Genomic DNA, 225784 nt, shown 5'->3' with positions numbered 1-225784 from the left:
GGAAGAAAGTGGCTGCCAAACTGAAGTAATGGGAACCCTACGAAGTCTTCCCTTGTGAACACTCAATTCAAGAGTTTATGAGAATTGTTAAATGCTCAAATGATATGAACAATTTGCAGATGAAGATTAAAACCATTTCTAGTCATATGGAAAAAATGCTCTAAATCACTATGGATCAGAAAAATACAAATTAAGACAACTCTGAGGTACCATTGCACATCTCTCAGATTAGCTAAGATGAAGGAAAAGATAATGATAAATTCTGGCGGGGATGTGGGAAAACTGGGACACTGATACATTGTTGATGGAGTTGTGAATGGATCCAACCATTCTGGAGAGCAATTTGGAAATATGCTCAAAAAGCTATCAAACTGTGCATACCCTTTGATTCAGCAATGTGTCTACTGGACCAGTATCCCAAAGAGATCTTAAAGGAGGGAAAGGTAAATAATTGAAAACTATCTGTGCATATTTTTGAAAAAAAAACTTTTAAAAATAATAAAAGAAAATGAAAAACTATTATTAAAAAAAATAAGGAGTTTATGAGAGAAAAGTGGAGGGGAAATAGACCCAGTCCGATGAGCATTGATGGGTACCCTGCATTGTGGGTGAGCAGATTTCAAAGGGTGAAGATGAAGGATAGCTTGAATGCAATAAATTAAAATTCTTCTGAAGAGGTCACCCCCTACGAGGGGAGGAAACTCTCAAAAATAAAATTCTACAGCTAAAGAGAAAAAATTCCAATGAGGAGACAAAAGAGGAGTTGCCAGAGAGATTGGAGATAAGATCACTAAGCAAAGTAGATTTTTTTTAAAAGAACTGAACACAAGATAGAAGATAACAGAAAAAGAATCCAAGGGAATGCATATTGCAACATTTATCAAAAGTCTGGAGTGCTCAAGCTTACAATATCCTGAGGCTGAAGAGGAAAGATGAAAGAACTGAAAACAGTTGTGTAGGTTTTAGGGGAAACAGAAAGATGAAAGAAGGGACTGAATAACTCCTGGAGACACAGGGAATGATGTAAAAAAACAATAGTCAGATAGGTAATCTACAATAACCTATTAAAACACCTGCTATGGGCCAGACACTGTTCTATAACTCTGGGGACACCAAGAAAGACAAAAACCAGACCTTTGAGCCTACTGAGGGGAGATAACATGTAACTACTGTAGATATCTATGTAGATTAAATGTATATATACTATTCAGTGGTTCTCAAACTTTTGTTTTCAGTATCTTTATCCTATTAAAAATTATTGAGGATCTCTCCAAAGCGTTTTTTTGTTTAACTGGATTATCTTTATAGACATTTACCATATTGGAAATAAAAACTATTTTTGAATTTGTAGATCCTCTAAAAGGATTTCAGAGCCCCAGGATTCTCTAGATCATACTTTGAGAACCACTGCTATATATAATATATAGGTACATATAAGATAGGTAGCAAAGTAGGATGGAAGGAATATTCCGAAAGGGGAAAAATATTATTAGGTGGATCAGCAAAGATCTCCTGCAGAAGGCAGGCTTGAGTCTTGAAGGAATCCAGATAAACTCAGAGGAAGAAGTGAAGGGGCCCGGTATTCCAAGACAGACAAAGCTAAGGCATGGGTGATCTTAGCATTATATCTGAGGAGCTGCAAATAGGCTGGGATAGCCAGATCATAAGATGTGCAAAGGGGAGAAAAAAGGCAAGAGGAAAGGATCAGCTTGTGAAGAACTTTCAATATCAAGAGACAGCTTTCTACTTGGTTCTCGGGACACTGGAGAGTCACTGGAGTTAAACGAGCAGGAGGAAAAATGATCTTGGCAGCTGAGTAGGTGCGTAGACCAGAGTAAAAGAATAACTAGATGTCCTAGAGTTGACTTCTCGGAGAAAAGTAATCAGGACCCAGACTGGAAGCGGCCATATGAGTGGAGAGACCGGGATGTGTATGAGAAATGGCATGAAGGTGGAGCCAACAAGTCTTGATGATGGACCAGATATGGGGGGTGAGAGGAACGAGTGGAGGATGATCCTTAGTTTTAGGCCTGAGTGACCTGAAGCTTGGAGGTACCTTCAGTAGCACTGACCTAGCTGGAAAGAAGGGGGAGGTTGTTCTTTGCGGGGGAAAATACTGAGTTCAATTTCAGACATGGTGAGTTTAAGATGTCCATGGAACAAATACCCAACTGGAGATGTCCAAAAAGCAGCTGAGATAATACAACTATAATCAGCAGAGAGCTAGGGCTATACTTAAAATGTAAAAATGATCCAAATAGAAATGATCGCTGAATTCTTGGGAGCTAGTAAATTTGGGCCCAATTTTTTTGCATGTTTTCTCTACCAAAGAGAATAACTTCAGACAGGAAAGAACAGCACAAAAAATAGGTGATGTGGGGAAGGATATACAAGATGAATAAGGGAATAAATAGTAAATAAAAACCACTGGGTGTTGGTCACCTGGAAATTATCACCTGGTCCAAATGAATTACATCTTAGGGTACTCAAACAGCTGGAAGATGCAGCTGTTGAGCCATGGTCCCACCTTTGAAAGAACATGTAGAGAAGGAGGAGAACCTTAGGATGAGAGAAAGGCAAATGTCCCAATTTTCCTAGAAAAGGAGAACAGGGTCTGTAAACTCTCAACCAGTAAGTTTGACTTCAATTCCTAGGAAAAACTCCAGAAGGGATTTTTAAAGATGTTTGTGAACATCTAGAAAAGGAAGTGGTGATTTTGGAGAGCTGTCAAGGTTTCATCCACAACAGGTCTTGTCAAACGTACATCTTTCTTGATGGGTCACCACTCACAAACATTACATAGATTTTAGTGAAACACCCGATAGTGTCACATGAAATTTTTGTGGAAAATAAAGGGAGATGTGGGCTAGATCAATGGTGTCAAACTCAGAGTGAAAGAGATCCTTGAGGGTTGCTATTGACTAACTACAAATTAACATTACTTGTGTGGTTTTTTTTTTTATCTTATTTTAACTTTTACTTATTTTTTTGCTTATTTTATTTTTTTTTTATTTCTAACTTATTTTTACTTGTTTTGTTTTTGTTTTTGTTTTTGTTTTTGTTTTTTTTTACTTATTTCATTAAACATTTATTGGTTTGGGCCTGTGGGTTAGACTCCACCAGGCTATATCATACTATATTTAGGTGAGTTATGAATAGCTGAGAGATCACACCCTGAGGAGTCATTAAAGGTTTGATCATTGGGAAGGAGGTGCTTTAGAGAATGCTTTCATCATTCATCATTGCCTGACTGCTTCCAATATTTTCAGCAACAGCTTTTATCAAAAGAATAGAAGACATGCTTCTCAAATGTGGAGATGTGATGGAAGAAGTCCAGAACGTAAGTACAGGCTTCATTTACAAGCAGAGAAACGCTTCTCCCTGCACCAAAGTTTCGTGTGCCTGCGGAATTTAAAAAGGGCCTCAGAGATCACCTGATCCCACCCCATTACTGGACAGTTGGGGAAACTGAGGCCAGGAAGAGGAAAGGACTTGCCCGTGATCACATTTCTAAGCTGCAGGACCAGATTTCAAAGTCCAGGCACCTGACTGCAAACCCTGGGTTCTTTCTGGTACATCCTACACTGCCTCTCAGACAGCAGGAACAAAGTCTGGGGTCCTGACCTCATCAGCCGGATCATGGAGTCCATGTCATGCACCAGTGACTGATTCCGTTCAAAGATCCGGGCCCGGGGGCTATTCTTGTAAGAGAACCAGTCGCCAAACTGCTTCACCAGGTCAGGCATCCCGCTGGCATTGAACACTGACTCAAAATACCTAGGGAGGAGAGACATGGCAGGGCATAAAGTGGGGTTATCTCTGCTCCATCCTCTCCCCCAGGGCTCCCCCAAGCCTATATCCCATCCCCCAGCCCCACATCCCTTCCCCCAACCTCTCACAAGAACCACTGTTCTCCACCTCACATCAATGACAGAATGAGGGTGGGAGGACACCTCAGAGAGCATCGAGCAAGCCCTTATTTTGCAAATGGGGAAACTGAGGCTCAGCCCGGGAAAAGGATAGAGAATTCAGAGCAGGGCTGAAATCCAAATGCTGCTTTTCTGATTCCAGGTCCCCGTATGCTTCCCACAACAACACACCAGATCCCATGATACACTGGCTGTAGAGACATCTGTCACTGTCTATTCCTATTCTCTCTAGTGTTTTTAATAGGAATAGATGTTGGATTTTGTCGAATGCTTTTGAGATAATCATATGATTTCTGTTAGGTCATTCATATTGTCAATTATAGTCCTGGTTTTCCTAAGATTGAACCAGCCCTGAATTTCTGGTATAAATCCACTTGGTCATAGCGTATTACCCTGCTGATAACTCGCTGGAACATGGCTGGGTGGCTCAGGGGATAGAGTGCTGGATCTGGAATGCAGGACTATCTGAGTTCAAATTCTGCCTCAGACGCTGAACCAGCTGGGCAAGTCCCTTATGACGCTGTCTGGCTGTTTCCTCCACTATAGGGGATAATTACAGCCCCTACCTCCCAGGCTGATATGAGGATAAAGCAAAGTAGCATTTATAAATAAGCTAGATAAACACCGATTATGAGCTGTTGGTGCCTTAGAGAAGCTTTGCTCCATGAGGTCAGCGGGACGCTCTCCAGGAGTGGGCACCGAATCACTGTTCACTGAAGGAATGAATGCTAAGGGGGTCACGGCTTCGAACTGAATTGGAGGCAGTATGGTCCATCCCATTGGAACGGAGGTCGTTAAATTGCACAGAAGGACGCTAGGGGCTACATAATGACCGCTTTAAAATGCAGTACTATCTATGTGGTACAGTATCTTGATTTATTTAAATATTTTAAATCTTATTTAAATGTTTCCCAGTTCTATTTTCATCTGGTTTGGGCCACGGGCAACTCGGAGGCCAGCTTTTTTGGACCCCTTTGTTATATCGGCTAAGACGCTGGACTTGGGGTCAGTTGGACTAAGATGCAAATCCTGCCTCAGGATCCTACCGTCCTACACAAGTCAGCCCAGCCTCAGTTTCTCAGCTATAAAATGGCAAGGTTGGACCCGATGGCTTCTAAGTGCCTCCTGGTGCCAAAGTGAATGAACCTCTGAACGTTCATCAGTCACGTCCTATGAGGCAAGGCTACGGGGGATGCAAAGGCAAAACATGAGCGGCAGCCATTGCCTTTAACTGTTTCTTTTACGCTCCCCACCCCGCTTCGGAGAGGGCCCGGACCCCCGCAGGATGGAGGAGAGGGGACCAGGCAGGAGAGCCAGTGGTCGGTGCTCACGGTAAGTTGTAGCTGGCCCAATAGCCTTTCTCGTACAGCTCCTGAGTCTTGTCGGCCATCACCACCATGCCCCTGGGATACAGGAAAGAATTGCAAAATTGAAGGGTCAGACAGGACCTCAGGGATCGGATCCGGTCCTACCGTGACCCACTCGGAACTCCCCAACAAGTGACCATCCGGCCTCTCAGAGGGCCTCCCAGCCTCCCATTCATCGTGTGGAAGCTCCTCCGCAACAGGAAATTTCCCAAAATAAAGCCTAAAGCTGCCTTGGGCGCAATCTCCAAGGTTCCCAGTTCTGTGGTCTGGAGATCACACTGACAAGCCTGTCTCTTCCAACTGATGGCCTTTCAGATATCTGGAGATGGTTATCCTGCCCCTTCTGCCTCGCTCATCCCGCCCGCACATTATCTTCTCCACATTATCTGACATTTCTGGTTTCAAATAACCAGGTTCTCCACTACGTAGAATTCCCAATCCCTCTATTTTTGTCCGCCTGCACTTTTTGATTTCCTTCACAGGCTAATTGTACACTATTCCAAAGTCCGATTCTTTTTGTAGAGCAAAATGACGGTTTGGACGTGTATACTTATTTTGTATTTAATCTATACTTTAACATATTTAACATGTATTGGTCAACCTGCCATTTGGGGGAGGGGGTGGGGGGAAGGAGGGGAAAAGTTGGAACAAAAGGATTTACAACTGTCAATGCTAAAAAAATTTCTCTGCATATATTGTGTAAATAAAAAGCTATAATAATAATAAAAAAATAACCAGATTCTCATCCCTGACTTTTCCAAGCTCCTCCTGGGACTATGTTCAGACCCTCCCAATGAAACTTTCAGCTCAAACCCTCCCTTTCTTAAGAATCCCACTCCCCAGCTCAAGGTACCACCTTTGCTCTTCCTTCCATCCCCTAAAGATCAGACAGGAGCAAGGTCATGGCCCACCAAAGTCCCCGGAGTCCCAGAGGGGGAGGGGAGGCGGGGCGCTGGATGCCGGACACTCACGGAATCTGTTCTAGAATAGTGAGCAGGCCCTCCGTGGATTTGGACTTCCCAGGAGTAAAAGCGTTGTAGTCTACAATCATCCACTGGTTGTTGTATCTGCCGAGGAAAGGATGGGGAGGAGGGATAAGGAACGTGCCGGTGACCTCCAACCCTGCCCCGGGGTCCCAGACCCTAGCAGAAGGCCAAGAAATCAGCCTGCTGGGGACCACCGTGAATCTCCTAACCTTATAATGCAGCAGCCCAGCCTGCTTCTGCCCAGCCCAGGCTCACACCCTCAACAGCCCCAGCCGGCGGGAAATGCAGGATTTCAGAGATGGAGAAGACGCAGGAGAAATCTGCTCTTAGCCCTTTCCCGAGCCCGGTTTCCACAGCTTTACGACAAGGGGGCCTCCAAGGCCCTTCCAGCTCTGACAGGCTCAGGTTCATCAGGGACAGTTACCAAACTAAGCTTCCCCAAATGGGGGCGTTCCTCGCTGCCCACCAGACCCACCCGAGGCCTTATTTCCACGGGGCTCTCAAGGCCTCCAAAGCCTGCCTCTGCGCGGGGGACTCCGTCTCCCCCGGGGGTGGGACTCACGTGCCACTGTTAAACTTCTTAAAGATGGAGGCCCACGTGTTCCCGTCCTGAGCCAGCCGGTTGGCCACGATGTTACGCAACCACTCGAGGACGCTGTTCTGGGGCTTAACGAACTTCCACAGCTCGGTGTTGCTGTTGCCGATGGTTGTCTCCAGGGTCACCTGCCGGCGGGACACGGGCATGAGCCGAGGGCCTTGTGGGCCCCGGGAGAGAAAGGAGACTCCACAACGTCCTTCAAGCTGGAGGACGTGTTTCCAGCTCCTTGTTCCCTCCCAGTTCCAGGAAGTTTTTCCTCAAACCCCAATCACTGCCCAGGGAGCATCTGGGGCCCAGAGGAGTCATAGCAAGGGCAGCCCTGCCCCAAAGAAGGGACTTTATGACCTAGAGATGGCGGCAGCCACGCAGCGAGAGAATGGGGACCCCCAGGTTCCAGCCTCCTGGAGGCACAAGGGGGAGCAGGAGCAAGCCTGGATGCGGCCCTCACCCACGGGCTCCAATCAGTCCTTGCAGACTGGCTTCCCATTACTCTGCCTCAGTGCGCTCAACTGGCCCAGGGCAACCGGGGCAGGACTTGGCCGCAGGCCTCCCAACTCCCAGTGCGGGGGCTCGGACACTCTCAGAGGCCACCACCTTCCCTATCCCTGCAGGAAATAGATCTTAGGGCCAAGCTGGCAGCTGCGCCCGTCTTGATGTAAACCAAGCCATTCTATCAATGAGTATTTATTATTAAGCGCCTACGACATGCAGGGAACCAGGATAATCAAGAGAATAAAAATTAACCTGCTGGATGCACTGGCAGGACGAACTTCCCTACAGCAGAAGTCACGACCCCATCCTTCGGAGCCCCGTGGCCTCATCATTGTGGGTTTCCTTAGCCCCTGACCTCCAACCCGCTAACCCCGGGTTCCCTGAGCCATCACGGCCAAGAACACGTCTACACCTCCCTAAACTCAGAGAAAGAGCCCGACATTTTACACCTGGGGAAACCGAGGCCCCCAGAAAGGTCTGGGACAGACAATAGCCAGGGATGCGTTCTCAGTCTGGCCAGCCTGCTGCGACCTGCTCGGGGTCACTCTCCAGTGGAAAAGCCGGGCAGGGCCTCAGAAGCCAGAGCACCCCTCCTCCTCAGGAGCCCAGCTCCCTTCTGTCTACACCGCATGGTCCTCGGTGCCCCCCCAAGAGGAGCCGTGGCTGCCCAGCCAAAGAGGCCCCGTCGCTCCCCTTGTTACCAGGGCCTGGCTCTAGGACTGGACGGGCCACAGAGCCTTCATTTTACAGATGGGGAAACTGAGGCCCAGAGGGCCGAGGAGTGGTGCTGGGTGAGCAGCCTCTGTGACGGGGCCTCGGAGGGGATCCTCCCCCTGGTACACGCTGCTCCGTCAGGTGCCCAAAGCCCAGGGGTAACAGGGGTACGCCCCGACGTCCCGAAAGGAGAAACGGCCCCGGTGACTCACCAACCCACTGCCCAAGAGGTAGAAGTCGTCGCAGGAGAAGATGGTTCCGGGGTAGGAGGAGAAAACCTGCTCGTTTCCAGGAATCAGCGGTGACTCGCCTAGGAGAGAGCCCCGACCCGTCAACCAAACCCGCAGTAAATGCCCTCCCGCCGTGGCTCATGAGCGGCTGTGCCAGAGGCCGGCGACCTGTCCAGAGCCTCACAGCTTGTACAGGCCGAGCGGCACAAATCCAGGCTCTGCTCTGTCCTGTTGAGTGACTGGGCCCGAGGTCACACGGCGTCTGACACCAGATAGAACGCAGGTGACCCCGGAACTGGTGCTCTGGCCACTGCACCCCCAGCGGCCCCTCGAGGTCTTCCCGCTCTTCCAAGACCAACTTCTGCTGCTGCCCTCTGCGGCCCCTCTCCTTCTGGCCCCAGCCCCTCCCTTCTGCACCCCCGAGCCCCCGAGAATCCCTGACCGTCTCCAGAACACCCTCCTTGTTATCTGGGGCTCGCGAGGCCGGTCAGGGAGAACTCAGCAAGCCCTACAAGGAGTGGGCGCCGGCTTAACCAAGAGAGCCAAAACTAATGGTCGCCCTGCCGGAGGGAGGGCTGAGAGGAAGCTTACGGTCAGTCTCGGGAGCCCTGGGAGGGGGTCATTAGCCTGAGCTTTATGCAAGTTCACTGAGCGCTTCACACGAACTTTCTCCTCTGATCCTCAGAACCTCCCTGTGAACTCGGTACCTTGTACAGACGAGGAAGCAGCCGGCAGGGACCTCGCAGGCCGAGCCTCTCCTAACAGTGAGACCCAGAGAAGTGGCCGGGCTTTCCCAGCGTCTCCCAGCACACAGCCCCTCCTCGCCGCCGGGCCCCCTCCCCCCCAGCCGCAGCCCTACTGTGCGCGCCCTCCGCCCGTACCCACCTTTGGGCACCGTCCGGAAGTGGAAGGAGTATTTCTTGATGATGCGGAGCATGTGCTGGTAGGAGTTCCAGGTGTCGTGGGACACCAGCAGCTCGCTGTTGTTGGGCAGCAGCTTGATCAGGGCCGAGCAGGAGCCGGAGCCCAGGACTCGCCTCTGCTCCGTCTTGTTCAGGGCCGGCTCCAGGTCCTCCAAATCACCCGACAACTGGAACAAGCTGAGGAAGCAGAGCCGGCCTCACTGGGGCGGTCCCTGACACCCTGGGGTAACATAGGGCAGCGGGGCCTGGGGAAGCAGAGCCGGGGCCGGACTGGGCCCTGACACCCTGGGGTAACATAGGGCAGTGGGGCCTGGGGAAGCAGAGCCGGGGCCAGGCCCAGACACCCTGGGGTAACATAGAGCAGCGGGGCCTGGGGAAGCAGAGCCAGGGCTGGGCCAGGGCAGCGGGGCCTGGGGAAGCAGAGCTGGGGCCGGGCTGGGCCCTGACACTCTGGGGTAACATAGGGCAGCGGGGCCTGGGGAAGCAGAGCCGGGGCCGGGCTGGGCCCTGACACTCTGGGGTAACTTGGGGCAGCGGGGCCTGGGGAAGCAGAGCCAGGGCTGGGCCAGGGCAGCGGGGCCTGGGGAAGCAGAGCCGGGGCGGGCTGGGCCCTGACACTCTGGGGTAACTTGGGGCAGCGGGGCCTGGGGAAGCAGAGCCAGGGCAGCGGGGCCTGGGGAAGCAGAGCCGGCCTCCTGGGGACAGGACAGGCCCTGACACTCTGGGGTAACATAGGGCAGCGGGGCCTGGGGAAGCAGAGCCGGGGCCGGGCTGGGCCCTGACACTCTGGGGTAACTTGGGGCAGCAGGGCCTGGGGAAGCAGAGCCAGGGCCGGGCTGGGGCTGGGCCAGGGCAGCGGGGCCTGGGGAAGCAGAGCCGGGGCCGGGCCGGGGCTGGGCCAGGGCAGCGGGGCCTGGGGAAGCAGAGCCGGGGCCAGGCCAGGGCAGCGGGGCCTGGGGAAGCAGAGCCGGAGCTGGGCCGGGCCTTGACACCCTAGGGTAACATAGAGCAGTGGGGCCTGGGGAAGCAGAGCCGGGGCCGGGCCAAGCCCCTGACACTCTGGGGTAACTTGGGGCAGTGGGCCCTGGGGAAGCTGGGAAGCAGAGCCGGCCTCCTGGGGACGGGCAGGCCCTGACTCGGCTCTCCCTCCCTCTCTATCAGAACCTGGGTGCCTGTGTGTGTGACTATACTGGACCTTGCTGTCTAGGGCAGGGTGGAGGGAGGGAGGGAGAAGGAGTTGAAACCCAGGGTTTTGTGGGGGTGACTGCTGAAAACTTTCTTTGCATCTATTTTGACAATAAAAGGCTATTGTTAAAAACAAAAATAAAAAAGGAGGCGAGCGCCCTGAGAACAGGAGACACTGCCTATTTGTGCCCTGAGTGCTTAACGCAGGGCTCAGCCAGAGTAAATGCTTAATAAGCGCTCACTCGAATGAGTCGCCCACTGCACGCTGGGCACCTGGGCACAAACCCCAAGATGAATAACCTCTCCGGCCTTGAAGCTTACATCGAGAAAAGGAATACAAAATCCAACAACTGCAAGGGAGAATTAGCGAGGCTTCCCGCAAAAAGTCGGAGCAGAGAGCCCAAGAAGAGCTGCTGATGGAGACTGGTGAGTTCTGGAGGCTGCCTCGCCTCGCCTCGCTCCGGACAGAGGCAGCGACCAGTGCCCTGGTCCTCCCCGAGCCTCTCACCACCATCGAGCCTGGGGATCTTTGGAAAGCAGGCCCTGGGAAGGCCCGGATCACGAGCCCCACACCGGGGATCCTCGGGCTGGAAGCATCCTCGGGCATCTCAGGGTGAGACAGATGAAGAAGGGGGCTCACTCTGCTCCTTTCTCTATATTCCGAGGCCCCGTCTGCCTCCCCCCTCCTCTGTCACTTGCACCTCACACCTGGATCATTCTGTCTAGATCCTTCCAACGGCCGGAGCCGATCTCCCTTATTTCTCAGTCTGGTAACGTGGCCCGCAGCCTCGCTCTAGTCCAGAACCTTGGCGTTCCCGCTCAGGGAATCCGAGTCCCAGCCTGGGGTCCTCAAACACCCGCACTCTGCAGCCAACTCCCACGTCTGGGCCTTTCACTCCACTTCAGCAATGGTCAAACCTTAGACCTCCTCAGAGCTGCCATCATCCTTAACTCTCAAATCCTACCCTCTGGTCACAACCTGTTTCTCTCACTGCTGGCCATTCTCTTAGTCCCATTCCTTGCCCTTACCGAGCCCCCTTTATCCTCCCAGATCCGATCCCCGAATGGCCTCTTACTCCCTTCATAGTTGGCCAGATCCACCCTACACCGTCGGTAATCTTGAACACTTCATCCCCTCAAACTCTCAGCACTTAATACTGTCCCAAAACACAGCCATAGACTTAGCACTCCACCCCTGCGCTTCCGCATACTTCTGGAAGATACGCCCTAGATCTGCTACAAATTCATGCTACCTAAACTCAACGGGGGGCCCCTCGCTACAGGAAAACCCTTCTATTCTCTGTTTAGTGATCCCCACTAAGGCCATTGTGCAGAACTCCTGGCCTCTCCAGGTCCCCAAAACTCCTTTCTCTTTGCCCTCCATCCCCCCAGATCTTTCTTTCTGCTTGGCTACGGGAACGGAGACCACTCCCTGGGGGTTACCATCCCTCTCCTCCTCTGCACCTCAAAACCCTCCCCATCTTCACCGCTCCTTTCTCCTGCTCCAGTCTTCAAAAAGAGCTATTTTTCTTTCCAAGGCCATCCCTTCTACCAGTGCCATTGATCCTCTCCCTCCTGTCCTTCCCAGAGTCCCTGAGACTCTGGCCCACTGGCCCCTTCCTCACCCGCTCCGTGCACAGACGAGGTCTGTGCGCCTGGAGACTTAGTGCTGGGATGGGGAGAGGGGAAAGCCTGGGCTCTCCATCTGGATCCTGCCCCTTTCCAATCTGTGGGGTCGGCCTCCAGTGTTCTCAGCTGCACAGTGGAGATCTGCCCCCCTCAGAAGGAAGACGGCATGAGCTGCAAAAGGCTTTTTTGTGGACTATAAAGCACCAGACAAATATAATGGGTTTTAACCACACTGGGTACCTGGGAGCACTGTGGATGTTCTCCAAGAGGACCCTGACATCAGGGAAGGGCCATGACAGGCAAGCGAACTGGCTTTGAGTGAGGGCTGTGCAAAGTCCCCTGTCTCCCTTTCTCTCCAGGGCCATCTAGGTCGCGGCCAGACACAGGTCAGGAAGGCGGCAGGTCGCCCTGGACGCGGTGGGAGACCTTGGCCTTTTTAAGCTAAGGGCTCTAACAAATCTCATTCACCGATTAAGGCTAGGTAAGAAGTGAGGCAAAGAATGGCCTCTTTCACTTATTTAATTTTACAGTTTTTTAAACAAAATTTTACAAAACTTACAAAATCACAAATTTACTTATTCAAATTCAAATTCAAAAACTATCTATTCAAAAAATAAAAACCTGGCAAAGGAAGACCCTCAAGCATTTCTTCAAATATCAGTTTGGAAGGAGAGAAGGTGTTAAAGGCAGGAGGAGGGGGAGGGAAAGGTCAAAGGAGGTGGCGGGAAGTCTCCCAATTTCACAATTTTGCCAGAGGCTGGTCTCAAGGCAGAGGGAGTCGCTTCTAGGAGCAAAGTTCCCTCTGAGCTCTTGTTCCAAACAGAGGTTACTGTTAGTCCCCCCCTATCTCCCCCTCTCCGGGCGGTCACTTACAGGAACCCAAAGGGGTTGATGGTGAAATTCTTGGATGGGAAAGCTATGCGTCCCTGGTAGCTGTCCTCCAGTCCCTTTAGCTGCAGGAGAGCGAGCTCCACCTACCAGACAGACAGACACGGGGTCAATGCAGAGGCCTGAGCCGGCCTTCCGTCACTCCTGGGAAATGAGTGGCGGGGTGGAAGCATCCGGCCTGAGAGTCCCCGAGGGCCAGGTAGGATCCCCCCGCCCGGGGCCCTGCCCACCTGGTGCCAGTATTCCTTGTCCTTGCCCGATGCAATCTGCTGCTGCATCCAAGCCAGGTTCAGCTCGATGTAGTTCTTCAGTTTCTCACAGTAGACGGTCTCATACTTGAAGGGGCCACAGTAATCCACCACTGTATTCATCCAGTGCATGTAGATGAGCTGTGCATGGGGAGAGGGGCTCATGGGCACCCGAGGGCTGCCACCCCCCGCCCCCCGCTACCCTCCACCCTCGCAGGCCCCAGGAGACAAAGAGCACCATGGCTTTTGTTCAGGCTGCCCTCCCCTTGGAAAACCCCTCGGCCCCATGCCCCAGGAGGCCAAAGGCAGCCTCATCATTTGAAACCCTCCCCGATCCCCCTTTGCATCAGTGCCTTCTCTCTGCCAACTGAATCCCATGCGCACGGCTGTCTCCCATCAGAGTGGGAGCTCGAGAGCAGGACTGTCTTTACTCTCTTTGCATCCCCAAAGCCGAGGAGCTTAATAAATGCTTGCTGACGACTCTCAGCATGGGCGCTCCCACCCTTTGCTGAGCTCCTCCCAGGCACCTATCTGGGGGCTGAGGAGATGCACCCGCCAGGGACCACCTGGAAGCCAGCAGCCGCAGCCAGGAAGGCTCCTCCCCCCCGGGACTCTCCTCCAGCCTCGCCAACCTGGGGCAGCAGGGGCCAGACACCAGAGCCAGGCAACTGCAGAGGGGACCCGAGCGTTTGGCACGAGATGGTCTGGTATTTCAAGGGACTTTCCTTCAGTTTCCAATTCAACTTTCTGAGCTTCATCACAGATGCCTCCTTGTCCCCTCTGCTTTTCAGCTCCCAATGCTATCTCCCCACATTAGAATGTAAGCTCTTAAGGGTAGGGACCATCTTTCTTTCTTTCCTTCTCTCTCTTTTCTTTCTTTCTCTCTTCCTTCCTCTCTCTTTCAATCTCTCTCTTCCTTTCTTTTTCTTTCATTCTTTCTTTTTCTTTTTCTTTCTTCCTCTCTTTTAATCTCTTCCTCTTATTTTCTCCCTTTCTTTTTCTTCCTTTCTTTTTCTTTCTTTTTTTTCCTACTGTAGAAACCTATTTTTTAATTTGATTTTTTTTAAAAATTTCCAATTACATCTAACATTTTTTAACATTGTTTTCTTTTTTCTTTTTTTTTTTTAATTTTTATTTAATAATTACTTTATATTGACAGAATCCATGCCAGGGTAATTTTTTTACAACATTATCCCTTGCACTCGTTTCTGTTCCGATTTTTCCCCTCCCTCCCTCCACCCCCTCTCCTAGATGGCAAGCAGTTTTATATATGTTAGATATGTTGCAGTATATCCTAGATACAATATATGTTTGCAGAACCGAACAGTTCTCTTGTTGCACAGGGAGAATTGGATTCAGAAGGTATAAATAACCCGGGAAGAAAGACAAAAATGCAGATAGTTCACATTTCTTTCTTTCTTTTAATCTCTTTCTCTTCCTTTCTCCCTTTCTTTTTTTTTCTTCCTTTCTTTTTCTTTCATTCTTTCTTTTTTTTTCTTCCTCTTTTGATCTCTTTCTCTTCCTTTCTCCCTTTCTTTTTCTTCCTTTTCTTTCTTCCTCTCAATCTGTCTCTCCTCTTCTGTTCTTTCATGTTTTCTTCCTTTCTTTTTCTTTCCTTCCTTCTTTCTTTCTCTCTTTCTTCTTCTTCTCTTTTAATCTGTCTCTTTTTCTTTCTTTCTCCCTTTTTTCTTATTTCTTTCCTTTTCTTTCTTTCTCTCTTCCTTTCTTCCTCTCAATCTGTCTCTCCTTCTCTTCTTTCCTTCCTTTCATTTTTTTCTTTCTTTTTCTTTTCTTTCTTTTCTTATTCCCTTCTTTCTTTCTTCCTTCCTTCCTTTCTTTCTTTTTGTATTTTTGTCCAACACTTAGTACAGTGACTGACATATTATAGTAATAGCTTTAAAAATATTTGTGAGTTACCTTAAGTTAGAAAGATCTGGCTTCATTGGCTCACTTACTAGCAGCGGTGTGACCCTGAACAAATCATATTTTTCCTACTCTGTGCCTCTATTTTCCACACCTGTAAAACAGGGGAGTTAGACCAGATGATCTCTAAGGTCTCTCCAACCTCTCAATCTATAAATTTATGACCCCTGCCACTTACGAACTCAGACATGAATGGTCTCTAGCCCTGTTCTCTGACAATTAACACTTCTCTTGCCTCTTTATCACTCACTTAGGTCTCTGGATGGGGGGTCCTAAGGCAGACAAAGATGGTTCCTGGAAGAATCCCTCTAAAATGATCCTTCTATGTGGACAAGGTCAAGGGCACCATCCTGATTTTGAGTATACCACGGTGATCTCCCACCAAGGGAAAGAAGGAGACCTGTACCACTACCATCCCCTCTCTGTCTTCACCAACTCTCTTACCTCAGCAGACACAGCTGCCTCCACCACCCCAGCTGCATAAGCCTGCAGAGCGTCACTGTAGTTCCCATTGGTTGCCAAATTCAAGAAGGCCCACCTGTTGTGGAGAGGAGATAGTCACAGGTCAGCAAGAGGGGCCCATCCTGTCGTCCTTGGGACTAGCAGCAAACTAGCACCTCCTGATCCTTTCCTGACCAAGGAAAAGTGCCACGTCCTTAGTTTTACCACGTCAGAGTTTGTCTATCTATGCAATGGGAAGATCACACATTAACAATAGCTTTCCATTAAAAAAGAAAAGTCTGGGGAGTCTGAATTTCTCATAAATAGATGCTCAATATTCTCCGCACATATTTAAAACATCCTTTTAATAGAATTGAAAATACTGAAAAAAAAATACTTTCTTCTAAAGGCCTTTGCAAAATCTTTTGGAAAATCTCTTAGAAAGGCTGTCTGGGACAAGCAGCTTTTCTTCAGGTGCTCCCTTAAGACAGAGTAACTACAAAACCAGGTCACACAGTAGGCGCTCAACAAATGCTTGCTGATTTGACAACCTCCTTAAATGACATCGGGCTAGCAGCTCCCCTTCTCCATAAAAAGACGATTAAGTGGAAGGAAGATGGTCCCTTCAACTCCAGGAACGAGGAGTGAGGTCCAGTAGGAGCCCTCTGAAATCCAGGCTCTTCTCAAAGATCAATGACCCTCTTCAAGTGTGATATCCAGGCTGGGACAGATAATTCCAGATGGGCTCTTGCTAGGGCCCTCCCTCCTTCAGAGCACTAATGCCCTCTTAAACAGCTTGAGATGGTGGGATATGGCCTAGGGTTCTCGGGCTGCTGTCCTATACTGCTGACATATTTAACTGCTGTTGTTCAGCCATTCAATTGTGACCAACTCTCCATGACCCCATGGACTTAGTACACCAATACTCCATGGAGTTTTCTTGGTTTGCCATTTCTTTCCCCAGTAAATTAAAGCCAACAGAGGTAAGTGCAAATTGCTAAAGCCTGTAGTGTTGTTGTTTTTTTTTTTCCAGACCTACTGTCTGGCTAGGCCATCCTAAGCTATATTTGGGCAGATGATTCATTAAACTCAAGCACAGAACTTGACGTCTCGCCTTATTAAATTTTCTCTTCATAGAGTCTAGCCTGTCAAGATCTTCCAAGATCCCAAATCTGCCATTCAAGGCCCCGACTCTTAATTTTGTGTCTTCTACTCATTTGACATGCACATTCAGCCTGCCAGAGGGCTGAGGACAGTCAGCCCTGCCATAGCTCAACATCTGCTCTCCCAAAAAGCATGGTGCTCTGCAAAATTGCACAATAAAAATCGCAAAGCTTAAGGGGGGAAATGGAGTTTGAGGCACCATGGTCAAAAACTTTGTCACTGGCACGAAAATAAAAAGTGAATAGAAGCAAGAACACAGTTTCATATAGGTTAAATGGGCTGGGGGGCAGCTAAGTGGTGCGATAGAGCAGCAGCCCCCAAGTCAGGAGGACCTAAGTTCAAATCTGGTCTCAGACATTTAACATTTCCTAGCTATGTGACCCTGGGCAAGTAATTTAACCCCAATTGTCTCAGGGGGTGGGAGGGGGAAGGTAAATGGGTTAAAAAATGCATAAGTGCTCCAATAAATAGTTGTGCATCTGAAGCCCCAGGGGTCAAAGGCTCTAGCAGAAGGGGATCTGGATGCCACCTCTCCACTGCCTAAAGCTCCTAGTGTCCCAGAAGATAGAGAGAAAAGACGGCCTTTTCCTGGAAAAAGATCTAAGTGTGCTTTATGGAAGTGGATGCAGGATGGGCCGAAGCTTGGGAATTAGTATAAAGGGCTAACGTTTTCTGCGTTTCAGCAGTTTCTCAGCTAACTCAAAATTCACATTACATTCAGATTGTTCCCTGATATATCAGTCACAATGGAGCAGATTGACATTTTCAAAACAAGCATTATAGAAGTGAGTGTACCGATCTTTGGGGACAAGCAGCTGAGAAAGCAGTGAGTAGAACACCAGATCTAGACCAGGAAGCTTAAGTTCAAATTCTGCCTCACATACTCACCAGCCGTTAGTTGTTTAACTCAGTTGTTCCAATTTTCCCACCTATCAAATGAGACTAATAACAGCGCCTACCTTGCAAGGCTTGAATGAGACAACCCTTGTGAAGTACACAGTGCCCAACACATAGTGGGGTGCTTAATAGTTGCTTGTCTTTCACAGACTGTCTCACTGCCTGGCCCTTATCTCCCCCTCTCATCAATAAGGACACAAAACTCTGCCAGATTAAGGTGTTTCAAGGTACCTATTTTTTAAAGGTACTATTTAAGGTCCAGATAAAGTACCTTTATCTCGGTTAGGTTCCATTACACTTGACTAACATTAAATCCCATCACTGGCTCTAGGTACACGATGAGGCATCAGGTCCCTTACATACAACACATTTCAAAAAGCAGCAAAGTATCTATAAGGAGGCAAAGAATATTAACGACTCATGGACGTAACGTAGCTGAGCCTTAAAGGAAATGTAGAAATTTTTTTTTTTTTTTGAGGCAATCAGGGTTAAGTGGCTTCCCAGGCTCACACAACTAGTAAGTGTCTGAAGCCAAATTTGAACTCAGGGCTGGGGCTCTATCCATTTTACCACATAGGGCCCTGAAAGAAGGATTCTAAGAGCAAGAGAAAGGGGTCCAAGTAAGAGGCACAGCCTATACAAGATGGACGAGTGGGTTAGGAAACAGCAAGTCACACAGAGAGTGTGGGAAAGGGAGAAACAGGTCGCCTGGTAACTGTCGAAAAATGAAATGAGATCAGTTTGGTGTAACAGGTTCTTGATAAAGCCGAGGTCTTTCTCTGTAGTGTCCGCTTGTTTTTCTAATAATCTTTTACGAAATAAGCCAGAGAAACAATTCCTATTAGGAAGAAAAGAGAGAGCTAAGATCATTCAGGAGGCAAGACTTGTAGCACATCCCTTGTCCCGGATTCTGGGGATGCAAAGACAAAATTGACCTGCCTGCCCTCAGGAAGCTTACTGGCTTAGACACCCTTGTGGTTTATGTTTATACACACACTGGGGCTATAAAACCTACAGCATCAATGCAAGGTACTTTTGTGGGGAGGCCTGGTAATTGGAGGGAACAGGAAGGGTCTTATGTAGGAGGAAAGGTGTGAGCTTTGAAGGAAGCTAGCAGGTACTAAGAGGCAGACGGGAAGGAGGGAGAACTCACAAAATAATCTTTTACTAAAAGCACTTGTCATGCTCATGGGTTGGTGGTTTAAAGGCCCTTTTTTTAAAAATGAGATATTAGAGGAAGCTAGTTGGTAGAGCACCAGCCCCCAAATCAGGAGGACCTGAGTTCAAATTTGACCTCAGACCTTAACACTTCCTAGCTGTGTGACCTTGAGTCACTTAACACTGACTGCCTCAGCCAAAAAAAAAAGGGGGGGGGGGGAGTTATTCACTCATTTCCAGTCCTGTCATAGAAAGAACAGTGAAGTCAAAGTCAAAAAAGGCCTGTGTTCAAATTCAGACTTTTCCTCCCCACACACATCCACTGTGGAACCCGGGAGAGCCAGTGAGCTTCTGCCCTGATTGTTTCCTGAAAGTAAAATGAGAATACTAACACTCTCTGCCTCACAGGATCATTATGAGGATAAAAGGAGATATTTATAAAGTGGTTAGCACCATGTCCGGTACATAGTAGGTGCTATATAAATACCAGCTATTATTCTGTTACTTTTAATATATTAAAGCAGCGAGGCCTGTAGGAAGTTCTGGAAAAAAGTGGGAATGGCTTTTGAAAAGTAGCTGCAGTAAGTACTGAAAGGCCTGCAGTGAGGCGCTGTGCTGGCAGCTGGGTGTGCGGTGTGGCGCTCTAGGGTTTGACAGAATGTTCACCGTCTATTCTATCATTTGATCCTTATTGGACAAGTGAATGAGATAGGATTTGAATTCAGCTCTTCAGCTAATTGTCTGCCTTCTTGCTCCTTCCCCAATTATCTGGGTGTTTGACCCCCATTTTTCAGCATTCCTTCCCCAGTCCAAAGAACATCCTTCTTGTCAGGAAAAAGCTTAAGAATTGAGTAGTTTTATCTTCTCTCCTTTTACTTTTTATCATCCCTCCACCTACTCAGAGCTGTGATGGGTCCTTCCCCATCTCTGATCTTCCTGTTGCCTCCAATTAATTTTTTATTTCTTTTTTTAACATGTACTTTTAAACATTCATTCTTTAAAGTTCCAAGTTCCTAATTCTCTTCCTGAGATAGCTATTTGGCACCATTTGGGAAGTCTCAGAAGCCTCATCTTCCTGAGTTCAAATCCAGCCTCACACACTTCCTAGCTCTATGACCCTGGGCAAGTCACTTAATCCTATCTGCCTCAGCTTACTCATCTGTAAAGTGAGATAGTAAAGAAAATGGCAAACCATTCTTGGCAAAGCTACTCCAGTACCTTTGCCAAGAAAATCCCAAAAGGAGTCACAGTCAGATACAACTGAAAAATGACCAAAGAAAAACTCACTCTTCCCCACCCATTTAGGCAGCAAGCAATGTGATAACAGTTAAACACAACATAGCTTTTTAAAAATTAATTTATTATTTTTAATTAAAGCTTTTTATTTTCAAAATATATACAGGGATAATTTTCAACGTTCACCCTTGCAAAATCTTGTATTCCAAATTTTTTTCCACCCTTCCCCTAGACAGCAAGAAATCCAACATATGTCAAATGTGTGCAATTCTTCTATAGATATTTCCACAAATATCAGGCTATGCCAGAAAAATCAGATCAAAAAGGAAAAAAATACAACATAGCTTTTAAAAGGCCCTTTCCAAACCCATCAGCAACCTTCACTCACGGTGGCCTTGAATGCTCCGGATACACCACTCTGATATTCCAGTCCAGTCTCCAGGCCTTTGCCCAAGCCTGAAGTGCTCTCCCTTCTTCTCGTCTGCCTCTTAGTACCTGCTAGCTTCCTTCAAAGCTCATACCCTTCCTCCTACATAAGACCATTCCTGTTCTCTCCAATTACCAGGCCTCCCCACAGAAGTACCTTGCATTGATGCTGTAGGTTTTATAGCCCCAGTGTGTGTATAAATATAAAACACAAAGGTGTCTAAGCCAGTAAGCTCCGCGAGGGCAGGCATTGTCAATTTTGTCTTTGCATCCCCAGAATCCGGGACAAGGGATGTGCTACAAGTCTTGCCTCCTGAATGATCTTAGCTCCCTCAGTAGAATTTTAGGCCTTGGGGTCCACTCTTAAATATGACTATGCAAACTGGGACCTAATTTGGGCTTCATCAGCATAGAGAACTCCCAGAAGGGAAAAACACAGTTTGGGGATTCAGAATCAAATTCCAACTCTATCTTCAGTCAGTAACTTCCCCTTTCTCTGGATCTCAGTTTACTCATCTGTAAAATCTGTAAAATGAAAGGAGGTCGACCGGATGGTCTCTGAGGTCCCTTCCAGACCTAAATCTAAGCTCCTACCACCAACATTAGCCTTTTCCCAGGCTCGCACAGCTAATAAGGACCTGGGCGCCCTCTATGGGCGCCTCCATGCTGCCCGTCATCCCCTTGGCTGAGAAAGCCATTCTCCCAAATGCTAGGGAGCATCTTCTCTTTATTACAACACCTAAGATTTGACAGACTGTTTGACAGGTGATCACCAGAACTGTCCGTTAAAGAGGGAGCGCCATCTGATAGAGAAAATCTCATAAAATCTCATCTGGTGATCACAAACATGATAACTCCCCTGGGTTTTATCACTCAATTGATCAGTCGGTGTGGATGTAAATAAACACATGCACATATGTACACAACTGAATTTTTAATCTTGCCCATTAGAACGTAAGCATCTTGAGGATGGAGATTGCTTTTGCCCTCAGTTTTGTGTTTTATATCCTCAGCACTTAGCACAGTGCCTGGTACTTATGTAATAAACACTTAGAAAAAGCTTGTTGGCATTGAAGTTAGAAGTGGTGAGTTCAAATTCCATTTGTATTAATTACTACCTGCCTGAGATCTTGGGCAAATGACTTCTTTATGCCTCAGTTTCTTCCGCTACCCTCATCACTAATAAACATTTATTAAGCACCTACTGTATATGCTATAAGAGAATGAGACTTGATGGACCCTAAGGTCCCTTCCAGCTTTAAATTGTTAGGTGACTACAGCGAATAAGAGAGTTAGATTTGGAGCCAGGAAGACCTGAATTCAAATTCTCCCTCAGACATTTATTGTGTAACTTTGGCCCAGTTATTAAACTTTTGCTTTCTTGCATCTGGAAAATGGGAGTAATAGCAAGGTTGACGTGAGGATCATCTGGAATACTATTTGCAAAGAGCTGTGCAAACTCTAAAATATGATGTATATAGCATTTTCACTCTTTTGTGGTTTGCTTGTATTTTGTTTTCTCATTTTTTCCCCTTTTTGATGTGATGTTTCATGTGCAGCAAGATAACTGTACAAATATGGATTTTAACATATTTAACATATATTGGATTACTTGCCATCTAGGGAAGGAGGTGGGGAGAAGGAGAGAAAAATTTGGAACACGAGGTTTTGCAGGGGTCAATGTTGAAAAATTATTCATGCATATGTTTTGAAAATAAAAAAGTTTTAATAATGTTTTAATAAATATTTTATTTAATAAATTTAATTATTTAATTTTATTTAATTTAAATTTAAATTTTTAATTTTAATTTAATATTTAGTGATTTAACAAATAATAACTGTTTTAATAAAAAAACCTTAAAAAATAAAAATCAGAAACAGAAACAAACAAACAAAAAAAAAAAAACATGACGTATAGATGAAGTGAACTATCTCTCCCTGTCAGGAAGAAGCTATTATCATATAGAACTAATTCCCAGACTATCTCATTGTTAGAGAGCAGTTGTGAGGATGGAACCCCTTGGTCTAGCCCTCAAACCTCGGTGCATCTTTCAACAACTTTTGATACTGACTAGCTTATATTCAGATAGGTCTGAGACCTGTTATTTAACTTTTGCTTTTTTCAGTTTATTCATCTGTAAAATGGGAGTAATAGCAAGGTGTGTTCCACCTGGCTCCTTAATACCCCCACCTTCGAGCTCCCTGGCACTTCCCCTCCTCCTTGATTCCCCCTCCCTCTAGAGTTCACATTTTTAGGCTGGGAAACCCCCAATGTGAATTTCCCCTAAAAAGGATCTGCTAAATTTTTTTCAGGACTAAGCTCACTATGAGGTACTCTCTTTGTCTCCCCATAGCGCCTTCCCTCTAATGACACTATTCTTACCCTAACTCTGGTCAGTCTAACCTGCCATTAATGGCTTCTTCCCACTTCTCTGAGTACTTCCTTTTTCCTGGTTAACTGCGAGTTCCCTTGGGGAACTTGTCTTTTCTTTGCTCACTATATGCTCTCCCAATTCTATTTCATATTTTCCACTCCCGGTGCCTAAAATTTTATCTCTTATTTTTGTCTGTAAACCCTTGTCTGGAAAAGCTTTCCTTTTGGCAAAGAGAATGGCTCTGTGAATTGGTCACATGTTTATTTCGAACTCGGTCTTGCTCCCCTGATCCCATCAGTGATGATGATGAAGATAAGGAGGCTCATTTCTCCCGTGATATCCATCAGGTCAATGCTACGATAACCAGCGTCTCCTAAATCCCTGAGGGGTGTGATTTCCAGGCTGCTGAGAGCAGAAATAGAGCCCCAGGTAATGCTGCTCATGGAGAGGTCCTCCCTCAGTGGGAATGACACAGACTTCTGCTGATTCTCTGGCAGCTTCAGGATGAATCGGAAGGATCCCTCCTCAAATAAGAAACGAACAGCTATTAAATGTGTTTTCTGGGCTATGACCTGATATAGGAAGGAGGTCAAAACCAGTTTCTGACCTCAAGAAGATCACATTTAAGGGATAGCTGTATGGCCGTGAAGTCAGGAGGACCTGAGTTCAAATCTGACCTCAGACACTTAACACTTCCTAGCTGTGTGACTCTGGGCAAGTCACTTAACCCCAAATGCCTCAAGAAAACAGACAAACAAAAAGCTTAGATGTAAATGGGAGGATACACACACACACATTATGTATATGTATGTAATATGTGTGTATTTATGTGTACACACACATACACACTTTATATATGTATGTAATATATAATGTATGTGTGTACATAATACACATATACACACATATAAAACACCTAAATACGGGGTAGTTTTTCAGAAGGAGGGCATTAACAGCTAATGGGCTTAAGAAATAAAAAGCATTAGGCTCCCTGCAAAGGCCTGGAAAAGCTTCATGAGCCACACCTTGAGAGAAGTCTGAGATTCCTAGAGGAGGACTCTGGGTAGGAAAGCCTTCAGGGCAAGGGGTAAAGGGCCGGGAGGGTCCAAGCAGAAAGATAGGAGGGAGAAGGTCAAGTGGGAGAAGCAACAAGAAGGATCAATCTGCCCATACACATCTTCCAGAATCCCCTTCTAGGCCAGTTAATGGCAGGGCAAGGGCAGGACTTAGCTTCTCTCTCTGAATTGTCAGGACCCCAGAAGGGGACTTCCTCTTCTTCTTTGGTCCTCAGGGGAGACCTTGGTCTCGGGAGGTTTAATTCAGAAGCTCCGGGGCTGACAGGAAAATTTAGGTCAAAGATTAGAAGAGCCTGATGGGAAAGTAGTAGGCGGGAGGAAGCTAGCAGGTGCTTGCTTAGGTAGGAGGCTGCAGTCTTGCTTTATTCTTGTTATTAGAATAACAGGGAGTCATTCAGTCAAATATCATTTATGGAGCACCTGCTATTTGTGCCAGGCACTATGCCAAGAGCTGGGGATTCGGCCAATATATCTCTTTATTCAGCCAAATAGCATTTATTAAGCACCTGCTATTTGCCAAGCATTATGCCAAGAACTGGGGATAGTCATTTAGCTAAATAGCACTTATTAAGCACCTACTATTTGCCAAGCACTATGCTAAGAGTTGGGATAGTCATTTAACTAAATAGCACTTATTAAGTACCTACTATTTGCCAAACACTATGCTAAGAGTTAGGGACAGTCATTCAGCCAAATAGCATTTATTAAGCACCTACTATTTGCCAAACACTATGCTAAGAGCTGGTGTTGGGAGCTGCAATCTCTAAGCTGATTAAGCCCAGCACTGAGATCAGATGTGCACAGCACTCATGCAGGAACATTTCCTTCTATGATTCTCATCAGTGGACTACTATCTCCTATATTATTTGTAATTGGCTTGATTACAACACTAACCATTATCTAAAAAAAAAATCTGGTGACAAGGGGAATTTGGGCAAGTGAACTAGAAATGATTCCACAGGCATATTCTGTCCTAATAAAACTAATCTCTCACTGAGACAAAGGATAAAGGAGAGAACACCATGGAAAGCATTGTCACTATGAGAGAGAATCCAAAGGAAAGAGGAAATAATGGTGTTTACCTATTTAGACTCAGAAAAGATCAGAATATCTGATGAAACCAAAAGATGGTTAAAGTATAACTAGAAATTACCCTAAATGCCTATATACACCAAGTCAGGGAAATAGAGGAATCAAACAATCCATAGACTTGACAAAGAAGACATAAGTAAACTAATAAAATTCACTGACATTTAACCTTGTATAACATTTACCTTTCATTATTGGCTTTGCGTAATGTAAATCGGTAATGGACACTTAACCATAAAAAACTTATTCAAATATTAAATGTCAAATGCGGTAACATATAAAGGTCAGTAAGTCAGACACATGTCTGAGGACTATGTTGACCTAAAGAAAAGCATATGACCATGATATATTATAAAAATAAAGCCTGAAGGAGCCTGGGAGACGTGGGAGCATCACTTCCATCAGTTCCTCACTCAAACTACCCTACAACTCCTGTCTTTCTTTGATGCCGACCCTGGACCCCCTGCTGGACCCCTGCAAGTTGGGAACAGTCATTCGGCCAAATAGCATTTATTAAGCACCTGTTATTTGCCAAGCACTAAGCTAAGAATTGGGGACAGTCATTCAGCCAAATGGCACTTATTAAGCACCTGCTATTTGCCAAGCACTAAGCTAAGAGTTGGGGAAAATCATTCAGCCAAATGGCACTTATTAAGCACCTGCTATTTGCCAAGCACTATGCTAAGAGTTGGGGTTAGTCATTCAGCCAAAGAGCATTTATTAAGCACCTATTATTTGCCAGGCATTGTACAAGGGGTGAAGGACACAAACAAAGGCCACAGAAAATCCTTGCCCTTAAAATGCTCCCACGATAGATCAGAGACAATGAGCAGAGGGCAGGCCCTGAGATTCCTGGGAGCTGGGGAAAGGCTCCTGGAGAAGGTTTCAGAGGCCAGTTGCCTGAAATGGGCAAGGGGCATTCCAGGCCTCGGGACAACCAGAGGAAAAAGCGGAGCATCTTGGATGATCCCATTCCCACGGAAGCACAGGCTACGTTATGGGGAAAAAGCAGGAAGAGCAATGGAAAGCAAGGAAGAGGCCAAGTTTGAAGGCTGAGCCCCTGTCCCATCCCTCCTTTCCACATGAGCCCCTTGAGAGCAGGGACTGTCCTTCTTAGTATTCCCAGCATTAGCAGAGCCTGGCACACAGTAGGCACTAAATGGACAAAGTGATTCAGCTCCCTCTTTTGTAAAATACATGTGAAAGGCACCATAGTCTGACCAAAAAGCCATCTTTGTCATTGGAAAAAGACAGGGCTGACTTAAAGTCTTTCCCCTTAATAAAAACTGAATTGTGACTTTGGTAACATCACAATCTCTTAGTTTCCCCCGGCAACTTGGACTCTACAATGCAGCTCAGATACTGATCTGCTCCGGCAAGGGGCATTTTTTCCCTGGGACATCCCTGCTCCCATGACATCATGAACCAGGATCATTTATGATAATTTATGATATTTATGAGTATTTATGACAAATGAGGGTCCTGCATCCCAGAGAGAAATGATCCATCCAAAGTCACAGAGTTAGTATTGGAGCTGGGAGGGGAGCAAGGACTCCAGAATCCCAGCATTCTCCTAAATTCAGAAATTCTGACCCAACACACCTTGTCCAAAAGATGCTCTTGTATAGGGGGAGAGGGAGGTGGGGAGTCACCTGGGTTTATCTTGGATTCCTGCCCCTTGTATGCATAATTCAGTCATATGAGCTTAGGCCTGCCTCTGGGGAACTAAAATAGATCAGTCAATCCCAACTTTTTTGGTCCCAAGATCCCTTTATCCTCTTAAAAATCAAGGACTTCTCCCACTGAGAGCTTTTGTTTAGGTAGGTCACAGTCGTAGATATTGATCATATTCATAATTTAAACATTTTAATATTATTATTAAAGTAGTTTTTACTTCCTGGACCCTTAAAAGAATCTCAGGGACTCTCAGAGATCCCCAGAGTATGCTGGGAGAACCCCTGGGAAACCCCTTCTAGAACTTAATCTATGAAGCCTTTTATTATCGGTCTTTCCCCCATAGCCACCCTTGGGAACAACAACTTCTATCACCCTGATCTTCCCAAAGTCAAGATCTCTCTCGAGATAACCGTCGAGAAAACATGAGCTCGAAAAGACTCACAACTTCTCCAGGCCTCCATTCCATCATTTTTAAAATAGAAAGAATTATCCCTTCCTTGCCTACCTCAAAGGGCTGATGTAAAGATGAAAAATAAAACAAATGGAGGGGGATTTGAAAGACAAAAGAAACATGACCGTTCTAATCCTGCCCTTGGCACTCCTTGGCTCTGGAATTTACTCTGGAAAGGTCACTTACTCTCTCGGGGACCTGGGCAACCCGCTAGAACTCTAGATTGCCGCACAGATGGCAGAGGGAACCTGGTAGAGGCAGTGGGTGGTGCAGTGAATGGAGCGCTGCACCCGGAATAGCAAAGACCTGAGTTCAAATTTCAAATGTGGCCTCAGACACTTGTTAGCTATGGGACCCTGTCAGTCTTGGCTTATGGAGGGGGATAACAAAGCACCTACTTTCTAGGATTGTTGTGAGAAACAAATGACATTATTTGTAAAGTACCAAACCAATCTTCAATCACTGTGTCACAGTAGCTGTTATTTTCTTCTCTGCGGATTCCTAATATTATGGAATCACAGATCTTGTGTTTCTCCTCATTCTCTAGTACGCTACAGAGAAAAGAACATGATTTGGAGTCGGGAACCCCGGGTTCCATTTAGTAGACTTGTGACTTTAGCCAATTTTGTTTCCCCATCTCTAAAATGGGGATATGAGCATCAGGAAATTTAAAGCACTAGAGAGGTGGGGACTATTTTTAACTCAGTTTTTAAAAAGCTTCTAAATCTCCCCAAATCCTTCTCTACGTGTGATTACAAGCACAAAAAACCATCCTGCAGCTGAAATGCCTGACCGGGGGTCTTAGAAAAGGGAAGGGGTGTTTGGCAAGTGATTTCTTTGGAGCCTTATTTAGCAGCAAGTGGAAAGTTCCCCCAACTTCCTCATTTCAGCAGAAGACTGGCTCCCCTGCATCCTGCCCGAGAGGAGCCCGAGGAGGATTGAGCCGAGCCACGGTCTCACAAACCTCAAGATCTCACTTCTCTCCCCAAATCCTAAAAGGCCAAAAAATTCACATCCAACCCTCCTCTCTGGAGCCAAGGGGCAGCCACCCCCACCAATGACTCATGAGCAGAGCGGGTGCTGATGGACAGAGGGAATCCTGGGGCTGCTGCCCTCACCCAAGACTTAGGCTTGTCATTCCTACTGCTTCTCTGCCAAATCCTATTCCTTTCTTTCCCATAGGGCTTTAAAACTCACAAATTTGGGGGGCAGCCAGGTGATGCAGTGGATGGAGCACCAGCCCTGAAGTCAGAAGGACCTGAGCTCAAATTTGGCCTCAGACACTTAATACTTCCTGCCTGTGTAACCCCAATTGCCTCAGCAAGAAATTTAAAAAAAACACCTTATAAATTTTCCTAAGAAGTAGGTGTCCCCAATTCTTTAACCAGAAGCTCCAACAGGAATAGATAGTGAATAACCTAAGACTCCCCTGTGGTATGATCTTATTGTGAGTTATGTTTTAGCCACAGGTGTCCCTCTGTCACCTTCATGCTTGTCCTGACTCACTGACTGAGAAATCATTTCAACACTAAGCATTTGTCAGCTGGGTGCAAGGCATTGGGCCCAAGACACAAACAAGTTTTGCCCAAGTGAGATCACGGAAGGCTTCCTGTAGAAAGAAGCTCATGGAACAATTCTGGAAAGAAACCAGAAGGGAAGATGAGGTAGAAGCACATTCCGGGCACAGGGGAGAACCTCCCGAGGATACAGAGATGGGAGATGAGGTACCGAGAATGGCAGAAATGGGATCCTTTCCATCCTCCCTCCAACCCCTTCCCAGCACCTGGGACAACACTGACTACAGCAGATGTTGACTTGCTTTCTGACCGATGGCAGCAGCAGCTCACCTCCTTCTCTGCCTACTTCCAAGGCTGTCAGCAAAGTCTATAAAACTGGTTGAGACCACCGCAGAAAACTGCAGGCCAGATGCCCAAGGCCCTTGATGATGGAGGCCGGAGGCAGAGGGGGCCCGGCTGGGGCAGCAGACAGCCCTGAGGGCTGGTCCAAAGAGCCAGTCCTGCCTACTCGGCCGTTTCCTCCCTGCCAGGGCTCTCCCTCAGGTACCCCCTCCCAAGACCATCTGGGGAGCAGGGGGAGCAGTCCAGAGCCTCAACAGACACACACGCCATAGGAGTGATCTGTGTGACTCCGTCCCAGGTCACGGGATAAAGGACAACGGTTCTCTTCCTGCAGCGATGGAAATGAGCATTCTAAGGAACCGGACGGGGAGCCGGTTTGCCCCTCTTCAGGTGGTCCCCACTCCCTGGGCTCACCCTAATGGTATCAGCCTTAGTGTGGATACCTAAATGGCTTCCCTAGCAGCCTCCCCTGCTAGGAGAACCATTTCATTGGCTCAGAACTCTTTCCACAACACCACAGCTGGGAGGTGGGGGAGCATCCCCTTCTATACAGAAGCATCACCTCACGGGGTTGTTGTGAGGCTCAAATGAGATGCTATTGTAAAAGTGCTTAACACATGGACTTCCATCAGAATAAGGAGGCTTGAGCTCAAGTCTTGCCTCTGACATATACTAACTGAACGGCCCTGGGCAAACCATTCCATTTCTTTGTGTACCCAGGTAACTGTGTGAGAGTATCTTCCAATGTGATCATTCCCTCTTCTGGCGAAGATTATCAACTCCTCTACCATAAACATATGGTGATACATGTTTAACCTATACTGGATTACCTGCTGTCTAGGGGTGAGAGGTAAAAAGAAGAGAGGGATAAAAATATGGAACACAAGGTTTTGCAAGAGTGAAGTTGGAAATGATCTTTGCATATATTTTGAAAAATAAAAAGCTACATGATAAATATGGAAATAGGTTTAGAAAAACTACACATATACTGTAACCTATTTAACATGTAAATGACTGCTTGCCATCTGAGGGAGGGGAAAAATCGGAACAGAAGTGAGTGCAAGGGATAATGCTGTAAAAAATTACCCTGGCATGGGTTAAAAAAAAATAGAAAAACTACACATATTTAATCTATATTGGATTACTTGCTGTTTAAGGGAAGGGGAGGGAAGGAGAAAAATATGGAACACAAGGTTTTATAAGCATGAATGCTGGAAACTATCTTTGCATGGATTTTGAAAAATAAAAACTACATGATAAATGTGGAAATATGTTTAGAAAAACTACACATATTTAATCTATATTGGATTACTTGCTGTTTAAGGAAAGGGGAGGGAAGGAGAAAAATATGGAACACAAGGTTTTGTAAGAATGAATGTTGGAAATTATCTTTGCATGTATTTTGAAAAATAAGAACCTTATAAAAAAAGAAAAAGCTATTACAAAAAAACAAATAAATAAGTAGTAAGAGGTAAAAGAGAATTCATTATCTACATGAATGTATTGCATTATTTTAAATATTGTCATAAATTATTTAATAAATGCCTTTATGGGGGGGGGGGGAAGTGCTTAGCACAAACGATCAATTGTGACTGCCTAAGCTCTTCTCAGTAATACAGTGATCTAAGACAATTCCAAGATTCATGATGGAAAAATGCTATCTACAGCCAGAGAAAGAAATATGGAGTCTGAAGGCAGATCGAAATATACTATTTTCATCTTTTGGGTTTTTTTTTTTTCCTTCTTGTGGTTTTTCTCTTTTGTTCTGATTTTTCTTTCACAATATGACTATTGCTTAATCTTGTGATCATGAAAGAAGTCTTCAAATACATAGTGCTGAATGACCCAGAAGATATAAACAGTCTAGGAAAGTATGTTTAACATGATTGTACATGTATAAATGATATCAAATTTCTTGCTGTCTCAGGGAGGGAGGAGGGAGGCAAAAAGAAAAATTTGGCACTCAATGTCTTAGTAGATTAGTAGAAATGAGGCAAGAAATAATTTCAGAATTTAAAAAAAGTGCTTAGCATGGTGCCTGGCACTAGTAAGTACTTAAGAAACTCTTGTTTCCTTCCTTTTTTCTACAAAAGCTCTAAGGCTTTCTCTGACATTTGATGCTCTCTGAACCCACTACTCAATCTGTCCCAGTCTGCTACAGCCACCAACAGTTACAAACTAATCACAAGCAGAAAGAACTTTAGAATGACCCTTTCAATGGGCTGAGAAAATTCACAGAGAGAAGTAACAAAGGAAGGAGGACTCTCAAAGGGAATGAGAGGCCAAGCCAGGACTAGAACCCGGGATTACTGACCAGGACTCTTCCTACTGCCTATTCTTGGCGCCAAACCTCATCTGGATATTTGGAATGAAAGGGACAGATGGGGTCTTCAGGGGCTGACCCTGAGGCATTCGGTCTGGAGGGGACAGCCTCACCTCCTGGGTGCCAACATCTCTGACCTGGCCTGGTGACCATGGATGGTGAGAGCGCCAAAGAAACCAGCTTTTAAGGGCTAAAAATCAGAGTAACATTCCCCAAAGAGTATAGAGGGTAGGGATGGGAGACAGAAGGCCGAATCTATGGGACCTTTCGGAAACCCATGGCCCTCATGCATGGGAAAGGCAAGGGATTATGGGTAAAGGGCTGGTCAGGTGTTGTCAGAAACCCAGAATTCCAACCCCCCCAAGACTGAAAACACTAGAGATTATGGTGAGAGGGCCAAGTCTCTAGGGACATTCAAAAAGCCAGAGTTCCAGCCCTGGCAAGGGGGAAAGGCCATGATGATGGAAGAATGAGCCCCACAGAAAGGGCTGGTCCATAGGGCTTTCCTTGCCACATTTCCCCATGGATGAGGACTCGAGCAGATGAGGATATGAGCAGAGAAGGCTAGTCTATAGGGGATAGATATCACAACCCCTATGGGGAGTCAAGGATGAGAAGAGGAAAGTGGTTATGGTCAGGCAGAAAGGGCTGGTTTGGGGGAGATGGCAGAAACCCCAAATCCTAAGCCAGTGGGTACACACAGAAGGCTGGCACTCTGAGGCATCTAGGGCAGAGCTGCTGCCAAAGAATCTCTTAAGTCCTGGCCCCCCGGGGGGAGGAGGAGATGGGCACAGGGCCAGTTCACAAAGGTTACCAGAGGTCTGAGTCCCCAGTCCTGGTCCCTAGCCATCCTAACCTGGCAGGGTCTGGTGGAGCTGGACGTTGTGTCAGGGGTCTGATCTGAGGCAGCAGGGCCTTGCGCAGCCTCTGCCCAGCCCAAGCCCAAATCCCCGGGTCAATCTCCAGCCCAGATCCCTGCCCAGACCCAGAACAGCTCCTGTCACCTGCTTGGGAGCCCTACCTAGTCCCTCCTCCCAGGCCCCTCCCAGCCCCAGCTTAACTGCGGCCCCCGGCCAATCTCCAGCACAGACTCCTCAGCCAGCCAGGCCCGGTCTCTGTCCCGGCCCCTGCCAGGCCCCTCCAAGCCCCTCCCAGCCCAGCGCGGCCGCAGCCCCCGGACCTCACCCGGTGCTGCCGATGGCGTTGGTGAGGTTGGCCCAGGCGATGGCCCCGGCCTCCCAGCCCTCCACCACCTTGAGCTGGCCCGTGGTCGCGTCCATGACCACCGAGTTGGTCCTGGAGGGCGGCGGCGGGAGCGAGGGCCGGGGCAAGTTCAGCGGCAGCCCCAGCCCCAGCCCCAGCCCCAGCCCCAGCGCCAGCCCTAGGGCCAGGCAGCCGCCCCGAAACATTGTAGCGACTGTGTCCGCGCCCGCTGCAACATTGCCGCTCACGTGACTCGGCGCCCGACCCCGGGCGGGGCCGCCCTTAAAGGGGAACTCCCGGAGCTCTAGAATTGGTCCCGCGGGGAGCTAGGGCTCCATCCCGTCCTGCGGCCCGGGGGGCACGTCCTACACCGCACAAGAGCTCTGCAATCGGGTCCGAGGACCTTGGTGCAAGTCCCCAACCTGCCAGAGGGCTATGGACGTCTCCTTGGAGAAGTTGCTCCTCTGGACCTCTTTTTCCTCATCTGTCTAATGAGAGAGTCTGGACAGTCAATCCACAAGCATTTATTAAAATCCTACTGTGTCCCGAGATATCTCGAAAGTCCCCTCTAGTTCTGATGAGGAGCGGCGCTCTGGCGCGCTTTCCTTGTCCATGTCACACCCCGACTCTGGGCTTCAGTTTACTTCCCTGTAAAATGAAGGTGATGGACCAGAGGATCATTAAGCTCTGACTTTCTGAATCTCTGCCTCTTATGTGTGTCCCTAGACATACCCCCTATAGGACTGAAGCTCTGTCTACCTCCTGCACTTAGTAGGTGTGTTTGGAATGAACCTCAGAATGACAAAGGTCACCAGATAATTGCAAATGGTCTACAAGGACTGCCAGGAGCAGAAAAGTGGGACCTCCACTGACTCCAGATTTACAATTCCAGTAAAACGTGGTCTGGGCTTTTGTATCTTGAGTTCTAGCTCCGATTCTTTCTAGGTAGTCTTCTACCCCACTCTGGATTTTTGCCTGGTGCTGTCCAAGGGAGAGGGATAAAGTTCACCCTAAGAAAGGGAAATATATTCAAAATGTGTAGGTAAGCCAAAGATGAAAGTGGACAAGGGTTGTGCTCCTTACCCAAGGAAAATGACTAAATATGCCTGAACTCCTGCATCACGTTTTTAATTTTGGTCATTGAGAGGCGGCAAGGGCCTGGTCTCTAAGGCCTGTGGGAAATTCTCCACTGCCTTATCACTGAAATCCTGCCCTGTCCCACATCTCTGTGCTACTGAACTCGCACCACTGCCAAAGGGCATGAAAGCCATGGTCTGCTCTACTCATCATATTCCATCCTTGCACAACCTGGTTGGTTAGGCGGCAATTACTGATCCTATTTTACAGATGAGAAAACAGAAACATAAGGTGTCAAGTGACATTGTTGCAAACCAAGATGCAAAGTCCACCCAGATTTTTCCTGACTCTGCCCTAAATTCCTCCCAATGGAGCAGTATCACAGTATCTAGATGGGACCTTGGAGACCGAATACACCCTTCCTGTTTTACAGATGAGAAACTCAGGATCTAAGAAGGAGAGAAATGTTTCCCAAGATCACTCACTCTTCTGTTTGAAAATAACGATCCAAAAAGGGAAATGTTGGACATCAGAGGGGATGTAGGAGAACTGGAACACTAATGCATTGTTGCAGTTGGGAAATGATCCGACTATTCTGGAGAACGATTTGAAACTATACCCAAGGGGTTATAAAATTGTGCATATACGTGGATTAAATAATACCTTTATTAGGTCTGTATCGCAAAGATAATACCACCCCCAAGAGGGGAAAAGATCCTGTCAATTGGGGGGTGGCTGAACAAGCTGTGGTATATGATTGTAAAATGAGAAACAGGATGATTTCAGAAAAATCTGGAAAGACTTACGGGAACCGATGCAGAGTGAAGTGAACAGATCACTGTACACAGTAACAGCAACATTATTCGATGAAGAGCTGTGAATGACTTGGCTATTCTCAACAGTACAATGATCCAAAACAATCCCAAAGCACAAATGCTGAAGTATGCTATCCACTGCCAGAGAAAGAACTATTATTGATTGAATACAGACTGAAGCACGCTATTTTTCACTTTCATTTTTTTCCCTTTTATTCAAGTACTAATACGGTACAAAAATACTAATACAAAATTGCATCTGTATAACCTATATCTGATTGCTTACCATCTCGGGGAGAAGGGAGGATAGGGAGGGAGAGAAAGAATGTAGAACTCAAAACTTTAAATAAAAATGTTAAGAATTAAAAAAATAATAATAAGTCCCCAGAATGACAGGGTTTTTGCACATCTCCCTTTACGATTCAGTGGCTGAAAGACAGGCAAACAAGATGAGTTTGCCCAAAGTTTATCTTCTCATACCATCCATCATTGTTGATATCCTTCCCAAGGTTTCCTGGTTAAGATTTATTTAGTATCCATACTCTTAAAAAATATCTTCCTGCCTGCTACATAATGCAGGTTTTATGACATCAGAATACCTCAGGGGTAAGAGTTCTCATTCTATTGCCTTAGTAAAAGGGGAAAGAAAAGGAACCAGTGGAGAGAGTGCCAGGAATGGAGTCAGGAAGATTCATCGTTGTGAGTTCAAATTGGCCTCATACATTTACTAGCTGTGTGATCCTGGGCAAGTCACTTCCCCCATTTGCCTCAGTTTCTATATCTGTAAAATGACCTGAAGAAAGAAATGGCAAACCACTCCAGTATCTCTGCCAAGAAAACCCCAAATGGGGTCATTAAAAGTACAAAAGTGAGAAAAAGTGGACTTCTTAGTCTTTTTCCCACTTCCTACCATAGATCTTGCCTGCCTTTCCTGAACCATTCCAAGGAAAACATCCCTGTTCACTGTTTATTGCATAGAGACCATTGGTTGATTCTGGATGGATTCTATTTAAAGTATCCCATCCAAACAGGGAGGGCATAAACTTCCCAAGACTGGGGATGACACAAAATTTTAGAACTGGAAGATACCTTGGAAGCCAGGAAGGTGAACAAAATTCCCTTCCACAACATACTCTCGACGGGTGGTCATCCACCTGGAAACTGTTCGGTGAAAATGATACTAAGAGTTGGGAGGGTACAACTCTCATTGTTAGGAAGGAGCCATTTGTCTGTTTATTTGTTTTTCTGGACTTCCAGCCTTAAATCTAATTCATCAATTTTATACCCTATTCTTCCTTCTGTCTCTAAACAATCAAACATTTATTTTGAGCCCTTATTAGGCACTCACTATATGTACATGATTGAAAATGACTAACACAACAAAAACAAAAGGGCCAGGCATTGTGCTAAGCCCTAGGGGAACAAAAAAGGGCCAAAAAAAGGAAATTCAGCCTTAATGGGGAAATGACATGTAAATAGGTTGGCTGGCTATTGTTCTTCTTGCTTGAAGAGGACCAATAATAGGTTGAAGTCAAAGCACAATGCATCTTACTGTGGCTGATCAGTCCAATACGAGTCAAAAGGCTCTACCACAAGTCAGACACAAATCAGCCAAATGAACATCTGGAGCAGAGAGGGATCTAAATTTGTGCATCTCACGTGTCTTTTGAGGCACTGCAATTCTGCTTCACTCAGAGCACAGTGACTTCTTTTACGTGGGCACTCTGTGCAAGGCAGTCCTGTGTCAGTGTTTCCCATGTGAAACAATCAATTCTAAAGTTCTTCAGAGAGACCTTGAGAGTATTCTTGTATCCTTCTGGCTACCACATGAGTGCTTCCCTTGTGTGAGTTTTCCATAAAACAGTCTTTTATATAAATACCCATTTGGCATTCAAACAATATGGCCAGTCCAAACGACTTGTGCTCTCTGCGATGGAGTTGGGATGCTCGGCAGTTTAGTTCCAGAAAGGACCTCAGTGTCTTGTACCTTTCCTACCAACTGACCTTCTGAATCTTCTTCAGACAATTCAAATGGAAGTGATTCAATTTTCCCAACACTAATGGACTGTTCGGGTTTATGGGCGTAGGACAATTGAGTCAACATGGCGGTTCTGTAGACTTTCGGTTTGCAAGGCAGCGTAGGTCTGTAGGTTTTCTCTGGAGGTTCCCAAACATGCATCATTCTCATTAGCTATGTATACATCCCTGGAAAGAATACTGCCAAGGTAAGAGAACTTATCCACAGCATTCATTTTTTTCCATTTGCTGTACTGGATGGTGAGGTGTGAGCTGGTGGAGTACCTGGGTTTTCTTGGTGCTATTGTCAAGCCAAAATAACACAAACATCAGTGAATCAGTCCATGCTCTGTTGCATCTCAGACTCAGAAGCTGCACCAAATACACTGAACAAAGAGTCACACGCCAACTCTTCCACTTTAATCTTGCCTTGTGCCTTTGCTTTTGAAATTTTTGGAGACGGTTTGGGTTAAGCGGCTCGGCCAGGGTCACAGAGCTTGAACTCAGGTCCTGCTGACTCTGGGGCTGGTGCTCTATCCACCTACCTTCCTCGTTTTTTCAAGTCAAATTATTTACCATCAGTGTGGCAGCTGACCTTGATATTTTCATCCTCACTGAAAATAAATGAAAATAGCTAAAAAGCATGGGGGCAAACACACAGCACTGCTTAGCTCCACAGGTGACTGGGAAAATGAGAGAGCGTCAGCCATGATTCAGAAGCTGTGCAAATCATGGATTTGGTGTACGATGTAGCTGAACTTCTCCAAGCAACCAGATTTTGCCACAATCTTCCAAAATATTTAGATATGTTCAAGATAAACAAAGAGGCCCCTAGGTGGTTTAATAGAAGCTAGGAAGACCTGATTTCAAATTCTACCTCAGATACATATTAGTTACATGATCCTAAACAAGTCATTTCATATCTTTCTGCCTCAGTTTCTTTAGCAATTATAAAAATGGGATAATAAGAGCCCTTGCCTCCCAGGATTATGGTGAGGATTCAATGATATAAGATTTGTAAAGTGCCTAGCACAGTGCTTGCCATATTACATACATATATAAAAACATAAATACATGTATACACATATAATTGTGTATATATACACATATATGTACACATATATGCTTATTTTGTATTATTGTATTAAATTATGTGTTATATTATACATATATACCTATACATATATGTATTAAATGCATAAATTATTATATAATATATATCTTTATATATTATGTCTAATATATCAAATATATTTTATATAAATATAAACCATTATTTATTATATTTTATATAAATATAATATTTTGAATGTTGTGGATAAGTTCACTTCCCTTGGAAGTATTCTTTCTAGGGATATATACATAGGTAATGAGACTGATTATATAAACTTTATAAATGGGTATCACTTTCCTACACAGATACAGAACAAATCTAAAATCTCTTTGGATATAGAAGATAGTTATATTACCCCCAAATCTTTTCTCCTCTGGGTTAATTATCTCCACTTCTTCCCACCAATCCGAATATTGTGTGTGGTTGATACCATTTATCATTATGGATGTTGACTGATGTGTGGATGCCCTGACTGAATTGAAGTTCCCAGAATTGATATGGTCTGATAAGCAAAGATCAAGTGAATTATTAGTCAATTAGTCATTCATCCCATAAGCATTTATTAAGCTTCTGCTGTGTGCCAAGCTCTGCCTTAAGTGCTGAGGGATACAAAGAAAAATAAATATAGGGTTCCTAGGTTCAAGGAGCTTAATCTAAGAGGAGAAACAACATGAAAACAATTAGAAGCATACAATTATATACACAGGGTAAATGAAAAGTCATCTCAGAGGGAAGGCAGGAAGGAGAAAGTATGGAAGAAGGAAGAAAAAGAAAGGATATGAGCAGCTAGATGACACAATCAAAAATGACTGAGTTCAAATCCAGCCTCACACATTCACTAATTGTGAACAACATTTGTGAACAACGGTTTCCTCATGTGTAAAATAGAAATAATAATAGCACTTACCTTGTTGTTGTGAGGATCAAATGTGACAATATTTGTAAAAGCACTTAGTACCTTGTCACATAGAAGGCACTATATAAACACTAGCTAATTTATTATCTTGAAGGAAGCCAGGAGACAGAAGAACTGAACTTAATTCTGGACACTAGGCCATTTTAAATATATCTTACAATAGCTTTAGCACTTTTTTGAACTACCACAATACACTATAGACTGGTGTTGAGTTTAAGGTCTGTTTAAACCACCAGATTTTTTTTAAAACTGAAGAATTGTGTCCTACCCATACCTTCTTCTTTTTGTGCTCCTGAAGTTATTTTTTAAAGACTTTGCATTTTTTGCTCTGAATGACTATTGTTTAAGAAATAGAAATTAAAACAACTCTGAGGTACCACCTCACACCCATCAAATTGACTAATATGACAAAAAAGAAAAATGAAAAATGTTGGAGAAGATGTAGAAAAACTGGGATCCTAATTCATTGTTGGTAGAGTTGTAAACTGATGCAATCATTCTGGAGAGCAATTTGGAATTATATCAAAGGGTTATAAAACTGGCCATACCTTTTGATCCAGCTTGTATGCCAAAGAGATAAAAAGAAAAGGGGGAAATGTACAAAAATATTTCTATTTTGTGGTGGCAGAGGGTTGGAAATTGAGGGGATGCCCATCAATTGGGGAATAGCCGAGTATATGTTATATATGATTCTAATGAAATACTATTGTGCTATAAGAAATGAAAGGCAGACTTCAGAAAAACCTGGAAAGACTTATGTGAACTGATGTTCAGTGGAGTGAGCAGGACCAGGAGAACATTTTTCACAGTACTAGTAATATTACATGTTGATCAACTATGAATGACTTGGTTATTCACAGCAATAAAATGATCCATGACAATTCCAAAGCACTCATGATTTAAAATACTATCCATATCCAGAGGAAAAAACTAATAGTACCTGAATGTAGATGAAAGTATACAGTTTTTTCACTTTTTAAATTTTGGTGGTTTTTTTTTTCCCTGATGTTTTTTTTTTTTTTACCTCAACATGAATAATATAGAAATATTTTTGCATGATTGAATAGGTATAACCTCTATCAAATTGTTAACTACCATCTCAGGAAGAAACAAGAGAAAAGAAGAAGAAAGAAAATTTCGAATTCAAATTATTTTTTGCACTTAATAGTATATTACTTTTTTCCAAATACATGTAAAGATACTATTCAACATTCATTTTTGTAAAATTTTTGAGTTCCAAATTTTTCTCCCTTTCTTCTCTCTTCCCCAAAATAAAAAGCAACCTGATATAGATCAAGCATGTCTAATCATGTTAAACGTATTTCCACAGAAGTCATTTGTGAAAGAAGAATCAGAACAAAAGAGAACAACTATAGGAGGTAGAATGAAAATAGTATGCTTCAATCTGCATTCAAATTCCTTAATTCTTTTTCTGGATATGAATAGCATTTTCTATCACGGAAACTCAATGTTTAAAAAAATGCAAAACAATTTATTTTTACATGCAATTCATAAAAATAAAATAATATTTTTAAAAGACTTTATATTTTTCTCTATTCCATTTCTTCTTCTTGGAATCTGTCCGGTAATCCAACCTGTCTTTGAACTTTGACTACCATACACTGTGCTAAATTAAGCTCTCCTCACCATCCATAAACTATACCTCTAATGCTAAAGCAGCCATCTTGTTAAAAATGTTTTATTGGCCATTACGTCTTTTCAAAAGAAGAAATGTAAACTACCAATAGTTCCAAACAACCAGTAATTAGAAAAAATGGAAACAATTCTGAAGTCTTACCTCATGCCCAACAAATTAGCAAGGATGACAAAAAAATGGAAATATCTTTGGAGGGGCTAGGAGAAGACTGGAACTCTTATATAGCATTAGTATAATTGTGAATTGGCCCAAGCAATTCAGGAAAATAATTTGGAATTGTGAGGGCAAAGTCACCAAAATGTTCATACTCTTCAATCTAACAATACAACTCTTTAAATTCAGTTGAACAAGTATTTCTTAAACACCTACTCTGTTCAAAGCTCTAGGAGACAAAAAAAAAAAAATAGATCTTCCCCTTAAATAATTATATTCTACCTTGAATATGCCTCAAGAAGGTTAGGCCTCTAGGAAAAACAGTGGTCAGAGCCACTGGGCCTGGAAAAAGGAAGATATAAGTTCAAGTCCAGCCTCCTATAGTTATTAGGTATGAGACCCTAGCAACCTCTGTTTGCCTTAGTTTACTCATTTGTAAAATGAGAATAATAACCTACCTCCTGGAGTTTTTGTGAGGATCAAATGAAATATTTGTAAAGAGATTGGCACATAGTAAATCCTATATAAATATTATTATTATTAATGGCAGGAAGATCTCTAAAAAAAATTCAGCTTGTCACTTTTTATATTTTTGTATTTTGTATTTACATTTGTATTTGTGTTTGTATTTTTCCTTTTGTTTGTATTGTATTATGTTGTGTAGTGTATATTCACAATTCACAAAACTCACCAAAAAAAAAAATTCACACACACACACACAATCAAGTCATTCCAGCTGGAATTTTGGCTCTTTTTTGAGTTTCTACAAGATCATGTAGACAAAAACCAAGACATTTGGAATATCTGAATATGATTAAAGAACTAGCTATCTCCACACACTGCTCAGTCCACTCATTCCAACTACAAGAATGTAAATGAAAACACAAATAGCAGCTGAGATCAAGCTAAATGCAATGACCATCAATTGCAGGGAAATTTTGGTCTGTGAGTATAACAGAATATTAACATAGCAATATAAAAAAAAAATGAAGGATTCAAAGAAGTCCAGAAAACAAACATGAATGACTCAGAATAAAGAAAGCAGAACCAGGTGACCAATTCAAAAATTAACAACATAATGGGTATTTGAGGACTTAAGAGTTATTATAGGATTTGTAATTCAGAGGGACAAACCTTTCCTTTCAATCCTCAGAACATGAAAAAATTCTTTGAACTGAAAAGTAGACTTGAGCCATGTTCATCCAGGAGTTTTGAAAAAGTCACCTATAGTCATTGAAAGAACAGACTGGAAATAGGCAAATGTAATGTTTGGGCTAATTTTCTGGAGGTCCTCTAGAAGGGCCTTGGTCTCAGCAAGATAATCACCATGAGGATGGACAAGAATAGAGTTCAAAGTCTTTATTGTCTTTTACTCAGTCTGTGTCTGTCATAGTCTGACCCAGACTCCTCCAGCAGTCTGCCAGTCTCAACCAGTCTCCCTCCCAGTCTGACTTTGTCCCCAGTTTAAATACCCTATTACAATTACATCATTACAGTGTACTGAGTATGTGTGAACTAGAGAACCATTACATCACCATACTAATTTACAAAGTATATGTGTGAACTAGAGAACCCTCATCTCATCAATTCCACTGAGTTAACTTGTTTCAAGTATACTTCTCCAATGTTCCGGCCCTCTATAGGCAAAGAGATAGATGGCTGGCCCCTTTTGTATATACACTCAAGATGGCTCTGTAGTAATTTTGTTTTTTATTTTTAAAGTTTAAATTTAATTTTATTTTATTTTTAGTTCTGAATGCTTTCCCTCTTCTCTTTGCCTATTCTTTGAGAAGGCAAGAAAAACAAAAAACCATGACAAAATGAAATACAAAATCCTGCATTGTGAAAGAACAGGGAGAGAGAGAGAGAGAGAGAGAGAGAGAGAGAGAGAGAGAGAGAGAGAGAGAAGGAGGGGAGGGAGGGAGGGAGGGAGGGAGGAAAAGAGGGAGAGAGGAGGGAAAGGAAAAGAAGGAAGGGAAGAAAATATATTTCAATTTGTTCTCTGAGACCATCACTTCTCTATCACATGAATAATGTTTCCAATCCTTTGGAATTAGGGTTGGTCACTATGTTGATTACCTTGATAATATTGCTGATGCTGTATAAATTGTTCTCCTGGTTCTGTTCATTTCACTTTGATTCCATTCATACTTGTCTCTTCATGTTTTTCCAAAGCATAGCCTTCATCATTTCTTACAGCACAATAGTAATTCATCACAATTGTATGCCATAACTTGTTTAGCCATTCCTCAATTGATAGTCATCTCTGCGCTTTCCAATTTTTTGCCACAAACATTAAAAAAAGCTATTAAAATATTTTTCTACATATTGGTTCTTTTCTTCTTTCTCTGATTGTTTTCTTGTACAGATCTAATATTGTTGGGTCAAAGGATATGTCCAGTTTAATAATTTTGTGGCCATGGTTCCAAATTGCCCAGCAAAAATGATTAGACAAGCTCTTTTTTCCATCAATATTCTTCAGGTCATTTTGAAAACTTTGTCCACATTATACCAAACCCCTCCCCACACATTTGGATGAAAACTAGGCTTTTCATATTTGAAGGACAGCCCGCCCCCCCCCCATTGTCCTATCTATACGATTACAACCATAATAATGTAAATGAACAGACTGACAGAGAGATGAATTAAGGTTAAATGAATTGACCAGTTTTGTTTCCAGAAGACTGATAAACTTACCACCTCCTCTCAGTGAAAATACAGGGGACTACAGATATGGAATGTACATATTATGATCATTCTGTTGCTTGCCTCTGCTTAACTGTTTTGCTTTGTTGTTGTTGTTACAAAGCTTTCTATGGGATAGGAAGTTACTATGAAATAAAAAGGAAAAAGCATCACTAAAAATCACAATCCTCCCCCTCCCAAAGGTACATTGGTGCATTATTGGTTGATCTGTAGATGGGAATAACCATTCTGGAAAGCAATTTGGAATTATACCCAAAAAGGTTAACATTAAGGGGCAAAAAAACCTTAAAATCTTCACTCCATCACTTCCCAGCAAATAGAGGAAGAAAAGATAGAAGCAGTGTCAGATTTGGATTTTATATTCTTGGGCTCAAAAATCACTGCTGATGCAAGGTGACTGCAGTCATGAAATTATAAAAGACTTGTGCTCCTTGGGGGAAAAGCTATGGCAAATCTGGACAATGTACTAAAAAGCAGAGACATCAACTTGCCCTCAAAGGTTCATATAGTCAAAGCTATGGTATTTCCGATAGCAACATACATCTGCGAGAGCTAGACTATAAGGAAAGCAGAATTTGAAATTGTAATGCTGGAAAAGACTTTTGAAAATCCCTTGGGCAGCAAAGAGATCAAATCAGCCAATACTTAAAAGAAATTCATTTAAGCTATTCACTGGAAGGTCAAGTACTGAAGCTGAAGCTGAAATACTTTGGCCCTATAAAGAGAAAACAGGATTCATTAGAAAAGTCCTTAATGGTGGAAAGATTGAAGACAAAAGGGGAACACAAAGATGAGGTGGATAAAATGAACATGAATTTAGACTTTAAGAGAAAATGGATGAAAGGTCCCAGCATGCTCTGGTCCATGGGTTCATAGAGCTGGACATGATTGAGTGATTGAACAACAAAATTTGACCATGCTATACTCAAAAGAAAAAAAAAGAAAAAAGAGATTTTTTTTTAGGTTTGAAAATGTTTATAATAGCTCTTTTTATGATGGCAAAAGACTGGAAACAAAGAGGACGCCCAATAACTGAGGAATGGCTGAAAAAATTGTATTATATGAATATGATGAAAGACTATAATGCTATTTTAAAAATGACACGGAAACACATAGAGAGGGGGCAGCTAGATAGCAATGCTGGAGCCAGGAGGATCTGAGTTCAAATAGGGCCTTAGACACTTGACATTTACTAGCTGTGTGATTCTGTGATAAGGTTCTGAAGAGTGTGTTGGATGGAGAGAAAACAAAGGACTGATTTCTGAGGCAGGCAGGGAGAAGGCACTGATAGAAATCAGTTTAGCTCCATGGTTCTACCCTATAGGGAAGTCCTCCATTCTGAAATCCAAATTATGTCAGATCTCTGAGACCTACCCTCTGTAGGGGTCTAGAGCAGTCTCCCCTTGCCATGTCCTATCAGAAATCCCAGTCATGTCCCTGAGGTTCAGTTTTCCCTATAAAATCTACTCATGGCTCATTCCATGGCTGCTGCCCTCCTTTGGGTCAGCCCTCGATGGCATTCTGCCTTGTGATGTGTTTCCTCTTCCCCTTCAGCCATGTCATGGGGTATCTCTCCTAACTCCACTATGCTCCCCAACCGCGCTTCTCCTCCTTATAGCTAACTAACTCCTATAGGACACTAAGTCCTTTTCAGGATTTTGTCTGCCAGCTAAAGACTGTTTCCTTTCTCCTGGGTAATTATGAGTTTCACTGAGGAGTTTGTCTTTCATATAATCTCCCACTCTATTTAATATTTACCATTCCTTGTATTTATTGTGTCCCTTCATTTTATTCGTAACCTCTTTCCCTAAATAAATCTACCTTTTGCCAAAGGGAATGGCCATTGTGAATTCTTCATGTGTCCCAACTTTCATTTGGTGTCTATATCACCCAAATCATCTGGGCAAGTCACTTAATTCCACTTGCCTTGCAGAAAAAAAAGAAAAAAAAAACCACATATACAAACTGATGCAGAGTGAAGTGAACAAAACTCAAAGAACAATTTATATTCTAACATAAATGTTATAAAAAATGAATAAAAATGAAAAAATCATTACCCTTAAGGAATTGACATTCTCCTTAGGAAATATGAGTCAGAAGATATGGAAATTTAATAGGATTCTAGATCTAAAGCTGGAAGTCACCTGGAAGGTTCCTTAGTCTTACATCTTCATTTTACAGATGGGGAAACTGAGGCCCAGGAAGACTAAAGCCCTGTACCAACATCCCATAGATGTCCAAGGTAGAATTTGAACTCACAATCTCTGATTCTGAGATCAACACATATTGTACTGTCCCACACAGATAAACAAATACAAGATAAATTTTTTTAGAGAGGGCAGAGAACCAACAGGCTTCCAGAAAGAGATGGATTGCTGTCTGTCCTTCATTTTTCTTCTTCTTCTTCTTTTTCTTTTCTTTCTTTTTTTCTTTTTTTTGAAGAGGTAATTGGGATTGTGGTTTATCCAGGTCACACAACTAGTGTTAAGTGTCTGAGGATTTGAACTCAGGTCCTCCTGACTTCAGTGCTCTATCTACTGCACCATCTTGCTGCTCCTCTGTCCTTCATTCTTAAAGGGAACTAATGACATCATGAGGATGATGTCTTGACTTGATGTGAATCAGATTAAATGAGGCAGAGCTGTGCAAAGTCATCAACTTCTCAGCCTTGAAGGAAGAAAAGAATCCTTAACAGAATTATCTGTTCGTATCCTTTATCATTGGAGGAAGAGTTCTTATTTTTATACATCACTCATACATCACTTCATTATAATTCTTGGCAATTAACCCTTTATCAGAGAAACTTACTGAAAAAAAAATCCCAGTTAATTTCTTTTTTAATAAAACCTTGAGATTTCTTGCTGTCTTGGGGACAGAGAAGGTAAGGGAGGGAGGTAGAAAAAAAATTGGAACTCAAAATTTTACAAAAGCATTGAAACCCCCCCCCCAAAAAATTAAAACTTGATTGGATTAGTTGATGCAAAAAAAACTTTTTAAATTTATATAATCAAATTTATCTATTTAAACTTCTATGATCCTTTCTGTTTCTTCTTGGGATATGAATTTTTTCCCCCCATCTATCCATAGATCTGATAGGTAATTTTTCCCATGTCTCTTCAATTTATTTATGATGATCTTCTGTGATTCTTTCTGTCCCTTCTTTGATCGTGAACTTTTTTTCCCCATCTATCCATAGATCTGATATGTAATTTTTTCCATGTTTCTTCAATTTATTTATTAGATTTTATTGTAGGTCAAGCATCCATTTGGAGCTTAATGTGATGTAAGATGTGAGTTGCTGGTTTAAGTCTAATTATTTGTATCCTAATGTCCAAATTTCACAACAGTTTTTATCAAATAGTGAATTCTCATCCCAATTATTAGGATGTATGTTTCTATGCGTTGTTCTTTTTGAATCATTTTTTAAACCTGTCCAACTCTTCATAACCCCATCATTTCAAAGTCACATAAAAAGACATAAAGAAGTAAGTAGAACGCCTCCCAAAAATTATACTATAGTATTAAGATGTTAAACAATAGACGATTCTGAGAACTTTTATAAACTGACAAAGAATCAAATACGCATAACTAAAAAAATAATCTATTCAATAACAACATTGTAAAAATAAATAACTTTGATGATGTAAGAATTATGATCAATAAAATGATCATTCATGATTCTAGAAAGACTGACGAAAAGACACAATAGATCTAGACTATGGAAATCACACACATACACACATCTCACATATTGACTATAGTGTTGTTATTGTTCAATTGCAGCCAACTCTTCATTATCCTATTTGGGGTTGTAATGCCGGAGAAACTGAGGCAAGATAGAGATTACAGAGTATTTAATAATTTATTTAAAAGAGAGAGATTTACTGGGACCAAAATTGGATCCATGGTTTGGTCCCAAGGCTGAATAAGACTATTGTCTCCAAGAATTCAGCAAACAATGTGAGTTCTCAATGACGTATATACTCATGGCTCAGACTCAGGGGGTAGAGCGAAGTGGGGGTGGAGTCAGAGTGCTGAGAGCAGGAATGGGACTCTGACAGGGCGGGATGAGCCTCTGGAGAGGGGGATGACATAATAGGGGGTAGCACCCCAGAGATGGGGAGAGGCATCTTGGGATGTGGAGAGGTATTCTGATATTCTAAAATATAAGATCTTTTATCTATATCAAATATTCTGATTAAGAGAAAGGGGTGGTTTTGCAGGATTGAGCAGAATAATTATAAACTGAGGCAGAACAATTAGGGAAACTGAATCAGAATAATTAGGGAAACTAAGTCAGGACAATAAAAGAGAACTGTGGCATAACAGAGTTGGGGTTTGGGGGGAGTGGGTTTTTTGGGGTTTTTGCAAAGATATTGAAATTATTTGCTGTTTCTTCAGTTCATTTTATAGATGAGGAAACTGAGGCAAATAGTGTTAAGTGACTTCTCTCCCACTGCATCTGGGCCCAACTCCAATCTCCAGATCTTTATCTGGGCACTAAATCCAGATGACTCTTGAGAGGAAAATGAGGTTGGTGACCTCGCACAGCCCTCCCTCACTCAAATCCAATTCTCTTGCATGTCACCTTCCTGATGTCATGGTCCTCTTTGAGAAGGAAGGACAAACAATCACTGTAAACACACAGCTAATAAGTGTGTGAGGTTAGATCTGAAGTCAGGAAGATATCTTCCAGATTCTACTTCTGCCACTCAATCCACTGGGCCATCTCCCTGTCCTCAGGGTAGTCAGGAAAGAAAGAAAGTTTCCGTTCATTTAAATTTAAGAAAAAATAAACAGGTGGGAAATATTTCAGATGCAAAAGGTTGTGTATACTTTCAGATGAGATCTTTAATCAGTAGTTTTGCTTAATTCCTTTCCTTTATCACAAAAGACTTCCACAGAATGTTGGTAAATGTTTGTCATGTAAAAGCAAAAAACACAGCAGCAACAATTTATTTTTTAAATCCTAACAGACTGAAATAAAAAAGAAATGGATTCTAAGTGAGGGGTGCAAAGTCACAGAGATGGGAGATGAGTGATGGAAACTAAAATTCAGAGTTGAAGGAATAACTAGCAATCCAGTCTGTCTGGACTGAAGAATTTTATGAAGTAAATCTTGGACAGTAAATCAGTCACATTATGGAGACTTTAAAATGGTAGCCACCACATTATTTTGTTCATCACTAGCTAAAAATTCTGACAAAATGAGTCTTGGCTAAATAGTTTTATCTCTTTGTTTTGGGTTTGGGGTTTTGTTAAGTCTGTGGTTTAACACAGTAAGGAAGCTCCCTTTAGCAAGGCAGATAGGGACCTTCTACAATTTATAGATTTGCCTGGAATCATTGAAAACTTTACCCATCAGTACAACATCAGAGGTGAAACTTGAACTCAGATATTATAAGTCTTGGACAGTAGATCAGAATCATATTATGGAGACTTTAAAATGATAATAAGCCCGTGTCATTTTTTTTCAGCACTAACTATAAATTCTGACAAAATGAGCCTTGACTAATTAGTTTTACCCCTGTGTTTTAGGTTTGGGGTTTTGTTAAGCCTGTGGTTTAACTGATAAAAGGGACTCTCAGTGAGGAAGCTCCATTTAGCAAGGCACACAGACTCCAATAATTTATGGTCTTGCCTCCAATCGTTGAGAGGTTAACCAACCAGTGTAGTGCAAAAAGGTGAGACTTGAACTAGATCTTCCTGACACTAAGATTCTACTCACTAAGGCACAGCGTTTGTTTGTTTGTTTGGTGGGGTGAGGAATGAGGAGGGCTTTTCTTCCTCCATACTGCCTCCCAGAAGAGTCATTACTAGAAAGAAACCTTTTGTTCATCTGGGTGATATCTGAAACCCAACCTTCTCCATTGCTTCATGACCCATCCCCGCCATGACAAAATCCCTGGTTCACTGCAAGATGCTTTTGCTGTGTCTGAAGGTATGGAAGTTTCCATAGCTTGAACAGGGATTAAGCAAACACCAGATGGCAGAATAAATCCCCTAGGACAGAATCTGTGGTAATCTTATTCTTTCTATTCCAGAATTTCTAGCTGTACATCCCAACACTGAAGGGTATACTGGGAATGTCTGACATTATTCTCCGTCACCTTTAATTATAATACAATGGATTTGTCTTCCAGGAATTTAGCGAGATGCTTCTTAGTCTCATTTCTTTTGTTTATATTTCTGAGGTTTTCTTTTTTTTCTTTTTTTTTTCAATTTATTGTTATTTTTGGTTTAATATTGCCTTCATTTCTAAATATGTTCTTCCTTCCCTCCCTTCTCAGACAGCCATCCCTTATATTACAGGGGTCCTCAAACTATGGCCCACAGGCCAGATGCAGCAGCTAAGGATGTTTATTCCCCTCACCCAGGGCTATGAAGTTTCTTTACTTAAAGGACCACAAAACAAAGTTTTTGTTTTTACTATAGTCCAGCCCTCCAACAGTCTGAAGGACAGTGAACTGGCCCCCTATTTAAAAAGTTTGAGGATCCCTGCCTTATAACAAGAAATAAAAGAAAGAGTGAGAGAATAGTAACTCAACAAAACTCACCAATACATCAACACATTGGAATATTTCATAACTATAGTCTTCCAATTGTACAAAGAAAGCAAAAAATATATGTCTTCTCATTTCTTATTCAAGTCATCATTAGAAGGACAGAGTAGGATTGAAAGTCAGAGGACCTGACTCTGTCACTGATTATTTATTCATTCTTGGGTCAGACACAACTCTGAAACTCAATTTCCTCATCTGTAAAATGAGGAGATGGCCAAGTTGGCCTCCAGGCTCTAAATGTATGATCCTTTTACACAACATTCATTTTTAGCAAGGTGGCTCTTTCCATGGTTGCTGCCACTGTGTATTGATTTCTCAACTTTACTTATTCCATTCTGTATCTGAACTTCTCTGAATACACATTTCTCTGAATTTTAAACACATTTTCTGCTTCATTCTTTGGAACTTGGAGTCTCGCTTCTTAATGATGTGATCTATGAAGTGGGATTTGACACCAAATGATGGCAGGCCCCAAAAGTTGGGGTTCAGTCGTGTGAAAAATTCACAATGGCCATTTTCCTTGACAAAAGGTAGTTTTATTTAGGGCAATAGGTTATGGACAAAATGGAGGGATGTGGTGCAGTGGATAGAGCACCAGCCCTAAGGTCAGGAGAACTTGAGTTCAAACCTGGTCTCAGATAATTAACACTTCTTAATGGTGTAACTCTGGACAAATCAATCCCAATTGCCTCATCAAAAAAAAAAAAAAAAAGATAAAATGGAGGGCTACAATAGATACTAGGAATGGTGAATATGAAATAGAGTTGGGAGAGCATATGAAAGACAAGTTCCTCAGTGGAACTCATGATTACCTAATAGAAAGGGAGTACCCCATGAGGTTGCATCATACCCTTAACTTGCATAAGGGTTTCATTTTTTATCAATTCCTCTGCTAACCCCACCTAACAGAAGACCTGATCACTGGAGTCCATAAACATTTATTAAGCACCTACTACAAAGGATACTACAAGTACAAGGGATACAAAAGGTATGGAAAGACATTCCCAGTCCTCAATGAATCCCGAGTTCTCCATTAATCAACATTTATTAAGCATCTACTACTTGTCAGACATGGACTAAGTACTGGGGACATAAAAAGAGGCAAAGAGAATCCCTGTCTTGGAGGAGCTTACAGTCTAATAGTTCTACAAGTGTCCTTCTCGCTCTAGAAAGTAGGATGTTCTTTTTATTTCACCAAACCCACTTTTCCCCCAGTCGTGACTCTCTCTCTTGCAATGACCAAGTCATGATTCTGACCATCCTGAATCACAGAGCCTGAGACCGCCTCAGGTATTACAAGCTTCAGGCTCTTTTCATGTACAACTGGCTTCCTCTCTGACAGCTTTCTGGTGCCCTAATCTATTTCACTCTTGCCTATGAGTATAAATATACTTACTCAAGCCAAAGACTTAAGATCACTGACTATACAAATCTTGGGGTTTAGAGGCTAGATTTCTTTCTTAAATCAAAACCACTCTGATTCTCATTGATTGGCCACCAATAGGTTCCAGGCCAAGCCCCATTTGGTCATTGTTTGATTCCTGATTGATTCAGATTTAAATGTAAATAGCAATCATTTCTGCTTGGGTCTTCCCCTCTCAGATTTATTTATTTTTTATCCTTTTCTGACTAGGTGAAAGAGGACATCTTTCTATCTATAGGTCTCAGATGATTCTAGAGAATAAAGTAAGGCAGGTGAGTTTGCATAGCCCTTCATCACTCAAATGCATGTCAGGTCCCTCTTGAGAAACAAGAAGAATCCTTTTCAGTCCGTAGGGCATGTGATTTCCATGTAAACTCTAGGAAATCAATAAGATTTGTTATGTTCTGTCATTGTACTAAGAGTGGAAGATAAGAATGAAGGCAAAAATGACCTTTGCCTTCAAGGAGCTTCTGGTCTAATGGGGGAGATAACATAGAGATCACATGTACCAACAGGTCAGAGACAGATTAAATTGGAGATGATTTTGTCTCTAAACCAGAGACTGGTAATATTTTCTTGAGGTCCATCAGCACAAACTGCTAACCTTGAAGTCTACCTTATGGATTGATATATAATAGGTTATGTATAATTCAAAATACTGCTAGCTAATATTTTATTTTATAGTAATCCAATGTATATCAATATAAATAATAGCTAATATTTTATATGCTAAAGACTTTACAACTATTAGTTTATCTGATCCTTACAACTCTGAGAGGAAGGTGCTATTATTCTCATTTTACAGATAAGGTAACTGAGGCAGAGATCAAATGATTTGTCCAGGATCATATCAGGAGCTGTCTGAGACCAATTATGAATTCAGACCCCAGACTCCAGGCCTAGTGTTCTAGCCACCGGACCACCAAACTGCTTAACAAAGCCTTATTCATTCATCCCTTTATCCATGGGCTGAGAGAGTATTTGAGAAAGACATGAGAAAGACAGTAATATGGATATATTACTGGTTTTAAGTTGAGAGGATCTGAATTTGAATCTTGCCTCTAGCTAAATGACAAGTCACCCTAAATGAAGGGTGGGACTGGAATCTCCAATTTTTCCTTCCAGCTTTAAATCTATAATCCAATAAGATTCAATTAAATTCTATTCAATAAACACTTTTTAAACACCTACAGTAGCTGAGTGACCTATTTAACAAGTCATCCTAAATGAAGAGGTAGGACTGAAGTCTCTTAAGTTTCCTTCTAGCTTAAATCTATAATCCAATGAAATTCAATTGAATACCACTCAATAAACACTTATTAAACATCTACTATGTGACAGGCACTGTGTTAAACATCGGAAGGGATGATTGCTCTAGAGGTTTAGGAGAGCATGAAAACGAAAATCTTTATTCTGTCATCTCAAATTAGGCCAACAGGAATGAAAAAAAGGGGACGTATGCAAAAAGATGGCTGTAAATACATGAGAAGTATCTCTGAACATAATTTTTAATCTCTTTTTTAAATTAAAGCTTTTTATTTTCAAAACACATGCATTGATACTTTTCAACATTCACCCTTGCAAAATCTTGGGTTCCAAATATTTTCCCTTCCTTCCCTCAATCCCTGTCCTAGATGCAAGTAATTCAATATATGCAAAATATATGCAATTAAACATTTATGCTGCACAAGAAAAATCAGATCAAAAAGGAAAAAAACATTAGAAAGAATACATAATGCAAGCAAACAGCAAGAGTGAAAATATTATGCTGTGATCCATACTCAGTTCCCATAGTCTTCTCTCTGGGTTCCGATAGTTCTCTTCATCACATGACCATTGAAACTGATCTGGATCATTTCATTGTTGAAAAGAGCCACGTCCATCAGAATTGATCATTTAATCTTGTTGTCGCCATGTACAATGATCTCCTGGTCCTGCTCACTTCACTCAGCATCAGTTCATACAAATCTCTCCAGACCTCTCTGAAATCATCATGCTGATCATTTCTTATAGAACAATAATATTCCATAACTTATTCAATTATTCTCCAACTGATGATGGGCATCCACCCAGTTTCTAGTTTCTTGCTATTACAAAAAGGGCTGCCACAAACATTTCTGCATCTGTGGGTCGCTTTCCCTCCTTTTTGGATCTCTTTGGGATACAAGCCCAATAGAGATGAAGAGCTTACTGGATTAAAGGGCATGCACAGTTTGATAGTCGTTTGGGTAGATGAACTCAAAGTTTTCAAGTCTACACTAAGGAGTCATCAGAATATACCTAGAACCCAGGCTCCTTTCCAAAGGTCAACATTCTATTTATTGTCTTGGAATCTCCCCTGCTTAGTCCATATGGATGCTTAATAAATGCTTGATGTATGGGATTAGATTGGAATCCTTGGCCCATAAAAAAGGGCAATGTAGATAGAGAAAAAAATTTTTGGATTTAGAGTCAGAATTAAATCAAGACTTTTTTTTTTTTTTTATTTTTGGAGGCAATCAGGATTAAGTGATCACATTTAACACACATCACATACCATGTCCAGGATCACACAGCTAGTAAGTGTCTGATGCTAGATTTGAATTCAGGTCCTCCTCACTCTAGACTGGTGCACTATCCATAATACTACCTAGTTACCCTTCAACAAGACTTTAATTTGTGCTAGGTACTGAGTAGAACAAAAAGCAACAAATAACAAACAAACAAACAAAAAACAAACAAACCCCAAACTCCAAACCCCAAAAACCAAAATAAAGAGTTCTGGCCCTCTATGAGCTGACATTCTAGTGGAGCGGACAACCTGTAAATACTTTTAAAGCACCCCAGTTTTGCTAGTTACGATCTATGTGACCTGACAACAGACACAGCTCTGCACCTTGGTTCCTTTTGTACAATAAGCAAGCAGTACTAATTACCCCCTTCCTTTTAGCCTACAATTCTAGGAATCCATGACGATTTCCCATAATCACACAGATAACCCCATATGTGTGGTGACGGCGAGGTTAAGTGTGTCACCAGGTACCAAAGATCACAGATAGAAGAAATGGCAGGTGGGTAATCAGCATGTGACCTGGGCGCCCGATCCAATCATTTCTCCAGAAAAAAAGCGGGCTCTGCCTTTTCATGATCTATCTCCCTCCTGTAGCAGGGGGAGGAGGTTCAGATCCAAAGGTCTCAGTCCCCAAGAGAGAATAGGGCCCAAAAAGCATCCCAGCCCCCTCCTTGCTATTCAGCCTTGGGGTGTAGGAAGGAGAGAAGGGGGTCCCTGAGAGTGGATGGCACCTTGCTGCACTTCCTCTGTGCACTCTTAACATCACTATGAAGGAAGTGGTTAGCACTTTGATAGCCGAGGTCTAGGGGTAATGAAAATAAAGGTGAATCTCCAGCCAGGCAAAGTCTCAGTTCCCACATGAGGTGAGAAAGAAAAAGGTTCTGGAAAGTCCCTGTTGTCTCTGGCTTCTCACTGCTCATGATGAATTCAGGGCAAGGGGCTCGCTGAACTGCATTCTCAGGTCCAGAAAGCCTTTCCCCTTCTTGCTAATGCTTTATCTCCATTGATCATTTCCATTTTAATTTGTTTATATTTGTTTGTATATGGTTCTTAGCATGGTGTCTCCCTATCAGTTAAATTTTTTTGAACTATCCCCAGCCCTTAGGACATAGTAGACACTTAATAAATGCTCATTGATCAGCTAATTATAATTGTTTGATCATTGTATTGATCAGCGTTCTCTAAGCACTGATTAATGGACATTTAAAAATGGAAGTGATAGCACTGTTAAGAATAAATCATGTAGATCAGCTAGTTGGTGAAGTGAATAGAGCACCAGCCCTGAAGTTAGGAGGACCTGAGTTCAAATGCAATCTCAAGCACTTAACACTTCCTAGGTGTGTGACCCTGGGCAAGTCACTTAACCCCAATTACTTCAAAAAAAAGAAGGAGGAGGAGGAGGAAGAGGAGAAGGAGGAGGAGGAGGAGGAAGAGGAAGAGAAGAAGAAGAAATCATGCAGTTACTCTTGCCAATAGTCCACTCAATCCATACATATGGTATCCAAATATAAGAAGTCCCCCTTGCCTTGAACAACATGATAAAAGGAAAATACAGTTGAAAAAGAGACCCCAATACTGGAAGTTCGAGCCACTAGGATGGGTTTTGGATAGGGTTTGGGATGTGTTCTCCCAGTATAAACTCAAGGAGCCATTGGAAATGTGCAAGGACACTTCTTCAAAGTATTTGCACAATCAAGTGTAAAATGTATTTACACACACACACGGAATAGATGAATAGATCATGCCAGGTGAACGTCGTTCCTTTTTTTTTTTTTTTTTTTTTTTTTTTTTTTTTTTTTTTTTTTTTTTTTTGACAGGGTTAAGTACTGTGAAATTAAGAAAACGCCAGTGAGGATCTGGTTCACTCTGTCTATGACTGTTCTTCCAGGAAGCTTAAAGTAGGTTGGATTCCTAGAATTTTGCAACTGCAACTGCAAGTATTATCCCGTCTTAAGGCAATGGCATCAAATTTGCTTGCTAGAGAAAAGCTATGGCCTTTTGCCCCTTTATTGGGATCTCCCTTCTCCCCTGTAGAATCTGAGGAGGCAGGTGCTACGTGGAAGTCTTTGCTCTCCGATCCTTACTTGAGAGAACAACCAAAGACCATCCATCCTTTTGGCACAAGCCAGGCAACTCTGAGGCAGAATTTTTTCTGAATATTTTGTGACATCTTCTTTAAATGATTTCCCCCCAATTACTAAACGTTTATTTTCTTCTCTCCCATCTCTTATCTGCCCCACTGCAAAAGAAAAAGAAAGAAAAAAGCTTGTAACAAATATGCAGTCAAATAAAACAAATTCCTGTAAGTTAAAATAAAGTCAATCTTAATCATCTAATTCCCATAAAATAAAAACAATATTAGCTAGCATTTAATTAATCTGTCACGGTTTGCACCTTACAAATATATCTCATTTGAGCCTTACAATAAACCTAGAAGGTAGGTGCTATTATTATTCCCAGGAAACCGAGATAAAGCTTCAGTGATTTGCCCAGGATCACATAGTAAGTGTCTTAGGTTAAATTTCATCTCAGTTCTTCCTGACTCCACGTCCAGAACACTACCTACCATGCTACCTATCTTCCATTTCAAAAAGAAAATAGTATCTACCCTTAGGGAGCTTATTTCTACCAAGGGCACATATATAAATATATCTAAAGTCAATCAATCAACAAGGACAAAAAAAAAGAAAAAGGAAAAAATCAACAAGCACCTACTGTGTGCCAGACACTTAATAGGTGCTTCATAAATGCTTTTTTACTTGACCTGCAATCTCAGTGCAAACTCTTCACTCTCTGGTTCCTCATCTAACCAAGCAGATGCAAACATTGCCATTTCCTCACCACTATCATCACCATCTTTTTTTTTTTTTTCTCCCAAAACTGGGAAAGAGGAAGAACAGTATTATCTTCAGTAGAAATAGGGAAGTTCAAAAGAGTATAATAAGATAGGTTTTGAATATGTTGAGGTTATAATGGTTGGATTTCATTTATCATTTATTAGATTGAAATGTTTAATAGACAGTGGGTGATGGGGGGGGTGCCAGAGACCATGTTTTTTAGAATTTTACAGCAAATTTCTCTGATAAAGGATTCACTTCTCAAATATGTAGAGAACTGAGTCAAATTTGTAAGAATAAGAGTTACTTACTCCCCAGCTGATAAATGGTTGAAGGCAGTTTTGGGGTGACAAAATTGAAGTTGTTTAAAGTCATATGAAAAAAATGCTCTAAATCACTATTGATTAAAGAAATGCAAATTAAAACTCCAAGCTACCACCTCACACCAATCATATTGGCTAATATGACAGAAAAGGAAAATGATAGATATTGGAGGAGATGAGGGGAAAATTGGGACGCTAATGCATTTTTGGTGGAATTATGAATTGTTCCAATCACTCAGGAGAACAATCTGGAGCTATGCCCAAAGGGATATAAAACTGTGCATACCTTTTGAAGATCCAGAAAATTACTACTTGGCTTATATCCCAATGAGATTTTTTTTAAAGGAAAAGGACCTATTTGTACAAAAATTGTAAAAAAAAAAAAATTATAGCAGTTCTTTTAGTGATGGCAAAGAATTGGCAAATGGCTGAACAAGCTGTGGTATAATATTGTGCTATAAGAAATGATAAGTAACACAGGAACAAAAAGATTCACTCTTTTCAACAGTGAAATGATTCAGACCAGTTCTGATGGTCTTGTTTTTTTTTTTTTTAAATTTTTATTTAATGATTACTTTATATTGACAACATTATCCCTTGCACTCGTTTCTTTTCCGATTTTTTTCCCCTCCCTCCCTCCACCCCCTCCCTTAGATGGCAAGCAGTCCTTTATATGTTGGATATGTTGCAGTATATCCTAGATACAATATATGTTTGCAGAACCGAACAGTTCTCTTGTTGCATAGGGAGAATTGGATTCAGAAGGTATAAATAACCCGGGAAGAAAAACAAAAATGCAGATAGTTCACATTCGTTTCCCAGTGTTCTTTCTTTGGGTGTAGCTGCTTTTGTCCATCATTTATCAATTGAAACTCAGTTAGGTCTCTTTGTCAAAGAAATCCACTTCCATCAAAATATGTCCTCATACAATATCGTTGTCAAAGTGTATAATGATCTCCTGGTTCTGCTCATTTCACTTAGCATCAGTTCATGTAAGTCTCGCCAGTCCTCTCGTATTCATCCTGCTGGTCATTTCTTACAGAACAATAATATTCCATAACATTCATATACCACAATTTACCCAGCCATTCTCCAATGGATGGGCATCCATTCATTTTCCAGTTTCTAGCCACTACAAATAGGGCTGCTACAAACATTTTGGCACATACAGGTCCCTTTCCCTTCTTTAGTATTTCTTTGGGATATAAGCCCAATAGAAACACTGCTGGATCAAAGGGTATGCACAATTTGATAATTTTGGGGGCATAATTCCAGATTGCTCTCTGATGGTCTTGTAATAGAGAGAGCTATCTGCACCCAGAGAGAGGATTGTGGGAACTGACTGTGGATCACAACATAATATTTTTACTTCTTTTGTTGTTGTAGGTTTGTGTGCATTTTGTTTTTTCTCATTTTTTTTCCGCTTTTTGACCTGATTTTTCTTGTACAGCATAATTGTGGAAATATATACAGAAGAATTGCAAATGTTTAATCTGTATTGGGTTACTTGCTCTCTAGTAAAAGGGGTAGAGGATGAGAGGGAGAAAAAAATTGGAACACAAGATTTTGTAAAGGTAATAATATTGAAATCTATACATATGTTTTGAAAATTTTAAAAAAGCATTATAAAGAGGAAAAAAAAGAAATGGCAAGAAGAATGATTTTAGGAAAAACCTGAAAGATTTACATAAACTGATACAAAGTGAAGAGAGCAAAACTGGAACATTGTACACAGTACATCATAAGTTCTTTGGGATATTGAATGAATTCATTATTCTAAGCAATAAAATGATTCAAAATGATTCCAAAGAACTATGCTGAAAAATGCTATCTACACCCAGGCAGAGAGTTGATAAGGTCTGAGTGCAGATCAAAGCATACTTTAAAAAAAAAACTTTAGTTTTCTTGGTGTTTATTTGGGGGGAGACTGTGTTTGCTTTTACAACATGACCAATATGGCAATGTGTTTTGCATGACTGTGCACATATAATCAAATTAGATTGCTTGTCTTCTACCTGAGGGGGAGGGAAGGGAAAATGAGAAAATTTACAACTCAAAACATTTTTTAAAAACGAATGTTTAAATTTTTTTTTTCATGTAATTGGGGAAGGATGTGAATAAGAGTTTAAAAAAAGAATAGGAGCTTGCTTTGCCCAATGAAAAGAATGGGTAATAAACCTGTTCAGAATCATACTTGTTAACAGGACCAAAGATTCCCCAGCATAGTAAGACTCCATAATCTCCCCATGACCTTTGGTTTTTTTCCTCTTTCCTCCATCAGATGCTGTTACTACATAAGCAATCATTTGGAGAGACCTTTGTACCAAGTACAGAAGCTGAAAGAGATGGAAAAAATTGATCAAATCTTCTCATTTCAAAATTGTCTGATTTCCACAGGAAATCTTCATTCAGATTGTGCAGCAAGTAACGAATTCACATGAGACGGACTTGAAATTCCACCATGCTGTGGAGCTTATATTTTATTCCAGAAACAATGAAAAGTCACCTAAAGATTTCAATAGTAACACGGGCATGATATGGATGATGATACAGCAAAGGATTGAACAGAAATAAAGGAGAAGCAGAAACAGTACCAGAAAACCCAGGAGGGAAAGAGAGTCCAGAAGGTGGTCAACAGTAATACTATAGAGAGGTCAAGTATGGTGAGGATGAATGAATGAAGTCTCAGGCATTTATTAAGTACTTACTATGTACCGAGCATTGTTCTAAATGTTGATGACAAGGGGAATGAAGGGACACCATGCAGAGAGCACTAATCCTAGTCAGAAGGACCCGAGTTCAAATTGGAACTTAAATGCTTATTAGTTGTGTGACCCTAAAAAAGTTTTTTAACCCTCATTGCTTCCTAAATAAATAATCAGATACTGGGGATGGAAATTCTAAAACAAAGATAATCCCTGCCCTCCAGAATCTTACATTCTAAAAGCTGGAGCTTTGGGTAGGTACATTTTTGTTTGGAAAATTCCCAACATGTATCACAGCACATAATAGATGCTTAGTATTACTTATTGATTAATCATTTGATTCTCTTCTAGTCTATATTTCAAATCCCTTTAACTTCATTTCTCATTCTTGCCTCTTTTGTTCATCTTTGAGAAGAAGAAGACATCTCCTTTGAGGAAGATCAGCTGGTGCATCTACTCGCGGGATAGGAAAGATTAGGACCCTCCTCGCACTATCAGCATCCTGAGGAAAAGCCCTTTTCACTTTAGCTTAGTGATTGCTGTAGGATAAACTTCCAGAGTTTATAGGAGGGGAGAAGACTAAGGTCACCAGTGTTGATTTCTTGAAAGAAGATGTTTTTTCTATTCCTCAAAGATGAAGCAAAAGAGGAAAGAATGAGAGATGACATAAAGGGAGGTTGAAGTATACAGAAGAAGAGAATTAATCAATTAATAAGCACTATTAAGTCTCTACTATGTTCCAGGCACTGTGTTAAGTGTTGGGAATTCAAAGACAAAACTAAAGTCAAGGATAATCCCATTCTGTCCAACCAGAAAAAGCTTTCTTAGATCTTCTCTTCCCAAGTCATGCATCTAGGGCGTCTTCATATCCCTGACTGCTACACAGACTTGGCAATTTAAACCATTTTAATGAGTAGAGTTCATCAACTACAATTCCTTTGGAAAGATGGAAATCATTGAGGAAAGCCTTAGCATCTGGCTAGTCACCAGCCCATAAGGTCTATTGGGCCTTATCAATTGCTCAGTTGCCAGACTCTCAATCATTGACACCTGTCCAACCACTTAGCCCTGGGCCTTGACATCCACCCTGCAGGTGGACCCTCCTCTATTTCTTGTCTCCTCCGATTAGAATGCAAGTTCCCTGAGAGTAGGGAGTGCCTTGAATTTTCTACTTGTATCCGTAGTGCTTTGAACAAAGTAAGCACTTAATAAATGCTTTTCTGTCCTATTTTCTGACTTCACTGAATTTACATTCTTTTGAGGGGAGATACTATGTATATAAAGATATATTTACAGAATAATTACAAAATAAAATTTTCTTGGCCCATCAGCATAGGATCATAGGTTTAGAATTGTAATAAATCTTGAAATTCTTTGAATTTAATCCCCTCATTTTTTTTTTCCAAATAAAGACACAGGTTTTGAGTGAGTAGCCCAAGGTCAATAAATATTAATTAATGTAAATACAAGGTGAAAACAAGAGAAGTCAGGATGGCCTCTCTTTTCTCAGCAAAGTAGGAAAAGAAGATCTGCTGAGAACGAGGGAGGGAAGAAACAGTGGAATAGATTTATGGATAGAAGGAAAGATCCGGCATTAAGGCTGAGGACAGTGACATAGAATCAAACAAGAAAGAATAAAAGAACTATTATGCAGCAGAGATTTAGAGTTAAGTCACTTATTTTTACAGATAAGAAACTCAAATAGAGAGCTTAAGTAACTTATGGAGGTTCTCCCAACTAGTACATTTCCAAACTTCCTTGTATTAGTTATTAAATTAAATTAATATTTTATATATAGCACATTAGAATAATCTTATATACTAGATGAAGTAAAATAATTTTATATAATTAGAATTATATAAATTATAACAATAATAAATATAACAGTAATACTTATATAAATTATAACACTAACAATATAATTTTATTAATATGATAATGATGGTAATAAATTATAATCTATAATGCTATAACAAAGATAATAATTATATATAATAATTGATTTAATATTTCCTTATATCAACATAAGGAAAGATTAGAATCGAGGACTTCTTTCTTCTAAGTTCAGTACTTTCTCTGCTACTTCACAGCCCCTGCTCTATACCACCCATTTGTGACTTCCTCTAACTTGCTTAAATAACATGCCAGTAGGAATAGAGAAATAAATCACCATTGAGATTATGCAAGACATGAGAAGCAACTGGAAAAGGAAGCAAGTTGGTTATATAGGAACTGATTGTTGGCTTGAATGGCATTTGATGACCTCTCGCAAGCTGGACAACTTTGTTCCCTGAACATGGCTTGAACTTCTCTTTTCTTGGCAAGTTTTCTTTCCCCAAAATGTCACCCTTCCCCTTTTTTTCCTGTTGAGTTACTAAAGCCCAGTTCAGATGCTACCTCCTGCATCTTTCTGTCTTGATCCCTATTAAAGTCTGGTGAAGACTATGCATCCCATTTTCAGAATTCCAAATTTCAGAAATTTATTTTTTTAATTATAAAAGCTTTTTACTGACAAAATATATACATGGGTAATTTTTCAACACTGACACTTGCAAAAACTTCTGGTCCAACTTTTTCCCTCCTTCCCTCTACCCTCTCCCCTAGATGGTAGGCAGTCCCATACATGTTAAACATGTTAGAGTATATCTTAGATACAATATATGTGTGTAGATCCTTATAGTTCGCTTGTTGCACAAGAAAAATTGGATTTAGAAAGAAGGTAAAAATAATCTAGGAAGAAAAACAAAAATGCAAGCAAACAATGACAGAAAGAGTGGGACTGCTATGTTATGGTCCACACTCATTTCCCAGTGTTCTTTCTCTGAGTGCAGCTGGTTCTGTTCATCACTGATCAATTGGAACTGATTTGGATCCTCTCATTGTTGAAGAGAGCCATGTCCATCAGAATTCATCCTCATACAGTATTGTTGTGGATGTATAATGATCTCCTGGTTCTGTTCATTTCACTCAGCATCAGTCCCTGTAAGTCTCTCCAGGTCTTTCTGAAATCATCCTGCTGGTCATTTCTTACCGAACAATAATATTCCATAACATTCATATACCACAATTTATTCAGCCATTCTCCAATTGATGGGCACCTACTCAGTTTCCAGGTTCTGGTCACTACAAACAGGGCTTCCACAAGCATTTTGGCACATGCAGGTCCCTTTACCTTCTTTAAGATTTCTTTGGGATATAAGCCAAGTAGTAACACTGCTAGATTAAAGGACATGCACAGTTTGATAACTTTTTGAGCATAGTTTCAAATTGCTCTCCAGAATGGCTGGATCCACAGAATCTTATTTTTAAATGCATAAAATAAATTATGTAGTATTACAAAGGAAATTAATTAATTATATTAAATTTCAAGAATTTTCAAAAAAAAATTTTTTTAAGTCCCCAGATCCCAGACTAAGAGCCCTTTACCCAATGGAAGAAAGCTATCCCTGACTACTCTGGTTAATAATAATCTCCACTACCACCTTTGTAGAGTATCTATTTTGTGCCTCAGTAATGCACTTGACATGTAATATTATGAATGACAGTGAAAATGGCTGGGGCAGAAGACTGACCAAATGGGATTCCCATCCTTACAGTGGTCCTCAAACTATGGCCCGCGGGCCAGATGCAGCAGCTGAGGATGTTTATCCCCCTCACCCAGGGCTATGAAGCTTCTTTATTTAAAGGCCCACAAAACAAAGTTTTTGTTTTTACTATAGTCTGGCCCTCCAACAGAATGAGGGACAGTGAACTGGTCCCCTATTTAAAAAGGTTGAGGACCCCTGCTAGAACATGGGCAAGATTTAGCCTCCTACATACTCACATGGAGGCTAAATGAGCTTGATTCCAAGTGTGCATAGGAGAAGGCCTTGTTCTCCATATTAGAAAATGCCACATCAGCAACTTGTTTTTGCTCTGTTAACCATGGGACAAAGAAACTCACTTGACTGGCTGCTGAACTGGAACTGGATGTGAATCAAAAAGCAAATAAGCCAAAGCAAAGTCCTCTCACTCTTCTGCCTAATTCTGTAGAGTGAGGAGTCAAGAATTGCTGTAAGCTTCCAGGTGGGTGTGGGTGGAGGGTCAGGGAGAGAGATGCAGAGAAAGGAGGAGGGGGAAAAAAGAGTTTTTGGTTGTCATTCAATTGTGTCTGACTCTTTGTGACCCCCATGCCCTTCTATCCTCCACCATTTTTGGGAGTCTATCTAGGTTCATATTCATTGAGAAAGTAAGAAAGAGAGGAAAGAAGAAAAAGGAAGAGGAGGAGAAGGAGAAAGAGGAAGAGAAAAAAAGAGGATAAGAAGGAGGAGGAGGAAAAAAAAGAGGAAGAGGAGGAGGAGGGAAAAAAGAGGACAAGAAGGAGGAGGAGGAAAAAAGAGGAAGAGAAGGAGGAGGAAAAAAGAGGAAGAGAAGAAAGTATAATGCTAGTATCTGATATCTACTGTTTACATGGTATAGTGACCATGTTTCCCTGGTGTTGAGTCTACTCCTATACTGCCTATTCTCTCTTGCCTTCTTGGAAGATCACCTAAGTACACCAGGGCTCTGGGAGTTGAGAGCCAAAGCAAGTATGTATGAGCACTTAAGCCTAATGAGTAATGAGACTTTAAGCAATTTGCTTAACACAGAATTGGGTCCAAAAAATGCATATGTTGTTTGTTATGTTAAAATACATATTGTTTGTTTTGGATTTAAATCTAAATATTACACAATATTTTTTCTCTGAGTTCTGTTCTGATCCCCCCTGTTATTACTCAAAATTACCTGTTATACTATATAAAATTATGAAAGCAGAGTTGGAAGCTGGAGGGGTTGGTTTTTAGTATAATCATTCATCACAGACTGTGAGATAGTGCAAAGATTTCTGGATTTTTTAAGTCAGAAGACTTGGGTTTAAGTTCCAACTCTGTTGTTATCAGCATCATTTACTGGGGCCTTGGTTTCTCCATCTGTAAAATGGCTTGATAGCCATCGAGGTCCCTTCCAGATTGTAATGCCGGAGAAACTGAGGCAAAATAGAGATTAGAGAGTATTTAATATTTTATTTGAAAGGAAGAGATTTACTGGAACCAAATGGATCCATGGTTTGGTCCCAGGGATGAATGAGACTATCATCTCCAAGAATCCAGCAAACAGTGTGAGTTCTCAAAGACGTATAAATATGACTCAGATACAGGGGCTAGACTGAGGCAGGGGCAGTCAGGGTGCTGAGAATGGGAACGGGACTCTGACGGGGTGGGGTGAGCCACCAGAGATGGGGGGAGGCACTCCGGAGATGGGAAGAGGCATCTTGATAAGACTGTATATTCTGATAGCTTGGGGTGGGGAGAGGCACTCTGATATTCTAAAATATAAGATATTTTATCCTTATCAAATATTCTGATGATTAAGAGGGAGGGACGATTTTGCAGGATTGAGCAGAACAATTAGGGAAACCGAGGCAGGACAATTTAGGGAAACTGAGTCAGTATAATTAGGGAAACTGAGTCAGGATAATAAAAGAGAACAAGATCTAGTGGAGAGATCTTTGTACTGAGAACATCATTTTTATTCCCACCCTTCCCCACTGAAGTATGTAAGTTTCCTAAGAGCAGAGACTCCCACTTTGTGTGTGTGTGTGTGTGTGCCCTAGCACCTAGCACAGTGCCTAACCCAAAGATGAAGATAACTGTTGGTTGTGGGATTGCCTTGGCCAGAGTCACATAACTGGTAAGTGTTCAGGATCCTTTTTCAAATCTCATTCCTCTTTCCTCCATTTCCCTTCTCTACCTTAACCTGTTTCTCTGGGATAGTCCCTTATTCCTTCAGGACTGGGACCTGAACCTTATCTCACTTTTAAAACACAATAGGTACTCTATGATAAATGATATCTTTATTTATTTGTTTGGTTTTTATATTTATATTTTAAACATGTTTTAAAAGGTATTTTATTATATATTAATATGTTGTATATTGTATATTGTTATATTAAAAATATATATTTTAAAGTTCTTAATAGTATTTTATTTTTCCAAATACATGCAAAGATAGTTTTCAATATTTACCTTTGTGAAACCTTGTGTTCCAAATTTTTCCCTTATTCTCCCTCCCCTCACTCCCCAAGACAATCTGATATAGGTTGAACATGTGCAATTCTTCTAAATATATTTCCATATTTGAACTGACATTTACATTTGCTTGAGTTCTGCACATACAATCTCTTTTGATCCTGCTGACAACTCTGAAGATTGATGCAGTCTTCATCCTCACTTTCCAGGGGAGGAAACTGAGCTGATATGTCATGGTCCTCTTCAAGAATGAAGTCAGGAGGACCCGAGTTCAAATGTGACCTCAGACACTTAACATTTCCCCCCGTGTGACCCTGGGCAAGTCACTTAACCCCTATTGCCTCAGCAAAAAAAAAAAAAAAAAAAAAAAAAAAGTTTTTACTTTCCCCAATGTGGGGAAAGAAAGCCAGATACAATGTTGTCTTCTCCAAAAAAATAAAAGAAGGAAGGAAGGAAGGAAAGGAGGGAGGGAGGAAGGAAGAGAGGGAGAGAGATAAGAATGAAGGAAGGAATGAAGGAACAAAGGAAGGAGGAAAGGAAGGAAGAAAAAAAGAAAGATAAAGAAAGAAAAGAAAAGAAAGAAGGAAGGAAGGAAAGCCCTAAAGTGAAGTGGACAACCAACTCATTACCTTCTCCAATCAGGAAATACTGAGGGGATCCAATTCTGCTATCATCAGCTAAAATTAGGAACACAAAAGAGTACCAAAAGGAAACTAATTCTTGTTTGTATAGAATATTATAAAGCCACACTCTTTATCAGTCTCCATTGTCTAGAACGTCATTCTCTGAGACTGTCTAGTTAGCATCTTCAAACAGCCTTTGAGACAACCTTGTTGGGAATGTCTTCCCAAACTATCTTTAAGATTATCTTTTCTTGTTATGCAATATATAGAAAAGTCCATTTTGCTGTGATTGTAGTTGTTATTTTGACAGTTGTTTACTTCAGAATTTTTTTTTAATTAAAATTTTTAGAAATTTCAACTTCCGTCAAATTTAGCACTTTGTTATAGTCCCATGGTTGTAAGCTGATTTTGGGGTCCCCTGACCTTGGGGTTTCTGTTCCAATGAATCCTTGGTCTTCTGGGCTTTTGAATCTGCCTTAGGAAACTGAATACACCCTTAATTCATTTGGAGATTACTTCCTTACCCTACGCTTGAGCAATAGAATTAACCTATCTGTGATAGAAAGCAGTGTGTAAGTGCTTGATACTGCTTCTTTACTGATACTGCTTCTTTACTGAATTTGCTTAGAATTCAGTTGCCTCAGTAATGAGGTGACATGGCTTTTAATAAATTTTGCCCCTTGATTAGGAGATGGCTTCAAGCTTACAAATTCTTTTGAGACACCTTGAGACAGCAGTCTGGGACTTTTGGGGTCCCCCTTTCTCAACTTCAGCACCATGCTGAAGACTCTCAGAGCTGGAAAACCCCTTAGAAAATCCATTCCAACTCTTTCAGGTTTTTTGGTTTTGTTTTATTTTGTTTTAACCCAAGAGAGAACTGAGGGCTAGAAAAGGGGATTGGGGACCCTAAGTTACACAGGGAATAGAATTCTGGTACAGGAGCCTAGGTTTTCTAACTACTGGATCAATGTTCTCTCTGTCAGGGTGAAGGCCCTGTGTAAGAAGATATAACAGATCAGGATTTTAGGGCAGGCAGAATTGATCATGGTTTGGGATTTATTTTTTTAAGAGGCTTGCCCAGGATTACACAGCTAGTAAGTGACCGGATTTGAATTCAGATCCTCCTGACTCCAGGACTGACACTCGATTCACTACAGCTTTTAAAAGTCAACAAACAAAAAAACGGATAAGCAAACAAGAAAATAGATGAATAAAAATAAAAAAGTAAATGAATGAATAAACAAGTTAAGTGGAAAATGAAGGGAAAAAAAGAACCACCCCACCTCTTCATTTCCATGAGACCGCTTCTGATTCCTGTCAGATCCTGGAACTTATTTTATTGAAACTTATTTATTAGAACTTTTGGAATCTATTCAATATGAAGCTTCCTGACTGTGGTTCCTCAAACTAGTTTTATTTTTATTTTTATCCTTCAAACAGAATTCCAGACATCAAAGAGCAGAGTGGCCCTTCCTAATATCTGAGTGGCTGGCTAGAGAGGGGAGAAAGAACTTTGATCCCCACATCCAGCAATTCTAGCCTTGAGCTTCCTCAGGCAATGACAGGTAAAGTGAGCAGTTGACTTTGTTCCCAAAGGGCCCCAGATATGTGATGGGAAGCAAGTCTCTGGACTTGAATTAAAATCTTTAAATCTTAATTAATTTTTTTGCATCTTAATTTCTTTGTCTTTCTTTCCGCCCTCAGGGTTTAGCATGCCTGGCTCACCTAGGATCTTGATAAATGCTTATTGATTGCTAATTATAAAATAGAGATAACAATATCTGTGATACTTCCTAGAGTAGTTGGGAGGAAGGTTCCCTCCGTGGCCATGAGATAAGAACGGTGCTTTGCAAGCTTTTAGCATGTTCTTAACATCTATTATTATTATTATTGTTAGATTCTTATCCATTTCTTGATAGAGTTGATAGAAGCCTTGGAATAAGTCAATAACCCATTATGTTTTTCTTTTAGTGTTTTTAACAGTGCCTGGTACATAGTAGGCACTTAATAAATGCTCAGTAACTGACTCACCTACTATACTTTGAACTATTATATGTAGTATTTGTCATTCTCCATCTCTTTCACCTTGTTAATGTTTCTTACAGCTCTGATATTCTTTGATTTTAGAGTTCTATGTGAACACATGGCTCACTATCTCTTGTTACCTACCCTGTGTTTGCCCTGGCTGTTCTACATGCCTGGGAGATCCTTCCACCTCACCTGGTAAAGTCTCATGGCCTTAGGAATACCATAATATAGTCCTACACACAAACAATCTGTTGGTCAGTGATAAAAAAAAAAAAGTTCCTGAGACAACAGTGAATAGACCACCCCTCAAACTTCCCTGTAAGCCATAAAATTAGCAAATAAGTAACATGAAGCTCCTGGTCTCTGTAACTTTTTCCTATAAATTTATCTTCTTGCTCTTGATGCTTTGCTAAATTCTTTTGGAACTTAGCCCACTTCAATCGGCTTTATAATTATAATAAACTTTGTCCCTTGACTTGGAGATGGGTTCAAGCCTGCAAATTCTTTTGAGATATCTCGTGACACTGGTCTGCAACCCCAATCTTTTGAGGTCTCCTTGGAACATCGATGGTCTGCACCTCATTATTGTCTCAGAAATTTTGTCATCATTGATCAACAGATTGTTATCTGACAGCCCCCAATGTTTGTGGCACTACAGCACTCCCAAGACCAGGGGACCCTAGGGTTAGTGACAAACCTTGTTATCTGACAGAAACATTTGTAGAACTACAGCACTCTTAAGGCCGCGGGACCTCAGGGTTATTGCTATACCTTCCCTAAAAGCCAGGGGAAGAAATATATAACTACATTACTCCCAAGGCCAGGGGACCTTAAGATTATTGCTACATTTCCTTTAGAAGCTGCACCCCATCACTAACCCATAGCTTAATAAGTGCTTAGTGACTGATTGATACAATATTCGAAGCAGATCATTTTCCCTACAGCTCTGAAAACCAGTCACCTAAAGTCTGAAGCAATTTAATTCTTTCAACATAGTCAGGGAAAGTTGGAAAGTTGACAAAACCTTTTTCCCTCATGGTTCATATCACCCATCTTTTGTGCTCTGGCCCTCTTCCACTCCTCTACATTTTATTTTTATTTTTAAAAATTAAATAAATATTTTAAAATTTGTTCAAAATATTTTTAAATGTGAAGTTTCCGTAAATACATATTTAACATTTAAATAAATGTTACAAAATTTGTTCAAATATTTTAAAATTTAAATAAATACCTATTTAAATATATTTATTATGATTGTACATCTATAACCCATATCAAATTGCTTGCCAACTTGGGTAGAGGGAAGAGGAAGGAAGGAGGGGAAAAAATATGGAACTTAAAATCTTGTAAATAATGAATGTTGAAAACTACCTTTACATGTAATTGGAAAAAATTTTTTAAAACTACTAAAATTTTTAAAATACATTTAAAATATGCTTTATTTCAAACTTTTGTTATTATACCTCTGTCATTTTTGGAAGTGCTGTCTCTCTTCCACTGGAATCTGTTTCATCCAACAAAGAAAAATGGGCAAAGACAAAGAAGGTAGGGACGCCAAATGATGATGTTGACAACATTCACAAGTTGGGGTGGGGGTTTGTATCCACCTGGAGTATACTCTGGCATAATTGGTGAGAGCTGTTGGTCTAGAGCTAATTTCTACCAGAAAGCTTCCAATTTTTCCATTAGGTCCCCCCAGTAGTAAGTCCTTTCTTCAGTTCCTTAGGGTTTATGGAACATTATGTTACTGTGTCTGTTTGCTTCTGATTACTTTGTACCTAATTGGTTCACATTGGTCAAGTCATCTCTGACTGCCTTAGTTTTCTAAATTGGAAAATGGAATAATAATAATTGCACCGAGTCTTCTGAGTTATTGTGAGGATCAAATGAATATTTGTCAAGGGCTTAGTGCCGTTACCTGGCACATAGTAGGTGCTTGTTTCTCTTTTCCTTCCTTTTTTTTTTTTTTTTTTAATTAAACAGCATCAAATTGTTTTTATGATGACGGCTTTGTAATAGACTTTGAAATGGAAGGCTACGGTGGGCTCTGTTTTTTTTTTTTTTTTTTTTAATGTTTACTGATCTGTTTTATTTTTTCATTGTTTATTTTTGAAATCTTTTCTCAGACCTCCAATCACCTAGAAAGCCATCCCTTGTAACAAAGGATTAAACCCAGCCGTTCAATAAAACTTGAGTGTGACAGAATCCACACCCCCAGCCCATCACATCTGTAACGAAAGTGTGTTTGGGGGGAGTGCCGTCTCTTTTTAGTCTCCCTACACTTGAAAATAGGAGCTTAGAAAGGGCAACTCAAAGGTTGCCCAAAGGCACAATACGGGAACTCGTAGCTGAGGGAAGAGGCGTTCTTGGGTCCGGGACCTCCTGGACTTCTGATATGGACCCCCGGGATTTCCTCTCACTCTCTTCTCCCAAGCTAGGTTTTGGACGAGGTTTTAGGTTCCCTCTACTCCCATCCCCGCCCCCATTATTAGGAACTGGATCTAGACTTCCAAACTAGCCAGTGGATTTTCTGGTAGGTGGCCCGAGGGGGCGGGAAAGCTCTCCATCAGCCTCTCGACTCGATCCTTGCTTTTCTGAACCAGGGGCCAACTGGCAGCGCGGGCTTCGGACCAAGAGCGCGGGGGGTGGGCGTGCTCAGCCAAGTTGAAGGTCGTGTGGCTCGCGGGCCCCCTTTAAGGAGCCGGAGGAAGGGAGCCGAGTGGGTGGGAGAGGGCCTAGAGGGGAGGGGACCGGGCCGGGGGGCGGGGGGGGAGGAGGAAGAGGAGGTGGCAGAGTGGAGCTGAGCCAGCCCAGTCGGGCAGGGCCGACCGCGGGCGGGGTGCCATGCGAGCTGGAAGTGAGTCTTGGGACGGGGACTGGGGCCGGGGGGGGGGGGGGGGGGAAGGGGGGGTGGCAGGGGCTGAAGCCCTCCTCCCTCTAATGAGGGAGGACCGGGGACTCCCCGGGGAGCGGGGCGGGATTACTGGGGCCCCGGAGGTCTCCGGCGGCGTAGGAGGCGGGAGGTGAGCCGTCTCGGGTAGTGGTGAGAGAAGACAGGGGGAGGTTATCCCTCCGTGGGAGCGAAGGGGTGAGTTTCCTTCAGCGGAGGAGGGCCCCTCTTCCCTGCGGGGAGACGAGGTGGGGACCCCACCGGCGCGATGGGAGGAGGAGATAAGCCCCGCTTCTTTGCGAGGAAACGGGATGGGAGACAAGGTGTGGGAGGGGGAGAGGATGGAAGAGTGTGTTCTCCTCCAGCGGTGAAGAGAGCGGAGGGACTGAGTAGGACGCCCCCTCCATTCGGGAATATTGCTGGGGAATCGGGTCTGGGATCCCGGAACAGAGACCGAAAGTTGTTTCCTCTGCCAGCTCCTCCTTCAGGAAAGCTCTAGGACACACCCCGCATCCAGTTTGAGGGTTCTCCTAACTTGGAACCTGGGAGCTGTCTTAGCCCCTGCTCCCTTTCCACCCCACTTTCTTTGCAAAGGCCCTGACTCGGGAAGAGGGAGAGAAATAGGAGGTGAGGTGCTAGAGAAGGGAAGACTTCCCAGTCCCAATTCTAAAGGCCATGCCCCTGCTGGAAGTTGTCTGAGTCACTGGCGAAGACTCTAGGGGATGCTGAAATGATTTATCAAGAGTGATCAGTTTGGGTGGGTGTGCCCCCCCCCCCCCTGCTGGAGGAGTCTTTAAAAATCTGCTCAATCTGGGGTCCCTTGGGCAGCTTGGAGAGACCTAGGGGACCCCCTTCTCAGAATCATGTTTTAAATGCCTAAGGTAAAATACCTGGGATTTCAAAGGAGACCAATTACATTTATCGAAATAAGTTTTTTTTTAAACACCCCATAAATCCCGGGCTCTCCTTTTATGTCTTTCATTTCACAGAGAAGGAAGCTAATAACCAGAAAAGGAGCTTGAATTAAAGGCAGAGCCAGAATAGGCCTTTTGGTGTCCAGTGCTCTATTGGCTACTTTCCTGGGCTATCAGTGGGGGGCGGAGGAGGCAGATAGAGAGTAGGGCCTAGTGTCAATAAGACTTGTCTTCCTGAGTTCAAATCTGACCCCTTACATTTCCTAATTGTATGATCCTGGGCAAGTCCCTTCACCTCAGTTTCCTCATCTGTAACTTTAGTTGGAGAGGGAAATGGCAAATCAAATCACTCCGGTATCTTTGCTAAGAAAACCCCACATGGGATCCTGAGGAGTCAGACTCAACTGAAAAACTACTGAACAAAATCCTGTCATTGCACAGACAGCAGTCAGACTGGTTGGGGATGACCTAAAAAAAGACCGGTTATGAAACCAGTAGCTCAAGCAAGGGAATGAAAATTCTCCAAGCTAGTCTTGCAGGACAGAAGGCCTGGGTTCAAATCACTTTTCTGACACAGATTAGCTGTGTGATCCCAAGAGCAAGCCATTTAAAGGTCTGTGCCTTAGACTAGGCTCTCACCCCGTAATTCCTCCATGAGACTGGCCACCTTGTTCAAATGCTTGTAAAAAGACTATTTTATGGAGAATTTACCCGGGGCAAGCAAAAGGAATACAAGGACACTCTCAAGAACTTTAGAATTGCTTGTGTGACATGGGAGAATTGGCCAGGATGGCGTACCCTCATCTGAGAAGATGCTGTGTTCTGTGAGCAAAGCAGAATTGAATTAGCTCAGGAAATATGAGGTGCCCAAAGTTAGACAGTCCACCGCAAACATTGAGGGACTCCATGTGTCCGACCTGTGGCAGAGCCTTCTGAGCTTGTGTTGGTCTCTTCAGCCCCCGTTGGACACAGTGACACAACATATTGAGGTCATTTTGGTTCTCTTGGAAAACAAAGGACTTCACCTAACCTAATTCTTCCCCATGAAATGAATAATCAAAAAACTCAGTTGATTCCTCTGGTGTGTCTCTCCATCATACTCCATCTGCTGCTGAGATATGGCCTCGGGGAGTGAGCCATAGAGTTAGATAACGTCATTCCCTGGAACACCTTTACCTCATTTTCTGTCCTTTATCTCTACATACCAAGAGGAAAGGTCTTGGTAACCATCAATCTTGAAGAGGACAGAACATTCCCTGCACAGGTCGGACACACATCGTCCCTATCAACATTTGGCTTGGACTTTCTAACTTTGCGCTCCTCATATTTCCTCTGAGCTAACTCAGTTCTGCTTTGCTCCCAGAGCCCGGCCCCTTCTCTGACGAGGGCTCGCCATGCTGGGCCGTCCTGTGCCAGTGTCTCCCATGTCATACAATCCATTCTAAAGTTCTTTAGAGAGACCTGGAGAGTGTCCTGGTATCGCTTTTTCTGACCTGTCTTAGACTAGGCTCTCACCCTGTAATTCCTCCACTACTCTTACAGGAGGCCACCTTGTCAAATGCTTGTAAAAAGACTATATATATATATATATATATTTTTTTTTTTTTTGAGTGCTTGCCCTGTAATCTTTGGGCGAAGGCCTTAAGTGAGTTTTGACTCCATTCCATTCATAATGTAGGTGCTTAAAAAAAAGTTGAATGGGGTCTGGAGAGGCTAGGCAGTAACACGGGGGTGGGTTAAATAATCTTTCCGGGGCAACCATCAAAAAAGTATTACTAAGAAGTGCTCAGAGCAGAGGAGAGTGTACAATCTGGTTAGGTTTACTGGGGGGGGGGGGGGTTAGGGGGGGTAGAGAAGAACTATTATTGAAATGGCTGAGGACCAGAATGAAGTGGAATCAAGATAAGGCTTCAAATTCTGCCTCAGATTATTGATAGCTATGGGACCCTGGGCAAGTCATTTCACATTGCAGTACGTCAGATTCTTGTCTGTAAAATGGGCTCTAAGGTCTCTCAAATTCCCTTGAAGGGCTCAGAAAGACTTGGATTCAAACCCATCTTCATTTACTAGCTGTGAAACCCTGAGCAAGTCGATTAATATTTCTTTGCCTCAGTTTCCTCTTGTGAAAATGAAGGAGATGGTGCTTTTTGGTTTCCAAGATTCTTTCTAATTCTAAAGCTCTGGTCCTGAAAAAGAGGGGCAGCTGGGAGATTCGGGATGAGGGCGATCACAGCAAAATCTGAGTTCAGTTCTTATATTAGTCATTTATTAATACTCTTGAAAAGTTACTTAACTTCAGGTTCCCCTTCTGTAAAATGGGATGCTGTTACAGCACCTACCTCACAGGCTTGGGAGGAATCAAATGAAATGACATATTTACATGTGAATCTTTTTTTTTTTTAACTTCATTTTATTTTGGCTTCCATTCAATAGGATTTTTTTTTCAATTATATAGAAAGATAATTTTCAACATTGATTTTTGTAAGATTTTGAATACCTTAAAATCTTAAAGTCCCCCACGTGAACTATAAAAAGCACAGACAAGCCTCCCAGGAGCAGGTTGGAGTCTTGGGGACTGGGGTGACTTTAGGAGTCTGGAGAAGAACTATTATTGGAATGGCTAAGGACCAGAATGATTGGATAGTGGAATCAAGATAAGGCTTCAAATTCTGCCTCAGATTGTCGATAGCTATGTGACCCTGGGCAAGTCATTTAACATTGCAGTACCTCAGATTCTTGTCTGTAAAATGGGTTCCAGGTCTCCAAAATTTCCTTGAAGGGCTCAGAAAGACTTGGATTCAAACCCATCGGCATATTCTAGCTGTGTGACCCTGGACAAGTCAATTAATATTTCTATGCCTCAGTTTCCTCTTGTGAAAAATGAAGGGGTGCCCCATGTGAATATAAAAAGCCTAGACAAGCCCCTAGGAACAGGTTGGCGCCTTGGGGGCTGGGGTTGGCCTGGGTTGGCTTGGGTTAGCCTGGGGCAGGGCTCGGAGGGTTGTTCAGGCTCCTCCCAGGTATCCAAAGCAGTGTTTAAAAACGCAGACCAGTCTCCCTCTCTGGACAAAGAGACACAAGCAGTTTGTGGTCTCCCCAAAAGACTGTCTTTTTCTTTTCAGCAGGAGATTGAGAAATAGCGAGCTCCTTGCACATGATTTTAAAAACCGTTTTTTCTGCTTTTTAGAAGAGGGGGAGAAGCCTTCTTCCTGTTCCCCAGAATATTCTCCTCTCCTCCTCCCCAGGCTGTCGGACCTGCCGGCTAGTTGAAGTCGAAGGTCCGGCCTCCGAAGATCGGGGCAGCTCCACCACGGGGCAGGATGACCGCTGGCATGAGGGGCAACCGGGTCCTGAGCCACCTCCAGCTGCTGAGTTGGCTGTGCCTCCTCCTGAGACACACATCCCCTGTGCAGGGGGCTGGCCCAGCTGCCCAGACCACAGGAAACCCAAGCCCTCTGATTGTCCAGAAAGACTTCAATAGCACGAAGGGGGTGGACGTGAGTACTGGGGGAGTGAGGGCATGGGCACGGGAGGCCGGGGGAGTGAGGGAGGGGACCACACGCTAGGAAATGGGACTGAAGCTCCCTGCAAATCAAGGACTTTCCTAGGGTGGTGGTAAACCTCAAGCATTGTAGGAATTGGAGTTATTATTACTCTTCTGGGGTCTGGACTTAGAGTGGTTGACATTTATCAAGTTCTTTAAGGTTTGCAGAACATCTGCTCCCCACAACAGATTTAATGATACTGTATGATAGAAAGTAGGGATTATTCTGATTTAACAGATTTAACAGACCCTGAGACGCGGCCACCCACACAGCGAATAGGTGCCTGAGGCAGGGTACAAATTCTGGCCCATATTTTGTCCACTAGAGAGATGGATACTACCTTCCCATTTTAGAGAGTTAGAAACTGAGGCTCCCATAGGCCAAGGGCTTGCTAGTCAGACAGTTTCTAAGGCATCTAAGGTCTTCCTGACTCCAAAGTGAGCGTTCTATCCACTATATTACTCTTGTCCACACTAGGTGAAATTAAATGGCTTGCCCAGTCATGTAACAGAAAGGGGATTTGACTTCAAGTTCAGGCATCTTAACACAAATACCACCATCTTATTACTGTTGTTTATTTTTTTAAATTAAGACTTTTTATTTTCAAAGCATATGCTTAGATAATTTTTCAACACTGACTCTTGCAAAACCTTGTGTTCCAATTTTCTCCTCCTTCCCCCATTCCCTCCCTTAGATGGCAAGTAATCCAATATATGTTAAACATGTTAAAATATATGTTAAATCCAATATATGTCATTGAGTTATCCATCTATTTGTATTTGTATTATTTATAATTTGTATATTCGCCTCTTCTCCCTCCCCAATTATAAGAGTAGTAATAATAAACTTTATATAGCATTTATATATAGCCAAGCACTGGAGATATGGACAACACCCCCCGCCCAAAGATCCTTACTCTTAGGGAGCTCACAATCGAATAATGGAAAGGATTGTTGCAGTTGGAGGAGCAAAAAAAGAAGTTTGAAGGGAAACGGGAATGTGAGATGGGACAGTGAGGAAGGAACACATTCTAGGCTTCAGGGCATCCCAGGAGATAGAAGAAGGGACAAAAATGGCTGGATCCTATCTCATGTAGGGGGTGGTAGTCTTTGCCCTCTGTGCCCAAAAAGAACCAGTGCATTATGGGTGAAGTCTCTAGTGCATTTAAGTGAGACAGAGTTGCTTACTCTCCCTGAGTCTTTGAAGGTCAGTGACACAAGGCGGACGTCAAGATGACTGGTAATGGCCCAGAATGACCTCAGTGCCTTTGACGACTGACCGGGTGCCTGCTTCAGCCGCCTTCACGGTCATTGGAACAAATTGTTCCCATTCATGCATTCTGCCAGGGAAAGCCTTGACATGCTTGGGTTCCCCGTATCTCACTGAAGGGTTTGAGTCCTATTAGACTCATCCTCCTGGCTACCGAGACGGTTTACGGGGATGTGGATGCTGTCAATGTTCAGTTTCTTGGACCCCGAGGTGAGAGTTGGGTGAATCAGATAGAGGAGGATTCAGTATAAAAAGACAGGAAAGGTAAGAAGCTGGGTTATGAAGAACTTTAGATGTCCAACAGAGCGAGTTATATTTGTTGCTGGGTTTACTGGCCAGATTTCTTTCTTTTTAATTAAAGCTTTTTATTTTCAAAAAAAGATGCATGGATAATTTTCAACTTTGCAAAACCTTGTGTTCCAAATTTTTCCCTCCCTTTCCCCACCCCCTCTCCCAGACAAGAAGTAATCCAACATACGTTAAAACGTGTGCAATTCTTCTCTACATATTTCCACAAATTAGATTTCTTTCTTAAGGCTTGTGCCTTAAAGCCACTCTGATTCTGATTAATTGGGCAACTATAGGCCCCGGGCCAAATTGGTCATTGTTTGAGTCCTGAGGGATTTAGATTGAATGTAAATAGCAGTGGTTTATTTTACTGAGGCAATGCGTACTAAATGACTTGCCCAGGATTACCAGATTTATTTATTTAAATTTTTTTTTTTTGACTTGGTAAAAGAGGAGATTTTTTGCTTCAGTTAAGCCTTAACCTTAATGGGTGTGACTTCAGTCAAAACTGAGACTTGTGGAAGACCTTACCCTCTCCCATTGCATCCAAGACCATCTGCATGTGTTCTGATCTCTATCTGGCCACTGGACCCAGATGACTCTGGAGGGGAAAGTGAGGCAGGTGACCTTGACCAGCCCTTTCTCCCTTAAATCCAAATCACTTTCATAGCATGTCATGGCATCATCTCCCTGTGAATGAAGGACAAACAACAGGTTTTTATTTTTAATATGGTGAATATTTATAAATATAACTCACATAAACAAAACCTCTTTGGAAAGATCCTCAATAATTCTTAGTAATATAAAGATACTGAGAACAAAACTAGTGCTCTGGGTGACGTGTCATGGGTACCATATTGGTTGCCTTCTCAATGGATGGGGATGGGGCTGGAGAAAAGGGAAGAATTTAGAACTCAATATTTTTTAAAGGAATTAAAAATATAACTATATTAAAATAATTTTTCTTAATATAAAACAATAATCTGGGTGACAAGGATCTGAATTAAAAGTAGAAAGTGATAGACAAAGCATGTTGTAAAAATTGAAAATAATGGGATTTGGCAAGAGATTGGACAGGATAGGAGAGAGAACGTGAGGAGTTAAGAAGGACCCCAATGTTAAGGGCTGGGGTGACTGGGAGGAGAGAGGTACCCATCCCAGCCATAGGGTAATCAGGAAGAAGGGGCAATTGAGGGGCAAGGGAATGAGTTCATTTTGGCACAAATTGAGTATCCAGAGAGGGCAATGGACATTTGAAGGCTGACTTTGTGTTTGTCTCTAGGCTCTATACCTTTTCACCCATGAAACAAAGGTCCCTTCAATTCTCTGAGCCTCAGTTTCCTCATTTATGAATTAAAGGGATTGGAGGTTGGGCTGGCAAAGTCTCAAGTCTGTCCTGTCTCTAAAGTCTGTTACTTACCTCTGCAGAGTGTTTATTTCCTCCTTAGGAAGAGAGAAGAGAGACAGGAAGTGTCCCCTCTGATCCCTGGGGAGGGCCAGGCAAAATTAGTAGGTTAAAAACTAACTGGTGGGGGAGCATCTGGAGGAGGCAGCCTGGCAGTTTATAGAGGCAGCCAATTGGTGCAGTGGCTACCCGTGTTTCCCCGATAATAAGACACTGGCTTATTTTTTTTGGACAGAAAAAAAAAAAAAAACCCCACCAGAGGGCTTATTTTCAGGGGAGGGCTTATTTTAATGCTCTCAATGGCGCCAGCAAGCAAATCACTGGGGAAAAACAGGATGATGCTCTCACTGCTGCAGCTCTGATTGGATGCAGCTCGGAGCGCTGTGTGCGTTTCACGGGGAGGAAGGGGGGCGGGGATGGGACGGTGCATACAGAGGGTACCGTAATGTAGCGTGTAGCGCAGGGGATCACCTTCACTACAGTAGCAATCTCAATAGGGCTTATTTTCGGGGGAGGGCTTATTTTAGAGGAATCTTATACAGTAAGGGGAGGGCTTATTTTCAGGATAGGTCTTATTATCGGGGAAACACAGTAGAGAACTGGGCCTGGACCTGAGTTCAGATCTAACCTCTGACACTTAGGAACTGTGGGCAAATTACATCACTGTAATTTATTTTAGGTTCCTTGACTCTAAATAATATCACCTATCTTCCAGAATTGTTGTGAGGATCCAGAGAGAATAATTGAAAGTGCTTAGCACAGTGCCCGACCCATAGTGTGCACCATGTAAGCCATTATTATTATTCAAATTTTTATTAATAGCACCTACTTCCCAGAAGGATGTTGTGAGGACCAGGTGAGATAATAATTGTAAAATGAGTGTAATTGGTAAAAATCAGTACAGTGCTCAGCACATAGTGCTTTGTAAAAGTAATCCATTATTACTTTTTAATTAATAGCACCTACCTCCCAGGAGGATGTTATGAGGATCAGATAGAGATAATAGTTATAAATAAATTAAATTATTCATTTTTTTTTATTAATTGTATCTACCTCCCAGAAAGTTGTTATGAGGATCATGTGAGATAATAATTACAAAGCATACTTAGTACAGTGTCTGGCACATAGTAAGCACCATGGTAAATAGAAACCGTTATTATTATTAAATTTTTTATTAATAGCACCTACCTCCCAAGAGGATGTTATGAGGATCAGATGGAGATAAGTTATAAAGCACTTAGCACAGTGATTGGAACATAGTAAGTGCTTTGTAAATTTAAATCATTATTATTATTTTTTTTTAGTAATTACATCTACCTCCCAGAAATTTGCAATAATAATTGCAAAGCATACTTAGTGCAGTGTCTGGCACATAGTAAGCACCATGTACATGTAAGATGTTATAAATTATAAATTTTTTATAATTAGCACCTACTTGTGAGGATGTTGTGAGGATCAGATAGAGATAAGTTACTTGCCAATGATTGGCACATAGTAGTTCCTTTGTAAATTTAAGTCATTTTTTGAAATTAATTGCGTCTACCTTCTAGAAAGATGTCATATGAGATCATAATTGTAAAGCACACTCAGCACAGTGTCTGGCACATAGTAAGCCCCATGTAAATGTAAGCCATTATTCATTTTTTTCTTTAATAGCCTCTTTTTCAGGAGGATGTTGTGAGGATCAAGTGAGAGAATAATTGTAATGTGCTTAGTATAGTACTCAGCACATAGTAGGTGTTTTATAAAAGTAAACCATTATTGTTATTTTTTTCATTAATAGCCCCAACCTCCCAAGAGTGTGTTATGAGGATCAGATGGAAATTAAAGTTATAAAATACTTAGCACAGTGATTGGCATATAGTAGGTACTTAATAAATGCTGTGTTCTTTCTGGCCCCTTCTAGTGAACAGCTGCCTCCATACTCTGAGGCATATGATACTCTGAGCTTAGGAAATCATATAAGCCTTAGGAGACTCTGGGGGTGAGAGAAGGGAGGGATTGGGGCTTGAGCTGGGGGAGAAGGCTGGGCAGGCCCCAGGCTGTTTTTCAAAGGCCGGGCAGATTTTGGGCCTATCTCTCCGCCTGGGATGAGCCTCTCCCTGGAGCTTTGAGGTGACGGCCAGGCAGGAGTGGGCTCTGTGCTGCATTTCCTCCTTTCTACACTAAAAGTCTCCTTCCAGCTTGTAGGAAAGGGTTCCTGGGCACCAGATGTGGTCTTTATGGTTCTATGCCAGAGGAGACTGGTTGGGACAAGAGGGCTAGATTTAGGAAGAATGGGGGATTGAGATCCCTATGGCTGCAGATCGACTCAGGAAGCCTACTAATATTTTCTGTTTTCACTGTACCTTTATTTATTTCCTTTAATATTTCCTTATTACACTTGAATTTTGTGCGGCTGCATGTGGTCCCAGGGCTGCGTGTTTGATACCTCTGGCTCGAAGGGTCCCTCAGTGAGATCTGAGGCACAATTGGAACTTATGTTGTCCTGATCCTAAGTCGGTAGCCTTCTCTGCCTTCTCTGCCTTTTCTGTTTGCAAATAGAAGAGACATGGATAGAGACAGAGAGAGAAGAGTAGAGGGAGAGAGAAGTGGGTGAGGAAGAGAGAGAGGGAGAAGAAAAGAAAGACAGAAATGGGAAAGAGGAGGAAAAGAGAGGGGAGAGGGAGAGATAGAGATACAGGGAGAGACAGAGAGAGAGAAGAAGAAAGGAGAGGGAGAGAGAAGTGGGGTAAGAAAGAGAGGGACAGGAAAGGAACAGGAAAGAGAAGAGAGGGAGAGAGGTGGGGTGAGGAAGAGAGAAAAGAGGAAAAGGAGAGAAGAGAGGAGAAAGAGAGACACAGAGAGAAAGAGGGTAGGAAAGACAGAGATAAAGGAAAGACAAATGGAGAAGAGAGGAGAGGGGGAGAGAGAAACAGAGACAGACACAGAGGAGTGGGGTGAGGAAAAGAGAGGAGGGAAAGAGAGGGAAAAGGAGACAGACAGATAGTCTAAATCTATTATGAGCCAGGTTCTGTGCAGAGAAATGGCCTTCTTTAGTTTCCTCATCTGTAAAATGGGCATAATAATGGGACCAAAATTTCAGGGTTGTTGTTAGGGTCAAATGAGATAGTAATTGTAAAATACTTTGCAAACCTTAAAAGTTCTATATCAAAAATATTATGTGATAATACATGTTATATTATAAAATGCTGGCTCTTGATTCTTTTCAACTTTCTAGTCTTAGAAGCTTGACTAGTGCACTGAGAAGTGAATTCCTCGCGGTCTGCTAGCTAAAATGTGTCAGAGGCAGGACTTGAATCCAGGTCTTTGGCTTTGAGACAGAATGAACAAAAGATAATTAAGGAGGGAGGACCGCCAAAATTTGGTGGGATCAGGAAAAGCATCCTATACAAAGGTAATGCTTGAGTCAGATTTCTGAGTAAGAAGAGGGAATGTATTACAGATTTGGAATACCGCCAGGACAAAAGCATGGAGGTGGGAAATGGGAGTCCTTATGCTTCTTCAGAGAGTAGATCATCATCAAGAGGTGGGATGGTCACCAGTCGGGTTGATTGATTTTTGGTCTGGGTTCTGTTGGTTGATTCATGAGATCTCTTTCAGTTCTGAGATTCTACCCTTTCCGGATTCTTGGCCAGAATCACACAGCTAGTGAGAGGGGTTTTAAGCCCAGGTCTTTGTAGGAGATGGAAGGTACCTTGGAGACCTCCCCATTTTACAGATAAGGAAACTGAGGCCCAGAACTATTAATGACTTGTCCGGGATTACACAGGTAATAAGTGAGATGTCATTTGAACCTAAGTCTTTTAGAGAACTTGAAGGGAATCTTGGAAACCAGTGAGTCCCATCCTCTCCTTTTACAGATGAGGAAACTGAGGTACTTTTTTTTTTTTTGGCTGAGGCAATTAGGGTTAAGTGACTTGCCCAGAGTCACACAGCCAGGAAGTATTAAGTATCTGAGGCCATATTTGAACTCAGGTCCTCCTGACTTCAGGGCTGGTGCTCTATCTACTGCACCAACTAACTGCCTTCAGTTCTCTTTTTTAGAATACGCATTCTCAGTTTCACAATTGATTTTTCCTTGTTTTGAATTCAGGTTTCCACCCATTCTTCCCCCCCCCCCCCCCCCCCCGGCTTTTTTTTCTTGAGCCTATGCTTCTGCTTTTAGGGTGGAAGGAATGGAAACAGAAGAATTCAATCCAAACAACTTTTTCTTAAAAGGTGATTTATAAATATGGCTTTGGGCAAATCACCTCCTCTCCTGTTTAAATCTTTGATCTTTTATCTCTGAAATGGGAAAAGAGCGAGTCCAATCAGATAGATCCCGAAGTCCCTTCTGGCTGTTGTTCTTGGTCCTGGGATCTGCCCTGGAATATACAGTGTCTGAGAGTAGGGATTGTCTTATTTCTGCCTTTGAATCCCCAGGGCCCACACCCTGCCTGGAACCTCCATTTTTGGGTGGTTGGTTGCTAAGCACTTTGCTCTAAATCTGTGGGAGGTACTATTGATTATTTTTTTAATATTGTTCTGTGTGAACCCTGGGAGCAGCCACTCCCTGGCTCCCATTCTGGGGCCCATTGTTGGCTTGGTTTGCAAGACTGGTTTAAGGAGAGCCACTTCTTACGACATGAGGCGCCCAACTGTGATTAGAAGGAGAGGAGGTGGTAGAGGAAGAGCTGGAATTCTTTTCTGGAGGCTGGAGGAAGGAGGAGGGTCTTTGGGTTGTGGATTGGACTAGGTCAAAAATCCTGGCTCTCCCATTTACTATCTACTAATCTTGAGCAAAGTCATGGTATCTAAAAGCCTGATCTTATAGTAAAACCAGGGGGTTGGCCTAAGATCCCTTCCAGATAGAAATCTGGAATCTTATTTTCTTGGCTGTGACTTAAGAACCAAGAAAACCTCTTTTTCCTGTTTCAATAAATGTCAATCCTTTAATAAACCCCAAACTTCCACAACTCTGGGGTTGGTTGGGAGTGGTAGGAAGGTGAGTTGTATCTCAAGTGTCCTTCCTGGAATTCTGTTGATGCTGCATGGCTGCCATCGCTCTCTTTTCTGGGAGGTAAGGGGAGAATTTAAAAAGGAGAATTTACATTCCCGAATTCCTATGAGCGAGCAGACTGGATCTAATCTGTCTTTTTTCCTGAATAGGCCAGACTCTAAAGGATGTAGCCTAGGTAGAGCAGGTGCTACCAAAGATTGGGCTCTGGAAGGGATTGAGCCCAGGGGCACAGCAGGAAGTGTGTGTGAAGCAGAATTAGAGCCTGGGATCCTACATCTTCCTTCCTTCCTTCCCTCCTTTCCTCCTTCCCTCCCTCCTTCCTTCCTTCCTTCCCTCTTTCCTTCCTTCCTTCTTTCTTTCCTTCCCTCCCTCCCTCCCTCCCTCCTTCCTTCCTTCCTTCTTTCCTTTCTTCTTTTCTTCCTTCTTTCTTTCCTTCCTTCCTTCCTTCCTTCCTTCCTTCCTTCCTTCCTTCCTTCCTTTCTTCCTTCTCTCCTTCCTTCCTTCCTTCCCTCCTTCCCTCCTTCCTCCCTCCTTCCTTCTCTCCTTCCCTCCTTTGATCCATCCATCATATTTTATTTTTCCAAATATATGCAAAGAGAATTTTCAACATTCAACTTTGCAAAACTTTGTATTCCAGCTTTTTCTCCCTCCTTCCTTCCCTCCCTCCCCGCAAGACAGCAAACAATCCACAATAAGACATTATACATTATGCTACACTTTTCTCACAGCGATCATACTGAACAAGTCATTAGGCTTCCCTGGAAGCCTCCTTTGTAAAGGGAGGAGATCAGATTGGATGGCTTTTGAGGGATTTATGGGTTTAAAATCATAATACAATAGGACCATAGGTCTAGAAGTACATGGGATTCCAGAATCTTTTTAGTTTGATGTCCTTTTATGGTAGGAAAGACTGAGGCCCAGGGATCATCATACCTAGAGCTGTTAAATTCAACCTTCCTCCTCTCACATATAAGGATACTGAGATTCAGGGATTTGAAAGCACTTACTTGCCCAAGGAAGTAAGCCTCAGGGGTGGGATTAGAACTCACTTCTTCTGATGGCAGAGTCAGGAGACTTCTGGGGTTTTACCTGGCTTCTCAGCAACTTGGACATGTGCTGATTGTGTCTTCCAGAACCTGGTATGCTTTTGGTTTTGGGTCTCCGGTGCTTTTCAGGTAGTAGGTGCATAATAATTGTTTGTCGATTGATGGAAAGTAGGAAAGATCTGAATGGGCAATGGTATAGCAATGGCAGAGGAAGGGAAAGTGCTCCCTCCACTTTGGAGATCACAGGACCAGGCTGAGATACCTGCTTACCCCAGTGGATGAAGGGCCATTCCTGAGGCTTTCAATGGTACTTGGGTCTGAGGCCAAAAAACATCCTTTCTCTGGAAGGATCATCTTTCTGTTCCTCCAAAGTAGTGCACAGATAATCATTCTGAGTGTTTGTATGACCACTGAAAACTTGTGCGATCTCATTTAAGTCTTACAACAAACAGTCTTGGAGGAAAGCGGCTTATTAACCCCACTTTACAGATGAGGAAACTGAGAAGACCTCAGTATCATAGATTTAGAGCTAAGCAGGACCACATCTAGAATGTAACGCTTCATATTTACAGATGAGGAAACTGAGGCATCGTCTCACCTCTATATCCCAATGTGGAAGGAACTGTCCCTCCGAACCTAACCTCAAGCATTTACTAGCCTGGGCACAGCACTGGACCTTTCTCTGACTCAGTTTCCTCCTCTGTTAATGGAGGTTGGACTTTTCAGCACCAAAATGATGATCCTTTGATTCCCCCCTTTCTGCTTTTGGGATCTTCAAGAACCCAGCACAGGATGAGGTGGACAGATTAGTCACGAACACAAGTGGATTCTTATCAAGTAGGCTGTGTAAATGATCAACGCTGTGAGCAGTGAGGAACCATCCAAGAAAGGATGTTCACAGGATCCTAGGTTGGACCTGTAATCAGGGATCACTTCAGCCACTTGGGGTCCTTGGTGAGGTTCTATTTGTAAACATGTGTAAAGTGCATTGAACATCTTAAAGTAATTTTTAATGGCTAACTTTTATTACTATGATAATTAGTGTCATTACTGTTACAATTACTATTCCTACTATTGATTTTACTATCACCATCACCATTAATATTACCGTTACTATAACTTGTAGCACTATACCTATTAACATTACTATTACCATTACTATGACTGTTAGTATTACTGTTGCTGTTACAATTATCATTACTAGTATTCCAATTGTCATTATTACTACTATCACCATCACCATTAATTTTACTGTTACTGTAACTTTACCACCATAACTATTAACATTACTGTTACCATTACTATGACTGTTAGTATTACTCTTGCTATTGCAATTACTGTAACAATACTGAGTATTACTATTACCATCATTTTTAGTATTATTGTTGCTTTTATCACTATATACTCTGACTCTTGGCATTATTGTTGCTACTACAATTACTGTTACTAATACTCTGAGTGTTACTATGACAATTACTGTTAACATGGTCACTCCAAATTTTGGTGAAGATGAGGGGAGTAGAAAGGACTAGGAGTCAGGTTTCTGGAGGAGGATTTGCTCGGATTGGATTTTTGTTTGTAGAATAAGAATCTCAGTCCTTGTTTTTGTGTATAGGATAGATGCCCAGATTAGATGTCTGTGGCTGGCAGTAGAGGAGCACTGAGGAATATAATATACCCCAAGCCCTCAAGATTTTTGGCTGGGTATCCACCCTACTTCAGCTACAATGTGCCAGGAGGGATTTCTCTTTAAGCTAACTAAGAAATGATTTTTTGAACAGAGAGGAGAATATTGCAAATTAATGTTATTACTCAAGTGATGCAGCATTAAAATTAGAGTTCCTCACTTTGGGTATTATTATGAGTATTGTTATTTTTAGTACTATTATTATCACTATCATTATTGTTGTTGTTACTATTTTAACTATTATTGTTATTATTACTAGTACTAGTATTCCTATTCCTATTATAACTATTACCACTCCAATTAGTTTTACCACTATTGCTATTACTATTGTTATTAGCAGTAGTTACTGTTACTATTATTGCTATCATCATTATTACTACTATTACTGTTATTATTGGTATTCCTGTTACTACAGCTACTATTACTGATACTATCACTGTTACCTTTACTATTATTACTATCATCATAACTAGTGTTACTATTACTATTATCATCATTATTATCACTGTTACTATTACTATTGTTATGGGTATACTATTACTATTATTGTTGTACTATTTTAACTATTACTGTTATTATCCTTGATGTACATACTATTCTTATTCCTATTATTACTATCATGATTAGTATTATATTATTGTTATTATCACTAGTTACTGCTACTATTATTGCTATCATCGTTATTATCACTGTTATTGTTGGTATTCCTGTTACTACTACTACTATTATTACTGATGCCATCACTGTTATCTTTACTATTATTACCATCATGATTCCTATGATTACTATTATCACACTTACTATCACTGTTATTGTTACTATTGGTATAGGTATACTACTGTTACTATTATTGACACTGTCACTGTTACCTTTACTATTATTACTATAATATCATCATAACTAGTGTTACTATTACTATTATCATCATTGCTATCACTGTTACTATTACTATTGTTATGGGCATGCTCCCATTACTATTATCGATACTATCTCTGTTACTTTTACTATAGTTACTATCATTATTACTATTATCACTGTTACTATTACTATTGGCATGGGTATATTGTTATTGATACTATCACTGTTACTATTCCTAGTATCATCATTATTAATATTATTTTTTTTTTTATTATTACTGCTGCTATTGCTGTTACTTCTATTACTACGATTACTGTGGCTACTACTACTGCTGCTACTACTGCTATGATTGTAGTTGGAAGGGACTTCAGAGTCCATCTAAACTATGTGCTCTCACCAGTTTTACAGATAAGAGATAGGGCTGGAAGGGGTGTGGGAGGAATTGGAACGTTATGTGCTGGGACAACATTGCCAGCAGCTAGCCATGGGAGAGGCTGGGAGACCAGGTAGGGGAAGGCTGTTGTGACTGGGTTCTAGCTCCTTTTCCCCCAGAGCTGGGGTGGATTTCCCTGACTTCTTTCCCCCTTTTCTTCCCTTACAGTGTAGGAAGGTGCACAACCTGACCGTCTCTGAGAGATGTGACTTTGTCCAGACCAACCCAGACTGCCAGACTGAGCGTGGATACGTCAACTACCTCAAAGGCATCTTCTGCCTCTTCTCCCCGGAACTCCTGCCTTTAGTGGTCATTCTCTATGTGAGGCTTTATCCTTGGTGGGAGGCTGACCTCCCTCTCTCCTTCACACAGGCACCCTAAGGAGCAGGGGCTGGGTGGGGGATGAGCCTCAGCTTATGGGACCCAGAGGGCTTCCAGGTGTCAGAACTGCTCAGTCTGGGGGCAGGGGTTAGTTGAGTAGGGGAGCCCCTTCCTTACCCCAACCCTAATTTTTCTTTATTTCTGGGTTAGGTATTCTGGCTGTTTTATCTCTTTCTGTTCCTTGCTGTCACAGCTGAGAAGTTGTAAGTCTATCCTTTCCCAGACTTAGAATGGAGTGGTGGAGGATGGATGGAGGGGCGAGGGGGCGGTCTACACCCCTGGAGTGGGAGGAAAGGATGTGGGGTTACAGAGGAGGCTGTAGAACTGGGTAGAGACTGGGTGAGAGTCGGAACCTTGTTAGGTCCCCCTGTATCCACTATGTGACATGGTTGCTTAAGGCCCAAAGAGAGCCCATAAATGTCATTAGCCATGGTGAGCTGGGAGAAATAGGCCTGCTATCTCAGTGAGCGTCTTGCCCAGGGAGGCTTCAGGATCCATGTTTCTCCTTGCAGTTTCTGCCCCAACTTGTCAGCTATCTCCACCATCTTGAAGCTTAGCCACAATGTGGCAGTATCCTTTTCAGTGATGGTTGTTCGGGAGGATGCCCTGGAAAAAGGAGTTGGGATCAGGGGAATAAATGGAAAGGTCTTGGGAATGGAAAACAGTAAAAAATGGAAAAAGAGCCTGGAGGATAGAGATTAGATTGGAGGAATAAGGAAGAAGCTAAGGGGGAAGGAAGGAAAAGGCTAAAGAGAAAACTGGGAGAATAAAGAGAAGGCTGGAGTGATGGGGAAGGAGAGAGCTAGGAAAATGGAGAAATGGCCTAGGAAATGGGAGGCCAAGCATAATGAAAAGGGAATGTCTAGAGGTTTGGGAGAGAGGAGTCGGAATTCTGGGGTCATGGGAAGGAGGGAAGTCTGGGGTTATGGGGAGAACTTGGGTCCTAGGAGAATTGGGGAGTCATAGGAAAGAGAACTCTGGGGTCCTAGAACACAGCCTGAGAGAAAAAAGAAAAGACCCAGCAGACAGAGGCCGGCCAAGGAGCCTGGAAGGGTCTGGGAAAGTCTAGGGGATGATGAGGATATGGAAGATTGGGAGCCTGGACAACAGGCGGAGAACAGTGGTCCAGAAGAGTGCTTAGGGGAAGGCCCCACAGCTGGACAGAGCCCCTGGAGCTGAGGAAAATGGGCAAGATTGGGATTCTGGGCTGGAAGCTCTGGGAGAAAGTCCCAGGGAATCACTCGTGCCTGGGAGGGGTTGGAACCGCTGCCGCCCTTGCAGGAACTTTCCTTGACCTGGCCCTCTCCATGGTGTTACCTTCTTGGCCTTTGGCAATGGGGCCCCTGATGTCTTCAGTGCGCTGGTGGCTTTCTCCAACCCCCACACGGCTGGGCTGGCCATCGGAGCACTCTTCGGTATGGAGTCAGGGCGGGCAGGCGGCTGCTGGGAGGAGCTCCGGGAGGGGCTGCGGCCCAGCCTGACCCAGGGGCGCCATCTTGGTCCCCTCAGGTGCTGGCGTGCTGGTCACCACAGTGGTAGCCGGCAGCATTGCTATCATCCGGCCCTTCACGGCGGCCTCCAGGCCCTTCTTTAGAGACATAATTTTTTACATGGTGGCCATCTTCCTGACCTCCACCGTGCTGTACACAGGCAAGATCACTCTGGGCTGGAGCCTAGGTAAGCCTGCAAGCTGGGGAATGGAGGCCCAGTTCCTGTTGCAGGGGGAGGGAAAGGGGTTTGGACTAGCAGTGGGCCAATGAAAGTAGTGGGGGGGGAAGGGGCATCCTGGGGGATGCTGGGACCTTAGGCTTCTTTCACCTACGTGCTGGCAGGTTACCTGGGCTTTTACCTCTTCTATGTGTTCACTGTGGTCCTCTCCACCTGGATATATCAGCGGCAGAGTGTGTCAGCGTTCATCCCCACCCAACCCAGCCCCCCACCAGGTAAGGGGGGGTCTCTGCCTTGAGGAGGGCAGCACTCTAAGGAGTGGGAGGCAGTGGATTCCAGGATCTTGTCTCCCTTCTCCCCTGACCCTTTGCTCCTTCTCAGCTTGGCCTTCCTAGACCTGCTTCCAGCAGGTAATTGGAGAGGGGCCTGGAAGGGACCTCAGAGGCCATCCTGAAGCCCCACCTCACTTTAGCCATGAGGGATCTAAGGTCCAAGCATAGGCCTTGCCCAGAGTCACACAGGACTAAGTGGAGGAGCTGGGATTTGACTTTAGCAACAGTGTCAAGTGTAGACACCAATCAGGATATCATTTAGTTGTTATTCTATCACATCAAAGCTTCATGACCCCATTTGGAGTTTTCTTGGCAAAAATAGCAGTTTACTATTTTGTTCTTCAGAGTATTCCCATTTTATAGATGAAGAAACAGAGTAGTGAGTGTCTAAGGCCAGATTGGAACTCAGCTTCTCCTTTCCCCCTTTTTTCCAAGCCATTCTACCCACAAGGTCTCAATTTGATCCTCAAAACAACCCTGTGCAGGAGATGCTATTGTTATCCTCCTTTTACAGATGGGGAAACTGAGTCTAAGAGAAGTTTAAGAGTTAGGAGGGCCCCGAGAGAGAAACTAGCCCATCTCACCCACACCCGAACAGGGAGCTTGTCTATGGTAGAACTTAGAGCTAGAGCTGAAAGGTATGTTAGCGCTTTTTGAGTCCTTCCCCTTATTTTTTCAGATGAGGAAATTGAGGAAAAGGTTAATGTCTTTTCCAAGGTGATGCAGAATATGAACCAAAACTAAGATTTGAACCCATATCTTGAGTCTCCAATTGAAATGCCCCCTCCGGTATATGATGATTTCCTCTTGTCCTGAAAAGCATTCCTCTGGTGGTTGCCAGAGGAAGAACTCAAGCGATCAGGAACCCGTCACTACCGATCTGTCCGAGGCTAGACCCGTCCCAGCGTCTCCTCTCCACCCTTTCATGCTTGCCCGAACGTGGCAGCTGCTTCTTTTTAGACAGGGGCAAAGGGACTGATCTCTGTCCCCTTCCCCTCCGGGAGGCCCATGGAGCTCACCTGCTGATTATGTCAGATGCAGGGTTAACATCGAGAGTTCCAGCAGGTTCTTTCCCCTATTGGTCATTGCCTAGTCTTGTTCCTTCATCTCTCTTCAGGGTCTTATTTCCCCAGATAGACTAGAAGGTCCCAGAGGCAGGGACCTGGTGTCTTTTGTTTATCCAAGACCAGCCCATGGGCACAGCGGATACTTGGTAACTTTGACTAACTCTCTGAAGAAGTGAATGGGTGAGTGAGTGACCTTCTCCTTCTCACCTATACAGTATCGAAATCAGAGGATGGGAATTCTTCTGTGACCAACAGCTATGATTATGGCAAGTTACCTTAATATTTTTATATTATTATATTTATTTTATTATTATATTTATTATTATACCACAATATTATCAATTATGGTAACTGATAATAAAAACAACATCAATAATAATAAATAAATAAGAACAAACTCTTCCATCCCCAACAGCTATGATTATGGTAAGTCTGGGTGGGGTAATTGACAATTACAACAGCAATAATAATAAATATATAAAATAAGAACAAACTCTTCCATCCCCAACAGCTATGATTATGGTAAGTCTGAGTGGGGTAATTGATAATAACAACAACGTCAATAATATAAATAAATAAGAACAAACTCCTCCATCCCCAACTGCTACAGTAAGTCTGGGTGGGGGTAATTGATAATAACAATAATGTCAATAATAATAAATAAATTAGAACACACTCCCATCTCCAATAGCTATGATTATGGTAAGTCTGGGTGGGGTAATGTCAATGTTAAACAATGGCAATAATAATAAATAAATAAGAACAAACTCCTCCATCCCCCACAGCTACGATTAAGGTAAGTCTGGGTAGGGTAATTGACAATAACAACAGCAATAATAATAAATATATAAAATAAGAACAAACTCTTCCATCATCAATAACTATGATTATGATACGTCTAAATGAGGGTTAATAATAATAATAAGTAACAATAAACTTCCAACAGCTTGATTTTGCTAAGTCTGGGTGGGGTAATGTCAATGTTAAACAATGGCAATAATAATAAATAAATTAGAACAAACTCCCATCCCCAATAGCTACAGTAAGTCTGGGTGAGTAATTGATAACAACAACAGTGGCAATAATAATAAATAAATAAGAACAAACTCTTCCATCCCCAACAGCTACGATTAAGGTAAGTCTGGGTAGGGTAACTGACAATAACAACAGCAATAATAATAAATATATAAAATAAGAACAAACTCTTCCATCATCAATAACTATGATTATGATACGTCTAAATGAGGGTTAATAATAATAATAAGTAACAATAAATTCCAACAGCTTGATTTTGCTAAGTCTGGGTGGGGTAATGTCAATGTTAAACAATGGCAATAATAATAAATAAATTAGAACAAACTCCCATCCCCAATAGCTACAGTAAGTCTGGGTGGAGTAATTGATAACAACAACAGTGGCAATAATAATAAATAAATAAGAACAAACTCTTCCATCCCCAACAGCTATGATTATGGTAAGTCTGGGTAGGGTAATTGACAATAACAACAGCAATAATAATAAATATATAAAATAAGAACAAACTCTTCCATCATCAATAACTATGATTATGATACGTCTGAATGAGGGTTAATAATAATAATAAGTAACAATAAACTTCCAACAGCTTGATTTTGCTAAGTCTGGGTAGGGTAATTAATAATAACAACATCAATCAATAAATAAAATAATAAAAACTTCCGTGGCCAACAGCTATGATTATGAATGGGGTTAATAATAATAAAATAAATAACAAAAAACCAATTCTAACAGCTATGATTGGGCTAAGTCTGGATGGGATAATAATAACATTGATGATGATAAATAAAAACAATAGGATTTATAGTACAGAAAAAGAATGCTAGATGTGGAACGAAGCAGGGTTTAAATCCCAGCTTGGTGTGACTTTAGGTAAGTCATTTAACCACTCTGGATCTCTGTTTTCTCTTCTGGTAAATGAGTGGATTGGATTAGGTAAATTCTGAAGTCTTTGGCTGTTTTATGCTTATGATAATAATCTGAGAGTTACCATGTGGTCTCCCTACATTTGGTAGAGTGGAAAGATGCTATGGGAAGAGGAGGAGCTTTTTCTCTAGAAGGATCATGGATCCATAATTGGCCCAGTGATTATGTTGATTATATTATTATTATATTATATATTATAATAAGATTATTTTTATGTCTTTATGTGTCAGGAACTGTGCTAGGCAATGGGAATAGGGAGAAAGTAAAACAGCTCCTGCTTTCCAGGAACTTGCATTAGTCACCTCATTCTGTCCTCTATGGGAATGGTGGGATAGAAGGAGGTAACGAATAATTAGAGATCACATGCAAACGAAAAACAGACTTTGGGGGAAGGGCACAAGTTTTATGGGTACAGGTTGCTGGGTCAATTTAAGCATCCTCCTGTCTCACTCTGGTTGAGTAACAGCAGGAGTCAAGCAAATGCCCTGAGGATAGCAATCTTCAAGCATTTATTAAGCACCTCTTATGTCCCAGGCTCTATGCTAAGCACTAGGAATACAGAGAAGTCTATAAGCATTTATTAAGCACCTCTTATGTCCCAGGTACTGTACTAAGCACTGGGGATTCCGAGAAGTCTACAAGCATTTATTAAGCACCTCCTTTGTGCCAGGCACTAAGCATCGGGGATACAAAGAAAGATAAAATTAGTGCCTGCCTAATCCAATCCAATCCAATCCAATATTTATTAAGTGCCTGCCATAAACCAAGGATTGTGCTAAGTGTTGAGGATATAATTAATAAAAAGACAGTCCCTTCCTTTAAGGGGCAACAATTCAATGAGGGAGATGACATGCAAACAGTTCTGGACAAAGAAGCCCTGTATGGGGTAAAGTGGAGATAATCAGGGGACAGAAGGCACCATAGTTCTCATTGAAAAGAGTGAAAAGTTTACTTTCTCTCTCTGTCTCTCTCTGTGTCTGTGTTTCTGTCTCTGTGTCTCTGTCTCCCTCTGTCTTTTATCTTTCTGTCTCTCTATGAAATGAATCATAGATTTAGAGTTGGGAGAGATATATTCATCCAACTTTCTATTTTGCAGAGTCCCAGAGAAGGAAAACGATCTGATTTACATCACACACACACACACACACACACACACACACACACACACACACACACACACACACATAGAGACATATTAAGGGGCTTAACTGAGATTCGAACCCAGGATCTTTCACTGCAGCAAAACACAAAAGTCCTCTGCTTAGAGTAGCCACTGCGGTTAGGTGAAGGAAATTCAGTCCCAGACTGAGGACCAGGGAAGCTCCCAGATGGGAATACTGGGGGCCTTCAGTCATCCAGCAATTAGTAAGCTCCTATTGTGTTCCAGATACTGTGTTGATTTCCTGGAAAGGCAAAAAAAAAAAAAAAAAAAAGTCTGTGTCTTCAAGGAGTTTATGGGGGAAGACAAATATTAAACTACAAGATCCATCCAGTGTAAATGAAGGTGATCTTATTGAGAACCAACTTACCTGAAGAGAGATGGGGAAGTCTTACCTGATCCTTACTTTCTGCAGCGGATGAGTACAAACCCCAGTTCCACAGTGGAGAGTCCTTATCTCGGATCCTGTCTCAGTCCCTCAACCCCCTGGACTACCAGAAGTGGAAGCGGAAACCCTGGTATTGGAAGCTGCTTAAAATCTTCAAGGTAGTTGGGGTAGGGGGTGGGGAGTTAATAAACTAACATTTATTAAACTCCTGCTGTGTGCCAGGCACTATGATAAGCACTGGAGGGACAAAGAAAGGCAAAAAAAGGTTCCCTCAGGAAACTCCCAGTCTAATAACTCCCAGTCTAGACATGCAAACAATAAAGACAGAAAAGTTTATTTGTCCATTGTCCAGATGGGATAGCTGAGGCTCAGAAAGATTTTCCTAGGTCCCATATGAGTCAGTATATTCAGTGTTTTACATATTACACTAACAACTAATATGTTAGTAAATGTTTATTGTTGTGGCTCAGTCGTTTATTAGTTGTGGGTGACACAGTGCCTTAACCCAACTCTGTGAGCTCTCTGAGAGCAAGGACTGAGGTTTGGGGGTTTTGGGTTGGTTGATTGGTTTGGTTGTTTTTTTGGGGCCTTTCTATGTATCCCGACTTAGTATAATGCCAGAAATGTTTGGTGACTGACACATAGCAGGTATTTAATAAATGCTTGGTCACAGACTGACTGGTGCTTAATAAATACTTGATGACTAATATAGTAGGTGCTCAATAAGTGCTCAATTGACACATAGCAAGTGCTTAATAAATACTTCCTCATTGTTTTGCTTTCATTGCTAGAAGGTTTTTCCTTCATCTCAAGCCTAAAATTTGTCTGCAGTTTTTATCCACTGTTTCTAGCTCTGTCCTCTGAGCCTAAGAGGGAGACTAGGAATGGACTGATGATTTCAGGGGGACAGGAAGCCTTCAGTTCTAGCAAGTCAGCTCCTGCTCTGCCACCTTTGAATCCTGGGGAACCCGAGAGCTTAAGGGACTCTCCTAGGGTCCCACAGTCAGAATTAGTCAGAGGCCGGGTTTCTGGTCATTATACATTCTCTCAGTCCAATTGGATAATTCTAATTCAACTCTTAAGGGTGCCTATTATATTCTACCCCTTCTCCCCAATCCCCCTTTCCTTAGTCAGCCCCTCAATAAGCATCTATTAAGTGCCTACTATGTGTCGGGCACTCTGCTAAGGGCTAGGGGTACAAAGAAAGGCAAAAATACAGACCCCGTGCAAATGATTATATATGTACAGGGGATGTCTAATGGAAATGAAGTCATCCCGGGGGGAAGGCTCTAGCAGGAAGCGGGACCCTGGAAAGGCTTATAAAGGTATCCGAGCTGAGTCTTGAAGTTGTAGCTGGCGAGGAGGGACAGGGTGGGCGGCTGCCTCTCCAGGCCTGATCCCCTTTCAGTGTAACCTCCGGCCACCTCGGCTGCTCTCCTGCACCGCCTCCAGCCGGTCATTATCCTAAGCTGAGGAGCCCAGAACTAACCCCAGGGTGGGCTGGATGGAACAAAGACCTGCGGGAATAGCGTCTCCGAGCTGTTCTCCTCAACTGTCCTTGGTTCTTAGCTTCCAGAAGTGACCGTCCAGCTTTTTCTTTCTGACCCGTTTTTGTGTCCTGGGGCCAGATGCCGGCAGAGTTTCTGCTGCTGCTCACGGTGCCTCTTGTGGACCTGGACAAGGAGGATCAAAACTGGAAACGGCCCCTCAACTGTCTCCATCTGATCACCAGCCCCGTGGTCTGTGTCATGACTCTGCAGTCCGGAATGTGTGAGTGTCCCATAGTCACTGTTGTATCTTATTCTGGTCCAATGGGACCATTGGGTCCTGAACTGCTATAATAATAACATGAAATTAATAATAATAATAACAAAAACAGTCATAATGAGGATGATGATGATGATGATACTAACAATAAATAATAATAACAAACAATTAATGTGCTAAAGACTGGGGACACAAAGTTGGAAATGACATATACCGCCCCCTCTTAAGTTTGAATGTAGAGAGGAAGTGAGAGGGAAAAAAGGTCAATGGGCGATCAACCAACATATTTAAGCAATGGGGATACTGAGGCCCTCGGTGGGCTTACATTCTAATGGTAAAGGGAAAAAAGCAAGCATTTATTATGCACCTACTAAGTGCTAAATGTTTTACAAATAGTAGCTCTTTTTGGGGAGGGAATGCTAATAATAATAACTATTATGACTATTATGCCTTATATTTTAATTTATTGCTGTCCAGTCATTTCAGTCATGACCAATTCATCATGGCTCCATTTGGGGTTTATTTGGCAGAGATATTGGAGCACATTTTACAGATGAGCTAATTGAGGCAAACAGGGTGAAGGGTCTTGTCCAGGGTCAAACAGCTAGGAAGTGTGTGAAATCAGGTCTTCCTGATTCAAGGCCCAAAACTCTTAACTATTGCCTATATATTTTTATAGCACCTACTATGTGCTTAGCACAGTGCCTGGCACATAGTAGGTATTATGAAAATTTACACTTCCGACCTGGTCTTAGGTGGCTCTCTGAGTGTTTCTTTATCTGTGAACCAGAGAGAGTCTGGACCCACTGACTTTCTGAGATCACTTCTCTCTCTCAATACAGATCGGGAATCTAAAGGGAAGCTCCTTCCCTCCAGGGGGTGTACATTCTGTTCTGTTTACAGCCAGGGTGGGCGGGTAACTCCCCCTGGGCATCCATGCCTCAGTGACAACATGGGGGTGACAACAGCACCTACCTCACCAGGTTGTGCAAATCAAATGAATGTTTGTAAAGTGTTTAATACAGTGCCTAGCACATAGTGGGTATTTAATGTTCATTTCCTCCCGGCACAGTGCCTCGCATACAGCAGGTGCTTAGTGAATGCTTGTTACTTTCTGAAAGAGTGCCTGGCACATAGTAGGTGCTTAATAAATGTTCCCTCTTAGCACAGTGCCTAGCATACCATAGGTGGTTAATGAATGCTCCTTACCTTCTGTCACGACATAGAGTAAGTATTTAATACAGGTTTGTTCCTTCTGAGCACAGTGTCCAGCATACAGTAAGTGCATAGTAAATGCTTATTCCCTTCTAGTATAGTGCCGAATAAGTACTTGTTACATTGATTGATTGGCATCCAGGTTCCTCTTGATCCCAACTCTACACTCACTCACTCTGCCCAGGGTGAGTTAAAACCCAGTGGTTTGTGGCTGATAAAAAGCTGTTTATGTTGTTTTCAGGTGCAGGGGGAGAATGTTTCCGGGGTTGGGGTGGGAGCATCTATTCCCGGGACTGGTTTGTAATTTCAGTGGGGGAGGGGGATAGGAGAGAGGGAGTCTGCGCTCTCCCCTCTGCTCGCCCTAAGAAGGCTTCCTGGGTGCAAGCTCTCTCTCCTGCTGAGAGATGTCCCAGGAGGGTCCTTGTCTCTTCCCTCTCCAACAGATGGATTCTATGAGATCCAGGGCATCTTCCCCATCTGGGGGGTCATGTTGCTGGTGGGCATCTTCCTTGCCTGCGTTACCTTCTTCATCACCTCCAACGACCGACCTCCCAGGTTTTACCGGGTAAGAGGCGCCTTTCCCCCCATTCCTGGCACCAGGGCGAAGGAAAGCATGTTAAAATAAAGTAAAAAACAATTAACAGGATGCAAGGATTAAGGCCATTTTTAATGTAATAGTGATTTAAGCATTTATGAGTGCCTGCTGCCAGGTGCTTATCTCATGTGACTTTAGGAAGTGGGTGCTGTTATTATCCCCACTTTGCAGATGAGGAAACTGAGGCAGACAGGTTATTGACTTTGCCCAAGGTCAAACAATTAAGTGGCTTAAGACTGGATTTGAACTCATCTTCCTGATCCAAGAATTTAATCACTGTGCCCCTAACACCTCACAGAACTGTTGTTCTAGAGGCCTTAATCTGGGATTGGTGAACTTTTTTAACAAATTATTTTGATAATTGTATTTCAGTACTCGATTTCCTTTGCAATTCTTTGAATTTCAATTTATTTTGTGCATTTAAGACATTATTAAAATGGGAAAATCCATAGATTTCACCAGACTATTGCCCAAGGGGTCTAAAACACAGAAAAGATTTGAGAAATCTTGATCTGATCCCATCCCCTCATTTTACAGATGAGGAAACTGAGGCTCAACTGACACCGTCACAGGGCTAGAATATGGCAAAGGGAGATTAGGGTTTGGACACGGGGGATTCAATGTCCTTGCCATTATTCTCCACTGACTTGATTTCATTTGTATATTCTCCCTCTTTGCTTCCTTCACTTCTCCCCACCCTATACCATATATCCCTCCCTTTCTTCCTATCCTTTCCTCTCTCTTTTCCCCTCTCTCCCTGCCCCTTTATCTCCCCTTCTATCCCTTCCTCCTTCTTTTCCTTCCCCCTTCCCTCCTTTCCTCTTTTCTCTGTCTCTTTCTTCCTCCTTTCCTCTTTTCTCCCTTTCCCTCTCACCCTTCTCCTTCTCTCTTCCTTTCCTTTCCTCTCCCTCTCTCCCTATCTCTTCTTCTTTCTTTTCTCTTTCTCTCCCTTTCTCTTTCTTCCTCTCCTCCACTGTTTCCCCTTCTTCTCCTCTCCTTCCATCTCTCCTTCCCTCTTCTCTTTCTCTGTCCCCCTCTTCTCCATCTCTCCTTCCCCTTCTCTCCTTTCCCTATCACTTCCCTCCCTCTGTCTGTCTCCCTCTCCCCCCAAATCTCTCCTTCCCTCTTTTATCTCTCTGTCCCTACCTCCCTCTCCCTCTCTACCCCTCTCTCTCTGTCTCTTTATTTCTTTGTCCCTCTCCATCTCTCTTTCTCTCTGTCTCTCTCCCCCTCCCTTCCGCAGCTCTTTGCCTTCCTGGGCTTCTTTGTCAGCGCCCTTTGGAGCAACGCGGCGGCCACTGAAGTGGTGAATGTCCTAAGTTCTTTGGGTATCATCTTCCAGCTCAGCAACACCATCTTGGGGCTGACTCTGCTTGCCTGGGGGAACAGTATTGGTGGTAAGGTTGTCAGGCGCAGGCCTGGGCTCACCCAGTTCTTGATCCTTTTTCGTTTGGGTTTATTATTTAACAGTCTCCATTTACATTGTTCTTGTTCCTGGGCATTTTCCTGGTTCTGCTCACTTTACGCTGCATCATTTCCCATGACTCTTCCCTTATATCTTCTGAGCCAGCTGGGTGGCAGTGCCCTCTCCAGCTCCCCTTTCTCTCGCCCTCTCCCTCTCTTCTCTCCTCAGACCTCGGTCTTGCTGTCCAGTCTGTGCCCTCTCCTTCACTCAGGGCAATGTGGCGTAGTTGATCGAGCATTAGACTTGGAGTCAGTCCTTCATATCTTACCTCTCAGCTTTTTAGTAGCTCTGTGACCCTAAACCAATCACATAATTTCTCTGCACCTGTAAAGTGATGGGGTTTGGACTAAGTAGTCTCTGAGGTCCCTTCTAATTCTTAATCTGTTATGCCATTTGTTAGCAAATTTTATTCCCTCAAATTGTCACGTGTATATACCAATGTTTACATGTTGTAGCTCTCCAGGAGAATGTAAGCATGGGCCGTAATCCCTTCCTTTGCATCCCTGGAACTTAACAGTTCTTGGCTTACAGCAGATACTTAATAACTTTTCTGTTCTTGATGGATGGAGAGCTTGGGTTCATGGTGCCTTCTTGAACCACTCTTTCCTTTTCTTGCAGATGCCATCTCAGATCTCACTCTGGCACGGCAGGGGTACCCACGGATGGCCTACTCAGCCTGCTTTGGGGGCATCATCTTCAGTATCCTTTTAGTGTCTGACACCCATCATTCAGTGTTTCTGCTAAAATTTCCCAAGTCACAGTTCCTGGGATGGGAATGGGAGGAAGGAAAGGACACAATCCTTGTGCTGCCTTCTGTCTCCTGTGTGAGCTGATTTCATGTGCACTGAAATCTAGGATCCCAACAGAGGCTCTTAAAAAAAAACAGATTAGAAATGATTTTCATGAGTTATTATTATTATTTGTTTATTATTAATTTTTTTTGGTTAATAGCAGCACCAGCTACAGTAGTACTAGTACTACTAGTAGTAATAGCAGCACCTATAGTAGTAGAAGTTATAGTGGTAATAGTAGTTGCAGCAGCATTAATAGGAGTAATAGCAGCTGCTACAATAGTAAGTAGTAGTAGTAGTAGTAGTAGTATAGTAGTAGTAGCAGCAGCAACAACAACAGCTATAGTAGTATAGTATATAATATAATTGTATAGTAATAGCTGTAACAGTAGTAATAGTAAGCATTAGTAGTAGTACTAAGTAGTTTAGTAACAGCTGCAATAATAGCAGTAGTAAGTAATAGTAGTAGTAGTAGGTTGTTGTGGCAGCAACAATAGTAGTAATAGTAAGTAATAGTAGTTGCAGAAGTTATAGTAGTAGTAGTAATCAATAGTAACAGCAGCAATAGAAATAGCAGTAGCAGTAAAAATAGTAGCAGCAGATGTAGTAATAGTAGTGGTAGCAGTAGTAGTAGTAGTAGTAATAGCAGCAGCAGCTACAGTAGTCAATAGTAATACTAACATTAGCAGCAATAGCTGCAATAGTAGTAGTAGGTAATATGCAGTAGCAGTAGTAACAGCTATAGTAGTATAGTATATAATATAATTGCATAGTAATAGCTATAACTAGAGCAGTAGTAATAGTAAGCATTAGTAGTAGTACTAAGTAGTGTAGTAACAGCTGCAATAATAGCAGTAGTAAGTAGTAGTAGTAGTAGTAGGTTGTTGTGGCAGCAACAATAGTAGTAATAGTAAGTAATAGTAGTTGCAGAAGTTATAGTAGTAGTAGTAATCAATAGTAACAGCAGCAATAGAAATAGCAGTAGCAGTAAAAATAGTAGCAGCAGATGTAGTAATAGTAGTGGTAGCAGTAGTAGTAGTAGTAGTAATAGCAGCAGCAGCTACAGTAGTCAATAGTAATACTAACATTAGCAGCAATAGCTGCAATAGTAGTAGTAGGTAATATGCAGTAGCAGTAGTAACAGCAGCAATAGAAGTAGCAGTAGCAGTAAAAATAGTAGCAGCAGATGTAGTAGTAATAGTAGTAGTAGCAGAAGCTGTAGTAGTAGTAGTAGCAGCAGCAGCAGTTACAGTAGTCAATAGTAATACTAACATTAGCAGCAATAGTTGCAATAGTAGTAGTAGGTAATATGCAGTAGCAGTAGTAACAGCAGCAGTTAATAATAGGACCCGCTGCTGCAATAGTAGTAGTAGTAGGCAGTAGCAACAGTAGCAGTGATAGTAGTGGTAGCAGAAGCTGTAGTAGTAGTAGTAGTAATTATAGTAGGAGGGATAGATAGCAAGTAGCAGTAATAATAGTAATAATAGCAGCAGTGGTAGTAGTAAAGTAATAGTGGTAGCAGAATCTCCCTGATTTCAAATTCATCCTCAGACTAACTGTATGAACTTGGGCAAATCATTTTATCTTGTTTGTCTCAGTTTCCTCAGCTGGAAAATGAGCTGGAAAAGGAAATGCAAGATATTCTTTAAAAAAAAAAACCAAACCCAAAATCCCAACCTCAAATTCAAATGAGTTCATGAAAAGTTGGATATGATTGAATAACGAAAAGAAACCAAAAACTTTTTCATTCATTCTTACACAGAGATAAGACATGGGGAGAGGAAGTGCACCCAGTAAATTTTGCCCTGTCTCCAGCTTTTTCCTACCCTGTTTGACCTTATTTTGGCTCTGATTCCACTTGATTTTCTCTCTTGGGCCTATCACATGCACTTAAGATGTAAGAACACAATGGCAAGAAATAATTAATTTCTATCTACTGAATTCGTTATTTTGTCCTGAATGTGACTCCAGATATCCTGGTGGGTGTAGGTCTGGGCTGTGTGATGGAAATCACCAGAAGTAACACAGATGTGAAGGTAGGTTGTTGGATTCTGGGCAAAGAAACATTATGGTCATTCTGTAGAGCAACTGGGAACTATGACCATGGGCCTATAAAACCCTTCATACCCTTTGACCTAGCAATATCACTAGTAGGTCTCTATCTCAAAAGAGATAAAAAACAAAAAGAAAAAAGATCCACAGGTATAAAAGTATTTATAGCAGCTTTTTTTCTGGTGTGAAAATATTGGAAACTGAGGGAACGCTCATCAAGGAGGGAATGGCTGAACAACTTGTGGAATATGCTTGTGATGGAGTCCTACTGTGTGTAAGAAATGATGAGCAGGATGATTTCAGAAAAACCCAAACTTACACGAACTGATACAAAGTGAAAGGACAACATTGTACACAGAAACAGAAGCGCTGTGTGTATGTGTGATGATCACCTGTGACTATGAATCATCAGTGTCAAGACACTGTGATTCCAGACAAGTTACTTAGCCTCTCACTCCCTTCAAGGTTTATCTCTTAGTAGGAAAGTGACTCAGCCAAGACCATGGGGCATTATGTACCTCCCTGCATTCTAGTGGGTTATGTACCGAGGCCTGTTTATTATGGCACTCATAGACTTGTTTTAAAATTTCATTGAATTTCTATTGGTGCTTTAGGTTTCTATATTCTGAAAACAACCAGTTCGCAGTGAATAAGAATCCCCTGAAGTGGTCAAATGTGTTTGAATTTGCACTATATGAAGTTAAGAGTTATAGAAAATATAGTTTAATTAAATAAATTAAATTAAATGACTCTTTGATGAGCCTTTACAAATAGGTAAGAAAGCAAGCAAAAGGCAAAGGAGAAAAGAAAGACACTCAATTGAATGCAGAATTTCAGAGGACAGCAAGGATAGATGAGGTTTTCTTAAATGAGCAACTCGAAGAAATAGGATGGGAAAGACTAGATGTCCTCAAGAAAATAAAAACATCAAGGGAATATTTCATGCAAAAACAGGCCTGAAAAAAAGACAAAAATGGGAGGAATTTAGCAGAAGCAGAAGGGGTGGCAAGAATATACAAAAGAACTTCACTGGTGAGATTACTGATCCAGAACCAGACATCCTGCTGAAGGAAGTCAAGTGGGCAAACAATGGTGGAAGTGATGGAATTTAAAATTTAAAAAAAAATTTCATTTAAAATCTTCAAAGATGGAGGTGTTAAAAGTGTTTGCAGCATTCTATCTGCCAGCAAATTTGGAAAACTCAACGGGGCTACTGGATTGGAAAAGATCAATTTACAGCCTAATCCTAAATAAGGGTAATAACAAATAATGTCCAAATTACCAACAATTACATTCATTTCCCCCTACTGGCAAGGTTGTACTTAAGATCCTGCAAAGTAGATTTCAGCAACATGTGAACTGAGAATTACCAGAAAAACTGGTTGGTTTTTGAAGAGACAGAGAACTAGAGACCAAATTGCCAATATTCGCTGGATGATGGAGAAATCGAGGGAGTTCCAGAAAAACACTTATTTTTGCTTCATTGACTACACTTAAAGTCTTTGTATATGTTATAACAAAATGTGGCAAAGTCCTTAAAGAGCTAGGGCTATAAAATTTATTTGTCTCTATATATGGGCCAAAAAGCAATAGTTAGAACTGAACATGGGACAATCAATCAGCTTAAGATTGTAAAGGGAGTATGAGGTTGCATATTGTCGCTTTAGTTAACATATATGCAGAAAAGGCATGAAAAATGCCAGCCTTAGCTGAAACTAAAGTTGCCAGGAGAAATAATAACAGTCTCATATATGTAGATGATACTACTCTGATGGCAGAATGGGAAATGAAATTTAAAAGCTTCTTAATGATGGTGAAGAACCGAGTGTAAAAGTAGACTTGGAGTTTAACTAAGATCTTGGCAACTGGTCCCATCACTTCCTGGCAAAAATAGGGAGGAAAAACAAGCAGTATCAGATTTTATATTCTTGGGTTCAAATCACTGGAGGTGGTGACTGCAGTCATGAAATTAAGAGATGCTTGTTTCTTGGAAGGAGAGCTATGACAAATCTTAAATGAGCAATACAAAGAAATAGAAGAAAACAACAGTATGGGAAAGACTAGATGTCCTCAAGAAAATTAGAGACATCAAGGGAATAGCGCATGCAAAAACAGGCCTGAAAAAAGACAAAAATGGAGGAATTTAGCAGAAGCAGAAGGGGTGGCAAGAATATACAAAAGAACTTAATGTCACTGGTGTGATTGCTGATCGAGAACCAGACATCCTGGTCAGCTTACTGTTAAAGTAAAGACATTCCCTTGCTGACAAAGATCCATATTGTCAGAGCTATGGGTTTTTTTCTAGTAGGGATATATGGTTGTGAAAGTTGGAGTATAAGAAAAGCTGAGTGATACAGAATTAACTAAATTATGTTTCTGGAGAAAACTTTTGAGAGTCCCTTAGACAGGAAGGAAATCGAATCAGCCAATGCTTAAATGAATTCAACCCATTCACTGGAAGATCAAATACTGAAGTTGAAGTTGGCCACATGAGAAGTGGAGGACTGCTCGTTGAAAAATATCCTGGTATTGGGAAAGATTGAAGACAAAAGGAAAGGGGGATGCAAAGGATGAGATGGATAGGGTATCATGGAAGCAATGAATATGGGCTGGGACAGACTTTGAAAGATGGTGGAGGACAGAAAAGCATGACTCAGATATGACTGAATGACTGAACAACAATAAAATGTGGGAATTGCCCACTGGGCATTGATCTGGGAATGATCGTGTTGCAAATTTGAATAATGCAACCTCTTTGTGGTGATTATTTGCATTAATGTAGAATCAACTGTAGATTCTTCCCAGAAACATTCCTTATAATCAAAACTCTTTTAAAAAAATCAGTTCAACCTATTTGACACAGAAACAGCCATATTGTACGCTCATCAACTGGGAAACTTGGCTATTCTGATCAAGATTACGATCTAAGACAATTCCATAGGTCTTAAGATGAAAATGCTATCCATCTCTAGAGAACTGATGAACCTGAATGCAGATTGAAGCATATTTTCTGACTTATTTTTCTTGCCTCTTTTCCATTTTCAATGTGGCTAATAGGAAATGTTTTGTATGACTTCATATGTATGACATCACATTTCTTCTCAGTGGGTGGGAGAGGGAAAGGGAAAGGAGAGAATTCAGAATCAGATAGTTTAGAAAATATTTTTTAAAATAAGAGTCAGTTTGGTGAAAGAGTCGATGCAATATTGGACACCTCTGTACCCCCTTCCCTGCGTGAAAGGAGCTAGAACGGCCTTTCTCTGCTAGGTCTCTGGCTTCCTACTTGGTACTACTCGGAGATACTTCACTGTGCTCCTGGTGATCTTTCTCTTTCCAGTTGGAGTCCGATGGACTGCTGGTGTGGGTCTTGGCAGGAGCTTTGGGGCTCAGTCTGGTGTTTTCCTTCATCTCGGTGCCGGTCCAGTGCTTCCAGCTGAGCAAAGTGTATGGGTTCTGCCTGCTCTTCTTCTACGTGGGCTTCCTCACTGTGGCGTTACTCACGGAGTTTGGGGTGATTCACCCGAAAGCAGGATGAAGAGCGTGAATGGGGGTTGGCGAAAGGGCGCTCCTGGATGGAAACCAGAGGCGAGAGTGCAAGTCTCTGAGCCCCGGTGGTGGTCACTGGTGCTTCTCTCCACCAAAGGGAGAAGCAGGATTCATGGAACTCCATTCTCTGACTCCAAAAACTCCAAGGGGTGGAGAACTGGATCTGGGACTGAACGGTGGCTCCTGGGGACTGGTGGCCAGCCGGGGGCCTGGCTGTACGGCAGACTGGAAGCGGCTGCCCCGGGGCAGGGTGCCCCAGCCTGTAGAAAAGGAGACAATCCAGTCCCCTGTCCTCATCACATTGTTGAGGACTCACGACATCCTCCACTCAGGGACATCCCCCTCAGCCCCAGGTCCTGAGTTGTCTCTAGATGCTAAGTTCATGTACTCAGCAGGAGGCCTGCAGGCCTTTTGTCATTAAAGCCCTTCAGTGTCTCTGTGGACAGGGTGGTGTGGTTTCTGGCTTGGGGACAGCATTCCACTTCCTCTAGCAGTGGTGGCGAAGGCTCCCCTCCCCCAAAGCCCCCGAAATGAAGACCACAGCCATCTTTACAAAGCAGAATATCCTTTTATTAATGTGCCTAAGTTCTAGAGACCCTCATACTAACAGGTTATTTAGGTAACAAATTGCCAATGTACAAAACCTCACGGCGCTTCTCTTGTCCATACAAAATGATTGTCTCAGTGATTTTGAGTAAGGCTGGGGGCAAAGGGAAGGGGGGGATCAAGGGAGGACAGGAGCAGAAACCTTTACCCCAAAGGTATTCTCTCCAAGTGTGTGTGCTGTGCGAGGCGGGCCAGGGACGACCGTCTAGGCCCTGCCGCAAGTGTGCTGTGAGCTCTTGGCCAAGTTAGCCACCTCCACAGTTACAGAACGAGCTCTGAAACTAAACCTACTTCAATCCCTGCCTTGACCTGGGACAACTAACTGAAATTGATCATCCGAGCCGATTGTGCCCAATGACCGAACTGGTAAAACGAGGCAGTTCCGCCCCTTTCTGTGGGGCACAATCACTGGCCTTTCCCCAGTTCCGGTTTGGCTCCAGCTGCTTCTGGAGTCCTGCCGGATCCAAACTGCTCCCTGTCTTCTGGGCTGCCCTAAAGACCCAGAGGTGAGACGGGCCCTAAGCTCTACGCCTTGTCCTTGGGAGGAGGGACAGGGATGCATTAGATTTCCACTGGCTGGAGTCTGGCTTGGGAGGACTTGTCGCAAAGACCATTAATGGTCTCCAGCTTTGTTTTAGGCTTTCCACAAAAGGCCCCAGCTACCCACTGTGCAAACTTCGGTTTCTTTGGGGGGGGGGGGGGAGGCCTTTGGGGTGAGATGGCTGACTTCCTAGGCTGGCTAGGAAGGATCTCTTCACTGAGAGCAAGAATAAGCACCGAAGGAGACAGCCAGGGGAGAACCAAGCCACTCTGATCTCCTGGGTCCCGACTCCTCTGCAGGACTCAACAGCCTTTCCCATTCATTCCCATATTCAAGGGAGAGAATTTTGTTAAAGAAAAAAAAATCCAGACCAACCTACACTTCCTTCTCATGTTACCAGAGGGAGGCCAGAGGATGGTGGGATGGGGAGGGACCTGGCTTAGCCCCCCAAGCTGTCTGCTTGCTCCCTGGGGATGAGATGAAGACTCCACAGAGGAAGAAAAGGGCTCGCCCTCTTCACATCCAATTAGGCAGGGGTGACGGTGAGAAGCCTGGGGTTCGAAACGCCCAGAGCAGCTACTGCTTTCTACACTGATCTTTTTCAGGGCTTTGCTTTTCCTTCTTCCTCTGCCAGGGAGTGCCCCCCCTGACCCTTGCTCCCAGGCCCAAGTGGATAAGCTGGTTCCTGGAAGCAGGAGACCAAAGGCAGACTCCAAAGAGTCTCACACTGCCCCCAGGCAGGGCCCAGCAAGAGCACTCGGGCTGGATGATCTGGCTTTGGGAGCATCCTGCTATGGCCACATAGGAGGGCTCCGAGACAGCCTCAGGACCCCAGGAACGGGGGCCGTTTGGGATCTAAGCACTGGCAGGACCAAGTGAACTCTGAGGAAGGTCTCTCCCATCTTGTTGCTATGGTTCTGATTTTCCCTGGCTGCCTCCAACCCCAAGGCGGGAAGAAGGGTGATGGCCCAGAGCCGAAGGAGGGACTTAGGCAGCCACATCCTTCCTGGGTCCCCTTTGCTCCTACCGCACGCGGGCATAAGGCCTCCAGGGCAGGAGAGAGAAGGTTGAGAGTCCCCTATGTCAACTCGCCCATGGGGCAGTCAGTGCAAACTTTCTGGCTGTATGCCCTTCTCCAAGGAGAATATGATACATATGTATAGAGATATATACATGTTAACATAATTTTATAATTAAAATAATTCATTATTAATGAAAACACAGTCAGACTTCTGTTAGCCAGATCGTGACCAAGCAGAACTCATAAGTAAGGTAAGCTCCTTTTCCATACGCGACTTTGGCGGGCCAAAGTCCAGTTACAAGGCCACAGGTTTGAACTTGGGGAACATGTGGAAAAAGCAGCTCCCGGGAGACGCCCCAGGGCCATATGTGTGACCCCGTTTCGCACGGCCTGGTCCGAGGGGTGGGCTCCAGCATGTCGCCAGCCAGGCGAGGAAGCCGCCTCGAGCGCAGGTGGGAGGCCTAAATGGAACGGGGCTCCTGCCTTTGGGGCTGCTCGCCTTTTGGAATTGCCCTTGGTGAGCGGGTGGGTATCAGCTTTAGGACAGAAACCAAAGCATTTAGGGAAGAGCCTCGAGTTCCTTTCCCTGAGCACTGGGGAGTGCCCTCTCTGCCTGCCCTTCATACGCCGCCCCGGGCACCCTGCTGTTCAAAGGCGGGGCACGGTCACCAACCCGGAGCCCCGACTTCTCTTCTTCAGTGGTTTTGTCCCTAAGTTGAGACAGAGAAACGCAGGTAGGTTTGGGGCGGATGGCGGGGGCCAGATCAGGCCCTGAGTCTGTACGCGCTGGGACGATCCCTTCAGGGCACAGCCCCCCTAAGGGCTGGGGGCCCATTTTCAAAGGATCCTCTAACGAAAGGGTTATTCTGCAGCTTGGGGTCACCTCGGAGGAGGGGTCCACGCTGGGCCACCCTTCCAAAGCTACCGACTTGTGGAGTTAGGACGAACGGGCGGGGGAGCACAAGGAGGTGGAGAACTTCACCTCGCTTTGCTCACGTACACACTTGGGGACGTTCCTGCAGAATGATACTACGGGTTATTGCATAGAAGACATGGCTTTTGTTAGCGAGGGCCGGCTAGATGACGGTCTGGGAGCGCGGCCGGCCTCCCGGGCACTGCGGGGACGGGGCAAGGACGCTGCCGGGCCCCTCCTGCCTGCGCCACAGCTCTCGTTCCCGGGCGTGCTCCTCGTACCATTCCTGCCATGGAGGGAAAAGGGGGCCAAGGGTCACCCGTGTGCCGAGGGCTTCGGGAAGAGCCCAATCCTCAGCCCGCCAGAGGGCCAAGAGCCGCCCCGGCCCAGCTCCCTGCTCGGCTCCGAGGAGGGAGGGAAGGTTCCCTGGTTTGTCCCGCTGGAGGGGCAGAGGAAGGAGGGTGGTCAGTGAGAGGAGGGCAGAAATCTCACGCCCCCATCACAGGAGCCAGAAACGGCACCTTCAAACTCGCCCTCTCAGCTGCTCCTCTGGCTGCTCTAAACCCCACAAGTTCTTGGGAAAGTGGGCTAAGGGACAATGGACACCATCTGCTGCCAGGTTCTGTCTCCCCCTGCACATGGGGGACAACCCTGGGGTCTCACGGCCAGTGCCAGGGGAGCCCCTGTGATGTGCACATGGTCTCCAGGAATGGGGGTGTTTGTGTGTCCCAAGGAAGCACCTGGCTCAGTCTATGACCCCGGGAAAGGGCAGCCATCCATGCTGCCACGGGGCAGGTTCCCCTGGGGAAGGGGCACCCCTCGCACCAATGGCCAAGAGCTAAAATGCTCATTGTACTTTCAGGCTGGCAAACCCCACAAAGATCCTGTCGGGGGCACTGCTATCCTCATTTACAGATCAGGACGCTGGCTTAGGCTAATGGACTTGCCCAGGGTCACACAGCTAGTAAATGCTTGAGGCAGGATTTGAGGCAGGGGCTTCCAGACCCCCAGCTCAGCCCTGTCCTTCCCTCTGCAGCATCCCGGCCCGGGCAGAGGCAGGGAGTGCTGCAGCCGACAGGCCGGGCTGAGGGAGGCAGGGCCGGGGGCCTGCGGTCAGTGTGGCGGCTCCTACCTGTATCTCTTCCTGGTACATCTTTAGGCTCAGGTCACTTTTAGTCTTTGACCTTCTTCCCAGAAACACCACCGAGTTTTGCTTGAAGGAAAGAAGGCCGAACATTACTGGGGGCCTGTACGAGGGGCCCCACGTTGTCCTTCACCAGGACTTCCTGGCCCACCTTTAGCAGGGGAGGGGACCAGCCCCAAACTCCGCCCGTCGCGGCCCGGGGACTGCGGCCCACACCTACCCCGCTTTTGTCCATCTGCGAGTGGGTTTTCAGCAGCTGAGAGACCTCGGCCCCCGAGCCCTGGCTCTGCCTGTAGAACTCCAAGACTGCGATCAGCTCCTCCTTGGAAATGTCCTTCTCGAGGACGATGCCGCCGTCTACTGCCGAAGGAGGGAAACAGCGGGAGCGTCAAGCAGGGGCTCGGGGCCTTCTCAGCTATCTGGGCTCTCCCCTGGGCCCCGCTTTTCTCAAGACTTGGGGGTTTCAAAGGCAGCCGCAGCCCCCGGGGCCCAGTGCGCCTGGCACTGACCTTCAGAGTCCTGGTTCTTCCGGCTGTAGTTCATGCGGAAAACGAAGGCGTCCAGGATGAAGGCCACAATGATGGTCATCACCACCTAGCAGGGAGGCGAGGAGCGTCAGGGAGGCCTCTGCGAGCCGAGCTGGGCCGGGAGCACAGCCCCTGCACCGGCACGGGAGTGGGGGGCCTGGGACGGGGAAGAGAGACGCCCTCCCGGGGGCAGGAACTTACCATGGTCACGATGTAGAATATCATGAAGTAGAGGCGGCTCCAGTGGGAAGTCTGGGAAGTGACACCTTCCTGAAGGCCAAGGAGAGAACAGCGCGTGAGGTCGCTTGGGCATGCGGCCATCACAGGCCCAGTGCACGGGGCCCACGGCCCCACGCAGTCGGCCAGAGGGCCGGAGGCTGAGCCAGGCAGTCAGGCTCGGGAAGGGACGGGTCCAAGGGAGGTAGGAGATCTCCACTTGAAAACCCCTTCTGGACGGTCAGAGAAAATGGGGGGAAGGGCCCCGAGCATCAGTCACAGCCTCCATGGAAGGTCTCCCCCGCAGAGACGGGGGAGCAGGAGAAGGGTGGCCCTGGCGTTCCCCGCCCCGGGCAGGCTGACCTGTGGCCAGTCCTTGGCGGACATGGAAAAGGAGGTGGGTGAGCAAAGAAGGGCCTTCCTTACCATGATGATGTACCAGTTGTTGACCACTGTAAGCTCGAACAAGGTCACTGCCGTGGCGGGTGGAGAAGGAGAACAATAAGAAAGATCCCGGGTCAACCCAAAGCTTTTCAAGGTCAGGTCTCTCCCCCTTGCTACCCACTGTGACTGCTGCCATTCAGGCCATTCTCTATCCACAGAGTGAGCCGAGCCCCTGAGCCCCCAAATCACCCACCCTGGCTCTCTAGTTATAGGGCAGCCTGAGGGCCCCAGGCTACAGAACAGACACGGAAACTCCCAACGTGGAAGTCTTATCTGGCTTGAAAGCTGGGCAGCTCCACGGACAGAGCCCCCACTGGAAGGGGAACGCTTCCCTCCGACACACAAGGGACCAACCCGCCCACCTCCAAGGGCCCCAGGAAGCCTTCGAAGGCCAGATGGCAGAGGTTGCGGCTCCCTCACAGCCCACGGCCTTTCTCCCGCTAGCCCAGAGCCGAGCCGGGAACAAGTCTAGTCTAACATGGGAGGGCCAGGAGGGCGATGTGAGACCAGGTGCAGATGGCACCAAGGGGACGGCTCGAGGCTGCCTTTCACCCATAATGACCGACTTCCTACAGGAAAGGTGCTGAGGTCAAGGGAGCCAAGGGCTGACGGGGACCCGGGACGAGGTCCCAACCTCATCATTCGGGGCCTTCCTGGTGCTCCCTTCCACCTCTCCTAACAAACGAAGCCCCCGGCCCTGGCACGCGGGCCTGCCTCCCAGAGAGAACCCGGGCCCTGCCCGCTCGGGGCTCACCGAAACTGTTCAGGATGTTGTCGAAGTTGTTGAGATAGTAATAGCCCGCATCCACGCTGGTCTTGTTGCCCACTGTCCGGTTGATCCAGCGATAGGAATCAGCCACGGTGCTGGTGCTGGAGCGGGGAGCAAGCAGAAGGGGCCGGGTGGGCAGGGGCCCGCGGACGGTGCGCATGGGGCCGGCTCGCTCGAAGCCAAGCAGCTGAGCCACGTCCTCGGTCCCTCAGTGCCTCTCGCTGCGGGGCCCTTTCCCTCTTATCCCTGGGCCCGGAGTCTGCTCTCACCTACCTGCCTCGGACGCCAAGTGCCGCCTCCCGAGTCATGAACAAGCCCGAAAGTCTCAGTTGGTCCCATGCCTCCTTCCCAGTCCCTCTCTCAGCTACCAGAAGAAGGAATGGACAAGGAGAAGAGAAAGAGGCATCTCCTCTGAGGCTCCCTGCTCTAGGGGTCCTGAGCCTGGCTCCCTGCTGGGCCTGCTTCCGTACCTGCTTCTGCACCCCCGGGGTCTTCCAGGACCTGCCTCACCCCTCCTGCCTGCTCCTGCACAGCTAGCTCTGGACCAAGGCCTTCGGGGGGGCCGCTGCTCCCCTCAGGAGTCCCTTGGCCACTTGCGGCAGAGGCCGAGGTCTCAGACTCCGAACAGAAGAGAGCACGTGGCAGGGCCGGGAGCAAACTTGGCAGGGTTTGCAGAACATCGGGCCCCGGGCACCACGACTGCCGACTGCCAGCACGTCCGGGCCTCGGGGGCTGGAGGACAGGGGCCCGGGCGCAGGGATCCCAACGAGGGGCTCTGGGAAAATGCCCCCGGAGTGAGGGGAGAGGAGGCGGCGGCCGGGCTCCGGCACCTGCAGTCCGCGAGCTGACTGCCCGGGCCGTCCCATGCCCAGGCCCTGCTGACGGGAGCCCCACAAGGTCCCAGGGGGTCCTCAGGGCTGAGAGGCACTGATGGGGCACAGGCCCGAGGTTCGGCTCAGGCTGGCTCCCTCCGAGGGAGGGGCCCCGGGTGGGGGAGAGCCCACATACTCACTTGCAGCAGTTGGGGTACAGGATCCCGCAGAAGAACTCCATACCCACGATGGCAAAGGAGTAGTAGAAAATGAGCAGGGTAAGGGCCAGACTGAGGAGAAAGAAAGGCCACAGCGTGAGCTGGGGAAGGGGCCACTGAGGCGACTTTGCGAGGCCTCCCCATGCCCCCTCCCACTAAGCTGGCGGCTGGCTATGGGCCTTGGGCAGAGGCGGGGGAGGGCCTGTCGGCACAACGCAGCCCCGGCCCCTCCCCAAGGGATGAAGGTTCCCTGGGGGGAGCACCCTAAACCCCGCCCCCCGAGGCTCCTCCTGGGAGATGGGGCGGTACCTGGCCATTCTGGGGAGCAGCTCAAACATGGTATCCAGCACATTCCTGTACCGCTTTTTCAGCTTAAACAACCTGAGACAGAGAAAATCAATGGATCCCTTCGAGGGCCGCGGTGACACGCCCTTGCCCCCTTTCTTTCAAAGACCACCCTGGCTGAACCTCCCCCACTTCCTCATCTGTGCAGAGAAGGGGATGAGCAGGCGCGTCTCCAGCACAATCCACCCCCTCCAGAGACTCCAGCTCGCGGGGCAAAGGAACTAATTCCAAGGTTGGTAATTTGGGGTCTGTGAACCAATATTTTGTGGGTGGGGCCATGAACTTGGACTTTGAAGATTCTGATAATTGCAATTCCATATAATTGATTATTTTTAAACTTCTGTGTTTGTATTTTATCCATTTAAAGTTGTGCTTCCGAGCAGGGGCGCTGAAACTGCCCCAGGGGTCCAGGACACCCAGGGGAAGGGCCTGTAACAGAAGGATGGTGGCAGCAACAACAGGCCTGGAGAGGGCCCCACCGGGGCGCCCAGAGCCCTCGAGAAGCCCCCCCAAGCTTCTCCCAGTCGCAGACATCTTGGGGCCCGGGGCTGTGCTCCTTTTCGCCCGCGTGTCCCCCACAGGGCCTCAAGCACTTGCTAATTTTAACTTCCTCTTCTCGGCACCCGCGGGCAGGGAGGCAGCAGCAAGCACTGGCCTAGGAGCACCCAGGGGGCAGGAGGAGCCTCACTGAAAACATGGGGGCTATGGCCACCAAGCCTGGAGAGGGGCTAAGGGTCACGCAAACCAGGGATAAGTTCTCTCTGCGCCTTCCCCCGGAGCCCATTTCTTAGTCTGCTGCCCGAGAGCTCCATGAGGTCAGGGACGAAGGCCCCTCCAGCAAGGAGGGCAGGGTCGGGCACCGGAGAGCGTGCATGTGGCAAACCCAGCGGAAGGCCGGCCAGCCTCCTCTCCAAACACTAAGGCGCGAGGGAGTGATGATGGGTCCCCCAGAGAGAGCAGACTGCTGGAAGGACAAGGGTCCTGGGGCTTAGCGAGTCATGCAAAGGACAATTGGGCCCGGAAAGCTCTCAGAACGGGCCAGAGTTGTGACTGGTTTTTTAGCCGCCACGTGGCGGGGAGGCTGACCACATCTCCAGCCCAGTCGAGCCGGGAGCCCTTTCCCCAGACTCTGAAACAGGAGAACTCTGACCTGGGGCCTCAGGGAAGGATCTGGGCAGTGAGTCTGCCTGCCTCCCTCACGAATGAAATGAGCAACCACAAGCCCTTCTCATGGGGATGCCTAGGGACCAGGCTCCGCGATTTCCCCTCTCAGCTCCCAGATCAGACTTGGGGATCCTCTGACCTCCTCCCCAGAGCTCGGGCTCCCAGCCTCCCCCTTCACCTCAGGAGCTGGAGCGGGCGTAGGACCACGATGAAATAGAAAGGCTCCATGTTGAAAGCCAAGGCCAGGAGTCCCAGGAAGGCAAACGCTGTTACAGAGAAGTCAAACCTGGAAGGGGGAAGAAGCAGCAGCCAGTGTATCCCCCTCCTGATCCCCACACTGACACGCCCTGGACAACAGCCGCACAAACAATGACCCAGCAGGTAACCGGTGGTCCCTGAGCGGTGGCTTGGGCTCTGCACTGAATCCTTTGCCATGGCTGATGCTGGGTGTCTCACACCCCTCCTGATCCCCACACAATTGGCTTCTTTAAAGGCACAGTTAAGCAGCCACAAGCTAGAAGCCCCAGGGAAGTGAAAAGAAGCTCTTTGGGATCCCTCGTCTTAGTGATGCACCAGGATCAGAAACCCCAAGACACTGGGGCTTTCTGGTGCCTCGAGGGCCACATGAGGCATTAGAAATAACAGAAGCTGCTTCTTCCCTTTCTAGCCCCCCCAGTTTTCAGCTCTCACTCCTGCTCTCAGGCATCCCATGAAGGAGGTGGAACGCCAAGCCGGGAAGTGACTTCCACAACACCTGAAGGTGATGCTGGGAGAAGCACTAGGTCTCTCCTACCCTCCCGGCTTTGAGCTTCTCCCTAAGGGAGTTTCCCCTTTGGGTTGGGAAGATAAGTCTACGAGGCTCTGTCAGATCAAGGATTCTGGGCTCCTACCCTATGGAAGACGGCCAGGTTCTGAGCCCCATGCAGTCGGCAGCAGCAGGGCCGGGCCGGGCCAGGGCCTGTCTGAAGCGCCATCCCCTCCCCTCCCCGCCTTCCTCCCACTCACAGGTTCCATCCCGAGGTGAGATATTCCACAGGCCCCAAGCCGGTGGTCTTCAAGAGCAGTTCCGCCGCGTAGACTGAAAGAGAATCACTGTGTTGGAAGGACAGTTGTCTGACCTGCCACCGAGAAGAGAGCCTCTCTGCAGCACACCCCACCTCTCCAATATCCCAGGCTGCCTTTTGCAGCTTCTCTGATGCTGTGTCACAAAGGTTCCATCTCTGGTCAGTCTCCTTTCAACTAACTGGCTTCAGCATCCCCTTCATGCTAGATTGACGCCCGTCTCGGGGTGGGGTGAACCAAGACCTCCCCCTTCTAGAGGAGCAAAATCAGACACTCCCCCGACGACCAGAATCCTGGCGTGTAACACAGGGAGGCTTTGAATCGGTCTATTCTGATGCTTTTTAAGTAGAAGTGGAAGCTCAGAGAACAGACCTGAATGGCCTGAGGTCACACAGCTAGCCGGGAGCATATCAGGGACCCCACTCATAGGCTCATCCCCTTTGGGAGCATTTGCTAGCGTGAGACCGGAGCTGACTCTTGCTTTAGCAGGAGGTGACATAGCTTTTAGTGAAGAGTGAATGAGTTTCTAGCTGCAGCCAAAGCCCCCTGCCCACCTCCCCCATCAGAAAGCCTTTCTTGGTTTCCCATGGCCCTGAGAACTCACTAGTGAGGAAGATGATGTAACTCCAGGGCACGTTTTTGGAGAAGAAGTTTCCACCTGCAAAGCAGAGATGGGGGAATGACCTCAGGGGTCAGGCCAGACCCTGCCTAGGCCACGGCTAGTCGCCCAGCTGGTACTGACCTTTCAGCATGAACGTTTCCACAAGGATCCATATCCCATTGATGGCCACCACCAGGTCTGGAAACAAAGGCAGGCTCATGGCGGGGTCACAAGGTTTCTGGCTTCATTATCGGTCCAGATGAAGGGACCGGGGGCATTCCCTGGACGTCTAAGACTTATCGGAGCAGTCCCAGGGAACTCCAACAGCCATACTGTCAGATCCACATCCCCACCCCCCTCATACGTATGATTATTTCCCAGGCACTGTTAAATATATCGGCTCAATTCCCCAGGGAGGGACTCATCTGGAGCCTGCTGTTCCCTTCTGAACTACTCCGTGGGCAGGAGCGAGATCAGCTTCTCAACCTGGCTTAAAGTTACAGATCATTTCCAGGTCAATGGAAAGGGCAGCTCTCGTAGAAGGGGTAAAAGTCAAGTACAAAACATGACAGTAACTCTGTTCCAAGGAAGTTTACCCAATCATGACACAGACAGGCCCACACGTGGCCCTGCCCCTTACACCCCTTGGGTGGGAGAGGAATTCAGCAGGAAATCCTGCTGCACATCCATTCCATACTTACACATGAAATACTGGAAGCCTCTGGACTTCACTAGGATATTAATGCCTAATGGAAAAGAAGAACCATTAAAAGTCCAATTGCTTTTTTATTAAAATACGTTGTCTATCCTTCCTCAGGTCTGTCCACCCTTGGACAGGGAATGGGAAGACTGGAGGCAGAAATGGAGAGGGCTTCCTCTGCAGGGTTGTCTGGATGGAGTCCAGAGTCCTCGCCTCCATCTCTCTGAGTCTTCCCATCTCCCTCACTGTTCAGAATCCCTTACAGATTCCACCACAGAGCTCAGCATCCAGACAAAAAAGTGGCCCCGAACGCCGCCCTTCCTGAGGCGCTGCATTCCCCGCTGGCTTCACTAATCACCCACTGGCTCAAGTTCCTCCTTCGACCAGGGGACAAGGGCCACCCGTCACCTGGAGGAAGGCCTGGACTGCTGTTTGGGGCCCCCGCGGGATCTGCCGACGGCCCACCTAAAGAACGCCACTGCCCAGGGCCGCAGACCACTCACAGCAGAGACCCCAGCCACATGAGGTAACCAGAGCAGCGCCACCTGCCTTTCTGCTCTCCCCTTCCCAGACTGCTCTAATCATACATATCTGGGCACGTGAGTCTTGCAAAGCTAGCTCTGGACTAGACAACTTCCCAGGATGTTATCTGCTCCAAGTCTAGGTCGGCCTTACACACCTGAAGCCCAGAACATGACTTTTTACAGGGAAGTCCCTTCTGTGTTCACCATGCCCCTAGCATGAAGAGCAAAACTAGGATGTGGGTAGAATGTCAGCTTCTCTAAGGCCAGCCCTCTGCTGGATCACTGGGTCCTAACCTGGCACAGTGTTTGCCTGATCTGACAGTTCTAGCTAATATGGAAATGTTCTGTGTGACTGCACATGTATAATCTATAGCTTGTTTTCTCAAGGAAGAAAGCGGAGAGAGAATTTGGAACTCAGAATTATTTTAAAATTAAAAAATATTAAAAATTTTTGTTTATATGTAATTGAGAAAAAAACCCTACCTTTTTTTTTTTTTTTTTGATGAGGCAATTGGAGTTACACAACTTGCCATGGGTCACACAGCTAGGAAGTGTTAAGTATCTGAGGTAAGATTTGAACTTGGGTCTTCCTGACCTCAGTTCAGGGCCACTGTTCTATCTACTGTACCATCTAGCTGCCCAAGCATCAGAAATGAAAAGGGTGAACTTGCCACCAATTTAGAAGAAATTAAAGCAATAATTAGGAGTTATTTTGCCTAACGATATGGCAACCAATTTGACAATCTGATTGAAATGGATATTTACAAAAATATAAACTGACTTTTCCTTAAAATAGTCAGGAGCATATATTTAAAACCGTCAGTAAGCATCATATGCAATGGGGAAAAACTGGAACCTTTCCCAATAAGATCTGGAGTGAAGCAAGGTTGCCCACTATCACCATTATTATTCAATATTGTATTAGAAACATTAGCCTCTGCAATAAGAGTCGAGAAAGAGATTAAAGGAATTAGAGTAGGCAATGAGGAAACCAAACTATCACTCTTTGCAGATGATATGATGGTATACCTAGAGAACCCCAGAGATTCTACTAAAAAGCTATTAGAAATAATTCATAATTTTAGCAAAGTAGCAGGATACAAAATAAATCCCTATAAATCCTCAGCATTTTTATACATCACCAACAAAATCCAACAGCAAGAGATATAAAGAGAAATTCCATTCAAAATAACTGATGACAGCATAAAATATTGGGAATTTATCTACCAAAGGAAAGTCAGGAATTATATGAGCAAAATTACAAAAAATTTTCTACACAAATAAAGTCAGACTTAAATAATTGGAAAAATATTAAGTGCTCTTGGATCGGCCGAGCGAATATAATAAAGATGGCAATACTCCCTAAACTAATCTATTTATTTAGTGCTATACCAATCAGACTGCCAAGAAAATATTTTAATGCTCTAGAAAAAAAACAACAAAATTCATATGGAACAATAAAAAGTCGAGAATCTCAAGGGAATTAATGAAAAAAAAAAATCAAATGAAGGTGGCCTAGCTGTACCTGATCTAAAATTATATTATAAAGCAGCAGTCACCAAAACCATTTGGTATTGGCTAAGAAATAGATTAGTTGATCAGTGGAAAAGGTTAGGTTCAAAGACAGAATAGTCAACTATAGCAATCTAGTATTTGACAAACCCAAAGATCCTAACTTTTGGGATAAGAATTCATTATTTGATAAAAAACTGCTGGGATAACTGGAAATTAGTATGGCAGAAATTAGGCATGGACCCACACTTAACACCATATACCAAGATAAGATCGAAATGGGTCCATGACCTAGGCATAAAGAACGAGATTATAAATAAATTAGAGGAACATAGGATAGTTTATCTCTCAGACTTGTGGAGGAGAAAGAAATTTGTGACCAAAGATGAACTAGAGACCATTACTGATCACAAAATAGAAAATTTTGATTATATCAAATTAAAAAGCCTTTGTACAAACAAAACTAATGCAAACAAGATTAGAAGGGAAGCAACAAACTGGGAAAACATCTTCACAGTTAAAGGTTCTGATAAAGGCCTCATTTCCGAAATATATAGAGAACTGACTCTAATTTATAAGAAATCAAGCCATTCTCCAATTGATAAATGGTCAAAGGATATGAACAGACAATTTTCAGAGGATGAAATTAAAACTATTACCACTCATATGAAAGAGTGTTCCAAATCACTATTGATCAGAGAAATGCAAATTAAGACAACTCTGAGATACCACTACACACCTGTCAGATTGGCTAAGATGATAGGAAAAAATAATGATGAATGTTGGAGGGGATGTGGGAAAACTGGGACACTGATGCATTGTTGGTAGAGTTGTGAAGGAATCCAACCATTCTGGAGAGCAATCTGGAATTATGCCCAAAAAGTTATCAAATTGTGCATACCCTTTGATCCAGCAGTGTTACTTCTGGGCTTATATCCCAAAGAAATACTAAAGAAGGGAAAGGGACCTGTATGTGCCAAAATGTTTGTGGCAGGTCTCTTTGTAGTGGCTAGAAACTGGAAATTGAATGGATGCCCATCAATTGGAGAATGGCTGGGTAAATTGTGGTATATGAATGTTATTCCATATTATTGTTCTGTAAGAAATGACCAGCAGGATGAATACAGAGAGGACTGGCGAGACTTACATGAACTGATGCTAAGTGAAATGAGCAGAACCAGGAGATCATTATACACTTTGACAACGATATTGTATGAGGATGTATTCTGATGGAAGTGGATTTCTTTGACAAAGAGACCTAACTCAGTTTCAATTGATAAATGATGGACAGAAGCAGCTACATCCAAAGAAAGAACACTGGGAAATGAATGTGAACTATTTGCATTTTTGTCTTTCTTCCTGGGTTATTTTTACCTTCTGAATCCAATTCTCCCTGTGCAACAAGGGAACTGTTAGGTTCTGCACACATATACTGTATCTAGGATATACTGCAACATATCTAACATATATAGGACTGCTTGCCATCTAGGGGAGGGGATGGAGGGAGGGAGGGGAAAAATCAGAACAGAAGCGAGTGCAAGGGATAATGTTGTAAAAAAAATTACCTGGCATGGATTCTGTCAATATAAAGTTATTATTAAATAAAATTAAAAAAAAAAAAAAGAGAGAGAACTGTTTGGTTCTGCAAACATATATTGTATCTAGGATATACTGCAACATATCTAACATATATAGGACTGCTTGCCATCTAGGGGAGGGGGTGGAGGGAGGGAGGGGAAAATTGGAACAGAAACGAGTGCAAGGGATAATGTTGTAAAAAAATTACCCTGGCATGGATTCTGTCAATATAAAGTTATTATAAAATAAAATAAAATATATATTTAAAAAATAAATAAAAAATATATAAACTGCCAAGATTAGCAAAGAGGAAATAAAAAAAAAAACTCAATTTTAGAAAAAGAAATTGAAGAACTCATCAATAAACTCCCTAAGAAAAAATTTCCAGAGCCAGATGGATTTACAAATGAATTCCATGAAACATTTAAAAAACAATTAATACCAATATTATGTAAATTATTTAGAAAAATAGGCATAGAAAGCATATTGCCAAATTCCATCTATGACACAAAATGGTATTGATACCTAAACCAGGAAGAGCCGAAAAAGAGAAAGAAAATTACAGACTAATGTCCTTAATGAAAATTGATGCAAAAATTTTAAATAAAATATTAGCAGAGATTTAAAAAAAATTACCAGCAAGACAATATACTATGACCAAGTGGGATTTATGTTAGAGATGCAGGATTGGCTCAATATAAGAAAACCTAATGGTATAATTGACCATATCAATAACAAAACAAACAGAAATCATATAATAATCTCAATAGGTGAAGAAAAGCTTTTGACAAAATACAGCATTCATTCCTGTTAAAAACACTAGAGAGCACAAGAGTTTTTCATAATATTTTCTTAATATGTTAAGCAGCATGTATCTAAAGCCATCAGTGAGCTTACTTATAATGAGGAGAAACTAGACACATTCCCAATAAGATCAGGCTTGAAACAAGGATGCCCATTGTCACAAATGTTGATTGAGCAACAAGAAAAGAAAAAGAAATTAAAGAAATAAAGGTAGGTAATGAGGAGATAAAACTGACATTTTTTTCAGATGATATGATGGTATACTTAAGAGGATCATCTAAAAATCTACTTGAAACAATTAACAACTTCAGCAACTTTGCAGGATATAAAATAAGCCCATACAAATCATCAGCATTTCTAGATGTTATTAAGGAAGCCCAGCAGCAAGAGATAGAAAGAGAAATTCCATTTAAAAATAACTGTAGACAAAATAAAATATGTGGGTGTCTACCTTCCAAGACAAATCTAGGAACTACATGAACACAGTTACAATACATTTTTCAAACAAATAAAGTCAGGTCTAAACAACTGGAAAAATATCAACTGCTCATGGGTAAGTCAAGCTAATATAATAAAAATGACAATTCTACCTAAATTAGTCTGCTTGTTCAGTGCCATTCCAATCAAACTATCAAAAAATTATAGAGCTAGAAAAAAATAAACAAAATTCATCTCAAAGTGCATATAATTGAGAAAAAAATAAAAATTAAATGCAAAAATAAATGGATGAATGAATAAATGAAGGAATGCTTCTTGGCTAGCACAAAACATAAATAAATGTTTCCTTCTTGGCCAATTAAAGGATAGAAAAGAAGAGAGCACATGTGCCATCTCCATTAAAGAACTACCCATTAATTGCCTTCTGGTCTCTTCTTTGTTATACAGGAATAGTGTATAGGCCATATATACATATAGGCCAAAGAGGCCCAAGTAAAGCTCAGAGGCCAAGCCTAGTTGCCTCCATTCAGCCTCTCAGATAAGGCCCAGCTAAGAGCCTCCACTGATTCCACAGATATCTGCCTTGTAAAAAAAAGCACTCAGCCCTGGGATGTTTCTTCCTCTCAGTTTAGTGTTAGGAGTTATTGTTTATGTTGAGGAATTTACCTTTGAAAATGAGGAAGGCAGTATGGGGAAGCTCATCAAACCAGTGCTCTTTATTGCGCTTTGCCTGTTGCCAGAAGAGAGAAAGAAGAAGGGAAGCTGAGGCCCACAAATGGCACTACTCTGGAAAACTAGTTTAAAGCAACTTTTTCTTCCCTCCCTCCCTTCCTCTCTCCCTCACCTCCTCCCTCTCTTCCTTCATTCCTCTCTCCCTCTTTCCTCCCTCTCTCTCTCCCTTGCTTCCTTCCTTCCTCTCTCTCTTCCTTCATCCTTCCCTCTTTCTTTCCTCCCTCTCTCTCTCCCTTGCTTCCTCCCTCCCTTCCTCTCTCCCTCTCCCCATTTAACTTGCTGAGTGACTAACCCTTAGCATCTGGTTAATGGGAATTAGTCCCATTCTGGGGGACCCAGTGCAGTAAGGGCCCATGAGCCAAGCCCAGCTCTCAAGGGTGGTCCTTCAGCTCCCAGGCCTGACTTGACTTCCCCAGCCCCTACCCCCCAGCCCTTCTCCCAAGCACCCTCACCTTCCACTTTAAGGCAACAACTTCATAGATACCGTAAAAATCCTTCAGGCTGTCAGAGGCAAAGGGGAAAAGGGACAAGTCACCACAAGCTCCACGGACTCCCCAGCTCCCAGCCCGTCGCTCTTCCCACCTCTGGGGAAAAATCTTCAGAGCTATGTGGGAGAGGCCCAAGCAAGTTTGGCCAGAGACAATGAAGGCCCCCTCAAAATGCAAGATGCAATACAAGATCCTGGATCCTCCAAGAAATCCCTCACTTGCTAATGGCAGAAATTGAGACCAAGAGAAGGTAAGTGTTTTGGCCCAGGTTACACGAATAACAGTCAAGGACTGGGATTCGAACCCAAACTCAGTGTTCAGTTCTGTTAAGCTGCCTCGTCCTCAGCACCCTGGAGGGAGCAGAGGGCTCCCGAAGCCTTGGCCTCTATGGGTCACTTCTTGGACACCAGAGCCACTGATCCCTGAGGATCACCAGTGAATGACCGGGGAGCCCAGGCCAGGAACTGGGTCCTTGTCCTCCCCCTCCCGGGAATGCTTTGTCTTGACAGGGTCAGAGGCTGCAGGGCCAATGAAACAACCCTCAGGTGATATCTAGATCCCTGGGGACATCTTTAAAGGGAAACATCTGCCTCCACAGTAGGGACAAGAGAGGATGCTGACGGCCACTGGCGGCCCCAGGGATGCCCAGGGCAGACCTCCCCGGGGCCCAGCTCCCCTCCTGTGGCACGGGAGGCATTTTTCAGTTTACAGGATTCTCCTCCTACATCCTTGGGGACACGTTTCTGGAGTTACATTGAAAATCAATCAGAAAGCTTCTCTGGGAAGGGACACTCTCCCAAGACTCTTCTTGGCCATTTCCTTAGGGTCATAGAAGTGGAATGGGGAGACCTTAAAGACCATGTGGGACAGTCTTTATTGTACAAATGAGGAACCAGGCACAGCCAGGTCAGGACCCTCAGAGTGTACAGGTCGGACATGAAGTAGCCAAGGTTTACGCCTAGATCATCGGGTCTCTTCCCACTGAACCACCCCACTTCCTCTCGCCCCTGTGCGTCCTTCAGTCCACTACCCCTTTCGTTTCTTCCATCCCAGGCTCCATAGGCAAAGTCCTACCTGAGCAGAGCCGTATTGCTTTGATTGAGGGCTTTGAAGGTGAGATAGCGCTCCCGAGCTCCCATCCGGGGCTTGTAAAACCGCATCAGGCCTTCAAACTGGCGGAAGGAGATCCCCGAGGGCCTCTAGAGAGGGCACAGAAAGAAAGGACAAGGTCTGTGCAGGTGGACATACGTCTCCCCCCAGAGCTGCTTGGGCAGGAGACTGGGGTCTGCCCGGGACCAGGTTGGTGCTTGTTGGGAAGGTCTGACGAGATCAAGATTGTGATGTTGGGCAAGTCATCTCCAAATGAGGAGGGTGGGAGGAGGGGACTTCTGGCTCCTTTCCCATGATTTCCTTCATAGTCCAACCCCATAGTCTTTCCCTCTGGAAGCAGGACCCACATATGGTCAATGCTGCCTGGGGACCCAGGGCACCCACTCCCTCCTTCCTCTGAGCTCAACCCTTGGGCTTGTGTGCACCCATGTGTCTGTATGGCTCTGTGGGTATATATGTATACATACACGTGTGTCCATTTATCTCTGTGTGGATCTACCCGTGTGGATCCACGTCTCTGTATGTGCAGGTGCCCACATGCATGGCAGCTGCCCTGCAGCCCCTTGTGAAGGAATATTCCCTATTCTGAGTAAGTTCACTCTGTCCTTTAGTTGACTTCCCAAGGAATGTATCATGTATGCTTCGGCTGCTTATCTATGTTGCAGGAACTAGCCCCTCCTGAAACTCAAGGACAGTACTTGGGAGAAATGGCTAATCTCCCATGTATGTCATTTATTAATCACAACCTTGCAGCCCCTCACGGTTATCTCCTTGATGAACTAACACATCTGTATTCCCATGGTCAATAGCCAAGAAGGCGGGCCGAAGCCCAAAGCCCATCCATATTCCAAAGCCTTCTTTGTCTATAACCCCATAAAAGCCCCTGCTCTGAAATGGCTCACTGGAGTCTCATCCATGGAGAGGATGCTCTGCCCTGCAAAAATTCCCAGTGCGGGACTCATAGGTTGAACCCCTCAGCCAGAGTGAATCAGAGTCGGTGCTCCCCTGAATTGGTGATGTTTTCTTTCTCTTTTTCTTCTATCCTGATTATTATATTAATAATTGTAGTGTGTTTAGTTATTATCCTTATATGCTGGTTTTGTTATTGCAAAAGGTCTATTCTTTGCTGCTTTTAGTTATTATTATTAAAGTTCTTTTATATTTGGCTTCTAAAACACACACGTTATTTGTGATAGCTAATTCGAACTTTAAAATCTCACAACCCCTTACCCGTTGGCTGATGAGCAGGCCGTACGCGTGCTGGATGGCCGTACGCTTGTGAAGCAACAGTGACTTGAATTTGCGCTTCTCAATATCGTTGAATGTGTCAAACACAACGGCCAGGAGCTGTGAGACAACAGTTCACAAAATATGGAGCATTCTTAATTTTACAAACAAGTTTCTCCTGTGATGAAGTAGGTAATCCAAATATTAATATCCCCATTTTACAGAGAAGGAAACTGAGGCTCACCAACTAAGAACAAGTCTTGCTGCTTCTCAAAAAAGAAACACAGAAGGCCTAGAACCCTGGAACTCCCTGCCAGGACCTGTCCTTCTACAGCCCTCTCATGAGTCACCCCCAATGCACCCGCAGAAGGCTCCATAGTGATGGGATCCCCAGCCCTTTGAGCTCCTACTCTAGGTTCTCATGGTCTTGCCAATGGAAAGTCCTGCTCCCTGTTTCAGGTTTGGGGGTCCTGCCAGTTCCCACATTTGCTTCTCCGCCTCCCTAAAGACAGACACACTGCCCCGCTTTCTCTCCATTGGTTTTGTTTTTCTAAAACACGGGACTGAACACCGTGTCACTGACAGCCGTGTGAAACAGCCCTGCTCCTCTATGACTGTTCCCACCAGACGCAGCCCCCAAGCCCTCTCTCTCGCCACGTCTGGCCAGCTGCCTCCTCTCTCTGCTCTAGCCCCATGCATCCAGACCCTCTCTCCCCCCGCACCACAACCGCTCCAGTCCAGGACCTCATCTCCTTGCCCTAAACACAAGAAGGGCCTCTCGGTCAGTTTATGTCCCTGCAAGTGTCTTGGCCCCAGCCAGTCACCCAAGTTGCAAAAAGCCCCCAAACTTAAGGCCTGGGTCTTAGCAGGGACTCCCCTGCTCCAAGGCCTTTGGGGGCTCCCCACTGCCTCCGGGCCCAGACACAAGCTCTTGTGTCCGTGACACTTCAGATCCTTTCCCTCTCGCTCCACCCGCCAGGAGAATTTGACCTCCAATGCTTCATCTCACGCCCTCTCTGTCCATCACCCTGACCTCTGAGCCAGCTCCAGCTGCAGTCCAAGCACCAAGGCCGTCCGCCCACTGCACCTGCCCGGGCTCCCTCCTCACCACTGCCTCCCAGAAACCTTCAAGGTGCCGTGGCCGAGCCAGGCCCAACTTCCATGGAACAGTAACCAATGGTCCCAACTCAGTGCGCCCGCCTTCCTCCCATGATCCTGAGCTTACTGTGTCTCTGCACATGCGAACATCTGTGTACGTGTGCATTCACTTACATGTGCACATATGCCTGGGGGTGTGTGTGAGGGGTAAGATCCCAGAAGGTGAGGACGATTATACTTTTACCTTCTTGTCTCAGTACTTTGCACTTAGTCTGTAATCACTGTCTGTGGAACTGACTCCATCGTGGGCAACACCCCCATGCTAGCTTCCTTCGTCCCACATAACTTCCTACTTAACCATAGCTGCCCGTGTAAAACCATGGGGGCCGGGCACTGAACCGAACCAGGGCTCCATGGCTGCTGGTTCTGTGCCTCAGTTTCCCCTTCTGTTCTCTGGCAGGTCGGACCAGCTGGTCTTTCAGATCTGCTGAATGTGAAAGGTTTACTTCTGTAACTGTCACCCCTCTCACTGCCTCTCCCTGGTCCTGAACCTCAGGCCCAGCACAGGGCTGGAGAAGAGGGGCTGGAGGGCTGCCCACTGCCCACTCACCAAGTTCATGATGAAGTAGAGCTCAATGGAGAGGTACACGATGAAGAAGATGCAGGACCAGCGGCTCCGGGAGTACGAGGGCATCATGACATCCGGGAAGCTGTGCCCCAACAGAGCCGGAGCAAATTAGTCCCCCCCCCAACCCCAGGCCCTGCCCGACACAAGGGGCCTCCGGTCAGGCTGGGCCAGGCCTCCCTCTGGTGGCACGTGGCACCCTGTCGGCCTCTTGCCAAGCTCTCCCTCCCGCTCCCCGAGAGAGTCCTGGCTCTGCCTGAAGGAGCCCCGGAGCAATGGCTCCGTGGTGCTCTCCCACGGTGGGGACGGCTGCTTCCTGACCGCCAGGATCCCGGACTGCCTCCCTCTTCCCACTCTAAGGCTGCCCGTCGACCCACAGTGCCAAAGGGAATGCTCGCTAAGCCCCCTTGGAGAAAGAAGGAAGGAGGGAGCCCGGGCTGAGTCGCTCAGGAGGTTTTTTGGGGAGGATGGCCCAACGCGGGCTTGGGGGCTGTCTGGGGTGGGCAGTGGGCACCGGGGCCCCCCCAACTACTTACTTGGCAGTGGTGAGCAGGACGAAAAGGCTGACGATGCTGTTCTCCAAGGTGCTGAAGTACTGCAAAGGGAGAGAGGGGAGCCTGAGGGAGAGGCCGAGGGGACGGAGAAGCCCGGGACCGGGAGCCCTCCGGTCACCGCCTGCCCCTCGCTCCCTGCACCAGGCAGGGCAGAGGGGGGAGCTCATGCACCCGGGCCATGTGGCAGTCATTCCTGGCAGCCCCAGGGCCCTGATCTCCTTAACCAGAGGCTGGTATCCCACCCCCACTCTCTATGTGGGAAGGGGCATCTCTCTGAGCCCAGAACTAAAAATTAAATAAGCCCAATCTAACTACTCTATAATGATTGGTATCGACTCTTTTTGTATTTATTTGGCGCACACTTACAGACACACTTGTTTCTAATAAAATGTGGCACCTCTGGGCAGGCCCCTTGCCGGCACACGACCCACACAGTGCCTGGACACTGTTTAGAGCTCAATTAACGGTTGTGGCCTGCGTGACTGAGTGCCAATAACAGTCAGGTTCCTCTGTCACAAGCCAACAAGTGACCGTGACCACTCGGCTGCCGTGGCTGAGAAGAGAGCTCTTTTCCCCTCCCCCAATACGTCTTATTTAATAGTTTCCCCAGCTACATTCAAAGTGGTTTTTTCCTAACATTTGTTTTTAAGATTTTTTAAGTTTTAGGTTCTCGCCCTTGTCTCCACTCACAGTTAAAAAACTACATGTGAAGTTATACCAAAAATGTCCATAACAATTAAATTGTGAAAGAACACACAGATCCCACCCTCATGAAAATAAAAACCCTCAAGGAAAATTAAGTTAAAAAAGAAAGAGAAATAGAGAAGCCTTCGATCTGTACTCAGACCCGCTCAGTTCCTTCTGTGCGTATGGAGCGGAGTTTTCACCATTAAACCCTTCAGAATAATCATGGACGACTGTACTACTGAGAACAGCAAAGTCATTTACCGCTGCTCATCCCAGTCTTGCCATTACTTGTCCACAGTATGTTTTACTTTGTCCATGGGGGACTTTCCAGGTTTTGTTTTTCTTCCCAGAGCCTCCTGCTCATCATTTCCCAGGGAATATTCCATCAGAGAAACTTGGGTTTTTTTTTTTTTTTTTACAATTACTGTTGCTAATTTTATTTCCTGAGGGAGAGAGCTTAAGAAAAGCAGATTCTGATCTGTTGGTTACTCACCGGGTCCGAGGGATTTGGGGAGAACAAATAAAATCCTAGGAGACGGAAGAAATAACACACGTGGGCTTAGATGGTCTGGCAGCCAGGCAAGGAGCCAAAGGAGTCGAGGGCTGGACTGGGACGCGTCCTGGCAGCAACCCGGTCTCCTCCTTCCTCCTCCCCAGGACCCAGAAGGTCTGACAGCCACAAGGTGGGAAAGGGCCCGACTCCCTTGGCCTCCCCATGCTCCCCCCTGAGCTTTCCGGGCTCAGGAGACAAAAGGCAGGCAACCAGCGTGGGGGAGCCGAGGCCTGGCCCAGGAGCCCCAGGCCGGGTCACTGCCAACCCCCGGGCCTCTGTTTTCCCGGATACATAATGGGAGCATCACCCCGTCTGTGCACTATCAGCTCCTCAGAACAAGTAGGAGAGAAACCCTGAGTTTGGCACCAAGGCCATGACTTATCACGGTGGAAGATTGGGAGATGGAGGGGACTCACCCAGGATGGCAAAGATCACCATGAAGAAGAGCAGCAGCAGCAGGATGTCGATGAAGGGAGGGAGAGACTGGAAGATTTGCCGCAGGTTGCTAGAAGCAAAGAAACGATGGGGGTGGGTCAGATGCTAAGGTCTGGGATGGAAGGGACGGCAGAGGGGGAGCGGATGCAAAGGAAAGAGAAGCTAATTTGGTGGCAGAAGTCCTGAATTCAAGTCCTAGACCATCAATTACTTAGCCTTGTTTTCCACAGCTTTAAAATGGGTGTATAAACGGTTCTATTGCCACTCTTGGGGTCAAATTAAAAAATGCAAGTAAATGTTCTATGAACCAAAAACCACTACAGGATGGGAGCTTTTATTCCTCTCCCCCTCCCCCCGCCCCCCGCCCCCCCGCCCCCCGCTCCAAGACCTTGCTGACCTTGACTGGGGAGGAGGAGCTGGAGTCTTAGAGAATCCTACAGAGTAACTCTCCCCCTCCCCCTTCCCCCCCAAGGCTGTGCCCCTCTGTCACAATGGCTAGGCCAGGCTTCTTAAACTTCTTCCACTCGTGACCCCTTTTGCCCGAGAAATTGTTATGCAGCCCCAAGTACACAGATATAGCAAATCGGTACGCAATCAAACATCTGCTGATGGCCCCCCTGCATTCAGTCACCTGATCGCATAGCCCTCCAGCTTGGGACCAGGGGACATTAGAGGGGATCCCTGGGGGCTGGAGCCTTGGCATGGGAGGAAGGGGATGCGACCAGGGAGGTCTTGTGGCCCGGCTACTTTTAGGACCTGTTATTTCCCAGCTTGCTGACAAGGGCGCCAAGCACATTTTACTCATTCTCAGAACTAATTAGTCCCCTGGGTCTATTGTTTCCATATGACCCAACGGGTAGAATCTGGACCATTCTCGATGCTGAGTCGACGGCCCTCTGACCCTACCAAGGAGTCACTGGCAAGGTGGAGGCAGGAATGCCAACGCTGCCCGCGCCAGTCTGAGCCTTGGTGAGCTCGCCAGCCGCCTGAATCCCGCTGCCCGTAGGCTCTGGGGCTCCCGGGCTTTGGCAGCCGAGTCCCTTCAGCCCGGAGGATCCCCGTCCAGAGCCCCATGTGAGGGCATGTCCCTCCTCCTCACCGACGGACAGCACCGCAGTATCGGCAATCCACCAAGAAGATGCAGCGCAGGGCCCGCGTCACCCGCACGTGGGACGTCTGGCGAACCAGAACCACGATGGCTTCGACAAACTGGACCAGGAGCACGACCGTCTGTGGGGAGGGAGGCGCGAATGAGCGGACCCAGGGAACCAGCCTGGGGAGGCCCTGACGCCCTGACACCCAAGCCCTGCGCAGCGTGGGCCCTTCCCCCGGCAGAGACCCCGAGGGAACAAGGAGGTGGAGGCGGGAGGGGGGAAGGACAGGGCAACTTAAGCAGCCACGGGCTGGGCAGGAGCGGCGAGGGGTCTCTTGGAATGGGCTCCCCAGAGGGCCTCGTAGGCCAGCTTGTCCCACCTGCCTCCAGAAGCCTTCCCTGACTGCCCTGCCCACCCTGCCGAAGGCAGGATTATTTAAGAGCAATGACACACCCACTGCTCAGAAAGAGCTCTGCCCACAACTCTGAGCTGGGGACGCCGTACCAATCCCAGGAAGCCCAGAGAGGCTGAGCGCCCGACCCAAAGTCACACAGCACAAAGGGGCAGGTCCAGGCTTTAAAGCTGGCTCTTAGGATCCCGTCCAAAGCTCTTTCCCTGGACCACACCGCCCCCATCTCTGAACTCCGCCAGCCACCCTCACTCACTCTGATACGATGTCCTGCGCTAGCTCATGTTACCTGTCACCCAGGTACGTGTCCTCCCCAACTAGACTGTCAAAGTTTCTAGACTGTCAACGTCTCCAAACTGCCCTGCTTCCTTCCCGCTGTCTGGGTGAGGAGCGCGCCCAGAGGGGCAGCGGAGAGAGCACCAGCCCCGGAGCCGGGAGGAGCGGGGTTCGGATCTGGCTCGGTCCCTGACTAGTTGGGGGATCCTAGGCAAGGCACTCCCCCCTTAAGTCAACAGATAAAGGGAGGAGTGTGTTCTGAGTCAGCCAGGCGCAGGGTCCTGGAGTCACGGCTGTGCTCCCACCCCCTGCCAAGTCCTGCGGGCCTCTCCCTTGACCATCTCTCTCTCCGGCCCTCAGCGTCTCTCCCATCTCTCCAGTTTGGGACTTCGTGGAACGCAGACCCCAACTCCGGCCCCAGCTCCGCCCTTGGTTGCTGGGTCACTGGCCGAGGCAGCTGCCCTCGGAGGCCTCCACTTCCCCCTTCATGACCAGGGGCAGGGAGTGGGACGGTCTCTTACAGCTCCACATTCAGTGGTTAAACAGAGGGTCCGCAGGACCTGGCCTGGGGCTAATGGCAAAGGCGGGCTCTGAGAGGCAGGGGAGAGGCAGGGGCCAGAAGCGTTACCTTGACCATGGTGCGTTTATGCCGGATGAAGGTGTGGAAGCCCAGCCATCGCATCTTCATGCTCAGCTCAAAGACCACCACCATCAGGGCAAAGAGCTCCAGAGTTGCGTGCACCTGGAACACCCAAAGGGCATGATGAGGGGCACCCCCAGCCTCCCCCAAAGTCGAGGAGCCAGGGACGTGCCTGGAGCTAGAGCAGCCTGAGGCCCGGTGTCCCGGTGGGAACCCTGGCCCTGGAGGCAGGAGGACTGTGATCCAGCTGCCTCTGCTGCTCATGGCCCGGGAGAATTCAGTGCCCTTCTCCCTTTTTCTGGGCCTCAGGGGTCACTGGACCTTTCTTAGCAACAAATCCCCCGGTGTAATGAGTTGATGCACTGAGGTCCCAAGCATGTGAGGCTAAATAGCAATTGGACCATACTTATTAATATATATGCTTGGAGAAAGAATGGCCCCGCCCACTCTTTGTGCAAGTCCTGATGTGTTGTATAGGAAATGACAATTTTGGTGGGTGGAGGCAGGGGAATGGAAAGGGAAGCAGAAAAGGAGACTGCTGGCTGGCGTCTTGACACAGCTGCTTGCATTGCTATCGGGACCGCCCTTCACTTCCAATCCCCCTCTGCTAGCTGGCTTCCTATCTGCCCATATTACTATCGCAATCCTTCTTACCTCTTCACTTCAATAAAGATTGGAGATTTTTCCCTTAACCTGAATTCCTGACTCTGGCTGACTTTAAATACGCCGTCATCACATTTGGCGCCCAACGTGGGGCCCAAGGACCCTACTTTCACTGAAGAAGTCTCCAGTGACCAGTAACTTAGGTGAGTATTGTAATAGACAAACAGGTATATTTCTTACAGACTAAACTAGTAACCTTATTTGGCTGAAATGGGACAGATTCTAGCTAAAGATTCTCCACCCCCCACCCCAACCCCCCCAACCCCAGCCCCACCCAGGAGTGGTGCTATAGAAAGCCTGCTTAAGCTGATAGAAGATCAACGGCTACTTATAACTTGGGAACAAGCAGCTACACTTCTGAGTACATTAAAACACACCTCCCCTTGGTTCTTAGAGGAAGAGCAAATCTCTCCAGATAGCTCTCCGCATATAACAATGAAAACGGTCCTCATTCAGTTTTCATCAAGGCATTCTATTTATCCAATATAATACAGTTGGCCTTAAGAAACCATAAAAGTTCTAGAAGAAAAGAAAAAATCTCTAGGAATAGCCAAAGGGGGAAGCCTGAGATAAAGGAGGAAGACAAAGAACAGATTATTGTCCATTTCCCCACAGGGCAGGGAGACTTAAGTGAGGCTCAAGGGCGGGGTGAATCTGAGGCAGCTTCAGCCCCACCTAAGGAGCAGGTAATTGACTCTCCTCTAGCAACTCTACCCTCTGGGATGGAGGGAGGAGGGGTAGTGGGGGGGGGGCAGTGACAGCACCAGCACCCCCCCCCCCAGCATCCAGCTGCTCCTATGAGTAGATTGCAAAAGGCACTAATTAAGGCCAAAGGGGAAGGGAGAGATGTATCAGAATTTCAACACCACATTTTTCCTTTAATTCAACAGTTTAATTCTTCAGGTCAAGAAAGTAGAAGAAATGCTCCTTTTGATATAGAAATCCTCAAAGACCTGAAAAAGGCTTGCACTCTTTATGGAGCTACATCAGCTTATGTTAAGATGTTATTACAGAATTTGGCTTTTGAAATCTTGACCCCTAATGACTGGAAATCTATAGCAAGGATATGCCTAGAACCTGGACAGAATTACTTGTGGCTTTCTGAATATAGTGAGCTCTGTAGAATACAAGCCCAACAAAATAGTCAAAGTGGAGTTCATGCTGCAATCACCTGTGACCTACTAACAGGTGTAGGTTCCTACGCAGATGTCGCAGTACAGATTAATTATTCTGTAGCAGCATATGAGCAAATTGCTGCTAATGCTATCAAAGCGTGGGCTTCTCTCCACAAAAAAGATGACAAGGGTGGGGCCTTCACAAAAATAACACAAGGGCCAAATGAACCCTTTGCTGACTTTGTGGGACGCTTGCAGACAGCTCTCACAAGAACAAATGGAGAAAATGCAATAACAGACATTTTGATAAGGCAACTTGCTAAGGAAAATGCTAATGAGATTTGCAGAAGAATTATACTAGGACTGTGCAAGGATGCTCCTTTAGAGGAGCTCATAAGACGCTGTGTCACAGTGGGCACAGGTGCCTTTTATAGCCAGGCTATGATGCAGACTTCCCAAAATCCAAACATGAGAAGACAGAGTCCCTCCTGGCAAAGGACTTCCAGAGAGACTCGTAGATGCTTTCAGTGTGGAAAAATAGGACATCTGAAAGCTCAATGTTGGTATAGAGATAGAATGGGAAAACAGGGTGGGAGAACAAGACCCAATACCCCATGTCCAAAATGCAACAGAGGCTTCCATTGGGCCTTAGAATGTAGACAGATTCAGGGAAACGGGATGAGGGGCCCAAGGCAAAAAACACTTGGGGCATGATGGCAACCAATGGTGCACCCAGAGAGTGCCTTTCTAGGCACTAGTCCAATACCCAGACATGACCAATCAGCCAGAAAGCCATATGATGGGAGAAGGGGATTACACAGTCAACCAGCCAGGAAGCAACCTGATGGGAGAAAGGAATTACAATTGGGGAGAACAGAGCTATATGCAGTTGGGACAACTGAGATACCCCCTGGAGAGGTGAAATCTGTTCCTCTCCAGTCTATGGATCCCTTGCTTCCAGGCACAGTAGGCTTGACCATTTCACCTCCTTTTTGTATGTACAAAACAGTGTCCATCCACACACTGATGTGGGAAACTGGACAATGTGTAGATAATATCCCAGTCACTAATACAGGTAAACAATGTGTGACATCACCCAGGAGAAGTAGTAGCATCAGGTTTACTCATACAGAATCCTAATAAGCAACCTGGTGATAGTCACCCAGATTCTGACTCCAGACCACAAAATCCAGGAATATACTGGACAGCAACTGTAACAGCTGACCAACCTATACTCACGATCTATATAAATGGCCTACCATTAGAAAGATTGGTAGACAAAGGTGCAGATCGTATAGTCATTAGAGGTGCCAATTGGCCCAGTCACTGGCCAAAGATTAAAGCAGACACCTACATATCTGGAGTAGGAGGATCAATAGCAGCTGAAGTTAGTGCTGCACCTATGAGATGGACTTTTGAAGGCAAAACAGGAGTTTTTACTCCTTTTATAGTTGAAAAAATCCCCATCAGTCTGTGGGGAAGAGACGTTTTACAGCAATTAGGGTTAAAAATGAGTACTTCTGTTTTTTAAGCAAGGCTGCTGTTGAAGGCCTGCCAACACTTTCCTATCCAATGGAAAACTGATACACCAGTGTGGATAGAACAGTGGCCCTTAGGTAACAATAAAATTCAGGCCTTATTAGATATAGTACAGGAGCAGCTTAAACAAGGGCATTTACAATCTTCTCTTAAGTCCTTGGAATTCCCCAGTGTTTGTTGTAAAAAAGAAATCTGGAAAATGGAGGATGCTCACTGATTTAAGAAAAGTAAATGAACAGATGGAAACTATGGGAACTCTTCAGCCTGGACTTCCATCTCCTACTCAATTGCCTAGAGAGTGGCCTCTTTGGGTCATAGATATCAAGGATTGTTTCTATTCCATCCCTCTGGATAAGGAGGATATGAAAAGATTTGCTTTTCAGTGCCCAATGTTAACTTAGCTGAGCCTTATAAAAGATATGAATGGAGAGTTTTGCCACAGGGAATGAAAAACAGCCCCACTATGTGTCAAATGTATGTTGCTGCTGCTCTTGATCCAATAAGAAAAGCATTTCCAAAAGTTATGCTATTACATTATATGGATGATATATTGGGATGTGCACCTGAGGAACAAATGCTAGAAGCATGTCTACAAAAGACCATAGAAACACTAAGATACTACAAATTATACATAGCTAAAGAGAAAATTCAAAGACATGCTCCTTTTCAATATTTAGGATATGAAGTATAACCTAAGGTGCTTACAGTACAAAAACTGTCCTTAAGAACAGAGAAGCTAAATACCTTAAATGATTTTCAGAAATTGATAGGAGATATCCAATGGATGCGACCAGTGTTAGGCTTGACTATCTATCAGTTACAACCATTATATGATATTTTAAGGGGAGACAGTGCTTTAAATTCACCACGCCAACTTACAAAAGAAGCTCAAGAGGCTTTGAGAGAAGTTGAACTGGCTTTATCCAATGTGGTTGAAAGAGTCACTCAAAAACCCTTGGAAATATCACTTTGGCCACACAAGAGGCACCCACAGCAGTCCTTCATCAAGGAGACTTCATCAAGGTGTAATAGAGTGGGTAAATCTCCCGGCACAACCAGAACAAAGCCTTACTCCTTATCCAGTGCTTGTGGCTAGAATTTTATTAAAGGCCATTAACCGAGCAGTACAATTATCTGGCAAGATATACACCTTTTACACCAATACACAAATTAATGTGTGCTGTGAGACCATCTCAGAGTGGCAAATTTTATTAGCCATGGCTCCAATGGTTACCATTAAAGATAACCAGACTTTTACATAATTGGTGATGGATTCTTGAAGAAAAAGTTTCTAAAGTTCCTCTTAAAAGACCAACTATCTTTACAGATGCGTCCAAACACAATATTTGCGCTGTATACTCTCATGACTTAACTATAAAGAGTAGTCAGAACTTCTTTTCAGTCCCCTCAGAAGAACGAATTATATGCGATCATGTTAGCTCTCACTTATTATCCAGGAGACATAAATATAATATCTGATTCAGCCTATTCAGTAGGTGTGGTACAAAGAATTGCCACAGCCCAAATAAAATTTGCAGCTTCTAATATATATCAGCTCTTTAAGGAACTTCAGGAGCAAGTGAGAAAGCATCCAGGAAAGATTTATATCTTGCATGTCCACTCACATAGTGAACTTCCAAGTCCTATTTTTGATGGGAATTCAAAGGCAGATAGCCTTTTAACTATGTTAGCCAGTACACCTTTATTTCAGGAGGCCCAGGAATCCCATTCTAAATACCATCAGGCTGCTCGAGCTTTGCGTTTACAATTTGGGATAACAAAAGAGGAAGCTAGGAGCATAGTAAAAGCCTGTACAGCTTGCCTTCCTTTCCACGCTCCTACGCTCCCTCCAGGGAAGAACCCTCATGGTTTGAGACTCAATGAAATCTGGCAAATGGATGTGACCCATTATAAATCTTTTGGTCTTTTATCCACGTTGTGGTAGACACCTTTTCAGGATTCACTTTTGCAATACCAGCAGCACCCGAGTGGTCACTGAATTCCTCACGCAAGCATTTGCCATTATGGGTGTGCCACAAGCAATAAAAACAGACAATGGTCCTGCATATACCTCCAAAGGTTTTGCACACTTTTGTGCACAGTATAAAATTTTACACACCACTGGCATACCCTTTAATTCTCAAGGACAGGCAATAGTAGAGAGGAGAAACAGAGACATTAAGACGCTCCTCCAAAAACAAAAGAAAGGGGGAGCCACAGGTAACCCTAGGGAATGTCTAAATCTAACCCTTTAGACAATTAACTTCTTGATTTTTGACAAAGATTCACTGGCTCCAGCAGACATGTTTTATAATCCACTGGAAGGGCAGTGTCCAGTGCGAGCAGCTCCACTATCTTTAGATAATCACCAGGTGATGTGGAGAGACCCAGAAAGTGGTGAATGGAAGGGACCAGAAAGGCTAACTGCTTGGGGGAGAGGGTTTGCTTGTATCTCTACAGGTGGAGAAGGAATCAGATGGGTGCCAATGAGCCATATTTGCCTTGTCCATCGCAGAGAGACAAAGCAAACCCTCGAAACGAAAGAGAAGACCCAAGAAACATCAGGTGGTTCCGTTGCTGACTGTGCCCACTACTGAAAGAGCATGGTAGTTATGGCATTTGAATCATGGACATCAAAAATTGTTGGACTTGAAAACCCTCAGGAATCATTGGAATCCCTGAGACATGATAAGACTGTTGTAGGACTTGAAAACCCTCAGGAATCATTGGATTCTCTGAGACATAAGATTGTTGTAGGACTTGAAAACCCTCAGGAATCATTGGATTCTCTGAGAAATAAGATTGTTGTAGGACTTGAAAACCCTCAGGAATCATTAGATTCTCTGAGACATAAGATTGTTGTAGGACTTGAAAACTCTCAGGAATCATTGGATTCTCTGAGACATTAGATTGTTGTAGGACTTTAGATTCCTCAGGAATCATTGGATTCTTTGAGACATAAGACTTGAAAACCCTCAGGAATCATTGGATTTTCTGAGAAATGATAAGACTGTTACAGGACTTCAAAATCTGCTGGAATCATTGGATTCCCTAAGACATAAAAAGATTTTTGCAGGACTTCAAAAACTTGGGGGGGATCATTGGATTCCCTGCTATGCGAAGCAATGGACAATAGATTGGTTTTGGACTATCTCTTGGCTGCTGGATAAGGCATATGTGTGACTGCTGTTTACATACTCTCTTTCTAGGACTTCTGGCAATCTTTTACAACACCATGTTGATTTATATTGTTTGTTATATCATTACTTGCGTGTACAATTCATGTTTGTGATACCACATCAAGCCTGCACTGACTGTGGGGAGAATCATACTAATAGCCTCTGTGTTGTTGCTATGTGCTTGTGTAATACCTCCCATGCTGATGGGTTTGTGCATAATAAGACCCTTCAGCCCAGAAACCTGCTAGCAACCCCCACTTCCCTTTGGTGCTTTTCATCTCCCTTCCTGAGATGTCAGGGAGGGTGTGATTATCTCCTTTTTAGTGCTTTTCACCTCCCTTCCTGAGATGTCAGGGGGGTCGTGATCACCTACTTTTCGGTGCTTTCACCTCCTTTCCTGAGAAGTCAGGGAGGCTGTGATCACCTCCCCTTGGGGGCTCTGACCTCCCTGAGGAGTCAGGGATGGCATGACCACCTGTGTTCTAAAACAAAAGAAAGCGGGAGATGTAATGGGCTGAGGCTCGAGTTGATGCACTGAGGTCCCAAGCACATGAGGCTAAACAGTAATTGGACCATACTCTATTAACATATATGCTTGAAGAAAGAATGGCCCTGTCCACAATTGTGCAAGTCCTGATGTGCTGTAGAGGAAATGACAATTTTGGTGGGTGAAGGCAGGGGAGTGAAAAGGGAAGCGGAAAGAGAGACTGCTGGCTGGCGTCTTGACACAGCTGCTCGCATTGCTATCACGACCGCCCTCTACCTCCAATCCCCCTCTGTTAGCTGGCTTCCTGTCACAGCTGCCCATATTGCTATCGCAATCCTTATTCAACTCTTCACTTCAATAAAGATTGAAGATTTTTCCCTTAAACTGAATTCCTGACTCCAGCCGATTTTAAATACACCGTCATCACACCCTGGACGCCCCCCAGAAGGGGTGACGGGTATCACTCCTCATGCATGAGGCGTCCTCTCCTTGGCTGTTTGTTCTCTTGCTCTCTTCACACCCCTCGGTGCCCCCATCCCAGCCCTGTAGTCTCTCCCAGGACACCCGAAGGCACTTACATAAATGCCGAGCCGGAGCGCGGGGACAGCGGGAGCCTCGCAGAGGGAGAGCAGCAGCAGGAGCAAAGCCGTGGTCAGCTCCATCAGGTAGAACAGGTGGTTGTGGACAAAGAGGTACGCAGCCAGGCCCTGGGCGTTCTTGGGGTGGGTGAAGAACTTGTCATTATTCTCGCCTTCCTGAAACACCAAGAGCAGAGGACAGAGATTCAGTGCCAGAGGGTGGGAGGAAGGATGAGAGACTTGGCAGAAAAGGAGGAGAGGAGGCAACCTCATGTTCCCGAGACCTGCCTTGGCAGGATGGCCCTCCCAGAGAGCACTATTAGGAGAAGGCCATGTGACCAGAATTCACAGGAGAGGGATGGAAAGGGAGGAAAGCCTGGCCAGTTCTCAGGAGTCCCCTGAGAAGCCCCTCCATCCACCTGCCTCAGGTTCACCACAGGACAGAAGCACAGGCGTCAGCCTCAGTCCCCCATGTACACTCTCCCCACAGCTCATGAGGGCTGAGTCCCGGAGCTTCCCCTTCAAGTCTGTCCCATAACCCCTCCTCGGGTTAAGCGGACACCACTTTTAGCCGCCCTGTTTCTCCCATCAAATGTCTTTGTGCTGGAGGCAGGGTCAGAAAAGGGCCGGGGGATGGCGCCTTTGGGAACTCAGCCTCTTGCCCTAAAACCTGTTCCTTTGCTATTTCTGAGCTGGCCATCTTCTCCAGCTGGCTGAGAGCAAGAAGGTTTTCTTCTGGGCATCCGTAAGCCCGGTGGCTAGCTCACTACTTGGCAGATCTTAAGTTTAAGAGATACCAAGTCTCGGGACCTCCTGGGTCTATGCTCAATCCCTTTACCTCGGCCACCGGCAGAGAGAAGAACTGTGTATTATCAGCCCCAGGAACGATCCCTGTGGGTCACCACCTGCTGAGGGGCCCAAACAAATGCTGAACCAGTGGAAAGACCTGACTTCAGCCCTTGAGTCAGGACTCCCACAGGCTGGGAAGGAAAGGAGGAAGAAACGAGCATTTATTGAGCACCACCTCATGCCAGGCCCTGTGCTCATAAGTTTTTTTACAAAATGATCTCATTTGATCCTCACAGCAACTCTGAGAGGCAGGTGCTGTCATCATCTCCCTTCTATGGATAAAGAGACTGGGGAAACCATCAATTCTTAAGCATTAATTCAGGGAAAGTCTCTCTTGAAAGCAACACTAATCTAGGCTGGGAGATCTAAAAGTTGCAGATCATGGCAGAAAAGTTAAAGACTAGGACACATTTTTAAACTCGTTTCAATAATAAGCCAAGGAATTTTCAAAAGCAAACTGCCCGAGCCTCCCCAGCCATAACCCTCCCAACACCTCCCATGGTGCCGAGCATATTAAGAAAGCCGACCCCTCTGGCCCATTAACTCTACACTTCTGGATCAGATGGCGGGGGATGGGGCAGGATTTAAGACCTTCATTAATTCACTCAACATTTAGAATACCTGAACTTTAAGTGAGCGACTAAAATGATCAGACCCGTGTAGATCAACAAGTTCGGCTCTGAACTGAACTGTGGCATTCTGGACAAACCAGGTGCCGTGCCCAGAGGGGAGGGGAGGAGAGAAGAGGGGGGAGGGGGGAGAGGGGGAGGGGAGACACAAACTTACCTGGAGGTAGATTGCTGCCTCTTGGTAATTCATTTCCCAGCTGGGTCTGGTAGGACTCAAGGGGATCCCATCCCCCGAGTCTGGAGTAGACACCCTCAAGTCGCCGATAACACAGTTGCCTCCATCTGCGGTGGACAAAATGGAGAGTTGGCAGAGGAAGTGGAGGAGGAGAAGTTAGCTTAAAACCTAAACAGTGAGATGCACTGATGGCCAGAAATGGGGAAAAAAGTGGATTCAAGGAAGGTTTAAAAAAAGCGTGTGTGCTTCTCCAATCTCCGTGTTTCTAGGCTCTCGCTTCTGTTGGCGTGGGCCTTCCCTTCCCTGGGCCAGTTCACAGGCCCTCTAGGATTTGGAAGATAGTCTCCCAGCGGTTGTGGCCAAGCCATCCATCACTCACGACCAGCCTGGGCTACAGTCTCCCTGCATTTCATTTGGCTGGCCTTTGTTGGCCAGAGCCCGGCCTGGGCCTGTAGCCGGGCCACCGTGGCAGGCCCTTCCCAATCTCGGGCTCCACTAGCATCACTTTTGAGAATCCAGGGGTGACCTATCCACCAGGAAGGGCACCAGCATAGGGCTGTGAAGGATGCCTCTATTCCCTGTCCTGTTCATCTGCCTCCTAACTTGTGTTTCTGACTCAAGTCCACTCCTGCTACCAAAGGGATTATCCTAAAGTGCAGGTCTGATATGTAACCTTTTGTAGCTCCCTGCTGTCCCTAGGACCAAACAGAACATGCTCCATTTGATCCTTCATATTCTTCCTACTTTTCCAACCTTCTTGCTCATCCTTCCCCATCCTGCCTAATTAACCCATTTGTTATTATGTGCATGTGTACACACACACACACACACACACACACACACACACACACACCCCTCCCAGCATTAACATCCCTGCCTAAAATGCCCACCTGGAGCCTCACCTTCTTCAAGAAGGCTTTCCTGACCCTTCCACACACCACCCTAAACTACCCCATTCACTTTTTATATATTCTTTCTTTACTAGTCTTTTCCAAAATTATAAGCCTCCTCCAGAGCAGGGCCTAGTTCAATTCTTTCCATTTCCAGCTGGGCCTTAGGTGCTTAATAAATGCTACTTAACCAGCTGATGACTTTCTTTCTGCAGATTTACCTTCCTAATTATGTCTAATTTAGACTCCCAAGTTAAGACAAAGCTCTGACAGCTCTTAGGGGAGTTGGTGAAGAGTGGGGCGAGCCCAGGCTTCATGAGGTCCCAGAATACACCAGGTTCTCATCATCAACACACTTTCCCAAATACCACAAGGACCAGTGTTTCTGCCAATTCCCTCTCCATTTCACTGTCAACCACATGAGCTGGTATAATGGAAAGAAAGGACAGATCTTGTCTATTCCATTTCCTGTCTGACTGACTATGGCCAAGTCACCTCATTTTTCCAGGCTTCAATTTCCTCATCTGTAAACTAATAGGCTGCATTAGACCAATGGTTTTAAAATCAAATAGAAATAGCTCTCTGCAGTGTGAATATCAACTTAGAAAACCAAAATTAACTTGCCTATGTTGCATTGTATATTTATTCTGTTAAGCTGTTCCTAATTATGTTTTTCTTTTTTTGTTGTTTTTAAGAAAATTTTGTTTTCAATTAAATTCTCTTTTCCCCTTCCCTAGATGCTCATCAACCGAGAAATGGCTGCACAAATTATATGTAATAAATGACAGCGATGGAAATAACAAAGGGAGGGGCAGTTAGTTGGTACAGTAGTTAGAACACCAACCCTGAAGTTAGGAGGACTGAGTTCAAATCTGGACTCAGACACTTAGCACTTCCTGGCTGTGTGATCCTGGGCAAATCACTTAACCCCACTGCCTCAAGGAGGGGGAGGAGGGAGGGGGACAATTTATGGGGTAGAAGAAATAATAGGGAATAATTTCAGAAAAATCTGGGAAGATTTATATGAATATCAAGATGCAAAGTCAAGTGAGAACCAAGTGAGAAGAACCAAAAGAACAATTTATATAGTAACATCAATATTATAAAAATAATAAATGGGGAAAGGCTTAAATGAAGGGGGTAATTTCAGAAAAATCTGGGAAGATTTATATGAACATCAAGATGCAAAGTGAAGTGAGTAGAACCAAGAGAACGATTTATACGGTATTGTATAAAAACAATGAATTGGGAAAGACTTAGTATCACTGATAAATTCAACACCACAATCCCAATGACAATCTGGGGCAGGCTGCACTCGGGTTTGGTGGGCCTCCTGCAGCATTCAGGTAGCAGATCTGACGCGTATGGATTAGACCATTTCTAAGGTCTCTTTCAGCTTCTATCTGATTTTGCAACGGAAAGTACATCAGCTGGGTCTGTATCAGAACCTACTTGTGATCTGGATACCATCCACCTCCAGGTGGCATTTGGAGAGAGCGGGATCCTAATTTGGAAAACAAAACAGCAGCTTTAGGAGTCCAAGAGTCTGATGCTGGAATATTTCTAAACTGAAGGTAAGACTAAAAGGGTGAGATAATGTACATACATTATCTCACCCTCTTAGTTGCACGTATGGCTCTGTGTGAAATAGGATGTGCATATAACCTTCAAAGGGCTACATAAATGGAGGCTATCGTGTGATCATGTACAAGAAGCACCGGAGTGAACAGTCAGAGTCAGACCCACCTCCAACAGGTGGTGGCTGTGTGACTCTGGGCCAGTCACTTCACAGACACTCGTAAGTGACAGAACTGTTACCAATCAGCATTGTTAGAGGGGTTTTTCCTCATCAGGAATTCTAAGACCTAAGAAATCACAGGTCCCATACAAAAAACCAAAAAGCCAAACTCACCAACAACTGTCATGAAAACTTTTCTTTGAGAAAAGTAACAGCAAAGGGAAGCCGAATGAGCCTCAAATATCCGGGGTCACTTCCACCCCGCCTGCCATTATCACTCTGCCAGAAACAATTGCTTTACTGAGGGAGAAGCCATTTCTGAGTTCTGGGAACAATCAGGTTATTGAATAATCAGAGGAAAGACCGTAATGAATAAAAATCTAGACAAAAGAATAAAAAGTGGAAAATCAGTGGAGTGGGAAAAGTATTGGTTTGGGATAATGAGTTCAAAACCTGCCTATGGCACTTGCCTTTTTCCTTCCTTTAGGCAAGTCATTTAATCTTGCAGCTTTTCATAAACTGCCCTCCCTCCCTCATTCCTCTTCCAGTCCCCATCTCTCACCTCCAGGCTGCCAACCCCTGGAGTGTTCTCTCTCTCTCTCCTCATCTCAGCCAGCAGGTTTCTGGGATTCCCTAGAATTCCCTTCTCAAGGAAGCCCGTCCCAAGAGGCCTTAGGCCCAAAGCCTCCCATTGAGCCCATATTTATCTGGAAAGCACTTTGCATCCTAGCACGCTCAAGGCCTGTCCCCGGCAACCTTCATGCATCACTGCAGAAACAGTCAGGGCAAAGGAACAAAATTATGGAGTAAATAAATAATCTGAGAGGGTGAGGGCAAAGAAGGAGGGCAAGGGCACGAGTCACAATGGCAAAGGTTTTCTAAAACATTCCTAAGCCAATCAATAGCCGGTTTGTGCTCTGCCTCCAGAGCTCCCCGGTTCTGGTGGAGATGCCATCCGTTGGCTTCCCCTTCCGTCTACGGGAATGCCAGTGAGCTAAATCAGCAGAAGCTTATGGCCCAGAATCTCTTCCTGGCAGCATTCTCAGTGAGGGAAAACCCAGGGGTCCCCATCTTCAGAGCAACTCAATGCAAAAAGTTCAGATCCCACCTTTAGTGGTTGCTTTTGCCTGGAATTAGAGAAGTCTATGAGTTAAAAAAGACGTTCTTGATTTTCATTTCCCCTTCTTCCTGGTACACAATCTGCCTCTCGCCACTTGTGCGATACCAAAGTGCAGCCCTGCCAAGTGAGTGGGCAAGCTGGGCTTCCAGCTCTTGGGTGGGGGCTGCTTTCTGAGCTGAGGGGGAGCATCAAGCGAGAAACTCTTCCTGCTGGACAGATTTTCCATTTCCTCTTTGTACTTGGGGTCAGCTGACTGTTGGTGAGAAGGCAGTGTTTATGAAGCTGTTTTCTGGGTGCGTCCCCACGGGCCAAAGATCGTCAAGGGAAAACAGGAGCTCGTCCTTCCCCGCCCGGCAGCTGGCCTTTTTGCTGACGTGAGCTGTGGATTACAAGAGGCATCAGGTGGGAGGACCCAGGTGACTCCTAACGACAGATCAGAACTTCAAAAATCCTTGGCAGCAGAAGGGGTCTCGGGTCATCCAGCTGGATCCCAAAAATGGCTCTCAGGAGAACACGAGTGCGTGGGAAATCTGGGCCTGGGAAGCAGTTACCGTCAGCATTCAATCACAACATGGCTGTATTTCCCCCAACGTGAACCATAATTAGAATAGAAAGATGGAAATTCTGTGGTCCCTCACCAGAGAAATCTGCCGAGATGGTGCCCCAGGACCAGCGTTTCCCCAGTCGTGGTGATGGATGTTGCTGCCCTCCCCACCGTCTCATCTGGTCCCCCTCCTGTGGAATAACACACGTTGGGGAGGCAGCCGGCTGGAACGAGGGGACAGACTGTGGCTGCCCGGCAGAATGACTAACGGGCCCACGGGGGGACGTTGCCTGTGACTCTTCCTTCATCATCTTGGCTCAAACTCACTGGACTACCAGGGCCCCCAAAACTGAACAGCGACTTCCACGTCGAATGAGGGCCCAGCCGGCACCTGAAATAAAGGCTCGCTGGATGGTGAAGGCATAAATCTGCGCTGACCCCAGGAGGTGGGTCATGCGTGCTGGGCAGTCCGCTGTCCTCTCTCTGCCTGGCACTGTATCCAGGAGAATGAAGACGCCCACCCCAGCCAGATGTTGTCTCCTCCTAGCCCAGAGAGCCCACAAACTCCACCTCCCGGATTCCAGCACGGAGGGAGAGCAGCTTGAGGAAGTCCTGACCTGTACTGAAGCCTCACTTCTCTTGCTTTGGGGTCACTAAGGCTGTTTTGCATTAGGAAAATGACAAGTGAATGACTTGGAGACGTCTCCAAAAAAATAACTTTCATCACAGGCCCGGTCCAAGTGGGGTAGAGAGCTCCCAAACTGCTCGGGGATTTTTTTCCAGTATCCTCCTGACTACTGGGCCCATTTCATTCTTGAAAACCACGAATTGGCTCAATCCCTAGTTCAGAGAGGGGACTGTATTTTAGCTCTCCATCCAGAACTGCCAGATAAAAAGGCCAGGCTCCACATCTGGACTTCTGGAGCACTGCAGGACGCCGAAGGGTCCTCCACCCCTCCACCCCAAGATTTCTTTTACTTGTAACTCACCTATGCCAGCAGCCAGAGGCACGTTTTAATAGCATATGGTCACACCAAGTTGGGAGCCCTTAATCAGAGGGAATGCTTATCCCTGTCTACCACTGCCCTGCCTTTGCCCAGTTTGAAAGGAGGCCCAAATGGGCAACGGGAAAGCCTCCCCCCCCCAACCTCTTTCACTGTCCCATTATGAGATGTAGCCAGAAGCTCAAGAGCAGGCCCAGCCCAGAAAAGGAAGGCTAGAGGGGAAGCCTCCTAGATGGTGAGATGAATGATTCTTGTGTATAAATAAGCTGAATCAGTGCGTGAGGCAGTCTCACAGAAAGATTCGGCTCAAGAATGGGGCCAGTGGGCACAATTTCTGGGCAAGTTGGTCACACAGAGGCCACAAAGAGCACTTTTTCTGTGGCTACTGGGAATGAGAAGAGAGAGAAAATGAAAGGTTCCCCCGGACCCTGCTAAGCCACTTGTGGGGGCAGCAAGAACCCCCAACTGGGTCCAGGAAACTGCCCCCTCAGCCTAAGCCAGCAGGGTGGCTCCCAAGGACCTGCCACTAGCTCAAACAATGGCATAGGATGGGGTCTGAGAGGGAGTGCCCACAGGAGGGGGGGAGAAGAGAGGGAGGAGAAAAGGGGAAGAAAGAATATGTGTATGTGTGCGCACCTGTATGTACATGTGTGTGCATGTGTGTGTGTATGTGCATATGTGTATTTTTAGGGGGGCAGCATATGGAAAAGGGCAAAGCCAGTCTCCCCCACTGTCATTACCATATCCCCGCCAAGAATAATAGCTCACACCCACCCAACCCTCTGGCTCTACCAGTTCCTGTACTTGTGTGAAAGGGAAGCATCTTAAGGTGATTTCCTTGGCAGGTAAGGCAGCTGCCCTCATGGATCTTGGCTGAGAGGACAGAGAAGCAGCTGAGTGATCAGCATTCAGCACTCCCCCTGGGGACAGCACCCCCCAGACCCCTCCCCAAAATCTCCCTTCCTGCCCCACCAGAGTCTTTTGTTCAATCCCTGTCATGCTCCAAGGACAGGCACCGGCCAAAGTCCTTCCCAGGAGGACGCCCAAGCAGTGGGGCTCATTGCTCCCCCTTGCCCAAACCCCGGCAACAGATCAAGGGTTCCCAACATCGGTCATGGTTCTAGATCTGGAAGGGAGTCCCACTAGGACAAAGGCCTCAGATTACACCAGATCTGGAGCTGGGTCCTCAGAGGACATTTGTCCAAGCCCCTCGCTTCACAGGAGACTCAATCAGGTGGTGAAGGGCAGAGCTGCGCCTCAGGCACAGGCCTTCTGACCGCCCTTTCCACTAGACCACACTATCAATGATTAATGCTCACATTCAAAACCAAGGCTCCAACCTCCAGCTCTGGTTTCATAATCCCTCAGAGGGTGGGTTTGCTTTCCTTCAACCACTACCCAATCACCAAGGCCACAACCTCGCCCTCGCTCCATCCTGTCTCCCGCACGGGGCATACCGTGGGTGCCCGGCTCCATGAGATAGGAGGACCTGACCATGGGCCTCTCGGACAGCTCGCTCTGTGTTGTCTCCGCCAGGCAGGTGGTGGATTGCTCGCTCCTCCGCATGTCTGCCTTTGCTGGGAGGGCCCCAAGCTGGAAGCTGGAGAAGAGGTGGGGGAAGGAGGGAGGGAGGAAGGAGGAGGGAGTGGAGGGAGGAGGACTGGGGAGCAGGAAAAGCTGCCTCTCCTGGCCTGCAGCCGGGTCTCTGTTCCCCTGCTCGCTCGAGTTCTTCAAAAGGCCAAGGGCAGCCGCTGGGGAGGATTCTTGGCAAGAAGGGTGATCCTTTCTCAGGCCTTCAGGGAAAGTCGGACAGAGGGAAACATTTTGTTCCTGCTCTGCTGGTGCTCTTCTGTGGGACTGGCAGCTTCTGGCTTCTCAGGCCTGAGCAGTTCGAGGAGTTTCTGGAGGGAGCTGATCCCAACATCTATTCCTCCTTCCTTCCCGAATCAGTCACATAGTGGAGAGCCACCTTCCCGAGGGATGTCAGCTACAACAAACACCCTGACGAGTGGACAGGTATCCTTCCCGGGTTTGCACACAGACAGTAACAGGGAGCTCACCACCTCACAAAGAGGCAGCCCAGCCCATTTCTGAACTAAGCAAAAGCTTTAGAAAGTTCCTGTGGACTCAGAGCCGAAACTCAGCTTCCCCATAGTCATGGCAATCGGCCTAAATAAGTGAACATAAAAAGCCAGTCGGGTGGAAGGCTGGGTACAGGGGGAAGGATATCATACCATGCTGAACTGGCAAAGCTTAACATTTTATTTTAAATCCCAACCCAAAACAAAGTATTAGAAAGGTTCACGGTACAAAGGGCAGGCAGAAGCAAACTGGGATGACCTGTCTGCACAGATGGTAACGCTTCCTCCACGCTGATGTAACACGGCCCAGACGCTCCCAGCAAAACAGCTGGCCGCTTTGCATGCAGCCTCAGAAACGAGCCTGCAGGGAATCCAAGGTTTCCGTTCGCTGGAGCGCAGCAGGCTACGTCCTAGCGGTGCCGAGTAAATAGAAACAGCTTCCATATGCCGGCCATAAAGCAAAGATGGGGAGGCGAGGAGCGGGGAGGCAGGCAGAAGGAAACAACTCCTTGCACCAAAACCCCTCCATTTTGAAGAAGGGGAGCCAAGACTGGCCGGATCGTTGGGGGCTCGGGCACGAGAACCAGAGTCTAGGACGCAGAGGAGCTGGGAGCGGTCTCGCTGGCCGGACGGGGACCACGGGCCAGACCAAGTCCGGGTTCTGCTCTCTTTCGGGCTTCAGAGAAGATGGGCAGAAAATGCAGCTCCACACAGACGCACAACCCCCTCCCCTCCCCACGGCCCTTCTTTCCCCAGAAGGCCGTGACGTGGGTGCCGGGCTAGCGCACTCTGGCTCTGGACAAGCCCCACTCCCTCGGCTCCCTCGTAGTTAGAACTCTGCTTGTTGAACTTCGTGGAGCCATCGTGCAGACAAATGAGGATATTTCTAAAACACTCTGAGCGCTCTAGAAACGGGTCCCCACCAGAATGCTAACAAGTAATCATCCCCATCATTTGCCAGTTGTCACTGGGAGCCCCACTCCATGGGAAAATAGTGAAAAAGGAGATGGAGGTAATAATGCAGCAAGGTTGACTAGGTATAGCAGCACGACAGAACTGGGGTTCTGGGACTGGCTGTGCTTCCCAAGGTCCCCAGATTAAAGTCTTCGAGACAACGGGAAGCGATTCTGCCAAAAGGAAGCAGGGCGAACATTATTCTCTGCCCGGCCCTTCACGTTCTGGCAAACGGAAGCAAGACGGAGAGCCAAAAGGCCCCGCGTTAACAGCAAACATTAGAACAGATGAACATGAGGGCAGACCCTGTGGCAACCGTCAGGGCCACGGAAATGCCCAACAGCAGCAGGCCGACCTCCCGAAGGCCTGGAAGGCTTCTCCGCCAGCAGCTTGGCGCCCTCTCCCACCCCAAGAAGGGAAAAAGAGCGAGTTCAACCTTCAGTCTGAGGGTCACAAATGCAGGTTCTTGGGGGATCATGGAGCCCAAAGCCTCACTAACCACGTGACCTGTTCCTTTCTAGGGAAAGAAGTCTTTGAAGGGGTGAGAGGAAGGCGGGGCAGGGGGACTGCCGAGGAGACATGTCAGAATTGGAAAGGCCTTCCAGGTCATCACTAATCCTGAAAGTTCATCTTTACTGTCCCATCTCCTCTGGCTTGTACCATAGTGCTGGGAGCATGAGAGCAGCAGCAGCATCGCCGGCTGTAGCTGGGGACTGACCGGGGCAGGAAGAAGCTCCCGAGGATGGAAGGCAAATGACAACAGAAAGGAGATAGAGGAGAGAGGGAGGGGGAGCTGTGGGAGGGGGGCTGGGGATGGAGGCCTGCCTGCTCTAACCTTGCCCCGCCATGGAGCTCCGCAGAAAACATGAAAAGTTCCAAGTCAGTGTCTCAGAGGCTGAGCCCCCTTGGAAGGGACCACCACTGGAGAATCAGAGAAAGGCAGCGGAGAGCTAAGAAACCAAGTGCTCAACAAGGTGGGAAGACCTCGATTGCCTTTAGAGAAAACTCTTCCCAACACGACAGCTTGGGGTACTAGCCTGGGGGATGGGGACATCTGGCCTCAGTCTCTCTGAGCCTCGGCTTCCTCACTTGTAAAACTGAGATATCAACACGCAAGCCCCTTCCAGGCCGCGGTAAGTTTAAAGGAAATAACATGCTTTTAGCAAACCCAAGAGCATATTAGAAATGTCAGTTAAACACCACAAAAACCCAAGGTGTTTCTCTTTTCGGACTGACTTCCCACCCGTAGAGTGCTCTCCATGCTCCTGAAACCATCCCCATAATTGTGACTGCAGAGTCCCCATCGCCAGCCCCACTGAGAGGGAACAGCGTCCCCTTCATTTTGCAATGTGTCCACTTGGCAGACAGAGGGCACTTGGTGGACTTTGGCTTATGTGGGGTGGGAACGCTCAGGGAGCTCCTAAGCTGCTCATCACATCATTCTCTGCTTCTGCCTAAATGAACTTGTTGGAGGAAAGGGGACTCATAAAGAACAAAATCCTGAGAGCACACCTCCCCATCCCCCCCACACACACACATTCTCCATCTCCATCTCTCTCCCTCTCTCCTTCTGTCTCTCTCTCCTTCTTTGTCTCTGTCTCTCTCCATTTCTCTCTCTCTCTCTCTCTCTCTGCCTCTGTCTCTCTCTCTCTCGCACGTGCTTGCAAACCTTTCTGTTTACCCAGTGAAGAGCATAGCACCTGGGCGAACATCTGTCCTGTACACACTTGGAAACATTAGGAATGCTAATTAATTACACAGCACACTGGGATGAAGGCAAGAAAGAGGAGCAAAAACAGCAGCTGAGAAGAGAAGGCTTTCTCCAATGTGCAGTGGGTGCTGCTGGGGAATGGAAGGACAAGCTTGTCTACACGTGGTCAAGAGAATAGATGGCCACCCACGTAAGCAGAAAATGTGTCTGCCCTCCCCCTTCGACCCCAGTTGCATGCAGTAGGCGCTCAGCACGTGTCTGTCAAAGTAATGTGAATAGACCGAGTTCTTCAGTGTTATCTGTTCTCCAGCAGGATGGCGATAAAGGCAGGGCAGGGACAGGAAAAGCCCTCCCTGGGGCTCCGTGAGCTCTGCTGGTGATAAACCTGATCTGCTCATCTCCCGGAAGAACCAGCTGGGCAGTAAGACCTGTCGTTTCAAAAAAACAGAAAGCCCGACCCGACCAAATTGGCCCAGGAAGAAGACAGTGAGTGGGAGCAACCTCTGGACGCAGGGAGGGACTCGAGCCCATCGTCTTGGCGATGAACAATGACTGGGTGGGAGTTTGTTTTCAATGATGACAGAAAAAAAAAAAGAAAAGAAAAAGAAAAAAGAAGAGAAAACAAGGGAGGAGCAGGAGCTCAGGAAATGGGTTGTGGGACACAGGGCCCAGACTGGTGTGAGGGATGTGGAAATCAGGGGAAAAATAAAGCAACGATGGGAAACTCTCTGGGCCATCCCCAAAACAACAGGACACCAAGGCCAGCGTCCCCGAGGCTGCCATTGGCAGAGCAAAGTCCTGGCCCAGCCTAATGTCCTCTGGCTCCAAATTACATGGCAATGACTCTAAGAACAAACATGTGAGAGGGCCCCTCCCAGGGCATCGGGTGCCATGGATGACTCAGCACGTGGCACATCGTTTGGCATCTATAAAAGTCCCAGCATGACTGCAGAAAAGGTACGTTCCGCATCCATTAGAGAGAAGCACAAATGTGTCCGGACTCAAGTGCCAAAACATTCTTATTGAGCCCCCGCAACCAACATCACCGGATCTTCCTGCCCTAATTTAGGAGCATCCACTCCAAGAGAGGTATGCCCACGGGACTCGCCTGCTGGAGGAAAGTCCAATAGGCAGCAGTCCAAATCCTCTTTGAATTACAAGAGAATTTTCTATTTTACCAAAAGTTTGATTGAAGGATTCCTTCAATAGATAACCACCTTAACACATTTTTAACAATTCTATTCCTAAAAAGGCATTCAAACCCTCGATGGGGACACAGAGCAGGGGGCTTCTGCACCGGCTGGGTCTGTAATGGAGACTTTTTGCCAGCAATACCACACAGATGGCTTTTGGGTAATGTGACGTATGAACTGTTTGTTCAGAGAATGAGGAGAAAGTGGAAGGAACAACTGTCATTATGCAGTGAAGCTCCTCCTGAGTCGTGGCGATAGGGGCCTTGTGGCCCTCAAAGGCGTGAGAAGCCATATGGAATCGCGACCCGGGATCCCGGTCAGATGGATCTCTGACACCTACCAGCTACATAACTCCGGCACAGCCAGTTCGTTGTGTGAGACCCTCTCTTCCTTCCCATACAAATTCTAGCGAGCTCCCTATACTAGGTGCTACATGGCACAGGGCGCTGGAGCTGAAATCAAGAATACTCATTTTCCTCAGTTCAAATCTGACCTCGGACACTTAGTAGCTGTGTGACCTTGAGCAAGTTATTTAACTATTTGCCTCAGTTTCCTCATCTGTCAAAAGAGCTGGAGAAAGAAATGGCCAACCGCTCCAGTATCTCTTGCCCAGAAAACTTCAAATGGGGTCAGCATGATTGAAGTGACCGAACAACAGCAACCCTACAGTGATTAAAGCACAGGTTCATTTTTTTAGAAATTTTTAGGAAAAAGGAAAGGAATATGATGACCAAGGCAGAGGGAACCTTAGCTAGCTCTAGAGAAGAGCTGAGGGCGGGCAAAGAGATCCGCGTGACCAGACTTTCACTGTGCCACTTGAAAGTAGGACTCTTGTTTCTGGGAGGAGACCAAAGGTGATAGAGAGCCCCCAAAAGATGAAGCAAAAGCAGCACATTTAGAACCCATTATACTCTGGCTCCACCTGAATTTTCCAGGCTGACTGTCAACTCCTTCTCCCTGCAGCCACTATCCCCCAAGAATGCTCTATACTTCCCATCTCCATACTTTGGCACAGGCTGTCCCCTCCTCACCCCCACCTGCTTCAAAGCTCAAGTGCCATCTTCTCTGGGAAATCTTCCTGCTCTCCTTTAGTTATCACTATTCTCTCTTTCCTCAAATGACTGCAGATACCCAACTCTCCACGCCTCACATCGGCCCCTCCATTTCGTCTTTGTAGCCCCAATCCCTTGCTTAAGGAAGGCTTGCTCGATGGGAGAGGAAGGCTTTTCCAGTAACGGTCAGAATCCTGGAACGTGACCAGCTCACCCCAGGTCCCCTTTGCCATCACCCAGTAAATCAATCCCAACCTCCAGGTTCCCTGTCCCAGGAAGGCTCCCGGGCCACTGCAGTCAGCTGCAGAGCTGTCTCAAGAAAAAGCTCGGCAAGAGAGATGTGAAGAGGGAGCAAAGGCCCCCAGGGGCCGCAGCATCTGCTCTGTGACTGCTAACCCATCACTGCAACATAAAAACTTTGGTTCCTTTTTTATTATCAGCTTAAACATGCACAAGCACAAATAGTTCAATCTACAGGACAAAAAAAAAAAAAAAAAAGAGGATGTTTATGAGGCTGAACTTCTGGCAGGTGGCCTTTCAAGGTGACTGAATCTCACCCCTGCTCCAGGGTGGCCCGTCCTGAACTTCTGCCAGCTCTCTGTGTCCTTCCCTCTCCTTCCTCTTTAAGGTCCCCCACTTCTGCCCAACAAAAAAGACCTCATTGTCCCTCTGAGCAGAAGAGAGTCCTTCATGGAGGCTCTTACTGGAAAATGAGGAAAGCGTCCCAGTCGTCCACCTCACAAGGCTTTGCGGGGAACAGCCGCCCAAACCTCTCCCTGAGACTCGGGCTACCCGGTGCTCACTGTCCTGTGTGGGTCCTTGGTGTGACCAGCTCTGCAGAGCACTTCTCACGTTCTTCTCTCCCTAGCAGCTCGTCTGACTTTGGGAAGGGCAGGACAATGAGAGGAAGCTTGGAGGCCAGCGCCTGTCCTGGCCGGATGTCCCTGGGGTACTGCGCTTCCAGGCCAAGAGAGCTCACGCAACCCATAAAGGGGAAGTTGGGTTTCTACATTATTCCTCATTTTGAAATCTCTCTTCCAGAACACTGAGCTAGACCGAGGTCCTCTACATTCACTGACGCGGCTCACTGGGAGGAGGAGAGTCCCATAACAGAATGGGCGGCCCCCGGGAGGTGAGGCTCCCCGGCCCTGGAGGTCTGCCAGCAGAGCCTGGCCGGGTCACTGTAGGGTCAGTGTTATTAGGGTAAGGGGGCCCCGCCGAGCCCTTCCTGAGACTCAGGGATTCCACTGAAAAGAGAGAGGAAGAAGCTTTCCTGCACAGGCTTGCCTCCACAAGGTCCCAGCGGCACACGGCAGCAGGGCCAGGAGATCCCGGCTCTTCCTGCGTATTCCCTGCTTCCTAGCGCCACGTGGCAGAGCACACACCAGCTCCCCTTTGGCAAGGAGGGGGTCCCCACCTTCACAGGTCATTTCCCCTTGAAACAGAAGAGCCCCCGTAGAAGCGGAGCAGGCAGCCATGCTCGGCCTTGAGGCTGACCCTGGGGAGCACGTCCTCCAAGCAGAAGCTGCCAGAGATGCCCTGCTGAGACCCATCAAAACCTCTCCAGCTCCCTTTACTGACTTTAAGGCGTACACGCTGACTGTTCTGGCTCATGAATCCCTCTCTGAGCAAATGTGAACTCAGACCCCCCGAAGGCAATGGGGAATCGGCGGCGCTCCAACCACGGCACAGCTGCCGCCGCCACAATTGAGATGGGGCTGCTGCCCGCCTTCAGAAGGGGAAATAGCATTTCGAGGCAGGGGGGCCCATGGCAACAGACAGGCTCCCACCATGAGACACTGAAGGCCAGGGAACTAGAGAGGCTCCGAGGCTCAGTTATGAGGCTCGGGCCCAGCGGGCCTGGAGCTCGCTCATTTTAATTGGCGCCGCAGCAAGCCTGACGACCCCGTGTACTCCACCCTGGCAGGGCCCTAAAAAGCCACGGGAGCGGCGACAACGATGGAGCCCACTGGCCACGCTCGTCGGGAGGCAGCGGAAATCTGATTGTGGCTGGTCTCCAGCTGCTGGTGCAGCTTCTCGCTCCTGCCGTGGCCGCAGCCACCTGCCGGGGCCAAAGATGACACGCCCCCACGTCCAGGGCCCTGCTCATGCCAGGGTCCCACACAGGCTCTGGGCCGCTATCTCCGGCCCAGCCAATGCACCAAGGGGACCGGCCCCTCCGGTACACACTGGCAGGGCAACATCTCAGCTCTCTGTCCTGGCTGTTCTGAGCCCTGCCCGGCTGAGGGTGCGGTGGGAGGTGGGGGGCTTCCTGCTCCTGGAAATGCCTCATGTGGCTGCTCCACTGACACTAGTTACATGAGTCTGAAAATGGACAGACTTCAGTTTTCTTATCTAAAAAGGGGATACCACTGGCACTAACTTATCCAAAAGAGTGTGGAGAGGAAAGTATTTCCGAAAGCCTTCAAGCAATACAGAAGGGATTAACTGAGGAAAGGTGAGTGGTCCATCTTGCCCTCCGTCTCAGGTTCTATTTGCGGGCAGATGGAGAAGGAGCCTCAAGGGTCCTTGTGTCCCCATTCCTCTTCTGATCCTGGAAGGCGCCTCCACAACTTCACGGGCTCTTGTGGGGTGGAGGGAAAAACCATTTCCTAGCCCCCTCCCAAGTGCAGCAGCATGAGATCAGACAGGCTCGGAAGGGTCACAGTGAGAGGGAGCCTGAAGACCCAAGTGGCCCATGATCTCTGCTCAAGATTGGGCGAGATTCCCAGAGACTTCTCCGACCTTATGGATAATGCCAAATTCTGCAATGGAAGCCATGCACTCAGGACCCTGGAAAGAACCCATGGGGACTTCTTTGCCTCGCCAGGAGTTGGCCAGGAGGCCACCTCCTCCGGCAGTCACTATTTATGGCGGGTGTTCCCAGTTGGAAAAAAGGGACAAAACCCCAACCCAACAATTTGAAAACAAAACAACAATGTGGCCTGTGACTTAATTTTTTTTTCTCCAACTGAGGCTCTCAGTGATTACCTCTGATCCTGAATACATCTTACATGGATGTGTCACAGAAACACCTTCCCATCCATTCTGATATTGGCTTCAGGCTTTTCCCTAAGTCCCTGTAGGTGGGCGTCTTGGTAAACATTTTAGTTTTCTTGAGAGCAGTGCCACATGTAATTAGTCACTTAATAAATGGTCTTTGAAAACCGCAATGCTGACAAGATAAAATATCAGGGCAAGATCAGCCATGTGACTGTGGGCAGGGGGTTTCACCCCTAAGCCTCAGTTCCCTTACCAGTAAAATGGGGACACTCCTTCTTGGGCTGTGTCTTTAAGGACTGCCGTGAACAAGGGGCTTTGCCTACCTTACAGTATTAGGGAAATATGAGTTCTCATGATCCCTTCTGTTTTCCTGAGGATGAAATAAAAAAAGATAGCGGTGTCCTTTGCAAGGACAGACTGTATGCCATTGGCTGACCCCAAAGGCCTCCTGTTTGTCGTTGGCTCCAAAGTGCCATTCACGGTGTGACAAGGGCCATGCAGGATGCTGAGCGCTCCCTGGAGCCTTTGCTAGCCTACCTATCTAATGGGCACTCCATTACCTGTCCTCAAGGGCAGCCCAGTTTCCTGAGCTTTATTAAACCTCAGCTTAGTCCTGCATTGTCTACCAATGTGCCACTTTCTGGCTCTGCATAAATCATTAGCATTTTCCACAATCAGTCTTTTAGCCAGGGACATTAGGGTCTGGGAAGAACTCCTTCCCTGTTCTTTTTCCAATTAGATCAAAGGTTCCTAACTTGGGGGGCCACAGACAATCTACTCATGAATCCAAGGATAGATTTCAGGGAATCAGTGAAATGGGATAGGGAAAAAAAAAGTACATCTGTATTTTCATTAGTCTCTAATTGACTTTTTTCTTTTTTCTTTTAATTTCTTTAATTTCTTAAAAAGTTAATCTGATAGGAGGTCCTAAATCTTCCAAAGGGGATCATGACATGTTGACGTACAAAAAGCGTCTGACCTCCATATCAGACCGCGCCAGACAGTGGAGCCTGCATCTTCCTCTGGGTACAGAGAACAGAGTCTCTGAGATATAGCCAGTTGGCAACCTCCCTTGTTGACAGGTCATGGGTAAGACAGTCATACCTCCAGATACACAGCAGCTCAGACACATAGCAGGAGTAAGGTTGCTACTGCCTGCCTACAAGTGTTCAAATTTGATCTAGGCTGGCTCCCCTTATGTTCTATTGAGAATCACTACTGATCTTTCCATACAATTCCAAAATACTCTGAAAGTTGACAGATGCAATCGACTAGATCAAGGTAGAAAGCACCGAATGTTCCAGGTTTAGGGGAGAAAAACAAGAGAGAAGAGGGAGGGAGGTAGTAATACAGCAATATGAGACTTCAAGTCTAGATTCTAACATAGATATGTGTGTGTGTGTGTATGTGTGTGTGTGTGTGTATGTATAAAAAACAACTAGATTTGTGACTTTGGTCAAGTCACTTAATCGGATAAGGGGAAAAATTATGTTAAGCTTAAATGCATCACAGAAAATAAAAAATCCACATCAAATAGGTACGGACTGAGTGGCACAGTATTTAAACACTTAATGGAGAGCTAATAGAACTGAAGGGACACACAGCAAAACACTAAGTGGGGTGGGGGGAGCAAAGAGGAGAGACTTCAACATGCCCGTTTCAGACCTACATAAATCTAATCGAAATCCCCAAACCAGAAAAAAAGCACAAGAATAAAATTTAGAAACGTTAAATATGACAAACTTCTGGTGATTGCTGAATGGAAAATACATCTTTTCCACTTTGCATATCATCTCTGCTGGGGATGTATGTTTGAATTTCATTTTCTTCACTGTAAAATGAAAATACTGCTATATCTTCCCTCTTTAGGGCATTTTATGATGTTCACATGAGATTCTACGGACAAAAGTGTTTTATCATAAATATATTATGATGTAACTCTTCTATAAATTAGCTTTTGTTTCCTAGTCACAGGTTAATAGCCCATAATTCATTTAAGCATCAAAGGGTAAAAGAGAAGAGCCTCAAAAGAAAGAAGCACCTTCTAAAGTTAGTTCTGAAGGTAACTTAATCTCTGCCACCTCATTACTGATGTCACTGACCCCTGACTCAAATGATCATAGCCAGTAGCCATTTCTGCCACACTCCCACGCTTTAAGTAATATGAGCAGAAAAATCAGTCTTGGTGAGGTAGGGAGATGACAGACAGATCACTATTTAATCTTCTTGGATGAACAAGAGTAATTGGATTATGTAGCTGGGCCATTTCTAAGAATGGAAAAGAGGATGAACATACAGGGACTAGGATACCAAGCCCCAGGCAATATTCTCCTTTCTAAGAGACACTATTCTCCTTCACAATCTTGATTAGAGACTTCCCTAGGAGGGAGGTGCTCCTTTCATGTCCTATTGTATATTGTCTGGACGAGAAAACGTGATGCCAATCTGGGGCTCTTCCTTCCCTTCTTATAGCCTTAGTTTCTTAGTAATAAAAAACTGATTAAATGAAGAAACCCTATTAAAGACACTCAAGTAAACCCCTGAACAGCAAAAGAAGGACTAGAAAATTCAGTTGATAAGGTAATTCCAGACTGTCTGGTAGAAGGGAGGCCAGACAGGAAATATCAGCTATTTTAAACCTCTCTTCAGTCAGAGGTCAGTCCCGGTGGAGAAATGACCTGAGGGGAAGGACCAGAAAGGCTTTTAAACAGTCCCATTCTGCCAGAAACCACTTTAAATTTTAAAAATTAAAGTATACCATCTATTTATATCCACTTTGGGCTAGCCTTTGAGTCATATCAAAACCAAAACAACATCAAGAAATCCTCTAAAAACCGGAACCTCAAATCAATAGCCCACTTTCAGGACAAACAAAATTTGAACAGATTTCCCCCACATTCCCATTCCTTCTGCAGTAATTCAGGGGTTAGGCAAAGACCAGTCATGCCCCCCACTTATCTGCAAAGAATTCTAGGCTGAGGAAGACTGACTAGGATCATTTCCTTAGCATAAAAGAGCAAACAAAAAGGGGAGACCGAGTTCCCAGAAAACCATCAGGTGATACCATGAATCAGCTGATCCTTCCAGTAAATGCAAGTTCCAGAAGAGAAAAGCAAAGATTCAGGAAAGGCAAGTTAAAAATCGGCTTACAAAGCACTTTTCTCATACAACTCTCAGAGGTAGGTGGTATAAATAAGATCATCTCCATTTAAAGATGAGAAGCTTGAACAAAGACTTGCTCAGGATTCGGAGAGCCCAAATCCTCTCCTTCCTAATTCTGGGACCTTTCCCAGGTAGTGAAGGCTCAACTTCATTGCCACCTGATCTGCAGTGTCTGAGTCAGACCTGCTTTTGCACCTACAATGTCTCCCCCAGAGAGAGGATACATGAGATTCCCCCCGACCACAGTAATCCTCAGCCCTAGAACAAACAATAATCCCCAGCTTCTGTCACCTTACTTTCATTGGGCAAATTCTCTGGACCCAGGCGGTCCGAAGGTGCCAGTGGGGTGCTCCCACTGTCCTCCAAGGTCAAGATGAGAGGGACGTCATCATCTGCGCTCCCAGCCATGGCTGCCCCTCCGGCCGATTTCAGGATGTGGCGCTGAGGGCTTGAAAGAGCCTCTTGCTCAGTCTCCTCTTCAAAACCGCTGCCCTGCAGATGCGTCTCAAAGACTCTGCCATCAGGGGCATCTTCTGAAGTTTTATAAGAAAGAGAAAAGACAGAGAATGCACATGAAAATGGCTCTATTTTGAGCTACCTACACCAAAGAGCCCTCCACATTTATGGATCCTTACTTCATTCTCCCTCCCCGCTCAGGTCTGAGCATTTACAGGGGAGGGGGCCGGGTGAGGAATAGAATCCAAGGCCACAGAGCAAGTTTAACAGGAATATACCCACACGAGAAATCGGTCTGAGAGCTCCCACCACATTTGAAGACTTTACCACTCTGTCCACACTTCCTTCTGTAGCAGTTAAGCAATCCCACCCCCAATGACAGTCTCGGGGGCAGACTAGTGAGGTGATTCTGGCCAAGTCATTTACTCTCTCTCTCTGCCTCAATTTCTGCTTGTGTCAAGGGGACGTAATAAGAGTACCTACCTCCTGGGGTTGTTGTGAGGATCACTCAGGCACTTAGGAGGGGTCACTGCCTCCCCTTATGAAATCTTGAAAAAGATGTGGCCCTCAAGGAGACCTGAGTGCAGATTTCTGTGCTTGACAACTTATTCTAAAGTGTGAAATATCAGACGCTTAGAGCGGCCATCTGGTCCAATGAGAACAAGGGGTCCTGCGGCCTCTCTGCTCAGAGGCAACTCCCCAGGCAACCCATTCCTCTTTTGGATAGCTCTCACTATTAGGAAGATGTCTCTTTTTTTGTCAAAATTGAGTCCCTCTCTACAAGCTGCACATGTTGCCCCTAAATTCTGCCCTCTGGGGTCAAGTAAAAAGAGCCTAAACCTTCTTCTCTGATTCCCCCTTTCCTCAATTCCTTGAAAACAGCTAATTCTTTGATTTTAACCTAGTTTAAGTTCCCTCTCAAAACTGGGGGAATCCCTTTGGATCTCAAGCAATTTTCCCAATAAATCTATCTGTGACCAAGCAATTCATTTTATGAAAACCCACCCACCCCCAAATCAAGGCCCAGGGAGCACCAAGCAGCAGGAAAGAGGCTCTTTAATTTCTCAGAGTGCCCCACGCAGCGACCATCTTGGGGATGGAGTTTGGGGAAGGGAAGGTGAGCAAAGTCAGACTGGATTGCCTTTCAGATTGGATAGGAAGTGAAGGAGATACTAATGTATCTCCTCAGGAGATACTAATGTAGCACTGACTTTATTACAGTGTTATTGTTTCTTTTAAATGTAGGAAGACTGACCCAGCCTACCTAGCAAAGCTAAAAAAGGAAGATTTCCCAGAGGGCAGAGCCATTTACCCTTCCGATGACTGACTTCTTGCTCTCCTGGACCCAAGGTGGGCACTTCAAGAGGAGCTCCCTAAAATCAGGTTTCCATTCTGCCAGGGCACTGAGACCTTGGGCTCACCAATAGGAAGGCACATTGAGGTGCCCAGAACTGAGGCAGCGGGCACAGTCCTGGCAGAAGGCAGGCACAGTGGGCACTCTCCTTCATGGACTGGGGGTGGGGGGAGGCCCTCTGATGATCTCTAGGCCTGGACACCAAAGCCCTGGATTTGACTCATAGGGCCTTAGGGCTTGAGACCTAGCTTGGATACTCACTGCCCCTGGAACGCTGGGGAAATATCTATACCTCAGTTTCCCCACCTGTGAAATGGACAAGATGGACCCTTAAAGTATTTTACAGCTGAAAATCTACGTTGTCTCAAAGTGTGTGCTGGGGAATGAGCGAGTCTCTGCGCATTCCCCTCTCTGAGGGGCTGGGGGCTGTCTGGAGATGAAGTGGGGACTGCATGGGGATGGAGCCTGGAGACCTCCTCCTCCTGTTAAAGTCCCAAGTGGACCCAGGGACAGGGGTGGATGTGGGAGCCCCTTCCCCCCAAAATGCTAAGGAGCATGAAGGAGAAGAGCATGGGAAAGAAAAGAGGAGGAGGAATGGGGTGGGATGAAGGGAGAGGAAAAAGAGAGCAGTTAAAAACAGGAGAGAGAGTGTTCTGTGTTTGGAACAAAGGGCCTGGGTTACAATTCTTCCTGTTTGCTCAGAGCTGGGGGATGCTACAGAAAACACTTCTTTCCTTCTGCCTCAGTTTCCTCATCTGTAAAACGGACTAGAAAATCTCTAAGGTCCCTTCCAGCTCTAGATCTAGGATCCTGGGAAGAGATGAAGAGACGGAGCCCCCCTGGACCGGGCGTCCGTTTGGCCTCCCCTTTGCATGGTGCATCCCCACCGCCCCCCACTCCCGTGCCCTTTGAACTCCGACCCCCGACCTCTCCCTGGATCCTTACAGGAGACGCTCCCGCGAGCAGCGACCGCGAACCGGCCTCCGAACCGAACCTCTTGCTAGGCGCCGCCTTGAGAGTCGCGGGCCAGCGGCACGACCCGGATTCGCAGTCGCAGAGGAAGAGGACACCGCAGCCGCCACCGAGCCAAATTTCATCCGTCCCCTTCTCCACCTCCCCCCACCCAACCCCGTCCCGGTCCCAGTCCCAGTCGTAGCCCCGCCCCCTTTCTCGGAAGCCTATAGACGTTATGAGCGGACACTGCTGCTCTCTTATTGGTCGGATGAGACGCCCTTCCATTTTCCCCGCCCACTTCACCCACCTCCTCTTCCCTTTCCTTCCGTTCTCAGGGGAATGAAATGAGCCTCCGCCCCTTTCCCACTCTGCAGTACTTTGATTGGGCTTATCTCTTTTCCCTACCCTCTGCATCGAAGAGGTGGGAGAGGAAATGAAACCTAGAAGTCCAAATTTCATTGGTTGGTTCGACTACTCTTTGGGGGTAACCTATCCTTTCATTGGCTTTAAGAAACGCCCTTCCATTTTCCCCTGTCCCTTGCAGCCTCTTGGGTGACTTCCCCATGCCTTTCATTAGTTCTTCCGGAGGCTTTGCGGGGTTCTTAGTGGAAATTCCTTGCCCTTTTTCCCGCCTCTTGCATACTCCTCCCCACAATTCTCCTCCCCTTTTCCACCTCCCGCCCTCTCCGTGTCGCTTCTCCTCCCAGCCTAAAGTGTATCTGTTTCGGCCCTTTCTATTGGCCGACTGGAGTCGGGGCCTCGGAAACCGTCGAACTCACGGAGTTCCCGATTGGCTCGAGTCTGTAGGGTAAAGGGGCGTGACTAATTGGAAAATGCCGGACTTGGAGTGGCGACTGATAAAGTCAATCTGAGCCTATGGAATGCCCGCCCCGGATGTGGTTGGTCTGGTTTAGTTGTTTATACGTAGCCTAGCAACGCCTCCTGGTTGGAGACTTAGAAAGGAGAAGTAAAAGTAGAGGGAAGTCCCAAAGCTGTGAAGACCGGTAAGTGGGGGACGATTCGGGGTCGTGACGGAGAGGACAAGGTAACAGAGAAGAAATTCTATTCTTAGGGGCGAGACTTTCGTTCGACTTAAAGGTCACGTAGTCCATCCCCCTGCCTCCGGGCGGCAGCATCTGCTCGGAGCCTTTCGGAGGACCCGGAGGGTCCTAATTAATGTCTTATCACTTCACCTCCTTGTTCACCCCTATCCGGAAGTCGGGGTGACCCCATTTGCGGTTTTCTTGGCAGGGATCCTGGAGTAGTTGGTCATTCTTCAGCTCATTTTACAGAGGAGGAAACTGAGGCAAACAGGGTGAAATGACTTGCCCAGGGTCACACAGCTTGGGCCGGAAGCTGGATTTGAACTCGGGGAAGACGAGTCTGCCTGATTCTAAACCCGCTGCTCTGTCTACTGTGTAGCCACCCGGCAGCCCCTGAATACTACAATTTATCAGTTTTTCTCTTAAAAAGTGGTGCTAAGAAATAGATTTAGCCTGAGCAGAGCAAATTAAAGAGCGGGTATCACCTCCTTATTCTGTGAAGTCAAAGCTTTTAATACAGCCTGAAATTAAGTTAGCATTTTTGGCTGCCACATCCAGGAATATGCCGGAGCCAGATCTAGCCAGTTTTAGCCAGTTAAATTTTACATGGATACCCCAGAAATTAGACAGTTGATATAAACAAGGACTTGATTTGTTGTTTTGCTGCTTTTCTAGACTTAAAATGTTAATCATGTATATTAAGCTTAAAAGTATTTGTGCATATTTTCCCTCTCACCACCCCCATCCCAGCTGGAACTAACATACCCTTTCATATAGCTTGTTATACATTGTCGATGGTAACTCCAGAGCTTTTAAAAACAAACTGCCGGTCAGATATATTGTCATCATATTGTACTTCTAAAGATCATTTTTTTTAAACCAAATGTAATCTTTATCTTTATCCACACCGAATTTCATCCTTTTGATTTAGCCAAATAATGTGGCCTTTTAAGATCTTTTAAAATGTTGACTTCATTCAGTACATCAGTTAGCTCTCCCAATTTCATATCATCTATAAATTAGGTAAGTGTATCATCTATATGCTTTTATCCAAATTTCTGATAAACTTGCTAAACAACACTGATCTAATATTCATCCCTATAGTACTCTGCTAGAGAATAGATTTTAATTCTTTAAGATTGTCATTGAGCCATTAAATCTATTTAACCTATTTTGAATCTACTTGTCGCATCATCTAACTGCATCTCTCCATCTTTTCCCACAAGAACAACATGATTTTAATTAAGGATTTTGTTAAAATCTCTGTCAACTGAACTACCAGTCTAATAATGTTATACATTAAAAAAAAAATTAATCCAAAATTAACTGGTCTTGATAAATTTATAAATGAATTTATAATGGCTCTTCATGTCACTTGTTTTTCTAGGTATTCATTACTTGTTGATCACTCGTGTTTTACTTTTCATGACCCCCTTGGGGTTTCTTTGGCAAAGATCCTGAAGTGGTTTGCCATTTCCTTCTCCAGCTTATTTACAGATGAGACTGAGGCAAATTGGGTTTAAGTCACTTGCCCAGGGTCACAGAATTGTCTGAGGCCAGATTTGAACTTAGGAATTTGAGTCTTCCTGATTCCAGGTCCAACTCTATTTATTCACTGTGTGACCTATCTGCCGTCAAATATTTATTGATCATCACCTTACTAATAAGTCCTAGAGTTTTGTGGGAAATCAAAGTGGAACTACTGATCTACACTTTGCAAACTCTATTCTCTCCCCTTTCTGAAATTTTTGGGTGGAATCTTCCTCAACTCTAATTTTTCAATACCTCCCCTGTTCTCCAAGAACTCTCCAAGATTACTAATGGTCACTCAACAGTCATATACACTAGTGCTTCAGGTATCCAAGGATGTAATCTGTGCTTCAGGTATAATTCATGCTTCAATTATCCAAGGATTTAATTCCTATGGGCAGAGGACATGGTGACGTAGAGAACAACTAGGTATACTCTCACTACCCCTCCATTCATCTTGGGTTTCAACGCCTTGTTGCCATTTTTTGTTCCATGCTTTCCAGATCACATATTATCTCCCTTGGCAGAAAAGGCGGAAGCAACATAAGATTCAAGCAAGTCAGCTTTCTCTTATTTGTCAGCTAGAATTTTAGATCTGTCTTCTGAACCCTTTGAAACCCGACTTCTCTCTAAATCTGTTAGATTTGTCTTTCCTTTTCTCCTCTATTATAAACTCTTCAGGTGGAGCAGCCCCTTCCACCCAAGGCTCCCTCCCTTCCATCCTATTACTATAGGATATACTTCCTTGTTGGTGAGAACCAGAGCTGGAATAGAATTTCTGAAGACATTATCACAAATGCAAGTACAACATCCAGGTATTCAGCCTTCAGTGCTTGAAGACTCCAAAAGGCTTAAGGGTAATCAATTCTCCCATCACTTCTCTGTCATGCCTGTGTACCAAGCATGGGAGATGTTTTCCAGACTCCTCCTTCCATTTCTTCTTTTGGGCCAAGTACTATCCAAGCACCTTTTAATGAGACTGATTCTGCTTCTTCTGATCTTTACCATTGCCTTCCTCCACTCTATTTACCCCCTCAGACTCCTGGTTGTTTTTACATGAGTATGTCTTCTTCACATATGAAGGTACAGACGACTGTTCTGGTTTTAGATTCTTGTCCAGATGATTGTCAGTGAGAAAGGAGAGGATAGAATGGGCCTTGGACTGGAGATCAGTGAACCTGGGTCCTAGTCCTGTCTGATACTAATTCTTTGGGTGATCTTGGGCTGATCCCTTCCTTTCTGCAACTTCAGATTTTGTGGCCTGTACAATGGAAAGATGAGACCAGATGATCTACCGTCCTGTCTTGGACATTTGATAATCTAAAATGTCCCGACAATCCACGTTCTAAGGTTTTTGAGCTCTGGCATCTTTGTTCTCAGAATTCTTCTGTCTTGGAATTCTATATTCTAAGGTCCTTCTAACTCTAAGGATCATCCTTATTATTCTTTGTGATTCTTAATTTAAAGTTCTAGAACATAGAATTCTCCTTTAATAATACTTTATTTTTTCTGATTTTATGCAAAGATAAATTTTAACCGTCATTAAATTTTTTTTGAGTAGAATATAGAACTCCAAGAACATAGAATGCCGTGTTCTAAGATTCTCTTCTAAGCATAGTATTTTTATGACTAATTGAAAGTGTCTGAGACTAAGATATTGACAAGACAATCTGAAAATATGGTTTCTATGTCTGGCACCCTATGTGTTGGATGCTGACACATAATTTTTAAGTTGATTTTTTTCCTTTCCATAAAAGGTCATCTTTTTTTTTTTCCTGAAGTATATTTATTAAATGTGCATTTAATTTTCTTTGACTAGCTTTTAACAGCTGCATCTAGAAAAAAAGAATGGGAAAAATGAGAATTCAAAATGAAACCAAAATATAAATGATTCTGAAGGATGGAACATGTATTGTAAAACTTCTTTCTTGATTATTAGCCCTAATTTCAAATGTGTATGTGGTGACTTTAACACAGAAGTCCCTTATTTTCACCACCCAGGATATTTTGAGAACAATATTCTTTTTTTGTTTTGTTTTGTTTTTTTATTTTATTTTATTTAATAATAACTTTTTATTGACAGAACCCACGCCAGGGTAATTTTTTTACAACATTATCCCTTGCACTCGCTTCTGTTCCGATTTTTCCCCTCCCTCCCTCCACCCCCGCCCCTAGATGGCAAGCAGTCCTATATATGTTAAATATGTTGCAGTATATCCTAGATACAATATATGTTTGCAGAACCGAACAATTCTCTTGTTGCACAGGGAGAATTGAATTCAGAAGGTAGAAATAACCCGGGAAGAAAAAAATGCAAATGGTTCACATTCATTTCCCAGTATTCTTTCTCTGGGTGTAGCTGCTTCTGTCCATCATTTATCAATTGAAACTGAGTTAGGTCTCTTTGTCAAAGAAATCCACTTCCATCAGAATACATCCTCATACAGTATCGTTGTTAAAGTATATAATGATCTCCTAGTTCTGCTCATTTCACTTAGCATCAGTTCATGTAAGTCTCTCCAGGCCTCTCTGTATTCATCCCACTGGTCATTTCTTACAGAACAATAATATTCCATAGCATTCATATACCACAATTTACCCAGCCATTCTCCAATTGATGGGCATCCATTCAATTTCCAGTTTCTAGCCACTACAAAGAGACCTGCCACAAACATTTTGGCACATACAGGTCCCTTTCCCTTCTTTAGTATTTCTTTGGGATATAAGCCCAGAAGTAACACTGCTGGATCAAAGGGTATGCACAGTTTGATAATTTTTTGGGCATAATTCCAGAGTGCTCTCCAGAATAGTTGGATTTGGAGAACAATATTCTTGACCTAGAGCTGAAAGACATCTTAGAGGTTCTCCAGTCCAACTCTCTTATCTTGAGGAAACTGAGACCTAGCCAGATGGAGTGGCTTGTCTAAGGTCACTCAGGTAGTGACTATCAGAAGCATAATTTGAACTCAAACCCTCCAACTCTAGAGTCTGTATTCTTTCCACTCTTGTTTCCACTAAAAACTTCCCTTCTTGGTCAGAAGTGGAATTATAATTGCCAGTTAATTTAGGCTTTTGCTAGTCTATAAAGAAAATCTCAATTGTGCGGGCAGCTAGATGGTGCAGTGGATAGAGCACCAGCCCTGAAGTCAGGAGGACCTAAGTTCAAATGTGACCTCAGACACTTAAGATTTACTGGCTGGGTGACCCTGTTAAGTCACCTAAGCCCAATTGCCTCAGCAAAAGAAAGAAAGAAAGAATATCAGTCCATTAGCAGGTATTTATTAAGCCTTATTATAAGTTAGGCTCTGTGCTAAATCTGGAAATACAAATGGAAGGAGAAGGACAAACATGCCCTGCCTTCAAGGAGCTTATATTCTAATGGGGAAGACAACCCAGAAAAGGAAAGTGGGTTATAGAGGGTACCCAGCCTGGGGACCTGGTACAAAAGGTCAGGATGGAGTCCAGTCAGCACATCTTGGGCCTGGGCCTCCTCCTTAAATGGGAGGTTCTGGGACCGACCAGCCAATCAGAAGGTGGAGCCTATGGGGGGAGGACAGTGGGGAGAAGTAGCCCTGGGTGGGAGTGAGCATCCTGGGTGAAGAGATTCTATGGTATGGTAGAAAATGTCCTGGGGAATCTGGCTGTGCAGCCCGGCAAAGAAGAAATCACAATTCTGGTTGGACCAAGATGACAAGGATTCCATTATATAGGACCGAATTTGTCCCTAGGCTAATCCTTTCCTTTAGCCATAGGGCCTTCCACATTGCTCTCCAGACACCCTGTGTATATTCTACTCCTAGTTCAAAAAACAAATTACACATCAGGCTGAAACAGACCCCTCAAAAAAAGCAAGTCTACACATTTGCTTGTGCATTTATGACCTGAAATAGAAATATAACCTAGGATGCTGACTTGGGTGTCATTGGGGTGAGAGGGCTGGAGTTAGTAGGAAACTCAGGGAACGACCTTGTATGACATTGAATGCCAGAAGCCACCAACTGGCCATGAAATCTTGCTATATGTGGACCTCATTTTCCTCATCTATTAAACAGAGTTGAACCAGACAGTTTTTTAAATATTCTTTCAGCTCAGACATTCTCTGTTTCGAGTTTCCTCCCAGCTCTGACATCCTCTGTTCTAAGGCCTCTCCCAGCCGTGACATCCCCTGTTCTAAGGCCTCTCTCAGCCCTGACATCCCCTGTTCTAAGGCCTCTCCCAGCCCTGACATCCTCTGTTCTAAGGCCCCTCTCAGCCCTGACATCCTCTGTTCTAAGGCCCCTCTCAGCCCTGACATCCCCTGTTCTATGGCCCCTCTCAGCCTTGACATCCCTTATTCTAAGGCCCCTCTCAGCCTTGACATTCCCTGTTCTAACGTTCCTCCATGTTGTGACATTCTAAGGCCTTAGAACAGGATATGTCAGAGCTGGGAGAAGCATTAGAAAAAGAGTTAACTTCACAGTATCCTTTGAGTTCTCCAAAAATTGTATATAAATTACAATTTTGGTATATCCTATCATTTCAAGAAAACTATTTGTAGATATTCTGCCTTGATTCCTTTTCTAATAGCAAGGAAGCCTTTTGAAACATAAGGCAGTGCAACCTCACTTTTTTCTAATTCATGATTTGTACATGCAAGTATCTTTAAAGTGAAACACACAAATAGATGTATATCAAGGTATGTCCAGGTAAAAATTTGAATGCCTAAAAATATGAGTCTTGTACATGCGTGTGCATGGATATATATATGTGCACACACTCACACACACATATCCCTATTTGATATTCAGATGTTTTTAATCATGCCCAACTCTTCACCGGGTTTTCTTGGCAAAGGTACTGGAGCAGCTTGTCATTTCCTTCTCCAGCTCTTTCACAGATGAGGAAACTGAGACAAACAGGATTAAGTGACTTGCTCAGGGTCACACAACCATTAAGTATCCGAGGCTAGATTTGAATTCAAAAAGATGAGTCTCCTTGATTCTAAGCCTGGCACTCTTATCTACTTCATGATAGAGCTGCTCATATATCTATGTATAGGTAAAAATTCAGATGCCTTTTAATTAATTTTAATGAATAAGCGGTTGATTTCTGATGGCCACTATAATCTTTTAAAAACTATTAAAAATGACTTCAAAAATTCATCAAATTTTGGTTTCTTTGATTAAATCAGTGGACAAGCTCTTAAATCATAGTGCCACACTGAGCAGCAGCAGCAGCACCCCGGCCCTCGGGAGGCTCCGGACGCTCTCCCCGGGGGGCTCTCGAGTCAGGTTTGCACCCCGGCCCTCGGGAGGCTCCGGACGCTCTCCCCGGGGGGCTCTCAAGTCAGGTTTGCACCCCGGCCCTCGGGAGGCTCCGGACGCTCTCCCCGGGGGGCTCTCGAGTCAGGTTTGCACCCCGGCCCTCGGGAGGCTCCGGACGCTCTCCCCGGGGGGCTCTCGAGTCAGGTTTGCACCCCGGCCCTTGGGAGGCTCCGGACGCTCTTCCCGGAGGGCTCTCGAGTCAGGTTTGCATGGGTTGAAGAGCCTGAGCCTCGGGTGGGAGCTTACAGTTGTAGCCATACTGGCCATCTCTGTTTACCGTTGCCTCTCCCCGTTTCCAGAGTTCACAGAGTTTGAGTGGAGATTCTGCAACGGGTTCAGGAGAAGGATGAGACCTAAGTGCCTCTGAAGGATCTGTGGAAGGAAGACATTCCTATATCCAGCATGAGTACGGAAGTGATTGTGGCGCCCCTCTTCCAGGGCACCGAGGTAAGCAACAGTAACAGGCTGAGGCTGGCCATGGCCCCGGCTCCCAGGAAGGCCGCCTTGGCCTGCACGGCCACCAGCCAGACGGACCCTTCCCGCACCAAGCTCACCACCATCGAGACCAAGAGGATCATCTCGGTCCTGGACGACACCATCCGCAAGGTGGAGCTGGTGACTCTGTTCTCGGCCGCCGCCTACAACCCGCAGTGCTTGGAAGGGCTGCTGGACGAAGACACCGTGCAGGCCATACGCGACCACCAGGATTTCTGCAACACCCTCCTGGAGCTGGACAACCTGGTGAAGGAGGAGGAGGAGGAGTGGGCCGAGACAAGGGACGAGGACCTGAAGTTTCTCCTGGAGGAGCACAAGCAGAGCCTGGAGCTCCTCAAGGAGGACGTGAAGGCCTCGGCCCGCAACACGCTGAGGATCTTCCTGCTCAACCTCCAGGCCGGGGAGATCCTGCGCACCCAGGTCCAAGGGCGCTGCGAAGAGTCCAACATCTTCCTCCAGGGCCTGATCGAGTTCCGGAGCTTTGTGTTCGAGAAGCTCCTCACCAGCCCCATGGAGGAGAAGGAAAAGACCGAGTTTATGGACGAAATGACTCTCCGAGCGAAGAAGAACAAAGAGACCATCGAGAACCTCCAGTCAGAGCTGTCCGCCACCATCAAAACCAGGAATGCCGAGGTAGGAGCCGGTAGCCTGAGGGCCTGGCCTCCCCTCCCTGGCCTGCTCCCCGGGCTGCTCCCTGAACTGTTCCCTGGCCTGTCCCCCAACCTGCTCCTTGGTCTGACCCAGTTCCCTGACCTTTCCCCCCGGCCTGCTCCCTGACTTGACCCTTCCTGCTTCCCAGGCTGCCTCCCCGCTTCTCCCAGCCTGCCCCCAGCATATGTATTTAACTGTAGTTTCTGGTTTACTGTGGATCAATGGCGAGGGCAAGAAGGCAGAGCACTAAAAAGACGAGAGGGTAGTTCTTGATTCATTTAATTCCTTTATGCTTCACTTCCCTTAACCAAGTGCTTCTGCCACCCAAACAGCATGTGGTGCCTTTCAATGGGGAGTCTTTCCAGCCTCCCTCATGGAGGGGCTGATTCCAGAGCATCCACGGGCCCAGGCTTCCTCCCAGGGCCACCCGCCTCGGCTGATGTCGCCTTCCCTCCTTTTCCCTGGTCCAGATGGAGAAAGAGAGCTTTGTGATCAAAGAACTGAAAAGTCACCTGCACCAGGTGCTCAAGTTCTCAGAGAACCACTTGCTGCGCACCAAGCAGGAGGCTGAGAAGCAGCAGAAGCTTGAGCTGCGGGCCTCCAAGGTCCGTGTCGCCAAGATCCAGCAGGACATCCTCATGCTCAAGACCCAGTACCATAACATTGTTGAGGAGAACCGGGACAGCGAACAGGCACTCAGAAAGGTAGGGGCAGGAGGGGGACACCTCCAGACTGGCATGGGGCTGGCAGTCTCAGGGGAGTGGGGAGCACATCAGACTGGCATGGTGCTGGCAATCTCAGGGGAGTGGGGAGCACCTCCAGACTGGCATGGTGCTGGCAGTCTCAGGGGAGCGGGGGGCACCTCCAGACTGGCATGGTGCTGGCAATCTCAGGGGAGTGGGGAGCACCTCCAGACTGGCATGGTGCTGGCAATCTCAGGGAAGTGGGGAGCACATCAAGACTGGCACGGTGCTGGCAACCTCAGGGGAGTGGGGAGCATCTCCAGACTGGCACAGTGCTGGCAATCTCAGGGGAGTGGGGAGCACCTCCAGACTGGCACGGCACTGGCAGTCTCAGGGGAGCGGGGGGCACCTCCAGACTGGCACGGCGCTGGCAATCTCAAGGGAGTGGGGAGCACCTCCAGACTGGCATGGTGCTGGCAATCTCAGGGAAGTGGAGAGCACATCAAGACTGGCATGGTGCTGGCAACCTCAGGGGAGTGGGGAGCACCTCCAGACTGGCACGGTGCTGGCAACCTCAGGGGAGTGGGGAGCACCTCCAGACTGGCACGGTGCTGGCAATCTCAGGGGAGTGGGGAGCACCTCCAGACTGGCACGGTGCTGGCAACCTCAGGGGAGTGGGGAGCACCTCCAGACTGGCACGGTGCTGGCAATCTCAGGGAAGTGGAGGGCACTTCCAGACTGGCATGGTGCTGGCAATCTCAAGGGAGTGGGGAGCACCTCTAGACTGGCATGGTGCTGGCAATCTCAGGGGAGTGGGGAGCACCTCCAGACTGGCATGGTGCTGGCAATCTCAGGGAAGTGGGGAGCACATCAAGACTGGCACAGTGCTGGCAACCTCAGGGGAGTGAGAAGCACCTCCAGACTGGCACGGTGCTGGCAATCTCAAGGGAGTGGGGAGCACATAAAGATTGACGGGGCTGGCAACCTCAGGGGAGTGAGAAGCACCTCCAGACTGGCACGGTGCTGGCAATCTCAGGGAAGAGGAGGGCACCTCCAGACTGGCACGGTACTGGCAATCTCAAGGGAGTGGGGAGTACATCCAGACTGGCACGGTGCTGGCAATCTCAGGGGAGTGGGGAGCACCTCTAGATTGGCAATCTAGGGGGAAGAACTTCAAGTTTCTTACTTACAAGTTTCCACAGGCTGGGGCTAGCTCATCTTGTCCTGGAAGAACTTAGCTCTGGTGAGAATAAATGCAGGCCTCTGATCCTTGGAAGGCTTAGGGAGGGAGGACCACAACAGTGCCAGCAGCTCAGATCTCGGACCTCTCCCTGCCCTGGGGCCACTGAAGCAGCCCGCAGGCCTGTTCTGCCCCTAGGCTCTATTATACCTGAGGGCCTTCCCTCCCTCCTGTGGATGCCCAGGCTGACACCCCCCCTGCAGCCACATGCCATCACCTGAGGCATCAGAGCAGACTTTTTAGAATTCAGAAGCGAGGAAATTTCTGTCCAGGCCCCTTTTGTGATGCCCTCTTCTTACACAGAGATTGGCTAGGACCTGGAAGACTCACGAAAGATGACGGTTTATGTTTGCAGCACACCTGCGAAGAATGGGGGCGATGATTTCCTAGATAAGGAAAAGTGAGGCTGTGGGAGACAGAAGCCCATCTAAGATGGCAAATGCAGAGTGGCAGCCAGACTTGGTCTCACTACAAGTGCCCAGCAAATGCACCCGAGCTCCTGCTCCAGGGAACAAAGAGCCCGATCTCCAATTCTATCAATATCTCTATTGCCAAGATTAAATCATTTTTTCTGACTTTTTTTTTCCTCTTTCTATTTTTCAGAAGAAATATAAACTGGAGACAGAAATAGAGAACTGGATCCAGAAATATGATACTGAGATGGGAGAAAAACAGGTAGGGGTCTCTGCCACTCAGCTCTCTCCTGCCTTTTCCATAGAGTGATTTCAAGGGTCCCAAGATGGTTTTTCCTTCTTCTTGAGGTGAGGCCTTGGTAATGGAAGAGACTCCCCACCTGGGAGGGAGCAGGAGAGAATGGGAAAAGCAACAGAGCTGGCCAGCCCTGGCTGACCTGAGGGGACGTGGGACCTCGGCCTGGCTGATAGTCTGTCGATAGTGAAGCCGTTTAGGTTCTCACTTCCTTTGTCACTGTCATGGCCTGGGAGATGATGTGGAGGTGAGGGGCATGGGAATAATCCCTTTGGGTCCTCATCGCTGCTTACGAAGGCTAGGTTGACTGTTCTCCTGGGTTCCATCTCGTTGTCCTCCATCATCTCTCCTGCCCTGGGAAGGAAGGAACAGAGCAGGGTGGGATGGGCAAAGGCTGGTTGTCGGCACCACTCTCCAGAAGGTCAGAGCTGGAAAGGACTTCAGAGGCCACTTGGCCCCGTCTCTGTCTGGTCATTGAACCTTCCACAGTGTCCTCCTTTGCCTTCTTCTTTCCCCTGAGGCTTATCACTGCACACCTGCATTACTGCACTAGCTGCTGGTGGGTCACTCTGCCCCGGGCCTCTCCCCGTTCAGTCCATCCTCCACTCAGCTGTCAAAGTGATTTTCCTAAAGTTCAGGTATGACCATGTCACCCCCTTAAATCGTATACTTCAGTCACTCCCTGTCATCTGTAGGATCAAATAGAAAATCGTTCGCCAATTGTTTGGAAATTGTCTCTTCCATCAGACTAAGCTCTCTGAGGGCAAGGCCTGTATCTTCTCATATAGTAGGCACTTATTTTATCATTTAATCAATTAATTGACTGATTAGCTAACTTTACACTGGACAGCCTCCTTGATATGGCTAACTCCATAGACCTTACTTAATATTTGGAGTGTCAGTGAACAAAGTAGCATCTGTCTTTTGGAGTATCTCCTATGAGCTTTGACACATGCATAGAAGGCAGGTTTTTGGAGAAGAGGCTTAAAGGCGAGATTCCATAGAATCCAGTGTCTTTTAAAAAATAATCAGTAAATAGTACAGTGTGGTCTTGTATTTGTACCTTTCATTGTCATGTGATGATCAAAATGTGGTCTGTTATAGGATACCATTTGCAGAATATTTCCTGTTATCCTTTCATACTTTCATCAAAGATCCCTCACAATGTATAGAGACCAATAGTTTTCAAGCTTTTTGGTCTCTAGACTTCTTTGTTCTTTTAAAAATTATTGAGGATCCCAAAGAACTTGCATGTATGTGGGTTATATCTCCAAATACTTACCATATTAGAAAGGACCAAATTAGAAATCAGAAAATACTTTAATTTCTAATATTATTAGGAAAATAGTTTTGACCTAGTGGTTCCTCTGAAAGAGTCTGGGGAGCTCTTTGACTCCAATCTCAGGGGAGTGGGGAGCATCTCCAGACTGGCACGGTGCTGGTAATCTCCCACTTTGAGACTATACTTTGAGAACTACTAGTGTAGATTTTTTGTTTTATTTTTTATTTTTAATTTTTAAAAATGTATTTATCAAAACAAGTACAAAATGAGAAAAAACAAACAGAAGAAGTCAGAAAAAGGAAAAAAAATTGTTATTCACCCAGCAGTTTATCAGGGAGGAATCAAAATATGTAACTATAAATTTCCATTTCAAGAAAGCATATGTAGAAGGCATTTTAATCATGACTGTCCATCTTTTCTTTGTTTCCTTGTAGGTTTTCTTTTTTCTCTACTGAGTGCTTTTTACTTTATTCTTTTTTTCCCCCCATTCATTCCTCCCACCTTCCCGAAGCAGGCTATAGTTAAGAATGGATATATTTATGTATATGTAAATAAACATATCTTCACACATGCCCACACACATACATATATCCAAATACACACATATACACACACATATACATATAGACACATATATAGATATGCATCTAAAACTATGAATGTAGCTGACAAGTAATGTAGATTTCTCTTTTGATTGAATCTTTAATACTAGCATACTTTAATATTATCATAAATACTTTATAGATATAAAAGAATTGGCATATAGGTTAGTAGTTTTTGATAATTTTCATTCACTTTTTGGGGGGTAATAATAGGATCTGTTTTTTTTTTCCAAGTTTCTGATATCCTCTCCTTGTTCAAATATCTTAAACAGTGATTCCTCAAGACTATACAAATTATATTACCTCCAGCCCTGAATTCTGTATTCTCTTGGTGTCTATTATAGCTGCTTTTCCTGTTTTTGTTGGGTTTAGTTTCATCTTCTTCACACAGCACGCACATCAGGGACTAGAATACTGCTTTCAATGTCGTGGTTCTATTGTCATTGATGAGCAAAAGTATTTTGGGTATCTGTTTGTTGTCCTTTTAGTTTTATCTTCAATTGCCTTCAGGTCTCATCAGATTTTCTGCAATATTATTCCTGTCACCACTCTTTGTTTTATAAAGGGAAATTTCTCAGTCTTTTTCATTTCTTCTGTCTTCATAACATTAGTGAGTTTACATCTTAAATCAGTATCACCCTTGGCTGCCAGATTTCTCCATTTGGCAAGAAGGATCAAGCTCCTGACTGCCCAGGCAGTTTTTAGGTTCATTTAGTCTCTTCATTGTGATTGATTTATGTCAGTTATAAACATCTTTGGGAAATTGTTAGGTTCTTTCTTTTAGTTTTTTTCTATTTTTCAGTGTCATCAGCTTCCAGAAAAGGGTCAGATTAGAGTTCTCTTCATACACATCGTGTATTTCCATTTTTATTCTTGTTTTTTTCCTACATTGATGTTGATTCTGATCTTCGTTCTAATAAGCTAATGGTATGACACATGGCACTGATTAGCAAATGATTCCTACATCTCTGACTAGTCATTTTCTGTCTCTTAGAATATAATCAGTATAGGCTTTTTGTAATGTTTTTTAAACCTTCACTCAGGTCTGGCCTTTCCTCTTCTCAAAGTGTTCAGAAGACTCTGAGGTCTTTATAACATTCACAGATCTTTGGGTGGCTAGATGTTGTCATGGATAGAAGGCCAGCCCTGGAGTCAGGAGGACCAGATCTTTAGGTTTTCTTGCTTGTTGCCTGGGGCTCTCCAGACAGTCAGTGTATTTCCTGGAAGGAGAAGCTCAGACCTGAGCACAAGGTCTCCAGATGGGCAGAGTGGGACATTCACTTTCTGGGCTCTCTGAATACAGCCCAAGATTGAATTAGCTCGTGTGAGGTTTCCATGTGGCCCTGTTGAGTGTTATTGTCCCAGATCTTGTTCATCTAAACCACTTGTTCGTGTAGTTGTTTGTTTTTGTTATAAACTCGAGGGTAAAGTTTTATCCATCCCTCCTTAATCCCTGTGCTCAAGCCCAGCCAGAAAGGTGGCCAACACCTGTGTTCTCACTTGTCCTGCTTCTGATGTAGATGTGGGCCTCCCGGCTCCATTCCATGAATGAGGAGCCTGGGCTTGGAAAGCCCCCAGGAGCTCCTGGGAGCTCTCTGGTACTCTTGCGGAACATGAGGCCTACAAATACTCAGAAGTTGCCATTGGTTGGCCAGGACAGAAGGCAGCAGAGTCAGTCCTGCATTGTCAATAGTGAAAAGAAAAAGTTTAAATCGTAGAAGGAGAGAGCAAGGTTGGACTTGGAGCAGAACTATAGCTTGTGAGACATCTCCCTCCACCTTCCCTATCCCACAGCCTTCACACCTCCCTCTGTCTGTTCACCCTGGGGCATTCTAGTTTGTGAACCTTCTGATGCGGGACAGGACAGTCGTGTAGTCTTTTCAGGGAGAGAAGGGCAGGACTGTTCCTTTAGGCTCTGTTCTCATTAAAATCCCATTAGCTTTGGGGGGAGCACTTCCTGAGATGTGTGAAATGCATTCATGCCAGAAGATGGGACATTATTTAACCCTTGCCCCCAAGTTCCCACAGGGCAGTAAAACTTAGCTCATTATTGCTTTACGCTCTTGGACACTTGGACTTGCCCAAGTTGAGGGGCTCGCTGTGCTCCATTCCAGGAGGAAGGCAGCCTGACCCCTCCTGTTATCCACATGAGGATTTACCCAATGATACCAAACTTCCTGGTTCCCTTTAGGCCGAATATGAGGAGCTGAACGAGATCTATACTGAAGAGAAGGCTCAGCTGGCTGAGCTGAAGGAAAAACACGCTGTCCTGCTCGAGGAGTTTGCCCAGATCAAGGAGGAGAGACTTATCAACTCCAAGAAGAAGCTGGAGGCTGAGAAGGAGATGTCCCTCATGGTTCGGTCGGCCACCCTCATCCAGGCTTTCTGGAAGGGCTATTTGGTCAGGTCGCTGCTGAAGTCAAAGCGGAGGAAGAAGGGCAAGGGCAAGGGCAAGGGCAAGGGCAAGGGCAAGGGCAAGAAGAAGTAGCCGCTGCCCAAGGGGTCCCTGCAAGATGGGGGCTGCTCTCCTCTCATCTCTTTTCCTCCCCCGCCCCTTCCCAGCCCATTCTTCTGACAAGCTAGTTAGAGAGGAGGGCACATCCCAGAATGCTCCTCCCTGCCTGGGGCAGTTACACACGGGTCCCCAGATGGTGAGAGTGCAGGCTACTGTGGGCCCTTCGGATCCCCGGGCATTCTGCTGATCAGTGAGCACCCTGAGCCTGCGGACACAGAACCAGACGGCCACGTTCAGGGCTTCCCTCTCTGTACTCACACCAATAAAGTCCCTTCTCCTGCATCCCACCCTGGGCGTCTTTTCCCCATTTGCTGCCATTCAGAGCAGAGCAGGTCTTTGGGCCGAGAGAGCAGATAGCGATGGGCTCCTCCTCCTAGAGAGGCCCAGACTCTCCTCTCCAGCCCCAACTCAACTTTGAAGAATCAGTACAAGCTTTCTACTCTGCCACCTTGTCCCGCCACGGCAGCCGTGATCCCGAACCTCAGAAAGCTTGGGAAGAGCCCCCCAAGAGGGATCAGGCCTGGCCTGCTGGTGGAAAGGTTTCCTTCTTTCTCCACGAGTTTTAAACTCTCATGGACAAAGGGGCAGAATCCCAGGCTGACAGAGCTGTGCATCCACCCACACACACATGGACACTCTCTCCACCCAAGGCCCTGGGGGAGAGACCTCATCCCAGCATGGAAAAGACCATGTGTCTGTGTGGGGAGCGGGGACACAAGCTGTCCTCCAAGCTGGGCTGTGTCCATTCTCCCAAGACCAGCTCAGCCAACTTCACAGAGTGCCTCTCCCGGGGCCACATCCTCTCACAGCTGACCCTGAGGTGCCTTCTGGGAAGTCCAGTGTTCTACAAACTCCATTAAAGCAGGGGTCGACCCAGGGTCTCTGAACTTTTTTTTTATGTCAACTGTATTTCAATAGAATTGGTTTCCTCTACAATCCTATGTATGTTATTTAACGCAATTAACCGCATTATGCTGAGAAAAGATCCAGACGGCCAAAGGGATCCAGGAGACACCCCTCCATGGGGCTTAGAAGAGTTCTGCTTTGCAGCTGGGGAAAGAGTGCCCCTCCTGACAAAATAGAGAGCTTCAAAAGACATCCGCACATACACGTTTTAACACTTTTTAAGGGCCTGAGAGGAAATACCCCCGGCACACACATACTGCAATCTCCTTGTTTTTCTGAGTTGGAAGGGCCCAATCACAGGCCACGGTGCCTCTGGCCCCCTCAATCCAGGACAGCCTCCAGAGCACAGCACAGACAACATTCTCTTCCCAGGACAGGTTGGCCCAAATGGCTAATGAGCTCCCTTCCCACTGCTCACTGTCACCAGGAGAACCTGGGACCCTTCCCACATGAAGGGTCGTCCTCCATACCTTATCGAAGCCTACAAGTGTGTGGCAGGGACACCCAGGGTGTAGGAGAAACCTTCTCTCCAAGGACTTAACGGCCCCACGTGGACACGAATGCCTCAGTGCCCCTGAAGAGGCTGACCTGGGACACCTCGAGAGAGAAGACATCTCTATGGGTTGGCAACAGTAGAGTTTATTGGGTTGCATGATGACCCCGGCCGGCTAGGGACGGAGGAACAAGGCCGAAGGAACAGGCCCATCTGTCCCAAAGGCGGGATCTCTGCACCGACCCTCCCAGGGCAGACGGAACAGATGCATGGGAATGGGTCAGGCTCCTTCCCCTCTCACCGGGGTTTCCTTTCTGCACGAATCCATGCCTCTGTCCCCATCTGTGCTCTCAGGGATGACAAGGAGGCAAGTTCACAAGTCACTTCCAGGGTGGCTTTGGCTTGGGAGTGGCCACACGCTTCCGGGGAGTGGCTGGTTCTGAGAGGCTGGTGGCGCGAGCCCTGGGGGTCACCAATGGTCTCTGGAAGGTCCCCGTAGCTGCCTGAGTCCAAGCCTGCTGCTGCCCCCTCCGATGGGGGGGACTGGTGCCAGGGGAGTGCCCGCCAGGGGAGGCATTCAGATGGGTGAGTGACTGGGAGTGCCCCCTCTTGAGGGAGCCTGGGGAATCCAGGCCATCCGAGAGCCTCTGCCAAATGTCTGGCTTGTTCCTGGTCTTTGGCTCTGGGTGAATGACCCGCAGGGGGGTCTCCTTGGGTTGGGGAGAGCGATTGGCCCAGGGTGCTGATGGGGGGCTCCAGAGAAGGGGCTGGAGCTTTGCAGCATCCTCCTTCTTCATCCACGGTGCCTCCCAGGTGGGTTCCTCCTGTCGGGAGCTAAAGAGAGTCTCATCACAATAGGATGGTGTGTGACGGATAAGCCTGGAACAAAAAGGATGGAAAATGAACAGTGAGTCAGTGGGGGGAGCGGCTCCTAGGAATGAGGTCTGTATCCAGCTGGGCAACCCGGCTTCTCCTGAGTCCAAGAACCACGGCTCTGCGGCTGGAAAGGACCCCAGAGGTCACCTCATTTTACAGATGGGGAAACTGAGGTTCACAAGGGACACATCAGACACAAGATGCAAATATAGCTCCTCAGACTCCAGAGCCAGAAACTTTTCCATGGCCCTGTGGTATGTTGTAAATGGCCCCTGAATCACCAGAAAGGTCCCATTCTGTGGGGAGAGGGAGGCAGTGTGGCTACCCCTGGAATCAGGAGCTCCCATCTCACCTCTGAAATTCATGGGCACATTACTCAACATAAGCCTCAGTGACCTCATCTGTAAAATGGAGATGAATATAAGCCCTACCACATACTGAGCACAGACTATGTGCCCGGCACTGTGCTAAGGACCAAATAAGACAATGGGTGCCAAGAGCTTCAAGTCTTTTTGAAGCAGTCGGGGTTAAGTGACTTGTCCAGCATCACACAGTGTCTCAGGTCCCCCTTCCCGAATCTAAAGCCTTAGGGATTTTTATTTCCCCTTCTGTATCTGTTAGATGGGGATCCAGGCTCAGCTGGCATTCTGCTAGGACGGGGGCAGCTGGGTGAGAACCCCACCTGCTACTACAGAGTTCTAGATATTTTGGACAATTCTTCCTTACACTGAATAAGACTTAATTATGTCTCCTGGAACCATACACCACCCAATCTAAGCAGAGGGGCATGTATTAAGCATCTGCTGTATACCAGGCACCAGGCTAAGCTCTGCCTTCAAGAAGCTCCTAGTCTAATGGAGAGAGAGACCACATACAGAACTTTATGTAAACAAGCTCTAGATAAGAGAAAATGGGAGAATTCCTTCCTCCACATGACAACCCTCCAGAATTTAAAGTCACCATCATTCCTCCAGATGTGCCCTCCATGTGTCTCTCAAAAATCAGCCTTGATAAGAGTTTCACATTAAGATAACGATGATAATAATGATTATGGCCAGTCCTTATAAAGCACCTACCTAAGTGCCAGGCCCTGTGTTAAGCAATTTACAAAAATGATTTCACTTGGGCCTTAACAACCTGGAGAGATCAGCATTATTCCTGTCTTACAGATGAGGAAACTGAGGCAGACAGATTCAAGGACTTGCCCAAGGTCACATGTGCCTGAGGCTAGATTTGAACTCAGCTTCCTGACTCTAGGCCCTGGGTTCTGGTGCACTACCTAGCTGCCTCAGATCTTTTAATCTATATCAATGATAAAAATATCAACTGTGGCAAGAATGGAGCCTGGAAGCTCATCATCAGAGAACCCTCAGTTAGCCCCGGTCTGTGAATCAGCAAGCTCTGAAGGCAAATGTTTCCCATATTTCTCCCATTTGATGCACAAGAAGCAAAGATCCAAGTCTAGACGTTCCACAGTTCTAACAGGATAATCCACCTCCTGTATGCAATTAACTTAAGGGACTCCCTCTGGACTCAAGGAGCAAACAGAAAATCCTATTTTTGGCGTTTAGATCGTGGCCCCTTCCTACCTTTCCCATCCTCCCTGACCCAGTGCTAGTGGCCTCCGGGCTATTCCCTGCCCAAGATTCGACTCTGGGCCTTGGCACTAACTGTCCCCCTTGCCAGGAATGCTCTCCTTTTTTCTCTCTGCCTCACTCATTACCAGAAGCCTTTCCTGATCCTGCCTTTCTTGTGGGCTTAGGTCCAATTTCTCCTGGCTCTCTCTTGTTTGAGAGAGATAATTCCCACCTATTTTGGGACAGTTCTAGATTTTGGACAAGTCCTAATTAGGTCTCCTGGAACTATACCTCACACAATCTAAGCCAAGGGGCATGTAGGAAGCATGTGCTGTGTTTAGCTGTTTGCATGCTGTGTTCCCCATGAGATTGAGTTCTTGGAGGACATGCACTGCCTTTGCCTTTCTTAGTATCCCCAGAACTTAGCACAATAACCGGGCATATTTGTGTTGCTTAATTATATCTCCCCCAATTTGGGATCTTGGCAGAGACACTGGAGTGGTGTATCATTTCCTTCTCCAGGTCATTTTAGAGAGGAGGAAACCGAGGCAAACGGAGTAAGATGACTTGCACAAGGTCCTACAAGTAAGTGTCTGAAGCTGGATTTGAACTCAGGTTTTCCTAGCCCCAAGTCTGGCACTCCACCCACTGTACCACATAGTTGGCACATTTTAAATGTTTGTTGATTTGATTCAACTATCAAAGTAGTTCTGTGACCCTTTCTGACCCTCTGCTTTCTCTCTCAACAAAATGAAAGGGATGGACTCCATGGCCTCTAAGCTCCCCCCCTTTCCTGTTGGACATTTTTTGAGACTCTGCCTGTTCCCAATCTTGCTATTACCTGTATTTATTTTTCTTCCTGGGAGTATGGGGAGGGGTACTGCTGCTGCTTTTGGAGGGGTCCGATTTCAGGTTCCATTTGGCCCCCTCAGAATTAGGGGTTAATGGCACAAGCTTCCCAGATTTGGCCCGCAATGCCCAAGGAGGGTCAAACTTCGTTGGGGTTGGCCGAGCCCCCGAAGGCTTGCCAAACAAAGTCTCATCCACGAACGATGTGCTGGATTTGACTCGGTAGCCACTTCGGCCTTTATGTTGCAGCTGGAGGGCCTGAATCCCATTGATGGCAAGCTCGACGGAGGTCTTCATGATGTGCCTTCTGAAATCACAAGAACCCCAGCGGGGATCTGACACTTGGGTCCATGCCCTTCCCTGTAACCCGTGCCAAATGGGATCTAATAAATACCCTCTAAGCCTCCCTGGCGCTGCTGGGGCTTCAAGCCTTTGTGCCAGCTCCCCAGCCAGAGGCACACAGGCAAGGCCTGTTGCTACATACTAACAAACAAGGAAACAAAGAAACACTCCTGGAAGAGCGGGAGAAGCGGGGCCCGGCACCGACCACTTGATGGGGACCGAGCGCTGCTCGGAGATCCCACTTTGGTAATGCATGGAGCAGGGCGGTGGGCGTGGAGGAGGGGATTGTGATGAATGTATAAAATATAGCTCAAGACCCCCTCCCCACAAACAACCCTTCAGTCTAAATCTTCTCGGGGGACGTCTGCAAGTTTCTGCCGCAGGGTTCGCCCACACCCCAGCACCCCGTCTTCCCCTGGCCCTTCCCCCTTAGCGTGTTCTCTTAGCAAGGGCCATGCACAGCGGAGCCCCAGGCAGTGACCGCGAGCAGCCACCGCAGTCCGGGGCTCGGGATCCGCTCTCCGGCTCCGACCCCCGCTGGGGAGCTTACCTGAGGGGAGCAGGAACCGGGTGGCCTGGCGGTCCCCGGACGCCCAATGACACTGGCCACGGAGAGCGCTCCAAACAGCCTCCGCCACCCTAGTAGCGAATTGCGCCGAGGACTCGACCATTCTCTCGAGGAGGTCGGGGGAGACCAGGGCCCAGCCCACCCTCCCCTCGGCCCGCCCAGATCGGAGCCGGGGACAGAAGGCGAGCAGGACCGCCCCAGACGCCTCCCCCCAGGGGACCATGCTCGAAGCCCCGCCCCTTCGGCGGGTGGAGCCAACGGGAGGGGTGCGGTGCCGTCGGCTGCGCCGCCTCCGCCGACACCGCTTCACCCGCTTCCTCCGCCTCTTGGTACAGGCCGTGGTGGAAGGCTTCGGCGTGCACGGCTGCGGCGGCGGCGGCGAATGACTGGTCGGGCGCGGCGAACGACTGGTCGGGCGCGGCGAACGCCTGGCCGAGCACGGCGACCGAGTCTTCTTGGGGCGGCATCTGCGCGCTCGCTCCCGGCCCACATCAGTCATGAGCACGGTCAAACCCAAGGGTTCGCGGCGCCCACGTGAGCACGATCTCCGCCGAGCCTTTGCTGGTGACATGGGAGACGGCGACTTCGAGATCCAGCCCGAAAGCGGTGGAAACGTGGAAGCCCGGGAGGTGGGAAGCCCGGGGAGGAGGGAAGCTCGGGGAGGAGGGCGGCGGGAAGTGGGAAGCTGGAGGGGGGGGAGGGCGGCGGGAGCGTAACGGGAAGGGGGGGGACCTGGGGACCTGCCCCGGCCCGGGAGTGAACGGGCCGCGTGGCGCGCCGGGACCCCAGTGCGCCGGACCGGCGGTGAGGCAACCCCGGACCTTGGCGTTTCCTATCTGGAGCCTCATTGGCTGCTTCCCAGTGACGAGGCGGGGTCATTGTCTCCCCACCCAATCAGGAGTAGCCGCTCGGATACGCGGGGACTTGCGCGGGGGCGTGTGGGGGACGGGGAGTGACCAGCGTCATCTGCTGCCAGACGGAAGCAGGGTCAGGGCTGCTGCTAGGCAGGATCCGTTCCGCGGGCCGGGACCTGTTTCACGGGCCGGAACCCTCTCCGTGGGCTAGTACCCGGTCCGCGGCTGAGAGCCGGATCGTTACACCCGCTCGTTTGTGGGGGAAGGGCCTGGATTTGTGGTCTCATTGATAGGATGGCGACTTCCCCGGGGAGAAAACAACTTGTGCCAGTGCGGGCCGCCTCCTTCTCTGCAACTTGCAACGGGAGACAGCGTCTAGAGCTCGGAGAGGTCGGGCCTCTTCCCGAGTCTCCCTGGCTTCCTTCAGATCCCACTTAAAATCTCCTCCCTTTGATGGCTCTGGCCCCTCCGGGATCATCTTCGATCAGGGGACCCTGGCTTGCATGCTGTCCCCTAGAGAGCGGGACCGCCTTTTGCCTCTTGTGTCCTCAGCCCTTACCTGAGTGCCTGGCAAATAGCAGGTGCTTAATAGGTGCTTACTAACCGTCCGAGGCAGCACTTGCTCCCAGGGTGGCGTGCACATACCACTCAGGGCTTTACAGAGTATTTCCACTCCTGCCTTCCGGGCGAGGCTTTGCCTGGCATTTTAAGGTTTACTCATTTTGTCTCACATGGAGAGAGTCTTGGACCAGAAGCCAGGAAGACTGGACTTCTCATGGGACCTCGTGCTTACTAGCCTTGTGACTGGGCGAGTCACTTTTACCTCCCATATGCCTCAGTTTCCTTATCTGTAAAATGGGGATAACAATAGGATCTACTTTTCAGGGTTGTAGTGAGAATGAAATGAATTAATAACCATCGTGGTTTTGTGAACCACAAATACCAGTTGCTTGCCTTTCTATTCTTCCAGCCTCTCTGAAAGATGTCAGGAATAATTAAGGGGCTTGCCCATGACTATACAAGGGGCTGAATAGTAGCAGAGCTGGGACCTGAACTCGGGTCTTTTGACTCCAAAGCAGGAGTCCTTTCCCATGCCTTGTGGCTACTGCTCCTCTGCAGGGATGGGTCCAGTTGGTGCCTTCCAAGAACCTAAAGTCAGCTTGAAAAGCTAGCAACCACTTACTGTCCACGCGTGGTTCTCCCCCAGCCTTCCCCTCCCCCCCTCCTGCTGGCCAGAGCTCTGCCCCCTCTGTGATGTCCATGGGGCATCTGAGTGATCCCGTGGTGAGCCTCCCTCTTCCTCTCTGTGACAGATGGGTCCCAGTAAGTCCTGCCTGCCTTCCCTGCTTTGGAGGCAGCCTCAGATGTTGAGCCTGACACCCAGGAAATGATTCGTGCCCAAAACAAGAAGAAGAAAAAATCTGGAGGCTTCCAGTCCATGGGTGAGTTTGTGGTGGAGCCCCAGAGCCCAAAGCCGGAGCTCAAATCTGCGGGCCCCTGGAGGCTTGTGAGCAGCGGGCCTGGGGACCCGGGCGTTCAGCAGGGAAACCGGCGGGCGGGGGGGTGCCTGTGCCGCACCCAGGAAGACAGTGAGCTGCTGTCCAGGAGCTCGCCCTCTAGTTGAGTCGGCAGGACCTACATGGGCCACCATCGGGACCAGCAGAGTGGAAAGGGAGAGGCCCCTGGGGGTCAGGGATGAGGGAGGACTTCGGGGGACGCAGGAGCTCATCTGGGCCCTGAACTGGGAGGGCTGAACAGGAGAAGAGCAGCACGCAGGTGGAGACTGGAAAAGGTGGCGTGAGCGTGTGTGGGAGCGTGAGGGCGTGTGTCCGTACGACACCGACCGCGGCCGTGAGTGTGGGAGCGTGAGGGCGTGTGTGGGAGCGTGTGTGGGAGCGTGAGGGCGTGTGTCCGTACGACACCGACCGCGGCCGTGAGTGTGGGAGCGTGAGGGCGTGTGTGGGAGCGTGTGTGGGAGCGTGAGGGCGTGTGTCCGCACGACACCGACCGCGGCCGTGAGTGTGGGAGCGTGAGGGCGTGTGTCCGTACGACACCGACCGCGGCCGTGAGTGTGGGAGCTTGGGTGGGTGGGAGCGTATCATACGTGTGTGTATGTGTGCGCACATCATACAGGCGCCGGTGCTGCGGTTTCCTCAGTGCCCCCGGCACGGGCCCTGAGCGATTGAGCGCTGTGGGAAGCAGCCCGGTCAGTGTGCCTCGTCGGCACGGCCTCAGTCTGCTCTCTGCGCTCTAGCTCCCGGGCCGCAGGCTGGTACATGGCCCGGCACACACCAGTAGCTGGCTCGGACCGTGCTCCGCTGGGGGGGCTCCGAGAGGTGGGATTCCTGGGGTCTGATGAGCGTTGATGTCTCCCCCAGGCTTGAGCTACCCTGTCTTCAAGGGCATCATGAAGAAGGGCTACAAGGTGCCCACACCCATCCAGAGGAAGGTAAGCAACCCCTGCTCGCTGTGTCCTGCCCCACCAGGCCAGCTCATTGTCTCCGGTTTTTGAAGGAAACGAGGGATTCTTTGGGTTCGGTTCCCTCTAAATGGGCAGGGGTAGGGAGGGGCCAGCACGGGGAGGACCGGAGCCCCGGGCCGCCCGATTTCGTGGCCAGCCAGCCCTATCTTCTGGCACTCGGTGCCTCCCTTTTAAGCAGCCGATCCCGTTGGCATCCCCTTTTTGTTGGCGTTAAGCCTTTCGCGTCTGCCCTTTTCCCATCTTGTCCTGAGAACGGCCCTTTGGAAGAGGCTGCCATTTTTACCAGTGGGGAAACCAAGGCCAGCCTTGCCCAGTGTCCAGGTCAGTAGCACAGTCGGGACTAGAGCCTGGCGCTCTGGGCTCTCCAGATTTGTGTTCTTATTGCTAAGGGAGAGATTTCCCCTGAAGCCTTCCCTGCCCTCTACAGATCAGCACCGGGTCTGAGCCTTCCCATTAAAGCATTGCCTGGCACTCCAGCCAGTCCAGGGTCATGCAGACGGCAGGTGTCAGGTGTGACTTGAATCCAGCCCTTCCCGACTCTGAGGCCGGCTCTCTGTCCACTGTACCAGGATTCCCGGCCACAAGCAGCCTCTGTTGGGGAGAGTTGGCCACCCTGGGCCTGCCCCACAAGGCCTCTGTCGGCTCCTGTTCCCCCATCGGGACTGCCCAGTGCCACCCGAAGCCCCATCTGGCAGCCCCCTCCTTGGAACCAAGCAGTGTAAAAACAGACAGTTCCCATTTGCAGTTTTCCCCTCATTTGAGCCTGTGGCTTTTAATATCGGGGGCTCCCTTCTGTCAAGGCCTCCCAGTACCTGCACTGAAATTTGTCATGTGCAGAGATGCCCCAGATACTGCCCATTTTTCTGTGCCGCTTGTAGCAGAGGCGGCATGTGAACCCAGGATTCCTGAGGGCCTCCTCTGCCCCCTGTGTTACATCACAGTGCCTAGGGAGTGTGGAGCATAGGTTTACCCAGTGCTTTCTTCCCAAGTGGCCTGTGAGAGATCTGGGGGAAAAGGTCTATTATCTCATCTATAAAATGGGCGTAAGCCCAGCATCCCTCTCCCTCAGGGTTGTTGAGGATCCAGCCAGAGAATGTGTGTGTCCCTAGAGATCCAGAAATAAAAGCTGGGGTGACAGGTCCACCGCAGAGCTCATGGACTGGAGAGGAGGAGGGGACCTCAGCAGCTGTAGCCCCCCAATTTTTCCCATTGCATCTGTCTCACCCCTCCTTCAGCCTCACTCCAGGGTTGACCCGAGGGGGAAGAAAGTAATGAGAACCAAAGTGGCATCTCTTTGCTTCTGATCCCGAGCATTCCCTTCCACAGACCATCCCGGTGATTCTGGACGGCAAAGATGTAGTGGCCATGGCCCGAACGGGTAGTGGAAAGACAGCCTGTTTCCTCATCCCCATGTTTGAGAAACTCAAGGCCCACAGTGCCCAGACAGGTGCCCGGGCCCTCATCCTCTCGCCCACCCGAGAGCTGGCTCTGCAGACCATGAAGTTCACCAAGGAGGTGAGCGGGGGGCTGGACGGGTGGGGTGGGGGGTGGGCACTCCACCTTTTGTGTGGCCTGGACCTTTGGGCCTGTGGATCCTGCTCCGAATCATGGTTTTAAATGCATAAAAGATCTGTGAGACTAGAAAGGAAGCCAGTTAGAGGCCATTCTTGCTTTAAGGAAGTGTACTGTTCTGCAGACCTCAGGGGAAAGGAGGTTTCTGGGTAATGAAATTTGCCTGTAAATGTGGGGGGAGGGAGAGAGGCAAGGAGGAGTATAAACTCTGAGGGAAAGAGAAAGGCAGAGAAGGACCCTGGAAAACAGCAGAAGAGGGAGAGCAGGAAGAGAAAGGCCGAGCCAGGGCCAACCATGTGGGGACTTGCCTGAACAGAGAGGAAGAACATGAGTGGGGAGGCACAAGGGAGCAGCGAGGCAGAGAGGAGGGGTACTGGACAGGGGGACAGGGCGAGGCGAAGGTCTCCTCTCTTGGCTCTGGGGCTCGGGCCAAGCCCTGGCCTGCCAGCAGCAGAGGCGGGGTCTCCCCATGGGCTGTTCTGCTGCTTTCACTTGGAGGGGTTTTGAGGGGCGATTGGGAGAGGCTGTGGAGCCCCAGGTTGAGGGGCAGGAGCACAGTCTCGTACAGCAGTTAACAGGGTTTTTGTAGAGGGCAGGTTTCTTTCAGAATTCTTTACATAAAGCTGAATTTGTGTAATGTGAGTTTACCTAAAGCGAGCACCATCCATATGGTGAGGCACAGTTATCTCCATGAAAAAAAAGAAATTCAGGACCTTGGTTAAGGCCTTGTGGCCCAGGGCAATGAGTCTCCCCTGGGATCGACCCCTGAGGGCAGGCTGCACTTTCCTTCTCAGCTCTCTGACCTCATTTTGTCTCCTTTGCTCCACAGCTGGGCAAGTTCACTGGCCTGAAGACAGCCCTGATCCTCGGGGGAGACAAGTAAGAGCTTCTTCCCTCATGGCGTTTTCCTTTGCCAGTATGTCTTTGCCATCCTTTGTTGGCTCACCTCCTTCCATTTTCCAATACAAACCTACCTTGCGACACTGTCCCCGCCTTTGTCAGGAGTCCCAACTCGGCAGAGTCCAGCGGCCCCTCAGAGAGACTGACCCGGGCAGCATCCATCCCCCATAGACCTCCCCCTCCCCCCCTCCTGTGGGGCCTTCTGTTCTGTAGCAGCCTTGTGCCTTGGCGGTCAGGATTTAGTCTGGAGAGTCAGGGTTCAAACACCGTCTCTGCCTTGGAACTGGCTGTGTGACCCAAGGGGGAGCGCCCCCCACTCTGGGCCTCGGGCCACATGTTAACAGACAGGGTGTGGTGTGGATTTTCACATCCATGATCTCCCCCCGATCCTCAGAGTACATTTGTGAGGCAGCCAGGGGCAGGATCCCTATTCTGACAGATCCGGGAGCCACGTTCTCATGGTTAGCCAGGACCTAGAGATCCCATTGTTCTGCAATAAGTGGCAGAGCCCAAGTCTGCTGTCCTGTCCCCAGGCTTCTTTCTTCCTCCTGTGCCTTCCCACGCTTTGGAGCCTCGCGTCCTTCTGGTCCCCTCAGGCCGTCCCCCCTGAGCCCAAAGCCCCCACTCAGAATATCTCAGTAATGGTGCTTTGCGCATTTGGGGAGCTTTTAGTTCCAAGGCTGTCACTCCTGCCTTCTCTGTCCCCGTTCCTTTTCTGGCTCCAAGAGCATCAGTTGGCCTGCTCCTCGGGGCTCTATCAGCCCTGAATTCTGGTTCTGGTGGATTGCCTCGGAGATGGTATCTTCTGAAGGTTAACACAGGCTCTCCTCACTCCCTGCCTTCCACCTCCACCCACACAGCGTATGTCCCACCTGGGCCAGGGCCGCCACCGGTAACCGCCAACCAGTAACCTTGGGGGCAAGGGCAGTGATCCCTCGCCCCCGGCCCCTGGGGCTGCAGAGGGGACCAGAGCTCACTGTGCCTGCTGCTGTAGTGCTGACGGGTGCACAGAGCGGGGCAATCCTCGAAAGTGTAGACCTCATCTGAGCCTGCCCCCCTGTTGTAAGGAAGAGGGGGCCCCGAGTGTGCAGCCCCGCTCTGGTGGGATTTGAACCCCAGCTTCCTGACTCTGGGGAGAATCAGGTTAGACTCCTGTCCCATTTGGTTTTCTTTTGTGTTTTTCTAGACTCTCTTCTATAACTTCTGTTGTCATTTTGAAATAATAATGATAAGTGATTCTGTAGCTCTTGAAAGGTGACAAAGCCTTTTGCAGATACTGGGTTGGGTCCCACAAGACTACAGCGAGATTTAGCAAGCCGGGGATTGTTACCTCCGGTTTTTAGGAGACGCTGCGCTCTGGCAGAGTTCTTGGTCCCAGTCATACCGCTGATGGGTCTGCGCGGGGATTTAAACCTGGTTCTGACTCCTGACGTAGTGTGACATTGCACCCAGAAGGCCGCGCTGCCGCGCTCCCCAGTGGGACTCAGTGTGGATGCTGTGGTTCTGGCTCTGGGCTCCCTTTCCAGCACTGCATCCAAGTCTTTCCCATTTTTCTCTGTAGTTTCTTGTTCCCTCCCAATTTGTTGTCATGATAATGAGTCCTCACGGACCGTGGCCCGTTCTGCCATCCCCAGGGGTTGCTGTGTTGGGGTTTAATGGCCTAGCGATGTCTTTGGCTTGGTGTGTCAGTCATTCCTGACTCGCCTCCCCTGCCTACCCTCCCACCATTGGACTCTCAGAATAAAGGTCGGCAGAGCCAGCCCCGAGAAGGGGCCGCGTCTCCCAGGGCCACGTCCCGGATGCCACGTCCTCTCCCCCACTCTCCTGAGAGGGGAACCGCGTTTCCTCCAAGATTGGGCGTTGTAATTAACCGAGTACAGTCACCTCCGGCCTGTTTTTAAAAAAGCATAGAGACTGTTGTCATCATTGTGTGTGCGTTCTCCTGTTTCTTCGCTCCCTCTCTCTGCTACAGGTTTCTGCTGTTCCTCTGATTCTCATTCTGTGGGGTCTTGTCTGGCCCTGAGATTTTCTTGTTGTGGAGAGTTCCCAGGGCAGAAACTCCCTCCTAAGTTAGATCCTAGATTTAAACTTGCGAGGTTTTCGAGATTCTGTCCTCTGCCCCCTTTGTTTCACAGACGAGGAAACTGAGAGCCACATAGATGGCAGAGCCCAGGTCCTAGAGCACCAAACCCGGCGCTCTTTCCACCGTTTCATACTCTTGCCTCTGGTTTTAGAGAATTGGCTGAAGCACGGAGCGGTTAAGACGTCTCCCGAGGGTGCCCCGGCCAGTGTGTGGCAGAGGCAGGACTCGGGCCCTGCCTCTCATTGTAGAAGCACAGCAGGAGTGAGCTCTTCGTGATCTCCTGTCCTGCCGGCTTCTCGTGGTCGGCGTCCCTCATTCTTGGGGATGGTTGGCTTTCTGTTAAACTTGGGGGTTTCCGTTCCTTATCACGCAGCATCCTTGCTGCTGCTGCAGCTTACCCACCCCCCTGAGAGCCCTGCTTTAGTGTGCAGATGAGATGAGGGCAGGACTGGGCGGCACAGAGAGAACGGACAGAAGGTGTTGGAAGAAAGCGTAGAACAGAGAAAGTGATGTGAGAGAGAGCGAGTGTGTGTGTGTGTGTGTGTGTGTGTGTGTGTGTGTGTGTGTGTGTGTGTGTGTGTCAGGGCTTAGGGATTTCCTGAGCTGTGGGTCAGAGAAAAACAGAATATGTAACTGTCCTTGGGAAAGGGAAGAAAGGTGGCAGGGAAGAGATAGCAAGCCGTACAGTTCTTGGGACTGACCACCAGGTGGCACACTCGGCCTAGGACAGCTTGGTTGCTGCCTGGAGCCGGGTAGGGTGCAGAGAAAAGGCTGAGCTCTGGATGTGGAGGCTGGGGGCAGTCGTGGGTTTAGGTGTGTTTAAGTGTGGAATGTTCAGTGCTGGTGTGATTGCTGACTTTGGGTTTCCCCATTTGGGGTTTATCTCATCCCTTCTTGAACTTTATGGATGTAGCCTGGATTCCTTTGGGGCTACATTTTCTCCATATCCAGGGTCCTTATTTTAGACTGCTTCTCTCCTCGGGGTGGCGAGGCTTAGGTTTCAAGGGCATCATGGGACCAGAAGTTACCCCAGAGGCCTCTGTGTGGGTTATTTTACACTTGAGGAATAAGCATCAGAATCAGGCCTTGAACCCAGATCCTCTAGCCCTAAAGCCAGTTCTTCACCCAGAATATTTGGCTCCAGAGGATCCCATGTCAAGGTTGTTGCTGTGTACTCTTCCTGGGGTGACACGGAGGCTTTCATTTCTCTTCTCTACAGGATGGAAGACCAGTTTGCAGCCCTGCATGAGAACCCAGATATGTGAGTGTGCAGAGCAAGAAGGAAGTCTCCAGACCCCTCCCTGCCAGACAGCCTTGGGGTTGGGAGAGGGAGAGGGAGAGGGAGGGGCAGGTGCTGCCTGGGGTGACTGAGGTGCTGTCCCATTGCAGAATCATCGCCACCCCTGGGCGCCTGATGCACGTGGCCGTGGAGATGAACCTGAAACTGCACAGTGTGCAATACGCCGTCTTTGATGAGGCGGACAGGTGAGGCGGGCCTGGGCGTTGGGAGAATTAGGGCACCCTCGCTTCACCCCGGCCTTATCCCTCTCTCATCATGACAGGCCCCTATCTGTACCTGTCAGGTTTGCAGGGAGCTTTTGCACCTGTGGTAGAGAGGGCAGGGATGATCTTTTCCATTTTCCTGAGGAGGAGATTGAAGAGAGCTGGTCAGGGACCTAGTTACTCCTAGAACCCCCAGCATCCTTCGAGGCACAGCTCAGGTGCAGCCTTACTGACCCCCAAGTGCCCCTCGCAAGCTCCCCTGTGTGTGACCGTCCTGCGTAATCCTAGATCTGTGTGCTGGCCCCCGAGGGGAGGGGGCTGTGTCCTCCCCGCACTGAGAGAGGGCTTAATAAATGCTTGCTGTTGCCTAGCCCTCCTGGGATCTGGCTGAGGGCCAGAGGCCGGCCGCCTCATTTGCTCTGCCCCTCTTGTTCCAGACTCTTTGAAATGGGCTTTGCCGAGCAGCTGCAGGAAATCATCAGCCGCCTTCCCGAGGACCACCAAACCGTGCTCTTTTCGGCCACGCTGCCGAAGCTCCTCGTGGAGTTTGCCCGTGCCGGTGAGCGCCCCATCCGTTCCCTGGGCTCCCTTGGTTGTGAGCCTCCTTTGGGGGGAAATGGGATCACGTGGGGAAAGGGGGCTCCTGGCTAGCTGGGGATTTCCCCGAGGATGTGGCGTGCTGTGACGCACTGAGCCCCCGCTCCACCCCCGTCCTTCACGGCCTCCTTGCCCACTCCCCAGCCCCCCACCTCCATCTTCACTCCCTGCTTTCCCCCAGGGCTCACGGAGCCGGTGCTGATCCGTCTCGATGTGGACACCAAACTCAACGAGCAGTTGAAGGTGAGTGAGGTCCTCGGCTCTGCCCAGCGCTTCTCATGCCTCTCTTGGAGGCCCCTCCTGGGCCCCCTCCACGCACCTGCAGGGAAGAACAGAGAAGGGCCTCCGTGGAGGCCCAGTATGGGCCAAGGCAGGAAAGAACGGCTCCTTGCACATCAAGCCTTTGATAATTTACATGTTATTTGCATGTCTCTTATCTCATTTGAGCTTGAATCCTCCTGCCCCGGTGGATGAGGAACTTGAGCCTGGAATACCCAGTTCAGGTCCTGCCTGTGCCACGTGTTGGCCGGCGCCCTGGGCAGCTCCCAGAGGCTGAGGAGAGGCTGGCCCCGATGGCCCTCACAGGCCCCTATCTCCTTCACTAGAGCCCGGGGGAGTGGGGGTGACTTGGCCGGGAGGGTCCCCCTTGGCGCTCATGCTCCCTTCCCACCCTTAGATGGCCTTCTTCCACATCCGTGAGGACGACAAGCCGGCCGTGCTCCTCCACCTCCTGCGCAACGTCGTCCGGCCCCAGGACCAGACCGTGGTCTTCGTGGCCACAAAACACCACGCGGAGTATCTCACAGAGGTGAGGGGCCGGAGCCCCGGAGGGACCCCTCCCGCTCAGTCCTGGGCAACGGGAGGCATTCCCCAGCAGCACCAGCAGGGGGCAGGCGCCCCCTCCTCAGCACAGCCCCCCAAACCCCACCCAGGCCCAGGGCACGTCGGGCTGACCTCCTGGATAGATGGGGGCAGAAGTGTGCGTGTGGTTAACCCATGAGTGCACACATGTCACATGTGTCTCCTTGTGTGCAAGGGTATGTGTCAGTTCTATGGGTGTTTCCCACATGGACATGCACACATACAGCACCACTGCCATACACATGTAGGTTTCATATGTCCACGTGTAATGTTTAATGTGCACCGCCCATATTTAGTGTGTATTCTTAACATACATGCATTTATACACACACACACACACACACACACACGCACCCATACACAGCCGTCGCATGATGCACTTTCTGATTGTTGCCTGTACCGTGTGCTCCCCACCCCCGGGCCCTCCGCCTCCCCATCCCCTCCCACCCCAGGGGATCCGGAGCCCCTTGAGGACAGAGACTGCCTCAGTTGTGTTTGTGTTCCCAGCATAGTCCTGGTCCACAGCGGCTATTTAGTGACAGGGATTGTTGATTCCCAGGGGGTTTGGGCGGGAAATGGGGGTCGCTGTGTCCCTGTTCCGTAGCCAGCCCCCCCCCCCCCCCCCCCCCCCCGCCTTCTTTCTCTCGCCCTCCCTCAGCTGCTGACCACCCAGGGTGTGTGCTGCACCCACATCTACAGCGCCCTCGACCAGACGGCACGCAAGATCAACCTGGCCAAGTTTGTGCACGGCAAGTGCTCCGCCCTCATCGTCACCGACGTGGCCGCCCGGGGCCTGGACATCCCGCTGCTGGACAACGTGATCAACTATAACTTCCCTGCTAAGAGCAAGCTCTTCCTGCATCGAGTGGGTGAGTGCCAGCCTGGCAGCCCTGCCCTGGAGGGGGGTGCTCTACGCCCCCCTGACACCCCCTGTTCTAGGGCCCCCAGTCCTGATCTTTTATATTCTCAAGGCCTGTTGGGAGAGCTAGGGGTATCGCTGGGACAGCCAAGGGGCTCGTTGAGAGCAGCTGAGGCTCTCATTCACGCGTCCCTCTTAACTTTGCCAGAAGCCGCGTCTCTGACTCCGTTATCCCCCGCCGGGTCTCTGAGCCCGACAGAGCAGAAACCGTTTTTACCGATGGGGAGCCTGAGGCGACTTGCCCAGGGCCGGGCAGCCCGGGAGCAGCCAGGCCCGAGTGCTCGCTCAGGCGCCCCTGTCACGACTGCCCCTCTCTTTTCCTTCCACAGGGCGTGTGGCCCGCGCGGGCCGAAGCGGCACCGCGTATTCCCTGGTGGCCCCGGATGAGGTCCCCTACGTCTTTGACCTTCACCTCTTCTTGGGCCGCCCCCTCGTCCTCGCCAGGCCCCACGAGAAGCCCTCAGGTAGCCGGGCCTGGGTCTGGGGGCTGGTGGGACCCCAAAGTGGAGAAGGAGCTCGGGATGGGACTGGGAAAGAAAGAAGGGAGTGACTTAGGTATCATAGAGCAGCAAATCTAGAGCAAGATTTGAACTCGGGTCTTTGGTGCCATCAGTGCAGAGCTGGATCGGCCGCTGGCATTGAAGTCACAAAGACCTGGGTTCCAGTCCTCCCTTAGTAAATGACCTTGGGCAAATCACTCCCCCCATCTGCCTCAGTTTCCTTATTAGTAAAGAAGTGCTTGGATCCAGGGGCCTCCTGGCTCCCTTTCAGCTCTGGCAGTTGGGGGTGGGGAGCCCGGGGGCGGAGCGGGGACGGGCCTCCTGAGTCCCAGAATTCCCCCAGATGCCTCTCCGGACGGCGTGCTGGGCCGCGTGCCTCGGAACGTGGTGGACGACGAGGAATGCCGCCTGCTCACGGACCACGACGGCTCCTCGGAGCTCCAGAGCCTGCGGCGCGTGGCCGAGAACGCCCACAAGCAGTACAGCCGTTCTCGGCCGGGGCCTTCCCCAGAGTCCATCAAGAGGGCCAAGGACCTGGACCCCACCCTCCTGGGCCTGCACCCCCTTTTCAGTGAGTGCCCGTCCCGTTCCCTGGGGGAGAGGGGAGCCCCGGGCTGGGCAGGGTGGCCTCCTCTGACGGGCTCTTCCTCCAGGCTCCCAGTTTGAGGACGAGGAGTTGGAGAGGATGAAGCTCGTGGACAGCATCAAGAACTACCGCTCCCGGGCTGTGAGTGAGACGGCCCGGCCTGGAGGGAGGGTCTGGGGGTGTCTGGGGGGAGGGCCCAGTGGGAGGGCCTAGGGATACCGAGGCTTCAGAGGCAGAACTCGGGGCCAGACATACGTGGCAGGCGGACCCCAGAAGCGGCTCTGCGGCCCCGCGGCCCCTCCCCCTAGTTCTCAGCCCTCTTGTTCTCATCCCTTTTCATTTCGGCCTCAGCAGCTCTTGGGTTGCATCTGGATGGACTCCCAGAGGCCCCGGGGTCCAGCCCTTATTTGTTGTTCAGAGAGGTCCATGACCTGCCCAAGGTCACACAGCTCGGGATCTTTGCCCGACGTTCAGGAGCGTGTCCCTCCTGCCCAGCAAGCCACAAAGAGAGGTGTTTGTACAAACCCTTTTTAGTTGAATATGCTCAGTTACCCGTTTTGCATTTCCTGGTGTCCTCCAGTCCTTCTCCGGCCACAAAGTTCTCCCTCCCCCCAGATCTGAGAGGGAGAGGTCCCTTGTCCTGATTTGCTTACAGCATCACTGTCACATCTCACGAGGCCTTTTTGGCCTCCCCCGGTGCTCGGTGCGGCCCGGGGCCCAGCTCCCGCCGTCCTCTTCCAGTTTTCCCGGCAGTTCGTGTCAGAGGGCGAGTCCTTGTCCCAGAAGCCGGAGTCCAGGATAATCAAGCACTTGGTGACTGACGTCACTGACGCTGTCCCAGGAACCCAACCTGTCTCACTGACCCACCGCTCTGTTCTGAGCCAGTGTCACGGTCGTCCAAACCGGGAGTGACAAACACGTTAAAACTAAGGGCACTTGAGTCAAATCAACAAACACATTACCGGAGACTAGCAGGGTTTGCAGTGTTCCACACCTGTAGGCCCCCACCCTTCAGACTTTGAGCTAGGAAAGACCGTCAGGGCTAGAGATGGGGAAACTGAGGCACAGAGAACTTGTGAGGGTCCGAAGGCACACTTAGGACTCCAAGGTCCTGTCTCCTAGGCCGTGCTTTTCCAGCTCTTCTTGGGGGCCTAACTTGGTCTTGAAAATTCCTTGGTGTCCGCTTTTATTTTTTGTCTGGAGGGATGTTTTCCTGATTCTTGTCACTGCAGGCAGCCGGTGTCGCGCCTGGAGAGCTGGCCTGAGTCAGGAAGATGGGGTTCGAGTCCCATCTTAGACACATCTTGGCTTGGTGACCCCCATCAAGCCCTCCCAGCACCCCCAGGCATCTCTTTGATCAATCAGCATTGATTAAGCACCTACTGTGTGCCAGGCACCTGGTCCAGCCCAGGGGATACAAATAGGGAGGAGGCCAGAGCTGCAGATGGAGTCAGTCATGGGGGCCTCCCTGGAGGAGGCCAGCCCCGCCCTAGCCCACACGGGCACAGTCAGGGATTTCTGCTCTTTCTTGCCGCAGACCATCTTTGAGATCAACACCACGACCCGGGACCCGGGCAGCCAGGTGATGCGGGCCAAGCGGAAGCGGGACCACAAGGCCATTGCCAAGTTCCAGCAGGGGCAGCAGGAGCGGCAGCAGGCCCAGCCCGGCCCGGCCCCCCGCCTGCCCACGAGCCGGGAGCCGGAGAAGGAGCAGGAGGAGCTGGAGGAGGAGCAGGATGTGGAGGTGGAGATGCGCCCGGGGCCTCCGGGGAGTTATTGGGGGGGCGGGGGGCTCAGGACAGCCCGAGCCCCAGACACGCGGTCGCTAACCCTCCTCTGGCTGCCTCGGGTCCCTCCTCCGTAAAGGGGTGTAGGGACAGCAGCTGCCTCCCGGGGGGGAGAGGTGGGGTCTCAGCTCACGAGATCCAACCTGCCCAGTCCTTTGTAACTTCGAGGCCGGGCCTCACCCTCCGCACCTGGGGGTCTGAGCACAGGAGGCGCTTAATAAATGTCTGTCTGTCCTGCCGTCCCTCCCCCGTCTACTCTGGCCCCTAGTCTGGCTTGGGTGGGGGGAGGGTCAGACAGGAGGGGAAGCCGAGGCTCAGGGGCAGAGCGAAGTCACGGGGAGGGAGCACCGAGCGGGGGGACCGCTCAGCCCGGCTGTGGCCCTCCTCCCCAGGAGGCCTTCACCCAGGTCCTGGGCCCGAAGAGACGGCGGCCCTCAGCGCCGGGCCAGGAGAAGAGGCGGAAGGGGGCGCCCCAGCAGCGGCAGGAGGAGTTCTATGTGCCCTACCGGCCCAAGGATTTCGACAGCGAGCGGGGGTGAGGGGCGCAGCAAGGGGGGGTCACAGGGGTGGGGGCAAGGGAGGGACGAGGGACCCCGCCAGGGAGGGGGAGGTGCCACCCTTTGCCCACGCCACAAACCCTCTTCCCTCAGCCTGAGCATCGGGGGCGAGGGCAGCGCCTTCGAGCAGCAGGCGTCCGGAGCCGTCCTCGACCTCATGGGCGACGAGGCCCACAGCCTCACCAAGAGCCGGCAGCAGCTGAAGTGGTAAGGGGGGAGGGGGAAGTAATGGGGGAGGAGGGGGGAGGGGGAAATGGGGGGAGGGGAGAGGTCATGCCCCGAGGAGAAGCCCAGCTCTGCCTCCCCTCCCCCTCCTTGGCCTCCAGGGACCGTAAGAAGAAGCGGTTTGTGGGGGCCACGGGCCAGGAGGACAAGAAGAAGATAAAGACGGAGAGCGGCCGGTACATCAGCAGCTCCTATAAGAGGGACCTGTATCCTTTCCTCCTGCGGTGGGACGGGGCTGGCCCCCGGGGTGGGGGGGGTCTTCCCTTCTGCAGGAGGAGCAGGAGAAAATTAGATCTGGAGCCACTGCGCCCCCTCCCTCTGGTGGCCCTGAGACCCTCCCTGCACTCTTCTCCCCCGCCTCAGTTTCCCCATCTGGAAAATGAGGGGGGTCTGACCGGCTCGTCCCCAAGGGCCCCCCCAGCTCCAGCTCTTTTCATCCGGGCGCCTCCTTAACTGCTGACCTCAGCTATCAGAAGTGGAAGCAGAAGCACAAGATTGGGGACCGGGACTCGGACGAGGAGGAAGAGGGAGCGGCCAGGAGGCGAGGCTGGAATCGGGGCCGGGGCCGCGGCCGAGGTGAGGGAGCCGGCCTGTGAGGGGCAGCCAGTGGGGGATGGGGGGGTGGCACCTGGGAGGGATCCAAGCAGCCCGTGCCCACCCACCCGGGGGGAAACTGAGGCAGGAGAGAGAAGTGATCACTGTGTCCACCCACCCAGCCTTCAGGTGGTGAAACTGAGGGGAAATGAGTGGCCAATGTCCCCCAGGAAGAACATCAGGGGCCCCAGGCCAATTCTGTCTTGGTCCTCTCTCCTCTCGTACCTTGTGGGCAGTGCCTCAGCCCCTGGGAACCTGCCGGTGTCCCGGCCCTCCTCCAGTCAGCGTCCAGAGGGGCGTGCGCTGGCCCCCTGCAGGCAGCTGGGAGCTGAATCCCACTGGTGAACAGGCGTTTCCCCAGAGGGCCCCCCTCACCCCTGAGCCTCCAGTCCCCGCTGGAGGGCCCCCCCCCCCCCCCCGGAGTGGCAGCTCACTTCTCCCGGCTGCTGGGCAGCCTTCTGGCACCAGGGGCACCTCTGAGGCATCCGTGGCAGCCCCTCGCTTCGCCAGGCTTCCTGCTGTGTGCCGACCCCCTTCTGTGCCCAGGGGGCAAGGGGTCTCGGGGGCACAGCGAGGCAGCGGGCAGTGCTCAGTGCCGGACCCGGAGTTGCCCTTTTTTGGCTCGGTGACCCCTTTCACTCCCAGTCTCAGTTTCCACCTCTGTAAAAGTGGGGAAAACACCACGCCCCGCCACCCAGGGGAGTTGTGAGGCTCCTAGGAGACGCCTCTCCCTGTTTTGCCAACCTTAGAGCACCCCCTGGCTGTGCTCTTAGCATTAAAGTGTCCTCGGGACCCCTCCGGTGCCTTAAGGTCACAGGGGAGCGGAACCAGGCTCTGTCCCTGCTGCTGCTTGTCCCACCACTTCTGGTCTCATGTAGTGTGTATGTGTGTGTGTGTGTGTGTGTGAGTATGAGTGTGTGTGTGTGTGTGTGTGTGTGTGTGTGTGTGTGTGTGTATAATGACAGTGAGAGTATGTGGGTCTCATGTAGTGTGTATGTGTGTGTGTGAGTGTGAGTGTGTGTGTTTATGATGACAGTGAGAGTATGTGGGTCTCATGTAGTGTGTATGTGTGTGTGTGTGTGTGTGTGAGTATGAGTGTGTGTGTGTGTGTGTGTGTATAATGACAGTGAGAGTATGTGGGTCTCATGTAGTGTGTATGTGTGTGTGTGTGTGTGTGAGTATGAGTGTGTGTGTGTGTGTGTATAATGACAGTGAGAGTATGTGGGTCTCATGTAGTGTGTATGTGTGAGTGTGTGTGTATGTGTGAGTGTGTGTGAGTGTGTGAGTGTGTGTGTTTATAATGACAGTGAGAGTATGTGGGTCTCATGTAGTGTGTATGTGTGAGTGTGTGTGTATGTGTGAGTGTGTGTGTATGTGTGTGTGTGAGTGTGTGCAGTATGTGTGTGTGTGTATGTGTGAGTGTGTGTATGTGTGAGTGTGTGTATGTGTGTGTGTGAGTGTGTGCAGTATGTGTGAGTGTGTGTATGTGTGTGTGTGCAGTATGTGTGAGTGTGTGTGAGTGTGTGTGTTTATAATGACAGTGAGAGTATGTGGGTCTCATGTAGTGTGTATGTGTGAGTGTGTGTGTGTGTGAGTGTGTGTGTTTATAATGACAGTGAGAGTATGTGGGTCTCATGTAGTGTGTATGTGTGTGTGTGTGTGTGAGTATGTGTATAATGACAGTGAGAGTATGTGGGTCTCATGTAGTGTGTATGTGTGTGTGAGTGTGTGTGAGTGTGAGTGTGTGTGTGTGTGAGTGTGTGTGTGTGTGTGTTTATGACAGTGAGAGTATGTGGGTCTCATGTAGTGTGTATGTGTGAGTGTGTGTGTATGTGTGAGTGTGTGTGTGTGTGAGTGTGTGTGTGTGTGTGTTTATGACAGTGAGAGTATGTGGGTCTCATGTAGTGTGTATGTGTGTGTGAGTGTGTGTGTGTGAGTGTGTGTGTTTATGATGACAGTGAGAGTATGTGGGTCTCATGTAGTGTGTATGTGTGAGTGTGTGTGTATGTGTGAGTGTGTGTATGTGTGTGTGTGTGTGAGTGTGTGCAGTATGTGTGAGTGTGTGTATGTGTGTGTGTGCAGTATGTGTGAGTGTGTGTGAGTGTGTGTGTTTATAATGACAGTGAGAGTATGTGGGTCTCATGTAGTATGTATGTGTGAGTGTGTGTGTATGTGTGAGTGTGTGTATGTGTGTGAGTGTGAGTGTGTGCAGTATGTGTGAGTGTGTGTGTATGTGTGTGTGTGAGTGTGTGCAGTATGTGTGAGTGTGTGTGTGTTTATAATGACAGTGAGAGTGTGTGGGTCTCATGTAGTGTGTGAGTGTGTGTGTGTGTGTGTGTGATGACAGTGAGGTGTGTGCGCCCACACTGGGTTTCTCCTCCCCCAGTGTCTGCTCCCTGTCTGGGTCTCCTGCCTGCCTGAGTGTCCCAGGCTGTGCTCCCAGGACCCCTTCTCCCCGTCCCAGTTCTCTTGGCCAGACCTCCCACATGTGACCTTGTTTCTGTGCCCCCCCACTATCTCCCCACGTTTCTCCATCTCTGCCTCCCTGGCTTCCTTTCACACTCTCAGCTTCTGGCTTCTATTTTTACTTCCCAGCAGTGGCTTGTGGGGGGCTGCCTCTGGGGAGGGGGAGGGAGGTGTGACATGCAGCCTCGTGGGAGCCGGGGACCAGCTCTGGGCGGCTCCCATCCCCCCGCCAGGCTCCTCGTCTTGGAGCTGACAGTGACCTGTCCGTGACCTGTCCGGCTTGTGCTATTCAGGGACCAGAATCCCCCCGGGGCAGGACCGGCCATGCTTTCCATCCACCACTGGAATGGCCTGAGAGTGGGAGCAGGAGCCGGACAGGGAAAGCTGGGCGGGGGTGTCCCTGGGAGGTGCTCGTGTGCTGGATGCGAGGGGTTGTCCTTGGGGGACGGGCTTGGGTCCCTGGAGACCCCTGCCTCTCTCTGCCTCAGTTTCTTCATCTAGAGCGATGGCACCCGGCTGCCTACTTCTCCAAGGACCGTAGCTGGTCCGAATCCTGCCCAAATCCTGCCTCAGCCTCTTAGCGGCTCCTGGTGCCTTCTCCGAGCCCATTTGCTCAGTGTTAAATGGAGATAGCAGCCATTACCCCTGAGGGGCTGAAGTTCAGTTATTATCATTGTTTTGATCAATTCACCAGAGCTACGCCCCCCCAGTGGGTCATCCTCTGCTTTTTGAGACACGTTGCCCATTCGGGGTCCACGGCCTCAATGGGAGGAGAAGGAAGGAGACAGAAGAGGTCTTTGGGATGGTCTGGGCTGCCCGGGGTCCTTCCCCTGGGTGTGCAGTTCAGTCTGTGCTGAATGCTGTAATGTCTGGGGGTCCTGGAAGTGGGGGGAAGCTTTCCTCTTACAGATGAGGGAACTGAGGCACTGAGTGCCTGGGCAAGGGTCACACAGCTGGTAAGTGTCTGAAGAACAGTTGGAAAGCAGATGACCCACCGCAGCCAGGGAAGGGGCCGGATTGGAGACGCCGGAATGAAGGCCCCGATTGACATCCCCAGCTCTCTCCCCATCCAGGACAGGTTACTTTATTTCTCAGGCCATCTCTGGTGACCTTCCTCCCTTGTGTCCCCCCAGGGGCCTCGGCGGGCCGGACGTCAGGGGCCGGCGGGACATCAGGGGCCGGTGGGCGCGTGCGCTCAGAGCTGAAGAACAAGCAGCAGATCCTGAAGCAGCGTCGCCGCGCAGAGAAGCAGCGTTTCCTGCAGCGAGGGGGTCTCAAGCAGCTGTCTGCCCGCAACCGGCGCCGGGCCCAGGAGCTGCGGCAGAGCGCCTTCGGCAGGCGGCCTGGGGGCAACCGAAAGGGCAAAATGAGGAAGAAGATGTGAGATGCTCTTTCCCAGCCACCCACCACCGACGGTCCGGCTGAACTCCAGACTCCCAGGGAACCCATTCCTCTCGGAGCTGTGTGTGGGCTGGTCACCTCCTCCCTTGGGAAGACAGCCCCATTGTCCAGAACCAGCAGCCTGGTGGTCCATCCCAAGGCTCCCACCTGAGAGCAGTGGTGTCCCTAGGAACAAAGCTGGTTGAATTTGGGCCTGAAGCAGTTAACGTGCTCTGCTTGCCCCTCCACCCTCCTCCCTTCTAGAGGAGGAACCTGTTCTGCCAGGCCCTGCCGCTCCTTCCGCCTGGAGGGCTGGCACCGGGCACTCTGGGCCAGCCCTGATCTCACCCTGCCCCCAGAGAGGACGTTCCCCGAGATGGGCGGTGGGGTGGGGGCAAGGGGTCATCACCACCAGGCCTTACACATGGCAGGTGCCTAATAAATCTCGAAATGGATTTGTTGGGTTGTCATCACAGTGAAGGGGTTAATGTCCCATGTCTGACTGAGACACGTACAAGTCTGTGTGTACTTCTGGGCATCCAGGTCGGGCTGCTGGGGCTTCCTGTTAGACACGCATGCACACACGCAGACATACAACATACAACACACACAACAGACACATGTGAGCGTTGCAGGACGCAGGGGGTCAGACCTACCTCTTCTATCGGCAGCTTCCCTACTGGTCAGCGGCAGAGGGCCCCGGCTCTCCCTGGTGATACTTGGCCAGCGTGGCAGAAAGGTCCTGGAAGTACTGCTGAACCTGGGAGCCCCCCTCCCCACAGCTGGAGTCAGTCACCTGCTTCTGGACTCCCAGGAGCCATCACAGCAGGAGGCCGAGGGGCTCCCAGAAGCACCTGCCAGACTCACGAGCTGCCCCTCTTGGTTCCATGCCTTCCCTGTCTGTACATTCACTTGTGTGCACACTTTTGTTGGCTGTCTCCCATTAGACGGAGCTTCTTGAGGAGCTCGGAGAGAAAAGGGTGACCTCCAGTGCCAAAAGAGGCAGATGGGTCTAGGAGGATGAGGAGGGAGGAAAAGGCCTTTAGATTGGACAACTGGGATTGTTGCTAACATGGCAGAGAAGTTTCCTTTGAGAATATCTACTTTAGACTTCATTTTACAGAGGAAAGAAAGTGACCTGCCCATATATGGAGAATAAGTTACAGATAGAGCCAGGTCCAGAACCCCCCTTAAAGGACAGGGCTTTTTCCTTTTGAGTCTTCCCCACGTTGCTGACTTGTACAAGATTCAGCTGTATGACTTGGATATCATTCACTGTGTTCTGACTTCCTGAACTAACAGGTCATTTACAAATTGAAGCACAGAGGAGATAATGGGATAGAGGGACTTCTAGAGCTTGAGAGATACACTTGGGTGCATCCGGGGCTTTGGGCGCCCACACCTGCTCCAGCTGCTCCTCGGTGTCCTCCACAGCCAATGCAGGGACTTCCTTCTTCTGCTTACAGACTATCTGGAACAAGTTGAGGGCCGCCATCTTGATCTGCCCAAGAAGCAAAGTCTTCTGGGCTGCCGTATTCTGGATGTGAACCCATTTGGACTCCTGCAGACATCAAGGGGAGTCAGCTCAGCTGAAGGGGACCATTGTGGACAAACCCCGAATCCCTCATCATCAGTCCTAGTCCTGAGCCATGAATCACAAATTTAACTTAGCATTTGCACTGTAGAAATCCAGGAGACTGGTCAATCTTCATCATCTTTGACATCACCTCCCCACCAAGTCCCTGAAGGTCATTCCTTGAGAAGAGAAATATTTTCCCTCCCATTGACTTCAATAAGAATCAGTCCATTCAGCCAAAAGGGAAGACTTGGGGGGCAATGTTGTTCTTGTTAAAATAGCCAACCCTGGGTCCTAAAGAACAAAGCAATCCAGTGGGTAGAAGTCAAGGGAGTTCTAATTCAGTATAAAGAATTTCCTGATGAATCCTTTAACAATGGGATGAATTGGCTTACTAGGTTAGGAAGCTCCCCCATCCATGGTAGTTTAAAAAAGAAAAAGCAAGATAATTTGGAGATATTCCTAATTGCCAAAGATTGGATTCTCAGGTAAATATTCTGAGGGAGAGCTAAGTATTAGATTTTTGGTGTGAATGATAAATGGTCAAAGGATATGAATAGACAATTTTCAGATGAAAAAATGAAAGCTGTTTATAGTCATGAAAAAATGCTCTAAATTACTATTGATTGGAGAAACGTAAATTAAAACAGCGCTGTGGGACTACTTTGCCTTTATCAGATTAGTTAAGATGACAGGTAAAGATAATGAATATTTGGAGGAAATGTGGGAAAATGGACACTAGACATTATTGGTGGAGTTGTGAACTGATTCAGCCACTCTGGAAAGTAATTTGGAACTATGCCCAAAGGGCTATCAAATTGTGAATGCCTGGGGCAGCTAGGTGGTACAGTGGATGGAGTACCAGCCCTGAAATTAGGAGGACCTGAGTTCAAATTTGACCTCAGACACTTAACATTTCCTATCTGTGTGATCCTGGGCAAGCCTCCAGAAAAAATTGGCAATACCTTTTGATCCAGTGCTACTACTGGGTCTGTACCCCACCCCCCAAAAAAAATTTAATGAAGGAAAAGGACCCACACGTACAAAAATGTAGCGGCCATTTTTGCGGTGCCGAAAAATTGGAAAATGAGTGGCTGCCCATCAATTGGGAATTGACAATAAGTTAAGGCATATGAATGTAATGGAATATTATTTTATTAAGAACTGACAAACAGGATGATTTCAGAAAAGCCTGGGAAGACTTAATATGAACTGATACTGAGTGAAATGAGCAAAACCAGGAAAATATTGTACACAGCCACAGCCAGATCATGTGATGATCAACTATGATCGACTTAGCTCTTCTCAGCAATCCAGTGATCCCCAAGGCATTTCCAATAAGCTTTATATGGAAAATGCCATCCACATCCAGAGAGAGAGAAGTATGGAGACTAAATGTGGTTCGAAGCATACTGTTTTCACTTTTTTTTTCCTTTTGTTCTGATTTTTCTTTTCCAACATGAGTCATATGGAAATGTTTTTAAATGAAAAAAAAATTTTTTTTAATTTTTAAAGTTCTTCAATGTAAACATTTACAACTCAGAAACTGGCAAAGGCTACAAAAATCAGGATTTGTTTTATTGTCTAAACTTAAAGTGTTATAAAGGATTTTAGTAATAGAGACTAAACATAAAAGTAGGCCCATACATTTTTTCCTCCTCAGAGAGCCAGTTGTTTCCTATTTGCCAGCCCATCCCTATTAAAATCGTTTCCAAGTCCAAGGTGACCTAGTAGCATATCAGTCAGTCAACAAGCATTAAGTGTATGCTGTGTGCAAAACTGTACTAGCTATGGAGGATACAGAGACAGACATGAGACTGATTTTTGAGGGGAGATAACCAGGAGTTGAGGGAATGAGAAAAGTCTTGCGTAAAATGTATTTCAGTTGGGTCTTGAAGGAAGCCAGGAATTCCAAGAGGCTGAGGTGAAAACGGATGGCATACCAGGCATGGGACACAGCCAAATACAATGGCACAGAGGTGGGAGAAATAGGAAACAGTTTTGCCAGATACAAAGGCACAGAGGTGGGAGATACATGAACAATAGGAAACAGTTTAACCACATGCAAAGACAGAGGTGAGAGGTACATGAATAGTAGGAAACAGTTTAGTTAGATACCAAGGCACAGAGGTGGGAGATATAGGAAACATTGTTTAGCCAGATACAAAGTCACAGAGATTGAAAATATAGGAAACAGTTTAACCAGAGGCAGAGGCACAGAGGTGGGAAATACACAAACAGTAGGAAACAGTTTAGCTACATACAAAGACACAGAGATACATGACATGAATAGTAGGAAACAGTTTAGCCAGATACAAAGTCAGAGGTGGGAAATATGGGAAACAATTTAGCCAGATGCAAAGGCATAGAGGTGGGAGATACACAAACAGTAGGAAACAGTTTAGCTACATACAAAGACACAGAGATGAGAGATACATGACATGAATAATAGGAAACAGTTTAGTCAGATACAAAAGCTCAGAGATGGGAGATATAGGAAACATTGTTTAGCCAGATACAAAGTCACAGAGATGGGAGATAGAGGAAACAGTTTAGCCAGATACAAAGTCAGAGATGGGAAATATGGGAAACAATTTAGCCAGATGCAAAGGCACAGAGGTGGGAGATACAAAAACAGTAGGAAACAGTTTAGCTACATACAAAGACACAGGGATGAGAAATACACGAAAAGTAGGAAACACTTTAGCCAGACACAAAGACACAGAGATGGGAGATACTTGAACAGCAGTAAACAGATTAGCCAGATAGAACAGGCTCAGAGATGGGAGATACACAATGGGAAACAGCTTGGCTGTTGCATCCCCTGGTTAATAGAATATAAACTCCTTGAGGCCAGAAACCTTTTGCCCTTCTGTCTTTGCATCTCTAGTTCCTTATATAGGCATCTAACAAAACAAATACTTATTGATTGATTACTTGACCATGACATAGAGAAAGGGGACTAATAGATCACAAGGCTAGAAGGATAGGAAGGATGGGAACGTGATTTAAATGCCAAATGGAAGCTCTGTATTTGATCTCAGAGGGAACAAGACATTATTGGAGGTTATTGAACAATGGAATAAAAGAAGCACTAGACTTCTAATCAAATCAAGAGCCCTGGGTTTGAGGGACTATTCTGAGCCCTAGTATTTCTGTGGCCATGGCCAAGTTCATCATTCTGGCTCAGTTTCCTTATCTGTAAAATGGAAATAATAAAGAACATTAGAATTGGCACCAGAAAGCCAGGTTGTATGACCATGGGTAAGTCGGTGCATCACTTTATACCATAGTTTCACCATCTGTAAAACTGAGATAGTATCTTGCCTCCCTTTCCTCCTTCAACTGCATTGCATAAACCTGAAAGGTGAGCTCTTATTTTTCCATGACTTTCTACCCCAAAGAAGAAGCAGAAGTGGGAAAGGGAAATGGTGCTTTGGAGACCGAACAAGGGCCTGATCGCATGCCCACTTACCCATTGCAGGGCCTGCGTCCTGACCTCCTCCAATCGGACCTGCAGGTCGGCCACGTGGTTATTCTGATGCAGGATCTCATCATTCTTTTCTTCTACCAGTTTGAGCAGTTCTGCCCTTGCATCCTCCACGGCCTTGTGTAAAGCCTGCTCATGTTCAGTCAGGATGGCTCGGGTTTCTGACAACCCACTGAACCGGGCCATCAGCTCGGGGATCTCCTCAAACTGGGAGAGAAGGCAAGGGGAAGGCACTCAGGGCTGCATAGTGGATGGTTCCAATCACTCCCACAACTTTAAGTAACTTTCCCCAAAAAAAACCCTATGACTAAGTAATATTATCCCCATTTTACAGATCAGGCTTAGAGGTGTAATGGAACACAAGTACCCGTTCTTAATTTGGGATCTGTAACTTATGTTTTAAAATATTTTTGCCACTACATTTCAATGTAACTGCTTTCTTTTGTAATCGTGTGTATTATATTATATGAATCTAGAAACATTATCCCACTGCATTTGGTAGTTCGTGATATAATCCCTGCTACTGGGGGAGGCTGAGGCTGAAGATCATCTGAGCCAGAGCCAGAGCCCATTGGGTGTTACCAGTAGAGTGAGCTCCCCCACCTCGTGACCACTGAACTGTCTAAGGGGGAAGGGACGCATTTCATGACAGTGATTTTGTTAAGTCCGACTCTCCCTGACTCCACTTGGGGTTTTCTTGGCAGAGATACCAGAGTGGTTGGCCATTTCCTTCTCCAGCTCATGTTACAGATGAGAAAACTGAGGCAAATTAGATGAAGTGACTTGCCCACAGAAAATGTCTGTCTGAGGCTAGGTTTGAACTTAAGATTCCCCACTCCAAGCCCAGTGCTTTCCACTGTCCAGACCACAGTAAGGAAATCTGGTTTAAAAAGTACAAAATAAATGAACATCTCATGCCAGACTAGCCTTCTTTCCTTTTCTGCAAGGATTACTTAACTAGGAGCCTAGAGAAATGCTGCAGTTATTATTACCTCTATAATGTGGACAAAGCATTTGATGAAGTAAACACTACTGTCATGTTAGACAATAGTAGGTTTGGGCCTGTGAGTGGCTGCTGTATTTATGGCCTCAAGAGAACCAAAACCAAAACAAGCCCAGCCATCCCACTTCCATCATTCCAACTTCCCCAGAGCACCATATATGTCTCTTTCTGACACACACACACACACACACACACACACATACTCACACACACATTCATACACACACAGAACAGTTAAGACCCTTTCCCCTTTAGGACCATTACCATAATCAAAACTGAATTCTGTTGAAGTTAAAAGGATCAAGACCGCCCCCGGTTTTTTCAAGCATCTGCCATGTGTTAGGTGCTGAGCTAGATGCTAGGGATGAAATAAAGACAGACCCTGTTCTCCAGGAGCTCACAGTCTAGTGAGGAGACAACAGGCAAACAAGCTTATATCAATAAGCTATAGATAGATAAATTAGAGGTAATCAGCAGAGAGAGGGTGCTAGAATTGAGATGAACTGGGAAAGACTTCCTGTAGAAGGTGGGATTTTTAGCTGGGACTGAAGGAAGCCAGGGAAGAAGTCAGGAAGTGAGGAGGAGAAGGAGGAGGAGGGAGAAACAGTGAGGTAAGATTCTATCCCTCTCCCTTCTTTGTAGATGTGAGGGCTATGGGTATAGAATGCCACATAGATTGCCAGACATGGCTGATTTGCTGGCTAATTTTTCTGAATTGTTTTTTTTTTCCCTCCTTTAAAATTTTTCATTTAAAAAATGACTTGGGGGAGGAATATATAGGGAAATTAGGTGATATAAAAACAAGATATTAATAAACATAAAAAGAAAAAGGGCACATTGCCAAGAATACATGTATCTTCCTTCCTCCCTCCCTCCCTCCCTTCCCTTCCCTTTCCTTCCTTCCTTTCTTCCTTCTTCCCCCCTCCCTCCCTCCCTTCTTTCCTTCCATCCTTTCTTCCATCTTTTCTTTCTTTCTTCCTTCCTTCCTTCCATCTTTTCTTTCTTCCTTCCTTCCTTCCTTCCTGCCTGCCTTCCTTCCTTCCATCTTTTCTTTCTTCCTTCCTTCCTTCCTTCCTTCCTTCCTTCCTTCCTTCCTTTTTTCCTTCTTTCCTTCCTTCCTTCCTGCCTGCCTTCCTTCCTTCCTTCCTTTTATGTTTATTGCTTTTAATAAATAATGGGTAGGTTTCTAGGAGGAAGGGGGTATCTCTGGGGCTGCCTCAGCTGCTGCTGGACATGGGGCAAACAGCCTCGGTGCTCACCTGCTCAGACTGGGCCACCACCTGCTCTAGGTACTGGGCAAAGGGTCTGTATTTGTGCAGTTGCTGCTCCAGCTGTTCCTTCCTCTGAATGAGCCCCTTCAATTCCTCCTTCAATGCTGCAGCTTCAGCCTCCTTCTGGGAGGCAGTCTGTCGCCCTTCCTCTGCACGGCGCAGGGCCCGGCTCTTCTTGGCCTCTGTGTCCTGGCCAGAGGAGGAACCATCTTTCCAGTCTGGCCACTTCCCCTTGACCTCTCAGGTTAGACCTTGCCTGCTCTGTCTGCTTGTTCATTGGGTCTGATATAGCTGCACCTCTCTGGAGATAGGGGGTTCTGGGTAATGTCAGGGAACCTAGGCAGGGCAGGAGGGGGATGAATCTTCAGAGCTGGGGGGAGGTGTTCACTGAGGCTATCCCTGCTAGAAGTCTAACCTGAGATTCTAAGCTGGCCATCCCCCCTCTACAAGGCTTTCCCCTTGGATGCTTTAGAGAAATAGAGGGTCAACAAAACCCCCTAAACTTTCATATATAGGAGGCACAGTTCTCCTGCATTCCAGGAGCCTCCCACCTTCAGGAACTTGTCAAAGCGGACCATCGACTCCTTCAATGCATCTTCCTTCTGGTCCAGTGCCTCCCTTCGCTGCTTCAGAGCTGACATCTTTACCTGGAACTCCTGAGTGTTGAGAAGGGAGAGAGGGAGGGATTCAGTTGGAACGTGGAGGTGGGCTCCATCACACACACACTCCTACAGGTCATTGAGTGATTACTGAGCTATGAGAAAAGAGGAAGTGAGCCAAGAACTGGGGAAAATTCTAAAGTTGCAGAGCTCAAAGGGATCTTAAAATGTGGAGCATAGGGCCTAGGCTAAATCTTAGAACAGTGAATGTCAGAGGTGGGAGGAATATTAAAACAGAGTCTTACAGGGAAGATTAAATCTTAGAACTGATAATATCTCAGTTGGGAGGGACCTTAGAACAGAGAATATCAGGGCCAGATAGAGCCTTCGAATAGGGAATGTCAGGGTTGGGAGGGGTCTTAGAATAGGGACTGTCAGAGGTGGGAAGAATATTGAAACAGTCTGCCAAGGGAAGATAATATCACAGTTGAGAGGGACCTTAGAACATAGAATGTCAGGGCTAGATAGGGCCTTAGAACAGGGAATGTCAGGTTAGGAGGGATCTTAGAACAGAGAATGTCAGAGCTATGAGGAGCCTTAGAACAGAGGATGTCAGAGCTATGAGGAGCCTTAGAACAGAGAATGTCAGAGCTATGAGGAGCCTTAGAACAGAGGATGTCAAGGCTGAGTGGGGCCTTAGAACAGAGAATGTCAGAGTTGGGAGTTAGAACAGAAAACATCAGGACTGGACCTTACTTTGCCTTAGAACAGGGAAGGTAAGAGTTGGGAGGAATCTTAGAGAATATCTCACCCACCTCCCTGTTTTTATAAATAAGATACTCCATCTAAAGGAAAGTAATTTGTCCAGGTTCAAACATCACACAGATTAATTGTGAATCTGCCATCAGAACTCAGGTCTCTGAATCCCAATCTGGGATCCTTTTATTACAAAATCTCCCCCTACTTGAGATTCAGACACTCATCTCCCCCAAGGAGGATCCTCAGCTGCCCCTGAGGGAGGGCTCAGGACTAACAGAGTTGTGGTTTGTCCTTCGTTCTCAAAGAGGATCATGACATTCGAATGAACTGGTCTGAAGAGAGGGAAGCTAATGGGAACAGAGCCCAGAACTGCTTAAGCCCAACACCTAGAAGCTACCCAGCCTCCCCGGAAGTCAGGGAGAGACACAGACTAGCAGCCTCATCTCTTCTCCCCTGCCTCTTCCCTTCTCTCCCCTGTATATTGAACACAAACAAAGGTTACCTCCTTCTTAGCCTGCAGGGCCTCCTCCATCTCTACCATCTCTCGCTTCTTCTCCAGCAGTTGGGTAGCATGGTTGATATAGCCGTCCTCATGCACCGGAGGCTTCCTGGGGAAGAAGAAAGTGTGGGGGCGTGACACTGAGGGCCCTCCCTCAGTGTCCGGCCAGAGTCATCAAGTGGAGACAGAAACCAAGGTGAGGTCCACTGAGAGGAGGCAAGGGGAGCCCCTTGGATGGGGCCAGCGGGTGCCCACTTAATTCCATTCTTAGCACATCGTTCAGCAGCCAGGGCCTTGTCCTGCTATGGGAGCTTGAATGAGCCTCAGTTTCTCTCTATATATAAAGTGAGAAGGTTGAGCCAACCAAATGGGTTCTAAGGAGCTTTCTGGTGTTAGACCATGTGAACCTTTGATAGTCTGGGTTCCCAGGTAAATCAATCCGTCAGTGAAGAACATGTCAAATCCTCCCTCTGTGCTGGGTACTAGAGCTTTGGCCACAGTTCCTATACTCAAAGGCATATGTGAGTACAGATTAAGTGTAAAATAAAAAAGTACAAATTCACACAAAGTGACCAGATACAAGGTAGAGTGGGGGGCCCCATAGCTCCCACTCTGACACCCTGTATCCTAAGGCTCCTCCCAGATCAATCAAATTTAATTCAATAAGCTTGTCTGAAAACTGCTGGGAGCCAAGCATTGTGCTAGACCATAGAGCTACAAAGGAATAAAGGAGGAAGTCTCTGGTCTCAAGGAGTTTCTGGTCTCAAGGAGTTTATGGTCTCCTGGAAGAAATGACATGTACAGAGATAAATAAGAGACAGCTAATTAAGCTTTGTGGATGAGCATCGAACTTAGAGATAGGAACATCTGGATTCAAATTCTGCCTCAACAACACACCAGTTGTATGACTTCAGGGGAGTCATTTAATTTCTTTGGACTTCAGTTTCTTCATCTGTAAAATGAGAGGGTTGGAATTCATGCCCCTCAAATTCCTCCCAGCTTTGACATTTCCTATTCTAAGTCCCCTCCCAGCTCTGACATCCCCTGTCCTAAGGTCTCTCCCAGCCCTGACATCTCCTGTTCTAAAGTCCCTCCCAGTCGTGACATCCCCTATTCTGAGACTCCTCTCAACCCTGACTTTCTCTGTTCTAAAAATGCCCCCCCTTCTAGCTCAGACATCCCCTATTTATTTTTCTTCCCAAGGGGGTCCTCCCTGGCTATCTCAACAATCTCATCCTAATCTGTGAAGCCCTCTTTGAAAGGTGGGCAGAGACTAGAAGAAGGGGAGAAGAGGGACCGCAAGGTATCAGATACGGAAAACTATTGACTAACATGAGGTAAGAAGTAGCTGGGATACAGCTTTGGGGCAGAGACCTCGCCTGGAACCCCGTCACCTTGTAGATCTTGCTCTCTCTGGCCCCTGCCTCCCCACTGACCAAAGTTAGCAGACAGCTCTTGGGAATGACCCTTCACTTGGACCAGTGGCCACTGCACCTCTGAATGCTCTCTGCAGGGGGAGGCGGCATTCTACTTGGGCTATCCCAGACCCCTCCACTTCCCCACTCACTCTGCCAGCAGCTTTTCTTCCAAGATCAACTGGAAATACTCTTCCCAAGGCACAGACATGTTCTCTCTTTGGCTACCCCTGGCACCCTGTAAAGCCTAGAATTTTGTTAGTGTGTGTACACACACACACACACACACACACACACAGCCCCCTGGGGGCTGAGGATCTGCTCAGCTACTCAATGCATCCTCCGGATATGGGAACGGGAACTCAGCCCCCACGTGGTTGCTAAGGCAACTGCCAACACAACGTTCTGTTGCCTGGTACACGACTCTGGCATTCCCTCGCTCTTTACACAAGGCACTGTTAGTGAGCTGCCAGGAAAGGCAGAGGTCCCCAGAATGTTTCTTAGGGGTGGGTCTGGAGGGATGGTGATGGAGAATAAGGAAGGAGCAGCATCTGCTTCTTTCTGGCCTGCTGTACAGGGGAAGAAATCGGGAGTTTGGGTGGGGGGGGTCTCAGTCAGTCAGCCAACAGGCATTTATTAAGCATTTACTCTGTCTCAGGCACTGGGCATAATCCTGGGGATTCAAAGAAAGCCAGAAGTAGTCCCTGCCCTCAAAGAGTGTGCATTTTAATGGGACAGATGGAGAGCAAAAAGCTATGTGGAAACTGTAAATATGGAAGGCAGTCTGAGAAGCCTGGCTCTGGATGGTAGGGTCACTAGGAAAGACTTCCTGCAACTGGAGAGGATGTGTGATGCATATTGAAGGAATTAAGTAAGGAAAATTAGGGAAAATTAAAAGGCAAGAGTGAGGAGGGAAGAGAACAGCCAGTACCATAATACCCCGGATGCCATAATTTTGTGTTATCAACCAATCGATCGAAGTAGGTGGGTGTGATTGGACTGCAGTTTGTCCTTCTGGAAAAGGATCCTGACTTCAGGGAGGTGATGCTATGACATGCAAATGAATTGGATTTAAGTGAGGGCAGGCTGGGCAAGGTCACCTGACTCACTTTCTCCTCCAGAACCATCTGGGTCCAGTGGCCAGACAGAGATTGGGATGACTAAAGATGGCTCTGGAGGCAGAGGGAGACCTTGAAGTTTATAAGTTAAAGTCTTTAACAGGTCTTAGTCTGATAGAGGCAACACTCATTCAGTGATTAAGGTTAAGTAAAAATTGAAGGAAAGAATGGTTTCTTTTACCTAGTCAAAAAAAAAAAAATCAATGTGGGAATGGAAGAGCCTCAGAATTTCTGGCTAAAACAGCAACAATCGCTATTTACATTCACCCAGACTCAATCAGAGTGAAAACAATGACAAAGTGGGCTTGGCCTGGGACCTATTGTTGACTGATCCATGGGAGCCACTGATTTGAGTTTAAAATATGGTCCTTAAGAAAGAAATCTAGCTATATATCCCAAGATATCGTGGGAGATTTCATCAATCAAAAAAAGTTCTTTTTTTAATATTCCTTTGGGCAGAGCACCTGGAGGTAATATAATGTTCTATGTAGAAAAAGAAAGAGCGAGCTGTGTTGCCCAACTGACAAACCCAGTTGGGTCCCTAGTAGGACAGACAGCCCTACTCACAGAGATTGTTTATCCTCCATTCTTGAAGAGGTGACACCAGGGAGGTGATGATGTGATAAGTGAGTTGGATTTCACCTGGGGGAGAGTAATGTGTAAGGTAAAAATACTACAGAGGAGCCAAATTATGAAGAGCTTTGAATGCCAAACAAAGAGGTTTCTATTTGTTCCTTGAGGTCACAGTGATGCGGTTCTGGGTCATAGTGATGAGATGGGGTTGTCAGAGAAAGCCTGAAGTACTGATAAGATTACTGCCTGAGCCAAGCAGGGAAGGACTCAGTCTTACAGTCCCACCTCCCTATGGAGGTCTTGGGTAACCTCCTCCCCTGTCAAACCTTTGAGGCTGTTTCCCTTATAAATCTGGCCATGGCTTGTACCATCTTTGCTGAATCCCTTTTATTGTTAGCTCATGTTATCTTTCCTTTCGTCCCCTCCCCTATGCCTCAGAGTGTCTTTCTCCTTCTGTTAGCTAATTAACTCTTTTAGGATGATAAAGTGGGTATGAATTAGCCTGCCGGTTAATGGCATACTCCCACCTCATGGCATATTTCCTTTCTCCTGGTTAATTCAAATTATTGTGTACTGTGGGGTTGTAGAAGGGAGTGGGGGGATGACAAAAGTCCTGGAAGACTTCTTGGAGGAAGTCCCATCAAACATGACTGGGGCTGTACCTTAACTTGTTGGTGCACTTTTTTTTTTTTTAATCCTGATAGTCCCTCCCATTCTTTGATACAAAAATATGGCCAGGGCAGTGGCTCCCTGCCCAGTCTTTCCCTCCAAGATTACAAAGGGGGTTTTGTATTCCGGGAACAAATGAGGCCCCCACCCTTGGTCAATTCCTCCTCCTTCTCTCACAGCTCCACTATAGCCCCAAATGATACTGTGACCACTTCATAGAAGGGGAGATTGAGGCCTTAGGAAAGCTTTTAACATAGCTGCAGGGTGCCCAGGAATCTGTCAGTGGCCTGGGATGCTTAAGAAACAAGGTAGTAGAAAGAGCCTTGACCTTGACATCTGAGGTTCCAGATTAAAAGTGCACCATAGGACTAAATATCTACAGAGTCTTAGGTAGTGGGGTCAAATTCAAATACAAATGGGGTCATTAAGATCTTTAAAAAGATTCCTACAAGTGTATATAATTACTTAGAAAAACACAAATGAATATTATTGATATTTTGCTATATTTTTATTTAGTTAACTATTTCCCAATGACATTTTAATCTGGTTCAGGTGCACTTGGAGTGTTGTGGCTGCCTGCAGTATATTTGACACTTCTAACCTGGGAACATCAATTAATGTCCATGGACTCACTTTTCTCAGCTGTAAAATGAACTCGATGACCTGTGAATCTCCTTTTGGCTCTGATTCCATGAGATTGGACTTATTACATTCTAGAATGCCAGTACTATAAAGGAATAGGCTAGTGTTAGAGCTGGGAGGGGGCCTTAGAACAAAGGGAAACTGAGTCAAAGGAAGCAGGTGACTTGGCTGAAGTCACATAGCTAGTCAGTGACCAGGCCTGTATTGGGAGCTAGCTCTCTGAGGCTCATTTCTCCTACACACCCAGCGCTCTGCCCCTCAGGGAGGACCTCGGACAGCTACAGGATACCTGTCCTTGGTGTCTTCCCAGGGGCCATGGAGGAGAGAACAATGATAGAGACCCAGAGAGGAAAGGTGATAGCCTCTTCCTTGGGGTCTAAAGAACCTATCCCAGCCAGGAGGAGCTTGACCATCTGAGAAAAGTTACCATAGAGTAGCCCTGAGTTGTTATCTGTGTTTCTGAAGCCAGTCAAGAGGGAGATAAGAGGCAGGTCAATTCTTGGACTAGGCACTCACTCACACACCTGTCCTGGCTCCTGGCCAGTCCAGGCTACCTCCCTTGGAAAGCCAGGGTCAGATCTCCAGTTTCCCAAAAGTCATTTCATTGACTCAGCACCATGCTAAGGAACTGTGCCATCTATAATTAAGGGGAATGTGCACCTAATAAAGACCCCCCCCTCTCTGCTCTGGGGGGAAGCTGAGGGTTGATCTTTGGATCAGTCTTATTTATCATGCATTCCCTGAATTCCCTGGGTTCAGTAACCTGGAGCAGAAATCAGCCAACCAGAGCTCTCTTCTCCCTGGAGCAAAGATTGGCTCACACTAGAGAAGATCTATGCAAAGTCATCTGCAAACTTTAAAGCATTAACACTTCCCTTTCCTCTCCCTCCTCTCTTCTCTCTTTTCCCTCCCCCTTTTCCCCCTTTCTTGTTTTACCTTCTTTCTCTTGTTCTTTCCTTTTCTTGAGTCTATCCCTCCATGATTACTTGGAGGAAACCACTTTCCTACCCCACAGATTATAAATACTGGATGATTCTGTGTATTGGTTGTGAGATAAGGAGCTCCAGGATGAAGAAGATAGCCAAGCAAGATAAGAAAGAAAAAATTAGCAGAACAAATTGGTGAAGTTAATGAGGTGATTGTTCAGAGAGAGGAGAAGAAAGGCAGCCTTCAATTTGTGAAAGGTTAAAAAAGCTTTAAGGAGGTACTTGAAAAATAAGACAGAAAATACCCATTAGTATGGAGAGCAGAGAACATTTTTTCCCCTGCTGACAGCATTGTGAATGTGACATTTCTTTCTTCTTCTCCTCTTTTTTTCTCTCTCTCTCCCTCCCTCTTTTCCCCTCTCTCAGTCTCTGTCTTTATCTCTGTCTCTCCTCTTCTCCTTTCCCTTTCTCTCTCTCTATTTCTGTCTGTCTTTCTCTGTGTCTGTCTCTGTCTGTCTCTGTCTCTCTCTTCCTTTTTGCCAGTGACCATCAGTCTACTGTGACTATCTTATCTCCCTATTCAGGAGATATTCAGTCATCTATTCAGTCATCATGTGCTCGTAAGCACACATTACCACCATAGTTTCTTTGTATTTATTCTTTCCTGCTCTAAAATGAATAGTATAGAATGAAACAGATTGGGTCATGATCTTATTACCTTTGAAAGATCGGGAGAACCAGTGACATGGAAGTCCATGGAAGAGAAACCAGTAATCACAGCTGTTGTCTTATGAGAAATCAACCTTTTTTTTTTTTTTTTTTTTTTTTTTTTTTTTTTTATAATAAATTTTATTTTATTTAATAATAACTTCGCATTGACAGAATCCATGCCAGGATAATTTCTACACGACATTATCCCTTGCAATCACTTATGTTTCGTTTTTCCCCCTCCCTCCCTCCTCCCCCCCCCCCAGGATGGCAAGCAGTCCTATATATGCTAAACATGTTGCAGTATATCCTAGATACAATACATATTTGCAGAACCAAACAGTTCTCTTGTTGCACAGGGAGAATTGGATTCAGAAGGTAAAAATAACTCGGGAAGAAAATCAAAATTGCAAATAGTTCACATTCATTTCCCAGTATTCCTTCTTTGGGTGTAGCTGTTTCTGTCCATCATTTCTCCAATGAAACTCAGTTAAGTCTCTTTGTCAGAGAAATCCACTTCCATCAGAATACATCCTCATACAATATCGTTGTCGAAGTGTATAATGATCTCCTGGTTCTGCTCATCTCACTTAGCATCAGTCCATGTAGGTCTCTCCAAGCCTCTCTGTATTCATCCTGCTGGTCATTCCTTACAGAGCAATAATATTCCATAACGTTCATATACCACAATTTACCCAGCCATTCTCCAATTGATGGGCATCCATTCATTTTCCAGTTTCTAGCCACTACAAACAGGGCTGCTACAAACATTTTGGCACATACAGGTCCCCTTCCCTTTTTTAGTATCTCTTTGGGGTATAAGCCCAATAGAAACACTGTTGGATCAAAGGGTATGCACAGTTTGATAACTTTTTGGGCATAATTCCAGATCGCTCTCCAGAATGGCTGGATTCGTTCACAACTCCACCAACAATGCATCAATGTCCCCGTTTTCCCGCATCCCCTCCAACATTCATCATTGTTTTTTCCTGTCATCTTAGCCAATCTGACAGGAGTGTAGTGATATCTCAGAGTTGTCTTAATTTGCATTTCTCTGATCAATAGTGATTTGGAACACTCTTTCATGTGAGTGGTAATAGTTTCAATTTCTTCATCTGAAAATTGTCTGTTCATATCCTTTGACCATTTATCAATTGGAGAATGGCTTGATTTTTTATAAATTTGAGTCAGTTCTCTATATATTTTGGAAATGAGGCCTTTATCAGAACCTTTAATTGTAAAGATGTTTTCCCAGTTAGTTACTTCCCTACTAATCTTGTTTGCATTCGTTCTGTTTGTACAAAGGCTTTTTAATTTGATATAATCAAAATTTTCTATTTTGTGATTGGTAATGGTCTCTAGTTCATCTTTGGTCACAAATTTCTTTCTCCTCCACAAGTCTGAGAGATAAACTATCCTATGTTCTTCTAATTTATTTATAATCTCGTTCTTTATGCCTAGGTCATGGACCCATTTTGATCTTATCTTGGTATGTGGTGTTAAGTGTGGGTCCTTGCCTAATTTCTGCCATACTAATTTCCAGTTATCCCAGCAGTTTTTATCAAATAATGAAATCTTATCCCAAAATTTAGAATCTTTGGGTTTGTCAAACACTAGATTGCTATAGTTGACTATTCTGTCTTGTGAACCTAACCTTTTCCACTGATCAACTAATCTATTTCTAAGCCAATACCAGATGGTTTTGGTGACTGCTGCTTTATAATATAATTTTAGATCAGGTACAGCTAGACCACCTTCATTTGATTTTTTTTTTCATTAATTCCCTTGAGATTCTCGACTTTTTATTGTTCCATATGAATTTTGTTGTTATTTTTTCTAAATCATTAAAATATTTTCTTGGAAGTCTGATTGGTATAGCACTAAATAAATAGATTAGTTTAGGGAGTATTGTCATCTTTATTATATTTGCTCGGCCTATCCAAGAGCACTTAATATTTTTCCAATTATTTAAGTCTGACTTTATTTGTGTGAAAACTTTTTGTAATTTTGCTCATATAATTCCTGACTTTCCTTTGGTAGGTAGATTCCCAAATATTTTATGCTATCAACAGTTATTTTGAATGGAATTTCTCTTTGTATCTCTTGCTCTTGGATTTTGTTGGTGGTGTATAAGAATGCTGAGGATTTATGGGGATTTATTTTGTATCCTGCTACTTTGCTAAAATTATGAATTATTTCTAATAGCTTTTTAGTAGAATCTCTGGGGTTTTCTAGGTATACCATCATATCATCTGCAAAGAGTGATAGTTTGGTTTCCTCATTGCCTACTCTAATTCCTTTAATCTCTTTCTCGACTCTTATTGCAGAGGCCAGTGTTTCTAATACAATATTGAATAATAATGGTGATAGTGGGCAACCTTGCTTCACTCCAGATCTTACCGGGAAAGGTTCCAGTTTTTCCCCATTGCATATGATGCTTACTGAAGGTTTAAAATATATGCTCCTAACTATTTTAAGGAAAAGTCCTTTTATTCCTATGCTCTCAAGTGTTTTTATTAGGAATGGCTGTTGGATTTTATCAAATGCTTTTTCTGCATCTATTGAAATGATCATATGGTTTTTGTTTGGTTGGTTGTTGATATAGTCAATTATGTTAATAGTTTTCCTAATATTGAACCAGCCCTGCATTCCTGGTATAAATCCTACTTGGTCATAGTGTATTATCCTGGGGATGATTTTCTGTAATCTTTTTGCTAATATTTTATTTAAGATTTTAGCATCAATATTCATTAGGAGATTGGTCTATAATTTTCTTTCTCTGTTTTCAGCCTACCTGGTTTAGGTATCAGTACCATATCTGTGTCATAAAAGGAGTTTGGTAGGACTCCTTCAATCCCTACTTCTTCAAATAGTTTATTTAGCATTGGAGTTAATTGATCTTTAAATGTTTGATAGAATTCAGATGTAAATCCATCTGGTCCTGGGGTTTTTTTCTTAGGGAGTTGATTGATAGTTTGTTCTATTTCTTTTTCTGAGATAGGAGTGTTTAGGATATTTACTTCTTCCTCTGTTAGTTTAGGTAAGCTATATTTTTGGAGGTATTCTTCTATTTCATTTAAGTTGTCGAATTTATTGGCGTAAAGTTGGGCAAAGTAACTCCTAATTATTGCTCTAATTTCCTCTTCGTTAGTGGTGAGTTCTCCCTTTTCATTTTTAAGACTAACAATTTGATTTTCCTCTTTCCTTTTTTTAATCAGATTTACTAAGGGTTTGTCTATTTTGTTGGTTTTTTCATAGAACCAACTCTTAGTTTTATTAATCAATTCAATAGTTTTTTTACTTTCAATTTTATTGATCTCTCCTTTTATTTTTTGAATTTCAAGTTTAGTGTTTGATTGGGGGTTTTTAATTTGTTCCTTTTCTAGCATTTTTAGTTGCAAGCCCAATTCATTGACCTTCTCTTTCTCTATTTTATACAAATAGGCCTCTAGAGATATGAGATTTCCCCTTATTACCGCTTTGGCTGCATCCCATACATTTTGGTATGATGTCTCATTATTATCATTTTCTTGGATGAAGTTATTAATTATGTCTATAATTTGCTGTTTCACCCAATCATTCTTTAGTATGAGATTATTTAGTTTCCAATTATTTTTTGGTCTACTTTCCTGTGGCTTTTTATTGAATGTAATTTTCAATGCATCATGGTCTGAAAAGGATGCATTCACTATTTCTGCCTTACTGCATTTGAGTTTGAGGTTTTTATGTCCTAATATATGATCAATTTTTGTATAAGTTCCATGAACTGCTGAAAAGAAGGTGTACTCCTTTCTGTCCCCATTACATTTTCTCCAGAGATCTATCATATCTAATTTTTCTAGTATTCTATTTATCTCTTTGACTTCTTTCTTATTTATTTTGTGGTTTGATTTATCTAATTCTGAGAGTGCAAGGTTGAGATCTCCCACTATTATAGTTTTACTGTCTATTTCTTCTTGCAGCTCTCTTAATTTCTCTTTTAGGAATTTAGATGCTACACTACTTGGTGCATATATATTTAATATAGATACTTCTTCATTATTCATTCTACCCTTTAGCAAGATATAGTGCCCTTCCTTATCTCTTTTGATTAGATCAATTTTTGCTTTAGCTTGATCTGAGATCAGGATGGCTACCCCTGCTTTTTTGGCTTCACCTGAAGCATAGTAGATTTTGCTCCAACCTTTTACCTTTAACCTGCATGTATCACCCCGCTTCAGGTGTGTTTCCTGTATACAACATATTGTAGGATTCTGGCTTTTAATCCATTCTGCTAACCGCTTCCTCTTTATAGAGGAGTTTACCCCGTTCACATTTATGGTTAAAATGACCAATTCTGTATTACTTGCCATCTTGTTGACCCCGGTTTATGCTTTTCTCCCTTCTTACTCCCTTACCCCCTCCCTTACCCCCCTTCCCAGTATTAAGCTTGTGAGCTCCCCTTGCTTCTCACAGCCCTCCCTTTTTCAGTATCCCTCCCCTCCCCTTAGAGTTCCCCCCCCCCAACTTACCCCTTTCCCTCCCAGTTCCCGTATTCCCTTCCACTTAGCTTATTCCTTCCTTTTTCACTTTTCCCTTCTCACTTTTCAATGAGGTGGGAGAAGTTTCACCATAGATTGAATATGTCTAAAATTCTTCTCTTACTGCCAATTCTGAAAGCAGTAAAATACTCTCTATTTTCATTCCTCTCCATTCTTTCTCTCAGATATACTAGGTTTTCTTTGCCTCTTCATGAAATGTAGTACCCCCACTTTCCCTTTTTTCTAGTACAATGTCCTTTCCTCAACTAGTTTCTAGAACAAGGTATACATGTATTTTTTATACATCTTTACAGCCGAAATATAGTTCCCAAGATTAATCTTTACCTTTTTAGATTTCTCTTGAGTTCTGTGCTTGTAGATCAAATTTTTTGTTAAGTTCTGGCTTTTTCATCAGAAATAGATGAAATTCGCTTATTTCGTTGAATGACCATCTTCTTCCCTGGAAAAAGATGCTCAATCTCGCTGGGTAAGTTATTTTTGTTGCATACCAAGTTCCTTAGCCTTTCGGAATATCATATTCCAGGCCCTTCGATCCTTTAATGTGGATGCTGCCAGATCCTGGGTGATCCTTATTGTGGCTCCTTGATACTTGAATTGGGTTTTTCTAGCCGCTTGCAGTATTTTTTCCTTTGCCTGAGGGTTCTGGCATTTGGCCACTATATTCCTTGGTGTTTTGATTTTAGGATCCCTTTCAGTAGGGGATCGATGAATTCTTTCAATGTCTATTTTACCTTCTGTTTCTATGACTTCTGGGCAGTTCTCTTTGATAATTTCCTGGAAGATAGTGTTCAGGCTTTTTTTTTCATCATACTTTTCTGGAAGTCCGATGATTCTCAGGTTGTCTCTCCTGGATCTGTTTTCCAGGTCTGTTGTCTTCCCCAGAAGGTATTTCACATCCTTTTCCATTGTTTGATTTTTTTGGATTTGCTTGACTGATTCTTCTTGTCTCCTCGAGTCATTCAATTCCAATTGTTCGACCCTGATTTTCAGTGAGGTATTTTCTTCACTCACTTTTTTAAGATCTTTTTCTAATTGTCCAATTGAGTTCTTTTGTTCTGTGGAATTTTTTTCCATTTCGCCAATTTTGTTTTTTAGAGAGCTGTTTTCTGTTTCCAGTTCACTAATCCTATTTTTCAAGGATTTGGTTTCTTTATCCACTCTCTCTTTAACTGACTTCTCCAGGCTCTTTTGCCAAGCCTCCCTCTCCTTTTGCAGAGCCTCCCTCTCCTTTTCCCATTTTTCTTCTAGCTCCCTTGTGAGAGCCTTTTTAATTTCCTCCATGAGATTCATCTGTGCTGAGGGATATAAGGTCTCCTCCTTCGGGGATTCACCTGGGGACTGTTTGTTTTTAGTCTCCTCAGGGTTTGGAGTCTGCTCTTTATCTGTATAAAAGCTGTCCAGGGTTAAATTCTTTTTCAGTTTCTTGCTCATTCTGTCTATTTATCAAAGACAAACTTTCTTGACGAGTCTCAAGGATGGTTTCTCTTGGTAAGTAATTGTATGGTTTTTTTTTTCAGTCGAGCATTAATTCAGAGGCATGAAATGAAATGAATAGTGAGAGAAAAACACGGAGATTACACAGAAGTGTATTTCCTCTCCGCCATCTTGGCCGGAAACATGAGAAATCAACCTTGAAGACCTACCTACTTGACCCAGTCTAATTGGCCAGATAGCTGAGATACCACATAATGCAAGCAAGGAAAGTTGTTGCTCAATAGTTTTTCAGTCATATCTGACTCTTCCTGATCCCACTTGGGGGCATTTTTCTGGCAAAAATACTGTAGTGGTTTGCCATTTACTTCTCCTGCTCATTTTACAGCTGAGGAAACTGAGGCAAATAAGATGAAATAACTTGCCTGTGGTCACATAGCTAGTAAGTGAATGAGTCTGGATTTGAAATCGGGAATACGAGTCTCCAGGATTCCAAGTCCAGTGCTCTAACCAGTGCACCACCTAGCAAGGGACCTAGAAATCAACTATGACATACCTAGAAGTGAAGTTGGTAAGGGAAATGTTTTACAATCACAGCTTTAAGTTTGAGTCTACTCTCCTCAGGGACCACCGTGTATAGAGGGGAGCATGTGCTCCCAGTTTAGGAGGGGTGGTTCTTGCTAGACTTTCTCAGTAAATATTCATTTGTAAAAGTTAATCAAAGTTAATTGATTGATTAATAATAAGGGGGGGGTTGGTTCTTGCTATTCTTTCTCAGTAAATATTCATTTGTAAAAACTAATCCAAATTAATTGATTGATTAATAATGAGGGGGACACATAAGATGAAGGCTTGTGAGCAACAGTACTAGACAAATTCCCAGTTTTTCAAGGGATCCCTTGAAGGGGAGCTTCAAGGAGGCTGAGGGGAAAGGAAATAGCCAAGTGCTGGGACCCAACCTGCAGGTTCCAG

The 225784-nt window shown here is 46.3% G+C and overlaps 7 protein-coding genes and 1 long non-coding RNA gene across 17 annotated transcripts in view; 4 read left to right on the top strand and 4 right to left on the bottom strand.

The window, feature by feature from the left end:
- The window catches only part of PLBD2 (phospholipase B domain containing 2), a 37303-nt gene extending 4581 nt beyond the window's left edge, over positions 1-32722 (bottom strand). Inside the window, exons 1-10 of the mRNA XM_051972846.1 lie at positions 32470-32722; positions 15557-15650; positions 13172-13330; positions 12927-13027; positions 9202-9416; positions 8299-8396; positions 6845-7005; positions 6268-6363; positions 5261-5332; positions 3625-3777 (exon numbers count right to left, since the gene is read on the bottom strand). Of these exons, the coding sequence (XP_051828806.1) occupies positions 3625-3777; positions 5261-5332; positions 6268-6363; positions 6845-7005; positions 8299-8396; positions 9202-9416; positions 12927-13027; positions 13172-13330; positions 15557-15650; positions 32470-32693 (1373 nt within the window). The 5' untranslated portion in view covers positions 32694-32722. The remainder of the gene's footprint in view (positions 1-3624; positions 3778-5260; positions 5333-6267; positions 6364-6844; positions 7006-8298; positions 8397-9201; positions 9417-12926; positions 13028-13171; positions 13331-15556; positions 15651-32469) is intronic.
- A 38106-nt stretch (positions 32723-70828) lies between these two features.
- Positions 70829-106209, top strand: SLC8B1 (solute carrier family 8 member B1). 2 transcript variants are annotated; one of them, XM_051972836.1, is made up of 16 exons: positions 70829-70898; positions 75091-75342; positions 87547-87699; positions 87910-87962; positions 88272-88330; positions 89070-89174; positions 89269-89436; positions 89592-89702; positions 91042-91092; positions 94363-94493; positions 95964-96105; positions 97761-97882; positions 99156-99309; positions 99996-100076; positions 102140-102204; positions 105558-106209. In XM_051972836.1, the coding sequence occupies exons 2-16, from the start codon at positions 75166-75168 to the stop codon at positions 105753-105755; spliced, it is 1770 nt and encodes a 589-aa protein (XP_051828796.1). In that variant the 5' UTR covers positions 70829-70898; positions 75091-75165; the 3' UTR covers positions 105756-106209. The 2 variants fall into 2 exon arrangements, with proteins under 2 accessions (XP_051828796.1, XP_051828795.1); XM_051972835.1 differs by having other exon boundaries at positions 70880-70898; positions 75033-75342.
- Positions 106210-106314: 105 nt separating this feature from the next.
- TPCN1 (two pore segment channel 1) lies at positions 106315-162153 on the bottom strand. 3 transcript variants are annotated; one of them, XM_051972832.1, is made up of 28 exons: positions 162055-162153; positions 159596-159832; positions 140830-140954; positions 139195-139371; positions 131622-131735; positions 130314-130444; positions 129196-129284; positions 128720-128754; positions 127522-127580; positions 126971-127070; positions 125266-125382; positions 124000-124124; positions 122890-122938; positions 122372-122435; positions 116851-116895; positions 116291-116347; positions 116153-116206; positions 115492-115564; positions 114665-114772; positions 113287-113358; positions 112960-113049; positions 111933-112048; positions 111161-111207; positions 110720-110788; positions 110501-110585; positions 110212-110351; positions 109980-110060; positions 106315-109133 (listed from the first exon to the last, which is right to left on the bottom strand). In XM_051972832.1, the coding sequence occupies exons 2-28, from the start codon at positions 159705-159707 to the stop codon at positions 109011-109013; spliced, it is 2457 nt and encodes an 818-aa protein (XP_051828792.1). In that variant the 5' UTR covers positions 159708-159832; positions 162055-162153; the 3' UTR covers positions 106315-109010. The 3 variants fall into 3 exon arrangements, with proteins under 3 accessions (XP_051828792.1, XP_051828793.1, XP_051828794.1); XM_051972833.1 differs by having other exon boundaries at positions 110212-110348; XM_051972834.1 differs by lacking the exons at positions 159596-159832; positions 162055-162153 and adding an exon at positions 147601-148020.
- Positions 149634-157554, top strand: LOC127545502 (uncharacterized). The gene is made up of 2 exons (XR_007949670.1): positions 149634-150311; positions 151203-157554. It is a non-coding gene; the product is annotated as an uncharacterized LOC127545502 (long non-coding RNA).
- Positions 162154-162399: 246 nt separating the features above from the next.
- On the top strand, positions 162400-178992 carry IQCD (IQ motif containing D). 4 transcript variants are annotated; one of them, XM_051972840.1, is made up of 5 exons: positions 162400-162484; positions 170239-171067; positions 171556-171789; positions 173612-173683; positions 177792-178992. In XM_051972840.1, the coding sequence occupies exons 2-5, from the start codon at positions 170342-170344 to the stop codon at positions 178086-178088; spliced, it is 1329 nt and encodes a 442-aa protein (XP_051828800.1). In that variant the 5' UTR covers positions 162400-162484; positions 170239-170341; the 3' UTR covers positions 178089-178992. The 4 variants fall into 4 exon arrangements, with proteins under 4 accessions (XP_051828800.1, XP_051828797.1, XP_051828798.1 ...); XM_051972837.1 differs by having other exon boundaries at positions 162416-162524; XM_051972838.1 differs by having other exon boundaries at positions 162427-162547.
- Positions 178993-179640: 648 nt separating this feature from the next.
- Positions 179641-183860, bottom strand: RITA1 (RBPJ interacting and tubulin associated 1). Its single transcript, XM_051972845.1, has 3 exons — positions 183709-183860; positions 182809-183123; positions 179641-180393 (listed from the first exon to the last, which is right to left on the bottom strand). The coding sequence occupies exons 2-3, from the start codon at positions 183111-183113 to the stop codon at positions 179895-179897; spliced, it is 804 nt and encodes a 267-aa protein (XP_051828805.1). The 5' UTR covers positions 183114-183123; positions 183709-183860; the 3' UTR covers positions 179641-179894.
- A 90-nt stretch (positions 183861-183950) lies between these two features.
- Positions 183951-204047, top strand: DDX54 (DEAD-box helicase 54). Its single transcript, XM_051972831.1, is given in 21 exon segments — positions 183951-184355; positions 185894-185906; positions 185909-186022; positions 186959-187029; positions 188389-188577; positions 189464-189513; positions 192837-192878; positions 193007-193102; positions 193558-193679; positions 193899-193960; positions 194394-194525; positions 195237-195447; positions 195827-195961; positions 196341-196568; positions 196651-196724; positions 198121-198327; positions 198763-198905; positions 199021-199134; positions 199254-199358; positions 199619-199728; positions 203346-204047. Coding segments are annotated over 21 exon segments (2601 nt in total). The 5' UTR covers positions 183951-184223; the 3' UTR covers positions 203597-204047.
- On the bottom strand, positions 203460-214558 carry CFAP73 (cilia and flagella associated protein 73). 4 transcript variants are annotated; one of them, XM_051972842.1, is made up of 8 exons: positions 214357-214553; positions 212793-212898; positions 211484-211588; positions 210921-211121; positions 208644-208865; positions 204995-205153; positions 204249-204352; positions 203460-203555 (listed from the first exon to the last, which is right to left on the bottom strand). In XM_051972842.1, the coding sequence occupies exons 1-7, from the start codon at positions 214413-214415 to the stop codon at positions 204269-204271; spliced, it is 936 nt and encodes a 311-aa protein (XP_051828802.1). In that variant the 5' UTR covers positions 214416-214553; the 3' UTR covers positions 203460-203555; positions 204249-204268. The 4 variants fall into 4 exon arrangements, with proteins under 4 accessions (XP_051828802.1, XP_051828803.1, XP_051828801.1 ...); XM_051972843.1 differs by lacking the exon at positions 203460-203555 and having other exon boundaries at positions 204262-204604; positions 214357-214557; XM_051972841.1 differs by lacking the exons at positions 203460-203555; positions 204249-204352 and having other exon boundaries at positions 204611-205153; positions 214357-214557.
- Positions 214559-225784: the final 11226 nt, after the last annotated feature.

The sequence above is a fragment of the Antechinus flavipes genome, chromosome 1, assembly GCF_016432865.1.
Source record: "Antechinus flavipes isolate AdamAnt ecotype Samford, QLD, Australia chromosome 1, AdamAnt_v2, whole genome shotgun sequence".
NCBI classification, from domain to species: Eukaryota; Metazoa; Chordata; class Mammalia; order Dasyuromorphia; family Dasyuridae; genus Antechinus; species Antechinus flavipes.
This window is presented reverse-complemented; position numbering and strand designations above follow the sequence as displayed.

Excerpts from the sequence above, each read along its gene's own strand:
- SLC8B1 (XM_051972836.1), top strand. The coding sequence starts at position 75,166 with ATGACCGCTGGCATGAGGGGCAACCGGGTCCTGAGCCACCTCCAGCTG. Across the intron at positions 88,331-89,069 it reads GCTTAGCCACAATGTGGCAG|GTGTTACCTTCTTGGCCTTT; the intron begins TATCCTTTTCAG and ends GCCCTCTCCATG. Across the intron at positions 89,703-91,041 it reads CCAACCCAGCCCCCCACCAG|TATCGAAATCAGAGGATGGG; the intron begins GTAAGGGGGGGT and ends TCACCTATACAG.
- TPCN1 (XM_051972832.1), bottom strand. The coding sequence starts at position 159,707 with ATGGCTGGGAGCGCAGATGATGACGTCCCTCTCATCTTGACCTTGGAG. Across the intron at positions 129,285-130,313 it reads TACTGCGGTGCTGTCCGTCG|CAACCTGCGGCAAATCTTCC; the intron begins GTGAGGAGGAGG and ends CTTTGCTTCTAG. Across the intron at positions 110,352-110,500 it reads GAAGAACCAGGACTCTGAAG|TAGACGGCGGCATCGTCCTC; the intron begins GTCAGTGCCAGG and ends CTCCTTCGGCAG.
- IQCD (XM_051972840.1), top strand. The coding sequence starts at position 170,342 with ATGAGTACGGAAGTGATTGTGGCGCCCCTCTTCCAGGGCACCGAGGTA. Across the intron at positions 171,068-171,555 it reads TCAAAACCAGGAATGCCGAG|ATGGAGAAAGAGAGCTTTGT; the intron begins GTAGGAGCCGGT and ends TCCCTGGTCCAG. Across the intron at positions 173,684-177,791 it reads CTGAGATGGGAGAAAAACAG|GCCGAATATGAGGAGCTGAA; the intron begins GTAGGGGTCTCT and ends GGTTCCCTTTAG.
- RITA1 (XM_051972845.1), bottom strand. The coding sequence starts at position 183,113 with ATGAAGACCTCCGTCGAGCTTGCCATCAATGGGATTCAGGCCCTCCAG. Across the intron at positions 180,394-182,808 it reads AGGAAGAAAAATAAATACAG|GCTTATCCGTCACACACCAT; the intron begins GTAATAGCAAGA and ends TTTTTGTTCCAG.
- CFAP73 (XM_051972841.1), bottom strand. The coding sequence starts at position 214,415 with ATGTCTGTGCCTTGGGAAGAGTATTTCCAGTTGATCTTGGAAGAAAAG. Across the intron at positions 211,589-212,792 it reads CCCTGCAGGCTAAGAAGGAG|GAGTTCCAGGTAAAGATGTC; the intron begins GTAACCTTTGTT and ends CTCAACACTCAG. Across the intron at positions 211,122-211,483 it reads GCTTTGACAAGTTCCTGAAG|GACACAGAGGCCAAGAAGAG; the intron begins GTGGGAGGCTCC and ends TCCTCTGGCCAG.